Source organism: Orcinus orca, chromosome 16 (assembly GCF_937001465.1).
Source record: "Orcinus orca chromosome 16, mOrcOrc1.1, whole genome shotgun sequence".
Lineage (NCBI taxonomy): Eukaryota > Metazoa > Chordata > Mammalia > Artiodactyla > Delphinidae > Orcinus > Orcinus orca.
The window spans coordinates 77,619,227-77,834,576 of NC_064574.1; the positions used below are offsets into that span (position 1 = coordinate 77,619,227).

The following is a 215,350-nucleotide window of genomic DNA, read 5'->3' on the forward strand; positions in this document are numbered from 1 at the left end:
ACATTTTTCCATTATAAAAAGTTTGGGGGCTTCCCTGGTGGCGCAGTGGTTAAGAACCCACCTGCCAATGCAGGGGACACAGGTTCAAGCCCTGGTCTGGGAAGATCCCACATGCTGTGGACAACTAAGCCCGTGCACCACAACTACTGAGCCTGAGCTCTAGAGCCCGCAAGCCACGTCTACTGAGCCCGCGTGCTGCAACTGCTGAAGCCCGCACGCCTAGAGCCCGTGCTCCACAATAAGAGAAGCCACCGCAATGAGAAGCCTGTACTGCAACCAAGAGTAGCCCCCACTCACCACAACTAGAGAAAGCCCAGCAATGAAGACCCAATGCAGCCAAAAATAAATAAATTTTTAAAAAATTGTTTAAAAAAAAAGTTTGTTGTTTTTCTTTTAGTTTCACTGGAAAGGAAAAAAAGATGTTCTGTTTTAAATGTTAAAATGTGCACATTGCCTTGTTACAGTAAAACCAGTGTGTACACAATGATTTCCATGCCTCTCTCTCAGAACATATTATACTTCAGACCTTCCCTTTTTGAGTCACTTAATAAATATATTGTCAAACGTAGTGTCTCTAAATTCTAGCACAGTTTTGCACTGTGCACATTGCAGGGCCATAAGGATTGATCTAATTCAACCTCTCAGTGGGTGTAATTCACCAGCAATTATGTCATCAATACAACCCTGGGGACACCGCATTGCTCAACATTTAGTCTTTGATTTTTGTATTTAATTTTTATCTCAAATTGGTTGTTTTTCAAAAGGGGCAATTATATCCACTGAGATGCTAAGATCTGTAGCCACTAGATGGCTCTTAGGTGCTCTAACGCCTAGGGATAATTGGGGTGTTTGTTGGCAGGTCTTCCTCTATAAACTGTGTCCGAGGAGAAAAAGAGGCTCTCAAGAGCAAGGAGTCAGTGTTGGTGGAAAGAATTTGGGTAGAAAGTACTTATTTTCCTTTACTTAGGTGCCACTTGTCAAGCGCAAAGCAAAGCCAAATGGAATTAACTCCTGTGACTTGGTTGAGGTGAAGGCCCTGCTTGGTCTGCTAAATGCCATTGTGTGTACATGAAACGTTTTAAGAGATGTTACCAAGGGCATGAGCTTTGCAAGCTATACAATTAAGTAGCTGAAGTTCAATGCCACAATGTTTTTGAAGATGTGCTTATGAGCTTAGCTGTATCTCCTCAAAACTCATATGTTGAAGTCCTAACCCCCAGTACCTCAGAACGTGATTCTATTTGGAGACAGGCTCTTTTTTTTTTTTGATATTTATTTATTTAGCCTGCACTGGGTCTTAGTTGTGGCACGTGGGATCTTTGTTGCAGCATGTGGGATCTTTAGTTGCGGCATACCGACTTCTTAGTTGCGGAATGAAGACTTCTTAGTCGCGACATGCATATGGGATCTAGTTCCCCGGCCAGGGATTGAACTCGGGCCCCCTGCATTGGGTGCGCAGAGTCTTACCCATTGGAGCACCAGGGAAGTCCCTGGAGACAGGATCTTTAAAGGATGATTAAGTTAAAATGAGCCCTTAGTGTGGTCCCTAGCCCAATATGATTGGTGTCCTTATAAGAAGAAGAGATTAAGACTCGGATACACGTGGAAAAGAGACCACGTGAGGACACAAGGAGAAGACAGCCATCTTCAAGCCAAAGACAGAGGCCTCCGGAGAAACCAACCCTGCCTACACCTTGATCTTGGACTTCCAGCCTCCAGAACTATGAGAAAATATATTTTTGTTTTTAAGTTCCCCAGTCTGTGCCTTTGTTACGGCCGCCGGAACAGACTAACACAAAGGCAAAGCCTTTTGATGTATAAAATGTAATTAACGTGGATTATATCAAATTTCTTACATGTCCAAAAATATTTTCTCTAGTAATCTGTTGATTAAATTATGTTGATTAACTTCTTGAACCACATTTGCATTTCTGTAATAAACCCTGCTTGCTAATAGTGAATTATTTTTGATATATTGTTAAATTCTATTTGTTACTATTTAGAAATTTTGCATCTCTATGTATACGTAGAATTGGTATATATTTTTCTTTTCTGATAATATCAAGTTTTGCTATTTAAGTCGCTATGAATTCCATAATAAATCAGGGAGCTGTTCATCATTTTCTTTGCCTTGGAATAACTTATGTAACTGAAATTATGTGCTATGTAAAGCTTAAATAAAGCTTATTCACGAAGCAAAAAATAATAATAATAACAAACAGGACTAGTTCATCAAGAGACAAAACAATATAACAGAACCTACTTAAATGGAATTTCTCTTCATGGATCAGGAATTTTTGAAATAGTGAACATTTTTGAAAATAAAGGAAAGGGAATCATTTCGTCCAATAAAGGAAATAAAGATTTTAAAAAAAGAAAGCAAGTACATTATTGCTTTAGCGCTTGAGGGCGCTCTGGGGTTGTCTGCGTCCCTTGTCACTGTCTGAATTGCCTTATTTATTTATTTAACTTTTCCTGTCACCATGACAGCAAGGCCCTTGCCTGTATTGTCCACTGTTGAAATCCCAGCACCTCAACGGGCAGCGAGTTGGCTCTCAATAAATATTTGTCTGTTGAATGAACCAGGCCAGTGTTCCTTTTGAAGGCTGTGCTGTCCCATTCAGTAGCCCCTGTTCACATGCAGCTATTTACATTTAAATTAATTTAAATTTAATTTTTAAAAACTGTTTTTTCACTGGCCACATTTCAAGAGGGCCTGCCAGCATATTGGTCAGCTTAGACAGAGAACATTTCCACGACTGCAGAAAGTTCTACTGGGCAGCACTGCTCTCGGGGGTCCAAATGTGAGCCTCACGCAGCAGCACCTCCCGGAGTCAGGTGGAAGCCAGAGAGATGGAGAAGGTTGTTAACACCAGGAACGATCATGGCCGCCTTTCACAGAGCACTTGCTCTATGCCAGAGACTTTGTTACATGCACCAGAAACGTTTTCATTGTCCTTTCCGACAAAACTGCAGGGCAGCTGACATCACCCCTATGAATGATAAGGAAACTGAGTCTCCCAGTAAGTGACCTTAGAGAAGGGATAGTCCCCGATTCAGGGGCTGGCAGGAGCTGGAGAGGGGCATCAGGGGCCCAGCCAAGGTGGCTAGACCTCAGGGACAAACAACGGGCCGAGAGGGTGTTCTAGAGCATGGGATGGGAAACTAAGGCAGGAGCTGCACCTGTCACTGGGGAGACTTGACAAGAGAATGGGGGGCCTCACACAGGGGACCCACAAGTGCCCAGGGCTTCCCCACCCACTGGGTACCAGGCTTGAGGCCATGAGACCAGTGCCAGCCCCAGCTGCTGGAGGAGCTGAGGCTGCTATCCATGCTCTGCCCTGGCCAGGACGGGGCCCAGAGCCCCCAGCCCCCGTGGGGAGGCCTCGGTGACCCTGGATAAAGATAACAGAGTGGCCAGAGTGACAGGGCACCCTTGAGACCCCAGGGAAGCAATGCCCGGGCCATTCCTGGCCTGCTGCCATGCTTCACAATTGGTTTGTAAAGTGCCTGGGGCAGGCAGCCTCCTGGAAGCAGAGCAGGGAGCGTGCCTGGATTCCATGCCTCTGCCGCGGAGGGCCTCCATCTGAGGGTGGAGTCACCCTGCTCTGGACAGGAAGTGCCTAACCTCAAGGGTATGCTCTGGATGGTCACTCAAAGCAGCCAAGGGGCTAGAGGGGCAAAGGATGAAGCAACATCGTCAGCCTCCCGCAGTATCAGCAAACCATTGCACATGGAGTTCTGACTCCTGGCACCTCCGCTTTCCAGAGAGGTGAGGGGTGGGGTCAGGCACCACGCTGCTCTCTGGGCAGCCCCCTTGGCCTGATCCTCACCTCTACCCCAAGGACTCTGGGGAGCCAGGCAGAAAGGAGGAGGCCCTTTATGTGCCAGACAAGACCGCTGCCAAGGGACTGCAAATCTGCTTGAGGTGCTACATGTCTGTTTTTAGAACAAGAATGTCACATCAGCAGGAACCGGTGGCCAGAGATGGAGGGGGGACAAAGCAAAAGAGATTACCGTCTGTCTCAGAGCTTTGGGTCTGCTGCCCACGTATCTAGGGCACATTTGCACAGCACAGAGAGCTACTCGCCCTCCTTAGCCTTATCAGGCTGCTCTACACCCAGCAATGTTGGGCCCTTTCCGTGTGTTAAGTCACAGTGTGCTCACAGCAAGGCGAAAGGCAAGTAGCATTGTCCCTGCTCTGCAGGTGATGGAACAGGAACTCCAGCTTCTGGGTTAGGATAAGAGGGTGTCCCAGGCTCCCCATTCCAGGGCCAGGATCCAGGATCTGCACCTCTTTGCTGAGGCTTTCTCCAGCTTCTGGGTCTGCTCTGCCCAAGCAGGACAGGCGCAAAAACTGGGGAATGAAATGCCCCCGTGGCTGCCCTTCACCAATGACCGATGGGAGTTGGTTCACATACACCTGAATGACCTCACCCCACAGGTGGAACAGCTCCGAGTCCCTGCATTTACACTGTCTCCTGGAGGTCCCCACTGGATTCAGCTCAGCTGCCTCTGTGGAGACTTGTTTGATAGCGTCCTGTGCTGGCTGCCTTCCTTTCCCTATATTGACACAACCCTACCTGGGTTTCTGGGACGACTTGCCCTTGAATCCTTGTCTCAGGGCCTGCTTCTGAGGGAACTCAAACTAAGCAGATAAGGAGAAGAAAGCTGAGAACCAGTGGGGCCACTTGCAGCCACCTCATTGCAAAGCCTGGGTGGAGGTGGTCCAGGGGTGGGGGAGCCAGGCTGGACGTGACGTCCAGGCTGGCCACTGGGATGTGTAGCCCAGCAGCAGAATCTCCAGGGAGAAAAGATGTTCGAATTGATGCTGGATCAGGACTCTATTCCGAGTAGCCTGTCTAGATTAGAGAAGGACCTGAAGACGTATAATCAGCGTCCAGCCCTGGGAAAGGGGTCTGGCCAGGAGCTGGACCAGGGCTCAAGGTATAACCACAGTGTCCATCCCAGCTGAGGCAGAAGCCCAGAAGGATCATTCAACACACCCAGTGGATCAGAGGAGAGGCTAGTACTGGGTGGACACAGGATTCCTGGGACCCACAGCACATCTGACCCACTCAAGACCCCATCCCCAGGAGCCAGTCTAAAATGGCTCAGGCAAAGAGCAGGTGAATTCTGTGCAGGAGGGTCTCACCTGGACAAGAATAAGCCAGACAAGGATTTACACCCAAACCTCCGTGCCCTCCTGTTGGCGGCTGGGCTCTGGACTCCCCTCATCACCACCAGCCTACTCCCATGCAATCCATCACATCCAGCTTGTGTCCTAAATATCTCATCATTCATCCTCTCTCTCCATCCCCACTGCCATCTGCTGGTCCCAGTTACCACCCGTCTGTAACTCAGGCTGCAGTAGCCTCCAGGCTGGTCTCCCTGCTCCTGCCCTGCCCTTCACCTGTCCTCTGCTCCACAAGACAGCCAGAAAGGTCTGCCAGTGGATCAAGTCTTTTCTTGGCTTAAAAGTTTTGGTGCCTTCCAATTTCCAACCCTCTCTTGCTCTTCGTGCCATGCACCTTCTCACCTTGGGACCTTTACAAATCCCGCTCCCTCTGCCTGGAGGAATCTCCCCTACCTCACTTTTCTCCGTTCCCACATGACATTCTTCCATCCCCTTCAAATCTCAACTCAAACACCACTTTTTGAGCGCTACCTTCCACGCACCCCGTCCAGATGACAGTTCTGTTACCGGAGGTGTCCTGACCATTGTGAGAGCACCAAGAGTCAAAGGGACAAAATAGACAAAGGAGCAGTTAAGAGACCTAGAGGAGAGTTGGAGGGACTTCAAAATATGTCTAACAAAACTTACAAAAAAAAGAGTAGGGCTTCCCTGGTGGCGCAGTGGTTGAGAGTCCGCCTGCCGATGCAGGGGACACGGGTTCGTGCCCCGGTCCGGGAAGATCCCACATGCCGCGGAGCGGCTGGGCCCGTAAGCCATGGCCGCTGAGCCTGCGCGTCTGGAGCCTGTGCTCCGCAATGGGAGAGGCCACAACAGCGAGAGGCCCGCGTACCGCAAAAAAAAAAAAAAAAAAAAGAGTAAAGAGGAAACGATGGAGAAGCAGTGTGTAATGGGACGATAAGGATTTTCAAGAGTTAAAGAACAACATGAAACCTCAAATCAAAAATATATCCCAAGAATAGATAGCATAAATTAAGTCCATATATGGCTCTACCATAAATAAACCACATAAGATCAAGGATAAAAAGGAAATTTTTAAAATTATTGAACATTAAGCATAACCATGAAAAAAGGAAAGAAATATAATTTCAAACTTCCAAACCAGCAAAGTTTTATACCTCAAAATATGTCTGTATATACATGTTATGTATACATATAGAGCCCACAGAAGACAAAAAGGAAAAGATAAAGTAAGTGAAAAACATACATACAATGAGGTGGTACAATAAATCCAAATATATTATTAATCATACTGTATGTCATTTGGACAACACAAATAAGGAGTTTATATATGAGAGATGATAGATACTATGCCACCCAACAAATTGAGAACCCAATAAATTGAGAATACTCATCATTTTCACAAAAAAATTATAAAAAGTTATCATTTATTAAGTCATAAAGAGAGCTTTGACAAAATTTTTAAAAAGATGCTTACCATCCAGACCACACTCTCTGACCATAATTTAATTTAAATGGGACTCAAGAATAAAGAGATTTTTTTTTAAAACCTTGGAAATCTAAAACTTCATCCTAAATACCTCCTGGGTAAAAGAGGAAATGGTACTTAAAATTACAAATGTTTTGTAACTAAGTGACAATTAGAGTAGCACTTATATAATGCAACTAATATCGTTTTTAGAGGTAAATGTGTATCCTTATATTCATGAATTTAAAAATCAACAAAGATTAAAATGAATGAGTTATGTGATCAAATAAAGGAGCTAGAAAAAGGACACCAGAGCAAACATAAAGTACAAAGATGGAAATAACAAAAATAGGTCAGACATAATGAGCTAGAAAACAAAGAAGAAATAGAAAGGAACTTTTAAAAAAACTTATAGCAGAAATGGCCCTTGCTCCCCACTTTCCATTCTTGTTTTCCTATGATGTAATAGACTCTTTAGGAGGTGCATGGCAACCCAGTAACCTTTGCAGCCAGATACAAAACATGGAAGTGGGCAAAAGTACTGGGTCATATCTGTAAAATGAAGTAGTTTGCTCTCCCTTCCCCTTTTTCTCTTCCAGCTGGCTGGGATGCAGGCATGAAGGCAGGTCATGTTGAAGAGGGCAGAGCAAAAAGATCGAAAGAGCCTGGGCCCTCAACTCCATAAAAGCTGGGACTTTATGTGAGATAGTGTGTTAGTTTGCTTGGGCTGCCATACTAAAATATCACAGTCTGGGTAGCTTGAACAACAGAAATTTATTGTCTCACAGTTCTGGAGGCTAGAAGTCCAAGACGAAGGTGTTGGCAGGGTTGGTTTTTTCTGAGGGCTCTCTCCTTGGCTTATAGATGGCCCACTTCTCTCTATATCTTCACATGGTCTTTTCTCTGGGCACACTTATGTCTGGTTTCTCTCTAGGTGTACAAATTTCCTCTTCTTATAAGGACACCAATCAGATTGAATTAGGGCCCATCTATCCTAATGGTGCCTCATTTTAACTTAATTACCTCTTTAAAGGTACTATCTCCAAATACAGTCCCATTGAAAGGGCTTCAACATGTGAATTTGCAGGGAGCAAGGGGGTGGGGTACACAATTCAGCACATAACAGATAATAATTCATGACTTGTTTAAGTCATTAATCATTTCAGGTTTCTGTTGTAGCAGTCAAATTTATATCCTGTCCAAATACAAAACCAAAAGCTGGTTCTTTGGGGGGAAAATGATCATATAAAGACACTACTAGTTAGCCTATGCAAGAAGAAGGAGGAGGGAGGAGGAGGAAGAGGGTATAAATAAGCAAAGCAAGTACTGAAAAGAAAGATACTCATTCGAACAGTAACTACACTAGTAAATACGTTTAATCCATCCAGAAGTTGACCTCCACCATCCCAAGCTCGAAAAAGCTTAGAGGCAAATTTGTTGAAAATTCTGAGGACCAGAAAATATATAAATATTTATAATGTTATTATATAAATGTTATTATATAAATGTTTTATAAAAACATTTCAAAGGACAGAAAGAATGAAAGCTACCTATTTCATTTTCTGAAGCCAGTATAACCTTGATGGCAAAACAAGACAAGGATAATTTTTTAAAAGGCAATTACAGATCCATTATACACTTATGAACACGTATTTCAAAATCTTAAATAAAATATCACCAAATTAAATTTAGCAGCTAATTTAATTTCAGTGAAATATATATATAAAATAGTTGCTGGCCAGGTGGGATTTCTCTCATGAATAATAAGTAAATCTATTAATGTAATATGCCACACTATAGAATTAAAAGAAAAAAGAGCATATGATCATCTCAATACCTGCAGGAAAACCATTTGATAAAAGTCTGTACTGATTCATACTTTTTAAAAGATTTTTAAAAAGCAATCTAGAAATAGAATATAATGTCATAGATGTGATAAAAAGTAATTGTTCAAAACTCACTGCATATATTATATTTAAGGGTAAAATTTCAGAGGCAATTCAATTAGACTCAAAGCAATAAAGGATGTCCTCTGTCATTGCTTCCTCTTAGCACTACGTTAAAGTACCCGGCCAATGAAATAAGGTGATTAAACGAAATAAAAAGGCATTAAGTGAAAAGGAAAAGTATATCTAGAGAAAGTATAATTGTCTACACAGTGAATCCAGAAGAATCTATACACAAACTTGTAATCAGCAAGATTGCTATACATGAGATTGACATATAAACATCAATAACATTCCTATGTACCACAAATAAGTAGAATATATTACTGTTAATTCTGTTTACCATATCTAAAAAATTAAAACCATAATGTGCTTAAAATAAATGGAGCAGAAAGTTGTACAAGAACCTAATGGTCTAAATTACAAAACATTATTGAAAGACTCAAAAGAGTATCTGGTAAGTAAAGAAATATATACCCCAGACATGGCCAGAAAGATTCAATATCATAAAGGTACCGATTCTACCTAAATTTATGTATTAAATATTAGAGAATTTCAAAAACATCCAAAACTCTCTTTGGGAACTTGGCAAGATGCTTCTAAAATTTATAGAGAAGAGCAAAGGGCCAAGAATAGCCCCAGACAGATTTATTAGATAGAAAGATTTATTACATAATTAAGATGGTGTTGTAAGGATAGACAGCTATACCAATAAAATAGAATAGAGAGCACAAAAGCCTATATAAATCAGTGGGGAAAGGGTGGACTCTTCAATAAATGGTGTAGGGTTATGTATAAAAAATAAAACTAGATCTCTACATCACACAAAAAGGTCAATTCCAAGTGAACTAAAGACATACATGGGAAAAGCAAAACTTTTTAAAGTTTACAGGAAAATATCTTTTGACCTCGAAGTAGAGATGGATTTCTTAGAAAGGGCACAAAAAGCATGCACAACAACAAAAAAAGACTAATAAATTTACAAATTTCTATCAACAAAAGTTACTATTAAAATTTTTAAAAGACAAACTGCAGACTGAGAAGATATCTGCTACCCAACAGGGATTACAATCAGGAAGAGGTTGGGGGGAAAACAAAAAAACGGGTACAAATCAAGAAGAAAAAGATGCGCAACACAGTAGGGGAAGAAAAAAAAAAAAGACAAAGACTATGAAGAGGCAATTCACAGAAGAAAAAACCCAAATGACCAACAAACATATAAATCAACCTCACCAGCAATCAGGGAAATTGTGAAATAAAACAACAATGAGATACCATTTTATATTCATCAGCTAAGCAGAAGTTAAAGTCTGATAATACAATTTTTGATGGAGATATAGAAGAAAGAAATTCTCATATGCTGTTGGTAGAGTCAGTTGTATAAGCCCTTGGAGAGCAAAGTGAAGATGCTCACGGTTTTTGTCCCTATTCAATTTACTCTTTTCAGTAAACATCCAAGAGAGAAATCTCAGCACCTGTACTCCAGAATACATTTACAGGAATGTTTATTGCAACAATTTTTAAAACAGAAGGAAAAAAACAGGCACAAAGGGGCTTCCCTGGTGGCGCAGTGGTTTAGAATCCACCTGCCAATGCAGGGGACACAGGTTCGATCCCTGTATCGGGAAGATGCCACATGCGGCGGAGCAACTAAGCCCGTGCACCACAACTACTGAGCCTGCACTCTACAGCCTCCGAGCCACAACTACTGAGCCGGTGTGCTGGAACTACTGAAGCCCCCCACGCCCAGAGCTTGTGCTCCGCAACAAGAGAAGCCACCGCGATGAGAATCCCGTGCACCGCAACAAAGAGTAGCCCCCACTCGCCGCAACTAGAGAAAGCCCGTGCGCAGCAACGAAGACAGAACAACGAAGAATGCAGCCAAAAATAAATAAATAAATTTATTTATTAAAAAAAATGTCCACCAGAAGAAGAACGAATAGATAAATTAAGGTATAATGTATAATAGAATGTGATGTAGCAGTTAAAATGAATGAACAAGAGCTACACGTATCATTATTACATACATAGTGTCAACTTGTATAAATCATTAATGGTAAGCAAAAAAAAAGCAACTGAGGAAGGATACCTGCAGTATGATACTACTTATATAAAATGCTTTTTGGTTCAATACTTTTAGTACAGTTTATTTGCATACAGTAAATTTTACTCTTCTTAGTGTACAGTTCTGTGAGTTGTGGTAAGTGTGTGGTCACTATCACAATCAAAATATGGAACAGTTCTGTCACCTCCCAAAATTCCTTGGTGCCCCTTGATAGGCACCAAATCCCTTACCCAACTCCCAACCCTTGTAATCATATAGTATGTAGCCTTTTGAGTTTGGTTTCATCCACTTAGCATACATGTGTGAGGTTCACCCATGTTATTGAGTGTATCAACAGTTTTTTATTGCTGAATCATATTCTATTGTATGGATGTATCAATTTATTCATCCATTCCCCAATTACAGTGCATTTGGGTTGTTTCCAGGAAGGAAAATTATGAATCAATCTGCCGTAAACATATGTGGGCTGGTTTTTGTGGGAACACAAGTTTTTATTTCTGCTCGGTAAACAGCTAGGAGTGGGATTGCTGGGTCATATGGTGAGTGTATGTTTACTTTTATAAGGAACTGCCAACCATTTTCCAAGTTTTCTGTACAATTTTTTATGAGTTCTAGTTGCTCTGCATCTTCACCAGCGTTTGGTATTGTCAAGTTTGTTTGTTTGTTTGTTTATTAAATCATTGTAAGAGGTAACTCATTTGGGTTTTAATTTGCATTCCTCTAATAGCTCGTGATGCTCAACATCCTTTCATGTGTTCATCTGCCATCCACATATCTTCTTGTCTGCAGGGTTTGTTCAATTTTTTGGACCATTTTTAATTGGATTATTTGTTTTCTTATTCAGTTTCCAGGATTCTTTATATTCTGGATCCAAGTTCTTTATCACATGTGTTTTGTAAATATTTTCTCCCAGTCTGTAGCTTGTCTTTTCATTTTCATAAGAATGTCTTTTGAAAATCAGATGTTTTTAATTTTGATGAAATCTAACTTAGCATATTTTTCTTTTACAGCTCATGGATATAGAAGCTATAACTAAGAAAATTTTGTCTAACCTGAAGTCACAAAGATTTTCTCCTATGTTTCCTCCTGGGGAGTATTTTAATTTTAGGTTTTACTTTTAGGTCTATGGTCCATTTTGAGTTAATTTTTGTATAAGTTGTGATAGGTAATCAAGATTCCTTTTTTTTTTTTTCCATATGGGTGTCCAGTTGTTCCAGCACCATTTGTTGAAATGATTATCCTTTCTCCATTGAATTGCCTTTGCACCTTTGTCAAAAATCAACTGGCCATATATGTGTGGGTCTGTTTCCAGTTTATAATGTTTCAAAACGTGAAAAACAGGATAAATTTTTTTCAAAATATTTCAGCCATTCTAGTGGATGTGTAGTTGTCACTGGTGAGGTTCCCCTGGACACACAGATAGAGTTTAGCATGCAGGACATTTATTAAGAAGTGCTCTTGAGATCAACACCTGTGGTCAGGAAGGAAGCAGGTACAAGAAGAGGGAGAAGGTGAGCCTCCACTGACCCCAGAGGGAGCACTAAAGACGGAATGGCCTGAGTTGGCAAAAAGGCTGGTGGGGTCACATGGAAGGTGGTCTGAGAGAGGCACTTTTGCATTCAATCACAGTAGGGGTGTGCTTGGTGTTGTTTGTTTGTTTGTTGTTTTGTTTTGTTCATTTGGCCACGCCACATGGCTCGTGGGATCTTAGTTCCCCGACCAGGGGTCGAATCCAGGCCCTTGGCAGTGAGAGGGCAGAGTCCTAACCACTGGACTGCCAGGGAATTCCCACTTGGGGTTTTCATTTGCATCTCCTGGCTACTAATGAGGTTGAGTGCCTTTTCATATGCTTATTAGCCATTTAAACGTATATCTTTTTTTGAGGGGAATCTGTGAGAGGATGATGAAGTGGCTTATGGCCTTAGTGAGACACAAGGGGACCCCTCTGGATCATCAGCCTCTGCACATAACACAGAGAAGCAGCCCTCAGGGTAGTGGAAAGGCAGACAGACGTGGATCCAAATCTCAGTCTTCCACTTCCTAGCTGTATTCCCTGGGAGAGTGATTCAATTTCTCTGAGCCTCAGTTTCCCCCTCATAAAATAACTGAGATTGTGACTAGGGGCGGATAAGAAGGAAGGGAAGGAGATGTCCCAGCTTTAATCTAAAGTCTGGTCCTCTAGAATTTAAGGATGTCCAGTCAATTCCGGAGGACCAGTGAAGTTGCCCCCACGGGTCAGTTTGTGAGAGGTACCCAAGAGCTTCCCAGGAAGAGGCTCAGCCTGAGGGAAGGGAAATGTAATTCCCAAGTGGATGGAGCCAGATCATTCTTTTAGGTTGGCCCTGGGCTCAGTCCCACGGCTCCAGGTCTGAGTCCCAGGGAGGGAGAATACAAAAGAAAACTGGAGGAATTCTGTATCCATTGTCCATTGCAGTGAAACAAACCATGCCAAACTCGGGGGCTTCAAACAACAACAAACATTTATTCTACTCATGAACCCATAGTTTGGGCAAGGCTCAGTGGGGACAGCTCATCTCTGCTACAGTTGGCATTAGCTAGGGTGGCTGACTAAGGCTGGACCGTTCACTTTTTAAGATGGCGTACTCACATGGCTGGAAGGTGGGCGCAAGCCATGGGAAGGGAACCTGAGTTCCTCTCCGAGTGGACCTCTCCATGCACTGTTTGGGCTTTGTCATAGCATGGTGGCTGGGTCCCCTGAGCCAGCATCCCAAGCAAACCAGTGGAAGCTACATCACTCTTTACGACCCATTGTGTCACTTCTGCCACAGTCACAAATCCATCCATATCCGAGGAGAAGGAGTGTCAGAGTCACATCGTAGGAAGACCACGTGGGATGGGAGACATCATTGTTTCCATTTTTGGGAGAATACAATCTGTGGCCAGCCCTTTCCCTAAGATATCTGCACAATACTGAGAGCTGACATGGCACATTTTGCAGCTGTGTGACCATGGAGAGCAAGCCTGAAGGGACAAGTGCGGAGAGGAAACTCCCTTTTAGGCTCAGAGGCCTGGGCTGTGGCGGAACCAACCTTCATCCTTCTGAGGAGCCAGGGCCACAGCAAGGGGGAAGGAGACAGCAGAAAGCTTGAGAGCAGCCATCCCAGCTTGAAAGTCAATCATAGGAGGAGGAAAATGGCAATAAGAAGTGATGGAAGAATGTTAGTGAGCACTAGTGAGACCCCCACCCCCACCCCCGCAGGGCTCCTGGAAACTTTGAAGGGCAAACAGGTCCCATTAGAGCAGGAAGGAAATAAGCCAGAGGAATACTTTTTTTTTTTACCAGTTTTATCCCCAGACTGGAGAAAGGTAATAGAAGAGACAATGTATATCAAGCACCCATCATATAGTTCGCACAAGGTAGGACCTCAGCCAATGCTCTTCTGAACTGTCTGATCTGCTCCCCACCTATAATGAGCCTTGATTATTCCACAGGGGAGGAGGGATAAGCTTAAGGTTCTCTTGGAGGGCCTACCACCCAGTGGGTCCTGGGGTTGATCGCCAGCAGATAACACCTATGCAGCTGATTCTAAGGTCCCCAAAGCCCCTGTCAGGAGTGGGATCTGGCACTGCGGCATCAAGTGTCCAGGCCCATCCGAAGAGCTAGGGAGCTCCCTTCAGGGCCAGGACCATGGGGACCAAAACAGAGTCAGGGCCTAGAGCTAAGCTGGACCGGGCAAAGGATCTCCCCAGAGAGGATGAACACTGATCTAGTTTCCCATGGCTGCTGTCACAAATGACCACCAATTTGGTCTTAAAGCAACAGAAATTTATTCTCGCACAGGTCTGGAAGGCAGAAATCCAACATCTGTATTACTGGGCAGAAATCAAGGTGTCATCAAGGCTGTGCTCCCTCCAGAAGCTCAGGGGAGAATGCTGGTGGCTGGATTCTGATGGTGGTCAGCATTCCTTGGCTTGCAGGCACATCACTCCAATCTCTGCCTCTGTGTTCATGTCACCTTCTCCTGCCTGTGTCGAATATCCCTCTGTCTCTCTCTTGTAAAGATGCTGTGATTACATTGGACCCACCTGGATAATCCAGGGTGAACTCCCCATCTCAAAAGCCTTAACTTAATCACATCTGCAAAGACCCCTTTTCCATATAAGGCACCATTTGCAGGTTCCAGGGATCTTTAAGGGCCATCATCAGCCACCACAGGTACCGACACAGGGTGAGTCTGGATGCTGATCAGGAGGGAGGCAGCAGGAGCAGGTGAAGAGCTATGTATACAGAGTGAGGGGAGGAGGGGGTGTTGACAGGAATCAGTCTGGGCTGGAGACAAGAGCCGGTCAGAAAGCCAGCCAGAGATGAGACCAACAGTGCGCGTCCTGGCTGGTCCCCCCGGGCCAGAGCAGGAAACAGAGGACAAATGCCAGAATCCTACTGTAAGGGGAGTGTGAGGTTGAGCTGGGGAAGGCCACTGGGGCAGGGGGGGAAAGAAGGGTAAACCATTCATCTATAATGACCTCTGGGCAAATTAGAAAATACATCCCTTTCTCAGAATGCTTTACTTGCATCCTTGGAAAAGTATCATAACATACTGATATCGTAAGAGCAATTACTTGACTGCTTTGTGGGGAGAGTATTGTGATCAACACAAATCTGACGAGGCCCCTTAGACGTACCCAGGGCTTGCACCATCATGTACGTGAGAACTAGGGTGGGTGAGGTCAAGGAGCTCCCAGGTCCAAACGAGAGGCTGGAGAAGGCTTGGGCAAGGTCCAGCATGGGCTCTGACGCTGCCCACGGCTGAGTTTTTACAGCTATCCATCCATCATCTATTTGTCTGGGTGGGCGAGATCCACTGAAATGGTCAGGATGGGATAGGCGGATAAGCAGGAGGTGAAGGCCTTGAAGGCTGTTTCATTTGGTGCTGATGGTGTGATTCCAGGGCAGAGCCATGGATGTGAACGTTCCCCAGGACCAGCAGCAAGAATGACTTCCTCTGAGGTCTCAGGGCTCGACTTCACTACCCAATGACAATTGTCATTTATTGAGCATCTACCCAGTGCCAGGCACTGCCCTCTTAGCCATATCATCCCTAATCATTACTACAACCCTGCCGCGCCAGTGTTACCATCCATCCCCATTCTACAGATGATGAAACCGAGGCTTCAAGAGAGTAAGTGACTGGCTTGGGGACACACAGGAAGGAAACTGCAAGACTGGGATTTACCCTGGGCTGCCTGGGGCTCCATGCCACCTCCCAACAGGAGATGGGCAGCTCCAGGCTGAGAAGGCCATGACGACACACCAGGTGCACTGGGCCTCCTGAGCCTGGGTCCAGCCTTCTATCCCCTCGGGCCTGACCAGCTCACTCTGTCTGGGAGTTGAACAGTAAATTAAAGGGCTTCATTATCTCATTTGAGGGTGGAATAAAATACTTTGGAAAGGCTGGTACATTAAGTGCAATCAAGTTCTGAAAGGTTCTCTGTCACTGGAAGGAACGTCCTCTGATAAATTGCTCTTTTCACCGAGATGTGGCTAATTTCTCATGAGCAATCCCAGCAGTCTCCACTGCAGATGTTTCTGCATCTTCACAAAGGATATTAAAGAGACCAGATTCCTTCCCAAGAGAGCAAATCACCTTTGCAATGTGCAAAAAGATGTCCTGAGTACAGCTCTCTCTCCTGTGACCTGCCAAGAAGGAACTCTGGGGCTACTTTGGATCTAGGGTCACTCGGGACCCTCAGGCCACCCCTACTCGCCAGTTACCACATGTGCATCCTGAGTCACTCCACAGGCCTTGAATGAACACCACCCCAGGGAAGGCCACACATCATCCCAGCCCTGCCCTCCCTGAGCTTACAATCCAAACTAGGCTGTGTGTTAGTGCCACAGGACTCAGCTGTCATTTTCCCAACAACTTAATGACCAACGGCTCACCACTTTCCTGGGAAGCAGCCATCCAGACACTTGCATTTAAGTGATCACGAAATTGATGCACAATTTACCCCAAATCATACCTTCAGAATCTCAGACCTTGATGCTCTCCAGAATCAGTTCCCACGACATTAAAGAGCTGCAGTGAGGCCTGCCTTAGGCACAGGTGAAATAACACCAGCAACACTTCACACCCATCAGGCTCTTCCCATCGGTCAGGCCTGTACTCAGCACCTACACATACCACCCCAAGTCCTTAAAACAAACCAATTTACAGATGAGGAAACTGAGGTGCTAGGGTGTGAATGGTAGGGGTGTGGAGGCCCCTCAGCCTCTATATTCCAGCATGTCAACCTTTTGGTTCTTAGACGCTATGCAGTCTGGTCCTCAGTCACAGATTATAACAAAAGGTCAGGGGGGTGGGGGGAGAAGGAGGGAAGCAGGGAGTAAGGAAGAATGAAAGAAGGAAGAAAAGGAAAGGGATGGGAAAGGAAAGGAGAAAGGAAGAAAGAAAGGAAGGAAGGAAGAAAGGAAGAAGGAAAGGAAGAAAGGAAGGAAGGAAGGAAGGAAGGAAAGAAAGAAAGAAAGAAAGAAAGAAAGAAAGAAAGAAAGAAAGGAAGGAAGAAAGGAAGGAAGAAAGAAGGAAACAAAAAGAAAGAAAGAAAGAGAAAGAAAGGAAGGAAGGAAGGGAGGAAGGAAGAAAGAGAAAGGTAGGAAGGAAGAAAGAGAGAAAGAAAGGAAGAAAGGAAGGAAGAAAGGGAAAGAAAGGAGAAAATACTGCTGAAAGGGCACAGGCTAAGGAGTAGAAGGGGAGGAGGCAGGAGGAAGGTATGAAAGGAAATAATCCAAGACAGAGAGAGAGAGAAGACAGACTCTGGTGCCTCTTGTCCTGCCCTAGCCCTGCCCAAGGATGTCACAACAAAGGGGATGGGGCTCCCAGTGTCATCACGGTGCCTGATGTTCATGCATTGACTCAACCCGTGGGCCTTCCTTTAGTAGCACTGTGTTCTCAGCCCTGGTGCAGGCCCTTGGGAGACCCAAGAAAAGCTGTGTCCTCAGGTCCTCTCCTCCTGACCTTCCCCCAGCTTCAGTTCCCCATGTGTAAAATGAGCATATGAATCCCTACCTCTCCAGGGAATCAGATGCAATGAGGCACACGCAGGCAGAAGCCCTAGACACACCCATTTCCTTACTTTCTTCCTTCACTGCGGGGAGCCGCAAGCCGGGAAGGGGTAGAATAGAAACCACGGAGGGGGCCTGCCCTTGAGGACAGACTGCCAAAGAGCTGCCCATCCACACATTGATTCATTAATTCATTCAACAAATATCTACTGAGCATCTACTGAGTGCCAGGAGCAGCGCTGGAGCCTACACATGAATGCCCTATGAGAGAGGCACCATTATGCCCATTTTGCAGATGAGGAAACCAAAGCAGAGGAAGATGTAATTTGCACAGCACTGAATGGGATAGAGGCCAAATTCAGACTAGGCCTGGTTCTCTAGGATGCAGTGTTGGTTGGTTTGTTGGTTGGTTGGTTGGTTGGCTGACTGGTTTCCCATACCACACACTCTCTCCCTTGGTGGGGCTGAGTGACGCCTGGTGTCTAAGTGTGGATTTGCAGCAGAGAGCTGGGACCTGGTCTCTGGGGGCTCCTGGCAAGGATGGGCAGGCCTGGGAGCACCAAGGAAGGGCCTCTGCCCGAGACCAGGATGATGGCTGACGGGGATTAAGCTGTGACAGTTTATAGTATAGTAATTCAGCCCACTGCACTTTGGGGACCAGTAATCCTTTCCTGTGGGAGTGCAGGTGAGCATGTGGGAGGGGCCATCTCTAGCAAAGAATCTGAGGAATCGCTTCTTCCTGCAGTCCTGTGGAAAAGTGTGAGAAAGGGAGGTGGCTGAGGCTCCCTCAGAATAGGCCAACAGGGCGTCCATTTCATCGGGCTCCTCCCTGCTCAGAACTTTCAGTGATGCCCCACGGCCCTCAGTGTTGTTTGTCAAACCCAGGGAAAGATATTTGAGGTCAGCTTACCTAGGGACTAGGGAAGGATCCAGAAAGAATCAGAGTCCCAGAAAAAGATGCCCCTTAGTTCTCCTGGCCGTCTCCTCCCTCTCTTCTTTTTCCATTCCTACGCCATCTGAGCAGCCCACGCTGGTAAAACCCATGCTAGGCCTTAGCCAGGCAGAGAGAGAAGTCCTGCCGGTTCTTGGGCATTGTTTTCTTAGGTCCAGAGACCCCAGACTTAAGAGGAAAGGGGTTGCTGGCATCTACATTCCACACACTACGCCACCACAGCAGGGTGATTGAGGCCTGGAGACCTGATGAAGAACAGAGACCCAGGCTCCTCAAAGCAGGACAGGGCCTGGGCCTCAGCATCTTTACGAAGTGCCCCTGTGATTCTGACACCAGCCACAGTTTAAGAACCACTGCTCCAGAGCACGGCTGCCTAATAAAAATATAATGCAAGCTATACGTGACTTTAAATTTTAAAAAGTAAAGAAGAAACAGACGGAATTAATTTTAATAATATACTCTATTTAACCCAATATCCAAAATACTATCGTTTTAACATGTAATCAATATATGAAATTTTTAATGAGATATTTTACATTTTTTTTTCATACCAAGTCTTTGAAAGCCAGAATATATTTGACATTTACGGCACATCTCCATTCAGATGCTTAATTCTCATCCACAACACTTGATCTGTATTTGGGTTTCATAGATTTCCATAACCAAGTTGTTTCAAAGTAGTGTCACCAACTCATCCCTGTTTACCCAAGTCCTGGTTTTAAAACTCCCAGTTCCACATCCTGAAAGCTCAGTCCCAGGAAAACCAGGACAGCTGGCAGTTCTTTCCAAACATACTCGAATGTTTTCCAATAACTGAATTGAGTATCAGTTTTCAATTTTAAATTAATTAAAATGAAGTAAAATTAAAGTTTCTGCTTCTCATGGCATTAGCTCCATTTCAAATGCTCAATAGCCATGTTTGTCCAATGACTACCATATTGGAGAGGGTGGGTCTAGGAGCCAGGAAGCCTCCTTCCCTTCACATTAAGACCATCTATGGAGGATCCGAACTTGGTTTTCTTAAGAGAGCCATGGTCGCTGCAAGAGTTACAGGTGGTAGGGCCACAGCATAGAACAGCTACCTTGGCAACACGAGGAGGATGGAATGGACATTAGGAGGCCACTGTAACAATCTAGGACATGGGAACATGATGGTCAAGGTGAAGAGACAGGCTGGATTACAGAGGTGTGCAGTAAACAAAATCATTAAGACTTGGTGACTGATTAGATGGCAGAGCGGGGAAGCAAGAGGTATCAATTATCCTGACCAGGATAATTCCCAGGTCAGCTCTCCCCTGTCCCCCAGCCCCTCGTCACCACCACCAACCAGGTTGATTCTAGAATATTCCAATAATCTATTGCTATTTAAATGCAGTGGTTTAGAACAACAATAATTATTTTATTATTATCTCTCATGAGAGGCTGATTGGGCTCAGCTGGGTGGCTTTTGCTCAGGGTCTCTCATTTGTGTCAGGTGAAGGCTTCTTCCCAGGTCTGGTGATGCTGGCTGTCAACTGAAACCTCAGCTGGGGCTGCTGGCTGGAATACTGCTATGGGCCAAACTGTGCCCACCACTCCTCAAAATTCATATGTTGAAGTCCTAACCCCCACTGCCTCAGAATATGATTGTATTTGGCAATAGGGTCTTTAAAGAGGTAGTTAAGTTAAAAAGAGGTCATTAGGGTGGGCTCTAATCATTATTACTGGTGTCCTCATAAGAGAAGGAGATTAGGACACTGATACACACACACAGGGAAGACCACGTGAGGACACAGGGAGAAGGTGGCCATCTACAAGCCAAGGAGAGGGGTTTCAGAAGGAACCAACCCTGCCAACACCTGGATCTTGAACTTCTAGCTCCCGGAATTGTGAGACAATAAGTTTCTGTTTTTTAATTCCCCAGTCTGTGTTACTTTGTTACGCAGCCCTAACAAACCAAACCAAATTTCCACTTGTGATCTGTCCATGTGGCCCATGCTTCCTCACAGCATGACAGAGGCGTTCAGAGAGTGAGTACCCCAAGAGGACCAGATGGAAACAGGATCAGCAGCTATGACTGAGTTTCAGAAGTCACAGGTGTCGTTTCCTCTGTGGTCACAGGCCTGCTCAGATTCAAGAGGCAGGAACATTGAGCCACCTCCTAATGGGTTGATGATCAATGTCATGTTGCCAGGAGAGCATGCAGAATAAAAAATCTTGTTGCGACCATCTTGGAAATCACAACATGCCATATCAGGCTGGTAACTTTAGGGATTGGCGATGATGTCATCAACCAAGACAGAGACTACAGGAGGAAGAGGAAAAGGGCTGGGGCGGGTTAGATGATGAGGTAAGGTGTGAACAGGTTGGGCTGGTCAAGCCTGTGAACATTTAGGTGGATGTAACCAACGACTAGGAAGTTAGATATGTGAATCAGGGCCTCCGGAACATGTTCTGAGCTAGAACTGTCAATTTGCGGGCCCTCAAAATATTAGAAGCCAGAGACTGAGTCCACCCACAGAGTGAGAGAAGATGAGGGTTGAGGGAATGTATCAGCTAGGTATTTCTGCATAACAAACCATTCCAAATCTTAGCGGCTAAAAACAACTACAGTTGACCCTTGAGCGAGGAGGGGATTAGGAATGATGACCCTCCTTGCAGTTGAAAATCTGCTTATAATTTACAGATGGCCCTTCATATCCACGGCTCCACAACCACAGATGCAACCAATCATGGATCTTGCAGCACTGCATTATCCACTGTCAAAAAAACGGTGTATAAGTGGACCCGAGGAGTTTAAACCCATGTTGTTCAAGGGTCTTTGAACAACCTGTGTATTTGTTTTTTTTCTGTATTTATTATTCTTCTATAGGTTGGTTGGGTAGTTCCTCTTCTGCTTTCACCTGGCTCATTCATGGGGCTGCATTCATCTGGACAGTGAGCTAGAAGGTCCAAGACTCACATGTCTGGTTGATGCCAGCTGTCGGCAGGGGACAGGGCTCAACTGGAACAGCGGGAACACTTGGGCCTCTCTTTCCATGTTAACTTTCACTTGGGCTTCTTTACAGCATAGTGGCCTCAAGGGAGTATCCAAGTGGGCGAGTCTCAATGCACAGGACTTACCAAGTACATGTGCTACCAAGGTAAGACTTCACTGGCCAAAGAAATTCACATGGCCAAACCCAAAGTCAGTGTGGGATGGCTTACCGGGAGGCATGATTCACTGGCAGCCATTGCTGTAAAAATACACTATAGGAAGGAACACCAGGTGGGCCTCTGCTCATTTTAGGGTTGGGCGGAGGAGAAACCAAAGAGGGAAAACCAGAAGAACCAGGATAGGACCAGAAGAGTACAGTGCGAAGGAATCAAGAGAGGAGTGAATGCCATGAGAACACGCCACGCCAGTACTTGCATGACCTTCAGAGTCAATGTCTCACCCTAGCCCCAGCCTGAAACCATCCTCTGGATTTGGCGACCTAGAGGTCAGTTTCCTCAACATCCCAACATTCATTTCAGGTGTCAGTGTCACAGAAATCTTAAGCACCAGATATAGCTCATTGAAAGCAATTCTATAAATCCAACCAACGTGGTCTAAATTTGCAAATGTTACAATAGTCCAGCTTGATTAACTAGAAAGCCCAGTGTTCTCAAATGTTGTTGACCAAGACGCACAAAAAGAAATACCTTTGCATAAAGATCCAGTGCATGCACACACAGAGACGCACACACACGCCTGCGTGCCCACACGTTCACGTGTGGCCAAAACGAAAGTTTCCTGGAACACAGAAAAGATAATAGTAACCTACCCATACCACGTGCAAAGCTCTGTGTCATTTTCTATTCAATATAATTTATTTTTTAATCCTAGTCATGCCCAGCTAAATTGATTTCACCACCCACATGGCTTGCAGATTAAAAACAACTGACTTAGGCCATCTAAGGCAGAAGTCAGAAAACTGACCAAATCCTGCCTTTAGCCTTGTTCATTTGGTTTCACCTGTTGGTTTTTTGTTTTGGGGGTTTTGTTTTAATACATTTTATGCCTTCGGGTTGGCCTCCCTTCTCCTGTACCATTTCCACCTGTCTGATACCCAGCTGCTTCACACATCTTCACACTTGCCTGGCCCCTGAATGCATTTCTTTTTGGGCCTTCTAGGCCTCTAGATGCTAAAGGAATAGATGTATGCATTTATGCATTCCATGAATACTGAATGCATGTCTCTCACCTGCCAACCACATTTCAGGCACTGGGAATACAGCAGAGAACAGACAAAAACCACTGCCTTCGTGGAGCTGAGATGCTAGAAGAGGGAGACAGACAAGCAAAACAAAGAAGAATATTCTTTATTAGATGGTGATAAATTCTTTAGTGAAAGTAAACCGGGAAGGGGGTCAACACACTTTAAGAGCCACCAGATTGCGGGCTTCAAGCCCCTTTGTGGAAATGAGGTAGCCTGATGTGTCCCTACTTCACAGAGGTGGGCTGAGAGAGGAATGTGAGAGGGCATGACCAGAATCTTCCTCCAAGAGAGTTCCCAGACAGGCCCAGCAGGTAAACCTGACCCATCACGTCCCCAAATTACTCTGCCAAGGAGCAGAGCACCAGTAACTTTAACCTAGAAAATTTCAAAATTCCAGTCAGCCATTAAGGGGGAGCCGTTGCGGGACGTAGTCACGGGCACACCGGCCCTGGGGTGGGAAGCCCTTCGGGTGTATTTCGGACTTTTCCCTAATTCGCAGTCTCCAGCACCCTCTCTCCCGCCGGATAAACGGCCACCTCATTAGCTCTGCACACATGACCCTCTCGACCGGACTCCTGGTGACTGCGCCTGCCTTATCTCTTGCCTCTCCTCCCTCACATTTTCCGCTCCAACAAAGCCAAACACAGCACCGTGGGGGCTTTCACGCTTCTGTGCCTTTGGACACGCTGTTCCTTCTGCCTGGAAGACTGCTGGCCTCCAAGCCCGCGCGCCCCCTCCCCCTCCTCAGCGAGGTCCCGTTCATCCCTCAGAACCCAGCCTGGATGTCCCCGCCTCCAGAAAACCCCCCAAGGCCCCGTCTCTGTCCCCCGCACCCCTCTCTGTTTTGCTTCTCTGCACTGTAATTACCGGTTTCTCCAAATCTCTCCCCTCCCAGACTCAGGTCTCCTCCAGCGCGCGAGTTCTGTGGGCGACTCGCTTTGCGCCCAGAAGCGCCTAGTCCTGAGCTTGAGGGACAGAGCTTGCACTCAGGCTCAGCCTGGCTCGAAAGGCCCCCGCTTCTGCCCTTCGCCTCCCCGTGGGCCCGTGGGGGCCCGCGCTCCAGCATTTTCCCTCAGCGCATCGGGCGGGCCCCTAGGGCGGCCGCCCAGCCCCTGACATCAGCGGCCGCCGGCGCCCGGGCCGCGCGACTACAAGTCCCGGCACGCCCCGCGGCGGCCGCGCATGCCCAGCGGGTCGACGTTTGAGTGGCAAGTTGTTTGTTACAGCGAACACCAGCTGCTCTCCGCGCCGGGCGCCGCGCGCTGCTGCTCCGCCAGCGCTGCCGCCCTCGCCCGCCGCCCGCGGCCCCTCGCGGCTTGGCGGGCCTCCCCTTTGTCCGCCCCGGCCCGCCCGGCGCCGAGCTCCCGGTCACCGGGCCGGCTGCCCGCGGCGCTTGGTGCCGGCTGGGCGTGCAGGGGGCGGGGGCCGCGGCTCGCCCCCCGCGGATGAGCTGCCGCGGAGCGCGGGCGGACGATGGAACTCCACATACTGGAGCACCGGCTGCAAGTTGCCAGCGTCGCCAAGGAGAGTATCCCGCTCTTCACCTACGGCCTGATCAAACTTGCCTTCTTGTCCTCCAAGACCAGGTGAGCGCGCGGGGACGCGGCGCCGGCCGGGGAGAGACAAAGAGGCGCACCCGGGCGGCTGTCCTCGCCGCCGCGGCTCGGAAAACAACTTCGAGCCCCGGGGAGCGCCCCCGCCCCGCCCCCGCCGCATCGCTCGTCTTGTGTTTGACAAAGCCACCCAAAATGCCCTCCAACGGGGTCCTTCCCCCCTGACCCTCCCTACAAGATGCACCCCTGCCGCTGTCTCCCCCACCCTAGCCCCCTCCCATCCTCTCCCCGAGATCCAGAGGGCCGGGGAGGCAGCTGTGACGAATCCGCTAATGAATGAATGAACGAACGAATGAATGAATGAAAAACAGGTGTGGAGACGCGGCAGTGTAAAAAACAAACTAACGCCCCCCCATCCCCCAATCCCTCCGTTGGGCCGGCCCCCGTCGCCTGGGCGGGGGAAGGGATTCTGCTGAGCGCGGCTACCCAGAGCAGAAAATCATAAAATCATTAGTGGGTGTTTATCTCAAGGTGCCTACGAGGATTGCGGCCGGCGCGGGCGGCTGGGGGAGGGCAGAGGAGGGGGCTGCGGGTGAGGGTCGCTGTGGTTCTTTCTCCTCTGGGTCCGGAAAGGTTGGGGGGGGCGGGGGGGCGGTTGCCGAACCGTGGAAGGGGGAGGAGCAGGCGTGTTTATGGCTCTGCCTTGAGGCTGGGCTTGGATGCTGCAGGAGGAAAAATAGTTGAAGGCCTTGGGAGGTTGAAAAAAAAAAAAACCAAGTTGGATTTTTCCCACTGCCGGTCAGGTTCTGACTTTTGTGAGCCCCAGTGGGTGCTTGGATTAGAGTGGTGTTTTTTTAAGGAGCCCTAGCCCAGTGGAGTGTGAGTGCAAGCTAGCCGCTGTAACTTAAATCCCTTGTTTGTCCACCATTGTGACTGTTGAAAGGGATGAAGTTGTTGCTGGCTGGGTTTTCCGGGCGTTGAGGCGGAGGTAGTTCTCCTTCTCTGCAAAATGAATGAATAAATTACAGGTCAAGGTTAATGTTAAAATGCCGGAACCCTAGGCTAACACCTCTTGGGTGCTGAGTTCAGGGGAGCTCCTGGGATGTGGGGAAATAATTCAGTCCGAGCCTCTTATCTGCCTGTTAAAGTTCTTCCCTGGAAATCTCACTTCGATGTGTGTGTGTGAGCGGGCAGCTCAGTCCCGCCATTGTTTGCGAGATGGAATGAGAGCCAGTGGCATCTTGTTTACTTTCTTCTCTGGCTGCTTGCTGGGGTATGGAGGGTTGGAATCCTCACCTTCTCTGGGCCCTGGCTCCTTTGATTGCAAAGGTAATTATTAAACAGGTCATTTGAAAACAAAAGCCAACAGCTCAGATTCTGAACCTCCCCCTCCTCATCGCCCCCCACCCCAGCCCCATCTGGTTGTTGACACCCACCCATTCTGCATTTACCTGCCCTCTGCTCCCCACCCCCTAGCCTGTCTTGAGATTCCAAGGCTGGAGTTAAGAGAAAATGGCCTTGTTTTTCCAAACCTTGGCCGTCAGCCCCAGGCAGCCCCCTGGCTGATTTCTCGGCTACCATTCAAACCACCGGGATGATGACTCAGGCTGCTGCTGTGCGGGGCCTGGGTGCTGGGAGGAGGGGGCATTTGGGGGCTTCTTAGAAAGGCAGCAAAGGGCCACTCCCTCTGCCCCTTTCCCTTTACAGAGGGATTGGCCCTCTTCCAGCCCCCAGCCCAGGGTCCAGTTTGGAGGACTCATAGATAGGCCTGTCCTGGGGGTGAGCTCCTGCTGACCTGTCTGACCACAGAAACTGCACCCCTCAGTGGGTCCTGCTTCTCCCACTCTTGCAAGAGGCAGCTGGTCTGAGGCCCAGGTGACCAGTCCAGTCTCAAGATGGCTCAGAGGTCAAAGGTCATCTCCATGTCTGCAGGGTCTAGCCCTAGAAGGTGCTGAGCACATTTGTCAAGTGGCCAAAGGCCTGCCTCCCCAGCACTCTGGGCCAGGACACTGGCTTCAGGTTGTGACTAGCCCCCTCATTGCCTGTGTGACCGTGGCAAGGTCCTTTCCTTCTCTGGCTCTGCCTTTGTCCATCTGTAATGAAGACAGCACCACTTGGCCCCCTAGGTTTCACACAGCTGTTGTGTGTGTGTAGCATGGAATGATTGTGGAAATTGGCTTTTCTGCAAGTATAAAGGGTAGCGGGCTGTGGATATATTATTTAAGCAATTTTCAATGATCAGTCATCCAGGTAGAACTTTTGGTCCTTTTTTTGATCCTTCCATCAGTTCCTGCCCCCAAGTGGTGGCCCATAGCCCTGTCATTTTTGTCACTGTGCCTTGTTTACAAGTTTTCAGTCACTCCCTGTAGGGGTGAATCCTCAGCATGGCATTTGAGACCCTTTGGGATCTGAAGCCAGAATTCTCATCTTTAGTCACTCTCTGGCAAATACCGTGTGACCCACAATTTACTTCCCTTCACACCTCCCTGCTTTAGTTCTCTCTCTCTCTCTCTCTCTCTCTCCCTCCCTCTCCCTCTCCCTCTCCCTCTCCCTCTCCCTCTCCCTCTCCCTCTCCCTCTCCCTCTCCCTCTCTCCCTCTCTCCCTCTCTCCCTCTCTCCCTCTCTCCCTCTCTCCCTCTCTCCCTCTCTCCCTCTCTCCCTCTCTCCCTCTCTCCCTCTCCCCCCCCGCCTCCCTCCCTCCCTGGAACCTCCTCCTCCCACCCCCCAGCAGTAAATTCCTATTCAACACTCAAGATCTAGTGCTATCACCCAAAACTTTCCTGAACCCCTCTTGCCTCCACCCCCAGCAGACTTAGTCACTTCCTCCCTCTCATGTCTACCTGGGTGGAGGCTTGGGGAGGGATGTGGCATCAGTAGATGCCCACTCCGTGTGCGGGTGCAGCTAGGTTCAAGAGATGCTGAGATACCCTGCCTCTTCCTCTTTGAAGCCCAGAACCTGGTGGGAAAGGAAGAAGAGGCGATCACAATACAGCAGGAAAGGGAGTACCTAGGGGGTAGGAGCAGGATCTGGGGGACCGCCTGAGGGAGCCTGGGAGGCTTCCTGCAGGAGGTGGCACTGTATCTTAGGGCTTTAAAATAGGATTTAGTTCAGTATCCTGCATATGCCACGGTACAACTCTGTGAATTAGATGGAATGAAGGAATCTGCAATGAAGGAATCTGAGGCTCAAATGTTAAGTGACTCATTCAAGGTCATGCTGTAAGTGGTAGAGCCCAGATTTGAATCAGCATCTTTCTGGCTCAGGCTCAGAGATTTGCTATTACAGGTTCATTGACACCCATATTCAACAGTTATGTCCACCCCTTGTATTTGCAGCGTACTGTTCTAAAGCTTTAGGAGCACAGGATGGAACCTGTAGATCTTTCTGCCCTGCCTCTGTGGCCCTTATCTTCTGCCAGGAATGCATGTCCCTCATCACTTCCCATCTAGACTTACTACTTCCTCCCCTTAACCTTTCATCACTTCTCAACTTTTTTCCATAACAGTATATCGTTTGCTTGTCTTATTCTCCCACCACCTAGATTACAAACCTTACTTTCAGGAAGTTTTTTGTGCATCTTTTTATCTTTTCCTTCTCCCCCCACCCCACTTCCAGTACCAGAGATAATAGAGCTACCACTGATTTCACCATCTGTTCCAAAGAGATGAAGACACTGGGTTTGGAGAAGTAAAGTGGCCTGCTCAAGGTCACACAGCTGGGAAGAAACAGGATTGGGATTTGAACCAGGTCCTTTCTCTGCTGTGCTTAGCACACTGCTTTGTAGGCACTTAGTAACTGCCTATCTGATGGATGTCTGACTCGTGCAGAGTGACCCAGATTCCAGCCAGAGTCTTTTCTGAGTGCCTTGGGGGCTGGAAGAGGCTCGGCAGGCTGAATCACACCTGGAGAAACAAGGCCCAGTGCCCCTGCCCCAACTCTCAGGGTAGCATCTGAGTGTAGCTGGAATAGGGGGCAGAAGGCAGGCTGAGTACACTTATTCTAGACACAAAGCTGGAGGCAGAGACCCTGGCTGAGCAAAATCAAGGCTACCGCAGAGCTTCGCCCTATGATAGCCTGAGGTTCTGTAGCCTGGCCGAGGGCCCCGCCGCAGCCCACCCCACCATTCCAGTCTCATCTCACATGGCTCCCAGCCACAGAGATTATTTGCGTGCATACACACACGCTATAGTGTCTCTAGCCTCAGGCCTTTGTCTGTCTGCCTGGAATGTTGCTCTTTGCCCTACCCCCCCTTGTCCACCTGCTCCTTCTTTTAGATTCCATTTTAGCCTCACCTCCTCCAGGAAGTCTTCCCTGAGAGCACAGCTGAGCTCAGACCCTTCCTCTGGTATGATGGGCTTAATCTCAAAAAGATGTAATGTGACCAACCGTGGACTATCAGCAGGCTCCTTTGGGCTGCAAATAAGCTGGCCCAAACAATAAGAAGTATGAACTTTGCACGATGAGGTCATGAATCGGGCTGTTTGAGGGTTGGTAACTTAAAGGCTTGATGATGTCATCAAGGGCCCGGTCTTTCTCTTTGGCTCTGTGGAATGGCTGGGGCAGCTCCAGGCATTATGGGCAGTCACAGGACAGGGTGGCAGGACTCAGGGAAGCGAAAGGGCTGTTGCCTCCCAGGGTCTATGAGAAAACCTGTCTGGGAACACACCCCCTTACACACAGACTCTCATCTCATTGGTCAGAACTAGGCCCATGAGCATTCCTCCACCAGTCACAGTTACAGGAAATGAGACTGTCACGAACTCTTCAGGATCCACCACTGCAGCTGGGGCCGGCTGCCTGGAAGCTCGTGGCCTCTGGGAGGTGGGGCTCCCTGGGGACCCCAGTTTGCTGTCGCAACCCCGGAAGGGAAAACTGGGAATAATTAATAAGTGTACGGTAAAAACAACAATGACAACAATAATAGCTGACACTTATAAAGCATTTACTACATTCCAGGCACTGTTCCAAGCACCATATATCTGTTAGTTCATTTAATCCTCACAGCAGCCCTCTAAAGTTGGAGCTGGATTGTCCCCATTTTTCAGATGAGGAAACTGAGGACTTTGAGTGCCCAAGGACACACAGAAGTGGCAGAGCTGGGATTTGAACCCAGGAAGTGTGGTCGCAGAACCTGTCCTGAGACCACTCAGCCAGGTCTAAAATCACACCGGTTTGGACACCCACTCCCCAGGGGCCACTAAGCAGAGGGGTCACTGAGAGTCCATGGCAATGAAGCGGGGGCAGGGGCAAGATCATTATCCTGAAATGCAAGTTCAGGTGACAGGAAGCTGCAGCACCGTCTTTTTTTTGCCTGTGAAATGCTTGTGTCCAGAAAGTCCATCTCATTTGATTGGCAAGAAAAAGCACCGAAGTGATATGCAGTAAGCACGTGCTCACAGCAACCCACACTGCCCACTCGGGCCAGACCCGCAGTCTGCAAGTCTCGGGTAGAGGCATTTACAGGAGAAAAGCTCAAAGTTGCAAAAAGTCCATTCAGAGTCCACTGTTTTCTTGAGTGCATGGGGCTGAAGCCACTGTTTGATTGCATTAGAGAAAGACAGGCTGGCAGGGGAGTTAAGGCCTGGGACCCGGCACCTGGGATGGAATCCCAGCACCCCTACATCCTGGCGGTGTGACCTTGGGCAAGATGCTTGACCTGTCTGTGTGCTCAGTTTCTAAAACAGGGATAGTGATCATGTCCACTGCTTAGGTTGTTGTGAGGACTTAGACAAACCATGACCAGCACTTCAAATGGAGCCTGGTCCACTGTAAACTCCAGTAAGTATTAGCTGAGAGAGAAAATGCCCTTTAAGCTGGTCAGTGACAGTCTGCGGAGGCAGAGTTTGAAAAGCCCAGGGTTAGGGGATTTTTCTAAGGCTTCTCATGCGCATACAGTCACACTCTGGACGTGGAGATTCTGTCACTGCCCTCCAGGTACCTCACCAAGGACGCCAGGCATTTAGGGCTCTGAAAGGGGCAGCCAAAATGCTGTAGCATCCCACAGCTGCAAGCAAGTAAGGCTTCCTAGAAGAGGTGGCACTGGGAGCTGAGTCTGGGTGGAATAGGGAGATGTCAGGCGGTAGAGGTGCTGGGGATGAAAGAAGACAGGCCAGGCAGGGAGCAGGATGGAGGAGGTGGGGAGGGCACAGGGTGAGCCCCAGAGCCAATTCCCACGCCCGCCTGGGGTATCCATGACCTGTTGCTGCCCCAGAGAAAAGGGCTGGCTCAGCCCCAGCTCCCAAGCACCAGGTGTGGAAAGCACAGAGTTGTCCTTGGCCTGCCCCACACCCAACTGCTTAGCGAGGTCCGCCCCTCCTCACCCGAGCCCCCTGCTTCTGCCGGCGCCAGTCCTTCTCATCTCCCCCCTGAATTATCCAAACAGCTTTGCCACCAGTCCCATCTGCCTCCAGGACAGTGCAAATGGTTAGCACAGCCAGAGCCCTCTGGGCAGGAGGAACCACAGGAGCAAAGGCCTGGAGGCTGGAAAGAGAAAGGTGTATGCAGAGTGCAGGCTGGGACTTGTGGCCCGTGTGACCACAGCTTGGGGTTGGTGCAAATTGGTATGTTTTGTTCACGCAGAAACCCTGCAACGTGCACCTGCTACGTGCAGGGCCCAGTGGAAGACACAAAAGGAGCTTTGGTCCAGTGGGAAGAAAAGGTGTGTTCTCTGCCGAAGGTAGAGGATGAGAGACCCAAAGACCCAGAAGGAGGGGACAGCTGGTACTGCGGGGGCTGAGTGGAGGCCCTGTGGCCTCTCCAGAGGTGGTGCTGGGGTAGATGTCATGGTTCACTCTGAATCTCTGACTGTATCTCTGCCTTGCTCAAAACCGTTCTCAGACTGCCCCCCGATCCTTATCTGGCGTTGTGAATATTCTTTGGTCTGACTTTTGTCCTCTCTGGCTTTGCCCCATCTCTCCACCACACATGCCCTAGCTTTAGAGTAACCGTGGTAGTTTTTAAATACCCCAAATTCTTTGACACTGTTCCCTTCAAAAGCTGGACCTCCCTTGCCTTTAAGTGTGGGGTCTGGATTAGTGACTTTCTTCTAATGAGCAGAAGGGAATAGAAGCAATACTGTGAGGCTTCTGGGGCTAGGGCTTAAAAAGATAGCTTCTGCCTGGCACTGCTTTGCTCTGTCTCTCTCTTGCTCTGTGGGAAGCCGGCTGCCATGTTGTAAGGACACTCAAGCATCCCTGTGGAGAGGCCCACAGTGGAGTGGAACTGAGGCCTCCCACCAACAGCCAGCCTGTGAGTGAGTCACCTTGACAACAGATCCTCCTGCCCCAGGCAAGCCTTCCAATGCCCGCAGCCCCAGCTAGCACCTGGGCTGCAACCTCATAAGAAACCCTCAGCCAGAAGTGCCCAGGTGTGCCATGCCCACATTCCTAGCCCATAGGAGCTGTGAGGGATACACAAGTTTGTTGTTTCAAGCGACTAGGTTTTCAGGTAACTTGTTATGCAATGGATAACTGATACGGTGACTATGTAATTTATCATCCAAATGGGGACACTTCTGAGAATAACAGGGAGCACTAAAAATAATTACCCTGGACAACAGGGCAAACCAGAATGTGTGATCGCCCTAGCCAGCTTTCATCCAGCCAGATAGCTCTTGAAGCCACCCTGGGGCTGGGTAAGTGGCTTTCTGGGATCACCTGTGCCTCAGGGTATAGGGTGGGAGAGCTAGTCCCCCTCTGTCCTCACGCCGGGTGCATGTCCAGGCCTCCTCAGGACCAGTGCTTCACTGCACTGACTCGTCTTCTGTTGCAAAGGACTGAGCTTGCGCTTCCTGGCAAATGTTTTTCTTATAACAGACCTCCGGTCTGAGGAACCAGCCCTGAATAAACCAGCCTAGCCCCACCGGTGCTGGAGCAGTCAGGTTCTGGGCTGCAAGCAGACAGGCCTACCAGCATCACCCCCAGCTGCCAGTTCCCCCAAACCTTTAGCCACTCAGTTTGTGGTGAGTGTGTTAAATTACACCTTCTAAGGGGAAGCTCACCTCTGGGTGCCTTACACTCTTCCTTGCCTTAATTGTAATATATTGGACACACTCGGACCTCTGAGATCTAGGCTTACAAGCTTGGGGTCTCATCTGCCCACCCATGTTCATGGCAGCATCATTCACAATAGCCAAAAGATGGGAGCAACCCGAGTGCCCGTAGACAAATGCACGGATAAGCAAAATGTGGTCCGTACATATAATGAAGTATCATCCAGTCTTAAAAAGGAAGGAAATTGTGACACCTGCTACAACATGGATGAGCCTCGAGGACATTATGCTAAATGAAATAAGCCAGCCACAGAAAGACAAATAGTGTTTGATTCCCCTTACATGAGGTGCCTAGAGAAGTCAATTCATAGAGACAGAAAGTCAAGTGGTGGTTGCCAGGGGCTGGCGAGGGGGGGTGAGTGGGGACTTGTTATTCAGTGAGTATAGAGTTTCAGTTTTGCAAGATGAAGAGTTCTGGAGATCAGTTACAAAACAATACGAATGCACTTACTACTGAACAGTAAACTTTAAAATGATCAAGATGATAAGTTTGATAGCATGTATGTTTTACGGAAATTTGGGGGACAAGAGAAAAAGGTAGGAGCCTGGCGAGTGTGCAGAACCAGAGGGCAGTGTGGTGGGTGAGTGGATGGCAGTGAGCCACGGCAGCGTGGGCAGCAGAGTCAGACCGAGGGAAAGAGCTGGCACCCAGTGAGACAGCGGCTTGGAGCACATCATGCATTAACTCACTTGATCCTCACAGTAACCCTTAGCACGTAGGTACAATTACTGGCCCCATTTTGCAGATGGGGGAACTGAGACACGGACTTTGCTCAAGATCACAAAACCAACAAGTGAAGAGTAGGGTTTTTTTTTTTAATAACAGCTTTATTGAGGTATAATTCACATACCATACACTTCACCCTCTTCAAGTGTACAACTCAGTAGCCTCTTGTGTATTCAGAGTTGTGCAGCCGTCACCACTGTCTAATTCCAAAACTCGTCCATCGTCACCCCAAAAGAAACCATAAGCAGACATTCCCTAGCCCCTGGCAGCACTAATCCACTTTGTGTCTCTAGGGATTTGCCTGTTCTGGGCGTTTCTTATCAATGGGATCATACAGTATGTGGTTCTGTGTGACTGGCCTCTTTCACGGAGCATCATGTTTTCAAGGTTCATCTGTGTTGTAGCCTGTGTGTCAATACGTCATTCCTTTTTATGATAGAATAGTATTCCATTGTATTGGATAGACCACATTTTGTTTATTCATCCATTGATGTATGTTTGGATTGTTTCCACATTTTTGTTATAAAGATCACTGCTGTGAACATCTGTGTACAAGTGTTGGTGTGAATGTGTGTTTTCATCTCTCTTGGGTAGATCCCTAGGGATGGAATTGCTGGGTCACGTGGTAACTCTGTGTTTAACTTTGAGGATCTGCCAAGCTGTTTCCCACAGCGGCTGCACCGTTTGACGTACCTGAGGAGTAGGGATTTGAACCCAGGACCTCTGGCTGCAGAGTCCATGTTCGTAAACCACCACACTAGCTTAATATGGGCAGGAGCCTGGAGTCCCTTACCGGCTAGGTGACCACAGTCTGGGCTACTGAACCTCTGGGAGACTCGTTGTCTTTGTGGGCAAACAGGATTATGGGGAAGGGATAGCCCAGGTTAAGCACCCGGCCACAGCAGGCTTTGCCCATGGTCTTCCTGATACAGCGCTCGCTGGAACTTGGTGTCACCTAAGCAGGCGCCTCAGTGGAGGCAAGGAAGTGTGACATGTAGGTTCCTGTAGCTCTTGGGGTCCTTGGAGGGCCTGGGCAGCTGTCAGTGGAGAGGGGGCTCCCCAGCTGACCCAGCCTAGGCTGTGGCCACCTGATCTGAGCCTAGGCTGCCGGGAGGTATATAGTTCTGACAGGAAGGGAGTGGGGGGCAGTCAAGTCAGGCCTCCCTCCTCCTGCACAGGCCTCGGACCCTGGGCAGTACAAGGTGCATACGTTCAAGGTAGGGTTAGTTTTCCCTCCAAGGTGGGCCTCCTGGACGCTCCCCTGGACTTTCCTCTCCACCCTCAGGACCTCTCCACCAGGCCCACCTTCCTTGAGCCCCTCCCCACCCCACAATTTACTCCCTTTCTTGAGCAGGAAAGGCAGTGGGTGGAAATTTGTTCTCAAAGTTCAATCTTTTTCTTTCAGAGTTCAAAAATCACTGAGGCAGTGACTGATAGGATGGATTTAGAACAAACAAAGCTTTTAGCCTCGGCGATCTTTCTTGAGAGCCTACTACGTGTCAGGCTGCAGTAGGGTTTTCCATCCTTTTCCCTCACCAGGCTCCATAGGAAGGAGGGCTCCCAGCCGACAGTGGAGTCAGCGGCTCGTAACTCACCCCAATTCACACAGCAGACACCTAGCAGACTGGGGCTCAGGCCTGTGCTAAGGCCCATTTCTCAGGGGGCGTACACCCTTGTAAGAGTCAAGAAAATGTGTTTTTAATCCAACGTCCACCATTTACCAGCTCTGTGACCTTGGACAACTTGTTGAGAGCCTCAAAGGAGGCTCAGTTTCCCCATCTTTCAAATAGGCACCATGCTATCGAGCTCTTTGGGTTCCACTAAAGATTAAGATCAAGGGCTTAGGCGTCTGACCCACAGTGAGCTGATCATTCATATGAATTCGACGGATAGCTTTTGAGGACCGAAGTGCCCTGGGCTGGACTGCACCCCTTGGCGAAGGGGTAGCTGTGGCCTCTGTCCCCGCAGTGCTGATGGTCTGTTCTGCTTTGAAATTGTTGGAAGGGCTGAGCTGGCGGTTGCAGGATGGAATGACTAATTCAGATTTTTATTTGACCAGGGGTGTTTTTTTTTTAATTGAGTGAGCTGTGGGGACTGACAGACTGGCCCAGGGGGCCGGGGACGGGGAGGCTAAAAGCAGAAGAGGAGTCTGCAGGCATGTGGACCCGAGAACCTTTGTGGTTAGGCCGGCGGCCCACTGTAAGGGCAGCTTGTCAGAGCCGAGAGTGCTGGTGTCCTTTCAGAGGCATGAGCTCTCCGCTCCCAGCAAGGTCCTGGGAGCCCTTCTCAGATGGTGGCGATCGCGAGACCCCTCAGTGCCCACCTGTACTGCTGGCCTTGCTCGGGCACCAGCTGTGTTGTTAAAACGCCCCGTAAAAAATCAAACCATTGGAAGGTTGCCCTGAGTTAATGCCCCGAGGAGCGCTTGTTCTCAGAAGCCAGGACCCCTGAGTCCTCCTGCAGAATGAAGGTTCTTGCATCACCCCCACCCCTACCCCGCACACACACCTCTGTCCCATGAAGGCAGGTGTCCTCCGCAGACTCATCCCTTCACCCACCAAGGGCAGGGACCGGCCAAGGGGGATCCCCGTGGGAGCAGTTAGGTGCCTGTGAGGTCTGGAAGCCTGTGCCTCCAGCCTCCGAGGGCTTGTCTGCCACCCCAGGGGGAATCAAGCCCATGGGGCAGTGGCTCGGGAAGGCAGAGGCTGCACCGTGGAGAGGGTTCATTCTTGCCTTCTGGGCTTTCCTTACACCTGGCGTGGATTCTTGGCCCTTGAGGCTTCCTTCATCTCCACTAGTTCCCAAGTGTGTCTCGATACCCATTCTGTGCCACATGCTGGCCGTTTGAGGGCTTGGACACCAACCCTGGACTCGTTGTGGACAGCATGGTGGGGAAGACAGCTCTCCAAGATCTTGATTACACTAATCTGGTGAGAGGAAAGTCCTCAAGGCTCGGGGGAGCTCGAGGTACAGGGGAGGAAGTACAGTTGAGTCCAGGTGGGTCGGGGAGTGCTTCCGGGAGAGGTGGCATTGAGCCAGACTTGAAGCATTGAGGTAGAGAAGGGACTTCCAAGAAGGTGGCACAGCACGTGCAAAAGCACAGAGCCCTGGCCAGTGTGGCCCATGGTGAGCTGGAGCAGCGTGGGAGCTGGAGGGGATGGCCCCGTTATGAGGGGAGAGAGGGCTGTGTCCAGCCTCCTTTGTCAGGATCTGGTCACTGGTGTAATCCCAGGGCCGAAGAAGGCTCGTGGGAGAGGGGAGGGCAGGGCAGGTAAGGAAGAGGACAGCTGGGGGAAATGGCCCAGTGGAAAAGGAAATGAGAGAGAATGTGGTGTGGGAAATCTAGGCTAGCGAAATGCCACTTCTGGGTGTATACCCGAAAGGATTGGAAGCAGGGTCTCAAATATTTGTACACCCATGTTCACAGCAGCATTATTCACAACAACAAAAACATGGAAGCAACCCAAGTATCCATTGACTGATGAACTGATAAGCAAAATGTGGTGTATGCGTACAGTAGAATGCTGTTCAGCCTTAAAAAGGAAGGAAATTCTGACACCTGCTACAACACGGATGAACCTTGGGGACTGAGTGGTATAAGCCAGTCACAAAGGATAAATACTGTACAAATTCATAGAGACAGAAAGTAGAATGGTGACGCACAGGGGCTGGTGATGGGGAGAATGGGGAGTTATCGTTTAATAGAGACAGAGTTTCAGTTTTACAAGACGAAAAGAGTTATGGGGATGGGTGGTGGTGACGGTTGCACAACAGTGTAAATGTAGTTAATACCACTGAGCTGTATACCTTAAAGTCATTAAGATGGTAAGTTTTTTGTGTATTTAATATAATAAAATGCATGCTGAACAACAGACAACAAATCCAGGCTAGTGAGAATGAGAAGAAAGTTGAGAGGTGGAGGTGTTGCAGGGTGTCGCGGGGGTGTGGAGAGGATTGTCACTGACAGAGCATGAGTCTTGATGGATCTGAGTTTGAACCCTCACTGTGCCGCCTGTATTAGTCAGCTTGCGCTGCAATAACAAAATACCACAGCCTGGGTGGCTTAAACAACAGAAATTTATTTCTCAGTTTTGGAAGTTGGTAATCCAAGATTAGGACGCCAGTAGATTTACTTCCTGATGAGGGCTCTCTTCTTGGCTTGCAGTTGGCCGCCTTCTCCCTGTGCCCTCACATGGTCTTTTCTCGGTGCAGGTGCATGGACAGAGAAAGCAAGCGATATCTCTCTCTTCCTCTCTTAGGGCACTAGCCCCATCACGGGGCCCCATCCTCATGACCTTATCCAAACCTAATCACCTCCCAGAGTCCCCACCTCCAAATACCATCCCATCGGGGGTTAGACCTTCAACATATGAATTTGTGGCGGACACAGACATTCAGTCCATATGCCCCATTTGGAGTCATTTCACTTCAGTAAGTCTCAGTTTTCATATCTGGAAAGTGCTGATGAGCCTCTGGAGTCCTGTTGGAGCCTCATGTGCTCTTGTGCATCCAATGCCTGGCCTCTAGGAGTTGCTCATCAGGCCTTGGCTGTCATCAGCTAGGCTTCCCTGAGCATCTGCCATTCTCCATAACCCCTCGATGTCCCCAGATGGTCTGGGGCTCTGGGAGATGCTCATTTCCCCCCTTGCAGGCTGTGCTTTGGGCCTCTCTGACTGGGTCTGGTGCTGGGGTCTCTAAGCAGGAGGGTGAGCACAGACCAGGTCTCAGGAAGGCTTAGGTGGGCTGTTTGTCTTCACGTTGAGGCTGGAGATCTTGGGATACCTTCCCCATTCTTTGTTTACCCACCCCTGAAGGACCTAGGCTTACTTGGGTAGTGGGGGCGGTGACCAAGCAGCTTCTAGCTGGAGAGAATGCAGAGTGCCAGGGTCTGCTTTAAGATGACAGGTCACCTGGCTTCTTAGGTGGGTCAGGGTCAGGCCCCCTCCCAAATAGAGGGTTGCAGGTGGGCAAGAGAGGTTGTACCCCAGCCTGGCGGAGGCAGGGAGCCCCATCATCCTCTGATCCTCCTCCATTCTTGTGGCATCAGGCTATGTCTGGGCTGTCGCCTGGGTCCTGGGGAGGAAGGAGGAGAGGATTGTGACTGCCAGGGTCACAGCACAAGTGAACAGCAGGGCTGGGGTTTGATCCCCGGGATAGTCTGGCCCCCAACGCCATGACCCTGGCCATGACACCCTCCTTCCTGCACCCTCTCAGTGGCCCCTGCTGGCATGCCACTCTTACCTGGCTCCCCTGCCTTGGCAGTCCACCTTGGCCCTATCGCCTCCTTGCCTCTGTTTTTTTTTTTTCCTTCGTTTTAAATGTTTGGATAGATAGCAAATTCACAATTTATTAGAATTCCAAAGTTACACAAAGGTGCCCAGTAAAAGCTTCCTCCCACCCTTGTTCTTCAGCCAACCAATTCCCGCCCCCACGGACAAGGAGATCAGTGGGGATCTCAGTGATATTTCCTGTGTGTGCGTGTGTATATATATATGTGTGTGTGTGTGTGTGTGTGTATGCAAATACGCATATGTAGTATTTTCTCTCTCTCTCTCTCTTTTTTTTTTTTTAACATAAATTGGTGTTAAACCTTGCTCACTATTCCCATTCTGCACCGTGGTATTCTTCAGCTGAAGTTCGTCTTAGTGGTGATTCACATCCTTCATTTTAACTGTTGCACAGTTTCCCAAGGACCAGGTGACCATCATATCTTTAAACTTACTCCGCAGGTGGACCTTTGTTCCCAACCTTTTTTGTCAGTATTTACAATTAATGCCATAACGTGTAACTTGGGGCACAGGCCTTATTTTTCATGCGTGAGAATATGCCTACAGGCAAATGCCTAGAAGCAGAACCCGGGGTCAGAGCACGTGTGTTGGAAAAGTCCTCACGTAGTGGCTGCGGAAAGGGGTTCCCATTGACATCCCTGTCTGGGGGTCCTGGGCCTGCTTCCCACCACCTCACCACCCAGTGTGTCATCAGATAGCCCGGTAGGTAAAGGACCCCTCTATGTCACCTTCCATTCTGGGGGTGCGTGTTTATGCACATACATGCCAGCCCTGAGGCATTTGCTTGTCTTCTTGTTTGGGGCCCTCTGTCACCGTTCATCTTATTTCCCCCAGCCAGCTCACAGGCCCCCAGTGGGCTGTGGCAGGTCTTAAGCCTTTCACCTCCAGAGCACCCAGCCTCTAGTCGGCCCACCATAGTTAAAGCCCTGATTTTATTTGCTCTCATATCAGGGTATTTGCCCATCTCTGTGGCCAGCTCCCCCACTCTCCCCCTCCATGTGCAGGTGAAGACATCTGTCTGCAAGGCCCTGGGGCCCAGGTAGCCACACCTACATTCAAGCATCCCCAGTGTGCCCAGCCCTTGAAGCTGAGTCCACACCTCCAGGGGCTGCCCCCTCACAGGTCCAGAGCTCTCTCACCTCCACAAATGTTGGAAACTGGCCCAGGTCCCAGCACCCCCAGGCCTTTCCACCTTCCTGCCAGATTTAGCTGATGGAGAGGCTCCAGGCTCTGGGAGCAGCTGGGCCTGAGCAGTGCCCTCCCTGGGGCTTCACAGCTGTCCCAGAGGTAAAGTGTGCCAGACCCCATAAAGATACCCACCCGCCCCAGGGCGATGGGTAGGCAGCTTCTGGCCCCTGTTGCCCTCAGAGAGCTCTGGAAGAGCCTTCTTGCCGCTGCCAAAGATGCAGCAAGAAGCTCACCCTCCTCCTGTGCAGGTGGAGGATGCTATCATCACAGAGGCCCAGGCCTACCCGCTTACCAGTCACATGTAGCATGTTCTGCCCACTTAACTCACGGCCTTTGGTGGAGTGTTAGCCTTTCCAGTCCTCAGTTTCTTCATCTGCAAAATGGGGTGATAACACTGACTTGGCCAGCTCATCAGAAATTCCTTTTAACATCGTTATGTTCTGATTACTTGAACGGCACTGTCTCCCTTTCTCTCCCTCCACGACTTTGGCAAATTGGATGTGGCCCTGGGATATAGGCCACAGCCAAGTGAGAATTTTAATAAAAGTGAAATATTTGGCCCAGAGCCCATGGAAGGCCCTTGGGGCCTGGCCCTTCTCATTGTGGGGCAGGGCCACTAGACTGTCATTGAGCTGCTCCAGGCAGCTCAGAGAGGTAATGACAGGTACAAACCCAGCAAAAGAAAACGCCGCATCCCCCAGGAGAGGTTGGGTAATAAGGAGCTGACAGTGGGTGCCTGTGTTGATTTTCGGCCCATCCTGACTCTGGGAAGTTGGTGTCACCATCAGCCAGGAGTGCAGGACAACGCGACAGCTTGGGCCGGGGCTTCCTTTGCAGGCATGTCTCAGCCATAGCTGGACCCCCAGGCCAGGCGCACTTTGGAAGCAGCAGGGGCTGACGACCCCTGTCCAGGAAGTAAGCATAGCTCTGCTGCTGACTGAGCCTGCCCCAGCCTGGGACAGCTAGGGAGAGTAGACCGACCAGAGGGTTCTTTGCCCCAGGGCAGGTAGGTGCAGGGCTGGAGGCTGGCCACAAAGGGGTCCCTTCCAGCCCTCTCCTGCCCCAGCCTAAGGTCTGGGACGGCACCATTTGGGTGTAAGCGCTGCCCTCCCTGGTGGAGAATGTTAGCACACTGAATATCTAGTTCTCGGCCACTCTGGGCTGGACCCAGCCTGACATCTTTAGTTCAGCTCTTTTATTTCATGGATTTGGAACTGAGTCCATAAAGGAGAGGACTTGCCAAGGCACGTGGCGGTCACACTGATTCCCCCAGGTGCAGACAGGCCCTGGGGAGCTAGGCTGTGGCTCAGCTCAGAGCCCCTTCCCTTCAGCTTGGGAACCATTCTGTACCGTTTCTCCTGGGCTTATGTTCATCGCAGCCCTTTTCCCATCATCTCTGGTCATTTGTCCAGTTGTTTCACGAGTCTCTTCTCAGTAGCCGGCAGTGTCTTTAAGGGTATTGTGGACTGAATGTTTGTGTCCCCCCAAAACTCATATGCTAAAGCCCTAACCCCTAGTGGGAATGTATTTGGAGATGGGCCTTTAGGAAGTAATTAAAAGAGGTCATAACGGTGGGGCCCTGATCCAATAGGATTAGTGTCCTTAGGAGAAGAGGCACCAGAGAGCTCGCTTGCTTTCTCCTCACGTGTGCACAGAAGGAAGGCCAGGCAAGGATGCAGCCTTCATCAAGCCAGGAGGGAGCCCTCTCCAGAAACGCTGCCAGCACTCCGTTCTACTTCCATCCTCCAGAACTGTGAGAAAATAAACTTCTGTTACTTAAGGCCCCCAGTGCTTTGTTCTGGCAGCCCTGGCTGTTGTTGCCCTATGTGTCCCCCATGCCACCCTAGCCCTCCTGGACTGCTGAGATTGAGGACCAGTGGAAAGAGCCCCGACAAGACTGTCCCAAAGCCTCAGTGAGCCCATCTTGGTAACGGGAGGGTGAAGAGAGAGGCAGGTAGGTCAGGTACGCGTGGGCACAATAGCAATTTTCCTGCCCTTTCTCCCTGGCTCATGGTTGAGCTCATTAAAAGAGCTAAGTGTCGGGAATTCCGTGGTGGTCCAGTGGTTAGGACTGTGCGCTATCACCAGGTTCGATCCCTGGTCTGGGAACTAAGATCCTGCAAGCCGTGCAGCGTAACCAAAAAAAAAAAAAACCAAAAACAAACCAAAAAAAGAGCTAAATGTCAGTGCTAGACATTTTACCCCCTGAGCTAAGTGAACAACCGGGGGGCTTTTCCTGGGGGAAAGTAGTGGTAAACTCGAGACCCCGCCTCATGCCAGCAGCTAGTCCTTCACTCCTGAGGACCGCAGTGAGGTTCCGGACATCATGGAGACAGAGATGGCATCTGGACCTGGAATGGTCCCAGGGCCTGTGGCTTGGGGGGTTAACCGCAGCCGAATGACCTGGAGCTGCAGGCCCCGGAGGCGACGTGGACATTGTTTCAGGTGGAGGCTGCTTGCTCTTGAAAGAGTGATGGGTAGAAAAGTTCCAGAACTGTACTGTCCAAGTCGGCAGCCTCTAGTTCACATTTAGTTCATATGAACCCTAGCTAAGTTCATATTAATTAAAATCAAGGAAGATTTTTTTTTAATTCAATTCTTTAGCCACACTAGCCTCATTTCATAGCACTCAGTAGCCACACGTGGCTGGTGGCCAACCCAACTGGACAATGCAGGTGTAGACCATTTTCATCATTCCAGGAAGCTCTCCTGGATAGCACTGTTCTAGGTTTGTTTGGACTCAGTAGAGAGAATGCCAGGTTCATTTCAACGATGGCTGTCCTGACTTAGGGTTGGGCGGAGTGGGGTCGCACCTGGCTGTATGTGCCACCCTTTGCAGGCAGATGCCGGGGGTACACCCCGTGGGCTCCTGGTCAGAGCAGTCGGGTACGCTGTAGTGGGGTGTGGTTGAACCTAGGCTGGCCTGGCCAGCAGGAATTGGCTCCGTCTGGGGATCTCAGGGCTCCTTTCTGACATCCCAGCCGCCCCCACACTTAGCTCTGCTTCAGCTTTCTGCTCCGGCGCCACCACCTCCAGGGTGCCCTCCCTGAGCCCCAGACCCCCAGCACTCCCCCGCTTGCCCTTCTCTGCTTATTCCCTGCATCCACCCCGCTTATGTAAACACATCATCACGTCTGCATCCCCAGCTAGTGCAGCGCTGGGCCCGTGGAACTGCGGTGGACAGGGCAGCGGCTTGGCGAAGCTAGAGCCACAGTCCTTCCGACGTAAGCCCTGTGTTCTGACTCTGGGGGTGACAAGGCGCCAGCCCAAAGCGCGGGGAGACGCAGGGCATGCCCAGGGTCACCCAGCTTGCTAGGAGTCGAGGCTGAACAGGCCCAGCTGGAGGTGCTGAAGCCCCGTTGGAGCAGGGAGCAGCTGAGATGCCCAGGTCAGCATCCAGAGCGGGCAGGTGGTCACAGGCCATCTTCTGCTTCACCTGGTTTACATGTCGCTTAACCTACTCCTGACCCCACCTCAGAGGCAGCCCAGTGAGCTCTAAGGGGTCCCAGGGGCCGTTAGCTCGGGACCCCGCCGCCTTACTCCAGGCACCGATCCCATGAGTTGTCACACACACAGACACCAGGAAATTGACTGCCCCTCAATCCCAAGACACTTGAGAACTTCAGGGGGACCAGGAAGGGAAAAATGGGGAATCTGTAGGCCAGACATGTTTTCTTTGGCCCACGCGGTGTGTTTTTTGAAAAGTACACCAACATTTAGCTCTCTCCTCCTCGCTTCCAAGATGACCAAGAAAAGAAGGAATGATGGTCGTGCCCAAAAGGGCCGCGGCCTCATGCAGCCTATTCACTGCACCAGCTGTGCCCGACGCATGCCCGAGGATGAGGCCATTAATAAGTTCATCATTCGGAACATCGTAGAGGCCGCAGCCGTCAGGGACATTTCCGAAGCGAGGGTTTTCTGTGCCTATGTGCTTCCCAAGCTGTGTGTGAACCTGCGTTACTGCGTGAGTTGTGCCGTTCACAGCAAGGTAGTCAGGAGTCATTCTCGGGAAGCCCGGGAGGACCGAACACCTCCACCCCGATTTAGGCCTGCAGGTGCTGCCCCACAACCTCTGCCAAAGCCCATGGAAGGAGCTAAGTCCTTAAAGACTGAAGAATACTGTCCCCTGGAAAGAAAATAAAGTGGAAATTATACTTAAAAAAAAAAATAGGGACTTCCCTCGTGGCGCAGTGGTTAAGAATCCGCCTGCCAATGCAGGGGACACGGTTCAAGCCCTGGTCCGGGAAGATCCCACATGCTGCGGAGCAGCTAAGCCCGTGCGCCACAACTACTGAGCCTGTGCTCTAGAGCCCGTGAGCCACAACTACTGAGCCCACGTGGCACAACTACTGAAGCCCACGTGCCTAGAGCCCGTGCTCCGCAACAAGAGAAGCCACCACAGTGAGAAGCCTGCGCACCGCAACGAAGAGTAGCTCCCGCTCACTGCAAGTAGAGAAAGCCTGCGCGCAGCAACGAAGACCTGATGCAGCCCAAAATAAATTTAAAAAGTACACCAACATTTAAATATTGAGAGAGATCACCAAAATCTGGATTTCCAGCTTTTCTGGAAAAATTGGAAGATCTTGCAACCCAGGGCCCACGTTTAACAGTACATCAGAGCTGAGTGGCAGCTGCCCCTCTTTGGTAGGAAAGGAGCCGCCGCACCCGCCCCCAGGCAGCCTCAGTCCCTTCCATACCCTGGTGTCCCCCACCGCCCCACCTCCACTGAGACCAGGTACCAGGCCCATTTGTCATCGTGCTGTTACTGGCCTGTTTCTTGGGTGCAGAAAAATATGTCTCTGCTATTCTTCCCCAAAAGTGCTAGGAAGAAAAAGAGGCTGAGAGGGCCATGGGCTTCTTGGTACAAGTGAAGAATGTTCCTGGGTATGGAATATGCAAAGCGTGTCTGACCCCTGGTTCTCTTCACCTGAGTATCTTGCACACCTTTGAGCTGTAACCCCCTGTTAAGGCATTTCCAAGCTCTTCCTTGATGTCCTCCTCCCATCCTCCGTCCACCCCCTTTGGTTTCTTGTCCCTGAAACCCCTGCAGAAACACATGTGCGTCTGTGTCCGACTCCCTATCTTGGGGGGCTTGGCTGACACTGCTGACTTGGTAAAGTTGGTAGCAGCTGAGCAGACCTCCTCTTGGGGCTCCTGACCGTCCTCCCAGGCTCCCAGCTGGAGGGACACAGGGGCCAGGGGTCTGATATGGCCAGGCTCACGGGCTTCGGTTTCTGGGTCCTGCATCCCCTGGGCGGCCCCCCGGTGGTCCACGGTGAATGGAGTATGAAGCCAGCTCCCTCCACCTAAGAGAAGATGGGACTCAAGCAGATACAGAGAGGCAGGTGCAGATAGAACAGCGAGATTGCCAGTGAGATGTGGGAACTGCTCTCCATGCAGCCAAAGTGAGCTGCTTAAGACACAGACCCTCAAACATTTCAAAGCCTTCTTTTTCCTTTTTTTTTAATGGACCTCAGGTGCACAGAATGCAATTACTCATGATCCTTGTTCTGTGACATACTTATCGATCCTAGCTTTCAAGTTACGTTTGTTTATTGTTTGAATAAGAATACCCCCCACTGCGACCATGACATGATGGTAACTGCTGTCCACCCACACTTATCTTTCCCTTGACTTTTACAAACAGTTTTGTCCTGTGTATACACCTGACAAGGGTATCTGACTGTATTTTCTGGGGCTTGCTTTTTTCCACTCAACGATGTATTACAAAGTATAGATGATATTCCATGTTTCCCTGGCTGTACACAATTGGACCACAGCGCCGTAGAATATTTCTCTTCCGCGAGTTAGGGGTCTTCCCTTCTGGGGTCCGCTGCGTATGCTGCTTCCCCTGCCTGGATCTCATCCTCTCTGAGCCCTTCCCAGACACCCCATCCAAAGGAAACCCTCACAGCTGCTCTGTTTTTTAAAAAAAAAAAAAAAAACCTCCTTGGGGACTTCCCCGGCAGTCCAGTGATTAAGACTCAGAGCTTCCAATGCAGGGGGCACAGGTTCGATCCCTGGTTGGGGAACTAAGATCCCACATGCCTCGGGGTGCGGCCAAAAAGTTAAAAAAAATTTTTTTTTCTTTTTAAATAAATAAGACGCTTCCTTGTTCCACAGCCCTTCCCGCAGTCAAACTATGGTAATGCTTTGTCTGCTTGTTTTTGCCTGGCCCCATGTCAGCGGGGTCCTTCCCCATCTCAGCAGATGCTTGACTGCCGGTGCTCTAGGACCCACCCCGTGGAGAGGGTGGGACTCAGGCGCGCTTGGGTGGGAGTTCTTGGGGGCAAACCTGAGCTACTTTTGTGGACTTACGGGAATTTGGGGCAGAGGAAGCCAGCCAGGAAATCTTTTTTTTTTTTAATAGGATGTTTATAGCAGCTTTATTCATAATAGGCAAAAACTGGAAACAACCAAATGTCATCAACAAGAGAAGGGATAAGTTAAACTATATTATAATACATCATAAATATATATAAACGTACACATATATTCAGCAATAAAAGTGGCTACAAAATGACGTAAAGTAAAACAGATGCATCTCAAAAACAATACACTGAACAGAAGAGGCCAGACACAAGATAGTACACACCGTATGACCTCACGGCTGTGAGGCACACAAGCCAGCAAATGATCTGTGATGATAGAAACTGGCACAGGGGTTGCCTCTGGGTGGTCTTAGGGACCCACAGGCAAGGGACAGAAGGCTTTCTGCAGTGATGGGAATGTTCAATATCTTTTTTTTTTAATTGGAGTATAGGTGATTTACAATGTCGTGTTAGTTTCAGGTGTACAGCAAAGTGAATCAGTTATACATATATCCACTCTTTTTTTTTTTAGATTCTTTTCCCATATAGGCCATTACAGAGTATTGAGTAGCGTTTCCTGTACTATACCGTAGGCCCTTATTATCTATTTTATATATAGTAGGGTGTATGTCATTCCCAGTGTCCCAGTTTTTCCCTCTTGATTGGGGTGGTGGCTAAATGGGAGTATACAATTGTCAGAATTCGTCTGACGGTACACCTAACATCTGCACATTTCATTATGGTAAATTATGCCATAGTTCAGAGAAAGGCTTTGAGTAAAAAAAAAAAAAAAAATCACCTGTACGAAACTGTGCTCCAAGCCCAGGTTAACCTCATTAGAAACATTTGTCGCCTAAAGCGATGAGTGCCGTTGAGGAGCTGCTCGGCCCTGGCCCAGTGAGGGGGGGTGTCGCCAAGGGGACTTTTTTTTTTTTTGGCAACACCACGTGGCATGCGGGATCTTAGTTCCCTGATCAGGGATCGAACCTGTGCCCCCTGCAGTGGAAGCGTGGAGTCTTAACCACTGACCTCCAGGGAAGTCCCAAAAGGGATGTCTTAGAGTCCTTTTCCCCATCCATCTTCAGGTCACCCCCTCACTGCCTCTGCCCCCTCAAACCTTTGTTCTGAGGACCCTAGAGGTACACCCTGGCATGTGAGCCATGTAGAAAGGCAAGAACTTGAACATTTGGCCTCCACCCAGCCTGCCCTCTGGGATTTTTCTTCTCTGGTAGTGAGGTAGCAGCCACGTGGGGCGTGCACAGATCTTATGCGTGTGGCTCTGTGAATTCCCACAGACTGACCACACCTGGGGAACCAGCTCCCAGGAAAAACCCATAGAGAACGTTCCCAGGATCCTGGAAGTCTCCCCACTACCCCCTTCTGGTCACCACTCCCCTCTCCTGCCCTGTCACCTGACTTCTGTCGCCTCTGTGTGATTCTGCCCATTTTCGAAGCATTGTTGGTGCCCAAACTGGGACAGTCCAGGCAAACCAACAGGTCGTTCCCGTCCATCACCTCCCTGCTGGCATTGTGGTGAACGGGTACTATTGGAACCAGCTTAAACCCCCGGCCCTGGGTCCTGACATTCGGGGAGCAGTGGTGCTTCTGGTTTAGGGAGCAGTGTGCTCCACGGGGTGTAACAGGTGTTCTCAGTCTTGTCTCGGAGAGCCCAGGAGTGCCAGGCCCACAGCGGCCTGGGGGGGTCTGCAGGCATAAAGATAGCAGAGCGGGTATGAGGCAGCCCCAGGAGCAGCAAGCAGGGGCTCCTTAAAGGGACACTGCCTTGCAGCTAGGCCCCCGCCCAGGGTGGTCCCCCCCAGCACTTGGTGGCAGATGTGCCACGCTCAAGCCCCTGGTTAGGCAGCTTGCCAGCGACCTCTCCCGGCCAGGAAGGCCCAGGCATCCGGCAAGGGAGGCTGGCCCCCGGCCACTCTGGTTTTCCAACTTCAGCTGTGCACCCACCCTCAGCAGGCCCCCTCGGTACTTTTCCGGGTTCACCAGGTGAGTGCAATGTGTAGCCAAGGTTGAGAACCAGTGCTTTCAGCAAACAGCTGAGGTTTATGCAGTGTTTTAGCCCGTAAGCCCTGTTCTCACTGTGCGAAGGGGTGATGATCCTACTGGGCTCCTTTCCTGCCATTTTCCCAGCTGGAGCAAACATCCCTGCGTCTCTGAAGGGCAGAATTAAGACTAGCTGGGTATCGGTTATTAAAGAGGCCACCTTGATAGAGCTTTCTAGAAATAAGCTACCCCAGGATGGAATGAATTGCTGCGCAGAGGAGTGAGCTCCCCCTCCCCAGAGGTATGCAAATAGAGGCTCGGTCTCCGGGATCCCCTTACCGAAGGAGGCAGCACACAGTGGCCTTCCCAGCCTGATTCTGTACCTGTGCTCCATCTTCCTGTCTGAGTGATTCCAGGAAGATCCCTCCCCCCCGCCCATTGCAGTTTTAATGGGGAACTTGTGGTAAATGATTCCACCAATTAAACCAACCCTCGCAAATCTCTTCCCTCTGCTAATTTATCTGGTTTGTAAATCTGAAATCTCAGCGTGGATCTGCTGGACGAGTTTACCTGGAAATGGCCCTCCTCCTCTCCCCCCTCTGTCTCCCCCTCCGCCTCCCGGCTTAAGGTCCACAGGGCTCTGAGCGGCCCGGGCTCCTTGCCCAGGATGCCCAGGAGAGGCCCCTGTGAGGGCCTCGCTCTGCTGGGTTCGGAATCCGAGAGTAAACAGATCGAGTGTCAGCCAGGCTGCCCATAACAGGCAGCCACAGCCATTGAAAATGAGAACTGTTCTCTGAGATGACTCAGCCTTCGGCCCCAGGGTCAGGGCAGCCCCAGGCCCTGGCTCTGCCCTGGTGGTCGGCTGTCGACCACGCCCAAGGGGAACAGCAGTGGGTTTTGAGAGTCGATTGGTGTGTGATTCCGTTTTGTCCCATCAGGATGAGGGCACGCGCAGCAGCCTTGGTTGTCTGGCGGGTCACTGTCTTCAGTTTCCTTATCTGTGAAATGGGCATCAACACTTCCTGTCTTAGTGGGCAGATGTGAGACATGAGTCTGAGACCAGTCCAGCCGGCATAGGCAGAGAAGTGCGAGTCTGAGGCTTGGGGAGAAAGCCTGGGCCACGGGGGCTGGGACCCTGGGAGGGAGAGAATCGGCAGAGAGGGTGTAATGAGAGAAGAGCACTGGGGAGGCTTGGAAGAGAAGACACTGCAGGAAGCAAAAGGAGAGTGTCGATACTGGAAGACCCTGCTGTGGTCGGTATAAGTGTCCAGGCTGAGGCCTTGGCCCACCATGTAAGGTCCAGCCAAAAGGTCCAAGGACAGGAGGGTGTGAGGGAAGAGGCCATCAGCTTTGGCTGGTGGAGGTCACTGGTGAGCTGAGGAGGATCCATTGGAGGGTTGAGTCAGGCCAGCGGCAGTGGCTGGAGGACTGGTGGTGGCGGAGGGAAGAAGGTGATGGGCACGAGGGAGCCTTTTTTTAGGACGGAGGAAACTTGAGCCTGTTTGTCACCAAGACAAGGAAGCCAAGTATGAGATTCCTGAGGGAGAGGCGCCAGTGGGAACAGAGGCTTAAAGATAGGTTGCCACAGTGGTACTGTTTTTCTGAGGCCAGAGAAAAGGGATGAGATGGATGGAAAGGCAGAGATGTTTTGAGAGGGCGGCCTAAGTCTTAGGAACTTGGAAATGCAGGTTGGAGTGCAGAGCGTGGGCATGGGGAGACGAGGGAGACGGAGGGTTGAGCTGCTCCCGAGAGGGGTGGAGGGACAAGATCCAGGCCCTGGGGGATTTCCAAGCTGGAGGTTGGTGCTGATGGGGGGCCATCTAAGGATGGGGTCGGCCAAGGGGCCCACCCAGGACACCCTGCCCCCGAGCCAGCAGCAGACGGTACAGAATTGGAGGGGCCACAGGAGGTGAGAGAGGCGCAGAGTGACCTGGGAGCTGAGGCATCTCAGAGTTGCCAGGCAACAGGATGGCAGCTCCATCCAGGCAGTACCTCAGTGTGGGTCCAAAGTCTTATAATGGCGAATCTTCTAGGGACCGTTGGTTCCCAATTAATAGTGTCAGGAGCTTGATGGGGTGGGGCTGGGGGGACGAGGACCACAGATTGCTTTATCTTTTTTTTTTTTTTTTTTTTTTTTTTTGCGGTACGCGGGCCTCTCACGGTTGTGGCCTCTCCCGTTGTGGAGCACAGGCTCCGGATGCGCAGGCTCAGCGGCCATGGCTCACGGGCCCAGCCGCTCCGCGGCATGTGGGATCTTCCCGGGGCACGAACCCGTGTCCCCTGCATCGGCAGGCGGACTCTCAACCACTGCGCCACCAGGGAAGCCCTGCTTTATCTTTTGATTATTGTTTTCAGCCTGCTGACCGAACATCCTTGGAGGGGTGTGTGTGTGTGTCTGTGTGTGTGTGTGTGTCTGTGTGTGTCTCCTCAGCTGCAGTATGAGGAACAGGGGAGGTTGAATAAGCTTCCAGTTCCAGAGAAAACCAGGGGAACATGAGGGCCATTATCCGAACTGAAAGGAAAGAAAGAAACCAGTGCTGTTGGATCAGCCGTTCGTGCTTTTATCTACAGAGGGATGCCGACCTCGAACCCTGGCCCCGTGAGCGGTGGGGTTATCCCCCTGTTTATGAGAGAGGACACAGGCTCAGGGGCTGTGTAAATGTCTAAGGCCACCAGGGCTTACCAAAGGGGAAAGGTGAGGGGGAGGGATAAATTAGGAGTGTGCAATTAACATATACACACTTATATATATAAAACCAACAAGGATCTGCTGTAGAGCACAGAGAACTATACTCCATATCTTGTAATAACCTATAATGGAAGAGAATGTAAAAAAAAAGAATATATACATATATAGATGTATCATTGAATCACTTTGTTGTACACCTGAAACTAACACAACGTTGTAAATCAACTATACTTCAATATAAAATTTAAATTATTTTTAAGTTTTTAAACGAAAAAAATAAGACCATCAGGGCTGGTGCTGTAACTGAGACCCAGAGCATTAGCCCTTTACACACAGCACCATCAGACTATTAAATAGAGACTGGACTGTGGGGACCAAGTTGGGGATCGAATATACATCTCTTGAGCCCAAGTGAGCCCCCAAATCACTGACCAGCCAAGACCAAATACAGTGACCCAAATGGGAGTGAGTTGTAGCCCTGGGCCCAGTCCTGTCCATTCATCCTAGGACTCTAGGCTGACTCTGGCTCCTGGACCCTTCTCAGGCCACCTCCGCTGGGTAGCCCTTGAACTGCAGCGTTTCCTGCACCTTTTTACAGCCTAGCAGCCTACCCTGCCTCCTGTTCTGTGGCTGTGTCCCTTCTGCCAGACCCCAGTCCCAATCACCTGCAGCCCCTCATCCTTGCACCAGTGACCTCAGCTCAGGTTCATGACCCTCACCCATCGTGTGTCTTTACACGGCTCACCTTTATGCATTTAACTAACTAGCTAATGTCAATCGTGTAATCAGCACATGCAAAGCCAGAGCAAAAGTAGGATGGAGACGATACCCTCCACGTAACCAGAGGTCTCCCCCGCCCATCCCCAAACCCCAGGTAATGTGTTCTTTATTCCCTGGCTTCCTTTCTATGTAGTAACATTGCAACTCCATGGAGTCTTAAAGGTGTTGTTTTGTTGTTGTTGTTGTCGTTGTTTCGTCATAGCTGCTTTTAACTGTAAAAAGAATACCATGCTGGACATAACAGTTGGGGACTTATTTTTCCATCTGCTGTTATATTGCTGAGACTCATTCGGAGTTTTGCAAGTCCCTGTAGAGTGTTCATTTTGACTGTTGGGTAATATTCTTCTGTCATCATTTTCCTCCTCATCCAGTGATGGGAATCTGGGTTGCAGCCAGGTGTTTGTTACCAAGGACGGGCTGTTACCAATTCTCTGGTCTGTGTCTCCGGTTACCCATGTTTAAGACAGTGGATAGCTTCCAGGGGAAGAGCTGAGTCATAGGGAATATACCACAGGCCATACCTGCGCCCAGGCTGCCCCCCACCTTGGAGACCACACAGCACAGTGGTCCCAAGGTCATAACTGCCTTAACCTAACTGAGCATCAGTGTCCCCGTCTATGAAATGGCAATCATTAATCACACTCCATGTTCATTCAGTTAACACAGAGGACGCACAGACCCTCTTTCCTGTTCAAGGCATGGGGGATCTGGATGAGATAGACTCAGCTGTCTCCCAGGAGCAGGTATCGCACCAGCAGAGATAGACCAGGAAGGGAAGCATCTCAGCACCTCAGTGGATGTGATCATTCGCTGGGGAGGTGATGGGCAGGTGAGGGTGAGCGTGCACTAGGACAGGGGGCTTTGGCCCGCCCGGGGGACCTGGGGTGGGTTCGTGGGCTGCTGCGCGAGACTTGACTGTCCTGCTGGTAAGGGTTGGGGTGGAGGCCATGAGGAATGGGGAGATCCGAAGTCAGGCAGAGACCCAGAGCCCACTGCAAGACCAAGCACTGCCTGGACAGGAATGCTGCCTCGGACGTCCACTCAGTCCCCGGGCCAGCGCACGTCATCCAGGGGCCACACGTGCTGAGGCAGGGTCTTGAGCACTTCCACGTTTGTTCCACACCTCCTTAAATCCTAAATGACCCTGCAGGACAGGTATTTTCAAACCTCTCTCACAGATAAGGAACCTGGCGTGATTTGAGGACCAGTGAGTTGTTCCAGCCTCATCTTGGATAGGTGGCAAAAACCAGGATGCCCGCTTGGGCCTTTTTCCATCTCAGTCCCTCCCAAGGAAGAAAGGGAACCACCAGCCAGCGCCTCGTGTACGCCCCGCACTTGGGAATGTGTTCACGCCGCAAGACGCTGCCCTTCCACAGACGGTGTTCCTACCCTGGCACGACCCTCTTGATGCCACCTGTCTTCCTCCAGGATGCCCGTCCTGAAGGAAGAGCCAGCCTGAAGTTCTCTGGGGCTTGTGCTTGGGCCTTCGGAGCAGGGCCAGGGAGCACCACAGTCCCTCACCAGGCACAGGTCTCCATGGAGGAAAGGACCAAAGCCGTGGGTCCGGGCCAGATTCAGAGGCGAGTAAATTCCGCCAGTGCAAGGCACCCCTTCTGCCCACTGACCTCTCTCCTGGTGCCGCTGATGAGAACGTGCCACAGAAGGCAACGGTTCCCTGCCTTGGCCTTGTGTTTCTCAGTGACCTCACCAGCCCCGATTTGTTGACTATTATTTCCTGGCCGTAAAGGGAGGCATGCCCACCACTGCCGGCCTGGCCCAAGTCACCATTAGCTCTCACCAGCCTCCTTGGAGAGGACGACTAGCCTCGTCACTGGTCTCTCGGCCCCACCCAGTCCTTACAGGGGCCACAGGCATCATCCCTCCCCCATGACGTCTGACGTCACCACCTGTCATTCCCCCTCCCCCACCACGTGGCCACTCTGGCCTCGTTCACTCCCAGCATGTACCCAGCATGTACCCACCTCAGGGCTTTGGGACAGCAACGCGCCCGCTCTTCCAGCTTCTACAGGTCTCACAGGGAGCCTTCCTGCTCTTTTGTGTGTGTGTGTGTGTGGACACATGTACATAACACAAAGTATACCGTCTGAACCATTTCTAAGTGTATAGCTCAGTGGTATTAAATGCTCACATTCCCATTGTTCTGCGCCCTTCACCACCATCACCATCCACTTCCAGAACTTTGCATCATCTCAGACTGAAATTCTGCACCCTTTTACCAGTTGCTCCCCGTTCCCCTACCCCTACCCCTACCCCTACCCCTGGCAACCACTCCCTGCTCTGCTTTAGATCGCAGATCCGCCTTTTTTAGTGGCTCTGCAGCCACGCCACCGTCTGACTCACTACTTTATTTATCCAGCCCCCATGGAAGTTCTAACTGTCCAGTTATTTAAGGTGTGTCTCCGGCACCTGAAGCAGTGCCTTTGTACATTAAAGGCACTTAACGATTTGTGATGACTGAGTGATCCAGCCGCTTTCGCCTGGGTCACAGGGGCTTTATCCAGACCTTAGCGATTCCTTTTGCCCTACCCAGCCCCTTTTTACAGTCCCGTCTGTGCGTGCCACCCTAGAATTTGCAAACACTGTTGCCCACGCCGTCCAATTCTCCTGGCCACCCAAGACATCAGCAGATTTTTTTCCATCTTAACAGAAAAAAGACATTCTTCGGGGTTGCCCTTCAAATCACAGAACGTGACGCAGATTTTTTTTTTCTAACTAAAACTTGAAATGGCAGCTTCCAATTGTTAAAAGACGGTAGAAATGAAATGTAGGTAACACGAAAGACCTATTGAAGATCCAGGAGAAGACCCAGCTGAAAAAGCCACGGCTGGCTAAGAGAAGAAAGCCTGACGCACACCCTCCGCCTGCTTGTCTTTGGGGAAGAAGAAGAGCCCAGGAAGGCGGGAGGCCACCACGCTCGCCCCAGAGCGCGTCTGTCACTCGCTGTATATTGTTCAAGGCTCCTGTGCGCTGCTGCAGGGACGCATCGGCGGGGCTGGCAGAGGCAGGGGCGGGTGGTCCCCAAAAGTGGGTCAGACCCTGGCCCTTCCATCTCCTCACTGTGACACGCTGCAGAGGAAGATGTGGCTGAACCTCCCTCGTTGTAGACCGAGCAGGCTGCGCTCGGTGAGAAACACGCGTGGGTTTCCAGGCGCTGAAATTCAAAATGGGCATTCAGGGGCCCTGCTGGAACAAAGGAATAACGGGTTGCAAATAGGTACCTGGAACATGCTGGAAACCTGTTCTCAGCCCTGTCTGCAAGGCCTGTCAGGTGTGTGTGAAGGCTCTGTGCTCATTTCATAGCCCGGCTGACCAGGCTCTAATTGCAAAGGGCTGCACTTGTTCTGTGGCCAGGCAACAGGGGACCTCAGCAGGGTCTGGCTGACACAGGGCACATTGTGACCCCACAGAAAGCAGGCCCAGTCCCAGATGGGGTCCGGCCCACAAAGCTAGCTCCCACCTCCCAGAGACCCCGGTCTTCTGCACAAAGAGACTCCACATAAAGCCAACTTCTGCTGAGCCCTGACTATGTAAAGGGGTCCTTGTGGTGTCCGGGAAACAAGGAAGGGAGCGCAGGACAGCCTTGCGGGACCATCACCCAGCCAGCAGGTGAGTGGAGAAGGCGAGACGGATGCAGATAGGAGCTCCCACCCGATGGTGATGTGTCAGGACACCTCCCTGGCTCCCCAGATCTGGACAGTCCCTGTGCTCAGACGTGTCAAGTATCTGTGAAGATTCCTGAGGTCCCAGCGTGGCATGTCGGGGAGCTGAGACCAGGGAGTTGAGACCAGGGAGCAGGTTTGGCTCCCACAGATGCACTGGGAATTTCAGGCTGAGTCAATGTCTTCCATCATAAACCATCATCTCGTCACTGGCTACCTGGTGGGAGCTGGGCTCCTGGGAAGATGAATGGAGACTCTTCAACCAAAGCTTGTTGCTTGGCGTCAATGTGTAAGAACCAGTGTTTCAAGGAATCAGAGACCAGCGCTCCACAGAACCTTGGAGGTGGCTTAATCTATCCTCTCCATTGAGGCAGCATCACCGCTGCAGCCCACCTGCCTGGGGCTCAGCCCCTCAGACAACTGACGTCTCACCACCTCCCAAGACAGCCCGTTGGTCTCTGTAGCCCGTTTGGCTTTAGAGCTTTTCTTACTGGGAATGCAAGCCGGCCTCCACATGGTCCTCCGCTTCAGCTGCCTCTGTCCTCCAAGAAGGAAAAATAGCCAACATATTGAGTGCTTACCGTAGTCATGCTGGGCATTTATTCTTCAACCACAACCCTATGAAGGAGATGTTAAATATTTTCATTTCATTGTACACATGAGAAAACCAAGGCACAGAGAGGTTAAGTAACTTGCCTAAGGTCACACAGCCATAAGCAGCAGCATTGCTTCCATCCCATGGTCCACAACAGCCGTAGAGATTTAAAGATGGTGGCTGGAATCTTCCCCCAGGCTGAAGGGATTTCAGTGTAAAATCCCCTCGCTTTCCTCTGGGCATGTGTGGGCCGTGAGGATCTGAACAGGCGCAGACTTTCTGGTATGGCCTCCAGTACTATCCAGCACCCGTACTCTGTGCACAGAGCCCAAGGATGCATTGGCGCCCCCTGGACAGGGGACTTGGATGATTCTTTTATTTATTTATTTATTTATTTAATTTTATTTTATTTTATTTTATTTTATTTATGCTGAGGCTCCAGAGCACAGGCTCAGTAGTTGTGGCGCACAGGCTTAGTTGCTCCACAGCATGTGGGATCCTCCCGGACCAGGGATCGAACCCATGTCGCCTGCATTGGCAGGCAGACTCTCAACCACTGCGCCACCAGGGAAGTCGGACTTGCATGACTCTTGGGGTATGTCCTGAACCACAGTGAACTGGGGCTCTCCCAGAGCTGCTGTTCCCCAGTCTCCCTACTTCATTGTCCAGGACTCTAGAGTTTTGTATCCTGTCTATCTGATTGCACCAGCAGGACCTGCTGGTCAGCCATCACACACAGTTGCACAGGTTGTGCACTGCCCAACTCTAAGGGCACTCTTTACACAGACTGTGCAATGAATGAGCCCTCCCCACCAGAGTTGTGATGTACCACCTGCCCAGCTGCCTGAGCAGCAGATCTGTCTTGGGTTCTGATCAGACCTAGTTGGGATTTTTGCCTGCCCTTGAAAAGCATTTTCCAAACAGACTCAATGGTTCTGGGATCATCTCTCCATGCCTTGTCAGCCAGGCCCCTTGAGGTCCACCTCGCCATGGCGCTGACAGGGTTCCATGTGGCCTGTGCCCTCCCTGCCCAAACCGGAGCTGGATGGAAACTAGTCCACCTTGAACCTGTCGCTCATTGTACAGGGGAATGAAGCAGCCCAGGGTTCACCACCCCCAGGTGCCAGGTTGGGACTGGAACCCAGGTCTCTTGACCCCAGGCTCTTGGTCCTCTTCCCGCACTCCCAGGCTGCTTTCTCTAACCCTGTTGTTTCATCCTGTTTCTAAGCACCACGTGGGCGTCTAGAGGGCAAACACTTCTCTTCCTCCCCGGGTTTCCCAACAGCACTCAGCAGCAGGCTGGGTAATTGCTGGGTTTCGGTCCTCTCTCCAGCTCCTTGTAGACAAAGTACAGAGAGGCCACGAACACTGGGGCCCGGCATCTGGGGTGTTGATCTAGCCACGGCTCATTAGAGAGCGTGAAGTTGGGACTGGAGACTTGAGCGCCTCCCGGAGAGGGGGCAAGTCAAGGCAGTGCCACACAGGGGCAAGCAGTGTTTGCTCTGATTGGGGCTCCTCTGGCTTTGGGGGTAGGCATGTGGCCACAGTTCACTCTTTTGCTCATCAGACTTTGAGTGTTGTTTCTCTGTCCAGCCAGTGTCAGGTACAAGGTGTGTGTACAGAGAACCCACCGTCCCTGCCTGTGAGAGTTTATGGTCCACTGGGGGAAACAAGTATTACTTGTAATAGCGTGTGGAAAGCACTCAGGACCATCATGTGCAGTTGTTCAGGTTGTACACAGCCCAACTCTAAGGGCATCTTACACATACACTGTGAGATAAATGAACTGTCCCTTTGAGGTGTGATGTACCACCAAGCCCAGCTGTCCACAGTGGCTTTAACATCCAGACAGGATCACCCGTGTGGTAGGAAGTGAGAGAGAAGAGGTGGTGGGACCAATCAGAAAAGGTTTCACCCCGAAGAAAACGCTTAAACTGGGTCTTGAAGGATGAGTGGCACGTCTCCAGCCAAAGAAGAGGGAAGGGGGTGCCGGGCAGTGGGAAGAGTATTTGTCCACCTTTGGGGGCGTGAGACAAGGAGGCAGGCAAGAGTGGGGGAGTGAGGCAAGGGGCGGCTTCTAGGCAAGCGCTCACTTGGAGGGGGTGATGGAGAGAGGGGAAAACAGATCTCAGAGCGACTTGGGAGGTAAGACGGGGTGAGCTCAGAGATGTGTAGGACTTGAGGGGGTAAAGTTAGGAGAGCAGGAGGCCCGCTCCCGAGTGTGTGACCAGAGCAGTAGCTGCAGGTCCCTCCGACTGACTCGCCCTCCTGGAGGCCTGCCCACGCCAAGGCGCACATTCCGAGATAATAGCTGGCACTCGGCCCCTGGAGACGGTCACATCAACAGCGTAGTCATACCCCATCGGCAGCAGAGGCCGATGTTGCCTTCTGCCGGTGTTTATGCCCTCCAGGGCCATTTATATGGTCTATTTCTGGAGCATCCCTCACCCCCGAGAGGGCACAGGGAGCAAGTACCACATCTGTTTGCCTTCTCAAGGCTCTGGGATGACTGGGTGGCCACTCCCCCCACCCAGGGAGTCCTTGCTTGTGGCAATCTGGTGATTGGCGGTGGGGGTGGGGTGGGGGTGGGCTTCTGAGGCTCGCTCTTAGCACACAGGGGTCCCCAAGGAGGAGCTAGGCCAGACCAGTGGTTGCCATTCACTAAGTGATAATTTGCCATTGTCGCCCAGCAGTTATAGATTTCATTTGTCCGGGCAGTAGTTGCAAATTGGATATGGGACAGGCAGGGACAGAGATGTAATTTGAAAACCAAAGAGCTGGAGGGAAATTGAAGAGTGTGGTGCTGCTGGTTGAGCAGAGTGTTGGGGGGGGGGGGCGTGGCGGGGGAACGCCACCTTGTTCACAACTCTGGCGAAGCGTTTTCCTTGAAGTCGGGTTCACCGAGGTATAAGTCACATATACAGTAGAAGCCGCCCCTTTTAGGGTACAGTCCTTCGGGTTGTGACAAATGTATATCATCTTGTCACCACCACCGTCAAGAACCAAACACCTCCTTCACCCCAGAAGTTCCCCGGTGGCCCTCAAATGTCAGCCCCAACCCAACCCCTGGCAACCAGGAATCTGTTCTCCATCCTTACAGTGTAGCCTCTTCCAGAATGTCACATAAATGGCATCACACAGTACGTCTCCTGTTGAGTCTGGCTGTAACTTAGCAAAATGCCCTTGAGATTCGTCCACATGGTTGCAAGAATCAGTAATTCAGTCCTTTCCATTGCTGACCAGTATTCCCTGGTGTGGATGTGCCACAGTTTACCCAGTTCTCCCGCTGAAGGGAGGACGTTTGGTTGTTTCTAGTTCGGGGTGATTACAGATAAAAGCTGTAAACATTTGCCTACCGGCCTTTGTGGGGCCGTATGTTTTCATTTCCCTTGACTGAATACCCAGGAGCAGGGTTGCCAGTGGGCATGTAGATTTCACTCTATAGAAACCTGACAAACCGTCTTCCAAACGGCTGTACCCTTTTGCAGTCCTACCGGTTCCAGCTGATCTCACTACTTGTGGAAATTTAAAGAATAAAGTGAAAAGGGTGCTGCGGGGCTTCTGTGGATAAGGCTTCCGTGTGGCAGGATGGCTGCCAGGAGAGGGGAGCCAGGGGGGCGGAGATCCGCGGACATTCCGGCCACCCCCATCCGCGGCAACGCCGCATCCACTTCAGGATCGCTTTCCCATTTTAATCTTCGTAGAAGTGCTGTTCGGGCCCTTGCCAGGCTTACTCGTTGGGCCTCCTTCTGTCACGGCTTCCTATGATGGATGGGTTTTACACAGCGGGCATGGAGCCCGAGCTGAGCCCCGTACTTGAGATCAGCGACACCAGATAAATCAATGACCGTGGGCAGTTCCCTGCCCAGCGCTGCCTGTGCGTGCCGTCTCTCCCTGCAGCTGCGCCTGGGGTGTTCTGGGGGCCAGTCTAGCTGGATGGGGGACAGGGAGACGGGCGTTGAGGGGGTGGTAAGCCCCTCAGCTGGAGACAGCCTCAAAGCCCAGCCCAAGGGCTGTCTGGACACGTAGCCCAGCGTGTCTGCCAGGTGCCAAGAGCGTGCTCAGGGCTGAGACCGGCAGGGATGAGTTACAGACGGACCGAGTGATTGCCAGACCCTCCCTGGCCTTGGGAAATTGATGGTCCCATTTGGGGGAGGAAATGAGCAAGTTACACCCCAGGCTAAGCAGTATTACCAAAGGCAGCATGTGGCAGTTCAGGGATCCCTGCCGCACAATGGCACAGACAGCCACGCCCCTCTCTCCTGCAAGGGAGAAAAGTACCCTAAAGGCTGGGCTGTCGGTTGGGTGATGCGAATTAGGCCGTAAATGACTGTGGGAGCTCTCGAGTTGGTGAGGAGAGGGGCCAGGACCATGGGCCGGGGACGCGACACAGCGACAGAGGCCTCAAGGTCAGAATGTGTGTGGGCAGCGGAGGGCACGGAAAACACAGTTCATCTGCATGAGCCCTGCCAGAGCTGCCCTTGGGCCTGTAGGGGACCCTGGAGGCTGGCCGGCTCAGGGGTCCTCAAAGATCGGGGGGTGCAGAGGAAACCGTCAGCGTCCCTAGGCCTCTCTGAGTCCTCCTGAGTCAAAACGGAGGCAGTGGAGGGAGAAATAAGTAGCCCCCGAGCAGCCTGGGGCAGAGCTCTGGGTAAACCGGGTCACGGCGTTGGGAGAGGGGGTGGGGGGTGAGGCGGGCGGCTGCCACAGGGTCTGCTGGGACTTACAATACCCTGTGTCTGTCTGTCCGTCCACCCAGGTGCAAGTTCTTCAGTCTGACCGAGACCCCAGAGGATTACACCATCATTGTCGATGAGGAGGGCTTCCTGGGTAAGTGCTTCTCTCCCCAGGGGCTTGGCTGGACTGGGACCGGCAGTCGGTGCCGGCTGCCCGCCCCCCTCCCCTTGTTTCTGTCCCCACCTGCTGGTGGCAGAGCTTCCTCCTGTCCTGTGTTCTGGCTGATCCCCTCCCTTTCTGCTCGCGAGACTTTTTCCCAGGAAAGGCCCCAGAGCTGAAAGGGGGCAGTGCCTCCCCAGCCAGGAGCTAAAGCAACCAGGAAGGCAGGGGGCATGTTCTCTGGGACTCCTGCCGCGAGGGAGGCGCTTTCAAAACATCTTCAGTCCTTGTTCGAACAGGAACGTGCCCCAGTCACCATCCTTTTATGATTTTCCTTTATCTTCCTTCCATCTTTTAAATCGAGATAGAATTCACGTACCAGAGAGTGCGTCATTTTAAAATGTACAGCAGTTCCGTGGTCTTTGATATTCCCAAGGTTGTGCAGCCGTCACCACTATCCGATTCCAGAACACTTCCGTCACCCCAGAAAGAAGCCCTGTCCCCTCATCCTCCACATCCTTTTAGTTTTATGATTGAAGTTCGTTATGTTTGTCCGGCTCTAAAGTAACAGTGAGTGTTCATTGGTGGCGAGTGCTGACCGATACGTATTACTTGATGCGAAGGTGTTGTGCTTGTCCTGTGATTATCAATGAGGAACTGAGAGTGGAGGCGGGGAGTCGTGGGTCCAGACTCACCAGCAGAGGAACTGGGCCCCCTGAGAGCTGGTGGTCATTCAGAACTGCTAAGTTAGAGTCTTCCGAACATGTAGAGATAGCAACAAATCCAACAGGTTTTAAAACCCTAGCCCTACCCACAAGACAGCTACTGGTCACTTTTTTCGTGGTTTTCTTTCCAACTTTTCTCAGGCGGTCTGTTTAATTTATAGAAATGTTTTCACTTCACATAACAACAAAATATGCTGTGATATCACAGCCTTTCAGCAGCAGCCCTGGTTCCTTGCCCAGGCCCCTACGGTTGGAGCTGAAGTTATTTTCATTGTCCTCCAATGAGAAATTCATAAACTCTGTCAGTGCATAACATGTATTCTTAGGCAGGTTGATTCCCGAAACAGAGTCTGAGAAATGGCATTGTGGAGTCAGGAGTTGATTATTTTGTGGTTCCCGATGCGTATCGACCCTCTTTACTTTTACTGGTGAGAAAGTGAAGCCCCAGGAAGCGGCTTCCCAGCTACGCCCCGTTGTCCTCGCACGCACGTGGTCTAGGGCACCGAGTCAGTATTGGGGACTGGGCTCGGCGCCCCACATCCTCCGGGCCCCCCATGCCTCCAAGGGGGGGCGGCTGTATGGCCAGAGCAGGAATGGGGCAGACCCCACTGGAGGCCCTGCCCCTTCGCCAAGGACACCTGTGTCGTCAGTCACTCACTCACTCATTCATTCATTCATCAGAATTTTCTTTTTTTTAATATTTATTTATTCAGTTGCGCCAGGTCTTAGTTGCAGCAGTGGGGCTCATTAGTTGCAGCAGGCGGGCTCCTCAGTTGTGGCTTGAGGGCTCCTTAGTTGTGGCATGCCAACTGTTAGTTGCCGCACACATGTGGGATCTAGTGCCCTGACCATTGGGAGTGTGGAGTCTTAGCCGCTGCGCCACCACGGAAGTCCCCCATCAGACATTTCCTGAGCCCAGGAACCACAGACCGGAATGTTGCCTTAGCCACAACTCACATGAAGAATGTCTGCTCAGGCAACCCAAGCACATGTTTATTTTCTCATGGGCATTCAGGCCTTTACACAGAACTGCTGAGAATCAGGGCACCTCGGATGTAGAAGGAACACCCCCAGAGTGTCTGTTCTCTAGGAAGGGATATTCTGTCTAATCCACCTCCCCAGACCAGTATCTCTGACTAACTGTCTACCTCTGAAGGCAGCAGGTAAGAAAACTCCTTGAGCAGGGAGAGCGGGAGGCTGCAGGACCTGGGGAGCCAGTTTTGCTGGTCCTGGGAGGCTGTGTTTGCAGGAATTGTCAGTAACCAGGGAGCCGTCCTTTGGCCGAGCTGAGTGTCGGGTTATTCTGAGCCAGCCCCGGGGCGGGGGGTGGGGCAGTATTTACTGAGCACCTGCTGCGTGCCGTGCCGGCATCTTGCTGAGCCCCGGAATGAGAGACCCCACCTCCGACCCTATGAACCTCAGGACCTGCCAGCTAATTACACCATTAATTGTGGAGCTGCCATTGCGGTGGGTGCTGTGCAAGGAGGGTGTGGATGCTGCGAGAGTGAGACACAGAGGACGCCCCGCCGTGCAGGAGACCCCACGGGAGAGGCCCTCAAAATAGGAAGCAAGACCAGAGCTGAGTCTTGGACCTCCACGCCCGCCCCTCCGCCATTCAACATAGATTAACACATTCTACCAGCCCTGCCGGTGCTTCTGTCTGCAGACACTGTGCTAAACACTGGAAACGACTCTAACGGTCCTCACTTTATAGATGAAGAAGCTGAAGCACAGACACGTGGTGTGCAGCCTGCCCAGGGCCTCGCCACTGGTGTCATTTATGCATGTTTCCACGGGCCAGGCCCCGGACAGGGTAAGGCAGGGCAGACCAGGAGGTATAAGGACTGAGCCTCAGCTCCTGAGGGACTTACAGACCCTGAGGTTCCCTGGAACCGTAAACAATGGAGGCGAAGTCTCGATCTGCCTCTCCCTGAACCTGAGTGGCTGGAACGGAGCCGGTGACAAAGGGGTCATCGGCTTACTCTTTAGTACAGGGTAGGTAGGACGTGGGGAAGCAGGTTTCAATTATTAGCCCAGGAGGGGCCCAGCCGCTCTGTGACTTCTGAGCCAGGGTCTCACTTCCAGGCCGTGACTCCTGGTCAGCACGTCAGGCTGCTTGGATATCCATCATTACCAGAGAAAAAACTGTGTACATAGATTTAAGTAGTAAGTCTCTCTCGCGCTTACACTGTGGAGCCGCAGGGGAAAACCATACAAAGTAAGACTCCCGTTCCCCCTCCGCCACTCTTAACGGTTAACTGGAGCCCAGCAGAGGCATATCACCTCCTGGGATCATTCCAGTGGCCTGAAGGGTAGAGAGTGGAGACCCATTTTACAGGTGAGGAAGCCGCCATTTACGTGCCCAGAGTCGCCGTGAGTGACAGAGGGGCATTTGAAGCCGGAAGTGCTTTCAGGGTGGTTCCAGCCGAAATGAGGAGAAAGTGCTGCTGAGAAGTGGTGGTTCCCAGCAGACCAAGGTCACAGGAGCACCTGAGAAAAAGGGGGCAGGCCCAGGGCAGTCTGCTCTCAGAGGGCAGGATTTGGGGTGGGGTGGAGGCTGCAGTGAGAGGCAGCGATGCTGAGTTCTACCCTCGCACCTCGCTTCTAGGGGGGTTCTCTCAGGAGACTCCTCTTCGGAAAGGGAGTCTGGTCTTGTGGCTGCCCCGGTGGGACCAGGGAGGGATGCTGGCTGTGTTACACCGTACGAAGGATGGTGCCCCGTCTCCCAGCTCTGCACATGTTGCTTCTCACCCAAGGGCTTCCCTTGGCCACTGTTGACATCAGCCAGGGTACATTGGTTATTGTTCGCCAACAGTTACCTCCATTGTGAAGCTTTTATGGTTAGAAACCAGCGGCTGTCTGCGATTCACGTGTACGTAAGATGCTGGACCTTTCCTGGGAGGGAGGGACGCTCGTCAGTGACGTTAACCAGGCAGCTCCTTGTTGGTTGTGGAATTTTAGAGGCTCTTGGCTCAAATGGATGCTGTGTGTCTGTGTGGCCAACAGAAGGGAGGTGCGTGTGTGTATTTTGAGCTCTTACATATTTAATGAGCAATTACTTTGTGCAATGCTAGGTGTTCTCAGGGACCCAAAATAATGGGAGCAGCAGCGCCTGCCCTGACCTCTGGGTAGTTTTGCGGTTGGAGGGGCCCAGTGCACATCGGGGGGCCCCCACCCGTCACAGTCCCCTTGTGTGTGTCGGTGTGACCTGTAGCACACTTGGGGCTTGGTGCCATGATTGGTCGAAAGATGGAGGGAGGAGGATGTCGAGAGGTAACTCCTGGCCTCACCCAGGGCTGAGGGGAAGACCCAGCTTCTATCCAGCCTCTGCTACCTTCTGGGCAAGTGGCTCACTGACCTGGGGCCTCCGTGGCCTCGTCCCTAACACAGGATCACCTCCTTCCCTCCCTCCCAGTTCTGTAAGGTGTGTGTGTGGCTGTATGACAGGCATCAGGGAGTCACGTGCCACCTCCACTTTGCGTGTCCACCAGGGCAAACAGTGCAGTGCCCATCAGCACTCCCTGCATCTCCCGCCTAGCTCTGAGCTCCTAACTTACTAATTCAGTAGTACCCCCAGCAGGGGTCCCCTCTGCACGAGGTCCAGGTCAGTGAAGGAGCTGGGGCCAGTTCTTCACTGTGCCCCCAGTCGGGGCCAGTTCTTCACTGTGCCCTGAAGCCGACCCCTCCCTCCCGGTGAGCACTGATGGAGGATGACGCACACCTGCCTCTGGAGCGTCTCCCGCGTTGTGTAGAATAACAGACTGGCAGCTCAGCCTGGAGCTGAGATTACATCTCCCGGGATGGGAGGAGGGGTGGACCTTGAGGATGGGGTGCCTGCTGCAGGGAGGGCTGCTTCCCTGGAGAGTCCCCCGCATCACTCCCATGACACCTCAGCTCCTGCCCGCCCACCCGCTTCCCTCGACCTCTCCAGGGCTGCCTCGTGGCAAAGTCCTTCCCACGAGGTCTCCACATTCTACACCCCCAGGTGTGGATATCTCGCCGTGTTGACCTGTAGTGCACATGCTTCTTATCTTTTCATTCCACTCAGTATAATTTCCCAGGATCAGATAGCCTTCAAAAGTGTGTTTTCCCGATACCCTCTGTATTTTGACAGTTTTCAGACTTGTACAACCGTTGAGAGCCTACAATTAACACCCCTGTTCCCTCCACCTGAAACTAGACTTGCCGGCTGGTCACCTTTGAGGACAACTGTTTTCACTTCTTGTCCATAAACAGTGCACACATACATTTATTATTTAATGGACCACTTGAAACTAAGACCTCAGGACAGCTCACCCTGAATACCTGAGCCTGTATCAGCTGAGAATAAAAGCCCTCTCCTACTTACCACACCTACAGAATGAGACATTAATTGCAGAATTCATACCTACCATAAATTTTATATTCTGATTTCCTTCATGATTGGGAAATGTGTTTCATAGCTGAAAAACCTGTTTTTTAAACAGACGCATCGTATTCTGTCACAGATGAACTGTGGTTCGTCTGCCCGGCCCTGGCGTTGACTTTTTTGGTAGCTCCCAGGTCTTTGTCTTAAATCCTTTTGGGTTGAACGTTCATACCCATAACTCTTTCTTTGTCCCATGTGTAACTACTCCTTTACAGTGAAACTGTACATGTTTAAACTCTTGATACATTTTTCCCCAACTTCTATCCAGAAACCAACAAAACTCCCAGCAGCAGCGTTATAACAGAAAGGCTTTGGCACTTGGCAAGCCCTCGGACGCCAGGCACTTAGCTACGCACTCGATGGGGATTATCCCATTAAATCCTCCAAGCGTCTTCTGGAGTCTATCCTGATTTCATCAGCCCAACATTTGAAAACTAAGAAACCAAGAGGTGGTGATTTCGTTCAGAGTCACACAGCCAGGACACAACCCGCCCACCTGACCCCAGGACTCGTGACCCCGCTGCAGGCAGGGTGGGAGAAGCCTGACAAACTCTGTCAGAGGACGTGACCACTTAGCACAGGGAACCACAGGGCCTGCAGCCGGAAACGGGGGACTCCTGGGGAGGTAGGGTGGGCTCCCAGCAACAGAGCTGCCAACTTGCTTTCTGGGAGGTGGCAAGCGTCCTCAGCGACCCGCCAGGGAGCGTCCTCAGCTCTGATGGGCTATCTTTAGGGTCTTGGACGATGGGCAGTGACAGTATTAATAATCCCTTTCAGTCTTGGAATGTGTCTACTTTTCCTCTAGGGAAGAGCAAGCTGGCTCCCTCCTGGCAGCTCCTGGCAGCCCAGCCCCCAGCCCCGCAGCGGCACCTCGGGCACCCTGAGGCTTGGCCTGGGTGACGATGGGACCAGGCAGGCCTTCCCTTGCCCCCGAGTGCCAGGGCAGCATTTGGGGTCCCTGGGGCCAGAAGCAGCGAGCACTGTGGTCTCCAGCTGCTTTGCTGCTCTGACAAAGCTCACCCTTCTGGAAGCTTCAGAGAGGTGACCACTGACCCAGGGCTGACCTCCCTCTCAGTCCGGGCCTGCTGCTTGAAGCACCTCAGTGGGTTCCATCCAGGACTGAGAGCCGGGACCGGCGGGTAGACCCACCCCCGCTCACCGGCCGCCCAAACCCTGAGTAGCGTTTGGATTGAGCTGAACTCCTCTGGGCAGTGGCAGCCTGCAGGCTGCCCACCATCCCCCACCCGCCCACTTCTGTCCCCATTTCTGGTCGGCCTCAGGCCTGGGCTTCTCCGCGGGACCCGTCCAAACCCGCTGAGAGACTCCTCGGAGCAGAGCCTTGGTACCCTAGCACCCCCTAAAAATGCACATACCCCAGCGCTTTGCAGACTTGGAGGGAATGGCCTTCACCACTGTATCAGCAGCAGCTTCCCAGCAGCCTCTGCTGCAGAGGACGGAGCCAGGGTTAGAGTTTGTCACTGTCTGAGCCCAAAGCCTGTGTTCTTTGCCACCACCCTCACGTGCTCGCCGAGGACCCCACTGCTAAAGATCAGGCCCCACTGGATTGTGGAACTCAGGCGGGGGACAGAGGGCAGGCCTGAGGCTGGGGCAGCAGAGGCTCCACCTGCCAGGTGAAGGCCTTACAGGGCCAGTGGAACCACGGTGCCAGAATTGGGACATTGGAACCTCAGCTGCCCGGACCCCCCCGCCAACTTTACAGTCCTGAAGCTAATCCCTGCAAGAGGGGTTCTCGCGACACCCCACCACGGGCTGGTGGCGGGACGGGTCTGAACAGACATGCCACGGTGCCAGAATGAGGTGCCCTCCCCATTTACTGCACTGTGACCTTGAGCCAGTCAGCTTCCCTCTCCGGGCCTCAGTTTCCTATTCTGTGAAATGGGGCAGGGACTGACTTCTGAGCCAGGTCTATAAGCAAATGGACAGCGTTCTGCACTGCTGGACTAAGAATTCAGAGAAGCTGGCAGTGTCTGGGGATGACGCTGGCTCCCCCAGGGCCCTCTGCCTGATCCTGGGAAGCCGGGTACAGGAGCGTGGGATGATGTCGAAGGCCGCCCTCCACCTGGGGTCTGGCAGTGTGACCAAGCCCTGACCACAGAGACTGAGCTGGGGTGGGGGCGCGCGGCGGGAGCAGAGAAGGTCGATGGGTGGGAACAGGGGCCCGGGCAGAGCAGAGGGGCGGGGGCAGCTGCCACGTCCCTCCTCATCCATTCTTCTGGAGCCTCCGTGTGCCAGGCGCTGAGAATAGCAGAAAACAAAGCCGTTGGAGACAACGGCCCCAGGGCGCTGGCGTGCCAGTGAGGCCAACTGTAGACTTGAACTGGCCGCTCACCCCACGCGGCCATGGGAATTTAAAGGAACCAAAATTAAGTGCAACTTAAAATTGTATTTCTTCTGTAGCACTGACCACATTTCAAGTGCTCCGTTACCACATGGGGTAAGTGGCTTTGGACGGCGGAGGTATAGACCATATCTATCATCCCAGAAAGCCCTCTGGGGCAATGCTGGTTCCCAGCGGCACGAGGACTTTGGCTTTTACTCCAGAGAACGTGGAAAGCCACTGGGCAGTTTTGAGTTGTGAGGAGCTTGGAACAGGCAGGCAGAGAGGCAGGTTCACAAAAGCTGACATGGTCCTGATGTGTTAGCATGCGGTGATGGAAAGGACCCCTCCAGAATTTTCCTAAGATGGCTTTTGGGGTTCTGCCCTACTGAAAAGTGAAATTAAAATTTTTTATTAAGTATTTTATTTATTAGTATATTAAAATGGTGCTTCAGATGACAGACCATCAAGGCACCCTGGCCCTCGGTGGCTCCTGGGGCTGTCTTTGCTTAAGATGGCAGGGTTGGGGGCTCACAGCACTGCCCCCAGGAAATCCCCTCCATGGCCAGTTCCAGACCCCTTGGAATTTCAGAATTGAACTGGGACACTCAGTTCTGGGGAGCGTGTTTCCTCTGGCGGTCCTGGGGCTGAGAAGTCTCTCTTCTGACACCCCAGATGACAAGCGGAGAGACTAGATGTGGAAGCCTGAGATCAGGCTTTCCTCCTGCCTCCCCCACTCCCAAACCCCTTCCCTTCTCTGGGAAGCAGCCTACCTCTCCAGCCAGCCTGGCGGAGGACTGGCCCCTCTCAGCCAGCAGGGCCAATGGGCTCCGTAGGCTGTGGTTGCCATGACGACCTTAGCTGGGCAGGTAGGAGCCTGGTTGAGGCTTCCAGAGCCATCTTGCTGAGGCCAGCACAGCCCAACCCAGCTTCCCTCGGGCAGCATCATGATCATCGCAGCCCCCTTAACTCACCAGTGTCCGGCCCCCTCTTCTTAGCGACCCCCTTGCTGGGGACCTGGCCCTTCTTCCCATGTGGTGCCCAGCATCGAGCATAAGGGTCTGTTTGTAAGTCAGATCTGGGTTTGAATCCTGGCTCTGTTATTCCCTGTCTAAGTGATCTTGGGTAAGTCACCAGCCCCTCAGAGCTCTGGTTTGTCACATGTATGGGGTGAAATGACAGTCCTGGTACGGGGTGGGTTCGAGCAGGCGACTGTGATGCGTGGAGAGTTCCATGTGCAACCTGTGCTCTGTTCTGTGGCTGCCTGTCCATGCAGCCGTGCACATGTGTGTACCATGTCCCGTGCACAGTCTCCCCTGGGTACTCTTTCTGCAGGACGGGGTGGAAGGATGGTCTTTGTGAGCTAGTCAAGGAGACTGGGCGATCACTGCCGCTCTGAACGTCCCCGACCCTGCCCCTGCCGGTGACCCCGCCCCCAGGATCCCCAGGCTCTCAGGAGGGACTTGGGTGACAGTCACTGCCCACTGGAAGGTGGCAACCTCAGGAGGCCTTCTGGAGCTGAATGTGCTTCCAGAGGAGCCTGAAGTACAGGTCTAACTGAAGCAGGGAGGAAAATCCCAGGCCCCCCACCCTGTCTTCTCCTGGCCTCCCCTCTACCCCCCAGCCCCTGGGAGGTTCCTGGGAACCCAGTTTGAGAACCATGGGACCCGGTCCACCGGTATAAGGTGGTGATGGCAGCACCTGGTACCCAGAAAGGTAGTGAAAACCAGAAATAACAAAACTGTTACTGCTGAGTACGTATCACTTCACAGCTGGGGAAACTGAGGCCCAGCACAGATAAACCCCTTGTTCCCATGGTCCCTGCCCTACTGAGCTGCTGGGCACATCCAGAGTCCTGTGAGAGCCTTCCCTGCTCGGTCCTCCCCGGATGGGACCTTTAAGGACGATCTCGGCCTCCTTTGACAGATGAGGGCGCTGAGGCCCAGAGGGCGGGCTGGCCGAGGTCACACATCTGGGGCCCATCAGTCATAAGCCGGCCTTCTGTGTCCCCCTCCAGAGCTGCCCTCCTCGGAACACCTGAGTGTGGCCGACGCCACCTGGCTGGCCCTCAATGTGGTGTCGGGTGGTGGCAGCTTCTCCAGCTCCCAGCCCATCGGTGTGACCAAGATCGCCAAGTCGGTCATCGCCCCACTGGCCGACCAGAACATCTCTGTGTTCATGCTGTCCACCTACCAGACGGACTTCATCCTGGTGAGCAAGCTGCAGCCCACGCCCAGGCAACGTGGGCGCCTCCTCGGATGTGGTCTGCAGAGTTTGTGCCTCTCCCCGCCGGTTTTGTGATCAGCTCAGAGAGAGGTCAAGCGTACCTTAGGGTCATCAGTCCAGTGTCAGCATGGCCCTGGCTGGTCTAGTCCCACCCACTGCCTGCCCTTTGTGTGGACCATTGCTGGGTTTAAGCTGGAGGCCAGGAAGTGAGGGCTGGGGGTGCGTGTGGGTGGGATGCCCCCCTCGCTGGATGTCTGGCTCCCCCAATCCCATACCCCTCCCCTGGGGTGGCAAGTGTGTCTGGCCATGGAGCCAGTGGCATTTCCTGGCTACCGTGTTATTCATGCTCTTCTCCCATAGGGCGTGGCCACCCTGGAGAGTCCTCCCAGGCCAGGGACAGGTGTGGCCACCACACACAAGAGGGAGTGGGGGAGTGGACCTGCACCTCCTAGCCCTCGGCACGGTGTCTTCTCCCCTCTGCATCCTCCCTGCTGCCCCTGGGGAGGCACATGCCCCTGGTCCCAGGCTCCCGTCCCCAACCAGGACAGCGGGAGGCAAGGACAGGGGAAGCTCGTTCTGGGGACAGAATCTCAGAGTGAAGGGGCTGGTGGCCCCAGGCCCACTCCATCCAGGGACCATGGTACACTCCCTCTTTGACTCCCCGTCCCCAGGTGCGTGAGCGGGACCTGCCCTTCGTTACCCACACCTTGTCATCAGAGTTCACCATCCTGCGGGTCGTCAATGGCGAGACAGTGGCAGCCGAGAACCTCGGCATCACCAACGGCTTCGTGAAGCCCAAGATGGGTGAGTTGCGGGAGGGGGAGGGTTGTGCAGAGAGACCTCAAGAAATTACCAGGTCCTACCCAGGGCAGCCCCATTCTCAGAGCATCAGTTGAGGGCCAGGCATAACACGGTACCACAGTCCTGATCAGACTCTGTTCCCAAGGTCTAGCCAGGGCAGTGGATGTGGATGCAGCCAGCAATGGCCAGAGACCATTTCTGACCCAGTCCAGGCTATCAGGCCAGGCCTCCCAGAGGCAGTGACTCTCAAGCTGAAGCTTGGAGCACAAGTAGGAGCTAAGCCCGGTGGTGAAGGTTGGGAAGGGCGTTCCAGGCAGGCGGCGTGGCATGTGCAAAGGCCCGGGGGCCTGGGGGTGGGGCTGGAGGCTGGAGAAGCGCCAGGCCAGGTCTTGCAGGGCCTGCAGCCAGCCTCCCCAGAGCAGCTGCTGGCTGACCCCACCCCTCTTCCTGGGCCCTCTCCTGCCCCACGATGCTCCTCTCCTCCCGGCCTCAGCGCCCCTTGTCTTTGTGCTCTCACAGTCCAGAGGCCCGTCATCCACCCACTGTCCAGCCCGAGCAACAGGTTCTGTGTCACCAGCCTGGACCCGGACACACTGCCCGCTGTTGCCACACTCCTCATGGATGTCATGTTCTACTCCAACGGGTAGGGCCTCCTCAGGTGTGAGGGGCTGCTGGGTGGCCAAGGGGAGACACGGCTCTGTCTAGTAGCCCCAGTCTGAGGTGGGAGGCACAGACCTGCCCTGGGAGCTCGTTTGAGAAGCAAGACATGGCTGTACCCCAGATCCCCATTCTAAGAGGGGAGAATGGCATTCCTTGGGAACCCCAAAACCTGGTGAAGCCCTAGGCCCACATGTGGATATAATAAACACCCCACTGTCACCTGAGCTCCTAGGGCAAGCCCAGTCATCTAAAGAGCTGGGAACTCAGGTTTTTTCATTTGGTGGGCGACAGCTTTGCATTTTTCCTCAGGGCAGATTGTAAGTTTTGGCCAGCACCAAGTGGAGCGGGGCCAGGGGCCAGTGAGCTGACAGTGACCATAGACTGTGCCCTGAGATGTGGGCCATCCCAGGGACAGAGAAGCCACCCCCAGGAAAGGGCAAGTGTAGCCTGTGCCGAGGGCGGGCTGGGACTCCAGAAACACAAAGTGCGGTGCTCATCTCTGTGAGTGCCGTGGAATCGTCCACACCTCACAGATGCAGAGGCCGACGCAGGTAGTGCCTCAGGGTCCACCAGCAAGGCAGGATCAGAGCCAGGACTTGGCCCGTGCTCTTCCCAACACCCCCAGACTGATGGGCGGGGCAGGGGGGCCTGATGGGGCTTGGGGTGCAGTGGGGGCCCCACTCCACCCCTCACCAGCTGCCCCGGCCCCCAGAGTGAAGGACCCCATGGCGGCCGGCGATGACTGTGGCCACATCCGCTTCTTCTCCTTCTCCCTCATCGAGGGCTACATCTCCCTGGTGATGGACGTGCAGACCCAGCAGAGGTGAGCCGGGCCCCGGCCTGGAGGCTTGTGATGGGCTTATCACCCACTCGGTCCTAATATGTCCCTACCCCAGCCCTTCATTGCAGGTGAGTGGCCCCGGCTCACAGATGACAGGCCACTCAGAGACAAAGGCCCCGGGTCATCCAGCGCCATCCAGTGCTGTTTGTCCCTCACCCCCCCACCCCTGTCTGGAGCTGGGGGGGGGGGTACCCTGCCCAGCCTGAGCAAAGGGGGCAGTTGTTCCAAAGCCCGGTCCCAACCTTGCCTTCCTGCTCCCCCTACCCGCCCCCAGATGAGGAAGATGCAGAGTGAGTGCGCTGAGGGCTTGGGAGAGTCCTTGGGGCCCCTGAGCTCAGGCCAGACACCCCCTTGCTCTGGCCCTACATCAGTGCCCAAGGACAGGGAATGCTCCAGGGAGGGCTGGCAGAGGGAGCACCGTTAATATCTGGGGATTAACTTCACTCGCTCCCTTTCAAGGTTTCCTAGTAATTTGTTGTTCACGAGCGCATCTGGAGAGCTCTGGAAGATGGTGCGGATTGGAGGACAGCCCCTAGGATTCGGTGAGCCCCGGGGGGCCGGGGCCGGCATTGCCGAGCGCCGGTATAGATGGGGAGACTGAGGTCCCCACAGCCCACGCGGTCCCTTGTCCAGTGAGTGACGGGAGGCATTGGCCTCGGAGGACGGAAGAGCAGCTTCAAGCAAAGCACTCTTCTCCGTCCCCTCCCCAATGAAAAATTAAAACCTGCTTCTTATTAGAATATTGGGAACATGATAAAAATAGAAGAGGAAAAAAAAATCTCTCCTTAGTCCCACTGTTGACAGGGAATGACTGTTGTCATTTTTAATGAGGTTTTTTTTTTTTTTTTAACACAGTTGCCAAACAGCTCACAGTAAAACTCAAGACATCCCAGCCCCGCACCCTTTTCCCTGTGTGGTCACAGTGACCTGATCCCCCGGGAGAAAATTCACGGGAATCCCCCAAGACTCAGTCTAGCTTCAGTTTCCACAATTGTCCAAGCTGTCTTTGGTAGACAGTTTTTCCCATCAGCATATTCCAAGGGGCCACGGGTCTCAGACCCCTCGGTTAGAAGGGCCACACGGTACCGATTCTCCCGGCGCTGAGTGTAGGCTGCTGACCCCCTTGTGATGACTGCAGCGCGCTTTGTCTTGATGAGACATGATTTCTCTGGGCTAGACTTGTCAGACCCAAGACGTTGAACCCAGAAGAGGCTCTTGGAAAGTCACAGGACGTTTGTTTCGGGGAGCGCCCCTCAGCTGGCCCTGATGGGATCAGTAAATCCTGATTTCCCATAGACAGAGTGCAGAATGTTCCAGATGAAGCTCAGACTGCTCCAGGGGCCGTGGGGTCAGCCCAGGGGGCTCTGCTTCTGGGACGGGACGTGAAGGTGGCAGGGCATTTTGACCTGAGGGCCACAGGTCGGAGAGGGAACCCGGTTCTGCCACCTGCCTGTGGCTTTCTCTGGACAAGGTCGCAGATACACAGTAACTAGCAGGACTGGACAGCACCCCCTAACTTTGCTCACATCAAGGCCAAAGCCAGAGCCATCCCAGGGGCAGGACAGGGGGCTGCTTTCTGCAGTGCTAGGAAATGTACACTGAAGGCTCCTGGTCCAACCCTGGGCTCCAGCCTGTCTCTCGGGGCCACCTTCTCCACCGACCCCAGCATCTCTCCCACCCACATTTGCTGCCCAGTTTGGGGCCGTGGGGATATGGAGACCCAGTAGCCTAGAGGCAAGTTCGCCAGTGAAGGAGGCTGAAGGAAACCAGGGTGACCTTGGCGCTTAACCTCTGAGCCTCAGTTTCCTAGTCTGTAAAACAAGGATGATGGTAGCCTGCTTCAGGGTGGTGCAAAGCCCTCCATGACGTGTCAGTTACACCGGGTGCTCAGCAAGCAGCAGTTGCTGTCACTACCACATGTAAGGACGTGTAAGGCTTGGAGAGGGTTGAGGAAGGGAAGGCTTCCCAGAGGAGGTGGCCCCAGAGGTGACCAGTGGATGTTAACCCGGCTGACGGGGAGGAGAGGGCGGCACCAGCAGAGGTGGGTGTGACGCAGCGGTGCCTCTCCACAGTAGAAACAGTGGAAAAGAGCCTCACCAGGTCATCACAGGCAAAGGGGCAGGCGTCACTGGAGACTCAGAAGCAGGAAGTTGCGCATATCAGTTTATCTTTTTTTTTTCTTTTTTTACTGAAGTAGAGTTGATTTACAATGTTACGTTAATTTCTGCTGTACAGCAAAGTGATTCAGTTATATATACATATATATGTATTCTTTTTCATATTCTTTTCCATTTTAGTTTATCACAGGATATTGACTATAGTTCCCTGTGCTCTACAGTAGGACCTTGTTGTTTATCCATTCTGTATGTAATAGTGTGCATCTGCTAACCCAAACCTCCCACTCCGTCCCTCCTCCAGCCCCCTCCCCCTTGGCAACCACAAGTCTGATCTCTATGTCTGAGAGTCTGTTTCTGTTTTGTAGATAGGTTCATCTGTGTCATATTTTAGATTCCACATATAAGTAATATCATATGGTGTTTGTCTTTCTCTGTCTGACTTACTTCGCTTAGTATGATCATCTCTAGGTCCGTCCATGTCGCTGCAAATGGCATTATTTCATCCTTTTTTATGGCTGAGTAGTATTCCATTGTGTATATGTACCACATCTTCTTTATCCATTCATCTGTCAGTGGACATTTAGGTTGTTTCCATGTCTTGGCTGTTGTGAATAGTGCTGCTGTGAACATAGGGGTGCATGTATCTTTTCGAATTAGAGTTTTGTCTGCGTATATGCCCAGGAGTGGGATTGCTGGATCCTATGGTAATTCTGTTTTTAGTTTTTTGAGGGACCTCCATACTGTTTTTCACAGTGGCTGCACCAACCGTGTGGGAGGGTTCCCTTCTCTCCACACCCTCTCCAGCATTTGTTATTTGTAGATTTTTTAGTGACGGCCATTCTGACCCGTGTGAGGTGGTGCCTCATTGCAGTTTTATTTGCCTTTCTCTGATAATTAGTGATGCATTTCAGCTTATCTTTTTATCCCCAGCTTTGCTTCAAAGTTTACCAAAATACACTCAGTATAATAATATTACAGAAAAAAGAAAGTCAGGTTGAAGGGAGAATCGAGGTGGGATAGTAGATGAGACTTGAATCATCCTACCATCTGCAGTTGCTCTGGGCTGTTTTGAGTGGCCTCACGGGCGGGCGACAGGGGACACAGTGTGTGATCTAGCAGGCAGCAGCTGGATCTACCTTCCCGGGATGTGGAGGGTTTTAGCGCCAGGCTAATAGCTATAAATAGCCCTGCAAGAAAAATAACTTGAGAATCTGAAAGATTCTAGACTGGCGAATTCCATATGTTTTAGACCACGGTTTGCAGGAAATATGTTTTCCATCACAGCCCAGCACACACATACACAAACAACTCTACGGTTTCACAAAACTGCACTCGCTCTGGTGCTGAGCTGTTTGCCCTTCCCTTTTATGTTGTCATTTCATAAAACACTGGTTACCAGCCTTCTAAATTGATGTCCCCAGTGGGTCACCACCCACGGTTTGAAAGGCACCATTCTAGACCCTAATCTCCTACCCGCACCCCCCATCCCCTTTACAGAACTGCAAATGAATGTGTCTGTAGCGAAAGAATCTTAGGACACAACCGGTCTCCACCACATAACAGCACAGACGGTCACCAGAAGTGCAAGCACGAGGCCTGTGCAGCCACCAAAGGGGCCCATGGGTCCAGCCAGGAGCCCCAGGAGACCAAGCAGGAGACAGGAGCTTGAGAGACCTGCAGGGTCATGTCTAGGTCCCAGGGTGGGCTGACAAGCAGGACCAGGGCCGGGGAGTGGAAGGGTGCCGGGGAGGCTGGGGGTGGGGGAAGGGTGAAGCCCAGGTTGCTGATGCCCAGGCTCTGGCCCCAGAATCCCATGGGGAGCTGGTGGCCATATCTGTACTCTCCCACCCAATTGGGACAACGCTGGGGAAAGGCATCATCGCCAGAATCAGAACAGTAGCTTTGAGGGGTTGTGCTGATGGAGAGAAGAGTGGTCCTCAGATCCTGGAGGTCTTCCTGTAGGAGGAAGCTTTGCATGGTGCCTTCAAAGAGGGGAGGAGGGTGGAGGAGAGGGGAGAACCATCCCCAGGCAACCCAAAGACCACCTTATTGGCTGAGGTTTGGAGGAGGCCAGAAGGCCACTGCTTTGGAGATCCAGAAGGAGAAGGAAATGACATTCCTCATGATCAGATGCCTGACACTGCCTTTAGGACAGGCAGGGACCTTTACCCAGTGGGGACTCCGATGAGGAAACGGAGGCTCAGAGAGAGGAAGTGACTTGGCCACGTCATCTGACTAGAAAAGGGCGACAAAAAAGAGGGCCTGAACCCACGTCCTCTTATTGCCACGCTACCTCCAGCTCTGTTTAGGGAACTCGCAAGATGGCCAGGAAGATGAGTCCAAACTACGAGGCACGGAAACAGGCAGAGGGTGGTCACAGTTAGACAGAAGTGCCTTCTGTGGAGCCCTGAGGATGGAGAGCTCACTGCTGGCCAAAGAGATCAGAGAAGCCTGCTGGATGGAGGGGCGGGGAGTCTCTGGGAAGCTTGCGGGTACAGGGCGGGCACTGCCAGCAGAGGGAGGGGAGAGGCCAAGGCTGTGCTGGGTGGCCGGGTGGGGAGGACGCTAAACGTGGTCCCCGCCTCTGTCCCCAGATGAGTGCGGCATCGTGGCCCAGATCTCCGAGCCCTTAGCTGCTGCTGACATCCCCGCTTACTACATCAGTACCTTCAAGTTCGACCACGCACTGGTGAGTGTCCGGCACCGGCCCCCGGGCAGGGCAGGCCCGGCTCCAGGGGCTCACGGGTGTCTGCTTCCCACCCCTCGCAGGTACCAGAAGAAAACATCAATGGCGTCATCAGCGCCCTGAAAGTCAGCCAAGCAGAGAAGCATTAGGAGGGCCTCTTCCGCTCCTCCCCGTCTGCCCCCCAGGCCTGGGCCCAGCCCCACCCTGAAGATTCTTCTCGCAGTATTTCTCAACAGACTGGAAAATCGGCCCCGGGGCCCCCAAGGAAGGGGTCCCTAGGACACGCCCCTGATGGCTGACCCCGCCAGGCCTGTGGCCCAAGCCAAGCCCTCCCCGTGCCCTCCTGCCTTCCTGGAGCCCCCAGACCCTCCAGAGAACCCCCCCCCCCGCCTCCTTCCCCCACCCGCACCCCAGAAAATGATGTCTGAGGCCCAGGGAGCTCGTGAGCTGACCCACCTTCTCCTCCTGCCTCGCCCACGGCCGGGGGCAGACGCCAAAGGAAGCTGGCACCTTCTACAGGACACTGGGAGGACCAGTTCTCGGGTCATCTTGGGGGGCTGGCTGAGCAGGGCTGAGTTCATGGGGCCCTGGAAGGCCCTTGTGAGGGTAGGGGTTCTGGCCCCTGTGGTCACTGGTCTCTGGTTCCATTGGCTCTGGGCTGGCTCCTGCAGAGTAGAGGCCAGTGGGCAGCCCTCTGGTCGTGTGCTGGTGAGGCTCCAAGGGAGCTCGGGTGGGGCCCTGAGCTGGACGGGGACCCCAGTCCCCCAGAACCTGGCCTGCCAGCCACAGGGCGTGTGCCCCAACTCCCAGCAAGACTGCCAAAGGGGCCTTTCCAGACCCTCCCCACCACGAGCGCTCAGTCCCGGGGGGAGGGGGTTCCCAGGAGACCCACCAGCCTGGGGCACGAGCTCCTGTCCCCTCTGCTTTCCCTGGACCCTCCTGGGGCTGGCAGAGCCTCGGGTTCCCCTAAATGGGGGCAGCCCCAGCGTTCTGGGCCTGGGGTGTCTTAGGTCACCCCCACCTCCCCAGCAGTTAACTAGACCAGCACAGGGCTCCCCCGTTTTCCTGCCCCGCCCCCTCGCCCCACTTTTGGGGGAAAGTGGAAGGCCTCTGCCCCCAACTCACCTGCCCACCCACCCCTCGGTCCAGGGGCCGTGGTGTTCATGAGTACTTGACCTGGGAGGCAGCTTATCTGAGCCTTAATAGAGAAAACCGTACCTTGTTCTAGTTTCTTATTTAATGTATTTGCACCCAGGCTGCAGCGGGCAGTAGTTTCAGGGGATGGCCCGCTGAGTCTGCCGGGGCTCAGAGTGTGACATCGCTTGGTTGGCACCCTGTGGCTCCAGGGACGAGCTTGAGAATCGGGAGCTGCTTCCAGGGGTCTCGGCCCTCCCTTTGGGGCAGAAAGCTGGGAGCAGAGGTCTGTTACGATACAGGGGTCCCCGGGGCATCCCCCCACGGAGCTGCCAAGGCAGAGTGGCTCTGAGCATCAGAGGGGACTCAAGGGCCGCAGGGTGGTGGACAGCCAGGTGGCAAGCCAGCCCCCTCAGAGAATGGGGTGACCCCCGTGCCTCCTCTCCAGCTGGGAGTGTTTTCCAAGCAAGCAGGACCTGCAGGGTCCTCCTCGGTGCCCGGGCAGCAGCTGACACGTGCTGTCCCCGAGAAGCTCGGAGGAGAAGGGACGTTCTCTTGGGCTGGTGAAGCCCCACCCACCCCCATTCTCTGTGCCGCGTGGGACCCTCTGAGCCATGGAAACCCACCAGGTGGGGAAGCTGTCTGTCTGGATCCTTGCAGATGTTCGGGGCTCAAGTACTGATTCGGAACCCACGTGTTTTTTTTTTTAAGTTAATTCATTTTGCACAAAACGCCAAAACGTCAGTTGTTTGCTGGTTCCAAAATGGGGGTGTCCACGTGGGCAGGGCAGCACTTCACGCCCCGAGGGTCCCCTGACTGTCCCTGGGAGGCCTTGGTTTTTCCGTGGCACGCCCTCCAGACCCCTTCCTGTCTGCCCCCCCTCACCGTGTCACTCCCCCGCCTCTCCTCCCTGCCGAGCAAGTGTGTCGGCCCCTTGACCCCCAGAAACGTGTGCTCCCTAGACCCCCTAGGACGTATATTGTACACACATATAAATACCTGTGTTTTATGTTGATATAGATATATACTGTAAATAGCATATATACTTGAGCAATATATATGTTAATATATACTGTGTGAGCGTGCACACGCGTGTGTGCGTGTGTGGGGGGGGGGGCGTGAGGGCTTCCGCCCCGCGGTGTCTGCCGTGCACACAGGCACATTTTGAGCCACCATATATTTTTAATTCAAGTATATAGGCAATACGATTATTAGAGAAGCCGGCTGGCTGCCTCGGCCCTGACTTGAGAGAAAAACTAAACCAACGGCCCAGGAACTGAGCTCCGGGGCGGGTGTTGAGGGTCCCTAACCCCTCCTGCCCAATCTCCCTTGAAAGCTGGATTCGGCCCCTTCCTGTAATCCCGTTGGCACGACCAAGGCCCCTGGACACCCTTATTTTATTTGGGGGACAGTGGCACAGAGGGAGGAACAGCTGGAACAGAAGAGCCCCCTTGCCGGTGCTCTCAGCCCGAAGACCTGGCCCAGCGGGACGGGCGCCCTCCGGCTTTCCGCCCAGGTCTGCTCCCACAGCCCCATCACCTGATTTCTTTCGCTGTAGAAGCCTCAGGTTCTTTCCCCAGGTCGCCTCCTGGGGACTGGCCCCATCCGACTGAGAAAGGGACGGATGGACTCCGCTCTCTGGGCTACCCAGGTGTGTATCCAGCTGACAGGGCGGGAGCCGACACCCTGAAAACCTGCCCCCTCTATTTCGCACACCCCCATCCTCCCACTGTGTGCAGAGACCGGCACATCCTCGGTGCCTCTGTGTGCCCGTGAGTCAGCGGCTGGGTCTCCAGCAATCTGGGGGAAGAATGAGTGGTCTCCCCGGTGGCTGGCTGCCCCCAGCCATCTCTGGCTTTGCTGTGTGCAGGGGTCCCCAGACCCCCAGAGAGGTGGCCTGAAGAGGGTGCCCTGTCAGGCTGAGGCACTCTAGGCTCTGGCTTGGGGGTGAGCGGGTGGCCCAGGAGGTGCCACCTGGGCTCCAGGTGTGTCTTTTGAGTCTGTGCTGTTCGCTGGTCAGAAAAGCTCAAACCATCTAAGTGCTGCGCTCTCTCTTCACCCGCCCGGTCCCTGCGCACTGCAGAGCGGCGCGAGGTTAAGGGAGACCAGGGGCCGCGATCGCCCACTTCACCCCTGCCCCCAATTATCAAAATCTGCCTCTTGGGCTCAGCTCTCAACATGGGCGCCCCTGGTTCCTAAGAAACCCCATTCTCCCTCGGCCCTAGTCCTGACCCAGCAAAGAGTTGGGCAGTGCCCGCTCTGCACCTCTTTCCTCCACAGGGGTTTCCAGAGCCCCCCAGGAGGCGGTGCCTATACCACTGACCTCAGCCCAGGGCACCCATCCAAGCAGGAGAGGCACATAAGACCTCCCTTCCCCAGGATTCCGGGGGTCCAGAACCCCCCAAGCACCAGCATTCTCCCCCTCCCATCAACTCCGGGCCACAGGCCCCTGGTGGGAAGGGAGGGACCGGGTGACCCAGAGCTGGCCGCTGTGGCCTCCCCATGCGGGCAGCATGGCCTCGGTGGCCAGTGTGGTGTCCAGAAGATGCATGGTCGGTTGGGGCTTGTCCCCTCTGTGGTGACAGAGGACGCCATGGAGCTCAGGAGAGGAGGCTGTGGGGGGGATAGGAAGGGCCAGGCCCCTACCCCAAGCCAGCGGTACCATTTGCCTGATAATCAAAGATGAACCTGCCCACCCACCTCCTGCCCCTTCTGGCCACACTTCCCAGCCACCCTGGGCCACCTTTCTGGGCCTCTGGATCTGGATGTGGGCACAAGCAGGGCCCTTCCCAGCCCCAGCTAAGAGAGGGGACCTTGGGGACCTTCCAGGTGGTAGCGCTACGGCTGTGGGCCAGGAATTTTTGACGCTCCTTCCTGAGGGAAAATTGTGGCAGGGCGGCGGGTAGGAAGGAAGCACCCCCAGTGTATGTGTCTGTGGCCAGTGCAGGCCATGGCTGGGGAGCAGCCCCCCGGGCACTGCCGTCACGGCCGCCAAGAAGCAGAGTCAGTGGTTGGCTTGGCAGACAGAGCTTGGGGGAGGACGACGGGGTCTCCCAGCGGTGGAAAGACAGGGGCTTGGGCTCTTCAGGTTTCCTGGGTACTGTGCTGAGGCAGGGGCTAGGCCTGGAGGGGGCAGTGGCCCTCTATTCAAGGAGGCCGCCTGGGAAGGGAGCCACCAAGATGGCGCATGTTGGTCAACCAAGATGGCAGACGGTGGTCAGCCCAGCAGAGGGTGGGCTTGGGAAGAGTGGACGGGACTTGTGAGGGGAGATGAGCCCTGGTATAGCTAGATACCTTTTCTCACACGCCAGCTCTTTTCCATTCTTTCATTTTCAAATTAGAGGCAGCAAAAGGACCCTTTTCCATTGACCGAGGGAGAGAGAAAGCTGCGGGGTGGGCTATGGCCTTCAGCTTTGAAACCCACGCCCTCCTGGGACGCCTACTTTCTTGGGACGGAAGGCTGGGAGCTGTTGGCCGAGGCAGCCTGCTGTCCTTGGGGCTGAGGGCACCAGGAGTGGCCTGGAGTACAGGTAGAAGCCTGCGGGCGGCCTGGCCCCTGCTTTCGTGGGCAGCCTGGTGGGGAGGGAGCTCGTGGCTCTCGGTTCTCGGTGCGGGAGGCTGTGAACGCGGCAAGTGCTGGGCGTCAGAGCAGTGTTCTGAGCAGGACCACACGTGTGTGTATATGCACACGTGAGTGTGCGCTGTGACACGCACTGTAGTGTGGACTCGAGCACACACGTGCAGAGCCCAGATCCGAGTGGAGGGACTGGCTTGTCCAGTATTTCGAGGCCTGGGTACGTTCTTACCCCAGGGCCACATGTAGAGTTGAAGGGGTGCGGGCAGCAGACCTCGAACGCAAGGCAGCCCCACCCACCTTGACTTTGCTAAAACTGCTCTGCGGACAGACGGGGCAGAGGTGTCCCTGCAGGGGCTGTGCTCTGCCCTGCAGAGGCCCGGAGGTCCTTGCAGCCAAGGGCTAGACCTGCTGGGCGGACTCCTCAGAAGCAGCCAATCCTGAAGACAGTATTTACAGGGAGGGGTTCTGGGGGCTGGTGCCCCTTTGCCTACTGGGGCTCGTCCATGCAGAGCATCCAACAAAGTTGGAAACTGGAGTGGAGGGCCGGTGGGGTGGGTGAAAAACAGGCCAAATTCAGGTCCCAAGGCAGAGGCCAAGCCCAGTGCATTTTCCTGTCCACTGCTTCAGTTTACCTGTTCAGAAAATGGTCCAGGAAGAGCTGGGCAGGGTTGGCTCCAAAACTGGGGGTGGGGAGGTGTAACAGCAAACAAAACCCCGAGCCCTCCACTTGCTCTTTGCCAAAATCATTTCCGTTATCCTGAGATGGGGGTGAGTGGATGCTGGCTGCACAGCAGGGCTCAGAGGGGCCTCTGCCCTGCCCAGGGTTTCGCCTTGGGGGTCTGGCCCTCCCCTGGCATACGCCCCGGGTCACCAGCAGTAGCAGCGGCACATGCATCTGTCCCAAGGTCTGGGCGAGGGGAGAACAGGGCAGCCCCGTACCCCAGGCCCTCACACTTTCTTTCTTTCTTGAAAAAACACAAAACCCTTGAGATTCATGTACTGTATGACAGAGAGAAAAAAAGTACCTAATGTTCCCCCCAAAAAAGACAGTATATTTTGTACTTTGTAAAGTGTTCATTAAAATGGAAGAAAAAAATGATGTTGGCTGACGGCTGTCTGATTTTGTGCTGATCCAGGGCTATGTCTCATCTCTCTCCCTTCTCATACCGTGGGTGGGGGAACATTAGGCCAGGAGCTGGGAGGAGCCAAAGCAAGAATCCGAGAGAGGAAATAAATAGCCCTGAGAACGCGAGGGGCTGTATTAGTTACCCAGTGCTGCATAACAAGTGGCCCCAAAATGTAAGGCTTAAAATGATTATTTGTGTGTCCTGGTTTTGGTGGGTTAGGAATTTGGGAGCCGTGTGAGCAGCTTGGGCTCAGAGTCTCTCAAGAGGCTGCAGGCATCTGAAGCTCGGCTGGGGCTAGAGGGTCTATTTCCAAGGTGCTTAATCCACATGACTGGTGAGGTGGGCCTGGCTGTCGGCAGGAAGCCTGTTCCTCTCCACGTGGGTCTCTGCTGCTTGAGTGTCCTCGTCATATGGCGCCTGGCTTCCCCTAGAGCAAGGGATTCAAGGACCGAGGTAGGACCTAAAAAAAAAAAAAAAGTTTTTCTTCTAGCTTCAGGATTCACGTTCCGTCATCTCCATCATGTTCTATCGTCATGCAGCCCAGCTCTGATTTGACCGTGGAGGAGACCACACAGGGGTGTGAAAACCAAGAGGTCAAGGTAACCTTGGGGGCCACTTTGGAAACTGGCTTCTACACTCACCATTCCTCCCCAAATCTGTGGCAGAGGTGGGCCTGGGGGACCGGGGTCCCCTGGAGCAGGATAGGACCTTGGTGGTGGCAGGGGAAGGATCAGGGGCTGGAACCCTGCTGTGAATGTCACACCCCCAGGAAAGGTTTCTTGGTGCTGGAAGCCCAGGAGCTGATGCCTCCAGATAAGACACCCTGGGGGCAGGAGGGAGGGCACGGTGCTTGGCGTCCCTCCCACAAGCGCTCTGGGGTTGAGCTCCTGCCCCCTTGGCAGGTGGATGCTGGAAATGCCCAGGCAAGAAAGAGGCCTGAGACCAGCAGGTCCTGGACCTTGGATGCCCTTCACCCTGCCCCTCTTTGATGTTTTCCATGGAGGGCAGGTGTGAGCAGGGCAGGGTTCTGCCTACATTGGGCCCCACCATCCCCTCACCCCTGCCTCACAGAAGAAGCAGCCCTGGAGATGGAAGGGAGGGAAGATGGGAGCTAAAGCACTCACCACCCCGAGTCCAAGAAATTCTGGCTGCTGTGAAGGCTTGCCTTTCTGGGGTTTGCAACCCTTCACATATCGCACTGGAGCCACAACATGGGTGGGCACTCTTGATTGCCCAAAACAGTAGCAAAGCCCTCCTTTTCCCACCACTCACTCATGTTCACTGTCTCTAGGATGGTGCCAGACCTTGTGCCCGGGGCTGGAGACCCAGATGACGCTGCTGTGGCCCCTGCGCCTGAGTTGCTCCAGGAGGTGTAAAGATGTGAAAACAGGCTCTCCCAGGGATTGCAGTGCCAGGCTCCACCACAAGGGGATGCTGTGCCCTGGGGCCATGACCACTGTCCGGCAGTAGGAGGAACAAGAAGCCAGGACGTTAGGGTTGAGCTTGGTAAGCTTAGCAGGGGGACCCAAACAGAGGGAACAGCAAAGGCGCAGAGGGCCTAGAGGGGAGCGTAGCTGGAATGGAGAAGCAAAGTGGGAGAGGGAGGAAATGGACGGGGCTGGTAGAAATGAGGCTGAAATGCAAGGTGGGTTCTCAGGCCAGCTGGGGGCCTCACAGTCTGCTACAGACCATGGGGAGCGACGGAGGACTTCATGCAGGAGACCAAACGTAGCATCTGAATGGTGAGTCTGGGTTATTGAACATGGCTGATAGAAGGAGGAAAGGGGGCAGCCAGGATCCTGGCCTCATTTCTCAGGAGAGATGACCCTGGCCAACTCAAGGGCCTTCGCAGTGCAGTCAGGAATGGCGGGGGGCATCCCACCTTCCGAACCATGCATGTGCCCTTCCCCCAGCCAGGGCGTAATTCCTCGTGGGAGCAGCTCTGGCTGCATCTTGGCAGGGTTCTTACCCCAGCACATTGGACTCCCCTGGAGAGTGGGGAGAGTTACCTGTGCCGGGACTCTACCCCAAAGAGTCTGATTCAACTCATCTTGGCTTCAGTATAGTTTTTAAAGCTCCCCAACCCGCTCTTAAAAAGTAATAAAAAGGGGACTTCCCTGGCAGTCCAGTGGTTAAAGACCCCATGCTTCCAATTCAGGGATGCAGGGGGGGTGAGGGTTCGATACCTGGTCAGGGAACTAAGATTCCACATGCTGTGTGGTGTGGCAAAAAATAATAGAAGTTTTTTAAAGAGTAATAAAAGGAATGCAGGGCCACAGAAGGAAAGAGCACACTCTGTAGTCACTTTGCCTCCCCTTGGTTTTTATTCAGCTGGTGGGGAAGCAGGGGCTCACGATGGTGAACACTAGCTCTCCAAAGGGAGTGTGGAATGAGATCGTGGTGACGGTTGCACCACACAGATAATAGGCTAAAACCACTGAATTGTACACTTTAAAATGGTTTTACGGTATGTGACTCACATCTCAATTTTTTTTAAAAAATGAATGTGGTAGAGAAGGCAAGAGGTGTGAATGCACAGCAGGAAGGACGGCCAAGAAGATGTGAGTTAGTCTAACATCCCCTGATGGTTAAAGAAAGTTCCTGTAAACACAGTGGAGGGCAGCATAAAGGGGTAGAAAGACCACAGAGGTCTTTCCCTTGCAAAAGCTGGTCTTGGAGCATCTCGTTGGAGATGTTTTCCAGGAGCTGTCCACCTGAGCTGGACCAGCGGGAAGCTCTGGCAGCCATCAGCTGGACCGCAGCCCATCTCCCCACACTAAGAAGCACCGGGCACTGAGAGGGTCCTGAGTAGAGAGAGCTGAGGAGAAGTGAGCAGAGACCCCCTAACAGGCCTGTAGGCAGCAGCTCAAGTTGTATTCCGGGAAATAGATAATCAGTGTCTAGGAACTCAGTGTTACAGTGTGTTGTGGATTCCACAATACAGGTGTCAAAACTTAAAAATTTAAATGAAGGACCCAGCAATCCCAATCCGAGGTATCTACCCAAGAAAACTGAAAACATACTCACCCCAAAACTTGTATGGGAATGTTCCAAAAAACTCAAACTCTGGGCTAATGTCAAATGTGTACATGAATGTTTTGGCATTATCCACAGTAGCCCCAAAGTGGAGCCAACACAAATATCCATCAACTGATGAATGAATAAACAAAATGTTTATCAGGAACAAAACAAAAACATCCCCAGATGATTCTGTTACACAGGCGAGGTTGAGAAGGCCAGGGTTAAGGGGCAGAATCTGCCTAAAGGAATCCCAGAGTCCCCATGGAGAACACCGCCTCCTTCGGCTGCTCTGTGGGGCAGTGGCCTCATCCTGCTTTCCTCCATTCTGAGGCCAGAGTGATCAGGGGCAGTCAGCCCCAGTGCACCTGCAAGGATGATGCATCCTTATGCCGCATCCCAAACACTGGCAGGTCCTGGCATATGGAGGGTGCTCCGGAGAATGTACCCAATCAGCCTCTGCTTCTTCAACGTTCCCCCACTGGAATGAAGGTCAACTGCAGCTACGGAGCAGCTTACGGTCAGTTTTTGTCTCCAAGGGCAGACTCAAATGGGGCATTTTCTTTTTTCCTAATTGAAGTATAGTTGATTTACAATATTGTGTTCGTTTCAGGTGTACAGGGAAGTGATTAACTTGTGTATGTTTTTTCAGATTATTTTCCATTATAGGTTATTTTAAGATATTGAATATAGTTCCCTGTGTTATACAGTAAATCCTTGTTGCTTATCTATTTTATGTGTAGTAGGGTGTATCTGTTAATCCCATCCTAACTTATCCCTCCCTCCCCCGCTTTCCCCTTTGGTAACCATGAGTTTGTTCTCTATGTCTGAGTCTGTTTCTGTTTTGTATATAGCTTCACTTGTATTATTTTTTAGATTCCACATATAAGTGATATCATACTGCTTTTGTCATTCTCTGACTTATTTCCCTTAGCATAATACCGTCCAAGTCCATCCATGTTGCTGCAATATTTCATTCTTTTTTATGGCTGAGTAATATTCCATTGTGTGTGTGTGTGTGTGTGTGTGTGTGTGTGTGTACACACACACCACATCTTCTTAAACCAATCATCTGTTGACAGACACTTGGGTCGTTTTCATGTCTGGGCTATTGTAAATAGTGCTGCTATGAACACCGCGGTGCATATATCTTTTTTCAAATTAGCGTTTTTGTTTTTTCTGGACATTTTCCCAGGAGTGGAGTGGAATTGCTGGATCATGTGGTAGTTCTGCTTTTACTTTTTTTTGTTTTTGTTTGGTTTTTTTTGGGGGGGTGGGCTGCATTGCGTCTTCATTGCTGTGCATGGGCTTTCTCTAATTGCGGCAAGCTGGGGCTACTTTTCGTTGTGGTGCACAGGCTTCTCATTGTGGTGGCTTCTCTTGTTTTAGAGCATGGGCTTCTAGGCACACGAGCTTCAGTAGTTGTGGCTCGCGAGCTCTAAAGCACAGGCTCAATAGTTGTGGTGCACAGGCTCAGTTGCTCCACAGCATGTGGGATCTACCTGGACCAGGACTCAAACCCGTGTCCCCTGCAATGGCAGGCGGATTCCTAACCACTGCGCCACCAGGGAAGCCCCTACTTTTAGTTTTTTAAGGAACCTCCATACTGTTCCCCATAGTGGCTGCACCAATTTACATTCCTACCAACAGTATACGAGGATTTCCTTTCTTCCACATCCTCTCCAGCGTTAATTATTTGTAGACATTTTGATGCTGGCCATTTTGACCGGGGTGAGATGATACCTTATTGTGGTTTTGATTTGCATTTCTTTAATAATTGGCGATGTTAAGCAGCTGTTCACGTGCCTGATGGCCATCTGTATGTCTTCTTTGGAGAAACATCTGTCTAGGTCTTCTGCTCATTTTTTGATTGGGTGGTGGTTGTTTTTTTATTATTATTGAGTTGTATGAGCTGTCTGTATATTTTAGCTATTAACCCCGTCAGTCCCATCGTTTGCAAATATCTTCTCCCATTCCGTAGGCTGTCTTTTTGTTTTGCGGATGGTTTCCTTTGCTGTGCAAAAGCTTTTAAGTCTGATGAGGTCTCGTTTGTCAAACAGGGCATTTTCTGATGGGCATGGCTTCACGTCCTCTACTCTCTGGTCTCCTGGCACTTGTGCTGCCACCAGGCTACCAGAGCGATGGCAAGACTAAGCTACTCTACCCTCCAGCCCCGTGGGCCATCCCCGCCCCCACCAGCTGCATCTCACCTGTTTGCCTCCTTGGCAAGACAGTGGACTCCTGGTTTGAGGAGGTGACCACGGTATCTGGATTTATCCTTGTGAATGTGACTGCTGAGCACGCACCTCAATGTGGCCCCAAATCTGAGAAGAGACATCTTAGAAGGACTCCAAACATTGTCTCAGCTCAAGCTTAATCTATCCGGCTGTTGCTCCAGGTTAAATAGCAAGGTTCGTGTGGAAGAAAGGCCGGGATTTCTTGATCAATGCAATCTGAGTCTCTGGGGGTGGCTGGTAATGCATCCTGGGAGACAGAAAGGCAGGTATGGGGCTTTGGGGGGAGGGGATAAGTTCTTGGGGGGGTCAGTCCTGGGCTGGGCAGGCGCTGGGACGATGGCTGTCTCACAGGGCCGGGCCTGTGCTGGGTGCTGCCCCCAAGGTCTGTCTGTACGTCACACCACACGAGGCAGCTCATCAGTTCTGATAAAAAAGAATAGCCCACGAGACAGTTTGAGTCACTCTTGTTGCCGGTCGGGAGGTGTTGGGACCGGGCGTCACACAGGAGAACAGTGTCGATCTTCACGGACGCAGCCCAAGCTTTCGCCCTGGGCCTGGTTGGCCGGGCGCGCGGCCAGGCCGTCACCTGCTGGGCCAAGTCAGCACCGTTTCGATGTTCTCAGCATCCGACTGTCGCACAGAACACAGCAAGTGCATGAGTGTTTGGGCATTTATTATGGGCGACCATCTATTCAGGGGACAAGCGTGGTCATGACAGGATTCTGAGTGTGTCAGCACTGACCTGACGAGAGTGGTGAGCCGCGTCTTCTATTAGCTGATTTAAGGTTTTGCGCACAGTGAGAGCCGTCCCTCCCCCAGAACCGTTATGAAGTGGCAGCCTGCACGTCTGCCAGGGGCTCAGGGGACGGAAGGCGGAGACCCAAGTGCCTTGGAAGGGGCTGTCCACTAACCCAAACGGCGGTGGAGTCCCTACGCCTTCTCAGGGCTCTGCACTGGCCCCAACATCTGTGAATGGACGGAGTCTGAGTGTGAGAAGAGAGATCACGTCGGAGGTGGCCCATGGTCGCTTCACCCAGGGTGTCATCCATGCACTCGATAACGTGAGAGGAGCCCGGAGCCTGAAACGCTGAGCCTTCGCAGGAACAAGATGAGAAATCACAGCAGCTGAGCCAATGGTGTAGCAGGCCTCTGTTAAATGCTGGGAGAGGCTGGGAACAACAGGACCAGAGCTGAGAAGGGACAGGAGCACAGAGGACAGCCATGGGAAGGGCCTGGCAGATGCGCTCCAGCTGGGAACCCCTGTCGCCACAAAGGGCACAGACCCCACTGGGAGACACTGGATTTTGGGGGGTTTTTTAGATTTTTTTTTTTTTTTTTATGTGGATCATTTTTAAAGTCTTCATTGACTTTGTTACAATGCTGCATGTTTTATGTTTTGGTTTTTTGGCCATGAGGCATGTGGGATCTTAGCTCCCCGACCAGGGATCTAACCCGCACCCCCTGCATTGGAAGGCGAAGTCTCAACCACTGGACCGCCAGGAAAGTCCCGACACTGGGTTTTAAGACAAATCCAAAGACATCCCTTAATATACCCTGGGTGCTGTGTCCAAGGTGGAAGTAGTTACTGGACCTGAGTCATGGTTGCCACTTGAGGGGACGAGGGGAGGCTAAAAACCATTCCCACCTTCGACAGAGACCCTCCATCACCACCATCCCCTACGGTCCCTGAACATCACTAGGGGGCCCCGGCCTGCCCTTCGGGGACATCACCCTCCTCAAATCAGCATGTGCTTCGAGGCGTGTATCTCCCTGAGGATGGATTACTGCCGTTCACCACTGGGGTGACGTGGTCCTCGGCCCAACTAGAAGCTCCAGGAAGGAAAATGACAGATGGTTTTCAATTTGTTTCAAGTTTATGGAAAAACTTTGCTGTAATAAACATAAGAACTGGTCCCCCTACAGAGAAGTGGAGGTGATAGGAGCCCAGGTGAGGGGTCCCAGGGCCGCTGCCCCAGACACCGCCTGGCCGGTTCGAGCTGCCTCAGGTCGCAGCGAGGATGTCGGGTCAGTGACGGCTCCGCTTTAAAGCGCCGCGCCCGGCACCACCTGTCCCTCTCCGGCTTTTCCTCCACAGCCCACGCAACCACCTAATGCACTTTGCATTTTGCTTGTCTGTTTTGCCTCCTCGAATGTAAGTGTCATGAGACCTGCTTACAGGGATTCTGTTTGCCACCACGTGACCCAGTGGGATCAACAGTACCTGACAAGTATGGGGTACAACAGTAAGTGTTTGTTGAGTGAATGAATAAAAGATGGGGGATGTAGGCAAACCGTGAGTGAGAGCCTGCTTTGTGACATGATTGCCCAGTTGGTTTTATACTTCATCATTTTCTCCCAACTGCACTGCGGGAGCAGACTCTGGTCAGAAAGCAAACAGTTTTCAAGTGGGGCTGTCTTCTAGAGTATTTTTCACTGGTTTCTAGTTGCCTCTTTACCAAAAGCCTTGTTTTTGAAAGCTAATCTCTAAATGATCAGGTTAAAATAAAAAGGCCTCTCCAGTTCTTAAAAACGAAAAAGCAGAAAATAGACTTTATTCCAAGAGAGATTTTTAAAAGAAGTTTTTAAAGAAAAAGACAAGTTATACTACTAATGCAAATGTTTGTCACTGTTTCTGAATTTTCCTTCTCCAAGGCTAGTACTCCAGCCAAGCTTTTGCAGGCTGTGTTCAGAGCCCTTGGCCCACAAGAATTTGGCCTCGCTCTTCCTCCCGTGGGGGCTTCTCAAGTCTTCTAAGCCAGGCAGTAAGGATGGTTACAAGGCTGCTGAGAGCCATGGGCCCACAGGGTCCTGGGCTGGCGCCCACTGGCATTTCCAGGGAGACCTCCAGTGCAAGGGGTTTCGGCTGGTGTCCCAGCAGCAAGCAGAGACGGCTGAGCGGGCTAAGCTTTCCAAAGACCAGACGTGACACCAGAAGCCGTCGTGTGTTCCCCAGAAGGAGCCAAGATGAGCAGATCATCCTCGCCCTGCCGGGGCCACACACCCCTGGGGCTCGGCCGATAACGGCGGCATCTGTGCTGCGTGCAGCACGTCTCACCCTCGGCAGGAGGGGGGACCCCGTCCCGGAACCTCCGGTCACACCGCTCCGGGCTGCCGGGGAGCGTGGCACACCACACGGAGGGCCCCGACCCTCTCGGGCCCCAACCAGAGCCCCAGCGGCTGCCTCTGCAGTGCAGTCCAAGCGGTCCTGAGGCCGAGGCCTGGCTCGAGCGGGCCGGGGAGGACGTTCAGATGAAGGACCTGGCCAGGGTCACCATGTGGTCCACACCGCACGCCACATCCACAGGCTCCCCAGGCATCGTCACCTGAACAAACAAGAACCAGCACACCGTGAGGAGAGATGGCCTGGCGGTGGCCGATCAAGGGCCTGACCCTGGCTCTGCTCTGGGTAGGTGACCTAACTGCTCTGAGCCTCGGCTCCCTCACCTGGAAATGGGGTGCTTACACCCACCCGGCAGGTCTGCTGGGAAGGGTAGATGCACCCACCGTGGGAAGGGCCGTCCTGACTCCCCACCCAGACCCGGGCAGCACCCCCCTAGAGGCCGCTCTGGACACGCGCACGGACCCTGCCTGCACCGTCCTGGGATGTGCACACCCCACAGAGGCCGTTCCCCGTGAGTGTGACTCCCCAGAGGCCAAACCTGCGCTCAAGCCAGCTGTTCAGAGACCCTTCCCAGGGGTCACCAGACAGCTCGCTGGAGCAGTTCCAGAAACCCTCCTGCCCTGCCCTGCCCTGCCCTCAGGGTCCACTGTGGGAAGGAAGCCTCCCAGCCCAGTGCCTTCACCCGCTCTACACGTCAGCTCCAGACCCAGGCAGGCTGCTCCCAGGTCCTGCGCACCCCGGAGGAGGGGTATTTACTTCATCTCAGAAGGTGCCAGAGGCCTGGCTGGCAGCCCTGCCGACACTGTCACCCACACTGACATCACTTCATCACAGGCAGGCCCAACCCTCCAGGTGAAGTGCAGGCAGCCTCGTGCGTGTGGAGGCTCCAGCCTGCTGGCCTTGACGGGGACTCACTGCCCCACAGCTGGGCTGTGGAGATGGACCCCCTCCCTCCAAACTCCATGGTGCCCACAACACAGGTGGGATCTTCAGGTGCACACAGCCACCCAGTTCTCCAGGAGAGGGGCACTTTGCTTTCTCCTCTTGTTGTATTATTATTATAAATGTTATTATTATTATTACTTTGAATAGGTGATAGCCATGTGGCTACGATATAAAATGACATTCAGTAGAAAAGAAGAAAAGGTATTAAATACCCTTGGACACCACCCTGTCATCACGTGCCCTGCTCCCCACCTTCCCTCTGAGCTGGAAACTACTTTTAACTGGTTTTTTGTCTTTCCAGAGCTTCTAGACGCAGAAAGCCAGTGCAAGTGTAGTGTCTTCTTTGGGGGCAATTTCTAAGACAGAGCACCTGCACCACCTCCCCCTCAGCCCTGCCAGGACGCCGATGCTGGTCTTCTGACCGGATCCGAATCCTGCCGTCCCTCCCCCGGGGCAGCGCTCAGCGGGGCAGCGTGACAGCTGGACAGGGATCTGTAACAGCCTGCGGAGTTTACTGAGCTTCAGAGGGAAAGGCCTCGTCCAGATGGCCTGCCCTAAAAGCCCAGAGGCAGCAACATCAACCGTTCAGAGACAAGTCCATTAGGGTCTCCCGGCCACAAGGCAAACGGATGCTAGCAACCAAGTCGTGCTACTCACCCGTCCCTAAACAAACGCCTTCAGCAAAACCTGTTACAGAAATCACTGAACAAACATGCGGCGGTGCCCTCAGCTCACCGCAAAGGCCCAGAGCTGCAGAAAGCGTTCCAGGCTGGCCACAGAAGCAGAAGAAAACATGCTGCCTGGGGTGACCAGGCCAGGTGAGCTCCTAGCAACCTCCCCGGGCCACGAGAGCACCTTTATTGACCTTCCCCAGGAAAGGGCCGCTCTCCGCGCTGACCTGCGGCCGAGCTGTCACACTGGGGCACCTCTGTCCTCGTTCCCCAAGGGCTGTGACCGTCAGAACCCAAAGCAGAGGGAGCCACCTCACCTTGGCTGACTCGCCGGGACGATGGTCACGGCTGCCGCTGGCCCCAGGAGCCTCTCTGGGGAGCAGCAGGTGGCTCCCGGGGCCCCAGCTCCCCCCGGCCAACTGCCTCTCACTGTCTGCCTCTGAACTGAGTCCAAGAGAAGGCTGCCCTCAGCCACGTTTTATTTGTGGCCTCATCAGGGTTAAAAGGAGTTTCTATTCTAAACCAATTTATACTCAAATTGTTGCAAAGGCAAACAGTTCCAGAAAACGAACCATATTTGGCCTGAGTGACTCTGAAAAGTTTGAGCAGAATCAGTGTAGGAACAGCTCTCTGCACGAGGACAAGTTCCCAAGACACACACCCACCAGGTGAAGGGCAGAGGAAGGCAGAGAGGAGCGCTGGACCAGCTGTGATCCGGCCACCAGACTTGCCGTGTCCCCACTCGGCTGTACCCGGGATGCCCTGACCCGCGCCCAGAAGCCAGGCCACACCCGGGAGGGGAGCCGGCTCAGCCTGCGAGGAGGCCCAGCCCCTGCGGCGTGCCCTCCCCTGGGGCGTCAGAACTGCCGGGGCCTGTGGCTCCTGAAGCAGCCAGGTAAGAAAGAGGCCCAGGAAGCAGAGGGTTCCCAGCTTGTGCTCCAACCCAAGCCCCACCAGAGAGGCGCACGGCGAGGGGGAAGCGTAGTCTGCGCTCAGAGCACCGAGGTCACGTCGCAGCCCACCCACTGCGCGGCTGAGAGACTGGGCCAGCGGCTTCGAATCCTGAGGTCAGTGTGCACGGGGCAGGCTGGGGGGCAGCCCAACCTTCACAGGCTGTTCTGAGGATTAGAGAGACGGTGCAAAGCACCGGCCCCCGGGACAGCTCCGGGCCCTGAGAATGGCGGTCATGTGCGATGGAAAGTTAGGGCCTGGGTGGGGGTGGGGGTGGCACCGCTCGAAAGCTCTCCCCAGTGTCCTGTTCCCAGGCCCGCAGGGCTGCCATCGGGCAGAGGGTCCCCACCTCCACCTCGCCCTCCCTCCACCGCGGGGACTCCAGGGGAACCCAGCTCAGGCCCTCAAAGAGGAGGGGGACCATGGTGACGGAGGGGGACCATGGTGACGTCTTAAAGTCAGAAATTCTCAGTCTGATTCTTGGCTCCACTTTTTTTAAAATATATATCTATTTATTTATTTTTGGCTGTGTTGGGTCTTTGTTGCTGCACACGGGCTTTCTCTAGTCGTGGCGAGCGGGGCCTACTCTTCCTTGCAGTGCGCAGGCTTCTCATTGTGGTGGCTTCTCTTGTTGTGGAGCACGGGCTCTAGGCGCACGGGTTTCAGTAGTTGTGGCTCGTGGGTTCTAGAGCACAGGCTCGGTAGTTGTGGCCCACGGGCTTAGTTGCTCCGCAGCATGTGGGATCTTCCCGAACCAGGGCTCGAACCCATGTCCCCTGCATGGGCAGGCAGATTCTTAACCACTGAGCCACCAGGGAAGTCCTCCGCTTCTTACTAGGTGTGTGACCTTAAAGAAATCACTGAACCTCTCTGAGCTCTGAGCATCAATGTGGAGGAGGAAAACCTCCTGGACAGCTTCCGGAAGGAGAGGTTTCAATCAGGTGACTCAGATGTCACTTCCTAGGCCTACGAATCATCAGAAAAGCCCAGGCTCTGTAAGGAAGTCTAAGAATAACTAGTTAATAGCACTGTAGGACCTACAAATATGGCTTTACTCTTTTTTTTCTTTCTTGGAATACTTTTTAAATGATGTAACATATCCCCTACTTAAGATTAATAAGAAAATAGTGTTTAAAGAATAAAAATCACCTGCAATTTTTTTTTTAAGCAACAACAGAACAGACCGGAGAAAGGTCCAACTACCCAACAAGAGACTAACCTTTAAGGAATCCAACGTAGTTGATCGAAAACCTGGTTCCTGTCACCACCACCCTCCCAGAGCTCCAGCCTCGCATCTTGGAGCCGGCATGGACCTCAGCACCATGCTCCCAACCCCGACCAAAAGGTGACACGGGGGGCGAAGGAGCTCTACAGACACACAAGGGGAGACAGTGGTGTGGGGCATGAAAGCAGCCGTCACAGGAACAGACCTGAGTGACCTTTCCCTGATGGCATGGAGGCCGGGAACAACACTTCAGAGGGACGTTCGGCGCAGGGGTCCGGCTTGAACAACGGGGCATCCGCCCCCAGGCCTGGCACTCCACCACAGAGGCCAAGCCTGGCCCGGCCACTTGGACAACGAAAACGCTCTCAAACCTGATTTCACAGCTGATCTTCGCTCTAATTGGGAGGACACGAGGCAGGTGGGGAGCCCCTAGTCACAACGGTCATTCATTCAAAACCCACTTGCTTGGCCATTTCCCCAGCTGCCCCTCAGAAGGAAGTCCCTTGCGGGGGGAGGGGGGCTGTTAAAGAAAGGGCTGCGAGTGGCTCCCAAGAGAAGCAGCAGGATTCTAACTGCTCCGTATCCCTGAGCTGCCGGCCACGGTCCAGCCGCCGCCATGCCTTTCCTCACCCGGGGTGGGGTCTCCGGGAACAAGCGGGTCAGCACCGGCCAGGCTGGGAACAGCTCTGGGCCACAGCCATTTCTTTCTAACAAGTTTAAAGTCTCCCTTTTGACCTGTTCTCTTAGAGAAAGCACCGGAGTCAGGGCCTGCCGAGCTCAGGGGAGCCAGGAGAGCCAGCAGCCAGGGGGAGCTGAGAGAAAGAGCCCCTAAAACACCACAGTGAGTGCCTTGAAACACTGACCGATAAATCCTTTCTTCCTTCCTTTCTTTCTTTCTCTCTCCATCTCCCTCTCCCCCCTCCCTCTCCCTCTCTCTCCCTCTCCGCCTCTCCCCTTCCCACTCCCTCCCTCTTTCCCTCCCTCCCTCTCGCCCTCCCCTCCCCTCCCTCTCTCGCCCTCCCCCTCCCTCTCTCCCACTCCCTCCCTCCGTCCCTCTCTCTCTCCCTCTCCCCCCTCCCTCCCTCTCCCCGTCCCTCTCTCCCTCAATCTCTCTCCCTCCCTCTCTCCGCCTCTCCCCCTCCCTCCCTCCCCTCTCTCTCTCCGCCTCTCCCCCTCCCTCTCCCTCTCTCTCTGCCTCTCCCCTTCCCTCTCCCTCAATCTCTCCCCCTCCCTCCCTCCCCCTCTCTGCCTCTCCCCTTCCCTCCCTCCTCTTCCCTCTCTCTCTCCCTCCCTCCCCCTCTCCACTTCCCTCTCCCCCTCCCTCCCTCTCTCCCTTCCCCTCTCCACTTCCCTCTCCCTCCCTCTCCACCTCTCCCTCCCCTTCCCTCCCCCTCCCTCTCTCTGCCTCTCCCCCTCCCTCCCCCTCTCCACCTCTCCCCTTCCCTCTCCCTCCCTCCCTCTCCCCTTCTTTCTTTCTCTCTCCATCTCCCTCTCCCTCCCAGTCCCTCCGTCCCTCTCCCCACCTCTCCCCTTCCCTCTCCCTCAATCTCTCCCCTTCCCTCTCCCTCAATCTCTCTCCCTCCCTCCGCCTCTCCCCCTCCCTCGCTCCCTTCCCTTTCCTCTCTCCCTCCCTCCTTCTCCCCCTCTGTCTCCGCCTCTCCCCCTCCCTCCCTCTCCCTCCCCCTCTCTCCCTCTCCCTCCCTCTCCACCTCTCCCCCTCCCTCTCCCTCCCTCTCTCCCCTTCCCTCTGCCTCTCCCCCTCCCTCTCCCCTTCCCTCTCTCTCCCTCTCCACTTCCCTCTCCCTCCCTCTCTCTGCCTCTCCCCTCCCTCTTCCTCCCTCTCCCCCTCCCTCCCCCTCTCCCCTTCCCTTTCCCTCCACCTCTCCCCCTCCCTCTCTCCCTCCCCTTCCCTCTCCCCCTCCCTCTCTCCCCGTCTCCCCTTCCCTCCCTCTCTCTCCCTGTCTCTCTCTCTCTCCCTCCCCCTCTCCGCCTCTCCCCTTCCCTCTCCCTCCCTCCATCTCTCCCCCTCTCCTCTCCCTCCCTCCGCCTCTCCCCTTCCCTCCCTCCGCCTCTCCCCTTCCCTCCCTCTCTTCCTCCCTCAATCTCTCCCTCCCTCTCTCCGCCTCTCCCCTTCCCTCTCCCTCCCTCTCTCTCTCCCTCCCTCCTTCCTCTTTCCTTTCTCCTCCTTACCTCCTTCCTTTCTTTCATTCCTTCTTTCTGTTCTTCTTTCTTTCCTTCTCTCTCTTCCTCTCTCCCTCCCTCTCCTCCTTCCTCTTTCTTTCCTTTCTCTCTCTCTCTCCTCCTTACCTCCTTCCTTCCTTCCTTTCCTTCTTTCTTTCTTTCTGTTCTTCTTCTTTCTTCTTTCTCTGTCTCTCTTCCTCCCTCCCCCCCTCTCTTTCTCCTCCTTCCTTCCTTTATGACTGCGTTGGGTCTTCGTTGCTGCACATGGGCTTTCTCTAGTTGCAGCGAGCAGGGGCTACTCTTCGTTGCAATGCGCAGGCTTCTCATTGTGGTGGCTTCCCTCATTGCGGAGCACGGGCTCTAGGTGCGTGGGCTTCAGTAGTTGTGGCATGCAGGGTCAGTAGTTGTGGTTCATGGGTTCTAGAGTGCAGGCTCAGTAGTTGTGGCACACGGGCTTAGTTGCTCTGCGGCATGTGGGATCTTCCCGACCAGGGCACGAACCCGTGTCCCCTGCTTTGGCAGGCAGATTCTTAACCACTGCGCCACCAGGGAGGTCCCCCTTATTATTTATTACACATTTCTTTTGCACTTTTACATGCGTTTTTTAAAAAATGCTTTACACAACCTCAAAACACGTTAAAACCTAACCTTCAAAGAAAACACTTAGGCACGTACACACACGCGAACACACGCGAGTGCACACACACAGGCGTTCACGCACACAAGCGCCTGCTCCTCTACACAGAGCCTATCTCTGGAAGGGAACAATGAAACCAGAACCAGTGGTTGCCTTCTGGGACAAGAGACGGGAGACTTATCTTTCATAATACATTTTGTACCACGTCCATATGTTCTGTATTCAAAAAAATAAATAGCCTCTTTTTTTCCTGAAGAACTTAAAGAACTGACTTAGTAAACGACACTAAGATAAACTACAACTTAAGAAGGAACCCTCTTCCCCTTTAATTCTGAAATGAGCCTTTTTGTGTAACTGCATCCTCCCCTCAGAAGAGCCTTCATGTTTCACTCTGATGGCTGTGGTAAGGCACTCTGAACATTAAACATCCCGCTTTCTTTTAAACCCTCTGTAAAACAGTCCTCTCCACTGGCCTCTGTAAACAGCTCCTGGCACGTCAACTTCTTCATCTCAACCCTCTCCCTCTCGGAGCCCCGAGGCACCCGGCCTGCAGCTCGCTCCTCCCTGAGGCACCCGTGTGCCCGAGGCCAGCCTCCAAGGAGGCTTCTTACAGGCACCACAGGGACTGGAAGCCCGGGGACCCTGTGCCGGCCGGGCTGCTGCATCAGGTGAGTGTGCTCTGCGGGCACGCCGCCCTCACGCCCGCCCGGCCCAGCCTTACCCTCCACGGGAAGTACTGGTCTTCCAGGCGACCGATTCCCAGGCACCCTCGGATGTTCTTGCCCCACACAAACAGCTCTCCTCTGTCTGCAAATAAAGAAAAACGGCTTGGTTGGGGCTTGAGGCCAAGGGCAAGTCTCCAAGAGGAGGAAGGGTCATGAGAATAGGCTTTCTAGAACCAGGTACAAAAAGATCGAAGTTAAACGTCAATTTCTCCCAGGCATTAATGCTTTCCCATACCAAAAACATGTCCCGGCCCAGAGTCATGCTGTGTCCCTCTCATGGGAGATGAACACATGCCTGGAGGTGGGCCCAGGGGCTCCTGTACACGGCCCGGGCCCGCTCTGTGCAGCCCTTACACACACACCCTCATCGCCCACTTATGTCTAACCAAACCCTGCCCTCCACAAATCCTGAAATCTCAGCATCCTCAAATCCTGGTCACGCCCTGACAGAGTGAGAAGTAGGACAATTTGTCATTTCTTGTCTGGGTCTCCACATTTCAGGAGCATTTGGTCAAGTGACACACGGTGACTGGGTGCCTCTTTGGGTCGAGTGTACATCTGTGTGCTAGGAGCTGGGACAGCAGGGGGACCGACACGCATGTTCCTGTCCTCACGGGGCTGGAGCTAGTTGAAGAGCGAAAACTAAACAAATGATTAAACCAACAAATGCATGTTTTCAAATTGTAAACAGTGCCATGAAGGAAAAGGACAGGCAGGGCGCTGGAGGGGCAGGGCAGGAGGCTGAGTCCAGACTGGGGGTCTGGGAACGCCAGCTCCAGGATGGACCCTCAGGTTGGGCAGGGCCCTCAGTGCAGACTTCCGTCCACACCAGCCGGGGGCATCCTCGGCGCGGAGGCCCCATTTACCAGCCCCCTCTGGCAGAGGCGCTGGTCATGGAAGAAGGGAGGACATGGGGGAGCCGGCACTGACACAACCAGCTGATGAAGTAAGGGATCCTTCTGGGACGCGCTGTCAGAGCCCTCTGGTCCTGCTGCCGTCCGTGGTCTTCCACCTCAGAGGTCGTGTTTAACAGAACAATTCAGTCTGGCCCCCAACATGTTAGCAGACCTCAGGGCAAACCAGAGGAAGCCAGGCTCTGAGGCTCCCCCTACTGAGGGACAGTCACTGGCACTTGGAGGGTGGCTGTTGGGTCTTGGGGGAAATCTAGGTAGGATTTCATTCCAGTGTGACCCCAAATGGCCGCATGGCACGACAGCAGACAAAGCAATCTACCCTAGTCAAAGGCTTCGTCCGGGTTTCCAAGTACATGACTTTGCACATAGTTTAAGCCTTAAACATTGGGGAAATAGGTTACTGTTACCTCCAGAATTCGCCCACGCTGACTCTATCTGCTACATCAAAATAGCTTTAAAACGCCAACGTGACACAGACGCACTTGCAGATGAAGGTGGCTGACCCTGCGTGAGGGGTGTGAGGGGTCCTCCACCGCGGGCGCCACTGCTGCCACCCAGTGCCTCAGCGCACAGACAACACTCCCCCCACCTCCACAGCGGCCCACGCTGCAGCTGCTGCCGCTCAAGCCCCAAACCCTGAGACCCAGACACTGACTGAACGGCAGCGAGGACTCTGCAACAGCGTGCTCGCCTGCAGCAGTCCTCACAGCAGCGCGAGGCCAGGGAACACAGACGAGGACCACCCAAACTGCCTGTCCCGGCCCAGATGTTTCCAAAGGAAACAACAGCTTGCCGTGAGATAAAACGGTCTTTAAATTGCAAGGAAAAAGTGAATTTACTTGAGAATCACAAAATGAAATTTAGTTCCGTCTTACTATTCAAGTCAACTAACGAGGAGCAAATTGAGCTGACAGCCGCGGCGGGGGGGATGAGAGCTGTAATCAAGAAGCGCAGACACGCGGGAGGTCTGCAGAGTAACTTTGTGTGTCGTGGCTTTGTAACTGGGCAACCCTCTGAGAAAACCTCCATTTCAGCCCCCCTTCGATCACTCCCCCCAGCACTTTGGAGAAACGGGGCACATCTACCCTGTCAAAACCACAGGACGGTCTTATAAATATGCCTCTTGCCACCCCACGCTCCTGGCTCGGATGAGGGTCGGGCTTGGCCAGGGACCGGGATGAAGCCCCCCACGCTCATTTCCTCCTCACCCACCGCAATGTACCAAACCTCCGCGGGTCTCCCCCAGCAGCCCGGCCCACTCGAGGGTCCCCTCTCCCACCCCCGACTGCGTCCACTTGAGAAAAGTCACTGCAACGCCAGCCTAACCACAGACCAAATGAACTGAAAACACACCTCCCGGGTGAAAAGGAGACACACATTAGACCACCTCAAGCCAGACAACTTCTGGATTAGCTGCTCTCTAATTATCCACACAAGGGTGCCACTCCACTGGATGGATGGAAACTGAGAGCAGCCCAGGGTTTGGGGCTGAACCTGAGAGGGTGAAGCTCGGTACGGCCTTGGGGCCACACGGGCTTGGTCACTTACTGGTGAGGGCGGCGAAGTGGCTGAGTCCACAGCGAATGCGGGAAACCTGGACTCCTGGATTGAACTCCGTCAAGCCAAAGAGAGTGGGTGGAATCATTTCTGGAAGGGCAGTTTCCATGAGGTTTGGTCCTTTCCCAAGAATTCCATAGCCCCAGACGAAAACATGTCCTTCTCCTGGATTACAGGAAAAACAACGGTCAGGAAGTCAAACCAAGTGCAGCCCTCCCTCGCTAGAAATTCAGACCGCACCACCAAGATGCATTATATCCACATGAACTTTTTTTTCCCCTCTTCTTGCTTGGCAAGAACATGTTGATATTTAAAATAATGTTTCTTTTCTCCTCTTTCAAATTCTTGCTTGTGGAGTGTGTCTAGCCAGCTAACCAATCTCACAATACAAATGTCCTACATCTTGAGTGTGCTGGACGGGGCCATTCCATAAATCAGCCACAACCCCCACGTGAACACAGGAGAGCCTTAGAACGGCAGCTTTTCCTAACAGCGCTATGTCTCACACGGATCAGAGACCAAGCCAAGTACACACACAACTTCTGGCTAGATTCTAAAATTCGTAATGATTTTCAGGTCATAAAAAGTTTACTACTCATCAGTGGTGCCAGACGTTTAATCCCAGGGGCTTGGCTCCCAGTACCTGAACCCTAAGGCTCTTCTATGTGCCCGTGGCTCTTAGCACGGCCTTTCTGGAGAAGGCAGGCCTGGGGGCTTTGGCCCAGGCTTCGGGAGGGAGCAGTACTTCATCCTCCACTCCAGAGGTTTGCGATAGTTACTCAGCTCTATGCTGGCTGTTCGTCAACCTATAAATCATGGCTGTTATCCTTCTGTCAGGAATGTCACCCTCACCCTCTATTAACTGAACTAAACTAACTAGATCTTCCCACAACCGTGCTCCCCGCACTGAAAACCACAGCCTGAATCCAGCGGACACCAACCCTTCCTCACCCAAGCCACCCACAGCTTCCCAGCAAACTGCCTGCGAGAGGGTCTCACCGTTTAGTACAGCACAGCCTGTGCCCCCACTCGCAGCCTGCTTCACCCGCCCGACTCCTGAGAAGGGCAGGCACCGGGGGACGTTCACCTGAATCAAAGGAAGGGACCACACTGCTAGGAAGACAAACCAGCGAGAACTTGGAAATACTGTTTCACGTACAAAGTAGGTAAGTCCCGGTTCATTCATTCCCTCCCCATATATCTCCTGAACATCGTACACATGCTAAGCTTCTAACTGCATGCTGGGAAGATGACAAGCAGCAGGAGAAGCAGTCCCACTCTCAGACTGTAGTCCAATGGGGGAGGCAGATGTCAGCCAAACCTAACACGGGATGAATCTGTGCTGAATGCAATGAAGGAGAGTACAGGGGTCCCTGGCGTGAGTGTCAGGGGACCTGATCTGGTGTGCAGGGAGGGGCAATCAGGAGTACGCGGGCCAGGGGAGAAGAGAAGGAAATCCTGAGGCAGCGAGATGGACGTGCAAAGGGAGCAAGGTGAGTGTGGCCCGTTCAGGAGCTTACACAAGGTCAGAGTGGTTGACGCAGGGGCACAAGGGGGAGTATCTGTAAGATGCCGGTGGGCAGAAGGGAAACCAGATCACGCAGGACGTTGTTGATCATGGCAAGGGTTTGGTCTCTATCCTAAGCACAACAGGGAGGCAGTAAGGGAGAGGGACGTGATTTCTAGAGGGGAACGTGAGTGGACGTGGGTAACAAGGGAGAAGGGCCAGGATGCCGGGCTGAGCATGAACTCACTCCGGGATGCACTGAACTTGCGGTGCCTAGAGACGGCCGTGGCACTTCTGCTCAGAGTGACAGACGGAGGCTCAAGGCTTGGGAGAACGAAATGTGGCCAACTTAGCTGTCCAGCAGGATTTGGTCTTGGCACCCCTACTGAGAAATAACTTTGCAAGATAGATTTTAAGTGCTTCTGTGACAGCCGTGAATCTTTTCAGAGTCACTTGCAAATGGAGACAGCTGGAGGGTAGCAATCCCTCAGATGACTCCAAAGGAATAAGGGGCTTTACTGATCCGAGATGGCCTGGTGTCTGCCGCCCGGCTCTCACAGCTTCTCTACCCAACTGGGCTCTGGCACAGGGCCCTCGGCAAAGGCTGAGAAACCCTCCAGCAAAGAGCCACTGGAAACGCACCACTGTTGTCACTGACAGGATGAGGCTCGGACCACGTAAAGAATCATGGATGCGGTGGGCTGCTTCCAAAACAAGTGACCCGTCTGTGCTAGTCACACCGTGGATAATCTGCGCCCTTGTGTGTGGGAGTTAGGCCTAGCGACTTGCTTCTAAAGAACAGAATTCCAGCAAACGTGGCGGAAGGCACTGCCAAGATGAACTTACGAAGCACTGGCTTCCGTCTCACCGACACGCGCTCTCGCCCTCTCATTGGCTCACTCGGCCGAAGCCACGCTGTGAGCCACCACTTGGAGAAGCCTGCATGGCAAGGAGCCGAGGAAGGCTTGGACAACCACTGTGAGCTGGCCAAGCGCCAGCGAAGACCTGGGGACCCAGGGCCAACAGTCCACGAGGACCTACACCCTGCTGCCAACAACCAGAACGGGCCCGGAGGCAGGGCCTTCCCAAGGTGAACCCCAAGGTGACACCAGCCTTTGAGAGACTCAGAGCCAGAGACCCAGCTAAGCCACCCCTAGGTTCCTGACCCACAGAAACGGTGAGACAATAAATGTGTGTTGTTTTAAGCCGCTACGTGTTGGGGTCCTCTGTCATGCAGCACAGATAATGATGACATGACCCTAGATGTGCCCTCACAGGAAGGCCGTGGGAGACACTGATCTCAGGCCTTGCTATCCGGAAGGCCAGGCCCTCTTCTATTTGCTGTTTATCTTATGGAAACAATGAATCACTTCAATGACCACGTTTTCGTCTCTGTTTTGGCTACTAGAGAGCTCAGAGCCAAATCTGCAGCCACTTCAAGCTACTGTGTCAGACCGCAGAGGATGAACTGTTTCATCCAGTTAGCTGATCTTATCCATTTGCGCATATCTCTTTATCTATTAATATATATTTCAAACCCTTCTGTATGTTGTCAGAAGCTTGATGACATTCAGTCCTTATCACTTAGAGATCCATGCTGACTTATGGATATGATGTCTAGGATTTGCTTCAGAATAACGCAGGACAGAGAAGCAGATGGAATTACAGATGCAGCGAGATTGGCCATTAGGTGTATGGGGCTCTTTGGAGAGCAGGGTGGGGAGGGTGAATGAAGATGTTCTGGAATTAGTGGGGACAGTTGCATAACCTTGAGAATATACTAAAAACCACTAAGTCACACAATTTAAAACAGTAAATTACCTATTTTTTTGAACGGGCCATTAGTTGGTAATTGTTGAACATGGATGATGGATACACAGATTAATTATGCAGTGAGGTCTACTTTTGCTTACGTTTGGAATTTTCCTTAATAAAACGTTGAAAGCCCTACTGTACTGTACTGATGGTGTGACAGAGAGAGGCCAGCAGCAGGACTGCCAATGCCCTACTGCATGATCTAGGGGCCGCACAGATGTCTTCACCAAGGTGCACACCTCAGATCTGTGTATTTGGGGGTACACACACTAGACGGCAACTAGAGGCCGACTGTGACATCACAGGACCTTATGTAACCAGCCTCACATCCCTTTCAGAACAAGACAGGGCATGCAGACATACCTAAACTACTGCTCTAAACCAGGACTATCTCATCGAAGTATTGATAATGATGGCTTTTGCATCTAAGCTTTCTTTCCAGGCTCCAATGAGATTGCCAAGAACTCGGCCCCTTGAAGAGGCAGCCGTAGCACAGGTGAGGCCTACACGGCACTCTATACATCACCCCTTCGTGAAGGATCTCTTCTAAACATCCTTAACACTCTATCTCCAAACCCCCAGCCCCAGGCTGCAGAGGACCTCGTGGGGTCTTACCTGTGTGGAGTCCGTGACAGAGGCCAGCTGCAGGTACTCAGAGTTCCCCCACCCGAAGAGGCTGCCATCGACCGACACAGCCAGGCAGCAGTCCCCGTAGGTGGCCACCTGGACAACGTTCACTCCGGCAAGGTCTCCAGCCAGCTTGGTGGGTGCGCTGGTGATATTGTAGTGACCCAGACCTGGAACAATGGAAAACTGTGTTACTTACTTTTAATTGTTTATTCTTTTAACAAACACTTGCATTGACCTACTATGTGTCAAACACGGTTTTAAGCACTTTGCAAACATCAACTCAAAATCCTCATCTGTTATTCTACATGCTGTACAACTTCCTTCTGCATGTTCTCTCAGAAAAGGAAAAACCATCACAGTAATTGTTTACTTTTAAAACCCTTGATGGGACTTCCCTGGTGTTCCAGTGGTTAAGACTCTACGCTCCCAATGCAGGGGGCCAGGGTTTGATCCCTGGTCAGGGAACTAAGATCCCACATGCCACAATTAAAAGATCCCGCGTGCAGCAACGAAGATCCCTCGTGCCGCAACTAAGACCCGGCACAGCCAAAATAAATAAATAAATAGAATTTCAATAAATAAACAAACAAATAAATAAAACCCTTGATATTTTCTAAGTCTGATTCAAGTTACATACCTTTTCAGGATGAAACACCAACACACAATGAACCTATCAGACCTTGTATATTACGTACAGGCACACCTCGTTCTATTGCACTTCACAGATACTGCATTTTTTACAAATTGAAGGTTTGTGGCAACCCTGTATTGTCAAATGATGGTTGGCACTTGGGAGGCAGTATTTTTTAATTAAGATACGTACATTTTTTAGACATAATGCTATTGCACACTTAATAGACTACAGTGTAGTGTAAACATAACTTCCATAAGCACTGGGAAACCAAAGTTACAACAAGCAATTCCTAATGCACTGCTGGGCTTGCTAGAACATAAAAGAAATCTCTAAGAGCCCATCCCACCTCAGCCCCACACCCCACACCATCCCCCAACTACAACAAATCAAAACTGGCAAACTGGTGTGGTACACAGTGACCAGAGAAAAAGACAGGGCTTGCCCGGAGGACAAACGTCACCATCAGCACTGCAATGGAGAGTAACCCCTGGGCAGCAGACCAAGGTAGAACCCTGAACCACAGACTCGTGCTTGTACCAGGCTTTCTCAAAGGGGCCCAAAGCAGTGTCAGACTGGCAGCACCCCTCAGCAACAGGCAAAAAGCCTGTTATTATGTACTCCATATATAATAAAAAAGATTTTTAAAAAGTAATTCAAAATGTTGAAGGGTTATGAAAGAAATAGGATGCTGAGATAGAAACTGCTTTAGACAGAATGGTCAGGGGAGCCTTCATTGAAGAGACAACCTCAAGCTGAGGCCTACAGGATGAAAAGGAGAGCACAAAAGAGCATTCTAGGCTACAGGAACAGCATGTACAAAGGCACGGTGGCAGCACAGAGGAGGACAGGCTCAAGAACAGGCTGTAGGGGGCTCGTGGGGCTGGACTCAGAGCCTGGCAAGCAAGGGCAGTGGGGCCATGTGACAGTGGAGCTTCTGGAATGGCACCAGGAAACTGTTAACCACAGTTATCTCCAGCGAGTGGGACTTTCACTTTTCACCATATTCCTTGGTCTATGCTATCAAAATGTATCAACAATTTCATTCTTTTCATGAAAAGCTGATTTTTAAAAGTTACCCACACCAAGATTTTAGAAAATAAAAAGAAGCTTCCACTTTATAGATAAAAAAAGGCACATTTTAAAAACTGGCATTGTAATTAAATTAGGACACTTAAATTGACAATACTCACTGCTAGAGAGGTTATGATTAAATTGCTACTTCTATACATTGCTGATGGCAATATAAGCTAGTAAAACTTTTGGAAAGCAATTTAACAACACATTCTGAAAACAATAAAAATATTCTAATCCTCTGACCCACTCCTGGGAATTTATCTAGGGCAACACTCCAAATGAAAGGAAAAGCTAGATGTCTATACATGACAAATGTCATATCTCCAATGGCTACTGCAGCCCCCAAAAAGTATGCCTCCTGACAACAGGGTAATGAGTAATCACCTGACAAAATGATTAACTCACCTTATGGTACATTAGTTTGATGCTGTACCATACAAATATTAAAAATTGCAACTGAAAATTATACTAACATGTAAAAATGTTTCATGTAAATTTAATGATAAAACAAGCATATAAAATCACACCTCTGCTATGATTACCATAAAAGATGTTCACATATGAACAAGGACTTGGGAGAAAACATGAGTCAAGGAACAAAGATGATGTGATGAGGTAGCAGGGTTATAGAGGATTTACACAAGATTTAAATCTTAAATTTAAGGTCCTCCCTTCAGACAAATATCAAACACAGAAAAATAAAATATACAAGGATGATAAAGCTTATCCCTCATTCCTCCCTCCCTTAATCACATTCTTCTCAAATGAGTTAAAATCGAGCTCCCTTTAGGTGGCATTTGTCTCTTAAAAGACTCAGACTTGTTGCGGGACTCTCCAATCCTCTATCCGATCAGGGGAGCCAGTGAGGGGGACGGGAGGGGACACAACCGAACAGCATTCCCAGGAAGTGACAGGAGAGGGAAGAGTCAGATGAAGGCAGCGGCACCATCCCACAGGGAGGGGGGCGGGGGTGGGAGGGACGCTACCTGTTTGCCCATCCGCGCCCCATCCACAAGAATACACTTCTCCTTTATCCGTCAGGAACAGACTATGGTCCTGACCGCAGGCGACCTATCACACAAACAGAGGTGAGGTTGGTGAGAAGGAATCCTTAGAAGCCGGTGTCCTGATCCAAGTGCCCAAAGCCGGGCACCACTCCCCACGGCTCCTGAGTGCCAAGGGGGCTGGGCTGGTAAGCTGTCCCGCTCTGCTCCGCATCTGACTCTTTCTCATTCCAGCACAGCCCAGCTTGTGTCTCCTACTCCCCTGAAACTGCTCTTGCTAAAAAAAAAAAGAACAGTGCCAGGTGTCCTAAGGAGCAAAGCCGGGAGCTCCCCACCCTCCTCCCTCCTCCATAAGCCTCTCTCTCACACCCCCCAACAGTGTCCCGTCTTTGTCACTAGCTCAGTCTCCACTTCGGACCCTACAGGGCTGGAATCCTCCTCTGAGGTCTGCCCTTCTCGCTCTGCGCGCTTCCTGGGAGATGGCACCCACCCCCACGGCTTCTGCTGCCACCGCCACGCGGTCATCTCCAGTCTCAACCACTCTGCTGAGTCCCAGACCTACTCTGCTAACTGCCTAATGAAAAGCACCATTTAGCAAACATTCCTTACGCCAGGCACTGTGCTAAGTCAATAACCAAGGCCACCCAGTAAGAAACCGAATCTCAGAGAAGTTTGGTAACTTGCCCCAAGTCACCCAGTTAACATGTGGACAAGCAGGGACTTGAACCTGCATCAAGGTGGCTCTGAAGCCTGGGCAAGATGCACACTCCACTCCACCGCCACCTTGGAAACAAGTTCCCTCTCCACCTGCTCCTCACCTCCCCTGCTCCGGGACTCTGCCACCTGGGCCAAGAACGTCAGCGCCACCCATCTGCCTGTGGAGTCACACTTGGCTCCTTCTAGCTCCCTCCCCGCCCATCTAATCAAGCCTCGAATCTGGTCAATTCTCCTTACGTCTCCTCACCTGTCCCTTCTCCCCACAGCTTCCCACCTGGACTTCACCTCCTCCCTCAACTTTATTCCATGGCCAAAGTTATCTTCTTAAACAGATCGTGACTTGGCTGTCACTCACCCTGCTCAGAACCTCTGGCAGCCCCTGACCACCAAGAGGACGAAGTCTAAACTCCTTAATGAGGTGTACAAGACCCTGCATCGTCCCCTCAACCCGTCTTCCAGCCGATTCCACCCCGCCCCACCGCAGGCAGGCACACCACACTCCAGCCACACTGCATGCTCTCGGCACCATCGAGCCTTCAGGCTGCTCCTTCTGCCATAACACCTTTCCTACCACCCACCCCGGCCCAGCTGGTCATTTCCTCGGCTACCTCCTCCATGACGCTGTCTCTCCTTCCAGTCCACGCCTGGTAGACGTTAACTATTCTCCTTCTGGTGCTTTCATAAGTGCTTTCGGTAGACACTCATTTACATATTTAAGCATTTAAGTATCTACCATATGCCAGGCACTGCACCCAAGCATGGGTACAAGATAAAGCAGCCTGGGACACACACAGCCTTAATATACTCTGAGACAGCTAGTTTTTATAACCTGCCTCCCCCACTAGAGTGTTACCGCCCTCCCCAATTTTTACTAAACTTTGTATCCCCACAAGCTAGCGTAAATCCTGGCCTATAGTAGGCAGGCAATATTTACTAAAATAATTTATTAATTCAGAAAATCCCCCTAACAATTTGCCATCACCTCACCCAACTTCCACCCTTTCAAAATCACCCCCCGGGGTGGGACCAGTGGTTCTCAGCCCACGTCTCTTACCTGGACCACCTGTCCATCGAAGTCCTGCATCCTATGGACTTTGTGACTTTCACTACAGCCAGGAGCAATTTGGGGAGAACCAAAAGATATGGTCATGATAAGCACTGTGCGATTCTGGCCCCTCCCGTCACCCCAACTAGCAGCCTCCCCACACACATAGCAACGTTAGGGAAACTCTCAAGGTCAAATATAAGGAAGAGGTAGGTCTGGGCATGAAAGGAAAATGAAACAAAATCCTTTGGTGATTTTAATATGCTGCAGATTTCTGACTGGTGTTTAGACCTACCAGCATAATGTGAGGAACTAGAGGGAAATTTTTTTAAAGACTAGAGGTATTTTTAAGTTAATCAATTTGGTGAAAATAACAAACAAAATCAAAGAAGTTCCACGCATCACAGTCAACGCTCACACGCCCTCCCTCCCACCTGCACCGGAAAGATACTCTCCACAGCCTTCCAGTGAGTTCTCACTGCTCCTCTCCAGCATGAGGAACCTCGAGTTTCACTGCTCTGTGGGTCCATCACATCATAATCACTCAGGGGGTGTTTAATGCTTGACACAATTTGGGGAAGGGGTAGTCCCTTCGGGAACTCACCTATAAACTTCGTTTTCGACCACTTTTCTTCCACACTGCCCGTAAGAATTGTTCCCCATGCTGAAGACTACAGGATAACACCGCCAATTAAATCAGCTCTGCAGGTTCATGGAACCCTCAAATGTCAGGACCGGAAGGGGGTCTCAAAAGTGGCCCTATTCTGACCACTCACCCTAGCTGCCCCTTGGCTTCCTTCTCCAACATTCCCAGCCTCTGCAGGCACCCCCCACAGGTGTGCTGGGGTCCAGGCTGGCCGCGAAGGCCTGGGCCACTGTTGCCGTGCCTTCCATCTCCCCACCCGGGCCCTGGTTGCGCTTCTCAGGAATTCCACAGTGTGAGGCGAGCACACTCCATGAAAGGCCTCAGCAGCCCCCATTCCCTGTACCTGTCACTAGGCTGCCCTCAATGCCAAGCCCCCTCTTGAAAGAGTTCCTAACACCACCTTTGCCTTTTCCTACAAAGCACACTTAGCCAAAAAAAATGAAATTTGAAAACGTTAATCAAGTTGACCTTCCCCTGGAAACAACCGCTCTTCTAGAGAGCGCTGGGGTGAGCCAGGAGCCTGGACCGTGGAAGCCCCCAACCTGGAAGCAGTGTGGGCAAACAGGCTGCTTTCAGTACAAGGGAAAAAGCCGTCTACACACATGGTCGGCTTGGTGGCTCCATGGCTAAGGAGCAGGGGGCCAAAATAAGGCTGCCTGCTGTGCGCCATCACACTTATAAATACCTGAGATTTTCCAAGAACCACAGAGGGCAGAAAACACGGAAGAGTTAACAAGGGCTGCCCAACACAGCTCTCCTGAAACCATCCTACTGACTTGCTTGGGAAATGCCAACAGCTTCACTAACTAGATGTGGCTCAACTGAACAAGCCGCTTCAGGCCCAACAGCGGAAAAGTGGTCCCCACTCTCCCATCACCTCCTTCGCTGTCTGTCAGAACCAGAGAGTGGGCTCTGCCGCAGGAGACTTGCAGCACCTGCGTCTCCTGAGGTCTGTCCAGTGGCAGTGGGACGGGCGAGGGCTCCAAAACATACTCATATCCCCTCACTGAAACGAAAAGGACAAGGTGCACATACATTACACTGCCTGAGAGACTACATTAGTGGCAGAGCTAAGACGAGAACTCCAGCCCCACTCCCAGCCCTTGGCCTCCATCACATGCTGGGTTATTGAAAAGCAGACTTATTAAAGAAATCTCTTCCCACGTCGTTTAACACCTTCTGGATTTTTTTTCACACCCCCTGCAGTGGAAGGGCAGAGTCACCACCACTGGACTACCAGGAAAGTGCCACCTTCTGGATTTTTAAGGAAAGGAAAAGCATTTTCTTCCTGCAATACCCACTAGAATTTAGTAAAGTGAAGAACAGCATATACGGTATGATACCACTTAGATTAAAAGGAAGTAAAAAGAATACATAGATGCATGTGCTTGCATATACATAAAATCTCTCTAGAAACTGTTGACACAGGTTGTCTTCAGGGAGAAGAACTGTGTGGCTGGGAGGCCAGAGGTGGAAAGCAGACTTTTCTCCATATATTTAACTGCGTCTTTAGGATTCTGAGGTATGCAAGTATGTTATCTATTTTAAAAAGAAAATTCTAATATTTAAATAAGCAAGAAAGGGGGAAGTGTTTTAGAAGGCACTCTAAAGAACGTTATTGCTCTTCATAATCCTACTGGAGAAGCCAGAATGGTCTATATAGGGAATTCCTATGATAGGTTTTAAACGATGAGCTTTGGAATATTTATAATGGAGGCTGGAGTTAATGAGAATAACTGCAAATACACTGGTTCTCAACCCACTCCCCACTAATGAGCCCTCTCTTTTCTCCTATGAACCTCATGTTTAAAAACATTCTGTCCTGGGGGCTTCCCTGGCGTTCCAGTGGTTAAGACTCCGTGCTTCCACTGCAGGGGGCGCAGGTTCGACCCCTGGCTGGGGAACTAAGATCCCTCATGCAGCATGGCGCAGCCAAAAATTTTAAAAATTAAAAAAATGAAAATGAAAACATTTTGTCTACCAAATATATGGCCTTATTATTATAGTTGCCTGTTAGTATTTTTTTTTTTTTTTTTGCAGTATGTGGGCCTCTCACTGTTGTGGCCTCTCCCGTTGCAGAGCACAGGCTCTGGACGCGCAGGCTCAGCAGCCATGGCTCACGGGCCCAGCAGCTCCGCGGCATGTGGGATCTTCCCGGACCGGGGCACGGACCCGCGTCCCCTGCATCGGCAGGCGGACTCTCAACCACTGCGCCACCAGGGAAGCCCCCACCTGTTAGTATTTTTAGTGACTGATATAATTTTCAAACAGAGCTTTTGATCAGCATGAAATAACAAATTTATCACAATAAGATGATGTAATTCTAAGCAAAACCAAAGACGCTGGACAATGCTGTTAGTGTATAGAGCCTTATTAGCTGCAAAAATACAGTACTTTAAAATACTAAAACGTTACATCTCCTATTACTATCTTCACTGACCCCCTAAGGGCCTGGGAAGCAGTAAATACATAAATTTAAAGGGAATCTGAAGTGTTACAGCTCCTTTTTAAAATAAATAAATAAATAAGTAAATAAATAAATGGAATCTGGCTCCACATCCAACTACCAATTGACAGGAAATATAGAGGACAGAGGGTCACGTTAAACAGCCCCACAGGGGTACATTCAGCAAACTCCAGACTGGAAACTTCTACAGGATAATCAACATGATTTCTTCAATAAATAAATATCAAGGAGAAAAAGACTGACACAAACTCAAAAGTCTTTTAAAAGTCTTATCAACCAGGGCTTCCCTGGTTGTGCAGTGGTTAAGAATCTGCCTGCCGATGCAGGGGACACGGGTTCAAGCCCTGGTCCAGGAAGATCCCACATGTTGCAGAGCAACAAAGCCCATGCGCCACAACTACTGAGCCTGCACTCCAGAGCCCGCAAGCCACAACTCCTGAAGCCCGGGCGCCTAGAGCCCGTGCTCTGCAACATGAGAAGCCACCGCAATGAGAAGCCCGCACAACACAACAAAGAGTAGCCCCCACTCACCGCAACTAGAGAAAGCCCACACACAGCAACCAAGACCCAATGCAGCCAAAAATAAATAAATAAAATAAATACATTAAAAAAAAAAAATCAAAGGGTGCTTTTTCAGACCAATCACAGCAGAGAGAAACCAAGGTGAGAACGCTCACTTTTATCTTTCCGGCTCCTGTGAAATCCAAGCTGAGAATCTTTGTTGAGTCCCATACCCCAAACTTTTGTAACATCCTTGGTTTTAGAGGACAGCAATGTGAATCCATAACCACAGGCAGCAGATGAAATCTGAAAAAAAATTCCCATAAAGCATTGACTGATTTGTGACATCAAGTTTTCCCAGCAATAAATGGCAGGTTGTTTATCCATTCCAAGAACACACACTATTACTATAGCAACTAACATTTATTGGACGTTTACTATGTGTTAAGGGCTTGATGTGTACTATTTCATTTAATCTTCACAATCACCCAATGGTCTAAGTATCAAATCATCCCCATTCACCAAGACACAGTCTCGCAGAGTAGTTAAGTTGAAGACTACCTTATTCTGAATCTTGGCAAGACCACAGGGTTTACAACTGGTAGACCCTTACCAGCTGTGTGACCTGAGATAGACTGCTTAACTTCTGTGTCTGTTTCCCTCTATTATAAAAGAGATAACAACAGTGTCTCTCTTATTGGGTAGCTGTGAGGACTAAATGAGTTAACATAGTTAAAACCCTTAAAGTAGGGACTTCCCTGGTGGTCCAGTGGCTAAGACTCAGTGTTCCCAATGCAGAGGGCCTGGGTTCGAGCCCTGGTCAGAGAACTAGATCCCACATGCCGCAAAGATCCCACACACTGCAGTGAAGATCCCGCGTGCCACAACTGAGACCCAGTGCAGCCAAATAGATAAATAAATAAATATTTTTTAAAAAAAACCTTAAATAGTACCTGACCTAATGTAAGAGCTATATAAAGTATTTATTATTAGTGGTGGTGGTAGCAGTAGTATTTGGTAGATAAGGAAATCAAGGCTCCTAGAAGATTAAGTAGCTTGCCTAATACAGTCTCACAGCTAGTAAGTGGAGGCTGTCTGATTGCAGAGTGCATGTTCTTAACCCTTAGGCTACACTGTTATACTCTCAAACCACCACTGCCATGAAGAAGAATTAGTATTACAGCTACCGTGAATATAACACATTGACAGGGCCAGTGTGTTTGCTGGGTGTTTTACCCACACTGTTATCAATCCCCACATTCACTGATCAGATGAGGAAACTGAGGCTTCAGTGCGGCTGGAAGCACACCAAAGGCAGCCTGGTTTTAGGGTCAACCCCCTTTCCATAATACCCAGAGTGGCCTGAGGCAGTCCTGCTTTACACCTGATGGCCCAAGGTTCACTCTCAAGCAAATGAGGAGCAATCACACGGTCACCCTGATGGCTCCCCACTATCTCTTGGTTGCTTACCGTTTACCAAAGGCCTATGTAGTCAGTCTCAGAGACATGGAAATCTAACCTAATCCTGGTGAAAATGCCAGCTTTCCACTGATAATGAATAAACGTGAGGTTTTTCTTTTTTTTTTTTAACTCCAGCATTTCTTGAAGAAAGGGAGCTAAATACTTCTTTTAAATTTGATGACTTGTTTAATCAAGTCATCCAAAAGTTATATATCCCTCCTTCTGTCTTGTGACATTTTCCCTCGTAACATTCACATGGAAGGTACATACATGTACACTTGTATTAGGAAACAAACAAACAAAAAAACCCTCAGTTCTCCGGCCTTCTGAAATGGCTCCACCTCCACAGAAATGACCCACTGGGGAGGGAGGAGCCAGCCCCTGACCACACAGCAGGAAACATAAAAAAGTGAGTCCAAAACTGATGCCCAGCACACTACGATTATTCTCATCTGTTTACTCAACATTCAACAAATACTTGGGAAGCACCTACTGTATTATCAAATCTGCTAATATGTGAAAAGGCTTTGAACAATACCTGACACAGAGTCAGCATTAAGCAATGTTTTTTACAATAATATGCTAGAAGGGGACTTTCCAACTATGGTGGTGTGAAGAGGTTAGTGAATCTCTCCCCAAACAACAAGTATAAAACTGGAGAAAACTGCAAAAAACAAACCCACAACCATTTCAGGGCTCCGGAAGTCAATCAAAGGCAAGTAAATGGAGAAGTTACTCATGAAGGGATGCTAGAACTACAGGCAAGAATATCAGGGCTTTGTAGACCTCTTGTCCTGGGCTGCTCCATCTACCGCAGCTCAGGCAGCACAGAAGTTAGAAAAGGGCAGAGCTGGCCATGAAAACCATCAGCTTTGTTACCAGAAAGGACAAACTTAATTTGGGGTAGAGGGTGAAAAGTCATGCTCCACAGCAAACTCAGCAGGAAACAAACAAGGAAGACCCACAACTCAGCGAGCCTGAGGTTGCAATCCTGACTAGGGTAAGAGGAGAGGCAGACCAGCCAGAAATTTAATGGGAAGATCCTAGAAATGAGAGAGCCATGGAAGGCTCTCCACACAAGCATGGTTGACTGGGAAACTGCACAAAGGAGCTCCCAGCGGAAAGAAAAGCTAAGGCAGACTTGAGATCAGGCTGAACTTTCAATGTGGTCCCCTAACCACACACAGAATCAAAAGTGAAGGAGAGAAAACTTATAAGCTCAAGGTGTCTGAGCACAGCCTCTGCCCAACTCACGGGCTGACCACAAAGGTATGCAGATAAGGGGCAACCCTGAAGAAGCCTGGCTAAAAAAAAAAAAAAAAAAGGCAGTGCGGGGAGGGGAAGGGAGCTAGGACGGGGAACAAAACAAAAACCCCAAGCAAAGACACTGGTGTCAGTAGCCATGCAGAGCAGAGGAGACTGACTCCCTAAATTACAGAAAAGTTACCCCACCTCCAAAAAAAACAAAAACAAAGAACTCAAGGAAGATAATATCAGAATCCAAAGTTGTTATATCCAAGAGCCCAGTTTTCAATAAACAAGTACAAGACATTCAAAGAAAAAAGAAAGTGTGACCTATATTGAGGGAGGAAAGCAGCCAAGAGAAACTAAATGGACCAAGATGTTGGATTTGTGAACTATTGTTTGAACTATCATTCAAAGAATATTTTAAAATCATATTTAAAGAACTAAAGAAAAATATGACAACAATGGCCCAACAAATATGGAATTTGAATACAGAAATAAAAACATTAAAAGCCTAAATGGAAATTCTAGAGTTGTAAAGTATAATAACCAAATTTTAAAATTCACTATATAGGCTCAACAGCACATTTGAGATGGCAGAAGAAAGAATCAGTTAAGTTGAAAAAAATATCAATAGAAATTACTCATTCTGAAGAACAGGAAAAAAAAGAAACATTGGGGAAAAAAAGAACAGTGCCTCAGAGATCTGAAACATAACATCAAGTATATCAACACCTACATAACAAGAGTTCCAGAAGGGCAAGAGAGAAAGAAAGAAGCAGAAAAAAATACTCAAGTAATGGCAGAAAACTTACCAAATTTTATTTAAAAACCCATAAGTCTCACAGATTAAACTTGCTCAACAAATCACAGTTAAACTTTTGAAATACAAAGAGAAAATTTTGAAAGCATCAAAAGAAAATGGATTCATCAAGTACAAGGGAACAACAATAAGATTAATAGTTAACTTCTCATTAGAAACAATGGAGACCAGAGTAGAAGGACACACTCAAAGTGCTGAAGGACAAAAACTGTCAACCAAGAATTCTATATCCAGCAAAACTATCGTTTAAAAAAAATATGCAGATGAAATAAAGACATTCCCAAAGACTGAGAGAATTCACTGCTAGCAGACCTGCTTTAAGAAGTACTAAGAGGGCTTCCCTGGTGGCGCAGTGGTTAAGAATCCACCTGCCTATGCAGGGGGCACGGGTTTGAGCCCTGGTCTGGGAAGATCCCACATGCCGCAGCGCAACTAAGACCGTGAGCCACAACTACTGAGCCCGTGTGCTATAACTACTGAGCCTGCGCTCTAGAGCCCGTGCTCCACAACAAGAGAAGCCACCTCAATGAGAAGCCCGTGCACCGCAGTGAAGAGTAGCCCCCGCTCTCCGCAACTAGAGAAAGCCCGCGCACAGCAACAAAGACCCAATACAGCCAAAGATAAATAAATAAATAAATTAAAAAAAAAACAGAAGTACTAAGAAATTCTTCTGGCTAAAAGGAAATGACAGCAGATGGTAACTAAAAGTCACAAGAAATGAAGAACATCAGTGGAAATAATTATAAAGATAAATATAAAACACTGCATAGGGCTTCCCTGGTGGCGCAGTGGTTGAGAGTCTGCCTGCCGATGCAGGGGACACGGGTTCGTGCCCTGGTCCAGGAAGATCCCACATGCCGCGGAGCGCCTGGGCCCGTGAGCCATGGCCACTGAGCCTGCGCATCCAGAGCCTGTGCTCCGCAACGGGAGAGGCCACAACAGTGAGAGGCCCGCGTACCGCAAAAAAAAGAAAAAAGAAAACTGCATAAAATAATAATTATAAAATTGTATTGTTGGGCTTAAAATGTATAAAGATGTAATATATATCACAATAACCACACAAAGGAGAGAAGAGGAAATGGGGCTATGTTGCAACAAAGTTGCTATAGTCTTTCAGAATTAGGTCACTATTAACCTAAAATAGATTATGATAAATTATATATTATAATCCCAAGACCAACCACTAAAAAAACAAAAACTCAAAAAACATATTAAAACACCTGACAAAGGAATTTAAAGGGTCCAACAGAAAAATACCTATTTAACACAAAAGAAGGCAGCAAAGGAAAAATCGACAAACAAAAAAGACATACAAAAACAAATAGGGAAATGGCAAATGCAATCCAACCGTGTTAGTAATTACATTAAAAGGACATGGTGGGGCTTCCCTGGTGGCGCAGTGGTTGAGAGTCCGCCTGCCGATGCAGGGGACGCGGGTTCGTGCCCTGGTCCGGGAAGATCCCACATGCCGCGGAGCGGCTGGGCCCGTGAGCCATGGCTGCTGAGCCTGCACGTCCGGAGCCTGTGCTCCGCAACGGGAGAGGCCACAGCAGTGAGAGGCCCGCGTACCGCAAAAAAAAAAAAAAAAAAAAAAAAGGACATGGTGCTTCCCTGGTGGCGCAGTGGTTAAGAATCCGCCTGCCAATGCAGGGGACACGGGTTCGAGCCCTGGTCCGGGAAGATCCCACATGCCGTGGAGCAACTAAGCCCGTGCGCCACAACTACTGAGTCTGCGCTCTAGAGCCCGCGAGGCACAACTACTGAAGCCCGTGCGCCTAGAGCCCGTGCTCCGCAACAAGAGAAGCCACCGCAATGAGAAGCCTGCGCACCGCAATGAAGAGTAGCCCCCACTCACGGCAACTAGAGAAAAGCCCGCACGCAGCAACAAAGACCCAACCCAGCCAAAAATAAAAAATAAATTAATTAATTTTAAAAAAAGGACATGGATTGACAATCAAAAAATAGGCAGAAGCCCTAAACAGACATTTCTCCAAAGAAGACATACAGATGGCCAATGAGCACATGAAAAGATGCTCATCATCGCTAATTATTAGAGAAATGCAAATTTAAACTATTGATACAATGAGGTCACACTGGTCAGAATGGCTATCCTTAAAGAGTCTACAAACAATAAATGTTGGAGAGGGTGTGGAGAAAAGGGAACCCTCTTATACTGTTGGTGGGAATGTAAATTGGTGCAGCCATTATGGAAAACAGTATGAAGGTTCCTCAAAAAAAACTAAAAATAGAGTTGCCATATGATCCAGCAATCCCACTCCTGGGCATATACCTAGACAAAGCTATAATTTGAAAAGATACATGCACCCCTATGTTCACAGCAGCACTATTCACAATAGCCAAGACATGGAAACAACCTAAATGTCCATCGACAGATGGATAGATAAAGAAGATGTGGTAAATATACACAAAGGAATATTCTCAACTATAAAAAAGAGTGAAATAATGCCATTTGCAGCAACATGGATGGACCTTGAGATTATCATACTAAGCAAAGTAAGTCAGAAAGAGAAAGACAAATACCATATGATATCACTTATATATGAACTCTAAAATATGACACAAATGAACTTATCTAGGAAAAAGAAACAGACTCACAGACAGAGAGAACAGATTTGTTGTTGCCAGTTGGGGGGTTGGGGAGGGAAGGATTGGGAGTTTAGGATTAGTAAATGCAAACTAGTATATACAGGATGAATAAACAACAAGGTCCTACTGTATAGCACAAGGAACTATCTTGAATATCCTGTGATAAACCATAATGGAAAAAAATATGAAAAAGAATATAGGGGCTTCCCTGGTGGCACAGTGGTTAAGAATCCGCCTGCCCATGCTGGGGACATGGGTTCGAGCCCTGGTCCAGGAAGATCCCACATGCCACGAAGCAACTAAGCCCGTGCGCCACAACTACTGAGCCTGCGCTCTGTAGCCCGCGAGCCAAAACTACTGAAGCCCGCGGGCCTAGAACCCATGCTCCAAACAAGAGAAGCCATCGCAGTGAGAAGCCCACGCACCGGGACAAAGAGCAGCCCCTGCTTGACACTAGAGAAAGCCTGCACGCAGCAATGAAGACAAACAACACAGCCAAAAATAAACAAAATAAATTTATTTTTTTTAAAAGGATATATATGTATAACTGAGCCACTTTGTGCTGTACAGCAGTAATTAACACAACATTGTAAATCTACTGTACTTCAATTTTAAAAAAAGGACATGGATTTAGGGACAGCAGTGAAAATGGTGGAGCAATAAGAACACTGACTAACATTCTCAGAAACAATTCTTTCAGAACTCTGGAAATTAACCAAGGACTTAAAGCAATCTGGGGAATGTTTACTTAAGAAAAGCAGCTGAATCTCAGAACAGCAAGCTTTGCAGCATTTTAACTTGACCTATTCCCATCCACCTCTTCTCAGCTCCTGAAAACCAACAGCTCACAATTATAGTGAAAACCAGCAGTCTGGAAGCCATTGGAGGAGGCAAAATGGGATTGGAGAAATTTCAAAGCCCCATTCCCAGGGAATTCTCATTTGATCTATCTAGTGGTTCCCTGTAAGACCCCAAGCAAGGCTCTATTTTTCTGATCTGACCCAGATATCATCCAGGGTAAACAGCCTTTTCCCCAGGGATGTTTGTTGAAAACTGTCAGAGACCAATGATGAATACTGCAGCTGCCTAGATACTGGTGGCTAACAGCTGGAGCAAACAACAGGTTAACCAAGAAGCTATCAACCAACTTGACCTTGACATCTATAGAACACTCCACCCAAACAACAGAATACACATACTTTTCAAACACACATGGAACATTCTCCAGGAGAGACCATATGCTAGGCTATAAAACAAAGTCACAATACATTTAAAAGGACTGAAATTAAAGTATGTTCTGTAACCACAACAGAATTAAATTGGCTATCAATGAATAAAGAAATTAGGGAAAACATAAATATTTGGAAATTAAACACTTCCAAATAACTCGTGGGTCAAAGAAGTAATCACATAGGAAATCGAAAAATAAGGTGAATAAAGATCAAAATACAACATAACAGAATTTATGGGCTGCAGCTAAACAGTGTTTAAAGAAAAAATTATAGCTATAAACACCTACACTACAAAAGAAGAAAGACCTCAACAATAGCCTAACCTTCCAGCAAAAGAAACTAGAAAAGAAAAGCAAACTAAACCCAAAGCAAGCAGAGGAATAAAATTATAAAAATTCAACTGAAAATCAATGAAACAGAAAACAGGAAAACAATACCAAAAAATGAATTAAACTAAATGTTGGTTCTTTCAAAAGATTAACAAAGCTGACAAGTCTTTAGCAAGACTGACCAAGGTAAAAAGAGGAAATATAAATTACCAAAATCAGCAGTGAAAGAGGGGACATCACCAACCTGCCAACCCTACAGAAACTTAGATCATAAGCGAATACTATCAACAACTTATGCCAAAGAATTAGATAACTGGCACAAAATAAATTCTCAGAAAGACACAAAGTACCAATGCTGACTCAAGAAGAAATAAAAAATTTAATATACCTGTAACAAGTTTTTAAATATTGAATTAGTAATAAAAAAAAAACTCTTCCTATAAAGAAAAGCCCAGGTCCAGATGACCTACTTCATTGGCGAACTCTACCAAACATTAAAACAAGAAATAATACCAATTCTTTACAAACCTTTCCAGAAACTCATTTTATGAGGCCAGTAATACCCTGATACCATAAGCAGACAAGGAGGACATCACAAGAAAAAAACAACAAAAAAGTCCTTAACAAAATATTAGCAACCAAATCCAGCAATGTACAAAAGGGATTATTCACCACAATCGAGAGGAATTTATCCTAGGAATGCAAGGCTAGTTTAATATCCAAAGATCAGTTAATGTAATGTATCCAATTAACAGAATAAAAGACAAAAAATACATGATCACAGAAACAGACATAGAAAAATTGTTTGACAAAAATCTAATCCCTAGTCATGATATTTTTAAAAAAGAAAAGAAAAACTGAACAAAGCAGGACAAAAAGGGAACTTCCTCAACTTGACAAAAGGTATCTATGAAAAACTTATAGCTAATGTCATAATTATAAATGAAAGACTAAATACTATCTCCCTAATATCAGGAACAGGCAAGGATGTCACTTCAATCCACTGCTACACTGAAGGTTCTATCCAATGCAGTCAGGCAAGAAAAAGAAATCAAAAGTTTCAAATTGGAAATGAAGATGTAAAACTGTCTTTATTCAGACAACCAGACAATATGATCCTGTATGTATAAAACCCTAAGGAACACACGAAAATCTATATAACTAATAAGCAAGGTCAGTAAAGTCACAAAACATTAAGTCAATATACAAAAACCAATTGTATTGCTACGTAAAAGCAATTAACACTCTAAAAATGAACTTAAGAATACAATTCTATTCAAAAGAACATCAAAAAGAAAAAAACACTTAGGAATAAATTTAACAAAAGACGTGCAAGACTTGTATACTGAAAACTACAAAAACATAGTTGAAAGAAATTAAATTCCCAAGTAAATGGGGAGACATTTCATGCTTATAGATTGAAAGACTCAAAATTACTTAGATGGCATTTGTGCCCAAATTGATCTACAGATTCAGTGTAATCATTACCAAAATCCCAGCAGGTAGTTTGCAGAAATTGACAAGCTAATACTAAAATTTGTATGGAAAAGCAAAAGACCCTGAAGAGCCAAAACTTAACATCTCCCAATTTAAAAACCAATTACAAAGCTACAGTAATCAAGAGGATAAACATATAGATCAATGGAACAGAACTGAGAGTTCAGAAATAAAGCCTTACATTTACCATCAACCGATTTTCACAAAGGTGCCAAGACTATTCAATAAAAAAAGGATAGTGTTTTCAACTAGTGACAGAACAATTGGACAGCCACATCCAAAAAACCCCTTACCCCACACCATACACAAAAATCAATTCAAATGACTGTCTCACAGACATAAATATGAGAACTCAAACTATGAAGTTCCCAGACAAAAACAGAGGAAAATTATCTTTGTGATCTTGGGTTAGGCAAAGATTTCTTAGATATACCAAAAGTACAATCCACAGCAGAAAAACTGATCAACTGAACTTCATTAAAATTAAAACCTTTTTCTCTCCAAAGGACACTATAAAAAAATAAAAAGAAAATCCATGGACTGGCAGAGAACATTTGCACATATCATATATGTGATAAAGTACCTATATCCAGAATACATAAATAACTCTCACAACTCAGTATTAAGAAGTCAAACCCAACTTTTCATTCCTCTGGAGCTTAAATTCCCTGGCTCTCTCGATCTCCCCTTTTAGAGCAAAAGATCATTTGTTATCCTTGACAGAGAAATCAGAAGCCAAACTGGTCAAATCTGCTTCTTTTTCACCACCCACCAAGACGTCCACAACCACGCCGAGCAAGAACCTATCCTAAACATCCGTTTTTGCTTTTCTGGATATTAGCTGCCGAAATAAGCCGCCCTCCGGTAGCTGTTCTTTGCTGCATCTTTTCAAATCTGAGTCAACTCAGGGGACTCCTGTGCAACCATTCCACTGTGTTTAGACCTTTCATCCTTCCTCTCATTCCTGTTACTGCTCCAGTTAACATTTCCTTTCCGAATTGTTCACCGGCCTCAGCCGGCCCACGCTTTCTCTTACCTTTTGAAGTCGGCTTTCCTAACAGCAGAACTTCTGGGGTCTGATTGGCCCGAAGGCGAATCCCAAAGTACGAACACCTGCCAGCTGGGGGCCGTGGGCCTGTCTCATAACTTCTCCGAGCCTCCCTCTCCTCCCCCGTAACTGTGGCAACAACCCCGACTCCCGAATGACGCGAGCCGGGCGCAACACCTGGCACGTTTCGGCCACTCGGTACATGCTGGCAGCGCCCTAACGCACTCCCCTCCGGCAGCCCGCTCGAGGGTCATGCTCTCTTAAGTTTGGCCACCCAGCGTCGCCAACCTCTCCGAGAGGGCCGAGTGCCTCAGGAGGCGCGGCCGAGACCGGAGGCCAGCACAGAGGGAGGAAAAGAGGGAGCCGAAGTCCTCACCTTTTGGTCCAGCTTCAGGCGGTAGGGCACGGCCTGGATCCTGCGGCGCGGCCGCGAGCCGGCGCGGGGCTGGGGCCCGGAGCCGGGCAGCACGAAGGTGGGCACGCCCAGCGCCCCGGAGAAGCTGAAACCCCACACGAAAATGCGGTCGGCGCGGGTCGCGCGCTCGCCCGCGTACTGGAACACGGGCGCGTCCGCCTCGGCCTCCGCCGTCTCGCGCCGGCTCCGCGAGCGCCCGGCTGCCGTCCAGTGTCCGCGCCACGGCCCCGGCCCGCTCAGCCGGCGCCCCAGCCGAGCCCCCGCCGCCAGCGCCATCCTCCGCTACACGCCTCAGCCGTTCCTGGGCGCCGCCATATTGGCGACCTTTGACCTCCCCCGGCGGAAGAGCCTGCGGCCACGTTTACTATTGGCTGAAAGCAAAGGCCTTGAGGTCAGCCAATGGCTCAGGGAGGCTGGAGGGCTGGGCTGGACTGGGCGGAGCCTGGTATCGCCCGTTCCTGAGTGACTCGACCTAGAGGACCCGTCCCGGCCCTACCGACATAGTGCGCGAACTTTCTCCGAGCTCCGGCAGCCGGCCTGAACTCACTCGCCTTCCCGCAGAGCGCGTGTTTGCTGAGCACCTTCCCGGCTCTGGTGGGCGCTCTCATTTTGCAAAGGCCCTTTGCTTTTTGGTAATCAGCAGGAGTAAAATTTAAGAGGTTGCCCACTCTGCGCGACTCCAGCGTAGTGCTCTCCCCTATCCTCTGTCCCTCGACACTTTTTACCCGGCCCTGTTGCCTCTGTTCCCGCTCCCACGCCGCTCAGTCGGCGCTCCAGCCACAGAGAGCTCCCTGCTGTCTTCGACAGTGCATCCTCCTCCCAGCGTCACCTCGCCCCTCAGCCCATCACTCCACTTAAGGCAGGTGGCTCTACTTGTAATTTCTGAATCCCAGGGATGTTTCAGGCCTTCCTTTGCACACAGCGCCTTGAATGCCCTTCCCACTGCCCTCTTCTCCCTGCAGGTGTCTAGCAAACTCCTCGCCTTCTAACATCCAGCTGGAGCACCTCCTTTGAAGTTCCACGAAGGCAAGAACTTCATTCACATTGTCCTCACCAGTTTTGTACTAGAGTTTAGCATGCAGCCAGGAACAAGGCATGCCCTCATGAATGATTTGCGAGTCTGGGGACCTGGGTTCCTGTCCTGGCTCTGCTACTGACTTGTCCCGTGATGTTGGGGAGTTGTCTCCCTTCTCTGGATCTCACCTCTAAAATGAGGAGATATTAAAAAAAAATCAATACATGAAAGGAATTTTTGAACTTCATGGCCTGTAGGATCTCTTGCAGCCCATTATGATCTATGACAGTCATTCCCGAATATTAGTCCCAAATGCTGAGAGCAAACTGTCTCTTTTTCCTCCTCTTGCTTTTCTCTCCTCTTTATATGCTCGATACCTGTATCAACTTTAATAATGTAATAGCCAGTATTTTGCCGGCAAAAGTGAGCTTATTTAGGAATAAGAAGAGAAACTGCAAATTGAGAAGTACAAACTATGACAGACCACAGGCAAATCCGGAGAACAACGAAAGGGAACTTGCTTTTATATGGAAAAGTGGGTAATTGGGAGGTGCTGTGATAACCAAAGAGTCCACTGGAGGAAGCTAGGAGTCCAAAGTATAGTGGCTTCTCATTGGTTGGGTAGAGGCATCTTCCCGTCCCAGATGTGGGCATTTGTCTCTTCCTGTTTTGAACTGGTCTTGATAGTACGATAAAACTGGATTCCTTCCAGGTGTGGAATTAATTCAAGAAACTCAGCTAAAATTGGAATCGGGACAGGCCTGTAGGGGGAGCGCTGGTGCCCCACCATGCATCTTCAATTACTCCAAACCGGAGGAGACAAATGCCTACATCTGGGACCGGAAAGTGCCGCTACTTCATCAGCCGAACCAGTGGTGACAACCACCGGCAGCCAGCTCCTGCCGCAGGCGGTGGCGAGCAGCACAGAGCGGACCACAGCTTATTCCCCCAGCAGCCCCCTCGGGCACTGTCATAGCCAAGTGCCTCCTATGAAGCACCTCCCGATGGAAGACCTTCCTTGGCCCCCAAGAGAGTGGATTTCTGTAAAGTTCCAGAGTGCACATTTCCTGTGACCTCTGCTACCTCTCAGTGAGACCCCTACCATTCAGTGAGCCATGGGTGAGCCTTTCCCACCGAGGTCTGGGTCTCAGCTCTGGGGGGCGGCCTCTTTCTGGGGTAGCCTGGCTCAGCCCTAGTGGCGGGGGCTCCTCCCTCTACCAGTCCTGTATTCTTCAGAGTTCTCTTCATACCAGCCAAGCCCTTGTTATCATTAATAATTCTTCACATTAAACCTTCTCTGTTCAAATCACAAGGTGGTTTCTGTCTCCTCACTGGACTTTGATACACCAACTAACAAGCCACTAATTTCACTAAACCCATTTCTAACATTCATTAAGCTAATCAGCAACCCCTCCCGTGTTGATGGAAAGAGAGCTGCCTGGAGGTTCCTGGGAGCTGCCTCTGGTGCGTGGCTACTCCGATTAAATGCTAACTGACCACACCGGGAGTGTGTCTGGGAGCCCCGCCCCCCCAACACACACACGGAGGGGAGGGTGGTTAGAGCTGAGTGAGGCGGTGGACAGAGGTAGGAGACGAGGTTGGAAGGATGGAGGAAGAAGGGCAGCAGTCACCTTTGGCCTTTGGGCCATGGTAAAGTTTGGGGCTTTTACCTGAATTTGTGACTCTATAGATATGTATGGGAGCAGGTGCATCCAGGGTCCTCAGTCACCCCGCTCGTCCTTAGTCTGACATCTCTGACATGGGAGGATGAGCAGATCCACGCAAGCTTTGATTCTCTTCAAGCTTCTTGGCCCATGTGCATGCCAGGCATTTTAAATTTTCTACCAAAAACTCCACAGATGCCTCAGACACAGAAAGGAGCTCGCAGGGCCCATACACACATGCAATGTGGAAAAGAGGGGGAATTAACATCCTAGACGCAAACTGCAACCAATGGGCTTAGGAGCCAAGGGATAAATGCCACCACTGAGGGGCACTCGGGGAGGCCTTCTGTGCACTTCTCAGGATCCTGGCAGAATGAGGACCCCGCTGACCACAGCGGCAGCCTCAATGGTGACCCTTACGTCTGCTTTTCCTGTGTGACTCTTGCCACCCCCTCTCTCCTTCCCTACGATCGCCTCCCAAGTAAGCCACCAGGGAGCAAGTCTTTATGTAAGGCTGTTTGGGGAAGGACACAAGCTAAAACAATTGGCACCTGAAGTAGGGCAGTGATAACCCCTGGCTTGCTGTAGCATCATGATTACTAAGGCTCTTTTTACTTGAGGTGGAGGGATGAGGTGCAGGTAGACTCAGAGCATTTGGTTAAGCTGTATCTCTATGATACGAATAGTATGGGGGTAATAGTAAGTTTGTGGAGTTAGCTGGCTTGGTTAACTGTGTAGGAAGCCTTGAAGAAAGAATGACAGGTTTAGATCAGCCAGCTATTCACTTGGGGCATGCTGAGAAAACCAACAGGCCTCCATGATGCTGCTTAAAAAGACTTTCATCTGCTGCAGGCAAAAAGGAGCCAGAGGCCTGGGATTTCAGGGTGACAGAGCTGCAGAGGAGGCCAGATGTACAGCCTTGGCAGGTCTCCTAGGCTGAAGTCAAACCCCGATAGCACAGGGGTGGGAACTTGAGATTGGGATGGGGCACCGGGACCGTGCACCTGAGAATATTACAACACAGACGCCGCCCCCACTCTAATTTCCAGTCCAGCAGAAACGGCCCCCTCTCCCTTGATATGGGGGAGCAGCCGCCCCTCGCCTAGGTACCATGCTAAGACTCCAGCTGAGTAGATGCCTCACGAGGTGACACTTATCCTCCTCAAGGTGCGACCCACTTCACCTCATTGCTGCCAGACTGGTATTCAGTCAGGTCTCAGCAGAACCTGAGTGAGGAAGAGCAGTCCCTATTGTAAGAGGAAACAGCTTACTCACTGACAGAATTGCAGCACTGGGCTCAGCAGGACTAGGGAATATGTGTGGGTGCATGTGTACCTTTAGGATGTTGGACCAGAAGCACAGAATAAAAGAATGGATGGAGAGAGTTTGTTGACACAGGGCCAGCTCCTTCAGGATTTAACATCCTGGCAAGGAGCCAATTCTAATGCTGCTGGGATGGCTCTGTGAAGCTTACATATGACAACAGTATCAATAAATGAGGTGGAGATGCTGGAACTCCCTGGAAGAGAAAAGAGTCAAAAGGCTCGGGGAGGTGGGAATGTTAAAGCAGATTAATCCACCCTGCAAGGGTCCAGAGGACTCTTAAGACCGTCACTAAGGCAATAAGAGATGTCCCGGTGAGGAAGCTCTAGCATCTTTGAGAAGCTCGGAGTGCCTAGGCTAGGGTGACAGTAGCAGATGGTGCTCTAAAACTAGACTCCCAAAGACGATGGTAGGTTCCAGAGCAGCAGAGCCAGGTGGCTGGACTTTGCCATCAGAAGCAAGGTGGATGGACTTGGTAGAACAAGAGGCAAGGGCGGAATGGCAACTGTAGTGTCTGGCACTGGTAATCTGCGGCGTGGCTATCTGACCACGGTATTCCAAGGGATAAGATGGAAGCACAGACAGCTAAGGTGCTTTCTTGCCTTGTATAACTGGAAAAAAATCTGGTGAGCAGAAGGCTGACATTGGTTAGTACAATGAAAATCAATCTTTCACCCGGTTTTAGGACCTAACCCAGTTCTCAGACCACAGTCCAGCAATTATAGAGGAAGCTGGGTCCACTTGAGGAAGGACCCTGCAGAGCCACTACAGTAGCGTCAATAAATATTCTCTTTATCATTTCCCAAAGGCACCTGTGGTTACTTACCAGCGTTACCATCCACTGGAGAAACGAGAATCAGATCTCCCAAGAGCTGGATAGAGGGTCTGAGCTGACACTGACACCATAGGACGTGAAACACCAACAAGGCCCCAGTTAGAGTGAGGGCACCTGAAGCCAGGTACAAGTATGTCCCACAGGGGGTCAAATGTGTCCACACACCCACCCTGTGGCTATTTCCCTGGTTCCCAGTTACACAGTTGGGACAGACATTCTTAGCAGCTCACATTGGTTCCCTCACCCTGTCTTGACCCAGGAAGTATTAAAGGAGAAGACATACTGCATCCCAGGTGGAATTGCAGACTTGAGCACCAACTTCTAAGACGTGAAGGACTCAGAAGTGGTGGTTCCCATCACGTCTCCATTTAGTTCACGTTTGACTCCTGCAAACACCAGATGGGTTATGGAAGACAGCTGAAAACTACTATAAACTTAGCTAAGTGCTTAGTCCAGTCATAGCTGCTGAGTCACGGGTAGTATTTTACTGGAACAGATCAATATGGTTTCTGAACCTCCCAGGGGATACTGATCTGGTGAATGGGTTCTTTTCAATCCCAGTGGTAAAGGGGATCAAAGGCAGTTTGCCTCTATATGGAAAGGACAATACTACTCATTAACGCTCCCTGCTCTCACTCCTGATACCTCCAAAATTAAGGTTCTGTGTACAAGACTTTGTCTCCAGCTCTGCTTTTACTGATAAAGCTGAGACATATACCGATAGAGGAGAATCATGTAATTATTATTGTATGAGGGTTCTCCAGAGAAATAGAACCAATAGGAAAATAGGAAACTCCTTATCTGCCATCTGCAAGCTGGAGACTCAGAAAAGCTGCTGCTGTAGTTCCGGTCAGAGCCCAAAGGCCTGAGAACCAGAGCAACAGTGGCGTTAAGTCCCAGTTCGAGGGCAGGGCAAGATGGATGTCCTGGGTCAAACAGGCAGAGAGAAAGAGAAAGAGAACATTCAATCTTCCTCTACCTTTTTGTCCTATTGGGGCCCTCCATGGGCTGGATGAAGCCCACGGACATTGGAGAGGGCCATTTTCTGTACTCAGGCCACCAATACAAATGCTCATCTCTTTTAGAAACATCATCACAGGCACACTCAGAAATGATGTTTAACCACCTCTGATTATTAATATAGTTATAATATACTTATACATGTATGAAATGCATATAAATTTTCAACTGTTCTTTCATAAGCAGGACTGTCCTGTTATCTAGTGTATGGCCTCTCCGATTTTTTGGTTTTAAATATCTGTTCTTTTACAAAACTGGCAATGCTGGTATTTAGTAGGCTTTTTAAAAATCTTTACTTGCCAGAATTAAAAAGTTGATAACCCTGTATGAGTTTCTTGAATTTCTAGAACATTTTTCTTTTAAGGGATATCTGAAAGCACTATTGGTTTGAGATTTAGGAACAAAAGGGCACAGTAAGAAACTCTGCAAATGTGAACCATAGCCACTGGGTGGCGATGCTCGCCCATCAATTTGTGGCTCACACTAATAGAGAAACAGGATAAAACAGACTGAAAGCCAGGTTTGGCGAAAGGAGACCTGGATTTACAGTCACTACTGGGCTTTTGTATTTTACTATCAAAGCCTGGTTGATTTTATATACTGGCTGTATGCTGGCAAGTACTTACATTTTTGTCCACATTGCTATTCAGGAAAGATGGTTCTACAGCAAAATACCAGCTACCCCAAAGTATTAAAATGTCTGTGAACTGTTAGCCAAACTAAATCTTCCCCCAACCCATAAGGACATTTTCCTGTAGACGTTCTAATTTCTTTGTTACTTGGGGTAGCTGATATGATAGTCCCTAGTTTAGGAAAGAGTGAACTTAATTATTAGTCTTATATATTTTAATTTTTATTATTAATGTTTAATTATACAATTAATCTATGACTTTTACCTTTGTAGAAAAATTAATAAATAAAACACTATACATGGCTACAGGTAAAGACTCCTTTAACCACAGCACCACATATACCTGGTGCCATGGAAAACCATTATTTTATTTTTGTTAGTTGTGTTTTTAAAAATTGGGATAATATGTATTCATTCTGCAACTTCATCTTTTCACTCAAAAGTATATTGGAGGGCTTCCCTGGTGGCGCAGTGGTTGGGAGTCCGCCTGCCGATGCAGGGGACACGGGTTCGTGCCCCGGTCCGGGAAGATCCCACATGCCGCGGAGCGGCTGGGCCCGTGAGCCATGGCCGCTGGGCCTGCGCGTCCGGAGCCTGTGCTCTGCAACAGGAGAGGCCACAACAGTGAGAGGCCCGTGTACCGCAAAAAAAAAAAAAAAAAAAGTATATTGGAGATACTTTTTTTAAAAAATAAATTTATTTTATTTATTTTTGGTTGCATTGGGTCTTTGTTGCTGTGCGCAGGCTTTTCTCTAGTTGCAGTGAGTGGGGGGGCGCTACTCTTCACTGCAGCGCGCAGGCGTCTCACTGCGGTGGCTTCTCTTGTAGTGGAGCATGGGCTCTAGGCGCGCGGGCTTCAGTAGTTGTGGCTCGCAGGCTCTCGAGCACAGGCTCAGTAGTTGTGGCGCACAGGCTCAGTTGCTCCGTGGCATGTGGGATCTTCCCGGACCAGGGCTCAAACCCATGTCCCCTGCATTGGCAGGCGGATTCTTAACCACTGCACCACCAGGGAAGCCCTGGAGATACTTTTACAACAGTTTGTTTGGACTTACCCCATTCTTTTCCACTCTTGGATGTTACTGTGAATAAACTACATCTTGTTTAACCATTCTCCTTTTTTCATGGACATTTGAGTTGTTTCTATTTTTTTCTATTACAGTGAATATTCTTGTACATGTTCCTTTTGCACTTATTTAAGGGTATAACCTGGGTAGATACTGATAACTGGAACTGCTGGGTCACAGAAAATGCTCATTTAAAAAATTTAATAGATGTTTTTAATTTGTTCTCTAAAAGTTGTGCTACCATAGTATATGGGTGGATTCATTTTTCCATATACCAAACACCTGATACAAACTTTTAAAATGTTTGTCAATCTAATACCTACAGCATATCTCATTACTGATTCACTTTGTATTCTGTAATCTCTAGGAAGGTTGAACATCTATGGTTACTAGCATTTCATGTTTCTTTTACTGAGAATTGTTTGTTTATTCATATTCTTGGCCACATTTCTATTGGGTTGTTTGTCTTATTAATTTATAGAAGTAATTGATATATTATGCATAGAAACCCTTATGTGTTGAAATATTTTATCCTTTTTTCTTAATTTATGGTGTCTTCTGTCCTACACAATTTTATTTTCTTGTAGTCAGTTTTACTAACTTTATTGTTTAGAGCTTCTGCTTTCTGTGTCTAGTTTAGGAAAACTACTACCCAAGATAATAAAGATATTCTGTAATATTTGTATAACACTTAATCTAATTTTTTACTTTTTCTACGTAGATTTGGAGTTGATTTTTATGAGTGGTATGAGACAAGATTGTATATTTCTTGATATTTTTTTCAAACAGATATCTGATTGTCCCCAAATTATTGGCTATTAACAGACTTTATCTGAAGATTTGAAATGCCATTTATAACATATGATAAATTTCCACATACATGGATCAATTTCTGAATTCAATTTTTGTTTCTACTGATTTATTCTCAAACTAATATGACAAGATTTCACCTGCTACAGCTTTATAATATGCTTTGATTTTTATTCAAATGTCTCTTCTTTGTTCTTTTACAAAATTGCTTTTGCTATTCATAACATTTACTTTCAAATAAATTTTAAAATCATCTTGCCAAGCTGCATTAAAAAATCCCACTGGGATTTTTTTATTGGAATTGCATTAAATTCATGAGCTAATTGAGAGAAACTAACTAGGAGAAATGACATTTTACAATCTTGAGTCTTCCCGTGGCACGTAAATGTGGTATACTCTAATATTACCATTGGTTTCAGCCATCTGCTTGATGAATTCAGCTCGCTGCTTCCAGGTAAATTCTTCTTTCAGTTTTCTGAGAAAAGGGATCTTCCAACTTTCTAGGGCAGTAGTCTCCAAATTATTTTGATTATGTATCTCTATGGGTAAAATTTGTGAGCATGAAAAAAAATATATAAATCATTTGCACATATTATTATACTAATATGTACTTTATGAAATATACAAAGAAATTATTTAAATAATGAGATAAAGATTAAATAAATAATTTTTAAACAAACATCTTATTGTGTTTTTTAAACTCTTTGCTCTCATTAAAAATAGTAGTGGTAGGAAAATACCAGTAGGTAAGATGATTTTTGCAAAAACAATGTGACTACATATGTTTAATTATAAATTATTTTTCATGAAACAGGAATGTGAGGGCTGGCTTTTTAAGCAATATGGGGGTATAATTTATGTAAAATAAATTGCATTCATCCAAACTATAGTTTGAAAAATTTTGAAAAACGTATTCAGCTGTGTGAGCACCACCACAATTGAGATACAGCATAATTCCTTCCCCACCAAAATCATCCTCATGTCTTTTGCAGTCAACCCCTTTCTCCACCCCGGTACTAGGAAATTGACATGGTTTTTGCCACTATAAAATAATTTGTCCTTTCTAGAATTATATATATGAACAATAATAAAATATGGGCTCTGATGTGTGTCTTCATTGACTAAGCATGATGAATTTGGAGATTCCACGTACCCGTAATTCGTTCTTTTTTACTGCTGAGTACCATTCCATTATATGGACGTACCACAATTTGTTTATTGATTCACCTGTTGATTGACATTTGGCCTTTTCCCTGCATTCAGATATTATGAATACAGCTGTTAAGAACATTTGTGTACAAGTCTTTGTGTTCACATATATTCCTTTTATCTTGAAAAAAAAGTTCATGGAGAATGTTTACATCTGTGTTCATGAGGGATATTGGCCTATGCCTTTCTCTTCTTGTGATGTCTTTGTGTGGTTTTGGTATCATGGCAATGTTGTCCCCATAGAATGAGTCAGAATGTATCTCCTTCTCTTCAAGTTTTGGGAAGAGTTTGCGTAAATTTATTTTTACCTTAAATGTTCAGTAGAAATTACCAGTGAAGCCATCTGGGCCTGAAATTTTCTTTATGGGAAGATTTTTAACTAAATTTCCAATTCTTTTATAGATATAGGGCTATTCAAATTATCTATTTCCCTTGAGGAAGCTTTGGTAATTTGTGTCTTTCAAAGAATTTGTCCATTTCTCTTAAATTGGCAAATTTAGTGCCAAAAACCTGCTCATAATTTTCCCTCATTATCATGTATTTTGCTCGTTTATTTTTGAGTCATTTCAGGCAACAGGATAAATCCAATCCTTGTTACTTTACCTTGGCCATTAGCCTAAGTCTGGACATTTACACTTAACTCTGAGGTGGAGAGTTACTGGACAATTTTTGTTGTTGTTGTTGTTACGCGGGCCTCTCACTGTTGTGGCCTCTCCCGTTGCGGAGCACAGGTTCCGGACGCGCAGGCTTAGCGGCCATGGCTCACGGGCCAAGCTGCTCCGCGGCATGTGGGATCTTCCCGGACCGGGGCACGAACCCGTGTCCCCTGCATCGGCAGGTGGACTCTCAACCACTGCGCCACCAGGGAAACCCCATATAGAAGATTTTAAAGCAGATTAGAAAATTGTTTCCAAGTTTTCAAGTATGAGAGTTTTGTACTCCCATTGTTTTGGGCAACAAAATTCAATCAATCCTTATTATTCACTAACTCCATACTTGTGAATTCACCTACAATTTATAGGTAAATTTAAAAGCAATACTCACCCTGCTTTCCCTGCTTATTAGCAGACACAGTAGAGTGGCAAAAAAAGTTGTTTTGCCTGCCGTGCACGTTCCCAGCTGAGGTAGAACAAGGTGACACCAGCTCTCCCACTGTAAACAAGTGTCCTTTTCCTGGTCTATTTAATGCTACACTTTCCACATTTTGTGGGTTTTCTTTTTTTTTTCTTTTTCTTTTTTGATGATTTTGCTGTTTAAAATGGTCCTCAAACATAGCATTGTCTAGTATTCCCAAGCACAAGGGAGCGATGTGCCTTACGTAGAAAATACTTGTGTTAGCTAAGCTTCCTTCACACAAGAGTTACAGAGCTGTTTGCCATGAGTTCAACTAATGAATCAACAATATACATTAAATAAGGTGTCTTTAAACAGACACACACATAAAACAAGGTTATGTATTGATAGTTTTACCAAAATGTGAAAAGGCTGGCAGAAACCTAATCCTGTATTTCTCCTAGGAGCAGTATTCAGTTTTGCTCAGTGTTTGCTAAGAATTTATAGACCATAACTCTTCCGAACAGAAAGAATCAACTATAACATAATGGAAATATTTTCAAACATCTCTTTTAAAAATGATGTCAAAAAAAGCAGGTACCATCTCAACTAACTGCTAGATGGTTATCTTTACCTTGCAATAACATCTTTTTTAGCAGCTTCTGCTAGGAAGCATATCTTTGTGAGCCACTTACAGAAAAAAATGTCAGCGAATCGTGACACTTGTCTTTTTGCAAAAGAAAATGTGTATTAGAACATAACTTCAAGACAGTAAAGAATGAGAACGCTGCCTTCAACTGCGTCTGAATATTCCTTTAAAACGAGAAACAAGGCAGCTATGTTAAATCGGAGCAATGGGTAAAAGGTTTCTATTCTCCTTTTGGCATATATAAAGTATGTAACTTTGCTTAAACAACACTATAGTAATATTCGACTACTTGCTGGAGTGCCATCACCATCTGATGGACAGCTCATGGCTGGTTTGGTTATGTCACTGACCCCCATCAAAAGGTGAGGACACGTTGTTACAGTATTATAACAACTCGTTGGCTTTAAGGCAGATTCACCGGTCACTGGAGTTGTGACCTCACCGCTTTAAAGGTACAAACTGCAATCATACGAAACTATCAAATTAAATAACAGCAAGAAAGTAGTCCACGTTCGGGGGCGGTGTCAGGGGCGAGACCAGACACATGCAGCCACTCATCTAAGACTGAAGATGGACGAGCACTTCTGGCCTTGAACAGAGCGAGACTAAGGGACTCCAAACAAGCTCACTGTGAAGCTGAACTATTCCACGGCACCGGAAACGGCAACTCCCACTTGGGGCGCTGCGGACACACGAGTCTAGGCTGCCTTCCAGGAAGCCAAAAAAAAAAAAAAAAAAAAAAAAGGAAAAGAAAGAGAAAAAGAAGGGATAGTGGAGAGCAGGGCTTCGGCCGCCGCCCACACGCCGCGCCGTCGCCTCTTCGCGGTTGCGGCCGCCGCCCTCGGCCCCCGGGCCACTCCCAGGTGGCTCAGCCCTCGGACCCCGCGGCCGGCCGGGCGCTGCCCGCCGGCGGGGACCTCAGGTGCGTACCCCGCCCCCGCCGCAGCCGCCATTAAGAGCGGGTGCTTTGCTTGGAACTTTCTCGTCCCGCGGGCCTGACGGAGGGGAGGCCTGGGGAGACCGCCCGCCCAGGCGCGCGGGCTGCAAGCAGCCCTTTCGCAGCCAGCCCGACCGGCCCCCGAACCGGCGCCCCGCGGGCAAGGCCCGAGGAGTGGGGGTGGGGCGGGGAAGCCCTGGCGCGGGGGCAACGGTAGCACGCACGGAACGCGCATACCTCTTCCTTCTGATTGGCTGAGCGGAGGCGGTGGGGGCGGGTGCTGCAGACTCTGGGCTCTCTAAGGCCCGATGTACGTGAGGTCACGCTCCAGCTGGCGTACGTGGGGATACCGCGCTGCGTGCGGACGCGCTTGATTGGTTAGTGGGGGGGCGGGTCAGACGCTGTTGCCTGGTAACTGCGCCCGGCTCCACGGCGGTGTCCCGACACCGCCCCTCACGTCGCTCACGTTGCCGAGTGGCGCGCGGTGTGGGGTTTGTCGTGGGTGTGGTCACTGGGGCGGCCACCAGTGGCCGGTTTGTTGGCAGAAAACCAACCTAGAGGTCAGAAGAAGGCTCTGGTCCTAGACTACAGTCCCTCACGATTATGATTTAGAGATAAAGGAGAAAAAAGGTTTGTAGGGCTATGTTCCCCGTGCTTCGAACCCAAGCTTTGCTGTTTAATAACAGCTTTATTGACATAACGCCATGAAATTCACCTTTAAAAGTGTATAATTCAGTGGTTTTTGTTTATTCACAGAGCTGTGCAACCATCACCAGTAATTCTAGAACGTTTTCATCACCCCCAAAGAAACCCCATATCGATAAGGCAGTCATTCCCCTTTCCCATCCCCACCCTGGACACCGCCAATGTGCTTTGTATCCCTGTGTCTCTGCCTATTCCAGGTATTTCCTAAGGATAGAATCATCAAAGGGAGTGTTTTGGGTCTGGCTTCTTTCATTCCTTCTTATGGCTGAATAATAATTCATTGTATGGATATACCACATTTTCATCTTCCATCAATTGATGAATGTTTTTGGATTATTTCCACTTTGGGGCCATTATGAATACTGCTGTTGAACATCAGTGTTCAAGTTTTTGTGTGGACATTTGTTTTCAACTCTTGGGTACATACCAAGGAATGGAATGGCTGAGCCAAAAATGCCACCGTTTAGTTTCCTGCTGGTAATTTGAAGTAAGCAGATGTCTAAATACGGGATTGGAAATTGGCAAATTGGATATTGCTCATAGCTGCAGTCGAAGAGTTGAGCAGCCTTTTCTCTTCTTTTCTTCCACCTGGAGAGGAAGGCTTGATCTGTGTGACCGGCCACCTTGCCTTCAGTGGACACAGGGCTTGGCGCCAGGCTACTGCAGGTGATAATGCATTTGGAGCGGGTCAACTTTCTTTCTGCCTTCCTGTTGTTTAGTGCCCCACAGCTCTGGGTCTTTGCCCACACCTGCTGCCTGGAAGATCTCTTCGCAAGCAGAACTTGCTAACATGCTTTCCGTCTCATCCCCCAGGTTGTTGACTCAGAACCATTTCGGGGGGTTCTGGCTTTCATTTTGCCTTCATTACCTGCTATTCTGTATCTATGCAGGTTTGTCTAACTCGAGACCGCAGGATGTGGATTTTATTCACATAAAAATCACTTTGTTTCCCCCTTGTCTTTCCTGCCAGCAGTGTATATTTTCATATAGCACGTGCTCATTACATTTTTTTTAATTTTAAACATTTGTTTGGCTAAGCTAAAGTTCTTGATTATTTGTTAAGCTTTTTTTTTTTTTTTTCGTTTAATTTGGCCACGCTGCACGGCTTGTGGAATCTTAGTTCCCCGACCAGGGACTGAACCCGTGGAGTCCTAACCACTGGACCCCCAGGGAATTCCCAAGCATTTAATTTTGACTTTTTTTTTCATTTTTTGACATTGAAAATACATATTATGTCTAGTTTTTTTCCATACTCCTTGGTCATTCCAGAAAAGTCCTTGGTTGTCTTGAAATTTGTTATTATTCTTTTTTTAGGATATTTTTTCCCAGCTTGAGATATAATTGACATATAACACTGTATTAGTTTTAGGAGTACAGCATAGTGATTTGACATATGTATGTATTGTGAAATGACTACCACAATAAGTTTAGTCAACATCCATCACATCACATAATTACAATTTTTTTTTCTTGTGGTAAGATCTACTCTCTAAGCAACTTTCAAATATACAGTACAGTATTGTTAACTATAGTCACCATGCCCCAGGACTAGTTTATTTTATAACTGGGGGTTTGTACCTCTTGACCACTTCAATACATTTCTGTTGAATGTTGAATAGGTACACCTGCATTTGTAGTTTCCACTTACTGTAGGCCTGGGCTGAGTCAGGGAGAAGGTGGCACCTTGGGAACTTGCAAATTAAAATCAAGGCCTCAGGGACCTGAAAAATTAACCTTTGAAAAGGTAAATTTAGAAACAGTTTAAAAAATAAAGCAGGTGTCTATTTCAAGATTTCAGAGGTTTGATAAATGGAGTGGATGACATTCCAAAATTTAAGTGGTGGAAATGAATTCTAGAACAGGGATGGGCAAATTTTTTTTGTAAAGGGTCAGATAATAAATATTTCCAGCTCTGAGGACATGTGGTCTCTGTCACATGCAACCCTGCCTTTGCAGGAAAGCAGTCAATGGACAAGATGCAAGCCAGTGAGTGTGGCTTATGTTCCAATAAAACTTTATTTATAAAAATAGGTGGTAGTCTGGTTTTGATGTTTGCTTTTCATTAGTAAAATATAACATTGAAAAGGAGAGAAAGTCCTCAAAGTTTGTTGGGAAAACTGTGAGATTTGAGAGTTGTTTCAGTTTACATCTCCAGATTTAAAAAAGCAAAAAGTTAAGCACTATATAAAATCTGTGATCTAAATGAACAAAGCTGGTGCTTTAGATTTCAGTAGAGAAGTTAATCACCATATAGGCTTTGGGGGTTTGAACTCTGGTACAAGCTCTCATTGTCAAGGATTTTTAACTACTAGAATGCAATGATTTTGTTTCTCAGGGAAATGTCCTCAAGGTGGGAAACCACATGATTAGCTTATAACCATGGTTCATTAGTTTGGATGTGCTATTGACACATGGTGTGTTCTAAATCATAAAATGTAAAAGACAAAGTTCCTGCCTCCATTTGCTGTTAAGTAAAGGGTGCGAACAAAGCAATAATTATGAAACATACATTTTTAAAATTATTGCTGGTAGCACAGTTGACACCAACCGATAATAGCTTTTTTGAGTTCCACCTAGTTTCATTCTGCCTGTTATTTTATTCTCTGTTAAAGTTTTGGCATCACAGTCCTCTCAGAGATTACTGTGGTGTAATTACAGATTAGGTGCAAGCATAAGAGCCTGGAATATGCCAGTCCCTTAAGTGGGCTCAGATCTCTGGTGGCTGTCAGTGTGAGCATCTCACAACAGTGTGTCTGGTTCTACTGTTTAAAAATGCGTATTTTTCATACATCATGGCCCCTACACTACATCATTGGATGATTAATGGAAGAAACAATGACCCATGTCAACACTGCAGGGAAAACTGGCTCTGCAGGATTTAGCAAGAGGTCACAGAGCGGTCACGATGAATCCACTATTCATGTCATCAACATGAGAGTCACCATACTGTGGCTTTGAGGGTTCCAGTAGCTGCTAAGTGACCAGCCAAGTATGTGATAGGCTTTAGAGAGACTGCAAAGTATTAAAGTTATGGCTAGACGACGTGAAATCTAAAGACATGTCTATCGATGGCAAAGTTCTAAGAAAAAAGGGAAACCACCACCAAAGAGGGGATGGACTTGTGATAGACAACGCAGAGCCCGCTAGGGGTGGTTGACAGATTTCAGAAGTACTTACGTGAAAAAATGTGTGGTGTCGGCAAAGTTGCATCTGCTGATAAAGAGCTAGAAAAGCCTGTCCCCTAAACAATGAAAGAAATCATGGAAGAAAAATGTTCTCTCTGGGAAAGATATGTACTGCTTCCTCGGATAATGTTGACCATGCTTGAATTTGCCTTTTGGTATACCTACTTCCATTGTAAGACTCGACTCCGCTGAATGAGACATAGTCTTTTTTTTTTTTTAAACAGTGTTTGAATTAGTTAACTCTGAAAGATAATGGTCAAGAATATAGTTCTTCATCACAGTTTTAAAACACAGTAAGGTATTAAAGAGCTTGGTTCCAGGCTTATCTTTAGAACAGTGCAAATTTACCCACGTGAGTCCTTTTTTAAAACAAATATTTTCTTTATTTTAGATAAAAATTGAACACATCTTCACTATATTTGAAAGCTTATTTAAAAATCTTTGTGAGATTTCTGTAACTTCCAATGGGAAAATTATTTTAATATTTCAACAAGTAATGCAGCTGACACGTAAATATAAAGAAAAGAAATTGGAGTGAAATTCTAGCTTTGCCAATATTTTGCATAAATAAAAATTATTTCAAGCTGGACCTTTTAATGTGAAGTAATTTAATCAGAATTCTTTTTTTTTTTTTTATAAATTTATTTATTTATTTTTGGCTGAGTTGGGTCATCGTTGCTGTGCGCAGACTTTCTCTAGTTGCGGTGAGCGGGCTTCTCATTGTGGTGGCTTCTCTTTTTGCAGAGCACGGGCTCTACGTGCGAGGGCTTTAGTAGTTGTGGCACGTGGGCTCAGTAGTTGCGGCTTGCAGGCTCTAGAGCACAGGCTCAGTAGTTGTGGTGCGTGGGCTTAGCTGCTCCGCGGCATGTGGGATCTTCCCGGCCCAGGGCTCAAACCCGTGTCTCCTGCATTGGCAGGCGGATTCTTAACCACTGCGCCACCAGGGAAACCCCCAATTCAGTGGGTTTTTTTAATATATGCATGGAGTTGGGCAGTCATCACCACAGTAAATGTTAGAACATTTTCATCACCCTGAATAGAAACCCTGTACCCTTTAGCTACCCCACCTCCCAGCCCTAAGCAACCACTAATCTACTTTCTGTCTCTATAGATTTCCCTATTCTGGACATTTCATATGCATAGACTCATGCAATATGTGGTTCCCTTGATTTTAAAACGAGGGGGCCCATAGAAGTTCAGAGGTGAAAGGAACCTTCATAGTAAGTGATTGATTTAGTCATAGAGGAGGAAACTGAGGGCCGCTGCCCACTGGGGTCCCAGAACAGGTTGGTGGTCTGGGGAACCCACAACCTGGCTTTCCTGGCCCCTGCTTCTGTGAGGACCAGCCCATCATGCCTCATGCCCTGTAAGCTTGCGTCACCAGCCTAACTTGGTGTGTCCTCTGGTGTTCACTGTTAATGCCACTGTGTGATAGCAGTTTCTTTCTGGCAAAGGGAGCAGGAGAGGATGCAGCCACCGGGTTAGGGGTGCAGGGAATGTTCCATGAACAGCGTTGACTAAGGACTATCCAGGGAGGACTTCCCTGGTGATCCAGTGGCTAAGGCTCTGCGCTCCCAATGCAGGGGGCCTGGGTTCGATCCCTGGTCAGGGAACTAGATCCCACATTGCCACAACTGAAGATTCCGCATGCTGCAACTAAAAAGAGATCCTGCACGTGGCAACGAAGATCCCGTGTGCCGCAACTAAGACCTGGCACAGCCAAATAAATAAATAAATTTTTTTTTTAAAAAAAAGGACTATTCAGGGAAATGACCTCTTGGGACAGGCAAAGAACAGTTCAGTGAATTTCTGTTGTAATCCAGATACAGCCGTTTCTAGAGAGCAGAAAGCCCCAAATGAAATGCATCCTTCCGCATCAAGCCTGAGGGGACTCAGTCCCCTCCAGCGTTCTTACCGTCAAAAAGTACTAAGATGCTCTTGAAAAGTTCTGGTAATGAATAGGACCTCTCCTCGCCTGTGGCATCCCCATGGGCTGTTGGTATGATGTCCCTCCCATTTCTTAACACACACTGAATGTGATTGACATAACAGATCTACAGCCATTGAAGGTGAGAAGTGCAAACAGCAGTAGGCAGGAAGTTGCCCAGCATCTAGCTTTTCATGGACAAATCAACATGTTTGTAACCTGAGAATACATCTGCTCCTTTTTCTCTGTCTGGGATAATAAAGGGAAAATAAGAATTATGAATGAAAATATTCTGAGCTCCCAAAGAATCAGGATAGGGCATAATCTAAGTGCATAGTCTGGTAAGTGGCAAAAATAGCGTGCCTTTGCTGTTTCATACTTTGTGATACCCATTTCTTCGGCCTGCTGTACTAAGTGATGATCATGGAATCGAGATGCTAGAGGAAAGAGTTTCTAAGACTTAACACGTGTCCTTCGTGGTGCTGCTTTTGCTGCTTTTTCTGACTCCAGCTCTGTGGGAATAGAGTCCTTGTTACGACAAACAACATTCACAGACTTCTATCTGTTCTCAAATATGGGTGTGATAACAAGTGTCAAAGAGTGTCAAAGTCTTGATATTAAGATAATTATTTAAAAGCTTCAAATTGGGACTGCCCTGGCAGTCCAGTGGTTAGGACTCCGCGCTTCCACTGCAGGGGGCAGGGGTTCGATCCCTGGTCGGGGAACTAAGATCCTGCAAGCCTCGCAGCGTGCCTAAGTAAATAAATATTTTTTAAAATAAATAAATAAAATAAAATCTTCAAATTGAAGTATATTTCCTCACCTGTTCATGCCCAGGTCTTGCCTGTTAATTTATGTTCCTGGTATGATGTCACACTCTCATGTTCTATTTCATAATAGGGAAAGTTATAAAAAAATTTTAAGTCAAACAATTTGCATCCTAATGGCTCTGTACATGCTAGTCTACGTTCTTTCTTTCTCAGGAAGACCTCAGCTCTAACTTAAGAGATCCTCAAGGATCCTCAGGTGTCTTCAGAAGATCTAGATAGATGAGTAGTTATATTTTTAGAATTCCTTTTCAGCCTGCTATATCCATCCAGATTGGCTAGGGTAGGCGATGGTTAAAAACACCACCAGATTTTGGTGCGTTCAAGGAGCAAGGATTTATTCCTTTCTTGCCCTAGAGGTCTCTTGTGATTGGCTGTGGGTCTGATCCACAGTTTCCTCAATCTAGAACCCAACCATATGGAACGTGGCGGATCCATTGCAGAGAAAGGAGTGTGGCAGGAACCTCTGCGTGGAAGTGACGTCATTTCCCTGACATCCTTGGCCAAGGCAAGGCACGCGGCCACATACCTTCAAGTGGGCAAGGAATTGAACCACGGGCTCTGAAAGAAACGTTTGCGAATATTTCTGAATAGCCTTATAGGACCACCGTACTTCACCCCCGTAGATCTTTAGGCTTCCTCCCACATACATATTTATGTTGATCTGTTTATCTTTTGCTTACAAACATAATTAAGCCAGATATTGCAGGGGCAGGACACGATGACAAGTGCTTACATTGTATGCTCTAGTTCAAAGAACTCTTTTTATGATGTTAGAGAAACTTTTGCAAAGAAACTTTTTAATGCTCACTTGATTTAGAGTCTGGGGAAAATTAGAATGAGCTTTCATGCAGAAGTCCTAGCAGGAAAAGGAAGGAAGGGATTTTCTCTTCCCATCTGTAATACACAAAGCCACTTCTCTCCTTTTCCTGTGTATGTGGACCAGAATGTGGTGCAGACATGGTCGTGCTGAAATCTGACAACACAACACGGGATCAATAAAGGACCTTCCTTACCTTCCTTCCTCCTCGTCTGGGAAACAGTTAACATGCCTCTCTAGTATACCTGAATTTATTTTATGAGAAGGTGATATCTAGGTTTAGTGGAAAATACACTATGGAAAGTTAGCATTGCTCTACAGAGATCTTAGGCAAAGCACTTACTGTCTCTAAGTGTCGGTTTCTTCACCTTTAAAGGAAGGGTTGAACTAGGTCACCTGTGAGGACCCTCACAGCTCTAAACATGTCGAGCAGGACACTGAATTTCTACCACTCACTTTCCTAATACTTCTCTTTCCTAGGGATCATGGCCCAAGTAGCAATGTCCACCCTGCCCATCACCAATGAGGAGTCCTCGGAGAGCAGGATGGTGGTGACGTTCCTCGTGTCTGCCCTTGAGTCCATGGTGAGATGGCTTTGCAGTTCTATAAAATGTCACGTGGTTGGATCACTGCCGAGCAGAACGGTGAAGCACTTCACCGACACTTTCGATATTCAGCTTCAGTGTTACATCCTATCTGTGTGCACATATCCTTTTTTATAGGGGATGATGGGCTTGTCAGATAATTAAGAAATTTTTTTCTTACATTATGGATGGAATTGTATAAATGTAATCTCTCTAGATCTGAAAATTTAATGAAGGCCCCTCCGTTACCTTGTTTGAGAATACTTTTTGTTTAAAGTCAAAGGTAAATTAATAATCCAGGGGCTTCCCTGGTGGTGCAGTGGTTGAGAATCCACCTGCCAATGCAGGGGACATGGGTTCAAGCCCTGGTGCAGGAGGATCCCACACGCCATGGAGCAACTAAGCCCGTGCGCCACAGCTACTGAGCCCGCGTGCCACAACTACTGAAGCCCGCGCGCCTAGAGCCCATGCTCCGCAACAAGAGAAGCCACGACAATGAGAAGTCCGCACACCACAGTGAAGAGTAGCCCCCGCTCACCGCAACGAAGACCCAACGCAGCCAAAAATAAATAAATAAAATAAATTTTTTAAAAAATTAATAATCCATTGATATGCATCTATTTACATCCAAAGTGTAAAACTTACCTTGTGGGTGAAAATTTGAGGGGAGATTTACATAACCTCAAAGCATCTGATCACAACGTATTGATTAAAAAACGGAACATCAGTAACTTTATAAAAGTAGAGAAACCTGACAGCCACCCCCTTAATCAAGTGACCAAGGGGAACATCAGCAGTAATGGGACGGAGGGACCTCCCGAGCTGCCTGGTGGGAGGAACTGAGGAGGGGCAGTGCCGCGTCCTGGCATTCCTGCCTCCAAGGAGGAAGCATAGGACAAACCCACATTTACGGACATCCTACAGAGTAACTGGGCTGCACTTCCATAAATGTCAGTCTCACGAAAGACAAAGATGGAGATCTGTCTGTTCCAGATGGAAGGAGACTGGAGAGACAAGGACAGCCAATAGAAAGTGCGACCCTGGACTGGATCCTGGACCAGAAAAAAATCTAGAGAGAGATTTACTTTTTCTATAAAGAACACTATTGGGTCCATTGGCAAAATACCAAACACACAGGTAACTCACTCACCTACACACACGCATACCTAGACCCATCATATTTAAACTGTAGAAAACCAACTATAAAGAGAAAATTTTAAAGCAACTTAGGGTAAACTGAATAACAGCCCCCAAAGATGTCCTGTCCTCATCCCCAGAGCCTGTGAACGTTACCTTATTTGGCAAAAGAAAGTTTACAGATGTGACTAAGCTAAGGATCTTGAGATGCGAGATTATCCTAGATTATCTGAGGGTAAATAAAAATGTTAAAAAAAAAAAAACAACCCTGGAATGAATTTTTTTAAAAAGCATCAGACCTATTTGAAGAGAACTAGAAATATCTTACCCCAGAACTGACCACATTCCTTCTTTTGACAGATATTCATGAAGCAGCTCCTATATGTCAAGGTCTTCTAGGTGCTGGGGCCAGAAGACTTGAGAAGACAGATAAGGTCCCCCTCACATAGATTTCATGTTCTACTTGGGGAGACAGACAATAAACAAAGTCTGTGTGTGTGTGTATCAGTAAATATAATATTATTTTAAAATGAGGGTCGGGGGACTTCCCTTGTGGTCCACTGGCTAAGACTCTGCACTCCCAATGCAGGGGGCCTGGGTTCGATCCCTGCTCGGGGAACTAGATCCCACACACATGCCGCAACTAAAGATCCCACATGCCGCAACTAAGACCTGCACAGCCAAGTAAATAAATAAATATATTTTTTTAAATAATTAATAAAACAAGGGTCAGAAAACAGAGGTTTAGGGGAGAGAACAGATGGTTAAGGGGGGCGGTCTGGGAGAAGTTCCCTGGGCAGTTGCCCTTTATGCAAAGACCTAGATGAAGTGAGGAAGTGAGTCAGGCCAGTATCTGGGGGCAGAGTGTTCAAAGCACCAAGAACAGCTTGTGCAAAGGCCCCTTGGCAGGAACAAGTTTGGTGTTTTCAAGGAATATCAAGAAGTCCAGTAACACTGGAGCAGAGTGAGGAAAGAAGATGTGGTCAGAGGTCAAGTACAAGAGGCTGCGACTTCCCTTGCAGTCCACTGGTTAAGACGCTGTGCTCCCAATGCCAGGGGTCACGGGCTCAGTCCCTGGTCGGGGTAACTAAGATCCCGCATGTCACACGGTGCAGCCAAAAAAAAAAAAAAAGAGGCAGCTAGTGACCAGATCATATCAAGACTGGGACTGTTTCCCTCAGGTAGTGGGAAGGCATTGGAAGGTTTTGAGCAAAGGAGTGATGGCAGTGGCGGGGGGGTGTTTGTGTCAACAGTCGATGACTGTGGAACACAAGTGGAAGCAGGGAGACCAGTTTGCAGGCCATGGTTCACGTGGGAGGTTTTGGTGGCCTGGACTAGGGTGGGAGTGGCGGAGATAAGAAGCGATGGGACCACAAAGATCTGATGAAGGTAGAGTTGCTAGGACTTACCGACGGATTGGATGGGAGCTATGACATTTCCTTGAGAAAATCAAGTTTTATGTGTGTGTGGTAGGATATGTATATATATATATATATAATATATATATATATATACATGACATAAAATTTACCATCTTCACCATTTTTAAGTGTACAGTTCAGTGGCATTAAGTACATTCACACTGTTGTGTGACCCTCACCACTGCCCATCTCCAGAACTTTTTCATCTTCTTAAACTGAAACTCTGCCCTCATTAAACAGTTATTCTCACTCACCCCTTCCTCAAGCTTTCAGAAACCGAGGGGTGTGTGTGTGTGTGTGTGTGTGTGTTTTAATAAAATGTTATCGTACTTAGGAATACTTTTACTATTTACAGAAAAGCTGGAGACTTCCCTGGTGGTCCAGTGGTTAGGACTCTGTGCTTTCACTGCAGGGGGCCCGGGTTCGATCCCTGGTTGGGGAAATAAGATCCCACAAGCCACGTGGCCTGGCCAAAAACATAAATAAATAAAAGCTGTAAAGATCATACAGAGAGCCCCCACGTACTCCTCACCCATAACTTACATAACTGTGGTACGTTATATGTAACTATGGTACATTTGCCAAAACTAATAGATCAATACCGTACATCACTATTAACCAACTCCAGACTTCACTCGAATTTCATCAGCTTTTCCACTGATGTCCTTTTTCTGCTCCAGGCTCCACTCTGTGATCCCACATGGCATTTAATCATCCTGTCCCGTTAGGTTCCACTGATCTGTGACAGTTTCTCAATCTCTTTGTTGTTGTGGTTTTTTTTTTTTGCCGTACGCGGGCCTCTCACTGTTGTGGTCTCTCCTGTTGCGGAGCACAGGCTCCGGACGCGCAGGCTCAGCGGCCATGGCTCACGGGCCCAGCCGCTCCACGGCATGTGGGATCTTCCCGGACAGGGGCACGAACCCGTGTCCCCCTGCATCGGCAGGAGGACTCTCAACCACTGCACCACCAGAGAAGCCCTCCTCTTATTTTTGATGACTTTGACAGTTCTGCAGAGTTCCGGTCAGGTATTTTATCGAATCTCCTTCCGTTTGGGTTTCTCCGATGTAGCCCTCCTGTTTAGACCAGGGTTATGGAGTTTTGGAAAGAAGACCGGAGAGGTGAGATGCCTCATCTTCTCATCACATCGCATCAGGGGTGCGTGGCACCAACGCGTCACTGGTGAGGCTCACCTGGATCACTGGGTCAGGGTGGCACGATGGTATAAAAGAATTTATACCCTTTGAGTCAGGTGTGCCACTGACATGATTCCAGCCCATGGAAATAAACGTGTACGGAAATGTTTACATCCTTGGAATTTTTTTTTTGAGGTATAATTGACATACAACTCAGATGTTTATTGTAGTGTTATTTGTAACAGGAAAATAACTTCAGTAATGTAATGGTTAACCTATGGCATATACATAGGATAGAATATTATATATTCATTCAAAAATCACGTTTTTCAGGATTATAAATGCTCAGAAATAACGAAAAGTGAATAAAGCAGAATGCCAACCTATATACAGTAGAATGTTTCTAATTTTGTTTTTAAAAATTGTGTGTACATATTTTAAAATGTGAATAGTGGGTAATTTTAGGTAATGGAATTAGAGGTGATTTCTTTTTCTGTGTACTTTTCTGTATCTGCTAAAATTTTTGTAACAGCATATATCATAATGAGAAAAAAATGCTTTTAAAAAGATATTTTCTACCAATGATGACCTAAGTAAGACTAAAGATTGATAATTTCACCTAACACCAGATTCTATACTTTAGATAAAGAGCTGAATTTTTGGTTCATTTGACACAGAGATAGATTTGCCATGAAGTTAATGGAGCTTAAAAGCTTCTGGGCACCTGCCTTGCACTGGCCACTTCCATGGCCTTGGGGGATCCTAGCAACACATGCACATGTTTTTGTAAAATTTGCTGAAGTGAGATCTTTTCACCACATCAGTTAAGGTTGCTGTCTCCTGTTCCGCCTTCCTCTTTCTGTCACAAGCCCTGTGTTAACTTCCTCTTGCTCCTATAACAAATTACACAAACTTGGAGGCTTTAAACGCCACACATTTATCTGACGACGGTTCTGGAGTTCAGAAGGCAGAAAGTGGGTTTTACAGAGCTAAAATCAAGGTGTCAACAGGCTGTGCTCCTTCTGGAGGCTCCCAGGGAGAAACTGTGCCTTGCCCTTCCCAGCTCCTCGGGCTGGAATTCCTTGACCTGTGGTTCCTTCCAGCAAGGGCACCAATGTGCCCTTGGATTCCCTTGTCATCCCCTTCTGCCTCCTTCTTTTTATACTAGGATCCTTGTGGTTTCATTAGGGGACCCCTGTGGCCCCACCCAGATAATCAAGATAATCTCATCTCGGGCTTCCCTGGTGGTGCAGTGGTTAAGAATCCGCCTGCCGATGCAGGGGACACGGGTTCGAGCCCTGGTCCGGGAAGATCCCACATGCCGCGGAGCAACTAAGCCCGTGGGCCACAACTACTGAGCCCGCGTGCCACAACTACTGAAGCCTGCGTGCCTAGAGCCCATGTTCTGCAACAAGAGAAGCCACTGCAATGAGAAGCCTGCACAGAGCAACGAAGACCCAAGGCAGCCAAAAATAAATTAATTAATTAAATTAAATTTTGAAAACCTTTAATTAAAAAAAAAAAAGACAATCTCATCTCAAGATCCTAACTGTAATCACATCTGCAAAGTCCCTTTTGCCTGTAAGGTAACATAACAGGCTCTGGGGATTAGGACGTAGACATCTTTAGGGGCCATTATTCTGCCCCCCATAAGCCACTGTGTCAGGTGATGTTTGAGTGGAGATGGGCATTTTGGGAGTCTCAAGAAGGGGAAGCTGGGTTGGAGATTACATTTAGTTTTAGTTTAGTGGTAAGTATTACGTGGCTTGATGTTATTTCTGTGTCTGGGTAAATTATTGCTAGATGTCCTGGTATAGGAATGGTTTCCAGGAATAATCCGATGGTTGACTGTCAACTCTTCCGGTAACTCGACATCAAGGGACAAGACCCGAGGTCATATTGTGGTGTGAACATGTTCCCAACTCCAAAATTATGTGGGTAGTAGAGGAGAAACAAGGTTTTAAATGTACAGAGCCAGCAGCTAGTCTGTGGAAAATTCTTCCAGTCATTAAATGGGTGTAATTGTCAACAGAGGATTTGTTTTTCATCGATGCGTTGTCAAAATGGAAGTTCCCTCTGGTCAGGAAGATACTCAGTAACATAGCGTATTCAGTTATAAATACACCAAACATTCTTTTAAATTGTTGAAAGGAACTACATAAAGTAGAATTTATCAGAATTCTTGTCTGTAGCACCACGAAGAACAGCAAGTGTGTCTGTGGTATGAATTTTCATGTTTCATTCATCCTTATCAATAATAAAAAGGTAATCAATCATGTTGGAGGAAACATTAAATTATCTCTATTCTCTCCATAGAAAATGATATTATGAAATTTTTGTCACAGGAAGAGGCAAAGAGTCTGCAGCCAAAGATGTAGGGGAAAAAGGCACATGAGACAGGCGTGTCAGGTGTCAGGCGGTCAAGATTCTGCACTCAGTTCCAACATGGGTGTTTTCCCCACACTAACAAGCAATTCTTAGACACCAGCTGGGTGTCCTACCATTCACCTCACTCCTGACACTATTTACCTAGACAGAGCGTCAGATTCCACAGGTTAAGGGCTCAGTCCTACAAGACTGTCTTCCCTACACCTCCCCCAACTTCAGATGCCATTGGCAAGCCCGCATTGTCACCTGTGCTTCTGACCAACCCGCTGTAGATTGGAGGGTCCCACATGCCCCTCCTCGGGTTCGATTAATTTGCTAGAGCTGCTCACAGAACTCAGAGAAGCATTTGATTTACTAGACTGTTATAAAAGGATCTATATAACTCAAGGACAGAAAGATGGGAGAGATGCACAAGGCAAGGTGTGGGGAAAGGGGAACAGAGCTTCCATGCCCTCTGCAGGTGCACCACTCTCCCTAAATCTCCACTTGTTCATCAATCCTTTTGTCTTTTCCTTCATTACCTAGGGATGATGGATTAAACCACTGGCCATTGATTCAATCTACAGTCCGTCTCCCCTCCCCAGAGGTCAGGGGGGTGGGACTGAAACTTCCCACCTTCTAATCACCTGGTTGGTTTTCCCAGCAGCCAGCCCCCATCCTTAGGCTGGTCCCAAAGTCACCTCATTAACAAAGCAAAAGACACCTTTATCTCGCTCTTAGAAAATTCCAAGGGTTTCAGGAGCTTTGTGCCAGAAACAGTGGAAGATAACCAAATATATACATTTCTTATTATAAATTACAGACATCATCACAGGTGCTGAATAAAAATCCTCTTCTCACGGTTTTATGATGTTAATGGTATTTGCTTGATAAAATTTGTTTTTTTTTCTTGGTGGTTTTTCTCATCCTAAAGAAATATTTGTTTTGTACCTAATTTTGTACTTTTTTTCTTAAGGCAGACCTCACAGGCCCCACAAAAATCCAGATCTACCCTTGCAGATAACATTTTATTCTTTTTTTTCCATTTCAGTGTAAAGAACTGGCCAAGTCCAAGGCAGAAGTGGCCTGCATTGCAATGTATGAAACAGACGTGTTTGTCGTTGGAACAGAGAAAGGACGTGCTTTTATCAATGCCAGAACGGATTTGCAGAAGGATTTTGCAAAATACTGTAGGTGTTAACAATTTTATCCTTTGTATTCATAAATCTTAGAATTTTGGCAGGCAAGACTTATGTATTATTTTCTTCTAAGATGTCATAAGCATTATCCTAAAAATGGTTCTGACACATCCCTTTGACTTAGCAAAACACTGAGTCCAAGAAACATGGTCAATGTATTTTACACTGTATCCTCAGCAGGGCCCTGGTTTTGTAGAATACATCTGAAGAACATAGAGGAAACTGTCTTTCATTCCTAAAATAAAACCAAATGGAACAAAAATACTCTTATTTTACTCCTTCCCAAAGGAAAGGGAAAAACTCCTTCAAGGCCTATTCGGTTTTTCTTTCAGCTAATAGCCATTATACTCCTTTGTCTTTTTTTTTTTTTTTTAATGTGGGACTTTCAGAGCCTTCAATGTGCCAATATGTGTTACAAGGAGCATTAGTGAGCATATGTGGTCATCTGTGAGCTAAACTATTCTAGTATGTTAAAACCTACATGCTGTATAATGATTATCTCTACCACTGTAGGTCATCTGCCAGGTATTGAATTAGCAATTTTGTATTCCCTGGAACCAAGAAAGGAAAAAAAAAAAAAGTTTATCAGAGGGTATATTTGTGTGTGTGTGTGTGTGTGTGTGTGTGTGTGTGTGTGTGTGTGTGTGTAGGGGGATATGGGTATAGATATATAGATGTCTCCAAGGGTTGGCAAAGGACGTATACCTGCTCTGAATTATGTCATAGAGTTTTCTGCATAGGAAGTCCTCTCAGAGTTTTAAATTGTCTGGCACTCTATATATATCCTCTCTATATATGTATACAGTTGACCCTTGAACAACATGGGTTTGAATTGCACAGGTCCATATATATTTGGAATTTTTTCAATAGTAAATACTACAGTACTACAACATCTGTGGTTAGTTGAATCCACAAATGAGGAACCGTGGATATGGAGGAAACGTGGATACTGAAGGCCGACACTAAATTATACACAGATTTTCACCAGTACCCCTAACCCTCATGTTGTTCAAGGGCCAAGTGTATACCATTTTACTACAAAACAAACTATATCTATAAAAGATCATACATATATATATATATATATATATATATATATATATATATATACAGGAGAGAGGATGACTGATTCAGATTGACTTTTAAGACCAAACTTAGGGTCTCTACTATCAAGAAGATTAAAAAACTGAAGCAATCTTTAAATAAGATGGTGAGTATGTAATTGATGAACAAGAAGGGTATGCTCAGATCAATGTCAGCTGCCAACTGGATTTCTAATCGTTGAAATTGAATCACAGATTTTAAAAAAATTTTCACAGTGCATGCTAATTTTTCATATATAAAGTTATTCATATTTCTCTGAATGTGTTTTCTCTCTGTTTTCCTTGATAAATCTTGTAAGGCATTCATCTCTTTTAATTAAATTTCCAATGAGGCAACTTTTGGCTTTGTGATTTTGTCTATTGTTTCTTTGTTTTCTTTGTCATTTATTTCTGCTCTTTATTATTTCCTTATTTAATTGAATTTAATTGCTTTTCTTTACTAGCTTCTTGATTTGGTAGCTTAGGTCATTGAGTTTTTCAAAAAATATTTAAAGTTATAATTTTTCCTTTAGGTTCTGCTTTAGCTGTAATCCTCAGACTTTGATATGTTGTGTTTTATTATGATTTTGTTCAAAGTATTTTCTAAGAACCCTAGTAATTTCTTTTTGACCCGTGGTTACTGAGAAGCATGTTGCTTAATTTCCTAATATTTGGAAATTTGGGGATTACTGATTTCTAGTTAAATCCCATTGTGGTCCAAAAACATACTCTGTATGATTTTAATCCTTTTGAGTTTATCAAGACCTAATTTATCACTTAGCACATCATTTATGTTGGTGACTAGTCCATGTACCCTTGAAAAGAATTTAGATTCTGCAGTTAACAGACCAATCGGGTCAAGTTGTTAAATGTTATTCAGTTCATCTGTATCATTTCCAATTTTCGCCTATTATTTTATCCATCATTGATAGAGGACTGTTAAAATAGCCAACTATATTGCATATTTGTTCCTCCTTTTGGTTAGTACGTTTTGCTTCACACATGTTGAAGATATGAATATGAACGTTATTAGATATAAATTTAGGATTGTAATGTTTTCCTGCTGCATTGACCCTTGTTTTCCTCACAAAATATTCCTCTTGGTTTCCTTTATCCTCCTGATCTTGAAGTCTCCTTTGTCTTGTATTAATATAGCCTCACCAGCTTCCTTATGACTAATATTTGCATAGCACATCCTTTTCTATTCATTTACTTTCAGCTCTCTGTACTTTATATTTTAACTATGTCTCTTGTAAACATGCAGTTAGGTCTTTTTTGTAAAAACCAGTCTGAAAATCTGACTCTTAACTTGGATTGTTTCATCCATTTACATTTCATGTCATTATTTATATGGTTTAGTTTAAGGCTTCTATGTTGCTGTTTCTTTTCTGTTCATCTCATATGTTCTTTGTTCCTTTGAGACTACTTTCCTGCGTTATTTTATTTCTTATTTATTTTTTTAATAAATTTATTTTATTTATTTATTTATTTTGGCTGCATTGGGTCCTCGTTGCTGCACGCCTGCTTTCTCTAGATGTGGCCAGCGGGGGCTACTCTTCATCGTGGTACACGGGCTTCTCATTCTGGTGGCTTCTTTTGTTGCGGAGCACGGGCTCTAGGCACGTGGGCTTCAGTAGTTGTGGCATGCGGACTCAGTAGCTGTGGCTCGTGGGCTCTAGAGCACAGGCTGAGTAGTTGTGGCACATGGGCTTAGTTGCTCTGCGGCATGTGGGATCTTCCCGGACCAGGGATCGAACCCATGTACCCTGCACTGGCAGGCGGATTCTTTAACCACTGTGCCACCAGGGAAACTCCCTGTGTTATTTTAGATCGAGAATTTTTTTGTATTATATTTTATCTCTTCTATTGACATTTTAGCTCTTTTAGGTTTTTTTTTTTTTTGGTTATTCTTGGGATTATAATATGCCCTCCTAATTTGTCACAGTGAACCTAAAATTACGATTTTTCTACTACACCTACAATGTAAGAACGTTAAACAGTATAATTCTGTTTACTTCTGTCTAGCCCTAATATGTTATAAATCCTGCAATGCCTTATGATGTTTGTTTTAAGCAATCACTTTCCAAAATTTTTTTAAATAATCTTTTATATTTACCTACATATGTACCCTTTCTAATACCCTTTTTTCCTTCTTGTAGCTCTGGATTTCCGTCTGGAATTATTTCCCTTCAGCCTGAAGAACTTTCTTTAGCATTTCCTTTAGTGTGGGTCTAATAGTAAGAAACCCTCTCTGATTTTGTTTATCAGAAAATGTATTTACCTTGCCTTCATTTGTGTGTGTGTGTGTGTGTGTGTGTGTGTGTGTGTGTGGTTTAAAAAAAAACATAAAATTTACCATTAAACCACATTTATGGGTATGGTAGTTCAGTAGTGTTGAGTATATTCACATTGTTGTGAAACAGATCTCCAGAACTCTTTCATCTTGCAAATCTGAAGCTCTATATCCACTAAATAAACAATTCCCTTTCCCCCACTACCTTGGCCCCTGATAACCACCATTCTCCTTTGTTTCTATGAGTGTGACCATTTCACATACCTCGTCTAAGTGGAATCACAGAGTACTTACACTACTAACGCCTGGATTATTTTACTTTGGGCGGGCATAACATCCTGAGGTTTCATCCATGTTATAGCATGGAACAGGACTCAGTCTGCCTTCAAACACCTCTAATGAATTTTTCAGTTCAGTTATCGGAGTTTTCAGCCCCAGAAGGCCGTTTGGTATTTTTATAGCTCCTCTTTGTCAGTACCCTCATTTTGTCCATGTATCATTTAGTTGTCTTTCTATACTCTCTCTTAGTGCATTGAGCATCTTTATTTTAAATTCTTTGTCAGGTAGTTCATAGATCTACACTTCTTTAGAATTGGTGTCTGGCGTTTTATTTTGTTCCTTTGAGTGGGCCTTGTTTCCCTGCTTCTCTGTATGCCTTGTAATTTTTTTCCCCCCCTGGGATTTTTCCTGGGCATTTGAAAAGACAACCACCTCTCCCAGGCTTTGCTTACTGGCTCCGCGCGGGGGAAGACCACCCATCAGCCCTGCTGGCTGTTCTAGAACCTCTCAAACCTTTTTGAATCTCTTTCGCCCCCTGGTGTCTCCCACAGAACTGCAGCTCTGAGTTAAGTCAGTGCTCTGAGTCAGGCAAGATATAAATCAGTTCCTCCAGTAACCCCCAGACAAGCCAGAATGTTGGACACACAGTCCACTCTTGTTTCCACGTCAAGGGAGGAGCCCCAGTCCGGGGGTTCCTTCGCAGCTGCTCTGCACTATGCCACATAGAGGGAGAAGCATGAATAGGCACAGCAAATGCTGCAACCCTTCCTACCCCTGTGCTACAATCTCTTCTTGGTTTTCCAGTGGCTGGTCTGCAGAGTTCTCACAGAGGTGTTCTGGTCCGTATATTGTTAATTTGGTGTATCTGTGGAGGAAGGAAGGCCCATTGCTTCCTAGTCTGCCATCTTGCCAACATCATTCTCCTTGCTTTCGTTTCTGAAGATTTTTTTTTTTTTTGAAGTACAGTTGATTTACAACATTATGTTAGTTTCAGGTGTACGGCAAAATGATTCAGTTATACATATATTTATATATTCTTTTTGAGATTCTTTTCCATTATGGGTTATTACAAGATATTGAATATAATTCCCTGTGCCATACAGTAGGTCCTTATTGTTTTTTGAAGACTGCTTTTACTCGATATAGAATCTGGCTTGACAGTTTTTTTCCTCCAGCCCTTTTTTTTCTCTTTTGGCCGCATCGCGTGGCTTGCGGGATCTTAGTTCCCCGACTAGGGATTGAACCTGCGCCTTAAGCAGTGCAAGCATGGAGTCCCAACCACTGGACCGCCAGGGAATTCTCTTCCTCCAGCCCTTTCAAAGTTTCATTCCATTTCCTCCTGGTTGCCACTGTTTTAGATAACAAAGTCAGGTTCGAATTCTTATTTTTGTTCCCCTGAAGGTAATGTATCTTTTTCCCTAGCTCTGTCTCATCTTTGGTTTTCAGCAGTTTGGCCATGAAATGCCTATTTATAGCCTTCTTTGTTTTTACCCTACTTGGTCTGTGGAGCTTACTGAATCTGCATGTTGACGTCTTCATCAATGTTGGACATTTTTGGCCATTCATATCTCTTCAAATATTTATTCTGATTCTCTTCTTAATTTACACAGAGAAGGAAATTTGCTATTTAATGTTTTTTTATTTTTTTAATTATCTTTGGCTGCATTGGGTCTTCGTTGCTGCACGCGGGCTTTCTCTAGTTGTGGTGCGGTGGCTTCTCTTGCCATGGAGCACAGGCTCTAGGCGTGCAGGCTTCAGTAGTTGCAGCACGTGGGCTCTAGGGTGCGCGGGTTTCAGTGGTTGTGGCTCATGGGCTCTAGAGCACAGGCTCAGTAGTTGTGGCACATGGGCTTAGTTGCTCCACGGCACATGGGATCTTCCAGGACCAGGGTTTTAACCCGTGTCCCCTGCATTGGCAGGCGGATTCTTAACCACTGTGCCACCAGGGAAGTCTGGCAGGTGGATTCTTAACCACTGCATCACCAGGGAAGTCCAGAAATTTGCTATTTATTGTCTCACAAGTCATTAAGGCTCTGTTCCTTTCCCCCCCACTTTTTCTTTCTGTATTCAAGTTTCAGATTGGATAGTTTCTATTGGCATCTCTTTGAGGGCACTGATTCTTCCTTCAGCCGTATCCAGGGTGCTGTTAAGTCCATCTGGTGAAATTTTCATTTCTGATTATTTTCCATTTCTAAAATTGCATTTTCTTTCTTCCTTCTGTGGTTAACATTTTCATTTCTCTGTTGCAATTTCCCTTATATTAATTTGTTGTGTTCACCACCCCTATAAAAAGTCTTTCATGTGTTTATAGCAGTTGTTTTAGTCCTTATCTGGTAATTTCAACATCTGGGTCATTTCTGGTTCTACGTCTATAGATTTTTTCTTCTGTCTTGGTCACGGGTCACATTTTCCTGCTTCTTCACATTCCTACTAATCTTTCATTTTATACTGGGTATTATGCGTGATATGTTGTAAAAACCTGCTAAGTTAAATTGCATTTTCTTCTGGCAGGCAGTTAAGTTACTGGCAGGTCACCCTGTCCCCATGCGGATGAGAGCTGCCCTTGGCCCTAGAGCACCCTCTTGGTCTCAGAAGGCGGCCCCTCCTCCTAAGATGTGCCCCTTATTTCACAAGGTGTTAAACAAGCTTCTCGAGCTTGGTGGATCTTGAATACCAACCCCTGTCTTTCTGGCACCACACAGCTGTTTAAATCTCTGCTCAGCAATTTACCTTCCAGATGTTGCTTTTCCTTAAAGCCTCACCCTGTGCTTGCAGAGTTTGGAGACGAAGCAAGCATTTGAGGGAAGATGCTATGATGATACTGGGTCTCCTACCTCTGTGACTCATTTTCTCCAGAATTTCCCTTTCAGTGTTTAACCACAATGGCAGTCCTGATATGTGACATAGATTTCCTCGTTTCACTAAGACGGCTGCTTTTTGGTTAAGCTCTATTTCTCCCTGAGTCCCACAGGAAGTCAGGAGTTCCCATGGGGGAAAAGCCAGGTCAATGTGCATCTCATCCCATATGTGTGCTTCCCCTCTTTCGAGGATAGCATTCCTTCCTGCTTTCACTTGTTCCTGGTTGTTCTTCAGTGCTTTCAAGTAGTTATCTTCTCATTTTGTCCAGAGCTTATCATTCATTGTTCCTGGCAAATACACACTTCTCTGCCATCGCTGGAACAGTAATACTGGGTGTCATTCTTGAACGTGTGATGGTTATTTCTCTAGAAGTTGTCTTGAAAGTTAGGAAAAATTACCATGGAATTGCATCAAAAACACATTTACCTGCCTTCTGAAGTTAGAAACCAACTCCCTGCTGTATAAACATTCACAAATTTAATCCTCAAAACAGAAGGAATTTAGAATCAACCTGGGTTAGGGTTATAGGTGCTTAATATTAAAGCAATATAAAGTAAACCAGGGACTGGCGAGCTTTCTCTGTAACGGGAGTGATAGTAACTGTTTTAGTCTCTGGGTCATTACAGCCTCTGTTGCAGCCACTCACCTTGCTTTTGTAGCACGAAAGTAGAAGCAGGTGGTATGGCGATGAATGCACCTGGTCAATAAAACCTTATTTACAGCACTGAAATGTGAATTTCGTGTTATTTTCTCAGGTCATGAAGTAAGTCCTTTTGAACTTATTTAACCATTTCAAAATATGAAAAACCATTCTTAGCTCACAGGTCATACAAAACACAGGCCGCGGGCAGGATGTGGCCCCAGGCTGTAGTTCACTGACCCCTGGACTAAACCTGCAGGCAGTACTGTCAATTATTCTTTTTACCTCTTATTTTACCTGTGGGCCAAAATTGTTTGAATGACCAAACACACATAGGTTTTCACCTGCTTCCTTCTTTTAGCCTAATTGGTTCTGATATGTGAACATGCCTAGGAATTGCTTTGCAGAGTTGTTTACACAGAACTATATATATCCTGTACTTCCTGGATGTCTGAGGGTTTTCAAGTATAATTCTCTGTGCACGATTTTTGCCTTACATTTGACCCTAGAACGTAACTCCATGGTACAAGCCTCTGTGGCCCAAGAAATCACTTTGACGGTTTTCAAGTTACTGCCTCTCTACTCCAAGTCCACCCTTCTTTGTCCTGCCTTGTGATACTGGAACTGGACCCTGTAAACATTTCTCCCTTGGCAGCTGGCCTAGGACCTACCTTGGAGGCTTTTTCAGGAGGTCCCTGGACGAGGAAGACACTTCTCTTCCCATTTCCAGTGGGCTCGCACCTGCTTGTACCTGTAGCACACGGTGACCAATTGCACTTGGGATTCCCAGGGGCACCCCTGCCGCACACAGCATCCAGTTGGCTCCCCTGCATCCCGGCCAGCTGCCCAGCAAGTCACACAGAAGTCCCAGAAAGTTCCAGAAGGAAGCTTCCCAGAGAAATCTCAGGGGCACCACACCCACCGGCAGTTTCCCAGGGAGTTAGTTCCACCAGTGCCTGAGAGAGGGGCCTCCTAGAAAGTTCTGCTGGCATCACCCCACGGGTGGTTTCCAGAGTTCTGCCACCGCCCCAGGGAACAGCTTCCCTGCAACGGCGAATCTGGCGGCACCCCGGGGGCCACTTGCCAGTGGTTTCCACTAGCACCTCTAGAGGACGGGTCCCTGCTTGCCAGCCCCAGTTTATGGCACCCCTGCAGACTCTGCCTCCTCCCCAGAGAGGCCTGGACCTCAGGCTCGGGGGGACTCTCTTCCAGGATTAGTTTCTCCCTCAGCCCTTGTGGTGGTCGATGCTCCTGCTGCCTGTTACTTGTGTGTTGTTTAGAGTTCTCATTACCCCTTAGCAGTTCATCCTTGTTACTACGATTCTGTTTTGGTTTTTTTTTTGGCTGCACCAAGTCTTAGTTGTAGCATGCAGGCTCTTAGTTATGGCTCGTGGGATCTAGGTCCCTCACCAGGGATCGAACCCGGGCCCCTCACATTGGGAGCACAGAGTCTTAACCTCGGGACCACCAGAGAAGTCCCACTAATGATTCTTTTATTAAACTTTCCCTGTTCAAATTAATGTGTGGTTTCTGTGTCCTGACTAACCCTGATGAAAACAAACAGTTTCAAAACTTTTGCAGTAGCAGCTGACAGGGGGGCTGGTCCCGAACCTGCCCAGTGCTGAGGGTCTTCCTACACAGTGACTGTCACTTGCAGACTGGATAGCAAATAATTTTCTTTCTTTTCTTTTTTTTTTTTTTGGCTTCCCTACTTGGCCTGCGGGATCTTGGTTCCCCAACCAGGGATGGAACCCGAGTCCTCTGCAGTGGAAGCCCAAAGTCCTAACCACTGGACCGGCAGGGAATTCCCAGCAAACAATTTTCTGTTACCATTTCCTCTGAACTACTAATATTTCCTTATATGTTGAATTATTTATTGTTTATCAATAGATTCATTTCAGAGGTGATCACTATGTTATTTTATCCTGTTCATCAGAAATAGCCTGTTCTTTGTTGTGTATTTTTTTTTTTAATTAAAAGGTCTTGTTTTGGACTTCCCTGGTAGCGCAGTGGTTAAGAATCCGCCTGCCAATGCAGGGGACACGGGTTCAAGCCTTGGTCGGGGAAGATCCCACATGTCCCAGAGCAGCTGGGCCTGTGCGCCACAGATGCTGAGCCTGCGCTCTGGAGCCCGTGAGCCACAACTACTGAGTCTGCACGCCACAACTACTGAGCCCACACGCCTAGAGCCTGTGCTCCACAACAAGAGAAGCCACCACAGTGAGAAGCCCGCGCACTGCAACGAACAGTAGCCCCTGCTCGCTGCAACTAGAGAAAGCCCGCGCGCAGCAACAAAGACCAAACGCAGCCAAAAATAAATAAATAAATTTATTTAAAAAAAAAAAAGATCTTGTTTTATATCTATTCCTTTTTCCTTTCAGTACCAGAAGCATGGACGTTAAGGAAACGCACAGTACAGATACTTGGATACTGACTTTGTACTGATCACTCGTTTACAGGCATTGCCGAAGGGCTGCAGGAGGTGAAACCCCCAGGCCCTGCCAACGGGATGCAGATTGATTCAGGAGAAACGGAAATACTCAGAAAAGCCGTCGAGGACTATTTCTGCTTTTGTTACGGTAAAGCTCACTTTAAGCATTAATTCTCTGAATAGTTCACTACAGAAGATGGTATTAGAAATCATTTTATCAGCGTGACTATTTAGACCGTCTCTAACATTGGAAAAATCCACATTCACATCAAGGCAAGAGCCAGTAAAGTACCAGATCAAGTCTTCTTACGGAAGACCACTTGGTCTCTTCTCGTCCATTGGAACCTCTGAATTCATCAGCCTTCAGTTTTTGCAGAGCCCCCTCCCCATGGCCATGCAGTTATTAGATGTTCATGGTTGGTTCACGCACCAGCCTCATCCTCATTGGTCTCCCCACCTACCCACATCTTCCCACAGGCATGGAGACAGGGATTTTTTTTTTTTAATACCTACACAGTGCTTTAAAAAGCTAGATAACAAGGAAGTCTGCAGGTGTTGTACTTGTGATAGAAGCACCTTAGCATCTTAGGGCCTGGATCATCATTCCTAGACAGCTGCAAACATCTATGTGACCTGCAGGTCCCTGTGAGCATTTGGATTTGGGGGACTCCTCCAGCACAGGGGATCTTAGGGTCTCAGGCTACACTTCCATATGAGAAATGGAGCTCCAGCACCTCGGGGCTGGTCAGCCAGTGCAGAGACACCGACATATCCCCAGGTGGACTCAGCTTTCTACAGGCAAGTTGGCCCAATCTGTACAGTGTGACACAGGGACAGCTAAGCTTTGGGCAGGGCTCTCATCCTCTTTGGCTGCAGCCTGAGTAACCTCAGGCTGTTCCCTGCAGCCCTGGGTGCACCAGGGTGAGCACCCTGAATTGTGCAACCTCCAAGAGAATGGAGAAAAAGACCTATTATTTTCTTTCTTTTGGAAATAGACTATTTTTAGTTAATTAATTAACTTATTGAAATATAGTTGACTTACAATATTATATTAGTTTCAGGTGTACAACATAGTAATTCAATATTTTTTCAAATAAATTTATTTATTTTATTTATTTATTTTTGGCTGTGTTGGGTCCTCGTTGCTGCGCGCTGGCTTTCTCTAGTTACGGCGAGCGGGGGCTACTCTTCGTTGCGGTGCACAGGCTTCTTATTGTGGTGGCTTCTCTTGTTGCGGAGCACGGGCTCTAGGCACGCGGGCTTCAGTAGTTGTGGCACGCAGGCTCAGTAGTTGTGGCTCACGGGCTTAGTTGCTCCGCGGCATGTGGGATCTTCCCGGACCAGGGCTCAAACCCATGTCCCTGCATTGGCAGGCGGATTCTTAACCACTGCGCCACCAGGGAAGCCCCTGTGATTCAATATTTTTATAGATTATGCAACCTATTATATTCTCTTATGTGAAGATTTAAAGGAAAACATTTTATACTTTTTCTTTTGGCCTTTTGGTCGGAAATTTTATTAACTTGAGATATAGAGGCGTAGGACACTTTAAGCTTTTAATAAATTTCAGAACCAAATATCACCACCTGTGTTTATGACACTAAGTGAAACTATCAGGGATTTATGCTCATATTATTTAAAGACATCCTGCTGCTTCTTCTAGGCAAAGCCTTGGGGATGACAGCAATGGTGCCTGTTCCTTACGAGAAGATGCTGAGGGACCAGGCAGCCGTAGTGGTGCAGGGGCTCCCAGAAGGGGTCCCCTTTCAACACCCTGAGAACTATGACCTTGCAACCCTGAAGTGGATTTTGGAGAACAAAGCGGGGATTTCATTCCTTATCAACAGGTGATAGGCTCTACCCCCTCCTAACAGCTGATACACTGACTTAATTTCAGTTAGTTAATTCTGTCCCGTTATGTTTAGAAGTTGGTTATTCAGATGTTTAATCTGTCCGTCTTGTGTGTTCATGTCAGGTAACAGTATTGGTTTTCTTGCAGACCCTTCCTGGGTCCCGTGAGTCAGCTTGGTAAGTGACAGCTTCTCATACTTGGTGACTGCCCTTGACTGCTAAACCAGTTCTGCTTCTTAATTAAAATGCAAGTTTGGCACATTCTAAAGCTTGTTTATGCTTTGTCTTTCCTGCCTTGAGGAGGCCACCTCTGATCCCGGGGCCAGGGGTGGTGGGGATGTTTGCAGGGACTACAGCTCAGGGAAACACACATACCCAGCCTAAGAGCCGGGACGCCACCCTCCCCTCAGCTCGCATGCCGGCGAGCGTCTGCGTCCAGCCCTCGGAGGGCAGGAGATCTACCTTGTCCATGTGCACAGGAGTGTGAGGATGCTGGAGTGACTTCCTGGTCTCTGAGCACCAACCACAGGCCAGGCGTTGTGGGACTCAGGAGTGGTCTGGGCTGTGTGACCGTTCCTGTGCTTCTGAGATACATGATCTGTGAGGAGGAAAGAGACTGTTCAGAGAACCAGGGGTGACCCGTGGAGGAAATCCCTGAGAGCCCCCAGAAGGGGTTAGAATTGTGTGGTCAGAAGAGCTTCCTGGAGGAGCTGGCCCCCAAGATAAGCAGGATCTCAATAGCTTGGTTCCCCCAGGAAGCCCATTCCATGTGGTCAGGCAGAAAGTTATGTGCAGGGTGTTTGGACCGTGTTTGGGAAACCAGGACCCCTCATAAGCTCCTTAACTGATGAAGGGACCAAAAAAGAAAATAGTAAGTTTACCAGGAACATTTAGAGATCCATCTGTGCCCACTTCCTTATTTTCTCAGATTATTATTCTGGATCATAGTTGGAAACCTTGGGCCATAGCTGTTCATGAACGACCAGGTCTAAAGAGGGTGTTATGCTGAGCCTATATAGGTACAGAAGCCGGGTGGCAGGGGTGGGTGGAGGGTCTGTCCACATGGACTACCTTGGGGTATAGAGGGCAATGAGACACTCCTGTGCATGGGCTACTCACAGAGCAGGTATTTCTGGAGCAGTTGTGAGTTCCTGGGGTCCCCCAGTTCACATTAAAGGAGGGACTAGAGGGTGAGGGGTGGCAGGTGACCAGGTAACTGTTGTCCCAGGTGGCTTGTATTGTCATTATAGAAATAACGGTAATAGCTGCTAATGACACTTATTTTGTGATAGGCACTGTTCTAAGCACTTTGCATGTATTAATTAATCCTCACCCAACCACCATTTTGAGACGAGGAAACTGAGGCACGAGGAGGCTTAGTAACCTGCCAGAGGTCGCTCCGGCACAGGTCTGCTCCTTGGCCCCCATTGTGCCCACACAGATGGCCCAGGCCCTGGGGGCTGCTTTGAGTTGGTCTCTCCTCCGCTGCTATTCCATGATGACCTAGAGCCAGGAATTCTGTTCTCTTTGTATTCGCTTTCCCTTTATATGCCTTTGAATGTTGTCATATTTCAAGGTGCAGACAGAGGCTAGCGTGTGTCTTTTTACTCATGCACAGGTGGGCCTGGGTTGGTAACAGATGCTGAGAGATCAGTGACATCACCAAGTGAAAGGTAAGGGATAAATAAAAAATTAAGTCCACATCTAACCCAAATGTATTAGTTTTTAGGCTATGGAATGTCTTATTTTGTTACATATTCTTTATTCAAAAGGATGTTTGGGATTATGAGAATATATTCATTGACACCTTTAACTTTCTTAATAATTTGTTACAACATTAAAGGTGAGGTAGCTTTGCATTCAGTTTGATGGGGGGAGGGGAACCTATGATGGTATGGAAAGCTGGGGATTAGATTCAGTGTGTCCAGATGCCTTTGGGCAGTTCTCACCCTGCCCATCTTGACGAGCATTCCCTTCTCCTTTTAGCTGTGCCCCCATCAGTGTGAAGACTGAACCCATGGAAGATTCTGGTATGTACACTGATGCTTGTAGAATCAGGTGTTCAGCAGGTCATTATTTGACTCCTTTCTTTTGTTTTACTTAAAAATGGGACTTTCAGTAAACCAGGAATAGAGGGGAATTTCCTCAACTTGATAAAAAAAAATACAAAAAACCTACAGCTAACATCATATTTCATGCTGAGAAACTAGAATCTTTCCCGCTAAGATCAGGAGCAAAGCAAGGATGTCCCCTCTCATCACTCCCTTTCAACATCATACCGAAAGTCCTAGCTAATGCAGTAAGACAAGAAAAGGAAATATAAGATATATGGATTGGGAATGACAAACTAAAACTGTCTTTAATTTGCAGATGATATATTGGTCCATATTTGGGTAGAAAATCCCAAAGAATCAACAAGATAATGGGGATAGGTCACTAATGAACCTCAACGGGGGCCTTATTTGCAGAATAATCATATTTTACTCAAATATCTAGAAAAAAAAGCCTTCTAATTCAATAAATATTAGGTACTAAGATGTTATTAAGTAGATATATTTGTAGACAAAGTTATTATTTTAATTATATGGAAATTAGAACTTGACTGCTAAATGAGTAAAAAGTCTTGAATACACATTTGGACTATGAATTTGATTTATGAATAAAGCAGTGTTTTTATTTTTGGACATAGCTTATTTTATTGCTTTCTTACACTCTGTCATTTCTAAATGTTCTACAATAGACGTACATTACTATGACAATGTACATTGGGGAAAAAAATCCCTCTTTGATGGTGAGAGTAGTTAACCCCCATCCCTGCTCTTCCACGCCTCAAAAAAAAAAAAAAAAGGCATTAGAAGGAAAAATGTTAAAGGTTAAAAATAGAAAAAAAAATTTTTAACTCAAATGTTTACTCAAGGGATGGAAAAGTATTGAAAGCATTAGAAGTAGAAACGTTAGAAAACCTAAAATAAGTACATAAAACTGAAACTCAAACCTCAAAAAGATAAAGATGAACACAAGCTGACTGTACGGGGTAAAAGGAGAAGTTAATAATGTTTAGAAAAGCAACATAGAAATAAGAAATAAACAGTTCCAAATGTAAAGTTAAAGTTAAATCTGAGATAATGTAAAAGAAAAATATTCAATATTAAGAAAAGATGGAGAGAGGAGGCGAAGAGAGATGTTACCTCCAGTGAGATGGAGGTCAGAGCACGAGCTTTGCTGACGGTGGGAGATGTGGTTTATGCTCAGCTGCCTCCCCAGTCCCTTGGGGCAGGAGTAGCCTGAATCCACCCTTGTCATACCCCAGGGTCACTCCTATCCACAGATAAACATGTGCTTGGTAGAAGCTCCACCTTCAACGTCAGCCTGAAAAGAGCGCCTGTCCATTGTAGTTATTCTAGGTCAAAGCAACACAAGTCCACAAAAAGGAGCCAGATATTTCAGCCAACAGAATTCAGCTGCGGCGTCTTCATCCCACTTACACATGACACGCCTTACACGCTTGCCCTTTAATCTTAGCCTTGGATGCGTTTCCAAGCTCAGATACATTCTGCCTGCATGTCTGTTGGTAACAGAGAATTTAAAACCCCCAAGCCACAGTCTCCTCTCAGAAACCGGGAAAACAAATGGGGTGGGAGTGAGGGGTTGTCGGCTCTCCCCGGGGGGGCCCTTTCAAGGATCCGCGGCCCTACCGCCTTCCCTTCCGTCCTCACCAGCTATTGGGTGGATGAGCGTTTCCCGCCAGCCTTAAAATAGGCCTCTTCTGTTGAGGCCTCTCTTTGGAGATGTGATTCCCTATGAACAATCCCTAATAATGTGACTTTCTACCATGGATTTCGTGATATGAATTGCTTCCAGGTGCCTGCAGGCTTCTGTGAGCTGACCATCCATTGGCCTTATTTCCTGTGATGTTTGTGTAGCACTTGCTGCACAGAACGTTTAAATGGTTTTAACTTCTGAATTTCCCCCTCCCCCCTCATATTTTGAGGAAAGGCTGAAGCAATTCTGCATTCTGCACCGGCAAACCTGCTTTCAGTTGCCTGCATTGAAAAGAAATTTTTCTTTGACAGCCCAGCTGTCACATATTTATCAAATGTTTGTACTTTAAAGTTTTACTATAAATTACAAAAGTTATACATGTTTTAAATAAAAATTCAGTGTAGGAAGTGGTAATAAGTAGTGTAATACGTAGTAATAAGTAAAATTCCTCTTCACTCCTCCCCTCTCAAAACTCCATCTCTCTTAAATCTCACTGCACCTCAAATTCCATCCCCATTTTAAGGGCAACAGCTCTTTCAGATTCTTTCAGATCACTTACAAACATGTAAAAAGCTTTTTTCTTTTTTATGCACAAGTAGACCTCCATTTGTGAGCTCTCCTTTAATCTTTCCATCAGACTACCTTTCTGTCCCACTTCTGAGCAATTTCCTCAACTTGCTCAAGGGCAGTATCCATTTCACTTGCTATGGCCATCGGCCGTGTCCATTCTGTTCCTCAGTTTAACAAATTTTTCTTTTTGACAGTCACATTCGTTAATACCCAATCTTACTATCCCTATGCCAACAGAGCTGTTAAAGGTTTTCAGAAGACCTCCTCCCCCAACTTGTAAATTAACACTGAACAGTGAAATCCCAAGCTTGTCACAATTTTTGTTTTTGCTTCTATTAACTTTCACAGTTAAATTATATGTATACTTCAGTATCAGTTATCTATTGCGGTATAAAAGAGCACCCCAGAACTTAGTGGCTTCAAACAATAATTTAGTCTTTCTTACAATTCTGTGTGTTGGCCAGGCCGTCCTTCTGGTCTGGGCTGGCCTCACTCCTGGGGCCGAGGCCTCAGCTGCCAGAGTTGGGCCTACCTCTCCTCTTGGTCTCACATCCTCCAGGCTCATTCACGTGGCAACTCTGCTCCAAAAACAGCAGACGCTGATGCACAAGCACTTTTCAAGCCTCTCCCTGCATCCCACTGGCCAAAGCAAGTCACATGGCCAGGCCCAGATTCAAAAGGTGGAGTAGTTTTCCACTTCTAGAAAATAGGAGTGGGAAAGTTACATTGCAAACAGGTGTATATACTGGGATGGATGACATTTGTGGCTAATTTTTGCCATCCACTACACCTTTCCCTGATAAAGCCTTTTGGTTTAACCAATGTAGTTTCCCCAGGTTTCGATATTCATTTTGTTGTAGTAAGTAAATTAAGATTATCTGTGCCAATTTGGGCCCCATTACAGCAGAATATTTGCAATACTTATATTGCATATAAATGCATGTACATATTCATCCATCTTGAAAGGGAAACTTTTCCCAAACTGGGAATTAGACCTCTTTCTCCTTCCCTTCTTTTCCTCCTTCCTTCCATCCATCTCTCCTCCCTTCCTTCTTTGCTTTATGTTGTTTTATTATTATTTTATATTTATATTTTTATATGGATAAACCATTTGTTCCTACTGCATGAGCTACAAGTTCTTTTGCTGATTGCCGTGTTGCTGTGTTGATCCAAACAGAACCTGGAAGATATACTAACCAGTCATATCTCTGTTCGTAAGTCTAGCCTAACACATAATTTTATAATTTCCATTGCGTTCAAAGGCATTTCACCGAAAGCAACAGTTATGTCAGTCAAGAAAGAATCAGAAGATCCTAATTACTATGAATATAGTATGCAAGGTAATATCATTTTATAATAATTTTCTTCTTTAGAAGTTATCTGTGATGGAAAATTTTAATCAGCACCCATCTGGAAAACAGGAAAAGAGTCGTAAAGATCCATGTACACTTACCCAGGATCTAACACACGGCCATTAGGGGAAACAACTTTACAGTCATAAAATAGATTGTATTGATACTTAACCTGAATCCACATGATTCTGGGCATCCGTGAATGTAAAGACATTTCAGGCTGCATTTTACTAGAGTTTGTCTGTTAAATATTATTTTGTGTGATCTAAAATATTCCCGCCTTAATTCTCTTCTGTCCAGTGTGTCCCCTAGGTTGCTGAGAAAATAGTAAGTGTTAAAAGAGATGGAGATGAGTTAAGAAATTCAAGTGCCTTTTCTTTTTTTTTTTTTAAACTAATTAATTAATTTATTTTTGGCTGCGTTGGGTCTTTGTTGCTGTGCGCGGGCTTTCTCTAGTTGCAGCGAGTGGGGGCTACTCTTCATTGCCGTGCGTGGGCTTCTCATTTCAGTGGCTTCTCTTGTTGTGAAGCACGAGCTCTAGGCACACACACTTCAGTAGTGGTAGCACGTAGGCTCAGTAGTTGTTGCTCACGGGCTCTAGAGCACAGGCTCAGTAGTTGTGGCACATGGGCTTAGTTGCTCCGCGGCATGTGGGATCTTCCCGGACCAGGGCTCAAACCCATGTTCCCTGCATTGGAGGTGGATTCATAACCACTGAGCCACCAGGGAAGTCCATCAAGTGCCTTTTCTTAATAGTTGTTTCATTGACAGCATACAAGTTCAACGGGGAGAAGACAATTGTTACCAAATACACAAACTTTCCAAACATGGCGCAGGTGGGTGCTGTGTGCAGTTAGGTGGCTTGGTTCTCTACCCAAAGACCAAAATCCCGCTGGACCCCAGCGTGATGTCAGTTTGACGATATGGTACCATCGTGTCGCTGTGACTGCCGTACGGTGCTCAGATTCTTTCTCCATCTTCCAGCTCCACTGGGAATGGAGACAGAGTGCAGGACGATTTGCAGTCACATCCTCAAAAATTATCGGATCAGAAATGTTTCCTACAAAATCTTAACTTTGAAAAATTTTCTGCAGCATTACGTAGCTCTGAAACTTTTGCTAAAAAAATTGTTTCAAAATATCTAAAGGCAGAGACCAGTGGAAGTTCTGTGGTAATTGCTCTGTCCTGGGCCAACCCCACCCCACCCTCGTCCGCCCCCGCCTGGCCTGTCCCTTGTGACCAGTCTCCTTCCCTCTGAGCAGAGGATCTCTTTTCAATCCATCCCACACACCCCACCCCAATCACTTGTTCTCTGAAAACTGGGATCTGTCCACCTCTCTCCCCCACTCACACTGTCTGTGACTCCTTACCACCCGTAAAGTCCCAGTTTCCTTCCACGTTCCTACTGCTCTTTCTGGTCTCCCCTCCTATTTCATCTGCCTCCATCACCCTCCCTGGGCTCTTCAGACACACAGCTCGGTCTGTGATTCCTGGAACGTGCCCTGAATCCGCCTTCCACGGGGCTTTTATATAAGCTGATCCCTCCCTGTGACTCCCTTCCCACCCTGCAGACCGCTGAGGAGTTCCCCTGCTTCTTTCTGGGCACAGTCAGAATCTCAACTCCTGCAGGGAGCTTCCAGCGTTTAGTGTGACCTGCTGTGTTCTATCTATGCTTTTGCCAGGACTCCCTCAGCTCGTGGCAGGAAACACAGCATCCTACTCCTGCCCTGGAGCCCCAAGCCTGTGCTTTCTACATACTGAGCACTCGAATGTGCTTGCTGAGTTGAATGTGACCCTTATGAAGAATCAGTGTAACATTTGTTTCTAAATTACTGTTGTTTTGAACAAACTACTTTTAATTAAATTACGTCTTGGCTCCCAAGAATATATTTTTGAACTTAAATGACCTTGGTGTTGATCAAATCGTGTACAGTCAGGGATAGGATACTTACATATTCTGCTCCAAAAGGCATCAGTGGAATGAACAAGTTAGATGTACCTGCAATTGACCTATTTTAATTTTTCAGAAAGAAGTACATTATTTGAAGAAAAACATTTATGTTAAATGTGTGAATTTATAATCTTTCTCCTGCTTTTGGAAATGACAGAACTCTTCAAGAGATCTTTGTAGAACAGCTTCCTTCTTGATGCCAAAAAGTTCCAAACTGCCTAACATCGTGGACTCTATTCCATAGCACTGAATGTTTTTGTAACCATTTAGTTAAATACTCACATGCTGAAGTATTGATGTCTATATCCTTTAAGTAAGGGAGACATTTTTAAATCCAAAAAGACAATCAGTGTGACTTGCTCAGAACGGCGATTGGCCCTCGGGGAGCCCCAGTGAACACGGCCCCACCAGTGCTCGGAAGCTACCCCCACCAGGACCTCACGATCCATCTGCAACACAGATCTCTCGGAAGACCTCCGACACACATTTACACATGCACACATAACATCTTGGCCCACGGAAGTCCCGTAGGTCTTCTACATGTGCAGGGACCCCATCTCCAGGGTCCCCAGAAATGAAGAATGCACAGTACAAGCTGTGCTGAGACATAGTGCACCCAGGCTTCCTTGATGCTGATGGATGTCAGAGCATCAGTACCATTCTGTTTTCTTCCTGGCTGACACGGCATGATATGGGAGAGAAGCCTTCCAGGCCCAAGGGAACATGGATACAAAAGCCCAAGATCAAGGAATTAACAGTCTTTCTCGAATCACACCACTCCGACACTGACTCTTCTGCTTCCCTTTTTCACATTTAAATACCCCGTACATCGATTACATGGAGCCCAGCTGGATAATGCAAAATAATCTTTTCTGAAGGTTAGCAATGAGCACACTTAATCCCATCTGCAACCTAATTGCCCCTTGCCATGTAACATCATCTGTTCACAGGTTTTTGGATATCTTTGTGGGGGGGCAATCAGCCTATCGCAAACAAATCGAGTAACCTAGATGAAATGGACAAACTACTGAAACTGACTAAGGCTAAAACACAAAATTTGAATAGTCATATAACAAGAATTTGAATTAGTAATTCAAAAACTTCCTACAAACAAAAGCACAGGACCAGGTGCCTTCACTGGTGAATTCTACTAAGTGTTTAAAGTCCTTCACGGGACTTCCCTGGTGGCGCAGTGGTTAAGATTCTGCCTGCCAAGGCAGGGGACATGGGTTCGATCCCTGGTCTGGGAAAATCCCACACACTGCGGAGTAAATAAGCCTGTGCACCACAACTACTGAAGCCTGCATGCCTAGAGCCCATGCTCTGCAACAAGAGAAGCCACTCCAATGAGAAGCCCGGGCACCACAACGAAGAGTAGACCCTGCTCACCGCAACTAGAGAAAGCCCTCACGCAGCAATGAAGACCCAATGCAGCCAAAAATAAAATAAATTAATTAAAAAAAATAACAAATAAAAAAATAATAAAGTCCCTCACAAACTCTTACAAAAGATAGAGGAGGGAACCCTTCTAAACTCATTCTGTTAGGCCAGTATCATCCTGATACCAAAACCAGACAAAAACAACACAAGAATACTACAGAAAAATATCACTTATTCATAGACGTACAAACTTTTTCAATAAAATGCTAGCAAATGAATCCAGGAACATATAAAAAGGATTATACATCATGACTGTTGGGCTGCACCCCACAGGCCTGCAAGCCTTGTAGTTGCCCAGCCTCGAGACCAAAGAAAGCCCAGCGACGGAGACATCAGTGGCTTATTGGACAGGGGGATCTTACACATCTGAAGCAAAGTCCTGGAGCAACACCCCACCATGCGGCAAACAGTAGGCAGCACGTAACCACAACCTTCACTGCTTGGAGGACAAGGAGGCTACCATTTATAGAGGGAATCTACATCAGGTTGGCTCATCAGTTACCAGGAACACAGCGCTGGGGCAGGGGGCAAGCATGTACCAGTTACTAACTAAGCCCTATAATTAGGAGGACTGGGTAGTCATGTGAGTGAAGCAGGGACTTGTCGAGCTGGGCATGTACAGAGAACAGAAGAACAGCCATCTTGAATGGCCTGACCATACAATGATCAAGTGGGATTGATCCTAGGAAGAAAAGATTAGTTCAACATATGAAAATCTATCAGTGGAATAACAACATCATGAATAAAGGACAAGACCCACATGATTATGCCCATAGATGTAGGAAAAAGGCATTTGACAAAATCTAATACCCTTTCGTGATTAAAAAAAAAGAAAAAAAAACACTCAAATTAGGAATCCAAGGGAACTTTCTCAACATAATTAAGAGCATCTACAGAAAACCTACATAGCTCATGTCATACTTAATAAGACGGAAGGCTTTCCCCCTAAGACCAGGAACAAGACACTTGCCACTTCTTTTCAACATTGTACTGGAGGTCCTAGGCAGGGCAATTAGGTAAGATAAAAAAGGCATCCAGATTGGAAAGGAAGATGTAAAACTATTTGTTTGCAGATGACATGATCTTGTATATAGAAAATCCCAAGGAATACACACACAAATTAGAGCTAATAAATAAGTTTAGCAAGGTTGCAGGATACAAGGTCAATATACAAAAATCAATTGTATATCCATATGTTAGCAATGAACAATCAAAAACTGAAATTTTAAAAAAGTCCATGTACCACAGCATCAAAAAGAATGCAATACTTAGGAATAAATTTAACCAAAGAAGTGTAAGACTTGAACACTGAAAACTACACAACAGGGACTTCCCTGGTGGTCCAGTGGCTAAGACTCCATGCTCCCAATCCAGGGGGCCCGGGTTCGATCCCTGGTCAGGGAGCTAGATCCCACATGCTGCAACTAAGAGTTCGCATGCCACAACTAAAGATCCCGCATGCCGCAATGAAGACCCAGCGCAGCCAAATAAATAAATAAATATTTTTTTAAAAGTGGCTGCACTATTTTATAAAACAAACAAAAAACTACAAAACAGTGTTGAAAGAAATTAAGGAACTAAATAAATGTAAAGACATCCTGTGTTCATGGACTGGAAAACTTTCCTACGATTTATATGGAAATGCAAGGGACCCTGAAGAGCCAAAACAATCTTGAAAAAGAACGAAGTTGGAAGATGTGTACTTCCTGATTTCAAAACCTACTACGAAGCTGTCATTGTCAGTATTCCGTGGTACTGGCATGAGGATAGACATATGAATCAATGGAATAGAATGGAGAGTACAGAAATAAACCAATATTTTTATATTCAGTTGATTTTCAACAAGGGTTCCCAAGACTAGTCAATGGGGAAAGAATAGTCTTTTCAAAAAATGGTGCTGGAACAACTGGATATCCACCTGCAAAAAGATCAATTTGGACCTCTACCTCACACAATATTAATAAAGATGAACTCGGGACTTCCCTGGTGGCACAGTGGTTGGGAATCCGCCTGCCAGTGCAGGGGACGTGGGTTCGAGCCCTGGTCCAGGAAGATCCCACATGCTGTGGAGCAACTAAGCCCGTGTGCCAAAACTACTGAGCCGGTGCTCTAGAGCCCACAAGTGACAACTACTGAAGCCCAGGCGCCACAACTACTGAGGCACGTGTGCCTAGAGCCTGTGCTCTGCAACAAGAGAGGCCACTGCAATGAGAAGCACACACACTGCAACAAAGGGTAGCCCCCGCTCGCCGCAACTAGAGAAAGCCCGCGTGCAGCAACGGGGACCCAATGCAGCCAAAAATAATGAATAAATTTTTTTAAAAAACTCAAAATGGATCAAAGACCTAAGTATAAGAGCTAAAACTACAGTGCTCTTAGGAGAAACACAGACATATATCCTTGTGACCTTGGATTAGACAATGGTCTCTTAGATATAAAATCTAAAGCACGAGCAGCCAAAGAAGAAAAAAGACAAACTGAACTTCGGCAAAATTAAAAACTCTTGTGCTTCAAGGAATATTATCCAAAAAGTGAAAAGACCACAAACAGAATGAGAGAAAACATGTGCAAATTATATATCTGATCCAGACCTAGCATCCAGAATATATAAGAACTCTTTCAACACAATAATAAAAATACAAACTACCCAATTTAAAAATGGGTGGGGCTTCCCTGGTGGCGCAGTGGTTGAGAGTCCGCCTGCCGATGCAGAGGACACGGGTTCGTGCCCCGGTCCGGGAAGATCCCACATGCCGCGCAGTGGCTGGGCCCATGAGCCATGGCCGCTGAGCCTGCGTGTCCGGAGCCTGTGCTCCACAATGGGAGAGGCCACAGCAGTGAAAGGCCCGCGTACCTCAAAAAAAAAAATAAAATAAAAAATAAATAATTAAAAAAAAGCAGACAGTAGCTAGTGTTGGTGAAGATGTGGAGAAATTAGAATCCTCGTACATTGCTGCTGGGAATGTAAAATGGTACCGCTCCTTTTCAGAATAGTTTGGCAGTTCCTCAAAATGCTAAATGAGGAGCATATGATCCAGCAGTTCCACTCTTAGATACATATCCAATTCTACATTTTCCCAAGAGAAAATGTATGTCCACACAAAAACTTATACATTATTCTTAATAGCCAAAAGGTGGACACAACACAAGTATCCATAAGCTGATGAATGGAGAAACAAAATGTGATCTATCCGTACAACGGAATATTATTCAGCCATTAAAAGTAATGAAGTGCCGATACACACTGTAACATGAATGAACCTTGAATACACAATGCTGAGTGAAAGAAACCAGACACAAAAAGGCACATATTGTATGATTCCATTTATATGAAACGTCCAGCACAGACAACTCCATAGAGGCAGAACGTCCATTAGTGGTTACACAGTCTGAAGAGAGCAGGGAGTGAGGAGTGACCCCCAGTGGGCACAGGGATTCTTTTGGGGGTGATGAAAATGTTCTAGAAATAGTGATGATGGTTGTACTACCTCGTGAATGTATGGAAAACCACTGAACTGTACACTTTAAAAGGATGAACTTTATGGTATATGAATTATATCTCAGTTTTTAGAAAGCAAATTCAATGTAAGATTAACCTGTATAATCTGTATAAAATAAAATTTGTGATTAATTTTGACTTTTGACTTGAAAGCACTGATTATCAGATCATTTTGAACACATTTGATACCCATTCAGTACATAGGATTTTTGTTGTCAAAACTCTAGACCAGGAATATTTTTGCTATAACTGTGAATAAATTTACCTGAGAGCCCTTGTCCTCTTGGCAAATCGGTACTGGTCATCTTAGCACTCATTTCCTTTTTAAAAAATTATTATTGTGGAAATTCTCTGGCAGTCCAGTGGTTGGGACTCAGTGCTCTCACTGGCGAGGCCCCGCATTCGATCCCTGGTCAGGGAATGAAGATCCCGCAATCCATACGGTGCAGCCAAAAAAAAAAAAAAAATTATTATTGTGGTAGAATATACGTAACATAAAATTTGCAATTTTAACCATTTTTAAATGCACAGGTCAGTGACATTAAGTACATTCACAGTGTTGTGTGACCATTACTACCATCCATCTCCAGAACTTTTTCATCATCACAAACAGAAACTGTCCCCACTAAGCACTAACTCCCCATTCCCTTCCTCTCAGCCCCTGGCAACCTCCATTCTACTTTCTGTCTCTATGAATTTGCCTATTCTTGGCGCCTCATATAACTGCAATCAGACAGTATTTATCCTTTTGTGACTGGATTATTTCACTAGGTGTAATGTCTTCAAGTTTCTTCCATGTTGTAGCAGGTGTCAGAATTTCATTGCCATTCACTTATTTGTAATTTTGCCTTTTTTCTTTATGGAATGGCTATGAATCCATATCTCTAACCCAAATTTGATGATGAAATTTATGCTCCAAAGCAGGTCCTTCAAAAAATTCCTCATTTGGGGCTTCCCTGGTGGCGCAGTGGTTGAGAGTCCGCCTGCCGATGCAGGGGACACGGGTTCGTGCCCCGGTCCGGGAAGGTCCCACATGCCGCGGAGCGGCTGTGCCTGTGAGCCATGGCCGCTGAGCCTGCGCGTCCGGAGCCTGTGCTCTGCAACGGGAGAGGCCACAACAGTGAGAGGCCCGCGTACCGCAAAAAAAAAAAAAAAAAAAAAAATTCCTCATTTGAAGTATTTCAAAGGTCTGTTCCTCCACGCCCACTTTCCAGAGCATGTCAGTATTTTAAGTTAATCTACACTGAATTTACTGTGTGTGATATTTAGTTCTGGGTTGTTTTGTTTTGTTTTGTTTTTTACTTTTTGGAATGGAAGAGGAGGAGAAGAATGTAATCTTGATCTTGCTTAGGCTTGAACCTACCACGAAGCAATTTGTTTTTTTTTTTTTAAATTACTTACCTCAACTTCTGTTTGGTAAAGTCACGTAATGGGATTCAACATGGGTGCGTGACTTGCTTTTATATGTAAGTGATTTGATCTTTGTCACATTCGTGACTGTGTGTTACACAGCCTGACCAGTTTGATGATGCAACGTTGAAGTTACATGGTTTTCTAGAAATGAACCAAAGATGGCCTCTGTATATTGGCCCCTAGGTGGTTTATTTTTTCACAGCAGGATGAGACCTGTCAACTCAAAATCCTGCCAGCCCCCAATTCCAGGTGCCTGTATATGTGATATGCTGAGAAGGACACACCGCCATCTAGGCAGTGTTCTGGCTGAGAATGCAAGACCTGAGTCTTAACCATGAGGAAACATCAGACAAACTCAAAATGAGGAACATTCTAGTGGGGAGGGGAAGAGGGGGAAGGAAGGGGCTCAAATCTTCAGAAATGGAATGCCATAAAAAACAAAGACAGACTATGGAACCATTCAAGGTTAAAGGAGACGTGGCAGCTAAAAACAAGACCTGACCCCCCAAACCGGATCCCCTACTGAAAGGGAAAGGCTATAATGAACATTTGGGCAACGGACAAAGTTGGAATACGAACGGTAGAATAAATAAAATTGTCTCACATGTTAAATTCTGTGAGTTTATACTGTGATCGTATAAGAGAATATCCCTATTCTAAGGAAATAGTCACGGAAGTGTTCAGAGATAAAGGTCCATAATGTATGTACCTTTCCCTCAAATGCTTCAGGAAAAAAAAGTGTGTGTATATACATCTATCTCTCTATATAGATTGGGGGTGGGGGGAGGGAGAGACAAAGATTACCAACAGGGCAAATTGTTAACATCATGTTATCTGAGTAAAGGGTAGATGGATCTTCTTTGTACTATTTTATTTTTGCAACTTTTCTGTGTTTAAAACTATTTCCAAACATCAAGGTTTTTTTTAAGAGAAGACATTTATGAGACAATTGAGGAAATTTGAACAATGCTTAGCTATGAGATGATGATAAAGAATAATTGTTCATTTGGAGGGGTCATCGCAATATCATGGTAATGTTAAAGGAAGAGACTTTACTTATGTACCTGCCTGTAGTTATGCAATATTTGCACACTGAATTCTGGGATTTACTTTAAACTACCAGTGCTGGGTGGGGTGGGCACGGATAAAACGGGATGACGTGAGTTGATGACTGTTGGCGCTGAGGGACGGGCACATGGCTTCATGATGCCATCTCTCTGCTTTTCTGTATTTGAAATTTTTCCAAAGCACAGATAAAAACAAAGGAAAAAACGTAAAGAAAGGATCGTTTGTGTGAATTTGATATTAGGGAGTCGAAGTATTGCATGTATATTCCTGTGGGGGTCTGGAATTATTTGCATTGTTCTTAAATGATTTCTTTTTTAAAATTTGATTTCTGCCTTGTTTGCTTTCCTTTCAGAGAGCCATCATTCTTCTGCCAGCACTGACGTAATAGAAATGGAATTACCAGTGGAAGGTTAGAAAAATAAGGCATTTTCTCTCTCTCTCTCTTTTTTTTTTTTTTAGTTTACAGTATTTTGAAGAAAATATACCCTTTTTTTTTTTTTTTTTGCGGTACGCGGGCCTCTCCCTGTTGTGGCGTCTCCCATTGCGGAGCACAGGCTCCGGATGTGCAGGCTCAGCGGCCATGGCTCACGGGCCCAGCCGCTCCGCGGCATGTGGGATCTTCCCGGACCGGGGCACGAACCCGTGTCCCCTGCATCGGCAGGCGGACTCTCAACCACTGCACCACCAGGAAAGCCAAGAATATACTCTTTTAAACACACATTTGAAAATACAGAAGACAACATGCCTTCTTAGAGAACTGGCCGAGTCCTCATCCTAAGATGTCATATTAAGAACTCTGTCACTCTCTTACTCTTTTGATTTGTAAATGATTCTACTTTAAGTGCCTGGATATAGAGGTTAAGTGGTAAGAAAACTTTGCACTGATGCCCTTTGTTACTTTATTTCATTTTGTCTTCTTGATGGGCTTGCCAAAATCTTTTGAGCAAAGTTGAATAGAATTTTAGGAAATTCTTGAATTAGAGGTAAAACTTGATATATACTTCCCTCCATTCGTATATAAACCCTGAGCATCATATTTAAGGCCTAAACTCTTAAAGCGGTTTATGTAAGATAAAATTAATAAAGGAGATTTCCTCTGCAAACATAGAAGTATGAATGTCTTTGTCAGTTTACAGGCAAATTGATCTTGTTTTTAGGGGTTGTACATCTGTCTCAGTACCAAAATGATTTGTGTTTTTCTTTTACATCAAAAACTTTCTCCAAGGAGCCGAGTTGCAGTCATTTTCGATAGCTTTCCTGATTTAGGGAGTCTGGAGTTTTTTGTTGTAGAGGATGGTTCTTCTAGTCTCTGACCTAGAAGAATTTTGGTAGATTTTGCCAGAGAACGTACTATGATAGAGTCCAGTCTTAGAATTGTTCATTCACTCATAAAATTAAATTCGAATTCATTTTGAACTTCATTGCTTTAGAACCAAGAAGACAAGCGCACTCTGTCATTATTTAACTCCTGTTTATTTTTCTAAATGACGTCTTTTCATTGTGGTTAAAAAAAAACACGTAACATACAATTTACCATCTTAACCACTGTGAAGTGTGCAGTTTGGTAGTGCTGAGTATATTTACATTGTTGGGAAGAGGATCTCCAGAACTTTTCATCTTGCAAGTCTATCCGTATTAAACAACAACTCCCCCATCTTCCCTTCTGGCAACCCCTGTTCTACTTTCTGTCCCTATGAATTTGACTGCTTTGGTATCTCCTATAAGTGGATCATACGGTATTTGTCTTTTTGTGACTAGGTTATTTCACTGAGCATAATGTTCTCAGGGTCCATCATGTTGTAGCGTGTGTCAGGATTCTTCCATTAATTTTTTGTTTCTTTTCTTTAACTCAATCTCTGACCTTCTCTGGATGTAAAGGAGGACAATTATTTTGAATTGAGTTTAAATCTGTTCCTCCCTTATGTCATTTTACTCTCCTTTGTACAAGCCTGTTAAGGTATTGTTTGGTCATTTTTTAAATGGATGGATAGTACAATATTTGGAAAGAAGAAGACCTGTGTAGGGGTCAGTTGTAGAACGGGTGCTGAATTAGAATCAGAAAGTTTTCATGGGATGTTGGCCCTCGAAATAGTTCATATCTAAACAGATTTTTTTATTATCACGATATTGTGGGAAGCCCATTTACAATAGAGCTGAATTTGTTTGATTTTTAAAATCTTTTTATTTTATGTCAGTCCTTTTATTTTTTTTATTATTTATTTATCTGGGGCAGGATGGGGCCACACTGCACAGCCTGTGGGATCTCAGTTCCCCAACCAGAGATTATACCCTAGGCCACGGCAGTGAGAGCCCAGAATTCTAACCACGAGGCCACCAGGGAACTCCCTAAAACCTTTTTATTTTAAAATAATTATAGGGGCTTCCCTGGTGGCGCAGTGGTTGAGGGTCCGCCTGCCGATGCAGGGGACACGGGTTCGCGCCCCGGTCCAGGAAGATCCCACATGCCGCAGAGCGGCTGGGCCCGTGAGCCATGGCCACTGAGCCTGCGCGTCCAGAGCCTGTGCTCCGCAACGGGAGAGGCCACAACAGTGAGAGGCCCGTGTACCGCCAAAAAAAAAAATAATAATAATAATTATAGATTCACAAGAAGCTGCAAGAATAGTACAGAGCAGTCCAATGTACCTTCACCTGTTTTTCCCCAAAGGTTACATCCTACGTAACGATGGTACAATATCAAAACAGTTTGCATTCTAGTCTTTTGCTAACAATTAATGTAAGATTTGACAAATCTTTCTAAAATGAGCTAGAGTTAGGCGAGGTAAGCTAGCCAGGCTTTTGTCTATATGTAGAGCTTAATGTATATGTCATAATTCTTATCCACCAGAAAACTCAATTAGGTACTTTAGGTGCCTCATATAAGTGAAATCATATGATATTTGCTTTTTTGTGATTGGCGTATTTCACTGAGCATGTATATGTCGTGTACATTACATGCGTCCATGTAATAATAGACCACGAATCACCTGGGGGCTGCTGGCAGGATAAGAAAGGAGCAAATGGCTTTTTTTGAATCCTAGTAATTCCCGATGACAACCACAAAACACTAGGACCACACGTATTCCATTAGCTCAAATAGAAGGATATTCTGTGTCCATTACTGCGAGTAACTTCATATTACTTGATAATATCTGAAAGTTTCTTATCTCCTCTTATCCCTTATAAGATTATCCTTTATTACCCTATTATCCTTTTTAAAATTACCTTTATGTTTATACCTCTATGTTTAGTAAATATAAAATGTACTTAAAATGCCAGGATAAACGACTTTTTGGGTATAGGAGCAGTAAAATGTTGGAACATGAGAATACATAAACAATGAATGTCATTTTAGAAATTTTTTTTTTCAAGATTCTACTCAGCTTGCCCCTTCAGAAATGAGTGAGGACCCTGAAGCTGAGGTGAAAATTGAAGGTTGGTTGCCAAAAACCTCGCCACATTCACACGGCTAAGTACGGTTTTCATTTTTTCTGAAAGGGAAAAGATTGAACTCAATGTGTGTGTACCTATGACCAGAGCAGCCCATATTCCCATCAGGTACCCAGTGCTCTAGGCTTGTCTGACAACAGAATTAGGCTGTGCAAATTAGCCCTGGCCAGAGTAGGGTCAAACTGTGCTTGGTCCAATGAGGAAAGAATGAAGCCAGAAGGAGGGGAATGAAGTGGGGAGGGGGAAACTGAAAGGGAGAGGGGAGAGGGGGAGGACGAAGGGGGAGGGGGAAGTGAAGGGGGCAGGGAGGGAAGAATGAAGGCAGGGAGAATGAAGGGGGGAGAGAGGAAGAACGATTGTGTGTCTCCTTGTGTCCCTTTGAGGTCTTGCTCTTCAGATGCAGAATCTCAAACACCCAAATGGTTGATCTTTCACAGAACACAGGGCTTGAACTTCGAGTCCCTCGGAAAGGACTAGACAGGCTCATTTACATTCCCCATTTAAGGGAGCATCGTGTGTATATTTGACCAGAAATCATGATAACGTCAACTGTGCTTTTACTATTTAACCCCATCTGAGCCTTTCCCTGACTGTCTGTTACCTCATTTCTATTTAACCCCATCTGAGCCTTTCCCTGACTGTCTGTTACCTCATTTCTCATAGGACATCTGCTTCCTAAGTGTCCTCTTGGACACATTCGTATGTCTTCTTTCCTACCCCCCACCTTTAAGCTGAGAATAACAACAAAGGAAACATTTTTTTCTTTTTTTTTTGGCTGAGTGGCATGCAGGATCTTAGTTCCCTGACTAGGGATCCAACCCATGCCCCCTGCACTGGGAGCTTAAAGTCTTAACCACTGGATGGCCAGGGAAGTCCCAGGAAATATATTTTTAAACACCCTTCTTTTTAAATCAAATTAGACTGAAGTATCAGGGGCTATGAACTAAATAAAAGCCATGGCGCCCTTTCTCCTTTGACATCGACATTAAACTACAGAGACTCAAACATCAATTATTGCCAAGCCAGCTAAATGTTCTCTGGAGTTTTAAAAATTTAGCCTGGCCTTCTTTTTTTTTGGCCATGCCTCCTGGCATGCACAATCTTAATTCCCCAACCAGGGATTGAACCCAGGCCCTGGCAGTGAAAGCGCCAAGTCCTAGTCACTGGACCGCCAGGGAATTCCCTAGTCTGGCCTTCTGATCAAAGTGGCAATTTGATAGTTTTAGAGGAGAAGTAGCCTAATGTTCTATAAGTTCTAAATTTCAATTTCTGTTTAAGGAAACACCAATTCATCCAATATTACAAATTCTGCAGCAGGTGTTGAAGATCTTAACATCGTTCAGGTGACGATTCCAGGTATGGAATTCTATCTGACTTTATATATAATTTAGATTATGTTTTTCATTTTGTTATATTTTAACCACTTTGTGACATGGGTTAGTCTCTTGGAGCTATTTTTTTGCTAAGTTCACCCTGTCAACTAAGGAAAGACAATTCAGGAATATAAAATATGCTTCCAATTGCAGCACACTGAATATCTTGCTATATTGTACATTGTTTATCAGATATATTGCTTCTCACAGCCCTGCCCTGGTGCATTACCTGGAAAATACCCCTTAGGGCAGCCAACTCCAAGCACTGGCTACCATTGGATTGGAACTGGCCACAGAGGTGAAATGTATTTGCTGCCCATCAATTAATCTTCTTTTCTGAATAGGTGTACATAAAACATATCTGGAGAGATACAAAAGAATCTAATAGCATAGATTCCTCCAAAGAAGGAAACTTGAGAGCTAAGATAGGGATGGAAGGGAGACATTTCATGATGTACTGTTTTATATCACCTGAATTTTGAACCACATAATCACTTTTCGTTATTCAAAATTAAATAGAATAAAAATTTCAAGTATTAAAAAATTTTCCCCCCTAATCCTAGTACATACTTCTTATTCATTTTACTTGCTGTATTGCACTGGCTAGGACCTCTATTATAATGTTGAAGAGTAGGGGTGAAAGTGGACATCCTTATCTTGCATGATATTGAAAATGTTCTCTAAAGTAGTATGTCTTATATTTACATAGTCATAATTTGGAAAATTCTCTGTCATCTATAATGCCTTAAATTTACAAATTTCCAAAATGCTTAATTATTGCTAAAACTAAACTGAATGATAAGCCAGGTAAAGTGCTTTCACATGTGCTAACAGGTGTTTCCTCCAACAGATTTTCAGGGGAGCAAATACATGAATAAACCTGGTTTGCTTGTTTTTTTAATTTTTTTAGATAATGAGAAGGAAAGATTATCAAGCATTGAAAAAATAAAACAACTAAGAGAACAAGTCAATGACCTCTTTAGCCGAAAATTTGGTACGTTTTTATATTGTTACATAACCAAATTTTATACATTTGAAATATTTCCTTCTAATTGATTACTTTATCTAAGAAATTGATCTTTCTGTGAAGGAGATGTGATCAAAATTAGTGTGTATTTTTACTGAAGAAGAACTTTTACATGGAAACACTAATTTCATAATAATAATAGCTATCTTTTGGCCAATAGGCACATGAAAAGATGCTCAACATTGCTAATTATTAGAGAAATGCAAATCAAAACCACCGTGAGTTACCACCTCACACCAGTCAGAATGGCCATCATTAAAAAGTCTACAAATAATAAATGCTGGAGAAGGTGTGGAGAAAAGGGAACCTTCCTACAGTGTTGGCGGGAATATAAGTTGGTGCAGCCACTATGGAGGACAGTATGGGGGTTCCTTAGAAAACTAAAAATAGGACTACCATATGATCGTGCAATCCCACTCCTGGGCAAATATCCAGACAAAACTATAATTCAAAAAGATACATGCACCCCTATGTTCATAGCAGCGCTATTCACAATAGCCAAGACATGGAAACAACCTAAATGTCCATCGACAGATGAATGGATAAAGAAGATGTGGCATATATATATATATATATATATATATATAATGGAATACTACTCAGCCATAAAAAAAGAATGAAATAATGCCATTTGCAGCAATATGGATGCTAGAGATTATCATACTAAGTGAAGTAAGTCAGAAAGAGAAAGGCAAATACTATATGATATCACTTATGTGGAATCTAAAATATGACACAAATGAACCTATCTACGAAACAGAAACAGAATTACGGACAGAGAGAACAGACTGCTGGTTGCCAAGGGGGAGGGGGTTGGGGGAGTGATGGACTGGGAGTTTGGAGTTAGCAGATGTAAGCTTTTATATATAGAATGGATAAACAACGTCCTACTGTATAGCATAGAGAATTATATTCAATATCCTATGATAAACCATAATGGAAAAGAATATTTAAAAAAGAATGTAGGGCTTCCCTGGTGGTGCACTGGTTGAGAGTCCGCTTGCCAATGCAGGAGACACGGGTTCATGCCCCGGTCCGGGAAGATCCCATATGCCGCGGAGCAGCTAGGCCTGTGAGCCATGGCCACTGAGCCTGCGCGTCCGGAGCCTGTGCTCTGCAACAGGAGAGGCCACAACAGTGAGAGGCCCGCGTACCACAAAAAAAATAAAAATAAATAATAAAATAAATAAAAAAAGAATGTATATATATGTATAACTGAATCACTTTGCTGTACAGCAGAAATTAACACGACATTGTAAATCAACTATACTTCAATAAAAAAAAGTTTAAATAGCTATCTTTATCAAATCATTATGTTGTACACCTAAAACTAATACAATGTTATGTCAATTATATCTCAATTAAAAATAAATTTAAAATATTTTTTAAATAATTATAATAGCTCTCTTTCACTTACTGACTTTTTACCATAGCTGAGTATTGTTTTTAGTGTCTGACTTGTGATTCATCATTTAATCCTCACGAAACCCTTTTCAGGTAGATACTATGAAAATGCCTATTTCACGGGGAGAGAAACAGTCTGCTACACTACCTGTTACCAATCTCAAAATCAATAAAATTATTCATACACCCTAGCATGGCTGGAAAATAAAGTAATGGCTGATCACCAATGTTGTTACTTGATGCGATTAATTTTAAAATCTTGACATTAAAGATAAAGCACGGTTTGGGAAAAGCAAGTGACACACAACTGGTTTTACACTCTTTGTATCATCACAGGTGAAGCAATTGGAGTGGATTTCCCTGTTAAAGTTCCCTACAGGAAGATCACCTTCAACCCTGGCTGTGTGGTCATCGATGGCATGCCCCCGGGGGTGGTATTCAAAGCCCCTGGCTACCTGGAAATCAGCTCCATGAGAAGGATCTTGGATGCCGCAGAATTTATCAAATTCACAGTCATCAGGTACGTGAGAGTCCCCTGCCTGGTCAGGAGAATGAGCTGCTGATCGTAACTTGCTCGAGGCGGAGAAGCTGGGGGGCACAGGGATTCTAACCCCAGGACGTGGGCTGTGGGTCCCTGCAGTCAAGTGCTATGTCCTGCTGCCCGTCACACTCAGTTCATCGTATTCTGCTTCTGGGAGCTGTGTGTCCTCGCTCCCTTTTCTTGGTGATCGTGGGCAGCCTGTTTTAGTTTAGCCTCGCACTGACACTCACAAAAGTTTGTCAAATAGAACTAAATGGACAAGAGAGGAAGAGTGACCTCTGTTGCACTCACCAATGTCTCTTTCTCTTCAGACCACTTCCCGGCCTTGAACTCAGCAATGGTGAGTATCCTGGGGGAGAGAAGATGGTCCTAGCCCCTGCTGTGCCACGTGCGCTGTCTCAGTGGAAACTCACCACCAGGAAGAGCAGAGCATGCCGCTCTTTATGTGCATTTTGTTTTCCCTGCTTCTTTTAAAGCCCTCTAATTCTGTGGCTCGAGTTCCAGGCATTTTTTTCTCATATAACAATCCGATGGCGCTTGCTGTGTGTGATAACATACCACATTCTTATTCAAGAGTCCTTTATGGGGGCGGCTCGTATCATAATACTGAACTACTACTCTACCTTATTTGGTAAACAGTACCTGCCTGGCCACCCCTGACCTCCCCACAGTTCAGAACCAACAGGGCCTGGCACAGCAGGGCTCCCAGAACCCACTCCAGTTGACTTCTGTTCTGATTGGGCAACGTCCCAGCCACTCTACTTGTTAAATATTTTTAATGTCTCCCCTAAAGTCCTTGCAAGCAAGTCAAAATCCTATTGGATATTAAAGCAGAAGGCGTCACCAACAAGGACCTCCTGTATAGCACAGGGAACTATACTCATCTTGCAATAACCTATAATGGAAAAGAATCTAAAAAAGAATATATATATATATTTATTTATATATATATGCATATGTATATATAACTGAATCACTTAGCTGTACACCTGAAACTAACACAACATTGTAAATAAGTATATTTCAATAAAATTCTAAAAAAGTAAAGTACCTATAGAAAGAAAAAAAAGCATAACATGTAACAGTGTTCCCAAGAGTCATCTAGGGAACCTCCTCATTTAAATTTGGAAACTAAAGTGTTCTTTTAAAATCCACAGTTATTATTCCTAAACTCCTCTGGTTGTTAAATAGCTTTTTACGTTTTTAATAGCTTTATTGTGGCATAAATTTACATACCGTAAAACTCACCTGTGCAAACTGTACACAATTCAGTGATTTTTAGTATATTTCCGGAGTTGTGCAACTATCACCACAATCTAATATTAGAACATTTCCATCCCCCCACCTGAAAGATTCCTCCTACCCATTTCTGGTCATTTCCCATTCCCACCCCCAGCCCCAGGCAGCCACTAAATTGACTGCTTGTCTCTGCCTACATTTTCTTAAAGTGAATTTTTATACCTATGTTCTTTCAAAGTAAAGCTCACCTGCATCGTGGCCCATTTCTTTACATTGAAAACAAGTAAGTTCTGTGAGGGTCTGTGGCTATCACCGGTGTCTTCTGGGACTCACAGCAGTGAAATCATACGTCTTCTGTGCTCATTCCCTTCTCTGTTATTTCAAACTTCTCTTGAAAATCAAATGAAAAAATATATGTTAAAATGCAGATACACTTTCAAATCATTCTCATTTAAACCAGATGGGCAAGCATAGCCACTTGCTGAACCTCACCAAAGTTGTCTTTCTTTTGGCTTATCTACCTTTTAATTTTATCTATTTATTTATTTATTCATTCATTCATTTATTTATTTATGGCTGCATCGGGTCTGTGTTACTGCGCACGGGCTTTCTCTAGTTGCAGCAAGCGGGGGCTACTCTTTGTTGCGGTGTGGTGGCTTCTCTTGTTGCGGAGCACGGGCTCTAGGTGCGCAGGCTTCAGTAGTTGTGGCACGCGGGCTCAGTAGTTGTGGCGCACGGGCTTAGTTGCTCCATGGCATGTGCGATCTTCCTGGACCAGGACTCGAACCCGTGTTCCCTGCATTGGCAGGTGGATTCTTAACCATTGAGCCACCAGGGAAGCCCCTTGCCTCATCTACCTTTTAAAAAAGGGAATTAGTGGCCAACATTGAAAAACCGGGGACTTTTTCATAAAAGTCCATTTCCAGGTTTTCTTTAGCAATCTGAAGATCTGGGCAGGCCAGGGCCATGCTCCCTCTGGCAGTAGTTCGCTTGCCCCGAGTGTCCCCCATCCTCACCCCACACCTCTGCAGGGCTGGGGTGCTCTCCAGTTAACCACGCCCCACCCCGCCACCTTATCCCTTGCATTTGTCATCATGCTCTTGCTGGTGTTAGACTAACAGTCGATTTAAGAGAAAACTGAACTGTTTCTTGTCTCCATGTTTCTATCAAAAGTGGGAAAAAGAAAGATAGACCAAGAGGGCCGTGTATTTCAAGAAAAGTGGGAGAGAGCATATTTCTTCGTGGAGGTGCAGAATATCCCTACGTGTTTAATATGCAAACAGAGCATGTCTGTGTCCAAAGAATACAACCTGAGACGCCATTATCAAACCAACCACAGCAAGCACTATGACCAGTACACAGAGAAGATGCGCGACGAGAAGCTCCAGGAGCTGAAGAAAGGGCTCAGAAAGTATCTCTTAGGGTCATCAGACATCGTGTGTCGCGAGCAAAAACGAGTGTTTGCAAATGTGAGTCCAAAGGAAAACCCTGCCGTCCAGCCCATAGAAGACGTGGCTGGGAACTTATGGGAGAAATTACGTGAAAAAATCAGATCATTTGTGGCCTATTCTATTGCCATCGATGAGATCACAGATATAAATAACACCACCCAGTTGGCCATATTCATCCGCGGCGTTGATGAGAATTTTGATGTATCGGAAGAACTTTTGGATACGGTGCCCATGACGGGGACAAAATCTGGAAATGAGATCTTTTTGCGTGTTGAGAAAAGTCTTAAAAAGTTTAATATCGACTGGTCGAAATTAGTAAGTGTGGCCTCAACTGGCACTCCTGCAATGGTAGATGCCAACGACGGGCTGGTCACAAAACTCAAGTCCAAGGTGGCGATGGCTTGCAAGGGCTCAGATCTGAAGTCCGTTTGTTGCATTATTCACCCGGAATCACTCTGTGCTCAAAAGTTAAAGATGGACCACATCATGAGCGTGGTAGTTAATGCCGTGAACTGGATCTGCTCCCGCGGACTGAACCACAGCGAGTTCACGACTTTGCTCTATGAGCTGGACAGCCAATACGGCAGCCTTCTGTACTACACGGAGATTAAGTGGCTCAGCCGCGGGCTGGTGCTGAAGAGGTTCTTTGACTCGTTGGAAGAAATTGACTCCTTCATGTCTTCCAGAGGCAAGCCCCTGCCTCAGCTGAGCTCTCAAGATTGGATCAAAGACTTGGCCTTCCTGGTGGACATGACTATGCATCTGAACACGTTGAATATCTCTCTCCAAGGGCATTCCCAAATCGTGACACAGATGTATGACTTGATTCGGGCGTTCTTGGCTAAACTGTGCCTCTGGGAGACTCATTTGGCCAGAAATAACCTGGCCCACTTTCCCACCCTGAAATCGGTTTCCAGAAACGAAAGCGATGGGCTGAACTACATTCCCAAAATCGTGGAGCTAAAGACGGAATTCCAGAAAAGGCTGTCTGATTTCAAAGTCTACGAAAGTGAACTGACCCTGTTCAGCTCCCCTTTCTCCATGAAGATCGAGAGCGTCCAGGAAGCGCTGCAGATGGAGGTAATTGATCTGCAGTGCAACACGGTCCTGAAAACCAAATACGACAAGGTGGGAATACCAGAATTCTATAAGTACCTCTGGAGCAGCTATCCCAAGTACAAAACCCACTGTGCCAAGATTCTCTCCATGTTCGGGAGTACCTACATTTGTGAACAGCTCTTTTCCATTATGAAACTGAGTAAAACTGAGTACTGCTCCCAGTTGAAGGACTCCCAGTGGGATTCTGTACTCCACATCGCGACGTGATGAAACACACTCACTCCCGCAGGATCCCGTGGGCTGGAAGCCTAGAATCCTCTAGGCCCGAGGGGTTGCAAGATGAGAAAATGAGTTATTAAATATATCTGGTTTTCTGTTTTTTCCCACTTTGACTCAGAAATGTCATCTGCAGTTATCATACTTGTTTGTATGACATTTTATGTTTCCCCATAGCCCAGTAAAAATCAAGAAAGTTTTATTGTATTTCTAGTAGTTGACTCTTCTTATGCCTGGCCTGTTTCACTCACTCACATACTAGCTTGACCCTTGTGGGCATTGGGGCTGCATCCCAAAGTTTAAATCAGTCCATAGAGAAATGGAGAGACAGACGCATATATGCACTGGGGGTCTATGTGCACACGCATCTATCTCCCCGCCATTGGCATGGAATTCCGTGTGACCTCACGTGTTTCCAAGTTGAAGGAGAATCAGTTAGAGACGTGTTCACATACTGTGGTGTCTCTGCCTTAGCTGTCCCTGCCTCCACACGAACCTGAAAAGGTAGGACTTAAAATGGAAAATCCCAAAACAAATAACGTAGGTTTTCAAAGCCTAAGTTGAGGTTTGGGGGCTGTCTTTTTTTTTATATTATCCTTTATTTTGAAATCATTTCAAATGTATAGAAAAGTTGCAGAAATGAAAAGAGCCTGAAGAACACTTAATGCCCTTTTGCCAGATTCTCATATTATTAATATTTTACCCCATTTTATCATTCCTTTGCTTTCTCTCCCCCTCTCTGTCTCCCGTGTGTGTGTATAACATTGCCTGTGTGTATAAATGACTGTATGATTATCTGTAATAATGTATATAAACTTAATGTGCATAGTTTCTTTCTGAACCATTTGAGGGAAAGTTGCTTACCTCATTTATCCCTAAATACTTTAGGGAGTATTTTCTAAGAAGAGGGTTTCTATAGCCATGACTTAGTTACCAACTCCAGTAAATTGAACACGGATGCAATACTTTTGTCTGGTTTACCATTCATATTCCAGTTTTGTCAGTTGACCAAATAATGTCCTTTCCTTTATAGAATTTTTCCTCTGCAGGGTTGTCACTTAAAAGCATATAGATGCACCTGAAACTAACATGACACTGTAAATTAACTATACTTCAATTGCAAAAAAAAATCACACAAGGTCACAAAAATTTATCAACTCAAAAATAAGCATATAGATACAGATACAGGTATAGACATAAACTTAGAGATATCTGTGTTCTTAATATCTATTAGTTGCTGGAATTAGTGACCCAAAATTGTGAATACTTTCCAGATTTGGAGGAATTAATCTGATTAGGGTACAAAAAGGTTGAAGATCCTACCTGATGACCCATTCAGGAAGCAGTGGAGGAAAAGGCATTTATAGAAATGAAGGGAAGCTGCCGGGGGGAGAGACCAACCTCTAGGTGGTCACCTGGGCAGCGGACCCAGCCCCAGCTGGGGCCTGGATGTATGTCCTCAGACACAGGAATGACCCAACCTGGGCAGTTCCTGACCTTGGGAGGTAGACTGCAGGTCCAGCTGGGTCTGGCTGGCTCAGAGGCTCACTTCCTGGGAAGTGAATGAAGGATGGACTGGTTCACAGCGGAAGTCAGGGGAGGCCAGCTTCTGGTGTACCTGAGCAGATGTTGACTCTGAACACGAGAGGCGTGGTCCTGCAAACCCTGCGGGGAAAGACCAGCCCCCACGTTTTTAGACAGGCAACTGGGGCTCAGAGTGATTAAATGGCCTGCCTGAGGCCACGCAGCCAGGAGAGGATTCAGACCCAGGTTCAGGTGACTCCAAGGTCCATGTTCTTCTTCCTTTTCTAAGCAGCCACCATGCTTACGTGGAGACCTGGCAGGCATCTGTCATAGAGCCCCCGCTCATCATTGTCACGTGTGGCTCCCGGGTGGTTAGCCCATCAGGTAACAGGGAGGTGACCTCAGCGTTCAGTCTGGGCTGCCTTCTGTTGGCTGGACCATTCCTGGGGCTGTTCTGCTTTGATTCAACTCCCGGGGTTCCCAGGTTCCTTCTCTACCTGTAGTGTGTGCTGGGCCAAGTGGCTTGACCAGCATGGTCACCCATATGACTGAGCCAAGACTGGGAGAAACCCATTTCCTCTTATCTCTAAGTGACCAGCTTTGTCCAGCCTCATATGCTGCTTCCCACACAGGAAGAGAAGCTCTCCATGCTACCCATGGCCTTCGAGACAAGCTGCATCTTTTATGAGATTTGCAGCTCCTGTTTGCATCATGGTATCTTTGCATCTGGGGACAGACCCACCAGCAAAGACTTGGAGGCCATGGGCTAGCAGCAGTGCTGGGGTGGGTGGTGAATAATCGCTTTCTGGTACAACCTCCTAACTGGGCAGGCTCTCAGTGAATAAGCAGAGGCGCCCCTCCCTATAGCTAAATTATAATTCTTTGTGTGTGTGATAAACTATTGTCCTTCACTGAATATTCACAGCTCTATTAGCCAAGACCCCCACTATGTCTCAGGGAGTGAAAACTGGGTAGACGTCTAAATTTCTGTGCCCTTTCTGTGCCTTAGCAATGGCCCCAGGATGGCTATTTTCAACTGAATCTGGAATGAGAGATCAATTATACTCTCCTGTTTATATTTGCCAGTTAAAAAAAAAGGTTTATTCAATTTATATAAACTAAAATAAAGAAATAAGTAAATAACAATTCACCCATTTCTTCCACCCCCACCCACCCTCCACTTATTGCCACCACCAATCTGTTTAATGTATCCAAGAGCTTGGTTGTTTTTTGTTCTTTCTTTGTCTTTTAGACTCCACATATAAGAGAGATAATACAGTACTTGTCTTTCTCTGTCTGACTTATTTCACTTAGCATAATGCCCTCCAAGTCCATCCATTTTGTTGCAAGTGGCAAGATTTTATTATTTTTTATGGCTGAATAATATTCCATTGTGTATTTATGCCACAATTTCTTTATCTGGTCATCCATTGATGGTCGCTTGTTTCCATATCTTGGCTATCGTAAATGATGCTGCAATGAACATCAAGGTGCAGTTATCTTTAGTGTTTTCATTTTCTTCTCATAATACCCAGATTCTAATGGAATAACTGGATCATATGATAGTTCTATTTTTAATTTTTTTGAGGAAACTTCATACTGTTTTCCATAGTGGCTGAGCCAATTTACATTCCCACTAACAGTGCACAAGTCTTCCCTTTTCTCCACATCCTTGCCAACACTTGTTATTTTTTTGTCTTTTTGATAATAGCCATTCTAACAGGTATGAGGTGCTGTGTCATTGTGGTTTTTATTTGTATTTCCCTGAATGAATGATGTTCAGCATCTTTTCATGTACCTGTTGGCCATCTGTATGTCTTCCTTGGAGAAATGTCTATTCAGATCTTCTGTCCATTTTTTAATTGGATTGTTTGTTTTTGATATTGAGTTATATGAGTTCTTCATATATTTTGGATATTAACCCCTTATCAAATATATGATTTGCAGTTATTTTCTCTTATTCTATAGGCTGCCTTTTCATTTTGTTTATTGTTTATTTTGCTGTGCAGGAGCCTTTAGTTTGATGTAGTCCCACTTGTTTATTTTTGCATTTGTTGCTTTTGCTTCTGGTGCAGATTCAAAAACTCATCGCCAAGACCTATACTAGTAGTTTACTGTCTATGTTTTCTTCTAGGAGCTTTATGTTTTCAGGTATTACACTTAAGTTGGTCATCAGTTTTTGTGTATTGTGTAAGATAGTGGTCCAGTTTCATTCCTTTGCATGTGGCTGTCCAATTTTCCCAGACAGTATTTACTGAAGACTGTTCTGTCCCCATTACATATTCTTGGCTCCTTTGTTGTAAATTAACTGACCATATATGCATGAGTTTATTTCTGGGTTCTCTACTCTGTTCCATTGATCTATGCACCTGTTTTAATGCCAGTACCATACTGTTTTAATTACTGTAGCTTTGTAACATAGTTTGAAATTGGGGTGTGTGATGCCTCAAGCTTTGTTCTTTTTTTCTCAAGATTGCTTTGGCCATTTGGGGTCTTTTGTGGTTCCATACAAATTTTAGGATTGTTTGTACTATTTCTGTGAAATTTCTGTGAAAAATACCATTCAATTTTGATAGGGATTGCATTGAATCTGTATATTGCTTTGGATAGTATACAGCAAAATATAGTATTGCTTTGGATATTTTAACAAAATTAATTTTTACAATCCATGAGCACAGAATATCTTTCTATTTTTTGAGTCTTCTTCAATCTCTTTCATTAATGTCTCATAGTTTTCAATATACAGGTCTTTCACCTCCTTGGTTAAATTTATTCCTAGGTGTTTTATTCTTTTTGATTCAATTGTTAATGGGATTGTCTTCTGATAGTTTCTCACTCTGATAGTTCATTATAAGCATAAAGGAATGCAGCAGATGTTTGTGTTGATTTTGTATCCTCCAACTTTACTAAAGTTGTTTATTAGTACTAAGAGTTTTTAATGGAGTCTTAGGGTTTTCTACATATATCATGTCATCTGCAAATAGTGACAGTTTTACTTCTCCCTTTCTAATTTGGATGTCTTTTATTTCGTCGTTTTTTTTCCCTGATTGCTCTGGCTAAGACTTCCAATACTATGTTGAATAAAATTGGTGAGAGTGTGCAACCTTGTCTTGTTCCTGGTCTTAGAGGAAAAGCTTTTAGCTTTTCACCATTGAGTGTGATGTTAGTTATGAACTTGTCATATGTGGCCTTTACTATGTTGAGGTATGTTCGTTCTCTCTATACCTGCTTTGAGTGTTTTCATTCTAAATGAATTTTGTCACATGCTTCTTCTGCATCTATTGAAATGATCATATGATTCTTATCCTTTGTTTTGTTAATGTGGTGTATCATTGACTGATTTGTGAATATTGAACCATCACTGCATGCCTGGAATAAATCCTACTTGATCATGGTGTGTTATCCTTTTAAGGTATTGTTGAATTCTATTTGTTAATACTTTTTTGAAGATTTTTGCATCTATGGTAATCAGGGATACTGGCCTGCAATTTTCTTTTTTTGTTGCATCCTTGTCTGGTTTTGGTATCAGGGTAATGCTGGCCTCATAAAATATGAAAGAGTTTCCCTCATATTTTTTGGAAGAGTTTGAGAAGAATATTTGGTAGAATTCACCAGTGAAGTCATCTGGTCCTGGACTTTTGTTTTGGGGGACTTTTTTATTGCTGATTCAGTCTCCTTGCTAATAATTGGTCCATTCAGATTTTGTTTCATCACAGTCTTTGTAGGTTGTATGTTTCTAGCAATTTATCCATTTTTTTCTTGGTTGTCCAATTTATCCATTTCTTCTAGTTTGGCATATAATTGTTCACAGTAGTCATTTATTTATTTTGATTTTTCAAGAATAGTAAACTTAAAAAATAATAAATTTATTTATTTTGGCTGTGTTTGGTCTTCGTTGCTGCACGTTGCTGGGCTTTCTCTAGTTGCGGCAAGGGGGGGGGCTACTCTTCGTTACAGTACACAGGCTTCTCATTGCGGTGGTTTCTCCTGTTGCACGGCATGGGCTCTAGGCGTGCAGGCTTCAGTAGTTGCAGCGTGAGGGCTCAGTAGCTGTGGCTCGTGGGCTGAGTTGCTCCGTGGCATGTGGGAATCTTCCCAGACCAGGGCTCGAACCCATGTCCCCTGCATTGGCAGGCAGATTCTTAACAACTACGCCACCAGGGAAGTCCCCACAGTAGTCATTTATGATCCTTTGTATTTCTTTGGTATCAGTTGTAACATCTCCTCTTTTATTTCTGATTTTGAGTCCTCTCTCTTTTTTTCTTGCTGAGTCCAGCTAAAAGTTTGTCAGTTTTGCTTATCTTTTCTAAGAACCGGCTCTTAGTTTCACTGATCTTTTCTATTCTTTTCAGTCTTTATTTCATTTATTTCTGCTCTAATTTTTGTTCCTTCCTTCCTTCTACCAACTTTGGGCTTCATTAGTTCTTCTTTTTCTAGTTCCTTGGGGTGTTGAGTTAGGTTGTTTGAGACTTTTCTTGTTTCTTGAGGTAAGCATTTATTGCTATGAACTTCCCTCTTAGAACTGTGTTTACTACATCTCATAAATTTTGGTATGTTACATTTCCATTTTCTCAAGGTATTTTGTTGTTGCTGTTGTTTCTCTTTTTGATTTCTTCTTTGACCCACTGGTTGTTCATAACTTGTTTAATCTCCACATGTTTGTGAGTCTTCCACTTTTCTTCATGTAATTAATTTCTAGTTTCATACCATCGTGGCTAGAAAAAATATGCTTGATATAACTTCAGTCCTCTTAAATTTGTTAAAATTTGTTTTATGGCCTAACATATGATTTATCTTGGAAAATCCTTATTGATTTTCTGTCTGGATGACCTATCCATTGATGTAAATGAGGTATTAAAGTCCCCTACTATTATTGTATTGCTGTCTATTCCTCCCTTTAGGTCTGTAAATATTTGCTTTATATATGTTAGTGCTCCTATGTTGGGTGCATAAATATTTACAAATGTTATACCCTCTTATTGGATTGACCCCTTTATTGTTATGTAGTGCCAATGTCTCTTATTACAGTCTTTGTTCTATCTAAGTATAGCTCCTCCAGCTGTCTTTCGGTTTCCATTTGCATGAAGTATCTTTTTCCATCCCTTCACTTTCACTTTGTGTTATGTCCTTACATCTAAGGTGTGTCTCCCTATACCTAAATTACATTTTTTTTGGTAATCGGGGTGCACACACAAGGTCACCTAGGGCCCTGGCTCCCCTCCCCTCCCAACTATGCACTGTGTCTACTCTTCTTCAGAACTCTTCTGCAGTGAGGCCAGAGTTCAAGTAGGCAGTCTGTCAGACAAACAGTCAGAGGGGACTGGGGTTTCCTCTTGCACTTGGCCTTGTGCAAACTTGGTCTTGGGCAAGGCCAGTAAAGTATGCAACCGGACCTCAGTTCTTGCACCTTCCCCCAATAGAGCTCACAGCCTTCAGTCCTATTTCTAGAAATACCAAGGGTGTTGCCCAGCCCGCAGCGCGACTTTGCAAACCATCAGTCCACTCCAAGCAACATTTATTAAGAGTGGCGAATAGCTAGGTGGGGCGGGGCCAAGGGCTGCCTTCTGCCGCCAAACCTCAGGCTCTATACATGTATATACAGGGATAGGGGCTGGAGGTGGGAAGAGCGTCATGTGGGGGCGGCCTCAGACGGCGGAGGCCAGCTTCCGCTTGGTGCTCTCGCTGCAGCGGTGCAGGATGAGGTCTGCGCTGGGCCTCGGGGGCACGGCCGGCTGCGGCTTGGGGCGCTCGGTCTTGAGCGATTCCTCCTCCTCTGCTGGAGGACAGCGCCAGCTGAGGCCCGCCCCGCCTGCTCGGCCCCGCCTCTCTTCACTTTTCAGGCCCCACCCCTCAAGGCCCCGCCTCTCATCACCCTCGATGCTGGCCACATCCCTCCTCACCTCCGGCCCGCCCCGGGACCCGCCCCCAGACTCAGGCCCTGCCCCCAGGCCCCCGCCCTCACTCACTCAGCACGCTCCCTGGGCTCCGGGGCCCCGGCCGCGCCCCGCGGGGGCTTTGCTGCAAAAAACGGACACTGTTGCGCCGATAGGTGTCCTGGCTGAGGCGCTTCCGTGACCGTTGGTGGATGCTGTGCGCGTTGCGGATGGACGACCTGGGCACAGCAGGACAGGGGCTTTGGTCAGCGCCCCACGTCCCTGCCCTTCCCGCGTCCCTGCCCGAGGGGACTCTCATGGCCACCCCTGGAGTCCAAAGACTAGCCCGGGGAGGTTGAGAGTGGGAAGGAGGCGGGGTGGGGGGGTCCAGCACGGCCTGGGCGGGGCATGAAGGCGACTGTCCCTCGCCGACGCGGACCCCTGCCCTGACTCAGAGCCCAGGCCCATTTCCCACACCCCTCGCCAGCCTCCAGCCTACCCCCTCCCCAGGAAAGCCCTCCGAACTGCCGCAGCCCTCACGGGCCATCCCGAGGACTCTAGGCATCGGAGCCGCCACCTCCGTCTCACACCTCTGCTTTCCCACCGCCCCCGTGCCAGCCCCAGAGTGTGGGAGGGGGCCTCCATCCAGTGAGGGTGCTGCCTACCCCGCCAGGCTGAGCGCCCCTGCACCATCTCCCCTGCCCCAGCACTGCCTATCCAGGGCCTGGACAGACAGACGGAAGCCGTGGTATACCCTCCTCAGCCCCACCCCAGGGGCTCTTGCTCACCTGCGGGGCGGCGCTCCCCTCTTGATCCGGCTTTGGGCCTGGTCTGTGTCCTGCCCTGCCTGTTGCAGGTACATGGATGGGAAGTAACCTGTGACATCTTCTTTCCTGCAACAGAGGCAGCCCTTGAGGCCTGAGCAGCTGCAGGGGCGGGGCCTCAGACATGGGGTCAAGGCTCCCTCTAAACAGTTGGGGGTCAAGGCAGCTGGGAGGTTGCAGACACGGCAGCCAACACCAGACCCTGCACCTGTATGCCTCAGTTTCCTCATCAATGCCACACAGGCCTTCCCAGTTGTGACGCTGGGAGGGGGAGGAAGTTAGCAGATCCATCTCCCCAGGGACAGGTGTTTGCTACAAAACATCTGCAATATTGTATTTGTCAGTTTTTTTCTTTCATGGTGATTGCCTTCTGTGTCCTAAGAAACTTCTGCGTACCTCCAGGTCACCAAGTTCCCTTATGCTTTCTTCCAAAAGCTTCTTAGTTTTGGGTTTTGTGCTTGGTAAAATCTGTGAAATGTTCCAAATAAAGGTGTATGGTGTGAGGCAGGGGTCTAGGTTCATTTTCTTCCCCCCATAGGGATATCCAGTTGTTCCAGCGCCGTTTGTTAAGAAGCTTTTTCTTTCCATTCTCACTACTGCATTTGGCAGTAAAAACAAACAACAGCCTTTGCATAATACAAACCTCACTCTGTAAAACTCTGATTCTTCTTGGCTGGTGGGAGACTCACAAACATTGTCTCAGGGCTGCATAATGGGGGTTAACTGAGTTTGGGTCAAAAAACTAATTCACTTTGCTGTACAGCAGAAACTAACACAACACTGTAAAGCAACTATATGCCAATAAAATTTTAAAAATAAAAGGTTGAGAAATCCTGCCTCAAAGTCCCCAGCCAAGGGCCACGCTGATGGGGGGGTGTTGTGGCCACAAGCTCACTGGGGTCACGGACGGGCCCTGTGACTCAGGGCTCTGAAATCGTGTGCAAGACCCTGGGATTCTGCTTTCCCCAGAACCAGGAAAGCAAGTTAGTATTCCTACGTTCACTTGGAGGAATAAACAGATGGAAATTGCAATGAAGGATTTTAAAAGGAAAAGGGATGACAGGGTCTGCTCTAGCAGCTATCAAATATAATAATTAATACAATTAATTGTGTTGCTGGAGAATGAATAGATGGACTGGTCAGGGGACGTGACCCCAAGTCACAAAGGAAAGGTGTGCCCACTCAGACAAGGACACTGAACCCTGAGACACGGGCAGGCTGGGATTATCACGAGTCTGCTTCCAAAATGGAAACAGCCCAGAGAGAGGCAGTGGCCTACCCAGAGTCACACAGTCAAGTCGGCACTGAGCCTACGCAGGCCCAACCCCAGGCCAGGCTGACTCTCAGGGCAGGTGCAGTGGGAGGGAGGGCACAGCTCTCCTACCTGATGACCCACCAGCCATCCAGGAGCTTATGAATGACCTCGATGGTTTCGCCCTGCTCCAAAGATATCTCATCCTCCAATAGGGCAGTGTAGGCTTCGATGGTGATGTAGGGCTCACCTGGAGAGAGGAGGGGCAGAGTGTGAAGCCCCCCCCCCCCAGCACGGGGCTCGCCACCCCGCCCCTCCTCTCTGGGCCTGGGGCTTCCTCCAGCTGGAGCCCAGGACCTCTCTCCTCCAGCCCTCCCCCCTCCTCGTGGAGACACTCTGGACTTGTGCCCTCTGCCTACTCTACCCAGGGGAGCTCGCCCGCTCCTACCCACCATCACCCACACCAGAGGCCAGGAGCACCCATGACTGCAGAGACCTGGCCAGGCACCTGCACACGAGGAGTGGCTAGGCAGAAAGTGCAGAGGTAGAGCACCCATCCAGTGGCACCTGAGCTACTCAACTCCAGTCCACTATTGGCATGTGGGGCTGCAGGCCCAATACACACGCCTTTCCCAATTTTTAAAGAGGAGTCATAAATCCATATAAAATTGTAAGATCTTTCTATTGCAAATTACGGGCAACCAATACTAAATTTTTTCAAACCCCACGTGGGACCCATCCAGCCCAGGGGCTGCCAGTTTTTCCATTCTAGTCAGCCATAATGCCCCCACCTCCAGGCAGCCCTCCTTCCTGAGCCTCAGTTTGGCTCATCATGCAGCTTCCCACTGGACCCAGCCCCAGGCTGGCTGCCACACTGTGTCTCAGGCTGACCTTATCCCCCTCACCTCTATTCTACCTCCTGGTTCCCCCTGTCCTGACCAAGGGCACCACCTCCTACCCCACCTAGACCCAACCTAGGGTCTCAGCCCTGCCTCCCCTCCTGCCCAGCCCACAGTCATGTCTGACCCCAAAGCACTCACTTCTGGCTCTTCAATCCCGCCCCTCTCTCCCACCCCTGAGGCCGAGGAGGGGAGGGGCACCTTCATAGTTGGGTTCTGGGTCTTCTGCCTCATCGGGACTGTCCAGGGGCTCCAAGTAGGACGCCGGGACCCAGCCGCGCTTTGTCTTCATTTGGCAGAACCACCAGCCTGTGCCAGGGATACAGGGCGGTAGGTCTGGGCGGGCCTGGGAGCCTCCCTCAGCCATCGGCGGGGGGTAGGGGTGGGTGAGGGCACTCAGACACAGACACACAGGTGTCCAACACTCAGATCCAGAAATGTCACCTTCACCACACTCTACACCAAAATCACACACACCAGTACCCACAGGGTCACAGAACTACAGCTCAGAACCCACATCACACACATGGTGAGAAGTTCACCTGTCCACCCGGATGTAACCCCCAGAGATGCACAGTCACAGCCCAGAATGTGTGCAGATCCCCAGAGCTGCCCTGGGGCACACTCTCAGAGAGAGGGTGACCCACAGTGTGGGGAGAACAGTCAGGGCCCCTGAAGGAGCCAGAGCCCCCCGGTGGGCCAGGCGGGGAGGAGGCCTGGGGCTGCCTGGGGGGCAGAGCCTTGGTGGGGGCCTGTAGCCATGGGCCCAGGCACCAGGGGAGGGCGGTCCAGGCAGGGCGGGGAGGCTGACCACTCTGGCTCTTCTCCACGACATCCACCACGTCGCCTGTGGCCAGAGCCATCTCGGAGCCTGAGCTCTTCTCATAGTCAGCGATGGCGTGGTACGTCTGCAGGATGATGGGGCCCGTGATGTCTGGGTAGAGGGAGGGCAGGGTGAGTGGACATTGTGGGTGCCTCGTCCTGGCTCTCCCCTGTGGGCCCTGTGTAGGCCACCTGAACAGGCACTGGCATCCCGTCCCCACCCAGCTCCAGACAGGCCAGGGGTAGACGCGCCCTGTATTCTGGAAAGCAGCAAAGACAAGCTAGTCTTCGCAGCCCTGCACTTATTGAGCACCCAGTGTGTTCCAGACACTGGTCACACACTTTACACACGGTCTCTTTCTCATTTGATGTGGGTAGCGAGCAGCCCTTCTCAACTTCAAGGTGCACACAAATCACCCGGGGATCTTGCTGAAACAGGTGCTGATTCCACAGGCCTCTGGTGGGACCGAGAGGCTACATGTCTAACCAGCCCCCAGGCAGTACTGCTGCCGCTTGTTATGGGCTGAATTGTGTCCCCCCACCCCCAAATTCATATGTTGAAGCCCTAACCCCCAGTACCTTAGAATCTGAGTGTATTTGGAGATAAAACCTTCAAGGAGGTGATTAAGGTTAAATGAGGTCATAAGGGTGGGACCCTGATCCAATAGGACTGGTGTCCTTATAGGAAGAGGAAAAGACACCAGGGAGCTGCATGCACAGAGGAAAGGCCATGTGAGAACAAAGCAACAAGGCAGCCGTCTGCAAGCCAAGGAGAGAGGCCTCAGCGGAACCCAAACCTGCCCACAACTTGATCTCAGCCTTCCAGCCTCCAGAACTATGAGAAAATTCATTTCTCCTATTTAAGCCACCCACTCTATGACACTTTGTTATAGCAGCCTGACCTAAAACACTGCTGGTCACTGGACCACACTTTGAGTAGCCCAGAGCACTTGACCGTGTGTCCCACCGACTGGCTGAAATCATGCTCCACATTTAGTAGCTGTGTGTCCCTTGTCAAGAATCTCAACTTAAATCAAGCCTCAGTGTTGTCCAGTTGCAAAATGGGGATAATAGCACAGTTGTACCTATTTCATACTATTATAGAGATGATTACATGAGTTAATACGTGGAAAACATTTAAAATAGCGCCTGGCACAGGGTACGTGCTCGATAAATGTTAGGTAATGTTATTAATAATTATCGTGCAATAAAGACTAGATACTGTCATGCCCCTGAGTCACCCCTAAAAGCCACTTCTGCCCCTAAATCTGTCCATTCATTCAGCCAGAACATCCTGTAGGCTGTTGGGAGCCAGGGTCTGTGCTGGGCGCTGCAGCCATGGAGGTGAGCTCCCTTCCCTGACCAGTGACCCTCAAAGACCCCAACACTTCAGTGCAGCCACCAAGACCCTTCACAGCTGCTCTCAACTCCTGCTCTTTTCCCTGCACACACCGAGCTCAGGGTCCCTGATGGTGTCAGCAGTCCCTTAGGGTGACCCTGACTTGGCTGACCCCGGCCTCTCACCTGCAGCATTACTCTTGCCATCTCTGGGCATCAGGTATGTCTCTGGCTTTTTCACCCTGCATCAGAGAACAGTCTGGGTTAGACGCTCAGCTTCCCCTGGAGAACAGCATGCTCCGGGCAGACCTACGGAAGGACTTGCCAAGAAAGTTCCCAGAAGGAACGTGGGAAATGGGGGCTGCCGCAGAGAGAAGGTAGCAACTGGACTAGAAGCACAGGGCTTTGAGGAGGACAGGCTCTGCTCAGCCAGCCCGAGGAGGGGCCCCAGCCTCCTGCAGACCCAAAGGAGAAGGTTCGTGGGCCAGCTCCCTTCTGCTGGAGCCTCGAGAGGGAAGCCAACAGGAGTGGGCGCCCCTAACCCCAGGGCCAGTGGGAACTGCCCCGCCCAGGACCGGGGATGTGTTCAAGGGTCCAGAAGCACTGGCTGGAGCCCTGCTGTCTCTACGGCAGCCCTGTCCTCCAGGCCTCCCCCAGCACTCAGTACCAGAGGGGGACAGAGAGAAGGACCTTCCGCAGCACATTCCCGCGAGATCTCATCAGCATCTCCGATGCTGTCCACGCAGGGCCCTGAGCACAGGAGATCCCTGGGGCGAGGGCAGGCAGAGAATGAGGTGACAAAGGATAGGCAGGGGCCTGAGACAGGCTCAGGAAGGAACAGAGGCCACCGGCCCCCCACGTCCTCTCGGGGGCTCCACACTTCACAGTTTGTAAGCACTCTCCCCAGCACCCACTACTGCATCTGGCCCTCACCACCCGGTCACAGAAGGGGAAGCTGCTTTCAGAAGGCTCCAGGTCCCACGGCCAGGCAGCCTCAGAGTCAGGACAAGGACTTAGGACCTTAGACCCCCAGCCCACAGTGCCTCCCCCCGACCCCCAGCACCCTGAGGCTCAGAGGGGTCCAGGTAGAAACTTGGCAGGGATGCTGGGGGTGTCCAGAGTTGGAATCCTGCCTCCTTGGCTTTCCCTGCTGTGTGACTTTGGGCAAGTCACTTCCCCTCTCTGAGCCTCAGGCTCCTCCTGTGCAACATGGGGACAGTCCCACCCGCTCCAGGCAAGGGTCTGACCACCACCTTTCCTCCTCCCGCCACTCACTGGCTGTCCGTGGGGAGCTTGAGGTCGTCAGGGCGCACCTTGAAGAAGTTGAGGAGGTGGGGGCAGCGGGAGATCTTGACAGGCAGGTTCATGAGTGAGTTGCAGTACTCGGTGAGGGTGCCCTGGCGGCTCTCGGCCACCCGCTGCCCATCAAACCACCGCGGGGCTGGGTGGACCAGGGAGGGGCACCAGAGGACCAGTGAGCACACTTGAAAGGTCAAGTCCCGAGAGGGTGGGAGTGGAGGGGGCAATTGGAGGGCAAGTGAGGGGAGCTGGGACAGGTGAGCCTGCCCAGGTGACTCAGGCCTGCTCCTCACCTGGCAGGTGGGGGATGATCCTGTTCTCTCGGTTGATGTCCCCTGCCTCGATAGGAAACATCTCCTTTAAGATTTTCTAGACAGAAAAGCAGATGTGAAGGAATCTGTTTTATTACAGCACTGTAAAACACAAAATTGGACATGACCTAAATACCCTTCCAATTGCTCAGGCTAGAAGCTCCTGGTGGCATCCTGGATTCTTCTTTCTCTTCCACCTCACATCCAATCCATCAGCAAATTCTTTCGGTTCTGCTCCCCAAATCTATTCAGAATCTGATTCTTCTCACTACACTTGCTGCCACCACCCTGGTCTGAGCTTCCACCGGGTCTGGTTATTATAACCTTCTTAGGTCACTCACCCCTCCCCCTCCCTTGTCTGTCCTCAATCCAGCATCCAGAGGGATCCTCTGAAAACCTAAGTTGCATCCTCTCCCTCCTCTGCTCAGAACCCTCCCTGCCTCTCAGCTCACTCAGAATGGAAGCCAAAGGCTCCGCATTGGTCTACCAGGCACCATGTGACCTGCCTCTGCCTGCCTTGCTCACCTCTCCTGCCCCACTCTCCCGCTGTTCACTCTGCTCCAGCCACCCTTGAATGCTCCAGGCCCACTCCTGCCCCAGGGCCTTTGCATGTGCGATTCCCATTCTTCCCCCACACAGATCCATAGCTCACTCTCTCTCTCTCTTTCTCCTTCTTCAAGTCCTTGCTCAGATATCTCCCACTTCAGTGAGGCCTCTTCCCTGACAACTGTCCTTCCTTGTCCCACCCTTCCCACCTCCCCTCCCTGCTTCATTTTTCTCTGTAATTCTAAGCACAATCTAACATACTATATAAGTTACTTATTTTTTTGTTTGTCTGTTATCCTGACTCCTCCACTAGAACATAAGGTCTACTAGGGTGGGCAAGGATTTGCATCTGTCTTTTATGCCTTTCAGCAGCATTTCCTTCTCACTAAGTAGAAAGTGCCTGGTACTTAGTTGGTGCTCAATAAATAGTGGTTGGATGAATGAATGAGTCGACCAATTAATAAAAGAAGCTAATCCTACAATGGAATAACCCAGAACAGTTTAAAGAGGTGAGATGAAGCCCCACAAAGTATCAGCATGGACTAGTCTCAAAAAATGTAACCTAGTGGGCTTCCCTGGTGGCGCAGTGGTAGAGAGTCCGCCTGCCGATGCAGGGGACACGGGTTCGTGCCCTGGTCCGGGAAGATCCCACATGCAGCAGAGCGGCTGGGCCCGTGAACCATGGCCGCTGAGCCTGCGCGTCCAGAGCCTGTGCTCCACAGCGGGCGGGGCCGCAACAGTGAGAAACCCGTGTACAGCAAAAAAACAAAACAAAACAAAAAAAGTAACCTAGTGACAGTAATAAGATTGAGAAAAAGGCAAAAAGCACACTGATGGCATTTATATGCACTACAGAAAATGCAGGCTCCACACTACTGCATGTTGTTTCTGTGCTGTGCGTGTGTGTGTGCGTGTGCGTGTGCGTGTGTGTGTGTGTGTGGCCACCCAGGGTAGGAGCTGGGACGGGATATGAGATGAAGGGCGACTTCCACTGCTTTTGTAATGTTTTATCTCTTTTATCTTAAAAACACCTTATCTTAAAAATACCTTAGGGCTTCCCTGGTGGCACAGTGGTTAAGAACCCGCCTGCCAATGCAGGGGACACGGGTTCGAGCCCTGGTCCGGGAAGATCCCACAAGCCGCGAAGCAACTAAGCCCACGCGCCACAACTACTGAGCCTGTGCTCTAGAGCCCTCGAGCCACAACTACTGAGCTGACGTGCCTAGAGCCCGTGCTCTGCAACAAGAGAGGCCACCGCAGTGAGAAGCCTGCGTACCGCAACGAAGAGTAGACCCCGTTCCCACAACTAGAGAAAGCCTGCGCGAAGCAATGAAGACCCAACGTAGCCAAAAATAAAATGAAGTTTAAAACAAACAAACAAAAAAACGCCTTATAGCAAACGGCCCAGTGATATCAGCTGTGACTCCAGGTGCTGGGTGTACAAGGCTGGTTACAGTTTTCTTTGCATTTATCTGCATTTCACTTTAAATAATTCACACAAGAGAAGTGCAGGAACCTGCACGCTTCCTGAAGCCCCTTCCCTGGTTAAGGAGGGCCCTGCGTGTGGAGTGGGCCCTGGGGGAACCCATCTGGCTTTTGTGGCCCCTCCATCCATATGACCCTGTCTTAGACCAGGACCCAGCACTGTGTGCACTGTGACCCCCGATGACCACCCCCAATTTTGTCCAACCAGCCACTGGTGTTGGGAACCCTGAGGGATTCTCTCATGTAAACCTTGGTGATAACAGGCACCCACAAAGCAAGAGGACCCGGTTTCTTGGGTGTCAGGATCATCCGCCCTCCTTCTAATCCACCAGGGGTCCTCATCAGGCCAGTGACGGTGAGTGAAAGAGCAAGCTCCTAGGATGACACCTGTGGTGGTGACACTGGCAGGCTGTCCCCTGCAGGGACAGAGCAAGCAGGGCCCTTGAGACGGCCCCCTTGAGATCCTGTGGAATGGGTGCAGAGTTTTGGTTTGGGAAGACAGACATATTCAGAAATGGGTGGTGGTGTTGGCTGTGTGACATTGTGAATGTACTTAATGCCACTGGCTTGTACACTTAAAATGGGTAAAGTGGTAAATGTATGTTATGTATATTTCACCAAAATAAAAATTGCTTTAGTGCTTTTTAAAGTTAAAAAAAATAATGCCCCCTTATCTGTGGGCTGGGAGGGGACGGGGGGACTCTGGGTTCCTCAGCTCCTGGTCAGCACCTAGGCCGCTCCCCTCCCCAAAGGGCAGAACTGGGACTGGGTGTGGCATCCCCTCCCTGGACCCCCAACACAGGGCACTCACATGGAATTCGTAGATCTCAGTGAAACGCCGGTAGACCACCTTCTCAGACAGGTCCTGCCATTTCACCAGGAACATGTAGACCTGGGGGGCGGTAGAGGTGGGGCATCTCGTTCAGCCATGCACCTGGGCAGCCCCCCACCCCATGGTGGAAGCCCACAGGACTGGGGGTGGGAGGGAGAATGCTCTTTGGGGTAACCTGGGACATAGAAAGAGCACCAAGTTCATGGTCCCCAGGGCAAGACGGATGACTTCTCTCAAATTAACTCAAATTCATCTGTAAACTGGAGGTAAAAGTAGGACCTCACTGCTAAGGCTGGTATGAGAGTTAACAGAAGGTAAGATACAGAAAGGGCTGGCCTCAGACAACACAAGAACTCAGTAAGCTGTTGTATGGTTCCATTTCTATGAAATGTCCAGGGAGTTCCCTGGTGGTTCAGTGGTCGGGACTCTGCACTTTCACTGCCAAGGTCCCAGGTTCAGTCCCGGGTCGGAAAACTGAGATCCCACAAGCCACGCATGTGGCCACACACACACACACACAAAATGTCCAAAAGAGACAAATCTATTGAGACAGAAAGTAGATTAGTGGTTGCCAGGGGCTGGGTGGGGCTGGGGGTAAGGGGGCTGAGGTTTGACTGCTAACGCGTATGGGTGATGAAGAAAATCTTCTAGAATCAATTGTAGTGATGGTTGTGCAACTCTGTGAGTATCCTAAAAACCACTGAATTGTACAATTCACATAGGTTAATCGTATGGCATGGGAATTATATCTCAAAAAAGCCATTATTTAAAAACAAACAAGAAAAAAACAAAACAAAAAACCTCAGGAAGGAAAAATAGGCCTGCAAAAACAGTTAGGAGAATACCACTCAGCCGCAAAAAAGAACAAATTACTGCTATGTGCAACCCTGTGGATGAATCTCAAAATCATTAAATTATGCTGAGTGAAATAAGCCAGGCGTGAAAGGCTACACATGATTCCATATCTACGGCACCCTAGAGCAAGCAGCCCAACTAAATTAAGGTGGAAAACCTGGGGATGGGGAGGAATGACTGCGGTGTGAGATGGGGTGATGGTCACGGTCTACATCTTTTTCTTTCTATTATTTTTTATTTTTTACAGTCTACGTCTTGATGAGAGTTTAGGTTACGTAGGCAGATGTACTGTCAGATCTCAGCAAATGTATCTCTGAGATTTGTGGGTTTCATTTTACATAAATTTTCCATCAAAAGAGAAAAAAAACTACAGAAAAATACTGAACTCTAGTTGTGATACGCATGCTGAAGTACTGGGTTGGCCAAAAAGTTCGTTCAGGTTTTTCTGTAAGGTCTTAAGGGAAAACCGGAATGAACTTTTTGGCCAACCCAACATCTAGGACAGTGTACTGATGTTTGTAATTTGCCTTGAAATGCACCAAAAATAAGATAGATTGATGGGTGGATGGATGGATGGAGGCATACATGATAAAGCAAGTACTATAGGAAATGTTAATGGTATAATCAAGATAGTAAGCATATGTCTGGTTGGGTTTGGTTTTTTGTGGTTTTTTTTTAATTAATTATTTATTTTTGGCTGCGTTGAGTCTTCGTTGCTGTGCACAGGTTTTCTCTAGTTGTGGCGCATGGGGGCTACTCTTTGTTGCAGTGCACAGGCTTCTCATTGCGGTGGCTTCTCTTGTTGCGGAGCATGGGCTCTAGACGCTTCAGTAGTTGCAGTACACAGGCTCAGTAGTTGTGGCTTGTGGGCTCTAGAGGGCAGGCTCAGTTAGTTGTGGTGCACAGGCTTAGTTGCTCTGCAGCATGTGGGATCTTCCAGGACCAGGGCTTGAACCTGTGTCCCCTGCATTGGCAGGCACATTCTTAACTACTGCACCACCAGGGAGGTCCCTGGTTGGGTTTTTTGTTTGGTTTTGTTTTGCTGTAAAATTTTTTTCAACTTTGCTGTATATTTGAAGTTTCTCAGGATAAAATCTTGGGGAATAAAAAGAATAGCTACCAACGGGGATGATAAAAATGTTCTAAAAAATTAGATGGTTGTGATAGTTGAAGAACTTTAAATATACCCAAAGCCATAGTGCACTTTAAATGGGTGAACTTGCTAATATTTTACATATTTAGAAGTAAAATTAAATCAACAAGGATTTTTTTAACTTTAAAGTTGGAAACAAACAGAAACAAATGAACTTAACTATATATAAAATGGGTAATAACCTAAATATTAAAGGAAAATGGAAAAGAATCCAAGTAGCTTTTAGTTGCAGCACTTTCAGTATTCTCAGTCCAAAAGGACCAAAAGAACTGCAAAGAAAACTTAAATTTGACTTAATAGGTTAGTAGGTTTATTGTTAATAGTGGCGTGGGTGTAATTATTCTGAAACAAGTTTATGTGTATTTTAGAATTGAGCAGAAGAGTGAATATACTGATCTCGTTGGGAGCCAGGGTTCCTGCAGTGAGAAAAAGGAGCTACATACATAAAGTGATGAGAAGCACGGATGATATGAAATAGCTATTTCCTCCAGTCTGTCCACTGGAAAGGCAGTCATGAGCCATGACACCTTGGTGGCAATGAGCACACCTAGCTTCCAGCTCTTGGGTTCTAATATCACTCCCACTAAAAAGAACCAGGGCTCTTTAGTGAAATGCTTGAGTCCAGGACTAGGGCTGGGAAAGTCCAAGTTAAGCTGGCCCACTTTGTGCCATGAGAATGTACCCAGGTACCCTGTCCCCCACCGCCCCCGCCGCAAAAAAAAAGAATGACAGGATATATTAAAAAAAAAAAAAAAAGTACAGAAGCCAGCCTGAAGGAGCTCCAGTCACCAAATCTGGGACATTCTGAGCATCAAAATAAGTAATGATGGTATTGGATTATAACTCACTGAATAAAACAGGAATCCATGGATCTATACTGACATAAATAAGGAAGAAGGGAAGACACAGGAAAATGTTGCCTAATAAATGCAGAAGGACCAATAGAGTTTAAAAATCATTATTTGGCAATCATTATAGTAATGTGATTCAGGAAAGAGTCATACAGATACTATAAGGCACAGGATATTCACACAGCTTTACATAACCTCCCCATAGCTTAGTTATTAATTACAAAGGGGAAAAGAGTAACTTTACAGCAGAGAAACTTGGAGGACACGTCCAGGACTCAGTGATCAAAGTTAACATCACCAATAAAGGAACAAATCAAAATCACCTGCCACCTGATACGATCCATGAAAAGAACGTATCAATACTTCTGGGGTGTTCCTGCATTACTAAGATCTAACAAAGTATCAGACACACCTGAATCGAGGGGTGTTCTGCAAAATCACTGGCCCCATCTCTTCAAAAAGTCAAAGTTGAGAAGGACAAAGACCAATTAAGACTGATCTGGATTTAAAGACGCCAAAGAGACATGACAACTCAGATGCAACAGGTGATCCTGGATAGTTTTTGTTCGTTTGTTTTAATTTGTGTGATCTTGGATTGGATCCTTGACCTGAAAAAATTTTCCTACGGAAGGACAAGAGGACAATTGGTAAAATCCAAATAAAGTCTGTGGGTTTCATAACAGTGTTTTATCAGTGTTAATTTCCTCATTTTGACACCTTTGGTTATGTAAAAGAACGTCCTTGATTTTAAGAAATACACACCTGTAATAAATACTTAGAGGTAAAGAAACACAGTGTCTCCAAATAACTCTCAAATGATTCAGAAAATGTATATTCAGAGAGAGAGAAAGCAGGAGGGACAAAGAGACGGAGGGGGAGAGACAGAGAGTGAGAGAAGGAGAGAGGAAATGTGGGTGAAGGAATATTGGAGTTATTGGTGTTTTGGGGGACATTTCTGTAAATTTGAAATTATTTCAAAATTAAAAGTTAAAAAAGCAGGGTCTTGGCACATACACTACAAGTGCCAATTTACTAATTGGATCCCTCCCTGGCCTTCCTCTGGGTTTGGGGACCCCGTGATGGGATGGCCATGTCTGGGCCTGCACTCCTCCAGCTCCCCCAGGGCAGGAGGGGGGACTCCTCTGGTCCCTGTGGTGGTGTCACCCTACAGGAGGGGTCACGACTCTAATGTAACTGATCGCCACCAGGGCGCTCTCCCGAGGACCCTTCCCAGAAGGGCCGCGGGGACACTCGCCGGGCGCGGAGAGGGGACGCCGGGCTGCGGCGGGAAGCAGGGCGTGGGGGGGGTGGGCGGGCGGGGGCCGGGGGCCAAGCCTCTGTCCTCGCACCGAGGGCCCGGGTGGCGGCGCGCACCTTTTGAAGGGCGCACATTGACTGCGGCCCCGGCGGGCGGCCTGAGGCCCAGAGCCGGGGAGCCTTGGCCGCGGCCCCGCCCCCTCACCCCTCGGCCGCCCGCGTCTCGGGCCGGGAGTCCCGGGGCTGCCCGGGGACCGGCACCTGCGCCCCGCCAGTCCTGTCCCCACGCGCAGGGCTCCTCAGGCCGGTACTCACGTAGTGCTGGCTGGGGACGTAGCGCTTCTCGAAGCCCAGGAGGGCGATGTGGCGAATGAAGGGGTCCCCCATGGCTGGGCTGCGTGCGGCCCCCTCTTCTCCGGGGCGCTGCGGGCTGAGACTTAAATAGGCTGGAAAAAGGAAGTCGCCTCTGTCGCGGCGGGGCCGCGGGCAGGAGGGGTCAGGGAACGTGGAGATAGGGTTTTGCTTCTTCTTTCAGTTTCTGGGCTTCCTCGGGTTCCCGTGGTGCGGACATGGGTGGCCTCACGCACGCAGTTGTGCGGGGACACGCCCGTCATTGTCCCCTCCGTGGCCCACAGGGCCCCGCAGGAGGGTTGCCTGACTCCCAGCTCTCTCCTCCTGGCTCCTCTGAGCCAGCCACGCTGGCCCCTCTGTTCCAGGTGCTCCCATCTCAGGGCTTTTGCACAAGCCATTCCACCTGGCCCGTCTCCCACACACCTGTAACTCCCACTCTCATTCTTCTACAGGTGTCTATTCAAAGGGCACCTCCTCTGAGAGGCCTTCCTTGATATAAACTTCACATAAAATAGCAAAACTTCATGCGGACCCCACCCTTCTTTCCTGCTTTTTTTTTTTTTTTTTCCAGATCACTCATCACATTTTTATTTTTACAGTGTCTTTCCCTACCAGAATGTGAGCCCCATGAGAGAAGGGTTTGGCCTGTTTTGACAAGGGCTCTGGCCCCAACCCCTAGAGCTGGTGCCTGGCACACAGTGGGCCCTCTGTAAGTATTCGGATAGTAACTGCATCACTCACGAAGTGATTGATGGAATGAATCCTCCAGGGGAGCGTGTGCAAGCCTCAGGTGTACATCCCGGGTGACTGTGGCTGAGGGCAGGGGCAGCGGGGCAGACTGAGTGAGAACCGCGTTCAAATCCTGATCAAAGAATGGCCGCTCAGAGCAGATGTGGTTTCCTCTTGAGTGAAAGGGGGCTCCCAGCTCTGATGAGAAGGGGGAGAAGGGGATTTGGGATGGAGGGGTGAGGAGGACAGCAGCTTGCTGGGGGAGAGGCTGGGGCCTCTCTCACTAAAGCCTGGGGTGCTTGGCCAGGTAGATGGGGAGCCTGGGGGGCTCAGAGGTTATAGAGCTGGTTCAAGGTCACGCAGCAAGTGGCCTTAGACCCAGGCAGTTCAGCTGCAGGCTCAGGTGGGCAGGGCCAGTTTGTGGCCCAGATCCCCAGATTCCAAGATGGAGAGATGATGGCAAAGCCCATCAGCACTGGGAACACTCTGAGAGCCACAGGTCCCCCTGGACCGCCAGGGGTGAGGGTTGCTCTCTGGCAGGGGATTTTATCTAGGAAGCCCGGCGTCCATCTCCTCTGCTCTGAAAGGTCTGCTTGGCAGGTCCCCTCTGGTCACTGCTGATCCCCGATCACCCTGAGGTCACCAGCCCTGGGTGTGACCAGCCTTGCAAGTCCTTCCTCTGATCATTTCCATTTACACATCTAGGATCTTCCTGCACAGAAGGATGATGCACTACTCGGCAATGGGCAGGAACTACCGGACACAACACGGGTGAACCTTCCAGACACAATGCGGGGATAGAGAAGGCAGACACAAAGCACACCTTCTGCAGCATGCCATTGACACCAAGCTCAAAAACTGCCCATGCCAGTCAGTGGGGTTGGAAGCCAGGGTGACCTCCAGCGCGGGGGGGTGGGTGGGTGGGTGCAGCAGTGAGTGGAGGCAAGCAGGAGGTGGCAGGTGATTTGCTCTGTTGATAAGGATGCCATTTCCACAAGTGCACTCACTTTCTGAAAATTAACCCAGCCCCAGGCACGTCAGTTTCATGCACGGCCCTTTTTCGTGGGTGTGTTGTACCTCAAAAGAAAGTTGAAAGCAAAGAACATTGAGTGGGATCACATGATGGATGGCAGTCCTCACTTAATTCCACATCAGTGGCCCCTGCAGCACAAGGCCCTTGGCTCACGGCTGAGCGGCTGTCCTTTCATTACTCACTAAATGCCCCCTCCCTGAGGGACACTCAGCTTGTCTCTGGTCTTCCCCGTCCCATGTGGTGCTGCCTTGGGGTCCCCACACAGAGGTCAGACTTGCAGTACTGGCTCACCTGGGAAGGGTAGAGGAAGTGGCTGGTGGGGCTGGCTGCAGTGGTACCCACCCCCCCACCCCACCCCACCCCCGGCGCCGGGTCTGGTCATGGCCCGGGCACTTCCTTCCCTTCTTCTCAGCGGTCTTTCCACTCTTGCATAATTGCCCGGCCAGGCTGCTCTGTCCTGCAGACACCAGGCACAACTCAGCGGCCCAAGCCATCAGCTGCTACCTCTCCACTTCCCTCCTATGGTCTCCCCAAACGTCGCCTTGCTCCTTACCGCGCCCAGGCAGAGCGCAGGTGTACAAACCATGAAGTGCTAAGAACTCATGCTTACCTTGTAAGGACCTCCGTGAGCAGGCTCATAGCCTTTTGTTGGGATGAGATAGATTTACTTGAATGCATGGATGAAACAAGTGAGTGACCAAATGCTTAATTTTAAAAAATGAACAAAACTGGAGGTAATTAATAAATAAGTTTTAGCGGGGGAGATACCAACTTAAAAAGTTTAGAACTTTCAAATTGTGAAATTATAGAAAACTGCAGAAAAATGAAGTTTAACTAAACATAAAATTTTAGCTAACATTATAGATATCTTGTTATCCATCACCCAGGTATTAGATGAATACCAGAGCCCCCAGAATCACACCCCCCCCCTTCCCACTGAGTGCTAACAAAGGACTTAGCCTGGGTCAGGAGTGCTTTACATTTAGGATCACATCTTATCCTCACAATGAGACTATCAGGTAGGTACTGTTATTCCCCCTACTTTATAGATGGGAAAACTGAGGCACAGAGAGGTAAATAGGTTGCCAGCACTGGTAAGCAAAAAGCTGGGTCTTGACCTAGACAGTCTGGACCCTGGACCCACGCTCTTTTTTTTTTGGCTGCGTTGGGTCTTTGTTGCTACGCGCAGGACTTCTCTAGTTGCGGCGAGCGGGGGATACTCTTCATTGCAGTGCACAGGCTTCTCATTGCGGTGGCTTCTCTTGTGGCGGAGCACGGGCTCTAGGCGCGCGGGCCTCAGTATTTGTGGCGTGTGGGCTCAGTAGTTGTGGCACATGGGCTTAGATGCTCCGCGGCATGTGGGATCTTCTCGGACCAGGGCTTAAACCCGTGTCCCCTGCATTGGCAGGCGGATTCTTAACCACTGCGCCACCAGGGGAGCCCTGGACCCACGCTCTTAACCACTGGCTCCCCTGAGCGAGTGAATGATGACTGGGGTTCACGAAGGAGCCAGACTGTGCAAACGCCCCAAAGAGGGAGATTCTCACAACAGGCCAGACTGGACAGGAAGCAGGGCTTCCCAGTCTGGCCCAAAGACCTTGGCCTCTCCAGATGCGGCCTTCCCCAGATGGACGGGGCTGAGCAGTTCCTCAACCAGGAGATCCCCTAGGCTGGGCCTTGGAGACAGGCTACATGGAGAAAAGTTTGGCCTGAGGGCCTGAGGCCCAGGCAGTGCCCTCTGGGATCTCCTGTCAGGCTTCCCAAGATGGGTACATAGTAGCCCTGGCTACGGGACACTTCTTCCCAAGTCTAAATTAAGCCCCTCCCACTGGCCCCCAGCTAGGCAGTTCTCACCTGGCGCCAGGAGGAGGCGGGGCCCTGGGCCGCTGCTGGCCTGTAGGCTGAGGGTGCCCTCGGCGGCGAGGCCGGCTGTGCGGGCGCTCTGAGGGCAAGCAGGGGTCTGCATGGAAATGCCGGCCACGCACAACCTGCCTCCCAAGGGACCCTGAGCCTTCCTTTCTCAGCAAATCAGACCAGGAGTGGGCTCGGGCTGGGTCAGGGATGGACCTCGAGGCCTCATCAGAAGAACCGGGAGCCTGCACTCAGGAGCGGGGCTTAGGACACACCCGAGCCACACGTGGGAATTCCTTCTCCCCTGGGCCTGATGACACTGCTGTCCAGTCCTTGGCCTAGGGACACAGGAGTGAGGGCTCCAGAGCTGGACATGCACAGGAATCAGACTGAGCCTT

The 215,350-nt window shown here is 48.4% G+C and overlaps 5 protein-coding genes and 4 long non-coding RNA genes across 21 annotated transcripts; 4 read left to right on the forward strand and 5 right to left on the reverse strand.

Moving 5' to 3' along the window:
* Positions 1 to 13,979: 13,979 nt before the first annotated feature.
* LOC117200929 (uncharacterized) lies at positions 13,980 to 24,017 on the reverse strand. 2 transcript variants are annotated; one of them, XR_004482741.2, is made up of 4 exons: positions 23,698 to 24,017; positions 22,816 to 22,890; positions 22,274 to 22,364; positions 13,980 to 19,743 (listed from the first exon to the last, which is right to left on the reverse strand). It is a non-coding gene; the product is annotated as an uncharacterized LOC117200929 (long non-coding RNA). The 2 variants fall into 2 exon arrangements; XR_007471992.1 differs by having other exon boundaries at positions 13,980 to 22,364; positions 23,698 to 24,010.
* Positions 24,018 to 24,055: 38 nt separating this feature from the next.
* CASTOR2 (cytosolic arginine sensor for mTORC1 subunit 2) lies at positions 24,056 to 83,138 on the forward strand. Its single transcript, XM_004268766.4, has 9 exons — positions 24,056 to 24,416; positions 60,450 to 60,520; positions 70,015 to 70,208; positions 70,895 to 71,027; positions 71,544 to 71,667; positions 72,397 to 72,507; positions 72,985 to 73,067; positions 77,237 to 77,331; positions 77,412 to 83,138. The coding sequence occupies exons 1-9, from the start codon at positions 24,304 to 24,306 to the stop codon at positions 77,475 to 77,477; spliced, it is 990 nt and encodes a 329-aa protein (XP_004268814.1). The 5' UTR covers positions 24,056 to 24,303; the 3' UTR covers positions 77,478 to 83,138.
* LOC105747943 (40S ribosomal protein S26-like) lies at positions 34,193 to 45,327 on the forward strand. Its single transcript, XM_033426302.2, has one exon. It carries the CDS (start codon positions 43,194 to 43,196, stop codon positions 43,776 to 43,778), a length of 585 nt encoding a protein of 194 aa, XP_033282193.1. The 5' UTR covers positions 34,193 to 43,193; the 3' UTR covers positions 43,779 to 45,327.
* Positions 83,139 to 85,040: 1,902 nt separating the features above from the next.
* LOC117200928 (uncharacterized) lies at positions 85,041 to 95,359 on the forward strand. Of its 2 annotated transcripts, XR_007471991.1 has the most exons (3): positions 85,041 to 87,407; positions 88,245 to 88,438; positions 92,789 to 95,359. It is a non-coding gene; the product is annotated as an uncharacterized LOC117200928 (long non-coding RNA). The 2 variants fall into 2 exon arrangements; XR_007471990.1 differs by lacking the exons at positions 85,041 to 87,407; positions 88,245 to 88,438 and adding an exon at positions 91,687 to 91,827.
* On the reverse strand, positions 90,942 to 124,438 carry RCC1L (RCC1 like). 2 transcript variants are annotated; one of them, XM_004268767.4, is made up of 11 exons: positions 124,007 to 124,438; positions 113,565 to 113,694; positions 111,298 to 111,426; positions 110,379 to 110,445; positions 109,784 to 109,835; positions 107,995 to 108,079; positions 105,286 to 105,467; positions 102,348 to 102,435; positions 101,340 to 101,513; positions 98,874 to 98,959; positions 90,942 to 91,744 (listed from the first exon to the last, which is right to left on the reverse strand). In XM_004268767.4, exons 1-11 carry the CDS (start codon positions 124,319 to 124,321, stop codon positions 91,667 to 91,669), a joined length of 1,386 nt encoding a protein of 461 aa, XP_004268815.1. In that variant the 5' UTR covers positions 124,322 to 124,438; the 3' UTR covers positions 90,942 to 91,666. The 2 variants fall into 2 exon arrangements, with proteins under 2 accessions (XP_004268815.1, XP_033282192.1); XM_033426301.2 differs by lacking the exon at positions 98,874 to 98,959.
* Positions 96,892 to 97,159, reverse strand: LOC125961360 (uncharacterized). The gene is made up of 3 exons (XR_007471993.1): positions 97,128 to 97,159; positions 97,044 to 97,069; positions 96,892 to 96,923 (listed from the first exon to the last, which is right to left on the reverse strand). It is a non-coding gene; the product is annotated as an uncharacterized LOC125961360 (long non-coding RNA).
* Positions 124,439 to 135,789: 11,351 nt separating the features above from the next.
* LOC101276428 (general transcription factor II-I repeat domain-containing protein 2) lies at positions 135,790 to 190,074 on the forward strand. 3 transcript variants are annotated; one of them, XM_004268768.4, is made up of 16 exons: positions 135,790 to 136,240; positions 144,200 to 144,303; positions 151,413 to 151,551; positions 161,173 to 161,292; positions 162,808 to 162,991; positions 163,144 to 163,172; positions 164,614 to 164,668; positions 164,982 to 165,025; positions 168,590 to 168,667; positions 178,403 to 178,459; positions 181,420 to 181,482; positions 182,776 to 182,853; positions 183,781 to 183,864; positions 185,638 to 185,821; positions 186,154 to 186,182; positions 188,255 to 190,074. In XM_004268768.4, exons 2-16 carry the CDS (start codon positions 144,205 to 144,207, stop codon positions 189,856 to 189,858), a joined length of 2,847 nt encoding a protein of 948 aa, XP_004268816.1. In that variant the 5' UTR covers positions 135,790 to 136,240; positions 144,200 to 144,204; the 3' UTR covers positions 189,859 to 190,074. The 3 variants fall into 3 exon arrangements, with proteins under 3 accessions (XP_004268816.1, XP_033282194.1, XP_049555132.1); XM_033426303.2 differs by lacking the exon at positions 183,781 to 183,864; XM_049699175.1 differs by lacking the exon at positions 168,590 to 168,667.
* LOC105747960 (uncharacterized) lies at positions 140,522 to 189,870 on the reverse strand. 7 transcript variants are annotated; one of them, XR_004482745.2, is made up of 8 exons: positions 189,757 to 189,870; positions 189,552 to 189,639; positions 187,330 to 187,471; positions 186,134 to 186,382; positions 175,835 to 175,978; positions 167,773 to 168,026; positions 163,458 to 163,593; positions 140,522 to 143,460 (listed from the first exon to the last, which is right to left on the reverse strand). It is a non-coding gene; the product is annotated as an uncharacterized LOC105747960 (long non-coding RNA). The 7 variants fall into 7 exon arrangements; XR_004482744.2 differs by lacking the exon at positions 140,522 to 143,460 and adding an exon at positions 161,292 to 162,552; XR_004482746.2 differs by lacking the exon at positions 140,522 to 143,460 and having other exon boundaries at positions 162,986 to 163,593; positions 186,134 to 186,191; positions 187,354 to 187,471.
* Positions 190,075 to 196,889: 6,815 nt separating the features above from the next.
* Positions 196,890 to 211,447, reverse strand: NCF1 (neutrophil cytosolic factor 1). 2 transcript variants are annotated; one of them, XM_012532734.3, is made up of 11 exons: positions 211,304 to 211,447; positions 206,852 to 206,932; positions 203,992 to 204,067; positions 203,675 to 203,840; positions 202,586 to 202,641; positions 201,051 to 201,173; positions 200,441 to 200,548; positions 199,473 to 199,590; positions 198,053 to 198,157; positions 197,358 to 197,503; positions 196,890 to 197,167 (listed from the first exon to the last, which is right to left on the reverse strand). In XM_012532734.3, the coding sequence occupies exons 1-11, from the start codon at positions 211,373 to 211,375 to the stop codon at positions 197,037 to 197,039; spliced, it is 1,182 nt and encodes a 393-aa protein (XP_012388188.1). In that variant the 5' UTR covers positions 211,376 to 211,447; the 3' UTR covers positions 196,890 to 197,036. The 2 variants fall into 2 exon arrangements, with proteins under 2 accessions (XP_012388188.1, XP_004268817.1); XM_004268769.4 differs by having other exon boundaries at positions 196,890 to 197,164; positions 211,304 to 211,434.
* Between the last annotated feature and the right edge of the window lie 3,903 nt (positions 211,448 to 215,350).

Excerpts from the sequence above, each read along its gene's own strand:
- CASTOR2 (XM_004268766.4), top strand. The coding sequence starts at position 24,304 with ATGGAACTCCACATACTGGAGCACCGGCTGCAAGTTGCCAGCGTCGCC. Across the intron at positions 70,209-70,894 it reads ACCAGACGGACTTCATCCTG|GTGCGTGAGCGGGACCTGCC; the intron begins GTGAGCAAGCTG and ends CCCCGTCCCCAG. Across the intron at positions 71,668-72,396 it reads GTCATGTTCTACTCCAACGG|AGTGAAGGACCCCATGGCGG; the intron begins GTAGGGCCTCCT and ends CCCGGCCCCCAG.
- LOC105747943 (XM_033426302.2), top strand. The coding sequence starts at position 43,194 with ATGAGTTGTCACACACACAGACACCAGGAAATTGACTGCCCCTCAATC.
- RCC1L (XM_033426301.2), bottom strand. The coding sequence starts at position 124,321 with ATGGCGCTGGCGGCGGGGGCTCGGCTGGGGCGCCGGCTGAGCGGGCCG. Across the intron at positions 110,446-111,297 it reads TCTGACAGACAGCGAAGGAG|TCTTCAGCATGGGGAACAAT; the intron begins GTGATGGGAGAG and ends GTTATCCTGTAG. Across the intron at positions 91,745-101,339 it reads CCACTTCGCCGCCCTCACCA|GTGACGATGCCTGGGGAGCC; the intron begins GTAAGTGACCAA and ends TTGTTTGTTCAG.
- LOC101276428 (XM_004268768.4), top strand. The coding sequence starts at position 144,205 with ATGGCCCAAGTAGCAATGTCCACCCTGCCCATCACCAATGAGGAGTCC. Across the intron at positions 178,460-181,419 it reads AATGGAATTACCAGTGGAAG|ATTCTACTCAGCTTGCCCCT; the intron begins GTTAGAAAAATA and ends TTTTTTTTCAAG. Across the intron at positions 186,183-188,254 it reads CGGCCTTGAACTCAGCAATG|TGGGAAAAAGAAAGATAGAC; the intron begins GTGAGTATCCTG and ends TTCTATCAAAAG.
- NCF1 (XM_012532734.3), bottom strand. The coding sequence starts at position 211,375 with ATGGGGGACCCCTTCATTCGCCACATCGCCCTCCTGGGCTTCGAGAAG. Across the intron at positions 202,642-203,674 it reads AAGCTCCCCACGGACAGCCA|GGTGAAAAAGCCAGAGACAT; the intron begins GTGAGTGGCGGG and ends TCTCTGATGCAG. Across the intron at positions 197,504-198,052 it reads AGGGGAGCGCCGCCCCGCAG|GTCGTCCATCCGCAACGCGC; the intron begins GTGAGCAAGAGC and ends TGCTGTGCCCAG.